Source organism: Carassius auratus, chromosome 5 (genome assembly GCF_003368295.1).
Source record: "Carassius auratus strain Wakin chromosome 5, ASM336829v1, whole genome shotgun sequence".
Taxonomy (NCBI): Eukaryota; Metazoa; Chordata; class Actinopteri; order Cypriniformes; family Cyprinidae; genus Carassius; species Carassius auratus.
Genome location: NC_039247.1, coordinates 13688496 through 13902763, shown reverse-complemented (window position 1 = coordinate 13902763; position 214268 = coordinate 13688496). Strand labels below are relative to the sequence as shown.

Below are 214268 nucleotides of genomic sequence, written 5' to 3'. Positions count from 1 at the left end.
ATACTGTATTACTATTTACAGTATGAGTACTGTATTTTTCAATTACAGTACAAGTACTGTATTTTAATATGCAGTAATAATACTGAATATTGTATTATTATTTACAGTACAAGTACTGTATTTTAATTTACAGTACTAGAATTGATTTCATATTACTCAGACTTTTTTTGTAGATTTGGGTCTAGCTTCATTTGCTTTATTGTTACAAAATTAATAAAATTTTAATCTACATGTCACTGGTAAGGTTGCAATAAAGTTGGATGAAACTGATCTAATCGCAGCAGTCAAAGTTTTATTTAATATAGAACTGAAAATACTCAGAAAACAAAGCAACAAAACCCAACACAGAGTATAAAAAGACGAACCAATTAATGAAATTAACAACAGGTGTAACTGATGTTTAATGAATGAAAAACCACTAGCTGTAAACTATACATTTTTTAATCCCCCAAAAATGCATAAGTTCTTATGAACATTTGTCATTAAAATGTGCTGTTTTATTGTTTAACTATTTCATTATTTAACATTTACTTTAAAAAGTACATTCTACAAATGTGTTTGAATTCATCCTGTGTATTTGTAACATGGCTAAAAATTTCTGAAAAACATTCTGAAAAGCAGAACAAATCAAACAGTAAAAACATGTTTTAGTCGTGTTTTCTTTCAATAATTTGGCCAATCGAATTCAACAAGCTCTCTGATGAAAGATGTCACAAGAGGATTCAGGCTGGCGATTTTTCTCTGCACCCTTTTTCCAGATGCCCGGCTGATCTGTGATTTTGATTTTGTGATTTAGGCATTTGGTGTCATCAGGGTTTATTCTCAGAATGAACCTGCAAGCACAAGAAAAGACACATTTATCAAACCACTGATTTCCCAACAGTCATAACATGGTGCTGTATGCAGTTTTATGTTAATAAAAGCAATATGTACTATATAAATAAATAAATAATTATACATTGTAGACAGATTATGAACAGATTAGACAGATTATCATGAACCTTTGTGAGGTTGCAATTAAAATGAGGGACACTTTTTAGTGATTATAAAGAGACAGCTCTTTGCGTGCTTTCTGCCATGCCAAATCAAACATAGTAGTCTATTTTTGCTTTTCTGTTTAAATTAACAGTGGTTTGGGAATTTAGATAATTTATTGGGAATGTTGATGCTGGGATGTGATGTCTCTAGGCTCTGGTTCTCAAAATTTTTAGAGTAGTACCCCCTGAGGCTTTTAACATCCATCTGCGTAACCCCTCTCTGCAGTTACACCTTTTTCACTAAGGGTCAATATTTGCTCCTAATATTTGCTTTTTTTACATTTACAAATACTTTTATAAAATAAATAATGCTTTAAATAAAAAATATAAAAAATTCAATAGAGAAATATGCAATGATGGTAAAAACAAAGTGATGCTTTAAATATTAAATTAAAACCCCCAGTACGTCGCAACAAGTCATTATCTTTATTTGTGAGGCATTCATTCATTCAGTAAGGAAGCAAATGGCTGTAATTATCAATGAATCATTGAATTATTGGCTCTCTTAATTTATTCAAAGCCGCAGATTCATTCACAAACACTACTGTGTGGTGCTGTTCTGCAGTAGCTTTCGTTGGAGCCATTTTTTGTATCGAAAAATACTGACTATTACTGTGTTTAAAATGAACATCACTTAATATTAATACCTTTTGTTTGTTGAACTGTTGTATAAATCAATGTCACATTAGCAATCAAGTGGATTTTCGTGTTAAACACAGGAACTCACACAGGGAATGTTTTTGTATTGAAGAGATTTTGAATCTTAAATCGTCAGTAGGGTTGCCACCTTCAATACAGAAAAATAAGGGTAAATCACAACTTAAAACATGTTTTCATAAAAATATTAATTGCTAATGAACTTTAGTAATTGTATAAGGTGGCGTGAACACAGATTTTGGATAAAATATTTGTCACTGTTTGCAGACAGTAACACCATCCAAACAGTGAAACCACATAATAAATAACTGATCTACAAACATTTCTAAATTCATGTAAAACACACAATTATTGTTATTTTCTTTTTATTTTTGGTAAGTTAATCTATTTTATATAGTCTATTCTTAATTGTACTGTAGCCTATTGAAGAATGCAATTGTTTAAATTAGTTAAGTTGTTTATTTGCTTCACATAGGCACTGTATTTTAATTATTAAATATATCTCTCTTATCTCTTATTAAAATAATGCTTATGTGTCTGACTGTACACCTTAACCATAATAAACAAATCGGTAAAACTTTAAAATGTGTTTAAAAAATAATCTGGAGCAGCTTCCACCATTCTTTCAAATCGACTCTCTGCCAAGAGACCCGCCCTCCACTGACTCTGATTGGCTGTGAACCTGAAACAAACCAATCAATCCAATGATGGCAGTGAGTATTACCCAATCAGGGGCAGAATCGGACGAGTCTTCACAGAATGCCGGTGGGATGATCTGCATGAGATGCTGCATTGAAGACAACTCGGAAAATACGGGACAAACCACGTCCAGTATTGATTCAAAATGGGACGCGCTATTTTATTCTCAAATGCAGGGACGATTCCGTATTTCAAGGGACGGATGGCAACCCTATAAGTCAGTCAAGTCAAAATTTATATATGAAAAGCTCTTTTCCAAAACATGATGAATGCCATAAAAATTTTTTTTTTAATTTTGCAATGTTTTGTAATTTTGCTGTGTACTGACCCTATTTGCTGCTCCATCAACGTTTCTTGCCAAATCGCTATATTTCCATGTTCAAAATGTACTGCAAGATGCAGGTTCTTTCCAAACCGCGATAAGCGCTGAACCTATTTTTAGCCTAAATGCGATATATCCTCAGGACTAATCAGAATTATCTTTCTCTCTTCACGCTCTCACCCTTGAATCACTCGCACATATCGCGCCAGACGCTCAGTTCGCCTCATTCGCGCGTCCGTACCGTGCTAAACGCCTCGCGCCGCAGGACCTCCAGATGCACGTAAACGGCGTCTTTGCATTGACTTAAAGGGATAGTTCACCCAAAAATGTAAATTATGTAATTAATAACTCACCCTCATTTTGTTCCAAACCCTTGAGACCTCAGTTTATCTTTGGAACATAGTTTAAGATATTTTAGATTAAGGCAGAGAGCTCTCAGTCTATCCATTGAAGCAGAAACGTAAGAAAAACATCATCAAAGTAGTCCGTGTGACATCAGAGGGTCAGTTAGAATTTTTTTAAGCATCAAAAATACTTTTTGGTCCAAAAATAGCAAAAACTACGACTTTATTCAGCATTGTCTTCTCTTCGGTGTCTGTTGTGAGAGAGTTCAAAACAAAGCAGTTTAGTGGAAAAAAAAAAGACCATTAGACAGCTGCAGCTCATTCAAAACCTGCAAGGATTCTGAGTAGAGCCAGAAAATCTGAGCATATCACACCAGTCCTCAGGTCCTTAAACTGGCTTCCAGTTACATTTAGGATTGATTTTTGAGTACTTTTACTCGTATATAAGTAACTAAATAACCTAGGACCAAAATATATTGCACATATGTTCACTGAATATAAGCCTAACAGACCACTCAGATCATTAGGATCAAGTCAGTTAGAAATACCAAGGGTTCACACAAAACAAGGGGAGTCTGCCTTTAGTTACTATGCCGCCCGCAGTTGGAATCAGCTTCCAGAAGAGATCAGATGTGCTAAAACACTAGTCACATTTAAATATAGACTCAAAACTCATCTGTTTAGCTGTGCATTTATTGATTGAGCACTGTACAATGTCCGAACTGATTGCACTATATTTTCACAGTTTTTTTATTCTATTTTATGTAAAATCAATAAATTAATTTTAAAACATCTTCAGTTCTCTCTTCACAGCAGTTCAGTCAGTGTACTGTTTGAGTGCATGCATTACTCCGGGATTTTGGTTTGTTTGAACTCAGAGGGAGTGTCAGCCACATTAAAAAAGTTAACAGCTTTAGTCATTTGTGGATTATGCATACTGGAACCATTTAAAAGATTCAGTTCGATCTGGTGAACTGGTTCAGAAAGATCTGGTTACATCGAATGATTCATTTGCGAACCGGATATCACAAACTGCTTTGTTTTAATTTCTCTCTCACAACAGACACGGAAGAGAAGACAATGCTGAATAAAGTCATAGTTTTTGCTATTTTTGGACCAAAATGCATATTCGATGCTTCAGAATATTCTAACTGACCCTCTGATGTCTGATGGACTACTATGATGATGTTTTTCTTACCTTTCTGGACATGGACAGTATACACACAGCTTCAATGGAGGGACAGAGCTCTCGGACTAAATCTAAGATATCTCTGTGTTCTGAAGATAAAAGGAGGTCTCACGGGTTTGGAACGACATGAGGGTAAGTTATTAATTACATAATTTAGATTTTTGGGTGAACTATCCCTTTAACACGAAAATCACTTGCGCCAGACGCTCTTTTCGCATTTGGTGTGAACGCCACTCACTCACATACACAATGTTATGTCATGATGTGTATTTAAAGTTGAAAATGGATATTTTACTTGTTTAAAATGTGCTAGAGAAAGACATATGACTACTACACTCAAGTCTTTTGCAGTGTCTCACACGCGTCAAATTAAAATTATTGTTTTAAATTTTAATTTTAATGTTTTTTGAGCAGAAAGTCAACATATCGTCCCCTTGGAATTATAAGGTTCTATCTGCGTTCTGAGCAGTTCTGAGATATTGAGCTTTAAATTTTTGGAATCCATGTAGAAAGCACCTTTTATTTTCTAAATAAAAAGTTCCAAAATGTACATAACTTAAAAAAAAAAAACTACATCATATAATGTAAAGAAGTGGCCACAGAATAAAAATATGTAAATAACTAAATTTTGACAAAAATGTCAGATAGAACCTTATAATTCCAAGGGTACGATATTACAAAGATTTCTGAAGAATCAAGTGACACTGAAGAATGGAGTAATGAAAAAAGGAATACATAACATTTTAAAATATATTTCAATACAAAACAGTTATTTTAAATTGCAATCATATTTAAAAATATGACTGTGTTTCTGATCAAATAAATGCAGCCTAAAAGCTTTAGGATAAGAGCTTGTGATGTACAGCCTGGTTGGATTGGCTGCTGCCTAAAATAATTAAACATAATTTACCACTTTATTTACAAAATATTAATCTTCAACACATGTTCACAAGAGCACCGCGATGCATGCATGTTATGTTGACACAAGAGCAGACGTTCAGTCAGCTCTCGGGTATCTGTCTGCTGGTAGATGTTGACCAACTTTAATCTCATCCATAGTATCAATTAAAATTGCTTTTTAATAGACTTACCAAGTGCAATCAGTCTTGGGGTACTGGGCAGAGAGAGGCTTCTCTCTGCATCTGCTGGAGTTGCAGTGACCTAAAAGTAGAGCAATTAACATAAGGTTGGGAGAAATTAATTACATATATAGAGAACATACTTGCATCTTGTTTTAAAATACTTCTCAATGTGCTTTATAAGCATATGTCACTCTGTGATATCTTTGTCTGCCTATCTTGCAAAATAGAAGTTTGATCATAAATGATGATGAAAATTAAAGTGTACCTCAAATGCATGACATATGAATACAAAAACAGTAATAGTCTTTTAGAAATGTCTTAAGAAACTATAATCCTGCGATCTCTTACATCCTCCAGTAAATGTGGGTCATCTGGTCTGTGTGTCTTTGCATCAATGTACTGTGCTTTGACTGACTCAAGGGCTCAAAAGTGCTTTGAGGGTCTCATTTACTGGAACATCCTGCAAAAAGCAGTCCTTTCCTTTGGAATTTTTACCTGTATACACCTGTTCAGGTGCCACATAATTAAAATTCCTCTTGAAATATGTCTTCTGTCAAAAATGTTTCTTTAAAATGGTAAATGTACTGCATTTATATAGCGCTTTCAACAGACCACATGGCCATCCAAAGCGCTTTACAAGTTGCCTCACATTCACCCATCCACTCACTCATTCATACACCGACGGCGGTGTCTGCCATTCAAGGCGCCATCCAGCTCGTCGGATGCTCGTCTTTATCATTGCAATTATCATCAACCTCAGAATGCACAACAATGTCATCATGGATGTCATTGTCATCATGGATGTCACTGTCATGTCTACAGTTTGATGCATCAGCATCTATTATTACAGGGTTCTCCAAAGATTCTCTGTGTTTTCTGCTTATGTGAGATGTGAAAGATGATTTTACATGAAAATGTTTTTCACAGTTGGGAAAGGGGCAGGTAACGTTTTCCCCATCTCTTATATGCCAATTTAAATGGTCGCAGAAGCTAGGAAAATTTGGGGATGTACAGTATGCTCGCATCCCACAACCTGACAAATCACAGCATCCGTTTGAGCAGGTCTGCAGTTAACCTTATTTGGTTGTGTGTGCTTACGAAGCATGTGTGACTTTAGTGCAGACAGAATCTGAAAACTACAAGGACAAGTCGGCAAACCACCATTGAACCTAAAATTAGACAGGTTCCTATGCATTATGATATACGGTGGTAAAATCTGTAATGCGTTCGCACAGATAACTTGCAGTGTTCGCACACAAAACTGCGCAACCATCTTGACTGCTGCTTTTTTAAACAGTATGTTAAAGATAGAAATGACAGTTTTCAGATTATGTTAACGTTTTAATATAAGAGTCAACGTTGGTATAATAATCACCAGCTTTTCCTCATTGAATTATTGTTAGCTTACCATTTTCTTCAGATGACGGTAACCGCCAGAAAAGAACTCCAAGCAACTCCAAACCTCCGACGTTCCGCGGTTCTAACAGCAAAAAAACTAAATGAAAACGAAATATTCACTTCAAAATACTGTTATACAACCTCCGTCTTTAGTGTGGCCTCACGTTTTCTTTTTGTACTTCAAGATAGTTTGCTGTTAACGTAAAGTTTCCACAGAGTCCTCCTGCTTAGCTAATTTACATTAAAGAGGCAGAGGAGCATTTAAAAAAAGCTTATTTTGTTTCTGTGTCACTAAATATCAGTCAATGTAAACTTTATTCACCCCGTTGAAGTTGTCATAATGATAACGGCAGTAACAATGGTAACATTACCTCAGGCCTTGACAAACAGGCAGAAAAAAAGTCTTCACTACAGGAATATTGTCCTCACAACTCACTCAATTTGCAACACTGGTTCGTGTTAGGTTGCTGTTAATAAGTGACTGCATTTGAAAATATCTCGGTTTTAAATAAAATAATTACAGAAACAATACTAACCTTTTTGTTGAGTATTTCCTCAGTTGTCCCAACCAACCGAAAAAAAAAACCGTTGAAAAGAAGTCTCGGTTGTCATTGGTCAGTTTTTCGCGGGCATTGTCGCTACTGTAAATCGATTTACAGTAGAGAATAATTACAGTACTAAACTTATATTTTCCCATAATCCTTTGCTATTTACAGTATTATACTGTTGGCACATTTAACAGTATTATACTGTACATATTACAGTAAAATACTGTTCAAATTACAAAAATCTGTTACAGTGTATGTCTTTGTTTTTCTTCCGTGGAAAATTTTGTTTTGGCCCCTGTTTACTTTCATTTATGGACTACAAAGTTCAAAGTTTCTTCAAAATATCTTAGTTTGTGTTTTGCACTTTGATAATGACAGTTCTTTTAGATTTTTGACAAAAGGCTTCTTTGCTGGCCGGTAGATAGCAGATCTTTATTTTGACTTTATTTATTATGATTTATTATGTCTAATTCATTGATAGAATTAGGGACTTAAATTTTAGCATATTTCATTTACACCATCTAATTTATGATCTGAGAACATGAAATTTTTTTTTTTTTAATAATAATGAAAGTAAATGGAATGGAAATTTTCGAACATTTAATACATTACTGTCATTGTATTCATCTTATAAGGCAGTTTCCTGCAAAAGCCTGCCTGGAACTTCAGATAACTATGGGTTTGTGTATGTAACAGTCATATTTGTTTTAAGTATGGAATTAAAATTGACTGATAGCAGTTATCATTATCAGTGAAGCAGTAAAGTACACCCTCCTTGGTTTTTAAACACCAAGTTGTCTTGAACAGATAAAGATCATTAATACTGTAATCCTTTATTCAACAATCTCACAATATCAACCTTGATAAAATCTAGAACTATATAGCATTCACTGGAATAAGGAAAATGAACCATGTCATTTCCAAGTAAATGTGCACATCAACCTTGACCACCAGTCAGCCACACACACGCACACACACACACACACACACATGGTTTTTCATCAGAAAGTGAAAGACAAAATCATCAGGGAAATTGTCACTTGTGAAACTGTGAAACAGAATGCAAAAATGACTTTTATAATGTGATTGGAGACAGTTGTGTGGCCGCAGTGTGTGAAAACATCCAGCCTATAATGGTAAAAATCCACTCACTCATTGTTTTATAATTACAAAAAACATTAACAGTCTCTTCACGCAAGCAGTTCCAGACTGTGACGACATGTAGTCGGTGAAAGTCCTGCCCATTTGTGACGCTGTCTGCCCTCTGCCATTTATGTGTTCTTGCTTTAGCTGCTGGAGATAGAATATCAGCGTCAGAGAGCCATTAAAAGTGTTGTGTTCAGATAAACACCGAGGACATGGTGGTTATGTTTCATTTTCAAATGAAATGTCCCCCCAAAAAATATGTAGTAATGTAGTAATGATATTGCTACGGTATCTCCCAAGAGTCAAACAATCAAACTCTTGAGAGTTGTGTTCAATAAATTAAAGACTATCTATCACTACTATCAATATTTAACCCGAAATTGCAAAAATTGTGAATTCTACAAGCAAAACTTTCTTTGGAAGTATCTTCACTTCCAGCCAAACCCAAAAAGAGGAGAATTCAGAAGCTGTCTCTGTAAGGAAGCTTCTGATGAAAATGTATTTTCACCATTACAGCGACACATATCACAAGCTGACCAAAAAAAAGATCACCACAATGCTGGTGGGCTGCTGCTGCTGATCTTTGGATCATTGCCTTTCCAGTAGGCCACTCAGCTATATGGAGCTGGTAGCATTTCCATGAGATCATAATAAATGGATTATTAATAACTGTCCTAATCAATTAAAACAGATACTATAGAAGTCACTCGTATAGTTGTGAATGGGGCAACAATGCAACACTAGATATGGTTGCTCTATTGAAGGAAGCCCCACTTTTTAGTAAAATAACTTTTTAGTACTTTTGCACTGTTTTTTTTTTACTTGGACCCACTTTATGTTAAGTGGCCTTAACTACTATGTACTTAAATTTAAATTATTAATTTGGTACAATGCACTTATTCTGTACATACATGTTTTTTACATTGTACCTATTTTTGAAAAATATCTGCACGTAATTACATCTGTAATTAAGTTCTGTAATTACATGTATAATTATATGGTTGACCCATCCCTCACACCTTAACACACCCTTAAACTTACCCATACCACCAAATCTGTCCCTAACCTTACCTGTGCTACCTCAATAGCAGCAAAACAAATTAACAATACAATATGAACACAGTATTTATTTTTTGATGTAAGTACATAGTAGTTAAGGCCACTTGACCGGCAGCTCTTTCAGAAAGATATAATTACTGTTCCTTCTGTAATATCTTACTGGAGTAATTCTTGAAGATATTCCTTGGAGGAAAGTGTGGTCCTTATAAATATTTAATTACTAATAAGGTTAAAGAGATATCTTTTAAGGTGCTACTCTGTAAATCTTCATCTTAAAACAAATGTTTCTTGAGATGGATCCCATCTGCTCCTTTTGCAGATTGGACGACTTTTTGGGACTGTGTCCATGTTCCTTTTTGAAGAAATTCTGAATATTTGTACATGTTTCTATCTTAGACAATTTTACTTTGGTGTTTAAGGATGTCTTGTTTTTTATAACTCTCACAAGAATTTAGAAGATAAGTATTTTTCCCCTCTTTCCTCTTCTTTCTTCTTTTATTTTAATTTATAAATTAATTGTTTTGTTTTTAAATTAATTAACAATTTTTCCAGGTTCTTTGTATATTGTTTCATTATATACATTATTGTTGCTATAATCTATTTTGAGTTTAAGGTTGGACAATATCAACCAAAATTCATATCTCTTAATTTTTGGGATGAAGGGCGATATACGATATATATCTCTGTATTTTCTACGAAGTTGAAGAAATGTTTCCTTGCAAGTCTAAGCTTAAAATGAGATGTCACAATCACCTTTATTTAAACAGCTTGTAAAAAAAAAATAATAATACAAAAACATGGTTTTGTGCACGGAAAACTAGTCTATCAACAGCTTCAGGCTTCAGGGATGCCCTTTGGCAGGTTACAGTGTTGCAACTGCAACTGAAAACTCTTTCGGAAGGGGAACTGGTTGCTGGTATCAACAGATACTTCCTTGCCAAGTGGCTCAGTGCTGGAAAGAGAGTTTCATGTTCCTTTCACCATTTGAGAGGATCGGTGTCACTCTCTACATTAACTGCAAGTAGCTTGAAAGTTCAGTTTCAGTTGCCTCCTTCCTTGTCAGTGCTGTGCTGACTGTGGTTGTTGTGCTCTGCTTGAAGAAGCTTGCCAGTGACGATGACTTCTTTGCTGTTGGTGGCATTATTGCTACATGGTCAGTAGGCGCAGGCACACTGGGTACTCCTGGGTCAAGCTGACACCTGCACTGATCAGCCATCAGAGATCCTGCCTCCATAACAGCTTGCTTTTTCGCTGCATTGATCTTTTCACATGGTATGTATTTGTCCCTGAACCATGGATCCACAAGTGAGGCCATGTCCAACAGATCACTAGTTGCTGGATCCGTGTACTTGGAATTAAGGTAATCAACCATGCAGGTCTCCAGTGTTTTGCACAGCTCACTGTCACCCTCTTCATGTGACAGGAGACTCGTGTTGAAAAGGTGTAGTACAGGTCTGACATATGAAATGGTGACATGCTCTTCACCCGACAGAGCATCAGTAAAGTCCTATAGGGGTTTCAGAGCCTTTTGGACTGACTCCAGGATCTCAATGTCCTACCAGGTAGGAACAAGATGCCTGGATTTTTTGTCAGCAGACAGGACTTTCGTGATCGCAGGACCCTCTCAATCATTTGTTGGCGTGATCCCCAGCGTGTGGTTGACTCCGTGATGAGCTGGTGAGCTGGCAGACCCAGCTGAATCTGGACCCCAGCTCGCTTCTCTTCCTCCAGCTATGGGAGAAGCTGCTGAAAACTTTCTTACACAGAGAAATGGCCCGGGTGATGCGCTTGTCATTCATGACGTTAGTTAGTTAGTTCTCTTTTATTGTCTCCCTTAGGAGAAATATGAAATGCCCTGTCAGAATGAGAATCAAGCTTATTATGAATAATAAATGTTCAAAATGAAATCTCATATAATATATCAAAACATACTAATAGTATTATTTGATATAATATTCTAATATTATCAAAAACAAAATAGATATGCAACAAAAAAGACAAATAATAGAAATACATTAATAAAATAAAAATGACCAAACATTGGAGGTAAGTATAAAATGTACAGCGATCTATAACTATATTGTTATGGCCAAAAATATGTAAACCCAAATGATACATCAGTATATTATACATCAGTTTTTAATTAGTAAACATTATTGATAATTTATAAAACACTTACAGAAGTTGTATATGCTTACCTTTTTTAATTATTTATTTAAATAGGGGGATCATAGGGGGATGTGTGGTGAAAGCTACTCGTTTGAAAGTTGCTTTAAGATTAAATACATTGTCTTATGCTCCTTAGGTATTCAACTGTAAGCAGCAACTGCAAACAATTATTTTTCTGAGCATAATATGCTTTACAATTTCAGAGCTATTTTTTTCCAAATTAAATACAAATTTAGCACTCCAATAGCCAAATGAAGTCAAAGACCAAAGCACTGCATCCTCAGTCACTTCTTCAGTTCGGCCGCTTTGATAACGTTGCTGTCAACATCGGTCTTTATATCAACCAGCGCCTTCTCATCGAGCTTCCAGGTCATAAGTGCATCCTGTAGGGCTTCAGCTGTTTGCTCCCGGTGTGGTTTTTGTGCCAATTTTTGCCAATAGGGTTGTAAAAAAAATAATAATAATAATAATTGCTCAAAAACATTTATATGCTGTGCTCCTCATCTCACTAAAATAAATAACGTATTATTTTGTGCTCCTCATCTCACAAAATAAGACAAAAGTATGCCAAACATTTAACGTTGCTGTGAAATTATTATATAAAATGACTTGTCTAACAGGGTGGAATGGAGTGTAACAGGGTGGAACACCAGTGTTAACAGGTTCTAACAGTGGACAACTTTCTGTCATTGTCCTGCATGATTGCCCATCTATAATGTGTGGAACTGCACCTATATCATATTATTTCAAAACTATACAAAAAAATATATGTATATAATAATAATAATTCAGATTTCCTTTGGGTGAGGGACACAACAAATACAGATGTGGTTCCTTATCACAATCAATCATGGTGGCAAAATAGTTATCTGTTCAGATGGCTAGAGAAATAATTACAAATTAGAGAAGACAGACATAAGTTATTTTTTTATTTATATTTGATTAGAAATAAAGATGTTATAAATCATTTGGATGAACTAGATTAACAAACAACCACAGAAACCATCACAAGAAGGAACAGTAAATGGACAGTGATGGCATTTTTTTATGTTCTTTACCATGATGATAATTATGATGGAAAAAAATGGATGCTACTTTAATTGTATTAAATATTGTAATATTTCCACCCTCAGCCTAGTGGGTGGTCTTTTTTTTTGTTTTGTTTTTTTTATCTCCAAGAACGAGTTCTGTACCAGTGACCTGGGATCTTAAGGGGATCTTAATGGGATTCTTTCACAGTATCATATATATATATATATATATATATATATATATATATATATATATATATATATATATATATATATATATATATATATGAGCTAAATTGGCCATAGCTCATTGAGTGATCAACATTTAGCTAGCTAACCTTCTACAGATTAAAATAACTTTTATAACTATGTCAGATTTGTTTAAAAAAAAAATTGATAGGACAAACATTCTCCATAATATTAATTAGGAGTGAGACTTGAAGCTTACCTCAATTTGTACAGATGAATTCCTGTGGGAAAATTAATTTATGTCACTTCTATAAAATGGTCTCAATGAAATTGCAGTTGGTTTTGGGAGGCTAGAAAGTATGTACTAAAATGACTTCAGGGACACTGTAATTGTAAAGAAAATTGTAAAGAAAATAACAATATTTTCACATGATTTATATATACGATTAGAAGCAGTTTAGCCTAGTCTATAACATGATTAAAACTAATTTTGAGGTTTTTTTTTTAATCATTTTATGGTATATAATACTTGTAGAAGTTGATAACTTTGCACTGAGGAGTACATAATAAAATTGAATGCATATATCAATGAAAAGGTGTGTATAATACAAAATAGTATTTATTTCTATTATCCTGTTTAAGTGATAAACAAGACCTAAATATAAAATTTAAACCATATCTTATAAATATGTGACTCACTTGAAAGAAAATATGATTAAATAAATCATTAGGACATAAATGTCACTGTATAACTGGAATGTCCCATATGCATTATACAGAGGCAAGATGAAAGGAAAATGCCATCTAAACTGTTTCTTAAGACAGTCAATTCCCTTCAGAGATATATTCATACTTTGTGCATTGTGAACAATGAGTTTGCTCTGCCTGCTAATGTTTTTTTTCTCCTCTTTGTGTCTCTTGTCTCTGTTATGCCACTAACAGACTTTTGTCTTCAAGCGTATATTGGAAGAGTAATTTTGACAATTGTTTTTGAAGGTTTTGCCTGTGAAGTTTCAGTGCATTTGCGTGTATGGAACAAAGGACGCTTATGAAAAATTCAGAAGCACGTGGGCGTGATGTGTAAAAACAACTTCACCCACCACATAGGTCTACCTGTTCTGTACTTTGTGCACTCCAGTTAGGTTCTAGGGAGCACGTACACTGTGTGCCTGGAGGCAGTGCGTCATGCTGGATTAGAAAAAGCTCTTTCCAAAGTGTTGAAAAAATTAAAGTAACACTAGAATGTCTTGATGCAACTTTAAAAATATAATTTGCTTTCGTTAGAATTACTCAATTAAACCATTATTTAAAAGGGGATTTGTGTACTTTTGGCTATAAAGTGTATTCTGTGTTAGCACCATACACAGTAAAAGAAATGGACACAGCGACCCCATTGGAACTCTATGGAAACTGCCATCGTTAATCTTGCAGAGACGGTGAGCTTGAGCGGGGAGTTCTTTGTCGTGAGTGAGCAGGAGTAAGTATTCTGATTAATTATTTTGTATAGTATTTTAAAATGTAACGCCAGTACGCCATATTAAGTTAATTGCCTGCGAGATTCTCCTCCTGTCTGCACAGTAATGCGACAGAGAGTCGAGTGGTTATGACGCAATAGTTAGCCTATTTTTACAAAAACTGTTTCTACGGGGCCATAATGTAACATAGAAGGTAATGGAGCCCTTTATACATTGTCGTGTATCTATAGAAATAAATAATGGACAAACGGAGTCTTTAAAGCCTCAGATGTGAAGTTATTCGCTGTCAAAGTGACGCCAAAATGAATGGGAGGTCAATGTGACGCTAATGCTTCTGGTCTATTTACTTGCCGCCTGGGTTAGCACTGTGCAGAATTTATTCAAAATGTGAATACTACGGTGGCCGAGAGAGCTCAACACGCTGCAACTTAAGAAAACACAACATATGCAAATTTAAAAAACACCAGCAAATCTTCATCAGTTTGACAAGCTTGACATCAGTTTGTAGCAATAAGCAAATCATCACAACACATGCATATAACGAAACACGCTGCAAATCCTCACAACAAATGCACATTAAGAAACAATTAATGAAGCATTGCACATTTATTTTCATTAACCTTGAAATTATATTTAGCTGAGGATATTAAAGTTAGTCATCTTAAGTAATGTTTTACATTTAATCATAATTATTCGTCTTATTTAGGCTAATAACATCCAAAAGATAAAGCAACCATGCAATCAGGGTGTTAAAAAAGAAAAGAAAAAGAAAACTCACCTTTCAGTTCACCAACAACTCAACTGACCAGTAACCACTGCATGATAAGCTGGGTCCGACACTTTTTGGGGTCTCCTTGAAACATTTCCATTGTGGTCAGTGCTATTTGCAGTGCGTTTGTTAATTGCATGTGTTGTGAGGATTTTTTTTTTTTTTTTTTTGCTGGTGTTTTCTCAATTTGCATGTGTTTTCTTAAATTGCAGTTCATTGATCTCTCTCGGCCACCGTAGTACACACTTATTATGATTGTGAATAAACTTAATGATGTAGTTCTGGATGTGTAGTCTGTGTACTCTACATAAAGAATATGCAGATGGACCTGATGTAATGTAAATTATACGAATTACCATTAATAATCACGATTACAATACCCAGGTAAATAATCAAAAATCGTATACAAATGTCACCAGCCCAGTTAAGTGTGTATTTAGTTGATGATTTAAAGGTAGTTCAACTAAATGTTTATTCTTCATCGATATTCAGCAAAGGGCTACAGCACCCTTTGTTGGTGACTAAACAAACCATGCTGAAAGCTCCTCCCTGACATTTTTAGTCATTTTTATTAGTCAATACATTTTTGGAGGCTGAGTTAGATAGGTGGTGTATAGGTAATGTTGCAGTCTGTTGAGTATAACAGCAGGGGGCAGCACAGGACAGGTAATGTGACCCTAATCTCAGCCTCAGACGTCACGCCCACGGACCTGTCGACGCGAGACTAATAATGTGACCCTTTCCACATGAATCAAGCAATATGTCGTTTTCATAGTGGTCATAACAAGTCATTTAGTTGCATAAAAAATAATTTTGCTATGGCTGATTAAGCTTCAAAACCACAAAAATAGTGACACTATTGCTGTAATAATAAACATAAACGTTTCCTATTATTTTTGTTTCTTTCTAGGCTGTTTTTTTGTTGTTGTTGTTTCTCTGGTAGTTTTTGTTGTTGTTTTAAAATGAGTGTCATTGGATTTTCTGTTATGTAATTCTGGTTATTTGTTGAGCCACTAGAGACTATGAAGAGAATATGTTAAATCATGTAATGGACAGATCAGGAAGGAAGTGTGAAGGCAGGATGTAGAGAAGGAGGGAAGGGGAGGACGAAGGGATGTCAGTTATATACATAAGCAATATTCCCGCTGCGCTCTTCGCAAGCACAGACGCAAAAATGAGCTGGGAAAGCCATTTGATAGAAATCTAGTAAATGCAAAATAACTGAAATGCTCGGGCAAACCGCCATAGAGTTGTGGTGAATTGAATGCGGTTTTCAGGTTTCATAGAAAGAGCATGATGTGCGCAAATTGAGTCACTGTAGAAATCGAATAGCCTTCTTTGTTGCAGGCGAAATGGCTCAACACGAAAGCTAATGCAAACGCAGTGACGTGTGAAATAAAATATCATTATGTTTTAAAGAAGAGTGGCTTGATTAAGTGGTGAAAATAGCGTATGATAGCACAGTAACAAAACTCCGAAGCACTTACAGCCACACAGCTGTATGTGCAAACTCGACTAGGCCTGCATGGGGATGTTCTAATCTAAATGTCCAACCAATAGAGAAAAGTTTTGCTCAGAAAAAAAAGGAACAACATTTTTGGTATAGGAGTTATAGGTTTTGCATGTGTTTTTCTTGTGTATTACTTTTGCAGTTGCTATGGCATTACAATGCAGCTCTGAGAACTTTTTTTATTTGTATTAATTTTTGCTTGAAAACACTTTTTACTTACCTAACAATAAAAACTTAAAGAGATCAATTCATCCATTCTGAATAATTGGGGTCTTAATGTGTATATATTCAGGACTTATTTCAAACTTTAGTTTATTGGGATGTTATTTTAAAGTTGCATTGTAATGGAAGTTGTGACAGATCTTTTCTTCCGTATAGTGATGTACATCCAGGTGAAACAGATTATTACTCAAATCAAATCAATATGCATCAGTATGTCTGAGATCATATACAATAGATCTGTCCTGCTTTAACAGTCACTAAATACAAGCAGACTTTACATGTATAGATGCTCACCTCTGCCAAAACATGTAACACAAACACAGCATCACATTTAATCACTTCAGTCGCATTGCTTCTTCACTCAGCATGTAGAGACACACGGGAATAATATAAAATATTATAAAATAATAATTCTCTTAACATGCCACAAAATACTTTTAATATGTCTATTTTTCGTAGTAACCAAGAGAACTATCTTTGCTGAAGAAATAGACATCTGTGAACACCAAGCAGTCTCTTGAGACAAAGACATCGTTATCTTAATTATACTTCTCTGACTGATCAGTTCGAGCTAAAGAGGAAGTAAGTTCAAGTAATTGTCTGCATTGACCATTATACTGTGTAATTTTTTTGCAACAACTGGGGGAATCATAACAAACCGAACAACAGGAAGCTTTGGATCTGCTGAATGTGTCGTTCTCTAGCATTTAATTGCTGCGTTCACTGCTATTCTTCTGCATGATGATGACTAGTGAAGAGTGTTTCTACTGATTTACCTAAAAGTGTAACTCGCCCAGAATTCTGTCATCATTTATTTCATTACACCAAAAACATTTACCAACATGTTGTTCAAAACAATTTTTACATTTTTAACAATCCAAGTATAAGTTAATGCATGGGTAATTCTGCAAAATGTGTTAAATATTTTATCAACACTTAAGCTATTGTATAAAGCTGTTATCTGTAACTGCCAGCACTGTTACATAACACTCAGTGGAAGAGAATAAGCAAAGGCCGGAACACAACTGAACACAATGAGATTTCAAAATTTTAATGAATTTTATTAGCAAAATCAATTATCACTTACTCATGTACAATGTATAAGCATATTGATGTAAAGCCCTAGATTCATTTTGATTTTAGATCAGGAAATGAATATTGAGCGGAGAATATGAATTGGATCCACAGAAACACAGGACAAGACAATACTGTGCAAGGCCAAAATCACCTTATAGGCATTTGGATCCCATGGAATGCAGCAGAATGCGTTTCTCTGGAATGTATGAAATAGAATAATGGAATGTATGTCCGTCTGCACTCTAATAGAATTTACGGCAGACTAATGAAATTCTAATGGAATGTACAGGATACCAGCTCATGTTGTAGGGACTAGAGCAGTTTTAGGTTTGAAATGATACAGTGAATTTGTAAACTTTGGTTTAAGCACTGTGTGTTCTGTTCCTTGTTATTGTCCAGCTGGGGTTTGCTGAAGGGTTAAGTGACATCGGGTCCACTCTACTGAAGGACTGAGAAGGACAGGTCTAGTTGTTCAAGATCTGCCGAGGTCGACCGTAACCAGTCGTGCCCGCCTGCGATGCCCCTTTGTTAGTCCCCATCTGTAGGCCGATTACGTTCTGACCTTCTTTCAGCTGCTCCTCAGTGAACTCCCTCTTGTTCTCCTGGGATTTCCTGATGTAAAGATGAGAACAAATATTTACATTTAAAGTATAAAAAAACTAAGTGTTGAATGTTGGACACTCCATGCACTCAACTGCCGCAGCATTAATTACATAGCAACAGGAAAGTGGCTATTAGACTCCAATTATTGATGACAAAATAACCTTATATAATTCATACACTACATGACTGAGTACATAGTGCATAAGTGCATAGTGCATAATTGCGTTATCATTTAAGACACAGCTACTGTCTCTCTCTACTGTCTCTTGTGCAATATTAGTAATAGCTTATTTCTATGAGACACACACTTATCTGATTCCATGCTGGACACATTTAAGATGTCTGTCCAATAAGTGGTTGTAATCATGTTGCTATGACAATAAGCCACAACTTCAAAATGTTATGCAAACTGGCTTGTTTTTGTTATTTGGTCGCTATGGCAGCAAGTTCAATTTGCGAACAGGAAGAGGAAACCACAGCAACACCAAAGATTAAACACGGTTTCAGGCTTAGGTGGAAGTAAGCCTCTGGGTGAGCGTTCTGTACCTTAAAAAGGTCTTAGAAGGACTTTGACAACACTCACTTGTGGAACCAGCTGGGGTCACCGCGGTAACAGCCATCACTCTTAGTAACAGCCAGACTCCCCAGAGACAGCAGCGTCATTTGCACAGCGGCAAGGTCCTTACCTACCCATGCACAAACATATAGATCACAAAGAGACCAAGACATGGTGCTTCTTTGGCAGTAAGATATTAAAATAAAAAGATTGCATGATGTGAAAACGGCACTCACCCTCCCACAGGTCAACTGTCTGAAAGATGTCAGTCTTGGTGACCCCATAGCGTTCGGCAGCGGCAAGGAACTGAGAGATCTGCTCCATCTGTTTAAAAGCCATCGGCGAACTTTGGATCTTTTTCACAGGCTTTGAATCCTTAAAGAGACTGTTAATCAGCTCACACAAAATCTACAAAGAGAGAACAGAAAAAGAGATGATTAAAATGATGAAAGGATTGTGTTGTGTTACTAAGACTTTAATGGAAGAGGTGGCTTACACATCCATCCTTAAGCCATTGCTGAAAACCTAGTTTTCCAGGTTGAGGTTTTCCGACAGAATCCCCACACTGAAGGGTGATCCAGTGCACCAGGCGCTCCTCCAGCTCTGGATCGTACTTCTTGTCAATTTTACTCTGCACCTCACGACTCAGACCATAGGATGGACCTTTATTTGCCATTTTGACTGTTAAAACACGCAAACACAAAGTCATTTTCACTTTATTAGTTTTTCACTTTGTGATTTAGTTTTAGCTCATTTTTATAGTTTTATTCAGTTGTAGTTTTAGAATTGTGTTAGCTGATATCATTTAAATATTGGCATTTAGTGTTATTGCCAGAATTATGTAGATGTGCCAATTTCATGGTTGATGCAGGAGGGTTGTAGAAAATTGACAACATAATATTCTGTATCATTAATTAGAATTAAAATATATATACTACATTTTTATTTAATATTCATTTATTTCTCAATATTTTTAAAAAAGCATTTGAGTTTAGTTTCACTTTATCCAATTCTGTTATTTATCACTGGAGCAAACCTGAACCAGAATAAGCAGATGTGCTGTGTTTTTTAAGCTGTTTTGATATTGCATAATGTTTTCAGGCAGGTTTGGTTTTACTGTTAAAAAGCATGAATCTGTGTAGTCAGAGGATTTAGCTTAGTAATGAGTATCTAACTGTGACTGCCATGCAAATCCCACTCTCGACAGTAATGCAAATTTTCAATGCAAATATTGATGCACTCTGGTAATAACCTGCATTCAGTGTAGTGTTTGGTCTTTAACAGAGCAACCTCAATCTTTGACAACACAACATCTCAGATCATAAGCAGAAACTGCTGACCATCGAGTGTCAGAATTGCTTAAACCTGCTTTTGTGTCAAAATGCTCTTATCACATTTCAAACTGCTGTTAGGCCATATTGGATTTATCAGGCCTTCATTTGAATTCATTACTGTTTCAGGCACCACGTCAAAAACTAAAATGCAAGCACAACAATATGGGCAAACTTATACAGATCGAATCAGAGAGACAAGATAAAACTCAAAAGATTAATTTGTCAAAGTCCAACCCCAAAGTCATCTTAAGAAAACTGTGGCCTGTTTGCTAATCAGTCACGAGTCAGAATTTGTGACTCTTTTGCAACATCCCCACACATAAAGCATACACTCTTTCTCCAATTTTCTTGCTGTTTCCTGTTGTTTCCAGTTTAGCACACTCAGATTCCACAGCTAGAACCTGTTATAATATCAGACTTTCACAAAGCTTTCATGATCATGAACACATAATTGTCCCTGTAAATCCCTGAACTCACGCATCACTGCTATGGGTGATCTATGCAAAAAGACAAGTTACAACCTGCCCTTCCCATGTCTGTAGAGGAGGTGACGGGTGTGTGTGTTTGTGTGTGTGTGTCTGTCTGTGTTTGCATTTCACAGTCCAATTAGTTCACATCTGGTGATGATTTCTTTTGTTTGTAAGCAGTATCAAATACACACACAAACATATTAGCACACCCGTAGTCTCATACTGAGATACAAACCTTTCTCATATATGTCCTCGTATCTCAAATTACGTAACAATCTTATCTGCCATTTGGCTTCAGGCTCAAAATCATGGCTATAGTAAGACTCTCTCTTCAGCTCTATAAGAATGAGATATGGTGTATAAGCAAACACTTTTGATATGGTAAATGGAGAGAAACAATTATAAATGACTTTGTAATATTCAAATTTGTTATGGTTTGTCAAACCCGAAAATCAAATAGTCAACTGAGCTTTAACCACTAACACTCAGTACTCAAACACAGGAAACCAGGGGCATTTAGAGGAGCTGGTTTCAGTTCAGAACTAAAAGCAGTTTTACAGAGATCTGATACTCTCACTTGAATTTAGAGCGAGAGAGAGAGAGAAAGAGAGAGAGAATGAGTATAAAGAACAACCCTCATTTGAAGGGGAAAAACATGTGCGTCATTCAGACAGATTTTTTTTATTTGGTTTTGGAGTATGCAGTTTCAAAATGTGTGTGTGTGTGTGTGTGTGTGTGTGTGTGTGTGTGTGTGTAAGACAGAAATAAATGACATGGAGAAGAACAAAATTGCAACAGCATCAGCTACTGCCAATAAAAACTTTTTTATGGACACAGGGCATGTGAGAACAGGCAGAGGCATTCAACGGTATTCTGAAGAAAGATCTAAATTAGGAGATTTCTTCCTCGTTCACTGCTAAAACCACATCTCTAATGCTCAATCTCTCTCGGCCTATTGTTCTTTCTAACTTGCTCAATGTCCTCTCTTGGTCTCGGCATGTATTACATATGTATGTACAAAATCATGTTAACTTAGCAATATGTAGAGTTAAATGTACAGGACTTACCAGTTTAAGTGTAGAAACCCTGCTCAGTAGTCTTGATATGAAAAGATGTGTTCTGTGATGCACACAGCTGTGAGTGTCTATGTGAAAGAGAGTCTCTTCCCCTTTATGATAAAGTTTAGGGTCCAAACTCAGGGAGTGCCACCTTTATGGAAATGACTTCAGCGAGAGTGAGACCAACCATGAGAGAGAGGGAGTGAAGGACAGAGCGAGAAAGGCAAAAGAGGAGGTAACCACATCCATAAAAGGTCATGACTTTTTTCGAAATCTCTTTCTCTCCACCATTTCTGCCCCTCCCTTCCTCTCTCATTTTGCTGTATTGCAATGTGCGTCCTTATTTGGGTGAGGGAAAAGAAGCGGTCTGGACAGAGATTGGAATTTCTCCACATGCCTTCTCCTTCACTCCGCCCAGAGCAGTGGGAAGAGGGCGAGAGGAATGATAAAGGCATGAATGAGAGAATATCTTGGCAAGTTTCTATGGGGCTGCTGATTAAACCTGATTTCATCAAGGTTTGATGAAACAGGAAGTCACAGAGTAGACACATAACAACTCAATGAAAAATGAAACGGGACAGTGAAACTGGAATGGTAAATGTGACAGAAGTGAGAGAAAGAGAGAATGTCAGACAGACATGCCACTCCTGACATGCCATGACATCACTGGTGAGCTGTACTGATGTCCTCATCTGACTTCTGCTTCCATTAGTAACACAGAACTGAGTCACTTCCCTTTGCTTTTATATATCGTTTTTGTTAGATTACCCGTTAACTTGTGAACCTGTTAACTTCGGTCTACTAGTTTCTATACAAAAATATTGTCTAAGTTTATTTTACTGTGTTCTGAGTAAATATTTATATGTATTTATAGCTATGTTGATAGGGTTTTTTATGTATAATGTGGTTAACCCTGGGTCATTGTTTCAGGTTAGCAGAGTCTTGAGTTGTCTTGCTTCACATTTCACACTGCTCATAGTTTACCCAAGATTAATCATTAATCCTGGTATTCATAATCTAATGTTTCACACGGTACATTCCTAAACTCCGGCTTACCATTCTTATATGCACATTTGCTGTGTCAGTGTATTTTTTTTTTTTTTTGGTGAACTCAGCACTCATCCAGTTTACAGTACATAAAGACTCTAGCATTGTGTATCCACATATTATATGTTACAGACGTCACTGTCAAGTTTTCTCCGAATGTACTTTTCTGATTAAAAGTGTAAACATTATTAAACTCCACTCCAATAAACACATTTTCTTTCAGAGATTAATATTTTTCCAAACAAAACTACTGTTTGCATGTGTTTCTGTGACTGTGCAAAGCATGTGAATTTGAGGCATGTGATTGGTTGTCTGTGGCTAAGTGTTAGCTGTAAATCTGGCTATGCAATGTGGGCTTTACATCTAAAAAAAGATGCTAACCCTGATCCGTAGCGGCGTTTCATTACTCTGGGTAAAAAGTGGGGTTAACCTGGGGTTAAGTGAAGTGTGAAAAGTCCTGATGAGTCCTAACTCCCAAAAAATTCGATGAAACATTGCTATGGTCAGTCACTACAATTTTGAGAGTGAGTTCAGTTACGTACACACACAAAAAAATTCAGGGCATTCACGCCTGTATTTAAATGCAGATGTTCTGAACCTGTACAGGGTACATGGATCATGAAAATATATCATTGGATTAACCAAATGGTTTCTGTATAAATATAGACATATTAACTGCAGTCACGCCATCTGCACTTCAAGTGTCTGATGTTGGAAATCATGTAACTTTTACTATGTTCATTGTTCACTGTGTTACCTTGAGAACCAGCTTGTTGAAGTGAGGTCTAAACTGAGTTTGTTGAATGCATGAATGAAGCATTTGTGTAGCGCTTTATTGTGTATAGCTGTACACCCAAAGCACTTTACAATTATGAGGGGGTGACTCCTCAACCACCACCATTCTGCAGCATCCACCTGGATGATGTGGCGGCACTCATAGTACAGCGGCACCAGTGTGCTCACCACACACCAGCTACAGGTGGAGAAGAGAGAGAGTCATAGAGCCAATTTAGTGGATGGGGATTATTAGGAGGCATGATTGACAAAGGTTAGTGAAGGGAATTTGCCCCTACTCTTTTACGAGAAGTGCCATGGGATTTTTTTTAATGACCACAGAGAATAAGGACTTCAGTTTAACATCTCAACCGAAGGAAGGTGCTTTTTGACAGTATAGTGTCCCCATCACAATACTGGGGTGTTAGGACGCCCACAGACCACAGGGTGAGCGCCCCTTGCTGGCCTCACTAAAACCTCATTCAGCAGCAACCTAGTTTTTCCCAGGAGGTCTCCCAGGTACTGACCAGCCTCAACCCTGCTAGCTTCAGTGGGCAACCAGTCTTTGGCTACAGGCAGGGTGATATTGCTGTGGCTTGTTGAGATTGCTCAGTGGCAGAGGTCTTACAGGGCTGATAGACTGGTCTGATGAAAGATGAGATAACATTGGCGCTGGGTGGAGTTCCCTTCTTTATCTCACTGACACATTCACACACAAATGAAGGTCTTTATACTACTTTTCAGTTTGGGGTCAGTACTTTTCCCCCTTTTATTCAGCATAGATAAAGTGATTAATTTCTTTACATTAGCCTGCAGCTGTTTGAAAACTGCTGATAAAACTCCTTGAGAGCGGTGGCGGCTCATCGGGGGAGGCAGGGGAGGCACAGCTTCCAAAAAATTTGAGAGGAAGATGGGAGGAGGATGATTTAATGTTAATAAAATTCACAATTCATTTCAGTTCATGTCTCAGAATCTGTATTTTTTGTTTATAATTTCACAGCCGTCATACCACGTTACTCAAATTGGATAGTGCTGCTTTTCTATCACCAATGTGCTGAATCTGCTGATGTAATTACAACCGCTAGGTGATAGAGATGAGGAGGAGGATGGGGGAAGAGAAGAGCTCTCGTGCAACACCATTGCAGGCCCAGAATGATAACAAAAAGGGCCCTGGGCCTATAGCAAACCCAAGGGCCACCAACCATAGTAGCCTATCTTGGTGTCACAACATTTTCTACCACTGGAATATATATATATATATATATCCAACACAGAGAGATACAATGAGTATGCACACTAAATATTCCAGGCTACAACACATTAAAGGAATAAATACATTATATGGAGTCAAAGCAAACAGGTTTCCAGAAGCAGCAATAACTGTTAAACATATAAAGCTGCCTTAAGGAGTTTACGTTAAATAGTTTTATTATTAGAAGGACTTCTTTCTGACCCTAGAAGAGGAGAATCATCAGGTCTGGACTGTTGTTAAAATTCAGCCCATCTGGCCCACACAGTCCCCCATAAATGTCTTGCTGGCCTTAGGGCAATTTGATTAAATAAATTATTTATTAATAAATAATGGACGAAGACAGATTATATTTGAATACTTAAAATGTATTTAACATTAATAATATTGTTATTATATTAATATTGACCCAATATTTAATAGGCAATAAGTAGGCTAAAAATGCCATATTTCTACAGTGTCAGTAGCTGCAAGCTTAGGTGTGGTGCTGTGGATTAAATTGTTTATTGTAGCTTCACCACAGAGACTTTTCTGTTTACATGCATAAAGTAGGTGTTGCGTCGAATTCAAATGGGCAAGCGCTGATGATTATCACTTCAACAGAGGGGTGAAAGTGTCGAGCTGAGCTGCAGGAGACCGGGAGGGCGGGAGACACCGGTCCGGTGTTATACAGCTGCTTTCTAATCTGGTTTAATCAGTGCTGTTCCATCACTTGGCTTTTAGTGTTTGTTTCCCATGCTCTACAGTAGAGCCGAGGCGATTAAAGATACCGGCTACTCTAGTGTAAACGAGTACAAAGAGATGTTAATCGCTCACATCTTTTGGACTGAAATAGCGCAGACACTAATATGTGGGACCGGGTCGTGGTGGGATTTCGGCAATCGGCACACCGGACACCGGTTTTACGAGATTTTCGGTTTCTGAGATTTTTGCTTTCAATTGGCGGAGCATATATTAATATTCATGAGTATCCCGGACTTCACGCTCACTTAAAGGGACACTAAGCAGGAATTACTCCCATCTAGTGGTGAAATTGTATTTTGCATTCAAACTAATTTTGCTCGCCAGCGCCTCGCTTTTTCAAATGCGCGTTGCATCTACGGTAGGCGATATGTTCCAAAAAGCTTTGACGGGATGTCTTCTAATAGCACTTCGTCGAGTTTTCCTTCAGGTGAACAGGTGTGTTATTTCAAACAAACTGCAACATGACAACTAACAAACGAATGTTACAGTATGAATTACTGACTGTGGAAAACATGAAATATTGTAATTAGTAGTTATGTCTAATTTATTCGTTATATTTTCTCAATTATATGCATTGTTAGATATAAAAAAAATATTATAATATAGACTGTAACACTGACTTACCTGTCGAGAAGAAAACTGGCCACTTCAGCGTCTCTTTTGAAATCTTTATCAAGCATTAGCTCTTTCCACCTAGAAAAAGCTTCCTCGACATTAACTCTTGTTTTCTGTAATCTAAGGTCACGTTTCCTTTTACGTTCTATTTTTGACTGTTTTGGCGACGATGTTTTCTTCTCCTGTGGCGCGGCATATGTATGGTCCATAATAAGAATGCAATCCAGACTTTTAAACTTGCCGGTGCAGTTTCAAGCGCCTCTCACTGCTCTGCACCTGCGTTTCTGGCTCTGACCGAAAACGCGCTGTGGAAACGCGTTGGCTTAGTACTTTTTGTCCCTCTCTGCTATTATAGTTTTGCAAGATGGCGGAACTACATGGAAGCCTCCGTCGACCTACCCGTCCCATGTATATAAAGATAATAAATTCTTCATTTACAAGGATTAGTTTAAACATTGGCATAGGTATTTGTACACCATTGAGGGCATATTTATGAATAAAAATATTGATTTTAGATAATAAAATACCTAAAAAGTTACTTATTGTCCCTTTAAGCCTAGACTACATTTGATTCATTTCATAAAATTGTTTAGTGTTTTTATTCATTGCAGCGTACATTTTTGTACACAGAAATGTTTGTGCAGCCGTCACTGACTGAATGACTCTTTGTGTAATGTTGAGATAAAGTAAAGCAATCCTCAGCTAGCTGTAGGCCTACATTGTTTTCAGTAGATTTGCTTCTCCATTGTTATTTACAAATGATGGTTATCACAAGGTTTTATAAGGTTCCACATGCACAGTGAAACCAAATGTCCAGAACACCTGGAAGATTATTACACTGATTTACAATATGTGCACCAACTACCATTCAGTTATTTATTGCTATGCTCTTCTGTTACTTTTTAAGGTTTAAAACTCATCCTCTGGCGATTAATGAAATAACATCCACCACCATATCACTGACCTTATAAACATTTTGCAACCTGATGTTGTTCTGTCATTTCATCTTTGACAATGTGTTGCACTGTACCTGGATGAAACACAATGATGATCACTTTTACAAATGTATACAAATGAATTTATGTGGCTTTAATTGGAGGCACTTTTTTATTAAAATTAAAGTGGAATAAAGATTGGAGCATGGTCTTTATAGCTTTTGCTAACTAGATGTTAGTATAACATTGGTGTGGATGTTTGATTTTATGTGAGACAGTGACATTTTGTTGTTAAAAATATGAATTCAATGGTGATTTACACTCAAAATCCAGGCATAGAGGATGTGATTAATAAAGTAAAGTTTTCCTGGATTTTGAGTGTGATCCACTGTTGAACTCTTGCTACAAACCTATATATGAGAAAACAAATAATTTATAGCATAATAATATGCTATAAATTATTTGTTTTCTCATTTACAGTGTACCAAAATGTAGGCTACTTTTTACACCTGTCCAAACTGTTTTGTTTAATCTAAAATGTTATGTATTTAGGCCTATTCAAGGAACAATTTCATGCTTGTGTGTGGTTTAGATTCCTGTTCATTTGGTAAAGAAGCCAAACAGTTTAAGAACAATCACACTAGGGTAGATGAAAATTATCAGTACACAGATACAAGTTTATTTCAGTTGATGCACTCAAATGATAATAACTAATAACTGTTCGGGAAACTCATGAAAAATTCATTCGAGAATCTCAGAAACCGAAAATCTCCTAACACCAGAAAAACTCGGGTGCTCCTGATGGCCAATTCGCTAGGTCTACTTTTCCTCTCCTCCACAGGACAGCCAATCACGTTGGGCCCCCTCAATCCCCGGGCCCTGGGACTTCAGCCCCGCCTAGCCCTTATGTCATTCCGCCCCTGCTCCGTTGATAAAATTTTTTTTGCCAGTCAGCATCGTGTTCACTTTTCAGCGCTGAGGAGTGTTGAGGAAAGAAACCTCGCAAGGGAGGCTATCCTCCCTTCTGTATCAAATCAAAGAGACATAAATGACGTGATATATTAGTCTGAACATCTCATGCTGCGCTGATAATGTACCAAGTATGATTTGTAGCAATATTGAATATTTGATCATCAACAGATTTACCAAGCTGTCATTCAAACAGTATATATATATAAATTAAAAATAAAGGGAGATAGAACATGCTTAAGCTGGATATAGGCTACAGCAGTTAGCTCTATTATATTTTTTTTACAAAGTCTTTGATTTTGTTTTGGGGGTGTACAGGCTTTCATACTGGTTTGTTTGTAAAACAAATAATATTTCACATATTTTACATTATTACAGCACCTCTCTCCCCAGTCTGGCATGAACGGTTCGAATATAGTGACGGGTCGTTCTTGAACGATTCATTCATTTTGAACGAATCTTTAAACTACTTCAGTCTGTGTGCATTGAATTTATTTAATACATGAGTTTCACAATTTTAGTTGAATTACTGAAATAAATGAACTTTTCCTCGACATTATAATTTATTGAGATGCACCTGTATGTATTTCTAAGAGTGAAGAGAGGTCTGTATGTCTTAAACAGAGGCCATAACAATGATTTTCTCTATATTATTGTACAGATAATGATAACATCACTGCTGGTGTGTTTGTGTGTGTGTCTGTGCGTGTGTTTGTGTGGGTGTTTGAATGTGTATGCAGTTCTGAGGTGCGTTTTTGTCCCAAAACCTGCGCTCCAGCACTAAGACTGAACAGGACAAATTAATAGAAAATTTAATATATTTTAGGTGTGTCCAAAAATGAGCAGACTCTTCTGCATCCTCGCTGTTGTCCTCCCACGCGACTTCAGAACATCGCTGTCTCACTAGTGTCACCCGCTGGTACAAACGCTGTCCTTCAGATCTTTGTTTGAGTACACCGTGAGGCTAAAGGAGAAGATGCCCGCACAAGGAACCCAGAAGATACCTGAATGAGTCACACACAGATTGATCGTGTGCATTTTTATGCATTTGTGTGTATGTGAGAGAGAGGATATGCATATGTGGTATAATTGGTGGTGCTTTTGTTGATGTCAGGCACAGAGGGCAGTCCCACCCTGATGGCCTTCAATCTGTGTGTATGGGTGTGCCGCGTGTTCACATCCTATAGATGCTCAGATGTAAAATCCCAAAGCACTCTCAGGTGTCTCCCTGAACTGAACTCCCCAGTCTCTGTGTGTTATAATCAGATGATAACAGATAAAAAGGGACAAGAGTATCAGTAGGTCAGCTGGCTCTGGTTGCAGATGGGTTTTTGTTTGTGTAAAGGCTGGTATTAAACTGGCTGATATTATCAGTCAATGGTGTATGAATAGACGTATGAATAGAAAAGAGTGATGTCATCCTCCAGCTCAGCTCACTTCAGACTCTCATTCAATAGTGTGTGCAATAATCAATAATATCAATAATATTGACGATATTGTCATGTGTCCCTAGCTGTCCCTAGCTTTTTTTTTTTTTGTCCATTATTAATTTCATTGTTAAATGAAATATCTAGGATATTTTGAGTGTGTGGGTTTTGATCTTTACTTTTGCTAGATGGGTTTCTCACTCTGAACCATGATACTAAAATTATAAACACATAAAATATAATTGTATCTGATTACAATACAGTATATACAATAATATAACATAACATATAATAGACATTTTAAATTTAGTTTATAATAATTTGTTATGGAGATGAAATACTACAAGAGAAAGAGAAGTTAAATGGACACACAATTCTGTTTTTCATTTTATTAATATTTGTTCAAAATCTGTACCTTTTGCAACATTCTATTCTCTTACAATCAGTATGTGTTTTTTTATATGGTTCAGTGTCAAATATTTTAAAACAAAGTTTGCCACAAACGCTGCTACATTTACCAAATCAAAATTTGCTTCATATCTAATAAGAGGTTTGTGTGATATTTTGGTTTAGAATGAATGATCTTTGTATGAAAACCACTGCATCTATCTCCTCACTAATATCATTGTATCAACATAATATCATCTCTGTTTGTGTGTGTGTGTGTGTGTGTGCTTCACTCTGTAGCATACAACAGAAAACCACTAAATGTGTTATAGTGATTCTGATCATCACAGATCCAGCAGCCGGCCTGGAGACTGATGGTAATATAGTCCCCTGCGCTGAGCTGCGCAAGCAGGACGCCAGTGGCCTGATCCTCCTGGTCTTGTGCGTAAATCTCCCTAAGTGCAGCTAGAGCCACACCATTCCTCCTGATACTGGCACAAACAGCCAGCGATGCGCCTGGTGAGCCTGCGTCGCTGAAAACAGTAAATGCCAGGTTATACACGCCTGACTTTGGAACCGTGAACACACCGGTGGATGAGTTATAGGCCTCTCCAATGTTGATAAAGATGCTTTGGTAGACCAGATTAGTCGCAGTCCTCAACGGACCAATGCAACGTCTCCTGTCAGTTAGACCCACAGAAAACGCCACTCGATTGTCTAAGGAGTAACATGTGTGGAACAAACATGTAAAAAATATGACACAAAATAAATAAGGCCAGATTAGATAACAGATATAGAGTTAACAGATAAGATGCAGTCATTCCTAGCCAACATAATGTTTTTTCTTTATATTTTTAAGGATTTCTGTTTTATTTTGCCTGTTTAGTTTGTAAGTGCTTGTAAGTTAGAGTTACAGTACTTAAAATATCCCCTTTCTAAATTTAAAAAGGGATATTAAATATAGATCTATAAAGTCCACTGAGCTTATACACATATCTGTGTGTGTGTGTGTGTGTGTTTACCTCTGATGTTTCTCAGTGTGTTTTGTGCTCTGGCCAGCAAATCCTCCAATGTATTCATACTAGAGTTTAAATATTGCTCTAACTCCCATGTTTTCTTCTGCATCACACAACAACCACATGAGTTCTGGTCAGTCAGGCATGCTAGTGAGAAATCAACAAATATGTTAATTACATATGATGTCTAGCTTTTCATTTTGGTGTATTTCATAATGCTGTAACTTTCCATATTATTCCGATTTTGAGGGAGACTTGCAGAGACTTACGGTTGATGGGATCTGGAGCAAGGGTTTGTCCTGGTCCATCCCAGCTGAAGGCCTTTTGCTGGCCCAGCACCAGCGGCAACACACAGAACAGCACGACACCTTTTCCAGAGAGTTATCACATTCTATCAGAGCTTTGATGATAACATTATAAAGTCTGTACGGCACAGAATCAGATTGGTTTACGCTCCATGGCTCAGAACAACAAGACAAATGTACAAAACTTTGTGACCTTAAAACTAGGCCCACACGGAATCTGCCTACAGTTTCCCCCCTTGTTTAATGTAAGCTAATTTAATCATTCTTTCATCAATTATTTCCATAATAGCAGCTCTACTAAACATATTTTTCTCGGTTTCAATTGATTCTGTAAGATTCCACAAATTCCTATAAAATCTGAAAAAAGTCTTCAGATTCCATAAGGGCCTGCTAATATCTAACATAATATAAACAAAATATTTTAGTTTTTTTTTATATATATATATACATTTTAAAGTAGTATATGCTAAATATTTTAGATCTTACAAAAAAAAAACAATTTATTACATTTTATTATCGTTTAAAGTCTGTAGAAATAATTTTTGGAAAAATATCTTGAAGTTTTCATTAATTAATTTTTTTATAATCTGCTCTTTCTGAAGCATCTGTGAGTTTCAAATAGACTTGTTTTAGAATAGTTTGTAATAAATTTATTGTAAAAAAAATAAAACTTATATAAACACATAGAAGTAAATAACATTTTATATATATTACTAATGATATATATCATTAAAAATATTACCAAAATAAATATTCAAAACTTTATTAATTACAAAGCAAGTAACTTCTTTTAACAAGTGCAATGATCTGCCAAGTTTGTCTGTTAGATTTTTACTGCCATAATAAATATTTCTTTACTGAAGTAGTGATTATTTTCTCACCTTTCATGTTTCACAGCTGTTTCTGCCTTTGAGTCTCAGTGAAAACCGGAGTCTGTTACGTTCAGCTTTATATCCTGGCAGCACTCCTCCTCCTGTATTCAAGGAGGGAGTCTCCGGTTTGTGTTTATGACTTCCCTCAGATGCACTGAAATACAAAACCCCACAGAGCTCTACACTGTACAGCCATACAATGACACGCAACAAAGCCATGAAATGTGATGAAACTGACCGCAAGAATTTAAAGCAATCAGACATGTGGTTTCCCAGGAAAAGATCTCTGTTTCTTATTGACTGAAGTCCCAGAACAGTGATTGAAAGAGACACACCACACCTCTATCTACAATGCTATACAACACATTCAGAGATTATGCAAACAATCACAATAAAGTGTGCTGTAATTTCAGTCATGTATTCTCACATGACACTTCTTTATTTGACATTATTTGAGTCGACTCAGCTCAGTGTTTACAATTTGATAGAGATCTCAGTGCGACAAAGCCATGAAGCTCAAATAGCACACAATAAAGCTCATTATTTAGCCAGCAAAATAATAACCCCAGCAGAGAGAAAGCAGCACTTAAAGGGATAGTTGAAACAAAAAAAGAAAATCCTTTCATTTACTCACCTTCATGTCATTTCAAACCAGTAGAACTAACTTCTGTGCATCACAGAATCAAAAAGATATTTTGAAGAATGTTGGGTACCAAAAAAAAAACTAAAAAAAAACAAACACTTGGACAGTTTCTCAAAATTCTTTTATGTTCCACAGAAGAAAGAAAATCATACAGGTTTGAAATTACATGAGCGTGAGTAAATGATGACAGTTCAAATTTGTGGGTTACTGTTTGGTTTTATTTAGTCTTAAATATAAGTAATATATTACAGTTATGAAAGGCAAATGGGTCAACGACACACAAATCAGCTTGTTACCACATGAAGAATCAGTAACACGATGATGACAAACCAGTTTATGACCCCCACATCTGTCAACTCTAAGCTGTCACTTATTTTTAAAGGATTATTGTTTTGAATGTCTCGCTAATTTATGTATTTGGCAGCTGCTTTTGTCTAAAATGGCTTGCATTCAAGGTATGTATCTTATCAGCATGTGTTTCCCCTGGGATTCAAGTCAGTGTTTTTCAGTTAGCTAGCAGGTATGGACAGACAGGCAGGTTGCTACACGGTGGTTTGAACCAGTGTAAAAACAACAAACACAAGCATCACCAAAGGGCGTTTTACGATTTATAGACCATTAACTGTGAAGTGCTCGCAAGTGTAAAAAAGAATAAACACACATTTAGCCATCTTGTTTTTGCAGGCAAGCCACAGCGCAGCTGCTAAAAAAACCAGGAAGACTTCAGACGGACACTTATTATGTCAGGCATAATGCATTGTTTTCCTTTTATCCCTTCTTCTCATTCATCCTCTTTTACTTTGCTTTCGTAGGAGCCTTGGCCTTTGTATGCCGAAACATATCCACTGGTATCAGGGATGTCTTCCCTCCCTGCACGGCCTTTTCCCTTTCCTGACACATCAAAGCGCTCCTTATGAGAACCAGTGTACTTGTTGGTGTCTGTTAACCTGTCTACGGTGGAGACTTTTGCCACTTTCTGTGAGAGAAAGAGATTATCCATGGTTAATGTACTTGTTTATTGCTTAATCTATGAAGACAGACTCTTTTCGTTGTCTAGTACTCACAGTGACACCAACGTTAGCGGGTTCTTTGCCGGCAATAAGTCCGTAGAGAAGCTGTACTGCCTCTTCCTGGCTCTTCCCTTTAAAACGTTTTGTAGCCAACTCCGCCATGGCTTGAGTGAACTGCTCAAATGTGATGGCACGTGCCGATTTAACCCTGAGCACATTAGAAGACATAAAAAAAGAGCACAATCTTAGGCCGAGTAATGTGTTTCTATTGTGCTGCACAGCATTGAAATAAAAACTGTTCAAAGTCAGAATAATCATACTTGACTTTGCTGAAGATGATGTCCACATCTGTGCTGGTGACACTTTTGCCATCGATGACCTTACAGTCTTTGCACAGCTTAACAAAGTTTTTCCCGTTCATCTCTTTTCCCGTCGCTTTGGTGTCTCCATGCACTGCAAATTTACGAAATGCTGTCTCAACATCTGCCAGTGATACCTCACCTGAACATTCAGCCATCCTGTCAGACCTTGCATTAGAGAAAGAAAGAACATTAATGAAAGACAGAAAAGGGAAGACAGTTATTTTAAGGTTTGGTTATTCAGTTTTATAACGTTTCATTGCAATATTAGAAAACTGATCTTTCCAATCCTGGCTTCTTATTGATCCAGATATTTTAGTATTTGTATACTATTATAGTGTTTATTAATATTTTTAATAAACATTTATTTTTAGATTTTTAGTTGTCTTTTTTATTTTAGTTTAGTTAATTTTTTATTTTATTTTATTTAGCTTTTGTCATTTTTTTTATATTTCTGTTTAGTTTTTTTTATTTAAGTTTTTGTTTTAGTACTTGAACTTCTTTTACATCAGTTAGTTGCCAAGCCAACATATCTTTTTTATCTTATATTACATCTAATATGTTTTATTTTATTTTATTATTATTATTATTATTATTATTATTATTTTTTTTAATAGTTCCAGCTGTAAATCTTTGAAATGGTGACATCTATGTGCACCTGTTCTTGTGCAGCCATAACAAATACTGATTTTTGTTACACGGAAAATGCCATATAATGAACTTGTGTATAACGTTTTAATGAAAGTATGTGTACTTTGTGTATTGTTTTATATATGTATATATATATATATATATATATATATATATATATATATATATATATATATATATATATGTATATATATTCTCTTTTATTCAACAATGCTGTACTACTTTGTTAATATTGTCATGTGCATATGTCTGCTATTCTTGTGCTGGTAAACACCCAGAGTTACTGTCCCACACTTTCATCTTCCGTGCACACAAAATGTACATTACTCACACTAAAAGCCTTAATTTAATGGAGTCCACTTTACTAAATTAGCCTTAGCTGCACTCTCTTTCTCTTTCTCTCTCTCTCTCTCTCTCTCTCTCTCTCTAATGTTGGGTCTTTTATCCATAATCCATATAAAATATAAACAGATTAAATGAAAATTGTTCAAAAAATTGCCAAACTCTTGAATTATTAGAAATGAAAAGGCTCTGGTAACCAAGTAATATGGCTTACATTCCTTCATTCCATATTCACTTATTTACATATTCAAATAATGAATCTACATGTTCAGTCTATCATATCTTAACCCTGGTCCTGCGGTCCCCCTCGCTCTGCTCATTTTACATGTCTCCTAACAGAGCTCTCTCCTAACAAGCTGATGATGTGAATCAGATGTGCTAAATACGGGAGACATACATGTGCAGACCACTATATGATCTGATAACGGTACTATAAAAGCATGCTAACCATATCTCATGCTGAAAGCCCTGTTTGGCCTTGTAGGTTAAACAGATACTTCTGTGTTATTAAGAGTGATATCCGGCCTACCTGACAGTAAGGTGGACAGTCCTGGATACTGATGCTAAGCTGCTACTGAAAGGATGCTGAATGTGGGTGTGTGTTTCTCTGTCTTCCTCTCTGCCACTGGTAAGTGTATGTCTGTACAGTGACGCCAGACAGAGGGGAGGAGAGAGAGCACAGCCCAGCACAAATGATGACATCACTCGCTATTCTCTCTCTTTTTGCTACATACCCTCTTGTCTTGTGCTTTTTGACTTTCTCTTCCTATTTGGTCCTTTTATTTGTTCTCTTTTCTGCTTTGCTGACTGGATACAGTGGTCCCTCACTTTCAAACCTCTCTCCCTCCTCCTCCTCCTCCTCTTCTCCTCCTTCAGTCTTTGTTTTTGTCTCTCTCTGCTGCCACACCCTTTTCCCATCCGTCTATATGGAGCAGCGTTCAGTGTTATAGTGAAGCACACACATGCGCACACGTTGTTGTTCTGTGATGCTCTAAATGTTATTTGCTCTAATGGCTTCTGGGCATCTCTGGCTAATGTCTCTGAGCAACTCCTCACTTACACACAACATTACCACATATAGATAAAGACACATTCACAGCAGATCACCATTGCTGAAAATGAATGTTTACACTCTTAAATATAAAGGTTAATAAATAAATAATCCATGTATCCTAAGGTTATTGCCATTAATGGATGAGGATCTAAGAAAGACCTTTAACATTCATAGAACCTTTCCATTACACAAAATGTTTAAAGTTATACACTTTATAGTGTATAAAGTATTATTCAGATTATTCAAATATTCATTGTGCAATAAAACATGGTTATTTTAAGAACTTGTTCACAAAAAGGTTCCTTGTGGAACTCAAGTGGTTCTTTCATTGCATTGGTTCAAACCCTTTTGGAACCTTGTTTTTAAGTGTTTACATGGACAAGAATAATTGGAATTTAATCATATTCCAGCTGGAAATGTGATGTACAGTAATGGCATTAACAATGATTGCACTAACTAGATTAGGCCAATATAATATCTACCATAACTTCACTTGAACATATAAATCTGTATATGTCCTAACTAAGTCCTGCTGGTACAAAAGTCAATTAAATTCCTAGTATTTCCTCAGTCAGACTCCTAACCTTAGTGTACATGAATTATTAATTAATATATTTAATTAATAAATATATTTATTCAGCAGTGCAATTAAATTAATAAATTAAAACCAGTGCTGGAAAAAGACTGAATAATAAGCAAGCATAGCTTTGCCTAGCTTTTCTTTATGTGAACTACAAGAGCTCCCTCTACAGTATGCTAGAAACATTGAGAGCTTCATTCAAGTGGCTACAAAGACAACATGAAGATAGATGAATCCTGAAGGTCACAATCATTAAACAAATTCATTCATAAGTTATTACTTATATAGATATAGATTACAAGCTGCAAAAAGCTTTATAAATGTCTGCCCACAAACAAATTAGCCTCACAGAGAATGACAAATGGAAAAAGTACTAAATCTAAAAATGCGTGCATTATTATTATTATTATTATTTTTTTTTTTTTTTTTTTTTTTTGAGAACAGTGGTGGAAAGTTTGGGAGTTTGATTAAGACAAGACTAAAGAAATGTTACTTTTCATGCAGTATTGAAGCTAAATGTATCAATTTACTAACAAATTATGTATACACATGCAATTTTAACTTTATTAGGTCACATTCCTTAAACTGTGACCAGACCCCTGTTGCCTCCAGAACAGCCTGATTTCTTTGTGACATGGATTCAACAATTTACTGGAAACATTTTTCCAATTTTATGGTCAATGTGAACACAAAAACATTAGGCATGTAGCTGCTTCATATTCAAGAAGATGAATGGAATATTACATACAAGTATGCAGATGGTCAGCAACAAGGCTATGGCATATTACAATATTCTGCTGGTATGAAGTGTGTATTAATGTTGTGTATTAATGTGCACAAAGAATGAGTGTCTTTTCTCTGAATTGCAGGTCTGGTAGCTCATCCAGATGGTGGCTCAGCATCCTTTACTGTTCCCTCCCCGGGCCTGCAAGGACACCATTGTGAATACACAGGGAAGCAAGCAGGAATATTATTATTATATCCAGCTTATAACGTACTGTATCATTTTTAACTTTAATGTCCAAGGTTTACAGTGTCATCCGCTACCAGTTGTTTTATCTGTAAAAAAAAAGGACTTTATGCTACTTGATGTAGCAAACTGGTACTTGTTATATTATTTTAATTTATTGCCATAATCATAAATACACTCTTTTGTAGTGGATGGTTTCACCTCTTACCACTCTTTGTTATACTGCTGTTTATTTACCTTTAGCAGCTAACGAATCATACATTCACAGGAAATAGATTCCATGTTGAAAATAAGGTGGATACTACAACTAAGATGGATTCTAATGTAAAAGCGTTTTACATTAAACTAAACTAAAATAATGTAAAAAAAAAATAAAAAAATAAAAAAAATTAAAAAAAATAACTGAAATGACACAAAAACAGTGGGCACATGTACCCACATGTACTTTGCAGGGGCGGACTGGCCATCTGGACGTTCTGGAGAAATCCATCAAACGGCATCGGTCTGCTGATTCATCATCATCAAAAAAGTGTCAGATAAAGTGACAGCTGATTTCAAATATTTGAAATATAAGTCCCGTAAAGTTTGCTTTCAGTTTAATACTATCTCCAACCAGGAGAGGTCGCTAGTTTCCAGCTGCTCCCCCTGTAGTCATTTCAGTGTAGGTCTTGCACTCTAATGTAAACATTCACTAACATTCGCAAATAATAAATGAAAAACTGACCATGAAAACAATATTTTCCAGTCAAGATGGTAAACAGATTATCTTTTTACCAAGTTCAAGGGGATACTTATATGTTTGGAGTGTTTGGAAATCTGTTATTTAAATCCCCATCACATCTCTGCGAACAAACTGCAAAGACACCAGAGTTTCACTTGCCTCAAATTTCAAAGGTAAAATGCTCTGTCAACAAAAGCTTTTTGCCAAATGCGTGACAGAACTGTTTGCAATGAACTATGTTTTTAGGGTTTCCTTTAAAAGTCTTCAGTTAAATCGTTTAAATTTAAGGCCATGTAAACAAAACAAAAAAAAAAAAAAAAAAAAAAAAATGATACAAAATCTTAATTATAAGAGGTCTTAAATTTAGGGACAGAAAGACAATTATTGCAATATAGATTAGTAGCCTATGTAGATTAAACTTCAAAAGGTTATGATTTTATTTATTTTTAATAAGGCTTTTTTAAATGTCCATCCTTGCTATAGAGCATGTAGCCTATGAGCACTACAGTATGTTAAAATCCCAGGACACCCCTAGTGCAAATGCTCAAATGCTATTTAGAACTCCGCATTGTCTGACATGAATATTCCATTCATTCATAAAGAGACAACAGCGTTACATTTAAGAGATAGGCCTACTGAGTTAGAAAAGAGAGTAAATTAATTCACTGGAAACTGTAATGGTGCCCATTGGTCTCTATTAATTGATCTCATTCAGTTAGTGGCTTTTGTTAAAACCGTGAAATCCTAATTTAATTTGTCCCAAAAAACACACTACATGATGCCATTATTTAATGGTTTTAATGGTTAAAATCATTCGAATTTCTGTTACAGTTACTATTGTTTCTGTCAGCAGGGTCACCACGGATTTTGTGATATTATTTGCCATAAAAGCAACAGAATTGCTATAATGTTGTGAGATAGTAGTGACTGTTTTTAGTTTTGGTGGGTCTATTTGGGAGAAACTCCAGGGCTGTTTTACTCTCCCAGTCCATCCCTTGTACTATGTAGAAGACAGATCCATAAGGTCCAAGGAAAATTATGGTCAGGTAATGGCGGAAATGAACATAACGATCTAAAGCATGCTGTACTGAGTTTCCCCTCATGACACCGATCAGTTTGACCTTGACATTCTTCAGATCCAGCATTTAATTGTGTTTATGATTTACCTGCATAATTCTATGCTGAGTGTTTACAGTACACACTGAGCTCTGGTGTTACTGTAGTTTACTCGTGACAGAATGAAAGAACTAACTAGACAAATTTATTTGAACCAGTTTCCATATTTACAGACCAAACAGCTTCGAATTTCACTGTAGTACATATATGCAGAAAGAGAGAAAGTGCTTTGGCTATTTATGAATTTAGTCGAATTGTTGGAACCTTGGAGAAATTGTATTTTTTGGGTGAACTGTCTCTGCTTTAACATTTGCTTAAATGCTGAAATTGTGTTCTGAATGATTTTTCTGGAATAGAAAAGCCCGTTACACATGCCTCATAATCCCTCACTTATGGAAACCACTGTGTTTGTAGACATGCTCATCTCAGTTCAGCACCACAAGGTCCCTTCCTCCACCCTTCTTTCTAATCTATAAATAAGGGTGTGTTCCTGCTTCAGTTGCTCTTTTAAGTCACCTTACTTTCTCACACATTTGTTTTAGAATGGCAGAATTGGACTACCTCGACGACACCTGCCTTCTCTGTGCAGACACCCAGCGAGACCCTGTCACCGTCCCGTGTGGAGACACCTTCTGCCTGGAGTGCATTAAGATCTACTGGGACCATTCTGACCACCTCGGTGTTTACAGCTGTCCGCAGTGCCAGGCGACCTTCACTCCTCGACCCATACTGAGGCGTAATGTACCCCATGTAGGCAACCCGGAGCCTCGGCCCCCCCGGCACGAGCTCACCCCATTTCCGTACTTCAAGCGTGATGCTCTGTGTGATTTCTGTACCGGTCGGCGGAACAAAGCAGTGAAGTCGTGCCTGATGTGCCTGGCTTATTACTGCGAGACACACATCAAACCTCATTATGAATCAGCCACATTTAAACGGCACAAACTGGTGGATGAGACGGGACACCTGGATCGGAAGATCTGCCCACAGCATGAAAAAGGCTTAGAGCTTTTCTGCCGCTCAGACCAGATGTGCATCTGTGTTCTGTGTACAGTGAGAGAACATCGCAGTCACAACATAGTCAGCGCAGATGATGAACGCACAGAGAAACAGGTGAAACATAAGATTATAATTGTTGTGAATAAACCGGGGGAAACTGTCACAGGGGTTAAGTAAAGTATCTACCAAAACTGGCTCATACTGGCACAAAATAATGTTTACATTATGTGTTTCAGAAGGATTTTAATGAATTGTTTCCTGGAAATAAGAGTAGAAATGTTCAAGAGATTTGAAACGGTATCTGCTTGGATTTGTACCTTTTATTCAAGAGTCAAGTGAAACTAGCCGCTATTCTATATAAAATCAATTAGAATACATTTATAATACCATTCAGAAGTTAAGTTTTTTTATTGAAAGAAGTTTCTTCTTCTCACCAAATTCACATTTATTAAATCAAAAAGACAGTAAAAGAATTAATATTGCAATTATTATTTTCTGAGTAAGTACATAAAGTATTAAATTCTTTTTTGCATGTACGTATTATATGTTCATGTGTGTACTATATGTGTGTGATTATAGAAGGTCTTGGTGGGAACTCAGACAGAGGTTCAGCACATTATCCAGGATCGGATGAAAGAACTTCAAGAACTCAGACACAATGTAGATGTTCTCAAGGTCAGGAGAGTCCTAATGAAGCTTTGGGGCAAAACAACAAATAGATGATGATAATAAAAATAATAATAAACAATAGAATTGTTATCAGTTTGAAACATGTTAGTATGTGGAATCTTAATTTATATGTATATCTGGGAGATGTGTTATTATATAAACTACTTACCATCATCTCTATGCTTTATCCTACTCATACAAATACAAGTAACCAAACAGCTAAGATACTATTAAATGTTCATTGACAACATTTGAAATTTGTCAATGATAGAAGCAGTATAGAGTCTTAGTTAGGTAATGTGTTGTTTAAAAACACTTAGTGCAACTTAAATATGTCCAGTTCTGGCATTCTGTTAAAGGCACCTGACATTGATGAAGTGCTCTGTGCTGCCCCCTGGCAGTGTGGATGTATGCTGTTGCTGATTGTTGCACCTTCTCTGCAGGGAAATGCACAGCGGGCTCAGACTGACAGTGATAAAATCTTCAGCGAAATGCTACAGGCGGTAGAGCGCTGGCATGCTGAGATAAGCCAACTCATACAGGCCAACCTACAGGCCTCCATGAATCAGGTACATACACTTTTTGATTTGCAGGGTTAGATTCCTTGCTGTAGCTCTAATGGAGCATTGCATAGTAACACCAACACCTCATTCTCAGAGAGAGGTGATTCCCCTTGCTGGGGAACTGTGGTGAGAATAATTTTTTTTATATGTTTAGTATTGTTTGTTAGTCTATGAAACTGTGTAATTCTACAGCTTGTACATACTGTAAATAAAACCGAGCCATGTTTTGATGAAGCTTTATGCAATTGTTGAGATAGATAAACAGACCCATAGAGCTGTTCCCTGCTCTCAGACTGTGATAACTTTGGTCTACTGACAGGCACAGGGTTATGTAGAGAGACTTGACCAAGAGATCATGGAGCTTCAGAAGAGAGACGCTGAGCTACGCCAAATACTGGACACAGAGGACAACATTCACTTCCTACAGGTAAAGAAATAGCCACTCACATTTCATTTGTTTTCTTTTTTTCATTCTGGATTTCTGTAATTCAGAAAGTGGACTTACCTGATTAATTATTTAATATGGATGTCCAGAATTATTCAAGGAAGCTACTTATCAGCACCGATTTTGTTAAGTGCCTTCATTACTTGTGCAGAATTTCCCCACACTATCTGTTGCACCGGAGCCCATGGTGCCCAAAGTGCTGATAAACCCAGAGTTTTCCTTTAGTGAGATCGCCAAGACCGTCTCTGACATGAAGGAACACCTGGATGACATCTGCAAAAAAGAGCTGGGAAACATCTCCAAACGAGGTAATCATCCAAGACTATAACATTCAACCACTGCAAGACATGAGATTTTACCTCTGTTTTGACTTATTATAATGTCTTATTATTTTAGTGTCTAAAATACTCAAAATAATCTGGCGATGATCTGCATCGGACAGACAGCAATACAATTTAATCAGTACTGCACCACTATAGTTCCATAATAAATTATGGATGGAAATGCAGATGCAGAGAGATTCATATCCACTATTGTTTAGAAGATTTTGGTCGGTAAGATTTTAAAAATGTTTTTGATAGACGTACTTATGACGTTTTTTCGCAAAAAGAAAATAGAACTGTGATATTGAGAAAATCCATTACCATTTTAAAATCTTGATTCATATATATATTTTAAAATGTAATTTACTCCTGTGATGACAAAACTGAATTTTCATCATTAATCCAGTCTTCAGTGTCACATGATGCTTCAGAAATCACACTAATATGCTGATATGCTGCTCAAGAAACATGTCTTAGAGTTATCAGTGTTGAAAACAACTATGCTTCTATGCTATGTTCAATTTCACACAAATGAAAACCAGTATGTGAGGGATAAACTTAGTCTTAACAGTGGCATGCACTGTATAAAAGTCCTAGATCATGTAGTTTTCACAACTCACAACTTGCACCATTTTATGGAGTTTTTGTCTATTTTAATGTTTTTTTTTTTTTTTAAGAAGTTGAATAATTGGTATGCTTTTAAAAAATTAATGATCAACTTAATTCATCCTTGCTAAATAAAACGACATTTCTTTCTAAATTTATCAACAACAAAAAAAATAAATAAATAAAAACATTTTGCTGACCCCAATCTTTCAATCAGTAGTGCATATAAAGCTTCATATAAAGATAATATTCTATCTACCATTCATTTTTACATTTGCATGATATTCAAAACTCTTTCATCTTAGTGCGTGATGCCTCAATCTATATCCTGATTCCAAGATCTGGAGGACGTTTGAATGGTGAGGGGACTTCCTGAGGTTTTATTTAAATGTCACTTTGTGTAGAATATAGTATGTTACAGAACAACTCTGGTCATTTATGTACCACTTGTACTTTACTTTCAGCTAACATAAAAACGGATTTGCCAGAGCCTAAAACAAGACTGGATTTCCTCAGATGTGAGTGAACAGATGATTCCACATCATTAATTAATACTTCACTTTCCAGATGATAACATATCCCCTTTTAATTCCTTCTAAATGCCGAATGAGTCTCTTTTCTCAACAATTTCATTTCACAGATTCTTGCAAGCTTACATTTGATCTCAACACTGCCTATAAAGAGCTGGTCCTTTCAGACGGGAATCGCCGGGTGATCCGGAAAAGAACAACCCAGTTCTACCCAGATCACCCGGAGAGGTTTGATGGCTTTTGCCAGATCCTGTGTGAGGAGCCACTCAGTGGAATACGGCACTACTGGGAAGTAGAGTGGAATGGTGAATTTTCCATTGGAGTTGCCTACAAGAGCATTAGCCGCAAAGGCAAGAACTCAAACAGCCTTCTGGGATACAATGATAAATCCTGGAGCCTCCTATGCTCAGACTCGGGATACTCCGCCTGGCACAATAAGATGGATAAAGATCTGCCGGGAGCAGCTCGTGCCTCACGGATTGGTGTGTATCTGGATTACGCTAGAGGATCTGTGTCCTTTTACTCTGTGTCTGAGACAATGGAGCTCATCCACAGATTTCAGGCCAAGTTCTCAGAACCACTGTATGCTGGGTTTGGCGTTGGATCTTCAGTAACTCTGTGTATGCTAGAGAAGAACAACCGAACATACCGCCAATAGGTTCTGAGCTAAACTTTGTCCCCAAGTTCTTTAAGATTAATTTGCATAAAGGAAATGTCCACTGTTAGGACTCTTTGCATTGTAACTATTAATATTCTCAGGAGAATTAGGCTCATTTTACCACCAAATTCTTATTGCTGTAATTCAAAATACATACTGTCATTCTTACAGGAAAAGATACTGATACTGCCTTTTCAGTAAATTTGTTAGAAATTAAAATAATGGACACACCGTGCTTACAATTCCCACAGCCTTGATTTAATTTCTTTTCAGACATGAAATATAGCGCTGGTAATTATAATAATCATTTAAATAGAATGGAAATGGGTGTTAAATGGGACTTGGACTTTTTCTAATTTTTGTAAGATTCTAAAAATTAAAATTGCAGTAAAGTTTGTTTAAAAATAACAAACCTGGCATTAAGTGTCACTTCAAAACCTGCAGCCAATCAATATTAATACACATTCTGCAATCTTTGAGTTTAGATGAGACAGACGATGCAGCTATATAATGAGAAAAATTGTGTATTTGAGTGATTATGAGCATTTGCAAATAAAACAAACCTTCTTGTCATTATTGTTTATTGTGCATTGGAAGGGTTTCTAGGAGATTTTCAGTCATTTCACCCATCACCAAGTAAACAGAAATATATACAGATGAAAGGTACAATCTCTCGCTCTCTTTCTTTATACTTGGATTAGAAACATTCTAATGCAAATTCATCTTTTAACCCTCTGGAGTCTAAGGGTATTTTTGGGGCCTTGAGAAGTTTTGTCATGCCCTGACATTTGTGCTTTTTTCAGTTTCTTATAAATATCTAAATGGGTAAAGTCTAATATCACTGTAATCAGCACAAACTGGGCTATAATAATATGTGAAACCCATGCATGTACATGATTGTATTTTTGAGAAAAAAAATGTTATGCATGGTTAGTGAAAAACTAAAAATGTTAAATCACTTGAATAAGGGAATAAAACACATACATAAAATTGGTTGCCGGAAAAGTTGAGAACTGGAGCTTGTAGCCTAGAATTTTTCTTTCTGAATGATGTGAAAATCATCTTGTTTACTCACTCACAGAAAACAATATATTGATTTAAATTTTCTAAAACACTTTTTGTTGGTAAAAGTCATATGCGAGTAGGCGTCAACTATCATGAATATCATTGTGATTTACACCTGAGAAGACAAAGGCCTGCATAATGAGCCGCATAATGAGCCTCTCATTCAACTGTGCCACTGTGAAGGGAGGACTTACAAGAAAGAGAACAAAATAAAAGTATATAATTTTATGTTTGTAGTTTATTAAGAATATATTTAATTATCCCACAACATAATTTAATATCCACTTGGGGGAGCAGTTAAAAAGTTTATTAGGAACAATCAAAGCTGACTTTCAAATTTTTTGGCATCCTTTCTCTAGTCACACAATCCTTCAGAAATCCTTTTAACAATCTTATTTTCTACCAAATAAACCCCATTTATTATCATCATTATTATTATTATTATTATTATTATTAATGTTGAAAAGAGCTGATAATATTTTTCAGGTTTTTTTAGGGGGAATAAATCGAAAGAACTGCATTGTTTTTACATTTGTTAGAGTTATCTCTATTTGTTACATTTATATTATTTACATCAAGCTTTTGAATGGTATAGTATTGTATATTGTTATTGAAACTTCATAATGTTTCACTTGATTATACATTTAGTCAGGAATTATAGTTTGGAAAAAGTATTTGGAAAAAGTCTAACTAGTAAAATGTTTACACGTTATGTGAAAACTAGTACAAATAAATAAAGAGAGACTTACTCTGTTTATGATCTCTGCTGAAAAAGTGCTTCATTCTTTTTTCTGAGGAAATCCATTTCTCAAATCCTCAACCACATCACATCTTTTTGGGGTGAATTATGTCTTAGTCCTCTCATCGCGAAGCAAACAGTAAAATAAAATAAAAACTTGAAGAATAGTCTGGCTGCTTTTTCTTCTGTGTGGGTGTATTCAAGCCGCGCGCTTCAGTTTGAATCTGAATAGCGCGTTCAGCGCGGGGGCGTGGTCACATTAAATATAATGAGCGGAGATATGAAAAATAGACATCGCGTTGTTTTCATATGGATTACTTTATCTCAGAATATTTGTTTTCGGCAGCACTTGTTTAGTTTAAAAGTAGACATTCCAGGCTTTCTATAGATATCTGTCTCATGTCTCTTCGTTGAGTATTCACGGAGTTACAGTTCATTTTAATGAAATGTTTGTACATGACGATCAGCGGAGACAAAGACTGTAGACAGCGCACCTTGTTTGTTATCTTTATTTTATAAGTGCACAAAGGTTTTTTGTTATTATGTCTGTATCCAAAAAAAACTAGACCCTTTACAGATTCGATTGATGTATTGCTCTTATCTGTACGATTAAAACTGAGAGTGTAATTTAAGTTCTTTTCGGGGTTATCAGGTGAAAATGACTCAAAACGCATATATGCGTTAATCGACTCGAAAGGGTTGACATGGCTACACTTGTTTCATTAATCCCTAAATGTCGCTCCTTCCTCTTTCTTGATTGTGTTATTGAGCTGTTACTGTGGCATCGTTTCCTAAAGCACAATGTCAAACCAATGACATATTCTCAATGGATGAATAACCATTAACCTTATCATTTAAAACTGCTCACCAGTATACAGTCAGCTCACAGAGGACAAGTACAAGTAGCCCTGATTTCCAAATGAGTCTCTATATTACCAACAGAACGAACCAATCATCATCACCACCGAAAAAACATCACGTTCACCCCTACAAACAGAAACATTGAATGTCCCCCACATGATGATCAAATTCCACTTTTATAACAATTGAAAACAACACAAGACAGACAGAACCAGTTACATTTAGATCCGCTTTCTTTATTATTAATGTACATAAAGTTTTTGGTTTTAATTAATTTAAAATATAATTTAATAAGATAAAAAAGTGTTTTGTTGCCGTATTTAATTTAATTTGGAATGTTTGTTAGATGCTTCACAATTTAAACGATATGATGTAACTGTAAGCGGTTTGATGAGTCTTTAATATGAACATCCCTAGATCAAGAATTTAGCGCTAATTATATTTCTTTGCATTCAGTTCAAAGTTTTGAGTTGTAATGTAGATTTTTTTTAAGTAATTTTTTTAAGTCAGCACTATAAAAACTTTTCATCTCTCTCTGACTGACTGTATATCCACCGATCGATCATATTCACCCCAAAACCCATTTTAGGAGAAAATATATATAGTAGTTGGTGTAGCAGTAATAGTAAGTCAACAAGTTTATTAAAAAACATTCAAATTTCTCTTCAAGGTTTCTTCAGTTATATCTGGCTAACAATTTCATTTTAAAGCATTAAGAAAGCCACTATTAATCACATTTTAGATCAACACGTGTTGTGGACATAATGAATCTACCCACTAGTGGGAGTATTACTACCGTGCTGCTCCCATGTGCTGCAGACATAAAATCTTAAAATAACAAGTGTACGGTAACTTCTATGGCATTTGGTTCTTTATGGGATAATTCACCCAAAATTAAAATCATTTACTCACCAAACCTAAATGACTTTGTTTCTTCTGTTAAAGACATTTTCCCTAAAGGTGTGATATAGTATATGTTGCCTAAACAACACTGGACTCCTCTGATTTTTAATGTGTGCACATGAAACACTTTTCAATCATTTTTAAAGACATTTCTTTATTCCCCAGAAGAAAACGTCATACAGGCTTGAATCACCACAAGGGTGGGACAGCATATTCTTCTTTAGGTGAACTATCCCTTTATTCTAACATACACCAGATGGGCCAATGAGAGGTTTTACTAAATGAAAAGCTGCCTCCATTGTTACAGCTTTAAAAGGCTTTGCTTGATATCAGGCTTAAATAACTTCATCATAGATCTTCCATTACTAACATAATCTAGCTATGCACTTCCATCAGCCTGAACCAAAACCAGCATACTGTACCTTAAAACAAAAGACACACACACAGACACACCAAATACACTCAAGACTCCACATTCTTTCAGCTGGAGTTCAAGGGGTTTAACGGCAGAGTAGTGTCCATGTTTTACAGCTACAGCACTCGCTGTCCATTTATGATGACATCATCAAACTCCTCCTGTGACGGACAGAGAAATAATAAGTACAAAAGCAGACAGTTAAGCATTCAGGTGTCAGTGTGTTTGGGTTTGGCTCTGACCTCCTCACTCTCTCTGTACTCTTCCTCTTCCTCATCGTCCTGTGTGTATGTGGCCCCATGGGCACTAAGAAGGGCCTGCACCTCTTTGTTGGGTCGGTAAAGGGCACAGTAGAATGGGGTGTGGCCTGCATATGAGTGCTGATTCACCAATGCGCCAGCGCTCAATAATAACGTCACTACCTCTGACCTCTGACCTTCCACTGCCCAGTGCAATGGAGACCGACCTGACCCCAAATCCTACAAAATCAATGATAAAAAAAAAATTTAAATGAAAAAGTTTTAATGGTGCTCATTTTAGTTTCAGTTTTAGGTAACTACAATAACCCTGATTTAAATCAAATGGTACTTTCTCACCCATTGATTTACATCTGCTCCAGCCTCCAGCAGCATATTGATGATGTCACAGTTGCCCTTATGTACAGCCAGGTGCAGTGCACTCACACCTTAAAGACACAGACGGACAGAGAATGGGACAGGACGCAGAACATAGATTTATAAAAACAATGATATTCATCAGTGAAATACATTTGCTTGACTTGGTACCTGCGTAGTTGGTGATGTTCAGGTGCACTGGTGGGGTCCGTGAGCAGCTGGTCAGCTCTCTCACACACTCTTTGCGAAGCTCTCTGACAGCCAGGTGTAAAGGTGTGTTTCCACCCCTCTCTTGGATCTGCGCACTGGCTCCACTCCACAACAGTGCCCGAACACACTCACTCCGGTCTACGATGACTGCTAAATGTAGAGCGGTCTAAGCAAATAAGGAGGGAGGGTGAAAAAAATTAGAGATGCACTGATGGTGTGTCAGTGTTGCCATATACACTTATTATAAATGTGACTCTGGGCTTTTTTATTATAATGACACATAAATATGATCAGCTGTGGTTTGCATTATTTCCAGAGTAAAACTGTGCAATTGGACATGCTAGGTTTTGGGTTCTGTCTCCCTATAGGTGTATATGAATGAGAAAAAAAATAAAATCTGACAAAGAAAAAATGTTGGATGGGACTTGAATTTGTCCTTTGAGAATTGATTTGATCTTTGTGATTTGTTAATTGCTGTGAAGTCATGTGAGTGACAGGTTGCTGGAGAGGTTAAAGTTAAAATCAATGTTTTTCATTAAAGAAACAGTATATGGCTGTGCATAATTTTGCGAGTTTGGAGCCCCCTATAGTTAAATTGTCATAATTACAGTGGGTAGCTGTACATTTGCTGTACATATGCATTTGTTGCTGCAATACAGTAATTTTGGAATTCGGAATTTCATACCCACCAAACTTCCAAACTCCCAGAACAGACTTTTGGAGGGAGCGTTGAAAAGAAACAGAATTATTTCACCCAGTACCGGCGCTCCCTATATGCAGTATACGCAGCTGGCATAGGGCACCAACTCCCAGAAAAAAATGGCCATGTTCAGAGCTACAATTGTAATTTGTAAACAATTAATTTATTTATTTTTTGAATTTTTTTATGAAAGTTCTATTTTGACCCCTATTGTATCTTTTTCTATAGATACTATCTTTTTTTTGTGATATTTGAGAAAGGGGGGTGCAACAATACAATCCTGCTTAGGGCACCCATTTGGCCAGCAGCAGCCCTGATTTCAACTTATTAAAAGTCAGTGGACCAGCATAACTGATATTGCTATTTTTAAATGAATATTTCAAAGTAAAAATGTGCATACAGTTATTTTAAATATTATTAGTGCACATGGGTTTCAATTACAGGCACCAATAATTTATTTATAATAAACAATGCAATATTCCATAAAAAAATAAGAGTTGATACGTTTGATAAGGTGACTTCAAAAGCACCATGAAATGTATTGCCTTATTTAATATGTAATGTTGTATGGAACAGTAAATCAATGAAAGTAAAGCTATCCACAGGTGCTGGCTTGTCAGAGCATGTTGTTTGTTTTTCTACAAATATCTGGCAACACTGTGGTGTGCATTTACCTGGCCCAGATCATTCTGAATGTCCAGGTAAGGAGTCCAGGTGCTGTCAACCACAATTTCTTCAAGCAGGCACTGAACGACACCCCACTGCTCATGAATCAGTGCCAAATGAAGTACACTGAGAGACAAAAGGACATGTTTACAGTCTAAATCCAATAGCTTTCCAAACTTTTCAAACGTACAGGTAATACAAAACTACATAGACTTACGTGTCCCCGTCCTCTGACAGAAAGTTGAGCGTGTTGAAGAGCTCTTCCCTTCGCTGTCGACCCTCCTCAGTGTTTGAATTCGCCAGTCTGTCTGTACCTGCAGGCTCGCTCAGGATCATGGTGCCGATCCCGTCGGAGATGCACCCCACCACAGCATCCTCATTAATGGAGTCCCCGATGGCAGAGTCGAGCCTCTCTCCGCCGCCAATCGACACACAGTCCGTGTTACTCCTGTTGTCGGACTCGTCCGACGGATGGATGTCAGGTATGTCAGACACAGACCGTCCAGGTGTCCACATCTGGTCGGCCTCGGTGTAAGTTCCGTAGGGACCCTCAAAACCGAGTCCGACCCCGCTTAAGGAGTCTAGCCCGCTGTCACACCAGTCCTCCGGGACAGAATCCAGGGCGCCCCTTTTCTCCACAGCGTAGCTCGGTCCAGGCCGTGCATTCTGTCTCCGGGAGTCACCGTGAATATCGTGCGTCCCCTCCATTTATATATGGATGTGCCGTATAAATGATGTCCGCTGTAACAAGAAAAATTGCCTTTCCTAACAAATAACTATCTGCTGCGCCGTTTTCGCTTCTATCCAGGTGGATTACGTCTAACGCTTGTTGGTGTTTTTATGGGAAAAAGATGCCCTCTTTCTGGACAAATTCCCCCAAAACAGCGGCAAGCGCTGTCGCACAAGCCTCAGATTCCCTCCATGTCCGGAGCATTATAAAACTACAAATTGCTCCCCTTGTGAGCGGCTTGCTGTTGCCCTGTTTGTCCAGAAAAGGCCGTGTGGCTGCGTAGGTGTTTTCCTGGGGAATTCCCAAACCCACTCTAGTAACTTGACACCGCGCGGGACTGCGCATGCGTAGGGCTCGGAGCGCGCCTGCGTTGCACTCTTAATTGTTTGTCAGTTACATTAATTTCTATGGGAATTCCATCGCGCTGTGTTTGTTATGGGAATTTCAAGAGTCTGTTCATTTGAGCTAGCATTAAAAAACAAGGCACATAAATGGCCTAGCCACTTCAATAGTCTTAATAGTTTTTAATTGCTTGTTTTGTTTAAGGCTACATTTTAATATGCAGTTTGGGTGAGTTAGAATAATAATATAATACCAGATAACAATAGGGGAATTTTATTTTTGCAAGTGTTAGTTTTGTCTACTACAATTTTCATTAGTTAAAAACGTACACATTATATATATTCTATAAACTAGAAATTAAGTATGAAGAGTGTGATTACAAACCACTGCCCTTTGTAACACTGTTAGAAAAGATAATAACATCTTTTTACCACCCCACCTTCATTTAATTTTAAGCATTTTAATACAAAATGGTAAACAGCATAGGTAGCACCATAATTCAAAACAAGCAAATAAATTAAAAAATAATCATAATTACATGAAATTATATGTAAAATAGTCGGTAGGCCTATGTGGAGGTTTAACTCTGTACAGAAGTACATTGGAAACTCTCTTGGTCTGCAGAGGTATGAATAGTTTTTTTTACATGTTGCATGAATGAAAAGCTGTAAATAATTTATACTAAACTGAACAAGAAAATCTGCTCCTGCATATGATCAATCAGACTATCAAAAATATGACCAGATGTGATCAAGATCTCCAAAGCAGGTTTAATTATTAACTCAATACTTGGGAGGGGCTCCTTTCCGATGAATTATTATTATTATTGAAGCCCAGGTTGCTTTGATAGCGGCCTTCATCTTCTCTGCATTGTTTGTCAGATTTTACTTGTCTTCCCCTTCACAATACCCCATAGATTCTCTGTGAGGTTCAGGTCAGGTGAGTTGGCTGGCTAATCAAGCACAGTAATATCATGCTAATCAAAGCATTTGAAAGGGGTTTGGGCAGTTTGGGCAGTTGCTAAGTCCTGCTGGAAAATGAAATCAGCATCTCCATAAAGCTTGTAAGCAGATGGAAGCATAAAGTGCTCCAGAATCTCCTGGTACTGTAGATGCCTGTGTTTCTTTGGACTTGATAAAACACAATGGACCAGCAGACATCATGGTTCCCCAAATCATCACTAACTTCGGAAACTTTACACTAGACTTTGGATTCTGTGCTTTCCAGTCTTCCTCCAGACTCCAGATCTTGATTTCCAAATGAAATGCTAAATTTACTTTCATCTGAAAAGAGGACTTTGGACCACTGAGCAACAGTCCAGTTATTTTTCCCCTTACCCCAGTTGAAATGCTTCTGACATTTTTTTCTGGTTCAGGAGTGGCTTGGTTCTAGGAATGTGACAGCTGTAGCTCTTTTTTCCTGAAGACGTCTGAGTGTGGTGACTCTCGATGCATTGGTCCAAGCTTCAGTCCACTCCTTGTGAATATCTCCCAAGTTCTTGAATCGGCTTTTCCTGACAATCTTCCCAAGGCTGTGCTCATCCCTGTTTCTTGGGCACCTTTTCCTACCACACTTTTTCCTTCCAGTCAACTTTCTATGAATACATTTTGTATACTCAGCTAGTCCTCTCAGCAATTATTGTCCTCCTTGATTATTGTCTTCTGGACCACTGCAAAATCAATAGTCTTTTCCCATAATTGTGCTTGCATGTTCTGAACTAGCCCAAGAGGTACCCAGTATTTATACTCAAAATTAATCAAACTAATCAAGCTTTATTAATAAAAAAAATTTAAGTTTGTGTGAAATCTAGAATATAAGAAAGCTTTAAACTTAATTACAAAAAATAAAGGCATTTTCCATGATTTTAATTTTTTTTTTAGATGCACCTGTATTTTAGTGACCCTTGCCAGGTTATGTTTCTGCTTACAATCAAGGTGCCCATAGCAGGATGTTAAATGATAAGTCAGCACACTCTCAACCAGTTTGTAAGCAATCTCCAGTATGTTCTGACTCACTCAAAAACTGATTCTCTATTAGAAACAGGCATTGCATGCATTGTATGTGCCAAAATATTTAACATGATCAACAATCTCAACTGGGTGAGAGATTTTTATTTTATTCACTACTGTAGTTCATATATGGTGTCACGACTCACGCTGTGTTACAATACTCATCAGGCCTCCTCTATGTATATTTACCATTATCAGTTCTCTCTATTGGACCCTCCTTTTTCATCAAAGTCATGGGGCAGGAAATGTTTAGTAAGGAGGATAGTGGGTGTTATTTTAGTCATATCCGACACCAGGTGGCAGTGGCTATCTCTGGTAAACAAAATAATTAATCCTTACCAGTGTCAGGATGATGTCATTGTTCATGTCTTTTTGCAGTTTATTTTGTATTAAGGAACAAACTGCAATAAAATAAATCTATGTCAAGTAAATTAGTACATTTTTGATTTGCATATGCATATTTTTTTATTATTATTTTGCAAGCAGGGATTATGTTTACTATGTAAAATTGTTACTCTTAGAAAGTGTGTAGGTTGACCAGAAACTCCACTATAAATGGTCTGAGGCAAGGACACTAGTAAATAGTGTTTAATTAATTAAAAAATCAATGAATAAAGGTTTAAAGGAAGGATCAGGGTTAGCAATATCATTAGCTCAGTAAAAGAACAATGAAAACTCCCTAACATGATATAAAAACAGACGTGTGTATGTGCATGGGGATGTGTGTTGGGCTGAATGTGATGTTACTGAAATTTGAGGGGATTACTGATATAGTTTATAGGGGACATACAGTATGATGCTTTTTTAAAGATCATTATTTTGTGTATTTGGTGTAACAGAATATGTAGTCATGCTTTAATGTTCAAAAAGCATTATTTTTCAAATACTGTACATTAGTGTAGGTCCTCTATGCCCCGGCTCTCACAAACATTTTGTTTTCTACAAAGTCCCTCCTTCCGACAAGCACAGTCTGCTCTGATTGGCCAATTGATCCAGTGCATTGTGATTGGTCGAACACCACAAGCACTCGTCGGAAATGTAATGCCCTTTTCCATAATCGCAAGCTTTCTCTGTCAAAATAAATGTAAAGACAGTTAATAATGTCCTTAGTTTTATCATCAGTTGAAGACCGAAAGGGGAACAGAGTGGCATGGCAGACACAGTGATGAAGCTCGTACGTGTTTACAGTACACAAGATGTCTCTCTCTCTCTCTCTCTCTCTCTCTCTCTCTCTCGTGCACACACATAGCATGCAAAACTCCCCATTTGAACAGTCAATAGCAAATACTTAATCTAATAACAAAACATACAGTAGTTGATTCAGAAGTGCCAGATTGCTGTACCAAAGTCAGAATAACCTCCTCTCCTAGGTTCACGAAACGGTTGTCTATAAAATGTGTTGCTGTTCTGTTGTATGTAATCTTATACTTTCGGAAGACCAAATAAAGTGCTTTTGCGTTTGACTAGATACACACAGAGTTTCCCTGACATGGCTAATTCAACACTAACAGCGGTTCTTCGAATCACCCCTTCTTTCTTTGCGTGAACATTTGGTTGGCATTAAGCAAATATTTCCACATCGTGACGTAGACGTGGGGGCGTTTTTGAACAAGGCATTTTAGGGGGGGGGGGGGTGTGGCAGAGTCTTAACTTTAATAAAGAATATCTTTTTAGTTTTGAGACTTTAGTCTTTGCAACATCAGGGATCTCATCTGCACATCTCATCTATCAGCTTGTAACACTCCAAAGAGAAGGGAAAACTTGAAATCGCATCATATGAGCCCTTTAAGTTCGCCTCTCCCTCTCTCTTTCTCTCTCTCTCTCTCAGTCTCTGTGTATCTGCATTGCAGTTTTTTCAGTGGAAAATAATTCTTATACCTCTGATAAGAAAACCACTCCCATACCCATCAATTTCCTTCAAAAAGAGAAGGAGTATAATATACAAAAAAGAGAGAGAGACAGAGAGGCATGATAGGCATGTTTTTTCTTTGACTTGTCCTTCTACCCATATAACATCCCTGCACCTCTCTGTTCTCCACCACTCTGTCAATCGCTCATTGCCTGGACTGTTTCCTCTCTTTGTACCGTGAGCTGTGCTTTGCTCTGTTTACTGTGGCGTCCTTTGTGCTGAGGTCTGTACTGTGATGGATGTTCACAGCCTCTTTCAAGAGCAATTAGGAAATAAGATTAGCCCTTCATTTAATGTATGCAGCCTCACAGGGGCTGTGTACAACACGCTCCTTAAGAGAAGATGTTTTTTTTAAAGTAAAAGTATGTAATTATTATGGAAGAAAATATATAAATTATATATTGCTACATATTCTTCTTCTCTTCTAAATACATGGTAATATGGAGTTGGACCCCCTTAGCAGCTTTAACAGCCATTCTACTGGGAAAGCTTTCCACAAGATTTTGGAGTGTTTCTATGGGAATTTTTGCCAATTCATCCAGGAGGGCATTTGTGAGGTCAGTCAAGTTGAAATAGAAAAGCACCCTCCCCAAACTGATCCCACAAACTTTGAAGCATAGCATTATACATAAACCTATAACTCATTATCCAATAAACTTTCTATAATAGGTTACTTTTAGTTTTTACTTTTGGTATTTCAAAATTTACATTTTTTTAGTTTTTCCATATTGGATGGGTTTTGTTCAGTTTTAAGTGTTTCAGCATTATCCTGTAGTGTTCAAATTTGCCATGCAGGATGAACATGCCGATTATTTAAAAGGAAGCAAGGAGCTCAAGGAGAATCCCTCTCTAGGGGTGGGGTTGAGCTTTGACGGGGGGGGGCTGATGGTGAGTGCTGAGCTGCAGACCAGATCTGCTGCCGCTGCACTTTTCTCTGGTCATTCCTCAAGATGCACACACACACACACACACGCACACACACACACACAGACTATAAGAGGCTCCTAATCTCAGTAACACACTCAGTAATGTATTAACTCTAAATCGGAGTGCTGCATTGCGCTATACACAATCAACATTCCCACACAAAAGAACAATATACTTGTAAAAATATATCCATGTAACTAGGGAACTGTATCTAGACTGCACAAAAGGACCACTTGCCTGGATTGCAATTTTATGGTGTTTATAAAGAATATTTTACACTGCTTGGTTTGTTTATGGCATAAAAAGCCTCTGGACTTGAAACAGTGTGCTAGCTTGTGAATGTTTAGCAGAGGAAAACTAGCTCAGCCCACACAGTCAGAGTCCATCTCAGCACTGCAGAGGACTCTGAACCAGACCCGAGGAGTCCACTATGTTTGACATCCTCTGTTCAGGATCACAGCAGTTATTGTTTTGTCATCAAGATGTGTGTATAATCAAATACTCAGCACATACATGTTCCTCCCAGTAATATTAGTTTGTATAAAAGCAGCATTAGCCAGGCTCTACATAGTCTGTGTATATTTAGTCTGTACAGGGGAGTTAAACGTAGGTTGTTTTTTAATATCTGATCGTGATGATGAAGCTCATACTTATTTGAGTGAGATAAGGTCAGCTGCATTATGTAATTATGTTCCAGCTGCTGTTATACCTGACTGCTCCCATCATATAATTCAAAGAGACGCTGCCATCTTTCTTAGCTTTTTTATACAGCTGGCTAATTCACATGTTATTTGGCGGGGACTTTGCATTGACTTCTATCGTTTTGATACCAAGATGAGCATATTTTCTATGCCTAATGGTGTGCGATATTGGCAGAAAAATATCGTCATTGTTTTCTGTGATTTTGTCTACAACGATAACACAATATTTTTGCTGAGAGCTTTTGTATCTTGCATGTCCTTGCATGATTTGGGCCTGTTGTGGACACCTGACTATGAAGCGATTATGATAGCATTGCCAGAAATTCACTTTTTTTGTAGTTTCAAAATACATAAAATATGTTTTGCCAATCAACTATTTAAGGCTTTCTGTCTCAACAAGTATCCAAAAATACTAAAAACAACAAATTACTAAGATTAAATGTATTTAAATACAAAATACATTTGACTTTTTCAAAAAGGTTTTTGAATACAAAGTAGTATTTCAAATACATTTATTTGAAATACTGCCCATCCCTGCAGGAAATCAGCTGTTTAATAAGGAAGTTGATACTTTATTTATTTTGAAAATTCTAAAATACTAAGATTAAATGTCTAAATGCAAAATACATTTCATTTTTTTTTTCAGAAGGTTTTTAAATACAAAATGGTATTTTGTATTTCAAATACATGTATTTGAAATACTGCCCATACCTGTTAACATTAAATATGTTGACTTGTACATCATTCAAACAAAAATTCTAATTCCATTTCCATTCCATTCTATTCCATACATGTCAACCTCTAACAAATTAAAATAGATTAATTTTTATTTATTGTATACCCTGTATTTGCATTTATTAAGAAATTCTGTCTTTTTTTTATTTGCTCACAGTGGAACTTTAATGAGACTTTAATTTATCTTTATGTACATTAAAACTGTGCATGTACTGTACTGTAAAAGCTGAAATTCTTATAAATGATATGAAACTCATCTATGTATGCTTTAAACATCATCTCTGCAAACCATCCCCTATGGGTAAAAATCCTTATTTTTATGCTAACCTTCATGTACCCTTCAGTCCTTTATAGAAGCTAAATAAAGAGTAATCGAAAATAAACAAATTACTCTCTGTGACCCACTGATTATAACAAGGGTTCCCACACCTCTAGAATTCACTGGTCCACTCTTCAAAAACTCACCAATCACATCAATGCACACAGAACTCGTGTTAGTAACTCTCCCCATGTTACCTTGCAGTGACCTTGGTCGATCTCTGTTTCTGTTTGTTTGCAGTCCCACCTGCCAAAAGGACATCTTGATGGCCTGTCCACGTGTAGGTTATTCTGCACCATTGATAAATCAATCTAGCACTGAACAGCTAAGCCACTCTATCCACCTTATTTTTAACCTGAGAGCAGACTCTGCCATTTGTAACCTGAATGTGCAAGGCGTTCGTTGTCAGCAGCTTCCAGTTATTTTAGCTCTATAAAACATTCTTTCATATTCAAAAGAAATAGCTTACTTTTGTAGTGAAAAAATAAAGTGGGTAGGCCACTGTCTCACAAATGTAGTGAAAGAGCTTGAATAATAAGTTGTGTGAGTTTTAAGCATGGTTGAGAATAGGAAGAATTTAGGGAAAATGTGTGGATTAAAAGAAAAAAAAAGTAAGATTAAATCGAATCACTGATATAAAACTGAAACGCATAAGAATGCCAAGTGCAGCTTTCTGTCCTGTGTTGATAAGGTTTGGGTGGGTTTTATCAAAAGGTTCATGTCATGTACTCTAACATGTAGATGATATAGATCGTTTTGATTTCATGGGGTTTTTATACGGTATATGTGGTCTTTTATGTGTGTGTTATTGATGGGTTCATGTGGTAGCCTCAAGATCCCTTTCTGAATGTCAGAACATCTTTACTGTCTCTATCTATCATCTCTCTCTAACTTGATTTCTCTCCCGCTCTCTCTTTATCATTCACATGAGTCATGTAACGTCTGGTTCTGCTGCTCAGGTACAGCTGGGATGAGAACTTTCCCTCTCCCAGTAAATATTTGATGCTGTTTGCTGTTAAAGTCTAAACACACTTTCATTCATCACACTGTGGTTCTTGTTCCAGAGAATGAATATTTGTTACATTTGCACAGTTCAGTTTAGGTTGTCACTTGGGTGTAGACAGGTATTGTGTTAATACTTCACATTCAGATTCAGGAAAGCCATCTGATTCATGAGATGGTTCATTTATGAGAGGTCAAGGATACTTAAAGCGCTGAACATGTGAAGCTGAAGTGACAGTGTGTTAAGCGCTTGTGTGTATTTGCATGACTGTACGCTTTTGTCTGGGAGATGGAGCGCAGCAGATTAGCTGTGAGCACTTAGGTCTGCTTTCCTCTGATGTGATTCTTTGTGATTCCCTTTTCTTCTCCTTTCTTCCTTCATCTTTCTTTCTCACATCACTTAGAAATGAATTATTTTTGATCTTTAACATTTGTTCTTTCAAAGGCATTTTGTATCTAAACATGTGAAAGATGGCGTATGTGTGTGTGTGTGTGTGTGTGGGAACTCTTCTGTGCAAGTAAAGTGAAGTGAAAAAGTGAAAAGTGTGAAGTGACATTCAGCCAAGTATGGTGACCCATACTCAGAATTTGTGCTCTGCATTTAACCCATCCGAAGTGCACACAAACAGAGCAGTGAACACACACAAACAACGTGTACACACACCCGGAGCAGTGGGCAGCCATTTATGCTGCGGCGCCCGGGGAGCAGTTTTGGGGTTCGATGCCTTGCTCAAGGACACCTAAGTCATGGTATTGAAGGTGGAGAGAGAACTGTACATGCACTCCCCCCACCCACAATTCCTGCCGGCCCGGGACTCGAACTCACAACCTTTCGATTGGTATAAATCCTGTTTGATTTCAATATATGGATTTTTCATTTTACTGGTTCTCGTTGCATTGATGTTTTCATTAATGGATTTTAAGTCAATTCCATTACCCTTTAAAGCTGAACATTATAATTTTCATTACATTCACACACAAGTGAAACTCTTTCAGTGATTTAACAATGTTTAGGCATTGTATATCATTAACAAACCGTGTTATATTATTGATGTTGTTGTTGTCATCTAATATTCATTTGTACCCCATTCATTTCACTGATGATGTTCAATTAAACAAAAACCAGTGATGATTCTGTCTTTGGTCACATGACTTTATTTGCTGCTCTCCTCCACCAATAGCTAGCCGGTACCATGGGCACAGGTGCCACTGTTTTCCTGTAATTCTGTTCATTTCATTCTTTGTATTTTAATCTCCTTTAATGCCCTCACCATCTCTCTCTTTCTGTCTCTCTTCCCTTTGTCCCTCCCTCTGTTTGTCCTCCAAAACCATGAACTGTCTCTCATAATGTCATCCTCAGTTAGATAACATGATTTGGGGATTAGGATTAGGATTAGAATTATAATAATATAACAATGAAATATTACCGGGAAGATCGATTTTAAAATATTCCTGTTTTCCCACTGATGATTCCCCAAACACTCTCTTATAATTATATTATTATTAAAACTAATTGTCACTTTCACTGCGTATGCAGTGGTTTATATATATATATATATATATATATATATATATATATATATAGGTGTGTGTGTGTGTGTGTGTATGTGTGTATATATATATATATATATATATATATACAGTGGGGCTCGAAAGTTTGGGCACCCCTTGCAGAATCTGTGAAAATATGAGTAATTTTAAAAAAATAAGAGAGATCATACTAAATGCATGTTATATTTTATTTAGTACTGTCCTGAGTGAGATATTGTGCATAAAAGATATTAACATTTAGTCCACAAGACAAAAAAAATGCTGAAATTATTAAAATAACCCTACTCAAAAGTTTGGGAACCCTTGGTTCTTAGTACTGTGTTCTGTTACCTGATGATCCTCGACTGTCTTTCAGTTTTGTGATGGTTGTGCATGAGTCCCTTGTTTGTTCTGAACAGTTAAACTGAGCAGCGTTCTTCAGAAAAATCTTTAACGTCCTGCAGATTCTTCAGTTTTCCAGTATCTTTGCATATTTGAACCCTTTCCAGCAGTGACTTTATGATTTTGAGATGCACCTTATCACACTGAGGACATTTGAGGGACTCAAACACAACTATTTAAAAAGATTCAAACATTCACTGATGCTCCAGAAGGAAACAAGAAGCATTAAGAAAACTTTTGAACACAATGAAGATGGCCAAATTTGTCTTATTTTGTTGAAATTTTGTTGGGTTCAATGCCTTGCTCAAGGGCTCCTAAGTCATGGTATTGAAGGTGGAGAGAGCACTGTACATGCACTGCCCCCACCCACAATTCCATCCGGCCAGAGACTCGAACTCATAACCTTTCGATTGCCAGTCCAACTCTCTAACCATTAGGCCACGACTTCCCAATACTGAGTGGTTATTTGAGTTACTGTTGCCTTACTATCATCTCTAACCAGTCTGCCCATTCTGCTCTGATATTTGACATCAACAAGGCATTTTCATCCACACAATTGCTGTTCATTGGACAATTTCTCTCTTTTAGACCATTCCCTGTAAACCCTAGAGATGGTTGTGTGTGAAAATCCCAGTAGATCATCAGTTTTTGTAATACTCAGACCAGTCCTTCTGACACCAACAACCATTCCACGTTTAAAGTCACTTAAATCCCCTTTCTTCCCCATTCTGATACCCAGACTGAACTTCAGCAAGTCGTCTTCACCACATCTAAATGCCTAAAAGCATTGAGTTGCTGCCATGTGATTGGCTGATTTGGCAATTTGTAGTACCAAGCAATTTAACAGATGAACCCAATAAAGTGGCCAGTGAGTGAGTGTGTGTGTAGCTATATATATATATATATATATATATATATATATATTGTCAGGGTTTGCAAGGGAGGAACTCAAGTGCAGACAGGATTCAACACAAAAGGGTTTATTAAATACAAAAAGGGAAAACAAAAACCCACGAGGGGGAAAACAAGGGCTAGGGTAAGGACTAAATAACCAAACAAGACAGGGCTGACCAGATAAAGACACTAAACACTAACTATAAACAAACACTCACGGTATACAGGATACAATCACAGTCACAAGTGTGGAACACATCTGAGAAACACGTAAGTAACACAATGAACCGACGCAAGACAGAGCACACTAGGAAAGCTAAATAGGGGGAACAATCAAGACACGACAGGTGTTACAGATAGGACAATCACGACACGACTAGGATAACAAGGGGGGCGGGGCAAGGGAACGAGACAACACAAGCACATGGCCCAAAGACAAGGCCATGCGCTTGTACACAAAACACGGGTCTGTCATGATCCTGCCTCAAGACTAGGAAAAATCAAGGACACGAGGGCAGAATCATGACATATATATATATGTGTGTGTGTGTGTGTGTGTAGTGGGTCAGTGACATATGTACCATAAAAAAGTGTTTTTTCAAAAAATTCAAATAACAGGCATAAAAATGGTTGACTTTTGTTCTACTAACTCTCATCTTTATAGAAGCATATGTTGTTTCAAAATTTTCAATTGGAATCAGAATTTATGTGACAATTTGTTGTATTAGTGCTTACAATCGTCATATGGTGTGACATGAAAATAATTGTATATAAACTGAAAATGGATTATATCTTTCTTAAGTTACTCACTTTATCAAAAGTCATTTATCATAACTAAACTGTGATCCATTATAGTTTTGTGAAAATTAATTAAATTTGTGTATTATTTTTTAAAACATTGCTCAATGTGAGACCTATGCCGTCGGTCTTTCAACATTTTTTCTATTTATTGTGACAAACCTTGCTAGAAAATTATAAAAATATTTGTGACTCTTGCTGATACTATTTTCTATGTATTCCATGAACATTTTCAGGTTTTATCATTAATAAAGGTATGTTATTTTCACAATTTGGAATGTCACACCAAATGATATAGTGTCACACCATATGATAATGTCGCCATGTGTCAATGCAAACCATGTATTATCCTACTTATTGGTGAGTACTGATCACTCATATGGCAGGAAATATTTAACCACTCTTAAATGCTGCAAGGCAATATTCAAATTTTATTGATTTATTTGATATTTAACAATAAAACAAACATTGTTTTAATATTATATGAACCATATGAACATATGTTTGTGTATCAAATTTCATTTAAATTCAAAACAAGTAAAACAACCAATTTTTTAATATCATATGAACCGTGAACATACAACGTAGCTGAGTGGATCCACAAATAAATCAGTTCATCTAGACTCCATTGTACATAAGCCAGTCAAATTTGGAGAGAGTAGTGAAAGTGAAAGTGAAGTGACATTCAGCCAAGTATGGTGACCCATACTCAGAATTTGTGCTCTGCATTTAACCCATCCGAAATGCACACACACAGAGCAGTGAACACACACACACACACACTGTGAGCACACACCCGGAGCAGTGGGCAGCCATTTATGCTGCGGCGCCCGGGGAGCAGTTGGGGGTTCGATGCCTTGCACCTAAGGGCTCCTAAGTCGTGGTATTGAAGGTGGAGAGAGAGCTGTTCATGCACTATCCCCACCCACAATTCCGTCCGGCCCGAGACTAGAACCCACAACCCTTCGATTGGGAGTCCAACCCTCTAACCATTAGGCCACGTAGCAAACCTCTCCCTGTATCTCTTCGTCCTGTCTGCACTTGTCATCATTATCTGCCTCAAGTTGACAAAAAAAAAGGAAATGAATGGTTTGAGATGAAGACAACATTGTTTAGACTTAAACAGCATTCTAAGGTTTCTGTGAAGGGATCTGCGGTGTCTGTCTGATGAACTAGAAATCTGTATCACCGAATTAAACTAAACTAAACTTTTATGTGATGATTGACCCAAATAAATGTTTAAAAAGACAAAACATACATTGGACTTTGTTATTTATTGTTATATATGCAGGGAATTACAATTCATATCATATGGTGTGACAATCAAATCATATGGCGTGACAGGCAGACATGTCACACCATATGATGTTTTCTGCACTTAGCACAACCTTGAGTCTTGTAGCTACACATTAGCATACTAACAACATGCTAGCTATAACAAAGCAGCATAGATTTACATATAATTATGACAAAATAATAACATTTCTTTTGCATTTTTATAAAAAAATGTGTCACACCAAAAGACATCTGGAAGTGGGACTTTTGTCAGAGTGCCAACAAGATCTGATTTATTGTAAAAATAAAAATGATGACTCACCTCAGGTTGAACAGTAGAAATACACTGCTAGTTCTGTACAACATTGCTGAAGAAGGTCCTCTCCTTCCCAAGGGTGTCAAAACAGTTGTCCGTTCAAATATCCCAAAATAGTGTCACACCATATGAATTTGATTTGTGTGACAAAATCTTTTTGATTAGAACTGACTCAAAACATTATGCTTGGACTTTGAAAAGAGTAGGCTCACAAATAGACATCTGTATTATTTGTCTGTATTTTTTTGAGAATTTTTGCATTTTTTTTTTTTTGTTTTATTCAAGTTCTCACTTTGAGAAACAAGTGCCGGACAGTCACAGCATATGAGTTTTGTTATGTTTGGTTGAAAATTCTGAAAAAATTAGTTATGAACCGTTTTAATGTTGAATATGTTCACGTAAAGCATAATGTTCTGCACAATATTGAGAAGGTTTTTGGCAAATATATTTTGCATTCATACATGTTTGACACTGAAGACAGCAAAACTGCCATGTCACGTCACCCACCCGTGTACATAAACTCTCTTTAAGTATATAAAGCATTTTATGTTAGAAAACATCAGAAAATCATATGCATCTCAAGTTCTCCTGCTTACTGTTGTTTTATTGCTTTGCAGTTACAGGGGAAAAAAACAGATATTTCTTCACTGTCTGTCTCTCTCTCTCTCTCTCTCTCTCTCTCTCTCTCTCTCTCTCTCTCTCTCTCTCAGTAGGAGTTAATTTTTAATGCTGAGTCATTTGGTGTGTACATGAGGGAATGATTGCAGTATCACTGTTGTAGTGTAAATAAATGATGTTTCTGGTATTATTGAAACTCTTAGTGTTCCTCAGCACAACTGTGTGCTCACAGCAGCATGCATTTCTTAGTAAGAACATGAGTCACCAAAGAATCTGATGTCAATGTTGGCACAGGGCCAGTTCTAGATTTTAGAGGCCCTTTTTATTATTTTTATTTATACAACATTTACTTTTAAACTTTGTATATTTTCACTTATACAGTACTGGTCAATAGTTTGAACACATTACTGTTTTTAATGTTTTTGAAAGAAGTATCTTATGCTCATCAAGCATACGAAATCTTAATTTTCATCATTCGTTATTCTGTCTTCAGTGTCACACGATCCTTTAGAAATCATTCTAATTTGCTGATTTATTATCAATTTTAGAAATAGTTGTGCTGCTTAATATTTATTTTATAACATGTAATACCTTTTACAGGATTTTTTGATGATTAAAAAGTTGTTAAAAAATTATATAATTAATAATAAAAGTAAAGATAACAATATGAGCTTTACTATCCCTTTTTATCAATTTAACACATCCTTGCTGAGTATTACTGTTTTTTTTCTTCTGTGTTTTTGATCAAATACATGCAGGCTTGATAAGCACAAGATACTTCTTTCAAAAACATTAAAAATAGTGATGTGTCAAAATTTCGGACTGGTACTGTATGTACCTTTGAATTAAATTTATTTATTAGGATTAAACCCTTGATAACATCTCATTTTGGAGGGGGTCCCATATTTTTTAACTAAGGTCATCTCTTTTTTGTTTGTTGAAGATGTTATTATTGTTACTATTATTTTGCTGCAGTAATTTGTTCAGTGATTTACCCACATAAATGATAATCAAGTGGAAGTTTAAGAGACGATCACTTAGCAGAAAATAAGTTAATTTCTAGTTCATGAAAAAGAAATGAAGTGTTAGAGCAGTAATCTAATCATCATCAGGATTTAGAAGATTCATACATCTGACATCCTTTTTTTTTAAACATTAAAAATGTTGTAATGTGTTTTCTTTTTGACTTTGAATACAAGCTTTAACTTTTGTAACTATTTTGTAACACAATGTCATTCACTGTAGGTGCAAATTCAAATGGCGCTCGCGCTCTTTTAAACTCGTAATAAGCTGGTGAATGATCAGTCCAGAAATGATGCTGATCAACGGAATAAGTTTATACATTGCAATCACTCCAACATAGATGACAACAACGCACACACCTGCACTAGGAGCTGTACTTCTTTGCCTGCCTACATCACCTGAAGGATGTGTTCATCACAGCAAACATTCAGAAGAAGGGACCCAATCTGAAAAGGCAACATTAATTGGTTTAAGTAACAAGTCAACTACCTCCAATGAACAATGAGGCTATTTTTGGCTGCCTGTCTTGATTGGTGGACTTACCTAGAGTGCATGTTACGGTTAGGAGGCCTCTCCTCAAAGCCAGATTGTTTTTATACTAAGAAAACTATTTCTGTAAAAGGTTTTCTTCACTGACTATATACACTGCAGGGTTTGCAAGTGGGATCCATTTGGATGTATTTTACAGCTAAAAAACAGCATTTTTAAAGAGGAGTTTTGTTAGAATAATTGTGCGTATTTGTGTCTGCTTTTGCCTAAACACGTTGTGGGGACCAAAGGAAGAACAGCTTAGATAAACACAATAAATAATGTCTAAACAATAGTAATAAATGTACCGAAATTTTCATGTTTGTTAGATTTAGGGGGAGTTGAAAAACAGAAAAAAATGTTTGACTCAATATAAAAATAACAGAAATCAATGTAAAGTCCCCATTATATATATATAAACAGGTGCAATAATGTGACCAAAGCCCTTTTGTGAAAGTCTTTAATGATCAGGTGTGCTAGATAATATGAGAAAAGGGGGGGGGGAAATATAGGCACTGTCATGTTTCTTGTAAGTATGTGTATAGTTAATCTGAAGAGCTATTCACCTTATTCTTCCCATAAGGCCGAGCGGGTGCCATTTGTAATTTTTATGGGTCTGGCTTCATGGTCTCATCTGCATCCAGCTATTTTTAGCTGTACAAAACAGCTCATTTTGCTGCTTGAAATTGCAAATTGGCGTGCCTTACCGTATTATTTTAATTATCCTTATCATGAACAAACTGGTTTGTAGTATGACCAGTTTTGCAGTTTACTGCACATTGTTATTCTTCTCATTATTTCTCTATTGTGGCTAATGAGCTCAATGTCTCAGCCATAGGCTTACTTCTGCATTGAAGAATATGCTTGAATATTTGTCTTTCTTTAAAATTCAGAGAATTTTATTTGAATTCTGATGGCTTGTGATACACGTAAACTATAAATATGATAGAAGACCTATTTCCAAACATTTATTTAACAATATTAATGATATAATTTAAAACTGAAGTAACTTTGAAGAGAACACTTATCTGAATAAAAGATAGTTGCAATACAGGATCATTTATATTCCATATGAAGAGACATGCCAGCAGCACAGACAATAGGAGCTATACTTAGCTTGTGTAACAGCTCTGACTCATTCCACATTAGTTAGCAACCATTGCATTGTCTTATCTACACTTATTTTCATTTCATTTCTAATGTCTTAATATAGCAGTTTCTCACTTTACTGGTAATGTCTTAGGCAAGATCAGGAATTTATTTGGCTATTCATGCATCACACTCACTAACCATTTTTTAATGCAAATTTTGAATTAAATGTAAAAGCTTGATATGTGCATAAACTCCTAAAATGTGTGGTTGTATACTTAGGTGGATTTTCTCAAAATAATCACATTAAAATAAAACATTTGAATGACATTTAGACTATTTGGGCATGTGATTCTGCTCGTACTCGCAACTGAAAAGCTTCTTGAAGTAATCTGTATAGTTGATAAAAACACATAATGTTGCACATTCTCTTTAGCTACATCTTCAGAAATTCACCTGAAAATGTCAAACATTTGGATTGAAACTCAGGAAGTCAGGATATTAAGTGAATGCTTTTCCAACTGGGTCAAGGTAAAACACACACATACACTTTCTCTCTGTCATTCAGAGGACATCTATGAGGTGATCCAGTGCTGTGTATTGGTTTGATGGAGTCTTTGATTTATGTCTTCACTGCCTTCATCCCTGTAATTGCATTCTGGACAAAAACCCTCCAGCACAGCATGTTCACTTAGATGGAAATACACATCTGCACACGCATGCACAGAAAGAAGTGATGAGGCAATCTTCACACCATTATATTTCATTTATTTCTTTAATAGTTTATTCATTTATTTTTATGACATATATTTATGTATAATTTATATATATCTTTATATATTATTGCTGCATTGGAGCCTTACTCAGTATAGACTCTATCTGCCATTCCCATAGAGCTATAGATCTCCTCCCGCATGCTTCAGAATACACCTCAAAAATACTGGGTGCAAAAAAGAAACAGTCTGATTCTATACACAGCTCTTAACACTATCTAGCCATTCTAATGATGCTTCATAACATGCCATAGCCTGAAAATGCCCATGGTATAAAATCACATTTTTTCCTGTCCATTACAGAACAAATGCAGATAAATAATATTTTTTCTTTTTCTTTTTGGCAATCAATGTGTACTTCTTTTTAAATAATGGCAAAAGCTACACTTCGGTGTGTGAAATACATGGATGCTGCAATATCGATATTCTATGATATATACAGTAATGGGGGGACAGAGAAATTCCAGGATTTGTACTGGGGACGGTGGTGTTTTCAATGTTGATTTTTGCACAAGGATACAGTCTCTTATGGCCCAACAGCAAACGTGGGGGTGGTTTATCATAAGATGAATGTTCATTTTCTCTTCTTGTCTTGTATACTTAATAGCTACATCTATAAAACTATGCAGAAAGAGACAGAGAAAACTAAAGAGAGTTAGTGGGGGAGAGGCGTAGAGGAGTCTGTGCTGAGGTACAGTTTTATACTCTTTTGTTTGTCCTCCTTTTTTTCTCTTTCTGGTTGTTCAAAATATGAAGGATGTCTCAGCATTGACCCTGGAGAACATTTTTCATATTTTACAATGTTTCTGAGTCACATACTGAGCTGCTATCTAGCTTTATCCCTCCATCTTTCAATCTCTTTTGACATCAAGCAACTCAAATCAGTTTTTTTTCCTTAAATGTCTCTTTTTCGGTTGGAAGACTATTGTTGTTAAGCGAGGCTCAGGAATATGAATATGTGTGTGAGTGTGTGTGGTGTATATGTGTTTGTCTATTAAAGGGATAGTTCACCCACAAATGAAAATTTGATGTTTATCTGCTTACCCCCAGGGCATCCAAGATGTATGTCACTTTGTTTCTTCAGAACTTCTTCAGAACACAAACAAAGATTTTTGTTTGCAATCTGTCAGTCATATGATGGAAGTGAATGGGATTCACGGCTTTGAAAGTCAAAAAAACAAACGCAAACAAAACCAAATTAAACCCTGTGGCACAAAATGATCGGCCTGTGTAAGAAATTTAACATTATTTATATCGTTTTTTACCTCAATTCACCCAATATCCGAACTGGCCTGAGCGCATTCTTAACAGCCGGTGCGTGATGTGTCTTCTTCTTCTTGCTTTACGGAGTATCACAGACTTATAAGTTCATTACTGCCAGCCATCTCTCAAATGAACCATGACACTCCTAATTGAGATTATAGATAAGAGTGTCAATGATCCATTTGAGAGATGGCTGGCTGTAATGAATTTAGAAGAATTCATTCTGAAGAAACAAAGTCATCTACATCTTGGATGCCCTGGGGTTAAGCAGATAAACATAAAATTTACATTTTTGGGTGAACTATCCCTATAAGTATGAGTCCCATTCTGTTCCCCAGCGCTCACCATTAAAGTCTGAAAAAGCAGTTTTATTCTCAATGAGGTTTAGAAGGCCAAATCTGATTTACTCCAGTCCTCCCTCATCTGTTTGCTTTTTTTGTTTTCACCCTACCCCTCTCTCACTTGTCCAAACTATGCAGAAAATACGCAGTGTCAAGTCTGCAGCACAGGGCGTGGCCGTCGCCTCATCAGCCACTCCCAACCTCGTCTAAGCCCCTCCCCTATTCGCTGTCAGACATAGGCTGATTCGCTAGACTGGGTGCGGCCCAGGTTGGGAACTGAGGAAATGTGGGACACATCCTTTTTCCGGATCTCACAAATGGACTTTCTGCGAGCCTGGACGCCACGGATGGCCGTCTTAATCTTCCGCCAGCCCAGATGGTTGACCTCAGCCAAATTTAGTACCACACAGAGCCCGCTAACTGCGAACATGAACACCAGGAAAACTGTCTTCTCCGTGGGACGTGACACGTAGCATTCAACCTCCTTCACGCAAGGGTAGCGGTCACACTCAAACATGGCGGGAACATTGAATCCATACAGAAAGTACTGACCGGCAAGAAAGCCGATTTCCAGAACATTCCGGAACACCACTTGTATGACATAGAAACGGGAGATGCCCTCCTGCTGACGCATCTTGGCACTTTTGGAGTATGTGGCCCCTGGCGGAATGTTTGGAATGTCTTTCAAATCCAGACAGTCGCGCTCATCTTTGCTTTCTGGGTGCACCAGGATGCCGTTGATGTTGCGGAGCTTGCGGCTCGGCCCGTGTCCGTGGTTGATGTACGGGCCGTGCAGGAGGGTGTAACTGAGATCTTTGTGCTTGGCAGACTGGTGCACTGAGTAAGTGATAAAACAGAGGCTGGGTGTACACACCAAGATGATCTGGAAAACCCAGTAACGGATATGGGATATGGGGAAGGCTTTATCATAGCAGGCCTGGTTGCAACCCGGTTGCAGTGTGTTACATATAAACATAATCTGTTCATCCTCATACACCTTTTCTCCCACTATACCCACGATCAGGATCCGGAATATCACCACCACTGTCAGCAGGATCCTTTGGGGTAGGGAAAAGAAGAGACAGAAAGAATCATGGGAAGGTAGAGATAAAGATGGGATTCAAGAGGGGAACAAAAAAAAAAAGATAAGATTTTATTTTTCATTCAGCAGAACAGCTATATTGCATTTCTAACTACCTCTATTTTACAAATGCAGACACTTGTGCAAAACACAACAAAATAGTGATTAATTACTGTAAGAAGTGGAAGTAAAGCAGGAATTTAACATTTCTGTATGATCTGCTACTTATTTTAAGCTTAAATTTGTCATTTGTTTTAAAAAAAAAATTGTTTCATTTTGACCAGCCTGAATTTGGTTCAACCAATGATGTGAATTTGTAGGCGGGGCTATTGATTTTATGACAGTCAACCTTATTTACATGTAATCTTAATGTTATATTGTAAAATAAAACTATAATAATCTAGAACTACCTTTTTTAGTATTTAAGTAGTCTAGGTCCAGAATTTGTGTTGATGATGACTGTCTGTATATGTGTATCCTGTCCCTATCTCTGCTCTCTTATCAGTTCTTTGTGAAATTGCAAACCCAAATCTGTACACAATGGGCAATTAAATTAAGAAAGATACACACAAGGAAATCCAGAAACTAGCACAGACTCAGACACATCTGATCATAGTGACAGATAGTGTCACAATATGCGTGTCTTGATGAGAACACCTTGAAGCTTTACACATGGGACGCACATGAGTGTGCCATTTAGAGCGAAACATCTCCACCCTTCTGCCTCACACACACTGTCTCTCTCAACAGATGCAGCCTGAGCATACACACATCTTCCTCAGTCTGTCTATCTCTGTTTCTCACACACGTCGACACACACACAGATCCACACACACTGTTGTGCTAAGACCGTCCTTCACTCACAGTAACCTTGCCGTAGAACCAGCAATGATGTTATTTTATTGCAGGCTGGTCTTGATGCATGATCACATTCTCTCTCTCTCTCTCTCTCTCTCTCTCTCTCTCTCTCTCTCACACACACACACACACACACACACACACACACACGCGCACACATAGTGTGAGCTATATAGTACATATACAGTATATAGTATTTTTCATTTCATTTCACTTTATTGTATGAAACTTGTAATCATAAAGTAATTAATTCAGTTACTTTTGACCTTGTTAGGCTACTAAATTTCTGTTCATCCTTAAAGAATGATTCATATTGCCCTCAGTCCAAGTCCCTCTGCTTATTTTTAGCATATTGGGTGGAGTAGCTTAGCTTAAGATCTGGGTTGGTAACGAAAAGGTTGTATGAAGAAATGCTTAAAATATAACTAGTGCCCTTGACCACAGCTCTTGACCTTAGGTTTCTCTACAGAGACTGTCCTTCTGACTTAACATATTGGCATTCAAATATGGAAAGACAGGAAATTTGCATAAATTTGTAGAAACAATGAGCAACAGCCTTGGCGGTGTGGCAGTAAATAATGAAACAATTATTCTATTTTATTTTTATTTTGTTGTGATTCAGCTGGCATTTTAAAATGTAGGATATACACACACACTATAATATTCAACAGTTTAGGGTCAGTAAGATTTAAAAAAAAATTTGAAGGTCCTTTTTTTAAGTTCACCTATGTTCATTTGTTTGATTTAAAACCCAGTATACATTAATATTTTGAAATAACCCCATGTGGAGAGCCACAAGAACAGTTCCCCCTCCCAGACTTCATGAAAGCTGAAGTGATGAAGGCATTTCTGATGAATTTTCAGAGTGACTTTAGCAACTGTTTATACAATATCAGGGAAGTGATGGGCAGTCAATGCAGAAATAGAGCTGTTTTGATATTTGTGCATATTGTATTCTAAAAGTTAATTTAATGAAACGTGAGTAATTAATGATGTTATTTTCAATGCTTCAAGTGACACATAGTTTATTGCCTCAAAAAGAAAGAAAGAAAGTATTTAAGTGCACAGCCTTTTATCCCTTTTCTCTTCTCATTCTTTTTCTTCCAAACGAGGTTTCCAATGTTGTGATTCATTCGGCACTGGGTTCATGACATAGAATTCTTCATTAAAGAAAGAAATTGTATTAATTGCTATAGAGAAAATGAATGCCAAAAGAATAATGGGATATAATTTGCACTCTGAATCAGAAGCTAATGTTAGCTCATTGCTCTCTAGGATGATCAGCACTTGTTTTGATGGACATATGGTGAATATTTGCACTGCGCTAAGTAGGACAGTTATGACTCTTGCTCAAACTCTACTGTACTTTATTGTAGTATAACAGCAAGAGATGTTTCTTGGTTATTACAGTGTAACCTTTATATAACACTTAATAATAATTACCATAGGATATGAAAAAAAAAACAACTAACATTAGCTCTTTGCGCTGTATCAATGGCCAAAGGCCCTGGTTGGTCTTTAAATTAGAAGCACATCCCCCACTCCCTGCTGCCGTTACTATAGCAACCACATAGTGAACCACTCAGCACTCTGCACTCTACCAGAGAGAGAGAGAGAGCAATAAGGAAGGAGAAATGATTGATGGAATATTGGGAAAGAGAAGAAAGAGTAGAGCCTGGAATGAGAGAGAAAAAGAGCAAGTGGGCGTACCAAGGGCACAGGAAGGAATAAACCTACATATCAAGAGTGTGGAAATTGGGGATGATGAAAAGCACATAGGGACTGAGAAAGAGAGACATCTCAAGGTGAACTAAAAAGAGAGAGAGAAAGAGCTTGAAGATGACAAGAAAAGGGAGGAGGCAAAAGGAGACAGACAGATGGGCAGAGGCAGACTAGAGGAGCAATGAGACAAATAGACAGATATGGAGCGACAGATGGAGAGAGACGACTGGGAGCAAGTACCGAGAAACCGCAGATTCAGGAAATAAAACATACTGAAGGAGTCCTTTTAAAACACCTGCTGTGTGTGCAGCAACACACACACTGTGTTTAGCGTCTCAGTTTGCAGCAGTGTAATTTACAGTGAATGGAGCATGTGTGATGTTGGGGCTTTGTGTGTGTGTGTGTGTGTGTGTGTGAGAGAGAGAGAGAGAGAGAGAGAGAGAGAAGAGAGAGAGAGAGAGAGAGAGAGAGAGAGAGAGAGAGAGAGCAAACAGGTGGAAATGTGTACAGTAATCTGACTCTCTCCATGTTTGGATATAAGAATGTCAAGCTCTCTGTGCTTTTGTTGTCTCTAAAGTCAGTTATATTTTTAAAAACATTATATTTTTATGTAGATGTGTTTCCAAATTTCACCTTCCGATCACAAAAAGTGATTTTCTTACTTTTTTTTATTTAATAAACCATTCTTAAATCAAGCCCAATCATTTAAAAACATATCAAAATTAAGTGTTTAAGCTTAAAATAAGAAAACAATATCTGCCAATGGAGGAAAATGTGTTTATTTGTCTTCTGTTTTGGTTTAGGTTTAAGTAAATGTGTATTTATTTTAGAAAGTTTTGATATTTGTACTGGAAAACTACTAAAAAATACTTAATTCTGGTTTTCTATTTCCCAGTTATAAGTATACACACCCACACACTACAAACACACAATTTTGGGGGGCAGAGTAATGCTCCAACAGTGTTGTATTTATTTTTATATATCAGAAAGAATAAGGAAAGTTTACTTGAACTAACGGCATCTTTTCGCAGGCTATATCAATTATTCATGAACTTTGAGAGCTTTTCGGAGATTTTCAACTCACATTCTCTGTATCTCTCCATCTTCCGTCGTTCCCCACATCAAAACACACTTGTTCTTCAAATAAAGAAAGGTATCTGGTAAGAAAGCAATTCCTTGCCATCTATTTATATCTGACCGTCTCATCTCATTATGTACAGCTGACCTGACCTGTGTCATGTGTCCTGGTGCCCCTCTGCCTTTCCACAGAAGCACCTAATATGTCAGTGAAGAACCTATGCTTTGATGTGGGTGTTTACTGCTATCAAAACCAGGACATCACAGACCACTTTTGTTTTTATAAAAAAGCTAATTATAATGATTCTAACCCCCAAAACACTATCTGTTTTTAGTTGCTGTTTTGTTGTTATTGTTGTTGTTGTTATATTTATTTATTTATTTTTTGCCATTTTTAGGATTAAAAAACATTATGATATGATTCTCCAAATGAGGGCGTCCTCAAAGAGAGGTTTTAACATATTTAAATAACTGCTGTAGACACACTTGTCTCCTAAGGATAGCTAAATAAACCCCAAAACACACACACACACGCACACACTTATTCAAACATGGAAAACGAGGACACTGGGACAGATATGTGTTTGCAAATGACTATGACTCTAGAGATTTACCTCACATGCTCTCTACCTCTTCCACTAACTCACTCGCTCTCTTTCTACTTCTCTGTGTCAATAAAGACTTCCTACTTCAAACAAGAAAGGACTAGTAATGCCCTACATCCTGTGTGAATTTATAAAAGAAGAAAAGAAAAAAGTAGATGTAAGGTTGAGATGTAATAGGGCCTTTCGCACCGCAGGAATCTTTTCATAGTATCGAACTGTGTAACTACCCACTTTGGGGCGTTTTTTTCACCGCGCGGTTTTGGTAGGCTACCTGACTGTCTTTTTCGAGAACCAAATTAGCTCCTATACTCCGGAGCAGGGTCATTGAGACATTTTTGATAGGCCAGATGCGTTCGAAAACGTCCTCACAAGCCATAATTTAAAAAGCCCTTTAAATACTGTAAACATTGTGACAACTTATTTCACAAGTATGATGAACAGCGATAATGCAAATGTAAAAGAGCAAATGTAGCAGTGTCAGTTGTCATTGGAGTTTCTCAATCCTCCTTTCCGTTCTTTCAATCGCTTTACGCATATGTCGACATTTAATGTCCATTATTGTGAAACCCACGAGACACAACAAAAAAACACAGCTCCGATTGTAACACTTAAACAAGAATTTTCTGTAAATCTGCTTTGAAAAATATTTATTGGAAAACGTGCTATATGGATATTTGCATTGAATTGAATATGTGGCTTGTTTATTGCACTTTCCCTCTCTAGCAGTGCAATAAAGATTGAGTGAAATATGAGCACATTACTCTCTCTGCTCCCGTCTCACAGGTGTCGCTATTAATCATTTGCATTTGCACAGTAGGTGTGTGTGTGTGTGTTTGTGTGTGTGTGTGTTGCAAGAGATTATGAAAGAGAGTTAGAATGATGATTCTTTCTATATTCAATATGTGAAAGAATATCAGTAGTTATAGGGACTTGTTGTATTTATGAGTGTCTGCACAACAACCCATATGTTGTGCAGATCAAATATTAAATGGAGAAGGGTATAGATTACAGTGATGTGACCATTCAAAACAATGGCAGAAAAAATATTGACTGGTTGAAACTATAACAGATCAGCTTTCAACTGCCAGCGAGCACATACAGCCACAGTGTGTTTGCATGTACTTTTGTTAGGATCATTTTTGTAAAGACAGATCAAACTGCTCTGAACCATTTAGACTCTCTCCCAGCGAGGAAGAGAACAGATACTGTGAGTGTGTGTGTGTGTGTGTGTGTGTGTTTCAATACTCTGGACTGAAAGTGGCTGGGCTGCAGTGTGTGTTTGTCTCTACGTGTGTTCTGAGGGAGGGAGGGATTGCAACAGCTGATGAATGATAGTAGAGGCTTTATTCATCTGTTCATTCATTTATTCATTCTCTTCCTATCATTCCATCCTCAAGTGCTTGATCAGACCTCAAAGGAACAGAGAGAAGAGCACGATGATTACCTCACATACATTAACAGACACATTTTCAACAATGCAACACTGCCCTGCAAATTCCAAAACAAAAAAATAAGTAGAAAAATCAGTTATTTTGTGTTTCTTTGCATCAGTCTATATGTGTATGTGGGTCTGATTGTCATTGTGTGGATCAAATGTCTCTAAGTGTATAGTAAGAACTGAAATCATCTTCCTCTTCAAAAAGAGCCAATAGTCTCCACCATGAAAACAACTTAATAAACCCACTAAATAATGTATTTGTTACATTTTTAACATGCAAAAAGGTGTCTTTAAGTGACATTACATTAGCTACTTCTAGGAACAACAGAATCAATGGAAAGTTCCTACTATGGTAGAATAACAAATGGATGTGTGCATTTCCCTCATATAGTGTTACATTATGTATGAAATAGTTAGCAAACCCCAGACAACCCCACATTAAGGATTCATGAAACGATGGCAAGTCTGCTTCCTATTATGTGTCAGATCGATGTATGTTAACTGATTGACTGCTTGTTTAAGCAGTGCTGGACCGATGGAAGTTTATTACATCAGTTAAGGAGGAATCCGTATTCATTTACAGGCTGAAGATTCATTAGATGAAAAAACACTTCTCTTGCGAAGCATGTTTGATCAAAAAGCAGTAGGGAAGCACTAAATTTGAATCAAGCTATAAAAATTCCCTCCTAAAATTATTAATTAACTGACAAATAAAAGTTAATACATAAAATAACTGAATAGTTGCTGACAATGAGATTTTGACAATAAATTGTCATTGCAGTGTGGAAAGTGTCTGTTTATATATACTTGTGTTTTTATTGATTATGTGAACACATTTTTTTTTCTTTTTTTTTTCAGAACCATCACTTAGAATGCTGTTTTCAGTATGTCTGTAAAGAAATGAAATGCACAAACTTAAGCATCCTGCAAACACACACACACACACCCTGTGCCACAACGCACACACACAACCTCTCACAGACATGGGAGAAGGACGTACCCTTGATGTGGGGCTACCTGCAGTTAAGGTTAATGAGCACAGCAGAGAGTAGTGCTTACTCAAGTTTGACACACACACATACACAAATGTGCAGCTCCCAATCAGAACATGCGTTCATGACACACATGGTTAGTGGGGGTAGGTGTGTATTTATGTATTAATGTGAGTGTAATCAGTTACCTGATGTTGTCAATATGCTTTATATCAACTATTCATTTTCAGCAGCCATATTTATAATCTCTCTATTAATAGTAAATCTCTGGGTCCCAGTCTTTAAAGCCCATAATGCAGCCTATTGATTGCTCACAATTTCTTTTGCATTAAAAAGAGAGACAACGTGTAATTTATCCAGTTCTAAAATGACCAAGAACATATTTTTAAAAATGATTTGTAAAGTATCTTATGCTCTCCAAGACTGGATTTAATTGATCAAAAATACAGTAAAACAGCAATATTATGAATATGTTTTAAATGTTAATATATTTTAAAATGTAGCTAATTGCAATTGCATCCAAGCTGAATAAAAGATTTATAGATTTAAATATATTCGATTGCACACTCCCCACTCATACACAGGAACAGTCCTTGTGTGAGGTGTGTGTGTATTGCACTGTAGCTCTTACCTGCCGATCATAGTAGAGTGCTGCTGCACCGCAGCCTCCAGCAATCTCTCCAATATAGTCCACTCGCCCATGATGCCGCGCTTATGGCTCTCACTCCTCCTCTGACCTTCAGCCTGAGCTGTCACAACCTCTGCCCTCGGCAACTCTTCCAGTGTCCCTCTGTTGATCTTTGATGGGGTTCTTGGGGCTTCTCTTGAAAGCCGCAGCTGTGTGCGTCTGAGCGTGTGTGTGTGTGTGTGTGTGTGTGTGTCACGGTAGCGCTCTAGTGCGGAGATGAGCTAGTGTAGCATCTGCAGCAGAAAATCTGATGATGCTGAGGCACAGAGACTGCATCTCTCAGTCTCACACACACACACTGTCTACCTTCACTGTTTTATCTCTCTCAGGGTGTAGGACGCTCTGCTTGCTCCTGCATTGTACCCTGTGCTACAGATGCACACTCTCTACACCGATCTAAGCTTTTTCAACCCTTTCCTCCACGTGCGCACTGAACTCAAGCTCACACACACTCACTCACTTGACCGTCACTGCAGGCTCTCTTTCCCATTAGTTGAGCAGAACGCTAAAGGAACACGCATGCAAGAACACACGGATAATGATGCGGCTCTCTGAATCTCATAGCAATGCCTGAGCGCACCCTCACACACACATACACACAGTATTGGCTCTAGTTTGTGGCAGTGGCAGCACCAGCAGCAGACGAGGATGGTCAAGGTTATGTCCAGTTGAGTGATGAGCTTGTGATCTTGTATGTGGCAAAGGCTTCAGTCTTCTTCAAACCTCAGCCTCTCTTCTCTCTCTGACTCTCTCTCTCTTGCTCTCTCACCACACCTTCTCCGTTCTTTTTGCCTTTATGCTGCACTGCTGCTGCTGCTGATGATACCTTTCCCTCTGCTCTTCCTCCTCTCTCTCTCTCTCTCTGTCTTTCCCTCTTTCACATACCGTAAGCATTCCACCCACCCTCCCTCCCTCTATCCCAGACCTGCTCTCATCTCCCCTCCCCTCTTCTTTCACTCTTTCTCCTCTGCACTGCTGACTGTTTTACTTGAGCCGCAGAAGCAAAACAGGTGTTAACCTTGTGCATGTATTTGGTCATCTATATCTGATTCTCAGTGTGTGCCACACACCTCTTTGGAATAAATGCAGAATTTTTTTTTTATGGCATTTCTGCAGAAATGATTTCAGTTGAAAATATTATTTGTTATGTAGTATGTTGTCTTAAGTACATTAAAGTATACAAAACAATTTGGTGAACAACAAGATAAACAATGCAACAATATTAACAAAAGGTCCTCTAACGTAATTCACTACAGTCAAAAGAAGAGATGAAAAAATGGTGGCAATTACATTTTTGTAGGAAATAAAAAAGCTGATGTGATACAGGAGACATGAACATAGCACCTTTTCAGTTACCTGGAAGAGCGGTTCATATATACAGTGTTGGCATAGATGACACTTCATTTTAAGAAATATCTGACAAATTTGTTGAGATTGACCACCAGTCAGAATAGAGCATTTCAATAAACCAGTCACGTCGCCAGGCTACTTATGACAGGTCGGCAAATGCATAAGATGCATAAGAATAACACAAACTGTGTCTAGATGCCCTGTCCTCGCTGATCCAAGAGCTGTTTTAGCATCTTGTACCCGCAGCTTTACATGGTTGTAGAAAATTAGCTCAGTGTATATAAATAAATACAATTGATTATATTTAATTATAATTATTTACCTCATCTGCCAGTAGTATAGTAACTGTGAATGACTTCAACGAAGATTGGTCAAACCAGGTAATTGATCAAAACACTGACTGGTTAAAAACACTGACCCTATGATGTATTTTACCATATATTATTAGTTAAAATTGCAGGGTATCACCTTTTACAGTGTAAAAGTCACAGATATTATGTTATATTATTTGGGGGGGGGCAGCCTTTTCTAAATACAGATATTATCAATTCCAAGGTTGGCACTTATATTTCATTCATTTAGTTTTCTTATATCTCCCATATCTCTTTCTTTTCTTTTTTTTTCCCCTCTCACTGTCCATCACTGTGGCCATATGATTCTGAGTGCTGCATTTGTTTGATTAATATTTCGGGTTGATTCCCTCCCCCTTCCCTCCTCTTGCACATTCCCTCATTTCACCTCCACCATGTGACTCAGAGACTAGGGGTGTGAAGAAGGAAATAGGAAAGAAAATTATTCAAACAACATTTAAAGTATGGATGTCCGATCATTTTGAAAGAACAACTACTTGAACTGTAATTTACATTCATGTGTATTTGTATGGGTCTCTGTAGCTGCTGTATGATGACTGATACAGCTCAACTGTGTGCAGGCATGAGTGTGTGTGTGTGTGTGTGTGTGTGTGTCTGTGTGTCTGGTGTGTCGGTGTCATGGTAATATTGTGTATAATTACATTAGTCTTGTACTGCACAGAGAGAGGAAAAGAGTTCACTGTCCACATAAGCAAGTAACCATTAACCTTTCTCGCACTCTCACTTCCTGAGTGACTACGAAATGAAATAGTTAATCACAGAGCAGCGATGTCATTGTGAAGGGGTGGGGGGTGCATTATGGGTAAGGACACAGAGACACGCTGACTTTGGATATGTCAGGTGTTTTTACTCTCATAATGCACACATGCATGAACACTCAAGATGTTAACGGTGTGGAGGTGGAGGAGAGAGGGATTTCTTCATGGTCCAACTGTCAGGACTACAGTTTGGAAAATTATGGGCTGTCAAGTATTGGGCGGCTGTTTGCTTGAAGACAAGATGCACAGTTGTGTCTTCTGTGACCTACAACTCACATATGATCAAAAAACATAAAATTACATGGGGGTATTCAATGTGGATTCATAACTATCTATCTATCTATCTATCTATCTATCTATCTATCTATCTATCTATCTATCTATTATATAGTTATCTAAAAAACAATCCTGTTTCCCAGTTTACACAAAAAATACAGCACCAGTTTCCATTATTGATAATTATAAGAAATGTTTCTCGAGCACTTAATCAGCATAGAATATTAAAAACAGAACAGTAAATTGAAATTGTAATAATATTTCATAGTATTACTTTTTTACCATCCCCAAACTTTTGAACAGTTGTGTATGTGTTTCTGGTGAGTAGTTTCACTGCGTTCTGTCCATTTTTAGATCTCATTAAATACATACAGTTGAGCATAGAAGTAGAGGCCACTTATCTGCTGGGAATTTTCAAGGATGCTCTAAATTTTATGCTGGGAATGTTCCAAAAGTTGCAGCAAACACTCACAGGGCTCTCTGGAAACAGTACCTTTATATCATTAGCACTCAACAATGGCATGTCATTTATCTAAAATGAGTCTAATGTGCTTGTTTGAGTCCAAGTAATGTTATGTTCCGTATTTCACAATATATTGTGTTTGTTTTAATGACAGCTGCATCTTAGCAGAAGGTTTTAAAACATCTCGAGATTAAAGTCATTATAATGCGAGATTAAACTTGTAAATGTAAAAAAATAATAATAATAATAAAAAATGTTGTAATAAAATGTTGAGTGTCGTGTTTCAAGAAAAAAACTCGTTAATTTTTTAGAAAAAATGTTGAAAAAAGATTTTGAGAATAAACTATTTAAATTACAGAAAGAAATACGCTGCTTATAAGTATAAATAACTTATAATTCAAAAAATGCTGCTGTTGTCACAGTGTAAATAGAATATATCACTGTTTTCATTTAGTGTAAATAGCATCTACTTTCACTTAGTGTAGATATCATCCGATGTGATATATAATGAAAAAAGAAAGAAGACAGGGTTTGGCAAAAGGCAAATTTGAACTCTGGTCACTCGCATCACATGCTTCGTCCACGAGCATCGCTCCTTATGACCTGCGCCTCTGCAGACACTGACAATCTTCTGTACTGTTCCATAAGTTAATGGATTTGAAATTAAAAAATATATATTTTACATTTTACAACACAGTCATTTCTTAAGTTACTGAGATTGACAGACACATGTTCGGACTGCAGTTGTTTTCCTATAGCCATTGTACTAATTATATTACATATAGGGATTTTTTAAGGGTCACAGAAACACAATCTAAAAGGAGGATCAATTGGGTTGTACACTGAGTAAGCATGTGCAAGTCTATATGTTTACTTTTTTGGTAACTGCTAATGCGATTTACCTATAGCCTGCCACAGAGGTTACAGTGATGTGAAGTTAAATATAGGGCAACTTTACTCTGCTGGGGTAACAAATCAGGCCATTTGCAGAAACGGGGTTGGAAGGAAGTGGACCCATGTGCAGAACACTAAAAGGGGAAGAACATCATGATGAGATTTTTATGATTTTATAGTAATAATAATATCACTTGTATTTAATCATGTCCTGAATCATTTTAGCCTAAGGCAATCTCTTGAGAATGTCATGATGATTACGTCAGGCTAGAATACTAAATTCCATTAACAAAGTTGATTTCACATAAAGAAATGTAATGATTCTAATTAATTGTTTCTGTTACTTGTGTATGTAACCATACAATATTAGCATTATTGAACTCTAATTGATATTCATTACATCCCATCAGATTAACTTTAAAAAGAGACATGACAATGACTAATTGCTATTCACTAGTGTTATTTTAGTATCAGTGAGATACAATTATAGATTCAATTTTATTTAAAGTTTTAGTAATATTTTTTATATTTTTGTCTTTTATATCAGTTGACGTTTAATTTATTTAAAAGAATGTTTTTTTCTGGTTTTAGTTTTAGTAAATAACTCTGCTGTAAATACATATTTTCATGGAAATTCAGGGTATAAAGGCTCGTGAGCCGTGCTCTTCCTCAAGGTCAATCTAATAGAAGGTGTTAGTTTATCATGCTGTGGAACATAGAAATTTGGACACACACAGGTGAAAAGCTTTGTTCTTTATACTATGTTTAGATTAGCAATCATAAAACCCTAATTTGCCCCAAAACTGTAGTAATTACATAGGTATAGTAATTTGAGAATAGCTTACTCTGTCTGCAAACTAGGACACAGTCCACAATTGAGCCTCTGCAACCCCAGGTTTTATCTCTGAGACTAAGAACAAAGCTTTGTGTTTTTAAAATATGAGTACTGGTGGGCCATATAGAAACCAACATGAATGCTGCTGGGGGTGGGGGGGGGGGGTTATCTTTGTCATTTAGCAGATGCTTTTAATCCAAAGCTACTTACAGTGCACTAATTGCAGGGACAGTCCCTTCCATGGAATAACAGAGCAAAGTGTTTGGCTCAAGGGCACAAGGAGCCAGTTCTCATCTCTTGCCATCAGCTCTCTAGCCTCTGTCTTAGTGGCCCTGGTCCATGTCATTATGGTATCACCTCCCTAAATACTGTCTAATTGTGCCATCATTTTACGGAGAATGGATTTGAATCCATCCATACATACAGTGGACTGTCAGCTCAGCAACCATGCCATTCAGTTTCTGTATTCAAGTTAGTGCATACTCCAATTTAAATTTTGTGTTGAATAGAAATTATGATGTTAATAGCTGCCTCATTATCATGCTGCCCAACAACAAGCTTTTCCAGAGACAGTGTCAGTTTAGAATGTGACTGGGTAGGGATATGCCTCAGAAGCATAAATAGTATGTAAATGCTCTTAAAAGCCACCTCAGAGGATTTGGAAAAAACCTGTTCCAGAACTGTGGAGATGGAAAAAAGTGTTATGTGAGGAGATGAGGACATATGGGCTGTAACTGGTTTTCACACTGAGTCTCACCTTGCTGTGATACCTGGCTGACCTTTCAGAGCACACAGGCGACGAGTGTGGGTGGAGGATTAGACTGGATTGCTGTTTGCCTTATTTGTGAACTAAAGCCGTAGATATTATATCATTTTAATGGTGTATAAGAGAAATGTTGGGCAGAAACTCAAAACATCATATTCATATCACAAAATAATAAACTTCTCTACAGTTATGTATGTGTACTTTTTGTTTGGTCAAGTACATTTATAATTATATATATTTATATACATTTTAATTAAAAATTACACGACACTAAGTTCACATGAATGATGTTTCAAACAAGATGTGTGCTAATGTAATATAAGATGTGCTAATATTCATAAAACTCATAAACATCTGTTTAGGAAATTAGGAAGACTATGTGAACCTGGACCACAAAACCAGTCTTAAGCAGTCTTGAGTATATTTGTAGCATTAGCCAAAAATATATCGGTCAAAATGATTAATTTTTCTTCTATTCCAAAAATCATTAGGATATTAAGTATCATGTTCATGTTCCATGAAGATATTTTGTAAATTTCCTACCGTAAGTACAGGTGCTGGTCATATAATTAGTTTATTTATTTCACTAATTCCATTCCAAAAGTGGAACTTGTGTATTATATTCATTCATTACACATAGACTGATATATTTCAAATGTTCCTGGAGAGGATTGTGAAACAAAACCCATTCAAAAATGTGGGGGAGATTCACAAAGAGTGGACTGCAGCTGGAGTCAGTGCTTCAAGAACCACTACACAAAGACATATGCAAGACATGGGTTTCAGCTGTCGCATTCCTTGAGTCAAACCACTCTTGAACAACAGAAAGTTTGTGAAAAAATATCAGTAAAATATCAGTTTGTGTGTAATGAATGAATATAATATACAAGTTTCACTTTTTTTATGGAATTTGTGAAATAAATCAACTTTTTGATGATATTCTAATTATATGACCAGCACCTGTATATCAAAACTGATTAGTAATATGCATTGCTAAGAACTCACTTGGACAATTTTAAAGCCGATTTTCTCAATATTTAGATTTTTTGCACCCTCAGATTCCAGATTTTCAAACAGTTGTATCTCGGCCATATTGCCCTATCCTAACAAACCATACACCAATGGAAAGCTTATTTATTCAGTTTTCAGATGATGTATAAGTCTCAATTTTGAAACATTTACCCTTAAGACTGGTTTTGTGGTCCATCTTAAAATCAGGGCCATGCAGAGACCTTTGGAGGGGCAGGTGTTCAAAGTATAGAAGGGAGCATATGGTGTGCCTTATATGGAGCACGGCTTATAGGGCAGTGCTCCCTGCACATATGTGCATCAAAACGGATGCTTCTGTATTGATATAGCAGCAAATGCCTTAATGCAGTTAAAAAAATAAAATAATCAGAGAACATAAAAAAACATTTTAAGTTTAAAAGTTAAAGATTGTTTGTTTTTTTTTTCACCTCTTATTTAGTCTGGAATTAGACACTGAATTATATTATTGATATTATTATTGAGTTTACGGGGTATGGTGGTTTTGTTGTTGTAAATACTACTGTTGCAGAAAAAAAGTGTCTTATTTAAAATAGATTAAATAACAGAACTGCCTATTCTGATCCTGCCTATCTTAATCCTGTTCTGATTTTTTTTTTTTTTCATGATAATGAGAATAAAAACAGGGTTGATAATTATTATTCAGAGGATGAGAAATTCAGTATAAGCCTGTTTTACTATTCTTGTGCTAATTATTTTTAAGGTATACATTTTTTTTAAAGAAATATGATAACACTTTACAAAAAGGTTCCATTAGTTTATGTTAGTTAATGTATTAACTAACATGAACAAACAATGAACAACACATTTATTAAAGTATGTATTGATCTTTGTTAATGTCAGTTAATGAAAATATAGTCATTCATTGTTAATTCATGACATTTTAATTCATACACTGTAAAAAATTATTTAGCAGTTTAGTTGTTTCAATTAATTTTTTTATGTTGACACAACTTGCAGTTACTGAATTTGTTCATTCAACTAAAAATTTTAAGTTTTCAGTGTCTCAACTAGTTTGAAAGTTGACTGAACTAGGTTATATGTCCTTATAACTTAAAAAAATTTGTTGACTCAATTCAATAGCAATATCACATTCACAACATCACTTATCGCGAGATCTCGTCATTCTCGTGAATGCTGTTGAAGACAGAAGAAGGTCGTCAGCCATTCTAGTCAGTTTCTCCTCAAAGTTTGGACATTTGACTAAAATACAACTTTGGTAAGTAAACTATTCGTATTTATTGGCTTAATGTGTAAAATTACATTTGTTGTCTCAGAAGAGTAAGTATGGTTATAGAGTGGTATATTCTGTATGTAAATTACTGTATGTAAATGTTCGTTTCGCGGCACTCTGAAGCCTCAAAATACAGGCAGTTCCACAGTATTTTCCTTATAAATATTAAAACATATATTCTCCCATGCGGGACAGTGGAGCTGAAATTATGTGGAGAACGATAAAAATACAATTTGAATGTATTATTTGAGCCCAGGGCTGCGTTAGAGACCGTTCAAACAGAGCGCGAGAGCTCAACAGATCACTGTATTAAGAACGGCGGGTATTTAAAAAAAAGGAGCTGCTCTAAACCTGACAGGGTAAGACATCCGTCAGAATATACATCGATGAAAAATTAGGGGAAAAAGAGATTCCTACTCGAACTGTGTCTTTTCTGCATGTTATAAAGGAAACGAATGAGCAGCACAGATGAGCACCTCCCTCAGAGTTCTTCTGGAGCGCGTAACTTAACTTAACGTTACATTTGATATCGCTGACATAAGCTTAGTTCTGATGATTTTTTTTACAGTCTACGGTTCAGATGAAGTTCTGAAGGTAGCGTTACAAACTCTTCTTTCAGTTTTCTGAAGTAACGTTAGTCATTCAAGTGCCTCGCTAGAACCTAGAACCCAGTGTAATGCTGCGTGAATATCTGTTTTTATACAGTCGGTGAATATACGGTCATAAGTAAATTGCATACGTTCAAATCTATATATTTTAGAATAAAAGCATATATCTTGTATAAATAGAGATACAATAACGATCGACACAAATGTGTTAAATTTCCTTTTATTGTGTTATAATTCTGTGTTGTGTCATTTAAAAGCATCGTCTGGATGGTATAGTTTGTCTTTGGCATTTAATACAAACTTGTCAATACATTTGACTCTCTGTAAAGATTTATTTATATGTATGTTTATTATTTTACAGTGTTTTAACATGTTTTTGTATTTTTCATGTTTATGATATTTTGGGATGACTGAAGATACAGAGCAGAATTCAATAATCCTGTGAATGGACCACAGGCGAGTCCTTTTGCAGTTATCCATCAAAATGCTATGCAGACATAATGGAAATGGCATTTACACAGTAGAGCTTGGACGAAGTTGTAAGTAAATTTATTTATTTATAAATGCACATTAATCGGAGTCTATATTATTTACGTTTGTAAGGCCCTGTTTAATGCATCCATTTGTTTTTATTAAAGCACACAGGCTCTGCGCAGGAATTCATCAAGGACATGACTGCTGGGATCACGCTTGTGGATGACCAATCTGAGCACCATCAGTCTGCAGTGATGTGGTCCAGGTAATAGAAGAAGAAGAAACTGGGACTGGGACTAACAGAAATAAACTAATTCAGGTTCAAAACAACTTGAGGTTTAGTAAATGACAACTTCCTCTCTTTTTCTTTTTTGGGTGAACCCTTTACAAAAATGTAGATATTTGCATTGGAAAACAGCTTCAAAATTTAGAAAACATAATTTGACATTATTTTCCCTTCAGTTTTATTCCGTGAATTTTCTATAATTGGTATTTAAAGTGTTGAATTTATCTTCATAAAACCACCAGAAACCCTGTTTATGGACATTAGCAACTTTGCTTAAAGGATTATTTCACCAAAAAATTTAAATTAGGCCATGTTTTACTCATTCAAAGGCATCCTATGTGTATATGATTTTCTTCTTTCAGACAAATCTGATCTGAGTTGAATTAAACATTGTCCTGGCTCTTCAAAGTTATTTAATGGCAGCAGACAGGTGTGTTTTTTTCTCAGCAGTCCAAAAATAGTCAAATAAAATGCACCCATCCATCAATAAAACGTGTCTCACATGGCTCTGGGGGGTGAATAAAGGCTTCCTGTAGCAAATCGATGCGCTTTTTGTAAGAAAAATATCCATATTTAAAAAGTTGTAAACACTTTTTTTCTCTTCCACTGACTATCATACGTGCAAGCCTAATTTTGTGATTCTACTTCGTGATTGGCATATTGTTGTCTCTCCTCCGCTCTTCCGTGTTCGTCACTAATCATCGGTGCATGCATGACCCCTATGTCCTATTTTCATCCACCCGGGAATGGCTCTCACGAAAGTGAGAGAAAAGTGTTTAAATATGTTTTGAATAACATTTTAAATATGTATATATTTTTTTCAAAAACACATGGATTCGCTACAGGAGGACATTATTCACCTCTCAGAGCCATGTGAGGTACTTTTTATTATGAATTGATGCACATTATTTGACTACTTTTGGACTGTTGAAAAAAACACCCACCTATTGCCATAAATATTTTTTCATATAATCCGACTGGATTTGTCTGAAAGAAGAAAGAAATACACACTAACGATGCCATGAGGGTGAGTAAAACATACATGGGTTAACCAAGCCCTTAAGAGTCATGCTTTACTCTGAACATGCAGTGCAACAGACTATTATTTAAAAGGAATACCTATTTACACCAATATATTTTCTGATCATTGTATAAATGGTGTGACAGATTAGACACTTAGAATTGGATTAAGAAAAAAAAACCTGAATATGTTGTATTGGTTTGTCACATTTTATGTCATTCAGAAATCATGTAGAATACCAGTGACGAAAATAGTTTCCCCCCATTTTTAGTATAGTTGGTTCTGGGGGTGTATTTTACACTTATCTTCCCATGCGATTTTAAACTCTTTGTGTTCAGCAGAACAAAGAAATTTGTACAGGCTTTTAACAGTTTAATACAGGAAGTTATTTTGAATGTTTCTAAACGAAACCGTTGAGGAGCAGCATTTACAGTTGACTTTCATTTTTGGTTAAATGTTTCAAAATATCTTCCACTTGAAGGTGAATTACACTTTGCATTAATTGGTAGCTGTGCTTTTAACACACAACTTTAATAGTGTATGTACATATGTGTGTTCATTAGTTATAAATGTATTAAGTAATGTAATATTTTTTCTTTTCCCAGACATCCAGTGACATTAAGGATGTTGAGAAAGAAATTGAAGAGGGCATTCTGATTGTAACTGAAGAACAGCAATGTGACGTGCTTCCCAAGGAATAACCAATATTGGTCTCATTTGGACATCCTGTCATCACTGACATCTCCCATGTCCCCAAGGCATTTAGACTCCTAATGGGTCTGTATGCAGTGAACATCACTACCTCCAGCGCATTAAATACACCACTGAGGCTCTGCAAAAACTTGTGAAGATCAGCTGCTCCCACCATGTGTTCGCTACAGCGGCAGGAACTGTAGGTGTGGGGGAGTGAATATCTAGCGCTCTCTCCACCCTCAACACCACAAATAAGGTGTCCTTGGGCAAGGCACAACTTCTCCCCGGGTACTGCAGCATAAATGGATGCCCACTGCTCTGGGTGTGTGTTTACGGTGTGTGTTCACTGCTGTGTGTGTGCACTTTGGATGGGTTAAATGAAGAGCACAAATGTATGTCATGTCACTTTCACTTTTCAGTGTTCATGATGTGTCCATCGGCTCCACAGCACTCTTTCTTAAAAAGTAGTGTTTTTTTTGTTTTTTGTTTTTTAATAAGGAAAGGTTCTTTTGTGCCTTTCACTACATTTTGTCATGTCATGACTTGGAATATGCATGTTCTCATGTAAACAAATGTTTTTTCACCTCTCATTTTCTTAAACAGTATGTACACATTTTCAGTATGTAGCATTATGATGGGGGACGAGTTTGGAAACTTTCAAGATCCTTCTGATGTTAACACCTCTGTCTGGTCATGTTGTGCTGTGAAATTTAGAATCTGACTTTAGATCTTTGTGCTTCCATGTGCATTCATTCCATTTATATCTTATTATACAGAAGTACGGTACACTAATTTTTTGTAACTAATTGTGATATTATATTACATATATCTTGGTTTCTCATTTTGACCATGACTTGCATTATGGTGGGGGGAGTGCATGTGAACTTGTGCAGGGTTAATATGCAGAGTTCAACCTTCTGATTTTCATATTGAGTTATGAAATTAAAACAATCCCTGTGGTTTTGATCTGATGAATTGAAATGCAACTATTTGTTTCTCAATCCCATGCCAGTGTTATTTATTATACATCACACTTTCAAGTGTCAGTTCAGATCTTTAGACGTGTGTTTTTATATTTTGCTTTTTTTTGTTTTGTTTATCAATTAGCAGTTGATGTGTTGACAGCAAATTGCTTGTTCAATTTAAATGTGAATGAAAGTGTTGTCTCTATCATTAAATAAATTACATAAAAAAAGTGTTTCGTCATCTTTATTTAAACATTTAAGGCAGTGGGGTAAAATTTGTTTATGATTATTGATCGAAGTTAAAAAAAAAAAAATCCCTGTTGACACAACATGATTTAGTTGACTGGACTAGAAAATATTAGTCAAGTCAACTTAAAGAAATTTGTTACCTGGACTAACTCCACTCTAATTTGAAGTTGTTTCAACAAGTTTTTTTTTGTCAAGATAACAAAAAATTTTTAGGCAGCGGGGTAACAAAATATTTTTAGTTGACTCAACAAATTCTTTTTTACAGTGTAGTGCATTAACTAATGTTTACAAGCACAACTTTTGATTTTAATAATGCATTAGTAAATGATGAAATTAACATCAAGATTAATAAATGCTGTAGAAGTATTGTTCATTCTTAGTTTATGTTAATTTTTTCGTCAGATAACTTACATAATATGGCGATATGGCCGGCATATGATGAGGATGAGGAGATAGCCCCTGTCTATGTAAAGCGCTTTGAGTGCCTAGAAAAGCGCTATATAAATGTAATGAATTAAATTACATAAAATATACAAGACACCTCTACACCTTTTAAACCTTTCCCAAGCAGCAAGAAAGAAAGAGAAAATACAACTTTGTTTATATTGCTGCATGTAGAACTATATTAGCTGCATTTTTATTATTTCATAAATATTTTTATGAAGATGAGTATCACTGAACTTTCATGCAGTGCATGTATCATTCATACTAGAAGCCGGCGCATGCTCTCTTCCAGAAAGTCCAAAACAGACTCATAGAAGTAATAACTTACGACGTGCATGAATTCCACATCATATGGACAAAAGCATCCGCCATTGCTGTAGCTGAACTGAATAAAAGCCACAAACATTTTACTGATGAAACATTTAGACAATAAACACACAATTGCGAAAATATATGGATTATGTGTGTTTTTCTAGTTATCTTGACTTCAGGTAATAAATAAATAAACTATAGGCTATGAATAATGCAGTACTGATTGATATCATTTAGTATAGAAACTATAAATTGTGTTTCCTGCCTTATTCTGTGACTGGAGAAAATGATATTGATCTGTTAGTGCTCTAAATTACTAATGGTGTCTGAACTTAAGATCAGGAACTGTCATTATGTGGATAATTTTATTTAGGGCTAAATTATTATTCATTAAGTTTACACATAGTCAGATTGGCCATGCTCCTACAAAAATAAAAAAAAATGCCTTGACAAAAGGGCACTTTGGGCATCAAGGGAAAAAAGGGGCAGGTGCTCAAGCACCCCCACCCCCTCTACACGTGCCTGCTAGTAATATTGCTGGCTCTTCAACAGCATAGCAGTTTGTATAAACGAATCAGACAATCTGCTTGATTTCATCAGGAGGACAGTGCTCTCTGTTGTTTGTAAAAGGCACTGCAGCTGGTACCGAGCAGCACTGAATGAGCCTTACTGTACATTCCCATGAGAAGCATACAAGGAAGTGGAACGAAAAATACTGCAATAAAACTGCTGAATCATAGCAGTATTACCATCTGTATTTCTATTTTACATTAAGCATCATAGAGGGCATCTCATGTTGTAATTAATATCACAATAATAGGAGGTGCAGATCTGCATGTATGGTAGGCTAATAGTGTTTAGGTTTGATTCTAGAATGTAAACTAGGTTTTGGAAAATATAAGTGTACAGTATCGCTGTGAAACTGCAAAACATTATAGGTTCTTTCAGATCCCCCCCAAAAAAATAAACAGAGGTATAAGCCCACCACATGGCCATTAAGTGTGGCGTTACACACACACACACACACACACACACACACACACATATATATATATATATATATATATATATATATATATATATATATATATATACATATATATACCCTATATACCATGCTAAATAAAAATAAAGAAAGACCAATTTGCTTCTACCCAGCAGCCATCGATAATATTTAAATGTTTCTGATGCATTACCCAATTTAGACATGAATTACAGAGTGTGTCACATTAAATACTTCAAAGCAATTTATGCCTGTGAGACTCCATGATCCTTAACTAAAAGCTTTAAGGACCCTTGGGACAATCACTCAAAACGCTACAAGGGTCTTCAAATAGGGGTCTGCAGTGGTACTGGAGGGGGTCCATCAATTAATGTTCGATCACAAGTAATTTTTCATAACAAAAATTAAAATATGGGCTTAAAAAACATCACAAAGTCAATTTTAACCCATTTAATCTTAATTTTTTAAAGGGTAACCAATGACACATCATTTGAATATTTTAATGTCTGGGAAAAATATGATATTTTTGAGTTTAAGCTTCTAGTATTGAAGTCTCATGCTCAATGTGTAGCTCTGCTTGACACATCTTGTATCGGTGGTCCCTCATTGTCTCTATTGACTAAAAGGGTTCTTGTCCTGAAAAACTTTGAAGACACCTTCACTTCATTATATATTACAGTCCTGAGTGCTTCTCCACATATGCAAATACTACAAGGCGTATAAAAATAAACCAAATGTGTTTTGGTACATTGAAAATGGCACATCCTTCCTGAAATGTCACTGAAGCCTTATAAATAGCAAGCGTGAGACAGAGGAAGGCAGACTTTGGTTAAGATAGAGTTCCCACATGACTGGAGGGTGGTTTTGAATGTCAGCCTGAAATAAGTAAGACATTGTATGACTGCTCTAGGGTCATCTTTGGCCAACGCTCAGATGCATGAAAACCACATGATGTCTGAACCATACATTAGGCCACAAAACAATTCTGTATCTATATAAAATTAGAGTACATAAACTTAAAATACTTTAAACCAAAAGGTTTCGCGTGAACGCTATTTTTTTGTAAATAAGTAAATTGACAAACTAACGGAAAATGTTTAAAATCTGTATTAATATTATACATTATTATTCATATAAAAATATTACACAACCAGCAGTGAGTGAACCCATTAGTCTGTCTCCTCTAAACTTGATAACCTCTTTGGAACAAAGAGAAAAACAAAGGGATTGCAGTAAAACCCCTTCCGAAACACGGTACTTTAAAATACTTACAATAAATTGTGTTACATTTGACTCTAAGCCAAAGAAATTCAATGAAAAGCTAATTCATAACGCAAGTGGTACTGTAAAAAACGGCAATTTTATTTAGTTTTATTGAAGTGCATTCTGGGAGAAAATGATTGACATCGCGGCCATTTTGGCTCTGGCCGCTCCGCTCCCATTGTGTGTGAGATAGTAAATACAGCCGCTGCCAGACAAGCCGAGCACATATTTCACCGCGCGAATTAAAACACGTTCACCTGAGGTAAGTGCCCCGATGCGTCACTGTCGTCTCTCTGAAATACTTTTCAACAGCTTTGTGAAACTTTCATGTAGAATAATGTTTATTTTAAGCGTTAAAACGTTAAAATCTCATCGTCTGAAAACGAGGACGCCGATGGCGAGACGCGAGAGAAACAGGCTCTCCTTTTCGTGTCGGAGGACACACTGAAATCCGTCCCACTTTCGTATGTCTCTGTTTACTTCGGTTAAACGTAGCAAATTCGCGTCAAATTTTACTTCTACGCGATTATTTAGTTACCCAATGATGCCTTCTATCGTACTGTGTTATTGGTTTTGCGTTGCGTGCATTCGCTTTTGAATTTTATTTAAAAGTTTACGTCCTCCCCTGTGCCTCAATGCACGGACTCTCTCCAGTTGCCGTTCAAATTGCAGCCATAATCTTGCGGTTTAGGGCGGGGCTTAGACAGGCTGATCTTCCCCCACAACTAGGAGAACGACATGTGATTGGTTAGATTATTCCGCTCTTCTATATTTATTGGTTACTACTTTATTGTTGTTTTACAGGCGTCTGTGATTGGTTGAAAGGCTGTCTCAGTCCATGTTGAGTGGTTACTTTTATTTATTGGGTTTAATGTGACGTGCTGGAGGAAGTGGCCTGAAATAGCATATGGGGCAGGGAGTCAAATACCAAAACAAGTGTAAAACTAGAGACTCTATTTTTAGTAGAGATTTCCTCACTTTTATATCTCAGTCAGTCTGTGCACAAGACTCAATCCTGTATATTATACAGCTAAGTGAAAGTACGATTAAGCATGTTGTTTTACAGTCCTGCCAGATATGTCTTAATCTGCCCATGATTTACTGCCTTAACTGTGTTCTAATACTCAGTGTTTTCCTTTTTCCCAGGTGATATTGACTAACAATGGCCCGTACTAAGCAGACTGCTCGTAAGTCCACTGGAGGAAAAGCTCCTCGCAAGCAGCTGGCTACCAAAGCTGCCCGCAAGAGTGCTCCCTCGACTGGAGGAGTCAAGAAACCGCATCGCTACAGGTGATATTCCAATCTCGTGCTTGTACCCAGCAAAGAAAGAGTTGTGAGGACCCGTGCATTAAAGCATCTCTCTTGTCTGCAGGCCCGGTACTGTGGCTTTGCGTGAGATTCGTCGGTATCAGAAGTCCACTGAGCTGCTGATCCGTAAGCTGCCATTCCAGCGTCTGGTTCGAGAGATTGCCCAGGACTTCAAAACTGACCTGCGTTTCCAGAGCGCTGCCATTGGTGCACTGCAGGTCCATATTGGGTTCATTATTGCTAACTAAAACTAAAACAATAAAATACATTTTCATTAGTGGAAATAAAATAGACACTAACTGAATGTAAAAAATTATGTAATACTCATATAACTTAAACTTGAACTAAAAGATATAACTGTGTAGAAACTATATAGACATATTAAAACAAAAACGTAAAAAAATGACAAACGCACTTAAATTAAAACTTTAAAATTAAAAAAGAAAATATAAAAATAAAATCTAGTTTAAAATATTATATATCTGGTCTTGAGCTTGTATTCCTTAGATGTTGACATTTTTGCACATGTTCTTATTTGAAGAATTGGAATTTCCTATTTTGCTTTCTTTTTGTTTATGTTTAATTGACTGACTGATTTTTGTGTATATTCTTGCAGGAGGCCAGTGAAGCATACCTGGTCGGTCTGTTTGAAGACACTAACCTGTGTGCCATCCATGCCAAGCGTGTCACCATCATGCCCAAAGATATCCAGCTGGCACGCCGCATCCGTGGAGAGCGTGCTTAAACTGACCCCCTCTTTCTATCGCCCTCTTTATTTCTCTCTGTCTCTCCACTTGTTCTCCTCTTGCTTTTCTTGGTAGAGTTTAGAGTATCAGTGATGGGGAGTAACTGTGTCTCAGTCTGCTAGTGCTGTCTAAATGACGCGTAGGGTACCTATATGTGCATGTAACAGGTGCTGCTGATCACACACACACATATGCGCACACACACACACACGCATACATACATACACGTACTCTCACACATTCACATTTGGAGCGTAAACGAGGTCCACCGATGCCTGCTTTAGGGCCACACATTCAATATGCATATAAAGAGGAGAAGTCTCACCCTGCTCTCACACTTACTCCACTGTCCAGAAAGAAAAACAGGGTGGTGTCTGGGGTCAGTCTGCTTAAGGGGAGCGGAAACTTCCACAGCAGGGTGCTACTAAAACTGCCTCAGTCCACCTTATTGAAATCTGTCCCCCAACTCACATATTTTTTTGATCTTACCATATTTGCCCTCCCCTTCTTGTCCCCCTTGATCCTTCCAGTCCTTACATTTTCTGCTTGAATCTTTACTTGGCCCTTCATAGTGGAGGTGAGTGTGGGGTCGGACTTCTTCTCTGTGTGAGTTTCTGTGGGAGATGTGATCAGCAAAGCAGAATCGTATTCAACTGCAAACCAGCATCTATTGGTTAAAAAGTTGTTATTTGTAATATTGATGATTACTATTATTGTTGATATGGTGTCTTTTTTTTTTTTTTTTTTTTTTACAATGCGTACATGAATTGTTCTTTAGAAAAAAAGGATTAATCCGAAGAAAAACAGTTTGAATTCGTTTTCTTTTTCATATTGTAGTGAAAGCCGATCCTGCTCCTCCTGTTATAACTTCAGGCAGCCACAGGGGGGCGCTCTAAACCAGCCTCTCATTCAACCTTACTGTTAAACTAACATCCTGCTCTCCCTTCCTTTCTTTCTCCTTCTTTTTCTGTCTCTCGTTTTTCACTCTTTCAATTCCAGTTTTGCCAGATTATCGGCTTTAGAGTCACAGAGTGTAGCAAAAAATATTCTTTACCTTTAGTACCTTGTTTGGTAGAACTTTACTCCTTCTCTTTATTTGTGATACACAGTGTAACCTCATGTTTGTGCTTCTTTTATTTTCTTGTTTGGAAATTTAAATAAGCTGATCTTTGTATTTTCCAAATTTCTCATATTCTGGTGGTAATAAATAGATGTTACACAAATAACCTTTTCATTGTGATTTGTAAACACGCCCAAATACATCATGGCCTAGTGTTATGATCCAGTGTTTAGAGTGTATTTTAAAGGGAACACTGGGTATTAAGACTAAAATAACGTAAATTATGTCACTTACTGAAATATTAATCAAATTTTATGCATATTTTGGACTATGGGGGCGCACTTATTTCAATTAAGTCAAATGGATGCCCTCTGTGAAGTACTAGCACCGTTTGTTATTCATTTTAAAATGTATAAAACGATGTGGATTTTTTAAATAACGTAAATCTTTCATGGATTTTCTACTATATATTTCGGTAAAAGACATCATTTACGTTAATTAAGCCAAGCAAGTCTTAATTCCCGGGGTTCCCTTTAAATGTGTTGCTTCATAAAACTGAGGCGAATTCTGAATCATGCTAATTTTAAAGAAACATTCCAGCATTTAAGGAAAATGTTCTTAAAATACATGCTAAACAGATGTTCTCTTGGTGAAGCTGTGTTATCATAGCATCACAGGTGTTTTAGTTGTTTCCTAGAATAAAGTATAAAGTAGTAGCCTAGAATAAAAAGACGGTGGTCAGAAAAAAAGGTTAAAGTCTGTCTGTGTTTTAACCACGTCTCATCATAGCATAGCAAAGGAATGGTGAGATGATGCACAATTGTGAAGGCATTCCAGAGGGTCCATGAGTATATTAAAAATAGCATCAATCAAAATTTAGAAAGCAAATTAATTTGTTTGAACTTTCACATCAACTAAAATAGAAAAAAGCCAGTAATAATGATTCTTAAATAAGAAGGTTCATTTTCCTTTGCTTAGTCACTAATCACAGAAATACTTGCCATTTAACCTGTAACTACATTAACACACACCTCTCATTCAAAACTCAGATTGCCCCTCCATCATCTGAAGTGTATTCACAGTTGCATATTTCTTAGTCTGTGTGTGTGTGAGAGAGAGAGAGTCTGTAAAATGGTAAATTAATGTATCTGTCTGGTTAGGTATCATATGTATCTCTGCTGGTTTGCGGGTTATGTGTGTGTGTTGTGTGTGATTTGTTAGATTTGAAGGCTCAGCAGCTTCTCTTTTTGTCTTCTTGCATGAACTACAGACAATCTGTCACAGAGAGAGAGAGAGATTAATATCTGGAGAAACGGGGGAGGGTGAGAGGAAAAGAGAGTGAGAGACTGAGGAAGACAACAGACAGACAGAAAATAAGATAGGGAAAGGGGCCAAACAATAAATTTATAATTTTTACTTATTGCTATTTTTTAAAACATGTTACACATACAGATAAATGTTCATATAAAGTAAAACAATGTCACATTATTAGCTTTTCGGAAGCAAAAAAACCTATTCATAAACTTGTGACCTATACATACATAAACATTTGCACACACATACACGCGCACAACACCCTTCCTCCTGGTAACAGTACATGTGGTTTTATTCAGGTCAGAGTGGGATTATGAAGCACTCGGGAGGGGTGGAGGGGTGGAGGGAGAGAGAACAAGTGAGAGAGGGCATGAAAGATGGCACAGAGGAGAGAGAGAGAGTATGTTTAGAGCTACTTCATATAAAGGGATACTTATGAGAGATGAACATAAAGAAAAAGAAGGAGTGAGCAGACTGAAAAAAAAAGAATAAGAAGTAATGAGAGGACAGATGGAGAAGTCAGATTAAATTGATCACACTTACTAAATACCAGAAGAAAGAGCCATAAATGTCCATAAAATAAAATTGGAAACATTGTTTAAATTGACCCTGGTCAATTGCAGTGAACACTGAATATTTATATATATATATATATATATATATATATATATATATATATATATATATATATATACTGTGCAGTTAGATTAGAGCATGTTTTCACTTTTACTTTTAAGCGATTTAAGTATTTTTGTGAAGAAGTTCACACAGGTGTAGTTTATCACATTAACAAGGCTATATGTTACACTAAATTTTGGCAATAAGAATTTTTTTTGTTAAAATATCATGAAATGTATTTGTGCTCAATTTTTTTATAATTTGGTTGTATAAACTAGTCTTATAAGACATTATTATTATAACTTTTTTTTAGATGTTAGTGTCGAAAACAATTGGGCTGTAATGACTGTAAGGCTGATGATACACAGGGCAACTTTTTGAGCAATATTGCCGTCAAAGGGCAATCAGGTAAGACCCAGGGCTGACCAAGTATCCATATAGAAATTTGTTACCCTTTCTTAATGGGAAAGTGCCCAAGAAACATTGCTCAAAAAAAGTTTCCCGGCAAAATTGCTCAGAAAGTTGCCCCATGTATCATCAGGCTAACTCTAATACTGATTATGGCACCTATAAACTGCGATAGATGAGGAAGTAATGATGGAGATAATGAACAGTCTCAGCAGACCAAGAGGGAACTGGAATCAACAGGAGGAGATGCACCGAGAGGTGTGGAGGAGGGAGAGAGAGAGGGAGCTTCTGTAATCCTGCTTAATTGCTTTAGGGTAGTGTTCTGTCGACAGTAAGGAGATTGAGGTGCTCTCTGGGTCATTGGCTAAAATAACCCCACACACCCGCTTATGGGTGTGGCCAACGACACCACACCATCACAGCAACAGGATTACTAGACACACACCATCGCAACAACCTTCTGGACCCCCAGATGCCTCCTCTGAGCGGGCCACCTGTGATCCAACCCCATGTGTCACAGTGACTTGAGGAGAAGATAGTGGAAGATTGTGAATGTTACACATATTTCTAGACCCTATTCACTGAACTTTTCATCTACTTTTAATTTAGTTGGTTAGAAATCCAGTTCATCACAGTTTGAATTGCCAGTTTTGCAGAAAATGCCCTATTAGAGGTATGAATACATATTGAGTTTTTATTTTTAGCACTTATATTTACTATTAACTTAGATCTAGTCCATATTTTTACTTCAAATTTTGTAATCTCTAAATGTATAACCATGCACTCTTCTTCAGTGTGAGGGAAAGAGATGGCCCACTACATATAATTCATTTGTTCTATGTGCTAATAAAATCTCCAGCAATGCTTTTATTAATGACAGTATACTTCATCTTGCATTATCAATGAGAAACAGAGTTAGACAACTCTTGTTAAACACATCTTGTTAAACAAAGTCACGTTTAATTGTTAAAATAAGAGAAATTGTAGATCCCATCTGAATGTATTCAGTCAAAGCAACAACCATTGTAAACACCAAAATTTTTTCAACACAAGGTCTCCCAAATAGAAAACATATATCAACAGCATGCATGTATTGCCATTAAATGAAGTCTAATTAGTAACTATTAACTCAAACTAACAGAAAACAATATATAAGTTAACATAATTTAACAATACATAAATAACAGCAAGCTAAAAGCACAACACAAGAACTTCTAATGCCTTTCAGTACAGACAAACCAAACCAAACTTATGAAAAAAGTAGAAATAACTTTGTCCCATAAAGAGCTAATTGTATCTGTAGAGATACTGAGAAGTTTCCCTCCAATTACATGCTTGTCCTTGTGTGATATGTGTGTGTGTTTTGGTGATAATTACTTTACTGTGTTATGAAATATGTTTTAGTCTGTCTCTGGTCTCTCTCTCTGTGTGTGTGTGTGTGTGTGTGTGTGTGTGTGTGTATGTGTGTGTGTGTGTGTGTGTGTGTGTGTGTGAGGTAAACTGTTAATAATGACTGATCAGTAGACTTGAGGAGTCCCTTCACTCTCAGCCAATCTCAGAGCAGGTCTGGATTACAGAGGAACAGTCTTCACCAGTTCCAAAATGGGCACCCCTTTTCACCTCTGTGATCCTGTATCCTGCTGATTCAGTTTTGTTCATCATCTAAATGTCTCCGGCATTTCAAGCAATAGTTTAATTTCATTTATTCTTCATCCGTCTTCTCCTAATTCTCCTTCCCTCTTGTTCTTTTTCTTCACTTGCTCACTTTCTCTTCTACAGCACCTGGAATTTATGGTCGAGGCAGTCCACGGTACTGAAGCTGAGCTTCCAGGCCTGCTGGTCCTTGTAGTCTAGGCAGTCTACGGAGCTGAAACCCAGCGAGGAGGTGCTGTACCCTTGGGAGGAGAGGGAGGGTGACTGGCTGAGCGAGCCGCCCATGGAGGGCACGGTGAGGGGAGAGAGGGCGCCCCCGCTTGCGGACAGCTGACTGGTCATGGGAGAGAGGTACGGGCTGCAATCCAATCCACTGAAATAAGGAGAGGAGCTGTAGCCCTGGCCATAGGTGGAGGGCTGACCATAGCTCATAGCATATGGAGCAGGGCGCTGCACACAAGGTGTGCCGGAGCCACACAGCGGGTCAGAAAGGGGGGATAGAGAGGTGGGACTCCACACAGAAACTGGTGCTGTGCCTGTGTTGACACTAGGGGGCACGGCTGGGGCAGAGGCAGCTGCCACTGAGGAGCTGGCACCAGGGTCAGAGGTCAGTTCAGAGGGAGGAGAGGACTTCTTTTTAGGGGGACGGGGCTTGGGCTGACCGCTGGACTGCTGTTGCTGTTGGCGGCATTTAGCACGACGGTTCTTGAACCAAACCTGGGAGAAATAAGATTGAGGTTAGAGGGGGAAATAAAAGTGTGGCACATTTCACTAAAAGTCAAAATGGACTTGTTTCTTTTATATACTGTAAAAATCTCATGCTTGATATTCAGGCCTGCAATATTAATGTGCCTCACAAACACTGTCAGAGTTGTGTTTATTTTCAATACTTGAGAATCAACCAATAGATTCAACTTCAAATGCACACATGGTGTATATTTAGCTGAAGATGTATTAATTGCAACAAAGCAAATGAGTGTTAGATACTGGGATTAATGTATTTTATTTGACTTGAAATGAATGATCTGTTTCTGCTACTTAAGACACAAGGTCAGGTGTGTTTAGGCAGTCTGAAAGGTGCCAGAGAGTTTGAGTCAGACAGGCTCACCTGAACTCTGGACTCTGGAAGGTTGATTTTCAGAGCCACCTCTTCTCGCATGAATATGTCTGGGTAGCGTGTTTTGGTGAACAAGGCTTCCAAAATGTCCAGTTGGGTCCGTGTGAAGGTAGTGCGCTCCCGACGCTGCTTCCTTGGAGTGCCTAATTATAAAAACATTGACCTTACATGGTAAGAATAACTTTACATTTTCAGGTGAAAAGAGGAATGTACATTTACAGTAAAAGAGAAAACCTTTTGTATTAAATCTACATGGTATCAGTTTAATTGTTCAATGTGAGCTTATAACAGTTATTAATATGGTTGATACTGGTGAGAGACAGAGGGAGGGACTTGGACTATCCATTGTCATCATACAGCAATGATAGATAGATAGATAGATAGATAGATAGATAGATAGATAGATAGATAGATAGATAGATAGATAGATATTCTTCATTCAATACAAGATAATTGATTTATTTGCAACAACAGGGAACCAAATGCACACATTTTAAAGCTAAAATTAAACCGTTCATAATTTGCTATAAAGTAACTTTGCATAATAAACAAGCAAACATTTAAATACAAAAATTTAGGTTATACAACATTTTATATAATTGTATTTATATATAAATAAAATAGTTTTACAAAGAACCCTCAAGATGAATTTCAAATATTTCAAATATATATTTGACATGGATTTTTATATAGTCTAATTATTTTTTGTTCGAATACGGGTAGCCTTTGTTTGTTACGTGAGCAAGTCCTGTGGCTATCAACTGGTTATATTATATTTAAATTACGCTTAAATTGAAAGAAAAAAGGGTAACTAATCTAAAATGAAATAGGAAAGACGAAACTACATTTCAGTTTTACTTTTCCTTTAGTTCATTGACCACCCAAATTAATCAAATTTCTGACACAAGCATATTATAAATGATTAATACGAATAAACTGACCTGGGTAGCCGACGGCGGAGTGCAGCAGGTCCATTCCTGAGGCGGACAGTGTTAACCCGTTCACAGCATAATGGGGCTGCTTTATGTAGGACATCATTCTTGGGACGGCCGCGTCTCTCACACACTCTTTCTATTGCTCTCTCTATCTCCCTCCCTCTCTCTCACTCTCTTTTTTCTCTGTGACGCTTTTTTTCACGGGTCGGGGGTCGCGCTCTGCTCCTGATGGCTGCGTGTCTGTGCTCGCGCCTGGCGCGTGCGGTGCTCCTTCAGTCTCGCGGCTCTTCAGACACCTGTAGATTCTTTCCCGCTTCTCAGTGTCTTGAACAAGCTTACCCTCTTGCCCAAGTTTACCAATGTCATCAATTACGCCCTGAATATCAAAGATAAGTGTGCTCTTTTAATGTGAGGTAATAATAAAACCAAAGCCTGTTCTACACACAAGTTTAAGACTCTATTTCAGAGTTTTTGCATTGGTTAAGGCTCGTGTCCCTTGGGCAGGACCGGACAGGAGCGGGACACTATGAGCAATAAGACACCAAGCAGCTAATCAAAGGCCATATCTCTCTCTCTCTCTCTCTCTCTCTCTCTCTCTCTGTCCTTTGTAGCCGTTCTTAACACGTGGTATGACAATAGACATTCATTTATTTTGCTTAAAATATAAAGTAAAAGTGCAAAATCAGTAGATTAGGATGGGTTTTTAGATTAGGTCTGGTTTTCTGGTTATGACACAATCATTCGATTTTTGTTTGTTTAAACTATAAAACTATTTTTGTATTTTATTTTGAAACCAGTAGTCTATAGTAGCAAATGATCACTGTGAAGATATCTCTAAATATGGAAAATATTGCCTTTAAAAAATGAACAAGGCTACGGGCAAAAATGTCTCAAAATACCGCAGATATTTAAAATATTTAAAATGATTAGCTAGATATTTTTAAAATAGGCCTATATTTCTGATATATTTAATTATATTATAAATATATTTTAAATGTTGTCTAGGGTGTTTTTTAGGGGTTGTGTGTGTGTGTGTGTGTGTGTGTGTGTGTGTGTGGTTTTAGGAACCGAACCATCAATTGATTCATTTGAAGCATAAATGCCTGTGACACGCTGTAAATTAGACGTTTTAGAAAAATGTTTAAATATTCCCCTCAATTTCAGGGTGCAGAAATCGCTCCCTAAAAATAATTATAAAATATACATTTTATTTCTATTTAATAGTATAGCCTATTCTAGGTTTACAAATTGTTAAGAAGCTATTAACCATTAATTCCTCTTGAATAAGATGAGTGTTTTTTCTTCGTTGATCGGAGCTGCGCAATTCTTTCCATCTTTAAAGAAATCACACTATAATAGTTTACATGTCAGATATTATACGAAAGTGTCATTTGAATCTCACCAATAAGATACCTACTCTCTGAAATTTAATTATTTAATCGAAGGTTTTTGTTGTTTTCGGTTATTTATATTAATATGTAAAAAAAACACTAATGCATAACAACGTCTAATAGAGATCTTTTTTTCATCATTTATTTGTATATCTGTTAATTTATTGCAGCTATGTGATTAACTTTCCTTTATCACAATTTCTTGACTGAATACAAAAGCAGCATAACACCATGCACTAAAATATTTGACTCAACATTTGGCATAATAATGATTCGTAAAACATCTCAAATTTAGTGTTACTCTTCTATTTTTTTTGAACACACACATGCATACGCGCAGTTTTGAATTATCATAATATGCTTTATGTGAATAGTCCCTTGATCTAAAGAGAGGAAATAGATATTTCTCATCAGGAAGAAGAATAGCTGGAAGTTAAGAAATGTGTGGATAAATGATGAGTAAAACAAAACAAAGACAGAATATTCTCTTGACCAGTGATGGAGGTATTTCAAAGAAGAAAGGAAATAGCCTCCATATTTGCTGTATGGAACTATCTAAAGTTATATATTTGGGTATTATGTGTTTGAGAGAGAGAGGGAGAGAGACTAGAGAAAGGCATTAAATGGCACTCAAGATGAACTGAGTGTGATAGGTTGGCTTAAAACAGACACAGTGCAGATAAGGTTATTTGGCTGTGACTTAGGTAGATGTCATTCCTCCTACAGCCAAAGAACAAAGGGCAAAAAACTATCTTCATATTCCCTCAATTATTATGATAAGCTTTTCTCTAAATAACAGAAATACTATGTGTTAATAGTAAATAACCTTGTATTGGCAAAAAGCAGCAGAAGATTTTTTTGAATTCTATCAGCTTGCTTTACCACATAACAAGTAAATCATTTATTTTTCTTTATTTAAAGGTAATTTGAAAAAGAAATATGAGTTGGAGGAAATGCAAACCCCATTCTTATTCAGAATCAGGATTATAAAATATTATAGGATATTATAAAAAATATCCTTAGAAAAATTATAAACAATCATATATAAAAAAAACGTTTTTAAAAGCATTTATATGGGTCGGCCTTCAACTTAAAAACAAATAATGTTGACAAAAACTTCCAGTTGTCCACCCCTTTAATCAGCCTCTAACCAACGGTTCTAAATAAAAATTATTTAAATAAATGATAATAAAACTATAATAACATTTTTAATATATATTGGGATATTTTGTGAAATATGCGAGTAAAGCATTGACATGGCTACAATTATTTTGTTTGTCAAATTTTAGGACCTACAAATGTATATATATAGATACACACACACACACACACACACACACAATTTCAAAGTTTTATGAATAGGGTTTATAAGTAGTATTTTTTTTAATTCCATTATAGAATTAATCATTCAAAATGGAATTAATGAGAGGTGGATAGACAATATCCTTCCCAAACAACAACTGTCTTTTATGTATTTGTCATTTTAGTTGTATGACAAACTAATAACCACTATAGTTTTCTTGTAATTGTTCAATCATTTGCTCAGATTATAAAACTAGAACATGCCAGTATTTCAGTGGCTGTTATTGTTGTTTTGTATAAAAGCAGTTTAAAAACAGACAATTTATTGTTGTTGTTCTGTGTCAGTATGAGATGTTTGTATGTTTATGTGTTCAGGATCTGGGCTTGTGTGTTTGCAGAAGGGGAAGTTTTGTGGAGGGTGGTGTAGTGGGGGTGGGGGGGACCAGTTCGTCCATCTGGCAACAACCAGCTACGCAGGCACAAGAGCAATTATGGAAGTGGACTAAACTCTAATCCGCAGGCACACACACACACACACACCAGGACACATTACCACGGAAATACACAGCCGTCACAGTGACACTGCAATAAACATTTAATCTAAGTGAAGAGTTGGATAGATGAAATAAGCAAAATGTTCCTACGAAATACAAGTAAAGGAAGGAAAAATGTGAAGATGGACTGGGGTGAAGGAGGGTGAGTGAGGTGACAGATAGATAGAGAGAAAGAAAGAAGGAGAGAGAGAGGGAAGGAGGGAGGGAGAGAGAGAGGGGTAGTGGGCCGCATCATTGCAGGCACACTGCATCAGTTAATCCAGATTAGGCAGTCTAAAAAGGAGCGGCTTAATCTGCAGGCCAGCCAGTAATACACAGACCGCTGTCAGCACCAATCACTCACACAGTTCTAATCCCCAAAGAAACGCACACCCCGGACACACGCACACATACACACAAACTCTCTGAACAATGTGAGTATAGCGTCTGTATATATGAAATATTTCTAGCAATCAAACAAAAGATACATCCAAAACTGTGAATATGTGCTAAATATGTGTACAAAACTTCCAGCTACTGTAATCTCTCACAAAGCGATGGATTGTAATCGCTTTATAATACAGGTATTTAAAACAACTGGTGAGAATTTCTAAGGCAGTGCATAGATGTGTTTCGACTGGAAGATGTTGTGATGAGGCAGTTACTTTCTGATAAGGACAATAAATCCCATTGTAGACAGACTTTGGGGTCACAGATTAAATGGGGTTTTAATGTCAGTGGGGCTGTTTGCTGAGGGCCCCAATAACTGACTGACAGTTTGACTGGCCCTCTAGTGGAGATTCTGTCTATTTATCTTGATTCATTTCAATTCAGTTTTTATCCATTTCAAGTTTTGGTGATACAACAAACAAAATTTTACATTTGTAGTGCATACACACAATAAAGGCAATACAATTCAGTAAGTTATTGAGTTGTAAATTAATGTGTGCAAGTTTTTTTCTAAATGTGCAAAAATTAATTAAATTGATTTTGTGTGTGTGTGTGTGATTTTGACTTTTGCAGTTTACTTTTACCAGTTCTGTGTCCAATAATTCAGTATGCTTTCCATTCATTTGCGTAACAAAACTTAAATAGTATCTATTAATACTAATTAATTGTTGTCTAATCTAATTAATCTAATCTGCCTCCCTTTGGAATCTCATATATCATACGATTAAGTATGCAAAATCTTACGTTTAGATTGCCTTTGTGATCATACTACTCATTTTAATATAATTTAAGGCTTTCTGCATTTGACCTAACAAAATAAGTGACCACAAATTATGATGTTGGTATGCCTAAATTCAGCATTTAAAATGATATACAATATTGTCGACCAGAGTTTTCATTTTCATTTCATATCTTGTTTTGAATGTGATATAGTATATAGTTTTCATATGTATTAATTCAGTCACATTTCTTCAACAGTAAACATGATTACAAGCAGGGTTAAATAAACAAAGTTGGAATGAGCTTGCTCCCCCTGTAGGAGGACACGCTTCTACTTGCTCTGAAACAGAAATGAATTATTAGCACAATAGCATCTGAATCAGCCTCCCATTGTTTTCAGTTGAATTAATTACACAGAAGGACAATAAGCAAAAAACAATCTGATGTGGAATATTCGCCCTTTCTCACGCGGGCGACAGCTGATGACGCCACCTTCATGTCGAGAGCTCTGATTTGTTAAGCGGTGCAAAGACGCAGATGATTGGTCAAATCTACTCACAAACCCGCCCATATACGGATGTTGTTTTTTTCACTGGCGTGCTATGGTGACAGTCCAGCTAAGGTCCGACTGAATTTATATTTATTTTTAGTTGTTACTGTGCGTAATATGTTACCGGATATAAAAGGCACGTGTTCATTTGTGGAAGACAGTTTTAGTCGTTTTCCTTCGCAGAGTAACATATACGGACTGTGCCAGGCTGGCGAACAGGAGTTACTGGCAGCGACTCTGAAGGGGAAAGTGGTGTGCTTCAGATATCAGGACCTGCAGAGAAAGATCAGACCTGTGGCCAGAGAGATTCAGTTCACATATATACCAGGTGACAGGCAGCTCATCTGCTTCGAAACTCTTTTGTTTAGCTGTCTAACGCAAAAAATGTTTCTCTTTTCTGTTAATGTAGTTGATGCAGAAATCGTCTCCATTGACGCCTTCAACAAATCAGCTCCTAAAAGAGGACTGGTCGTAGGAATAACCTTCATAAAGGTGCGCTTCGTCATTAACTCACACAAGTAACTAGTTATTACAGATGAAAAAATCGTCCGCATTCATTCATTTTTCCCCACCCTTGAGAGCTGTGAACCACTTCTATTTCTGCCCATAAATGTTTAGATGCAGGGGGAAATGTGTGCGTGTACAGTTCATGCATTTCTTTGTTGTTTATATCTTTCTGTCTCTTTTTCTTTCAGGACTCAGGAGATAAAGCAACTCCTTTCCTTAACATTTACTGTGATTATGAACCGGGGTCCGAATTTAACCTAGAGTCTATTGCACGTGAGTCATATAAGCAGTTTTTTATTAGTGAGTTGATGCCCTGGCATGTCTTGAGCCTAAGAGGTCTGCACAAATGATGTGGTTTAAATGATACCTATATTAGTATGATGACAGTCTTCATAGGTATGAAGGAACAAATGAGGTCGAAATGTTATACTGAATGATCTGAGGCTTTCATCCTGTTGACAGAAAGCTGTCTGAACCTGGAGCTCCAGTTCACACCGTTCCAGCTTTATCACACCGAGTATGTCATTGTGTTTCTATAAAATAAGCGATAAAGTTTATATGTTGACTTTTTTTTTTTTTTATATTTTGATAAATGAAACACAGTGTGTCTTGTTATTTATTAATTTTTTCAGGGTGCATTGTGGAGATGGATCCAGTGAGACTGTGTTTCTCCTCAGTGGGCATGATCAGCGCATACATCTTTACAAAGAGGTCAGCCTGGTTTAGAAATGTTGTCAGAGTAATGGCTTTTAATTGTTAAGGGTTTTCTCTTGCTTCTCTCATACTCTTGAATTTCCCTCTCAATGTCTGGTAATAGAATGCGTCTCTGCACCAGTTTGAGGAGCAGCCAGTAGAAAGACTCTTTCCTGAACTGCAGGAGCTGCCAAGCAAGTGAGTGTTTATTTTTCTGCAGTTCAAGTTTTGATGATGATGGTAATAAGCATGTATCTTGTTTCATTGCAGTGTGTTATGGTTAAACGTCTTAAGCATTGAACAAAATCGGCGACTCACTGCGTTTGGATGTCAGAACGGTTCTGTGGGACTTTCTCTTGTCAACCAAAAGGGACCTGGTGAGTAACACACACTTACACACTTTACCTTTCTTCTTAAAATGTAATGTGGTGATGATTTAAAGTTCTGACTTTCTTTGTACATTTGGCTTATTAGAGATTCTCCAAAACTGGCGTGTGAAGCATGACAGTCCCATCTCCACTGTGTTGCTGTTCCCTTTGAAAGAGCAGCACGAGAGCACCGACACGAACAGTGAGTGATCCAGCTCAAGTGATCACAGAAATCAACCACACTTAAAACAAAGAGAGTGTTTAGGGCTTTAGGCCATTGTCTAAAATGTCTAGAGTACAGACAGTCACATCCAGATCACTCTGAATTCATATTTAGATTAAACATTTTTAATGAGTTGTGCTTGATTATTTATTTTTCTGCAACATTATTAATGACAGACAATCTCCAGTCTGTTGTTATTGATCGCTCTTTCTTTATTTTTCCTCACAGGCAGTCAAAGGGAAACATTTAATCTGTTGGTAACCAGTTCAATAGAAATGGCTGTTGTGTACAGGCAAGAGCCTTTTTAGTATGTTGCTTCATGTTCTCCACCAAGTGTCTGGTTGAGTGTAAAATAAATGTGTGTGTGTGTGTGTGTTCAGGGATGTGGAGAAGTATGGACTGAGCAGACAGCTGTGCTTGGCAGAAAGTGACCAGTGCGATGCAGTTCTCTGTGCTCTTGTTGTTGATCTGGATTTTGATGGACAACATGAGCTGTTGCTGGGAACATATGGACAGGTACAGTGCTGGATTTAAAGTACAGAAACACTTGCTGTGGAACTAAAGTATGCCACAATGAAAGAGTTTGAAACTGTAATTCAAGCAGCTTAGCATGTGTTTGATTCCTGATCTACAGGACCTACTGTGCTACAAATTCCACAAACCAGTGGGAGCTTTTGAAGATAAGTTACAGCTGCTGTGGAGACGGAGTTTTAAAAGTCCCTTGCTGTCACTGATTTATCTCGACCTGGATGGTGATGGACTGAGAGAGCTAGCTGTTCTTACCTTAAAAGGCCTGCATGTCCTACAGGTAACAATCACAGAGCTGATTCATTATTATTATTATTATTTTGATGTGTTCAGTTAATTAATCCTCTGTGTTTTGGTTACGTATTTTTCCCCCTCCACAGCACAGTCTGAGAACAACAGCAGATCTTGTTCTTCAGAGATTATCCACTTTAGTATCAAGACTGCCTGTTTCTTCAGAAGACCAACCAATCGAAAACCAAGATGGCGAAGAGGAGTCCATTTCAGTCAGCAATGAACTGAGAACTGCAGCCACCTAACACTGACTTTTATGTGATAGATATTCATTTTTAATTTAAAGGTGGCAAAGGAGAAGCATAGGAACAGTAAAATATCAAATTTTCTTTGTGTAAGAATGCACGCTAGAATCTGCAAGCATAGCTTATCCAGTGTTTTGCTGGTTGGATGGTGTCTCCTGTAGAGAGATGTCACTCTTCAATAACGAGTTATAATGATAGACTTGAATTTTGCACCAGTGCTATGACTGAAGTTGATGCTGTTGATGATGATTCTTTGCTGATGCCATGTTTGTTGCCAGACTTATTCAATTCGTCTTAATGATCATAAGCAATTTTTGTTCAGTGTGACCTAATTTCTGTGTCTATTGGCTTTGGGAAACAGGTTTTTCAGTTAAATAAATTACTAACAAAAATGATATTATTTTGCCAGAACTTTGAAGGACCTTATGTACAGATTTGAACAATTTTCCATTGACACGTTGATTAACTTTCTATTAAAACTTGTCTTTGTTTATTTACAAAATCATAACCTGCTACTGACTTTTGCTAGTCAGTAGCAGGTGATATTAAAGGTAGGGGATATTCACATTTTATTTGTTAAGAATTTCAAATAACACGTCATCAATAATGTTGGTCCATTTTGAATCTACTGAGAGATAAATACTTGATATGGATTCATTTTAGAATTCAGGAAAGTTCAAAGCTCTTCAGGCAAGTGGTGTTGCGGTTTTTCTATATCTCCAGTAGAGGGCGTCCTCAGTTAACATCCTATGACATGTAAAAGATCCCGAGGTCAGGCTTGACGTGACTCAGTGTGCAGTCTGAGACTGTTATGTTTGGCTCTCTCTGTGTTTGCAGCTAGATAATACTGTACCCCCATCCAGGTCAGGCCTCTAGATTTAGACGTGGACAAAAATGTTGTTTTAATGGTCTGAGGGTGAGTGGATTTTAATAGTTTAGTTTTTTTTTTTTTTTGTATCTTCAGCCACAGATTTGTGATGCATTGGGAATCCAGCTGTTTGGATGTCAAACTGTTAAATCCTGCAGATAAACATTCTTAGCCTCTCAAAAGAGTAGCTGAAAGATGTCCGATTTATCAATTTCAGCACAACAGAAAATTCCCATTACTATATTAATTTTGTAATATACAGAGGTCCAAAAGGTCAAAAGGCTAACCAGTGATGCCCATTTATCTTCCAAGAATACCCAAAAGCACATTATTTTGTCTGTTGTTTTTATGTATCATATATGGTTTGTTTTTGGAGTATATCATTCCTAGGTTTTTTGACATGTAATATGTTATTTATATTTCTATATTTGGTTTTATTTAGCTTTTTATTTTTCAAATTTAAATGGTTTTTGTTTTAGGAGGCTTGGAGGCTCTAAATAAACCCTTTGGGTTTTCTGCCTCTTCCTGCAGCGTATAGATTGTACTTTTATACAGAGAAAACGCAATTACAATTACGAGACTACCATTCAAAAGTTGGCAAGATTTTATGCTTTTGAAAGATGTTTTTTTAATACTCACCAAGGCTGCATTTACTTGATCAAAAATCATGTAAAACAACAATAGTTAAAAATTACAATTTTACAAAATTTATGTTTTAATATATTTTAAAATGTAACTTGCATTTGAATTCAGCAAGCTGAAGTTTCAGTAGCCTTTACGTTCTTCAGTATAACATGACACTTCAGAAATCACTCTGATATGCTGATTTGGTGCTCAGGAAACATTTCTTAATGTTGTGCTTTCTGATATTTTTGTGAAATTATACTAAAGTACTAAAAATGTTAACTGAATTCATGCAAGTGGTGTAACCAAAATGTGAGCTCACCATTTATTTTATTTTTTTATAGCCTAGACTACCCTGTCCAATGTATGGTCTCATCACAAAGGTGTTAATTGTGTGTTCATTTGCACAACAGCAATCCCACTGTTACAAGACAATATTCACAAGACAAACTCTTCACAATGACGTCTTCACTAATTTAATACATTGTCACACAAATTTACTGTTATACAAGACCGGTCAACTGAAAAAAAAAAATTATTAATAGCAATATAAAAAAAAAAAAAAACAAATTAAAAATTAAACGATACAAAACATTGAGTCCAGTCTTATTCTGGAAATAAAGGTAATCTTAACAGTCCCATTTCTCTCCCTCCGGGTCATGAGATAAGACATGCTATGGTGCTGAGCTCTAAAGGTGACTGGGAGCTTAGTGGATGTTATAATGGGTTCAGTTGGCGTGCTGTGCAGTTGAAAAACACAGTTTAAGAGTGTACGGGTAAGGCCCACCTGAGGAAAAAATAAAATTTAAGAAACAATGGTTAGCGCAAACAGCTCAAACTTAGAACAGTATAAAAATATGCAGCAGCTAGCCACAGTTTGACTCACTAGGGTTCGGCATCTGGTGGTGGTTCATCATAGCAAGAGCCTCCATAGCATCATTTACAGACTCCCACTCCAACAGACCAGATGAACTTCTCTCACCTGCAGTTCCACCAACACAAGAGCACACACACACATGCGCGTGTATTTATGTAGAACCAAACACTGTACACACAGTAAACGTACTGTTTTATATATAAACACATTCAACTGTGTAACTCACTCTTGCCGGTGAACAGTTTGACGCTGGCTGGATTCTTGATTTCCAACTCATCACAAATCTGTAGATAAAAAAAAAAAAATTATTAAACCCTACTATTAAACCCTTAATTCCACATTAAAAAAAAAAAAAATCACAAGACACTTACGTCAAAATTTGATACAAAAAAAAAAAAGTGTTATCTTTTCTTCCCTATCGTGACATGCTCAAATTAAATGGCTATTGGATGGAACAGATAAACAAAAAATTCAGAAAATTGTTGAAAGGCGGAAATGTTACAAACTCAAAAAAAAAAAAAAAAAAAAAAAACACACAACACGTTCCATAAAAAAAATAAGAATTGTATATACATACATCTATAGATGACAATTAGCTGAGTTTCCATCCAAATTTAACTTTGAAAAAAATTTGAATAACGACGCATAAAGCGTTTCCATCCAAGAGGTCATAGAGAACAATAACTACTTCCTGATGAAGTGGCACTAAATATCACTAAGAAGCCACTGAATACAATCATTTTCATAAAGAATACATTATTTAGAAAGCAGACGAAACACAATAAATGTGGTCACTGCTATCAGAGGTGGATGCCTGCTGTTTGGGAACGTAGTCAAGCAATTTTACAGGAATACTTTGACAACAGGCTTTGCCCAGCCATTAAAGAATGACCACAAAAACATTTCAGACGCTGTGAAACGAGATTGGTCTGCTGGTTAGAGAGGTTATGCCATCTCATAGAGCAGTCACATGACTTTTGATGTGCATGGAGACATTTGTTCACAAAATGCGTTTCCATCTCCCATTATTTGCATTAAGCCTTTTTTCAAAAACAACCTCAAGCAAGCATGCACTTATTATATTTTTTTGTGAATTAAGGATTTATTTTTTTCCATTTAGCATTTCCATCACTTGTTTTCTGATGCGATACCTCAAAATGTGCCTAAAAACAGCTTGATGAAAACAAGCTAGTGAGAGACACCTCCTCTGACCTGACTGAAAGCTTCCACAGTGCAGTCTGGTGGACCGTTGAAGAAGTGCAGTACATTGCTGGGCTGCTGAATGCGGTTCTTGGCGGCCTGCTCAGGGGTGGTGAAACGGTTGTTTCTGTTGCCGTGGAAATCCTTAAAACTACAACTGCCATCTTCTAGTTGGTATGACTGACCTGGCATTATGGCCTGTTGTTTGGATACACTGCAGACCAAAGGACAAACAAATTAAAATCAAAATACAAAACTGCAGTATCCTACGGAAGTTTTAAGCGGCCATGCATTATAATTTTTTTCCTTTTTGTTTTCTCGTTATCTCGACATAAAGTTTGTTTTCTCGTTATAACGACTTAATTTTCTCGTTATCTCGACAAAGTTAGTTTTCTCGTTATAACGACTTATTTTTCTCGTTATCTCGACATAACGAAAGTTTGTTTTCTCGTTATAACGACATGACAGTTTTACTGTTGCTATAGTAACAAACTTAACTTTAACAGGCATCTGATGGACAACCATGCAGACGCTCTTACTGTAGCCTATATTTCAGCAAATTTTGCTTCGCCTAGGTAATAACGTCTACACAATATATAAATAAAGGCTGATGAATCACTGTTGATTTTTCCAGAGACAGTACAACTAACGTTTTGTTTTTGTAATTAACATGTTTAAATGGCAACACCGTGCCATTAGAGCTGCTTGGATTAAACTCACTTAACATTTTCCCTTTATTTGAAATAAAATTATATATAATTTGTAGTAGTCATTATATGATGTGGTAGATATCATGTGTGTTACAAGCTTCTGTTTGAAAAGAGCGTTCATGTGTACGTGTAGTGTATATGTGTGTAGAAAAAACGATTACAACATTATAGAACAAAACTGAATTAAATTAGCTTATGGATTTTACATATTATTATTTTGATTTTACATATTTTACATTTTATTATCACATTTCTCATCAATATGGTTAACAATAAAGATTAGTAATAAGGAAAAGAAGCACATCAGCCTACATCGTTAAATCCCGTCCGACAGTGATGTCAACCTTGGTTTTGATAAAGCAGTTATTTTATGAGACAGAACGCGTTGGTGAAACTCATGCATCTAGCAGGAACTTAATACACAAAATATTCATATTTATTCAAGCATTTAACATTTATGAATTAATTAAATGTCAGTAATGAACAAGAATGCACAAATTGTAGCGATCACGAGGAAGGTCCGCGTACAGTAAAGTGGACAACACTGCATCAGTTATATTCAGGTCTATAGTGCCACCTGCTGGCGCAGTTTTGTAACTTCTTAGAGAAAACTAAGTCGTTATAACGAGAAAACGAACTTCGTTATAACGAGAAAACGAACTTCGTTATGTCGAGAAAACGAGAAAATTAAGTCCTTATAACGAGAAAACAAACTTCGTTATGTCGAGAAAACGAGAAAATTAAGTCGTTATAACGAGAAAACGAACTTCGTTATGTCGAGATAACGAGAAAATTAAGTCGTTATAACGAGAAAACAAAAAGAAAAAAATATATAATGCATGGCCGCTTAGAACTTCCGTAGTATCCAGATAAATTATGCAGATCTAGATCAACTTGTTATGAACTGATAAACAACTGTGGTCTGGGCCATTTACTAATTATTAAAAATGTAAATATTTTTATGTAATGTTATTTTCAAATAAATAACTAAAAAATAAAATATACCGATATATAATGGAAACACATGCTCAAAAACACTTCCATGGTACACACCAGACATTGAGTTTCTGTCCAAACAGCATGTTGTTGTTGAGGTGTGAAATGGTTCGGTCAACAGCGTAGCAGTCTCCCATCTCCACCATCGCAGCGCCTGGTTTACTCTTCATAAATTTCACCTGAGCACACACAGAAACACTCAAAATAGGAAACAAGCAACTACATACACTACTGCTAAACTGTCTGGGGTCAGTAGGTGTTGTTTATTTTTTTAAGAAATTAATACTTAATTCAGAGAGAACACATTAAATTGGTCAAAAGTCATATTAAATGTCTTTGCTTTCAAATAAGAGCTGTTCTTTTGAACGTCCTATCCAAAGAATCCTGAACAAAACTGCTTCCAGGTTTCCACAAAGTTTTAATCCCATCAGCCACTCACCCTTTCCACATTGCCATAGAGACAGAATATGTTGAAAACTCTGTCTGCATTGATCTTGGTGGGCTCGAGACCGTACACCATGATCACAGGAGAGTCAGCATGAGCGCTGTATTCCGGCGCAGGAGGTCCATGTCCATACTGCGCCCCACCGAACCGGGGTCCACCACGGCCACGTCCCATTGGGGGTCCCATGCGCCTGCCCTCGTAGTGAGGAGGGGGTGGGGGAGGTGGTCCATAGGTTTCATCATAGTGACCATAGCCCCCCTGAGGACCACCTAGAAAATGTATTTTTAATTAAATATACACTATACGCCTTCAGTGCCTCTAGTTGAACCACTTGATAATGTGTATCAGACTGACCATATTCAGGTGGATGATCCCCCAGCAGTGCTGGCTGCCTCTGCCGCTTGTTTGGGTTCGCGTTGGGGTCTGAGAAAGAGAGACAGGACAACGATACAACATCTCAACTGCTATGAACATAAAGAGGGCAAACACAAAAGAAAAGGGAAGGCAGTGCAGTTCTGGGAGTGACATGCAGTGAGCATTAGGTGTTAATACTACTAACTGACTGCAGTACTAAGCCATAATGGAGATTTCTTTTCTTAGACCACATGACCAAACACACACCTTGTGAACTGTCCCAATTGCCATCTGCATCGGTATCTGCACAGACAGGTATACACAAATCAGATTAAATTAAGCAATAAAATTATATACAAAAACTTGACTTAACTATACTTCCCAAATCATGCATTTGCTCATTACTGATGGTTCAGAGGAGCGTTCAAAATAATTACGTACTAATAAATTAAGAGGTTTGTTCCAAAGAAGAGCGGTCTGAACTAATAAACACTTTCAGTTCTGAGTATGAGATGACACCCAAAACCACATCGATGTCATTTTACAAAGTTTCACAGAAAAAGACAGCAGAGGTAACTACAACAACACTTACACATACAACATATTTTAGAAACCGGAACTTAAGTGAACACAGAATGAATTAACTTTCACTTAAATTTTATAAAATATTAAAAACTTTAAGAAGCGGTTCTTATGTTTAAGTTAAAATGAAACACTGCTGCAACCCATTTTACTTTCTTAATCTGACCTTTTCCAATGTTCTCGTTATATAGTTCACATAGAAAATTTGGAATAATGTGCACCAATACATCTTGCAAAATCAAAGCCCAGAAAAATGAATAAGAAAAGTTGACTCAAGCTAGACAGATGAGCAAGGCTGCCGATTAAAAAGGTGGTAGGTCTTTTAAGAGTTAAATTTTAAAAGTCATCATACAATGGAAAGAACAACAGATCTTTTCTTGAGTAAATCAGATTATCTAAAAGGAAGAAAAAAAACAACAGCAGGAATTGATTCAGTCTTATCAGTTATTGATTGCATGAGGGTAGATCTATATGAGAATTTGCAGTCAATCACAAGGAATGGGAGGGATTTAAGTAGACTGAATGATTTCTTCAAAGAGAAGTGTCATTTTAACAAAAGACAGGATTATGACATTTTAATTCAAACATGATCAAAATATCAATCATTATATGCACAGATCAATTGTTCTCAAGATTAATAACATGCATTTAGAAGATAGAAAGAGTGAATTTTCATTCCATGTCAACATTTTTTTTTTTAAATACTTGATAATTTAAATGAGTATTCACTCATTTTCACTCCCACAGGAAATATTACCTGCTAAAGATGAAAGAAAACATTCAAAATATCAGTCACTTATGCCACATCATCCAGACTGAAAGAGTCTGAAAGGAAATAAGACTGCTACATACATCCGCTCATAAAGAGAAAAAAAAGACAGGATTCTTTATTTAATGTTATTCAAGGGTCTTCACTTCATGCCAAAAGGGTGTAATATTTTACCAACAAAGTTCCAGCTGACCCAGCCAGGACAAACAGTTTGAATGAGCGGTGTGCTCTACGCCCATTTAAAAACCAAAAAAACAAATGCAGCAGGCACCAAGGTCAAAGTGTAATGTTCTTTACCAGTCGCCCTACTTCTGATGATTTTGTTTTCATTCAGTTCCTTAGGATATTTCTCCCAGTCCGGTGCATGCGTTTTTGGTGTGTTCCAGGCACATCGGTGCTTACCGTAGTAGTAAAGGTGGATAGCAGACAGCAGGCGGTGTCGAGTTTAGAAGAGACGCCACACCAGCGGTCAGACTAATCCACACCTGCGTCACACAGGGGGCGTAACACAGGGATCAGAACACGGTCAGCCGTGCCCAATGAATAAAACAGATTCAACACAGAGAAGAAGAGGAGGAGAAGGAGGGATGGAGAAATGAGAGATAGAAAGCACTTCAGTCCACATAGAGACAGGGCTTGGGGAGGGAGAACGGAGGATCGGACTGTGTGATCAGTGGGCAGCTGCGGTCCTTCCCATGTGTTACGGTGGTGTATTGTTGCTAATGTCACCCAAAGTGTCTCGTCTGGTGCATTTCACTATCTTTAGCAAGTTGGTTTAGCAAGATGTGTTTGCGACAATCTCACGTTGATTTCAGAGCTGTAATCATGTGGTTTCGGATGTGTCATGGTGCGAGGTCGATGTCATCTCTGTTAGTTATGTATCGACAAATGTCTGCTCTTTGCTCGGCGAGAAGTGACGATCTCAACTTGTCATGCTGCGCGCAACAAGACCACTGCCTCTGTGTTGGAGCAATCTTGGCTTGTGTCGTGATGATAATGTCGACTCGCTGATCTCTGCATAAATCTCAAACAATTTGTTTGCTGGTGTATTGTCATAGCAATGTCAGTTTGGCATGTTGTCATGGCGGTCTCTGACCATGGCACCTGTGTTGTTGCAATCCTGATCTGGTGTGTTTTCACTGTAATGTCAGCTTCATGTTCGCATGTTGTTCTCAGGAAAGAGGAGAGAAGCGAGAGCAAAAGTAGCCCAAACACCCAAGAAACATGATGACATTAGGCAGGGAACGAGAAGAAAATATCTGTGTAATTCTTCTCTGATGTTCTGTGTATCTGTACCACTTTGCTTCATGTGTTTGCTGCTCGATCAGTCGATGTTGATGTGTGAAGGTCTTCGGTGATTGGCTGTAATGTATTATCCAAAGAGATTAGACCCATTCCCCTAAAATGTGTCATTAACTCAGACAGATGTCCGCCACCTTTGTAGAGAATGGAGATGTTAGCTGAGTGGAAGGATATCTTGAGTGTATTTTTTTTAATCCGTGTGAATTTGCCATCTTTGAAGCATTTAAAGTTGTTGTGAGTTCCGTTTCACTGTTCCATGTGGCCTGTTGAATTGCTGCGAGTGTGTCTTGCAGGGAAACTTAAGTACATGGAAATGTTTTGTTGGATGTAAAATGTGCTCTGCAGCTAGTTCTAGTACAGAAGCTTAAATGTATCACAACTCACGAGTAAAAAAAAAAAAAGCTCAGCAGTTTTACCCTGAGAGACCTGATACATAGACATTTTGCATAAGGAAAAAGTGAAGAACACTGAATATGAACCGCTGCATCTAAATAAGAGTCCTGGAGTTTAAAAAAAATAAAAAAATAAAAAAGAGTCACATTGTTTGATGATTTACAAACATGTTCAAAGGTGAATCGTTTCTACAACCCAAAAGCATTTACATAAACTCTGGCAAAAGAAAAAAAGAAAAAACATTCTGAATGCAAAATCTAAAACAGAACAGTGGATTCAATCTGGTTAAAATTGGTTCCCTAGTGACCCGTTAAATTTAGCTTGGACCACTATGATTCTTTACATTCAGAAATCTACCCATCTCTTACATAAAGCCTGGCTCTATGACCTTGTTCAATACTTGCCCTATTGCTGGGGTGTCAAATCCTACTCCTTGAGGCAATGTGTCCTGTAGAGGTCTAACTTCAGTTTGTCCCAACACACCCACCAAGAATTTCTAGTGATCCTAAATATTAGCTTGATTCACAGATTTAACTGGGAAGTGCAGTTCAGCTCCAATATTCTGCACCCTGCCCTAGTGCAAAGCATAAAATCAAATCTCCATCATGTAATATGCTAGATGCAGTGTCATGCTTAAGGAGTACAGGTGAAAGTGTCTGCTTCTCAGGATTTGTGTGTATACGAGAAACATTTGTGCTTTAACACAAAACGGGTGACATGCGCAGCAGACAAGTTTATGTCTATGAGCTCTATGTCTATGACATTCATGCCCTCTCAAGTGCATGTTTTTGGTTTAAATGAACGGATGTGTTTTTTTAAAGGCGCATGTTCTTTTTGTGAATGTGCAAGACTGCGTGTCCATGAAAGAACGTCTCTATGCAACTACAACTGTGTAAATATTTGTACTGTAATCCAAAAAGAAGGAACACAAGAATGAAGCAGCTTCACTGAAGTGAAATTCTTGGGAAATGGTCTTCTATATAGATTCCCAAGAAATCACTTTAGGATGCTTGTCCACACACCCATCCCCATAAACTATAAGAAGCACAGACAAGAGTGCATGAGCTGTACTGTACCTTGGCCACTCAGACTGGGGTTGGTGTAGTCCCAAGTATCCTGATCATTTTTGAAGACATTGAGACGCGGTGGCTATACAATAGAAAGTGAGCTTTCATTAGTAATCAAAGTAATATTTAGTCATAACCATTTAAAAACAAATATGTGCAGCCATTAGTCGCAGTGTGACTTGCATCCACTCTTATTATGATCATTCACAACTCCAATGCACCAATGTCATCAATATTTGTAGAATATGACTTGTAATTTATATGTATTTTGAAGAAGGAATAAGGATTTTCATGTTTAACTCAATTTCCTACCTAATTACATTTTAGAGCTTGAAATAACTACATTATGCTGTATTGACTCCATGCCTGCAGAGGGCACTGTAGAGCACAAGAGGTATTATACACAATGTTTTGGGGTACTAACCTTGGCATACTCAATTTTAAGGGTGCAGCAGCCTGAGTAAATGTCAGCTCCATTGAGAGAAGCTTTGGCTCTCTGTGCACTCTGGACCGAGTCAAATGTGACCAAAAGTCAAGGAGAACAATATGTTGACTGTAAATAAGAGCATGCAGAGTAAACTACACTTTGACAGGGTTTGGTCTTGTGATAAGACCCATAACACTGTGCAGAAATCATTAAACCACATTAGAGAAGATTTTGTTCAAGGATATTCGACCATGGCTTGAACTCCATTTTTCCTGAAGATCACAATCCTTTGCACAGGTCCACAGTTATTACATATGGTGTAGAGAACATCCTATAGAGAAAAAACGACGATGTATAAACAACAGACACAAGGATGAGGACAAGCTCAAATGCAATCGTAGATAGCTATGCAATGGAGTCTAATCAGCCACATCATGAATGGGTGTTATCGAAACAACTTACCGTGGTAATGGGGTAGATGGGGTTCATGATGGTAAGGAGCAGTACGTTGTTGACGCTCCTTGTATCATCAGAGTTGCTGGGCCGTGAGATTTTCTGACTGGTAGAGTAATTGATGTAAGATGGTCGGCCAGCGATGTAGATTTGATTATTGTTAGCATACGTCACTGCGTTTCCTGAGCCATTCATGTCCTCAAACTCCACCAGAGCCTGACGCTTCTTTGGCATCAACACAACGTAACTGAAAGACAGACGCATATATACAAAGACTTTTAACAACAATTCTCTAGAAACTGTGCACAATGCAAACCAATGAATAGCTAACTGTTAACTTCTTACACAAATTGCCAAACTCACTTTTATTTAATATTTTTAAAAGAGAAAATATCTCTGTCAATTTGGGGGCCTTTGAATATTGTGTTGGACAATAGGGAGCCTTTGAGTCAAATAGGTAGAGAGCCAATGGTTTAATGTAACTTTTGTCATTATTGTTCTAAATTCATCCCAAATACACACTTTTAACTTATTCATTTCCCTCACTGTCACCAATGAATGGACTCGGATAAGCACTACAAGAAGTGAGGATGCCATATGGCAAAGGAACAATTCCTTTCCCCCATGAACATTACCTGATGGTGCCAAACTCCTGGAGCGCCTCCATCAGGTCAGTCTCGGTGATGCCGTCAATAAGCCCCCTTACATGTACCACAAGCGAGGGCAAGGTCTTGTGCGGGTCGTCATAGCCCTCCTGAACATTCAAAAAAATGAAGAGTGAAAGGTTAAATCAAACAATACATGTAAAACCAAAATCCTTGTGAACGTTTAAAGCAAATATATAAGATTTGTATTTGTTTCACTATATTAGCCAAAATTATGCAAAATTCAGTATACTGTAGTAAATAAAGGCTCAGGCTAGCAAAATGGATATAACTAGCATCGGATTCAGAGTTTTCGGTTCAAACTTGAAATTTTTGAAAAATTATTCATTTTCAAGTTTTCTCGTGAACACCACATTTTCGATTCAGTTAATTGTCTGTAACATACTGTATGAACGCTTTACATCATAGGCTGATCTGACTGACCAGAACAATGAATGAGCACTGAGTAAAGCACTCAAGCCACTGGTACCAGCAGTGTTTCTCATGCATAGAATTTACATTGGCGGGCTTCCCAGCAGAGTGGCCAGGTCCATGTATTATATGCAACTTTTATGAAGGCAATTTAATGCCAAATAGATTTGCAAACGCAAAAGTTGTGGAAGTGTAAATAAAACCGTAAGTGTAAATTAAATTTGCATGTGCAAGAGAAGCTTTGTGAAGGTGTAAAATGCATTTCAAGCATAAGAAAAAATTATTGGCAGCATTTCACTGTTACTCATAAGTGTAATTCATATATTGTGAAACTGCAGCTTCAAGCTACAGCAAAATAAATATGATCTGCATTCAATGACTTGTGAACAGTGATTTGCCAGTGAAAACAACAGTTTAAAGAACTGCAAAACGGATTGACTGTGTGAAATAAAATTAAAAAAACTGTTGCAAACGTCTAAATGACTTGTGCATGTGGTGCAAAAAGTTCCCGAAATAAACCGATATGTACAGCTCCGTCTTTCTTTTCTCTGGGCTAACAGATTCTCTCACTCACTGAGTTTTGCAAGCGTGAGGGAGAGGGCGGGTCCACCTCCTTCTTGTAGCCAATAACATTAGGCTCACACTTACTATCCATTTATCTGATTGGTTCAATAATCACATCATATGACAAAACATTAACCTTCATTTAGTTCCAGATCTTTCTTGCTGCCAGAATGGTACTTTTAATGTACACATAGGCTACATTAAAACAAATTAATTAAAACCTAATACTTTGTAAGTTGAGTACCATTAGGCTAGACTCTCATGTGTTTTGTGAGTAGGGCTGTGCAAAAAAATCAAATGCGATTTTCATGCTCATGTAGTCAGTAAAGGCGATCCTGTAATTAGTGATATATCTCCAGCTTGTGCGTTCAAAACTAGCCCAATCGAGTTTCGTTACCGGGCGATAAATTCCATTTTTTTTTTTTTTGGCTGGGTTTCCTTGGTAAAATTCACATTTTAGGGGCTAAATATCACATTATTGGGATTGGGGTCGCAGCCGCAGACTTGGAAACACTGGCTGACATTTACTACACAGAGCCGTAGTTCACTGACAATCTACATGACAATCTAGGCGATTTGTGTAGCTTGTCGGTGGACTATGGCTCTGTGTAGTAAGTGTCGCTCCACCTAAACCAGTGTTGCCAAGTCCGTGGTTGTTTTTTATGTCCGCGGGTCAAAAAAACCCCAATCCCAATAACGTGATATTTAGCCCCTAAATTTCTAATTTCACCAAGGCAACCCTGCCACAATACTTAACCCTGGGACTACATTTTTCACGGGGAACCCTCTGGAAATGCGATTTGGCTAGTTTTGGACTGGTTTGGACTAGTTTGGAGTTTTGAGAAGCAATTGGGCAGGCTTTGTTGTGAAACCCTGGCAATCCTGATCTGAACGCAAGTGCTGGAGATATTATACTAATTACAAGAGCGACTTTACTGATGAGATGCGCATGAATAGTCGCATTTGATTTTTTGCACAGGCCTATTTGTGAGTTGGTGTTAAGATTACTGAATTGGTTTGGCTTTACATTGAAATTTAATATAATCTGCGACTCTGCATACACCATTGAGCTGATGTTAAACATTAAATGTGACAATGCTCAGCACTACAGTATCAGAGTGCTATACTTTGTGAAACCTTTTTACTAAACCAATAAAACTCCATAAATATGAATTTGTCCGTTCTTCAGATTATGTCTCGCTTTACAATTTTTAACACTCAATTGTATAATTTTGATAAATCTAATTACCGTATTTTCCGGACTATAAATCACACTTTTTTTTTTATTGTTTGGCTGGTCCTGCGACTTATAGTCAGGTGCGACTTATCAAAATTAATTTGACATGAACCAGGAGAAATGAACTAAGAGAAAACATTACCGTCTACAGCCGCCAGAGGGCGCTCTATGCTGCTCGGTGCTCCTGTTGCCTACACTTGATATAATGGAACGCCCCCTTGTGGCTGTAGACTGTAATGTTTTCTCTTGGTTCTTGGTTCTAAATAAATGCGACTTATAGTCCGAAAAATAGGGTACTTTCATGTGAAACTGTGATCAATCTATTATAGAAAGCAAGTATGAGCAACCAAATTATTTCTTTGTGTCAAGATTTGACTAAGGCAAACACTTACACTTCAACTTACACTTTACAACTTTCTTGAGTCTGCGTTTTCACAATACTTGAATTACACTTAAGAGTAACAGTAAAATGCTGCAAATAATTTTTTTCTTACGTTTGAAACGAGATTTACACCTTAATTTAATTTAAACTTACAGTTTTATGTACACTTCCACAACTCTTACCCTGCATTTGCAAATCTGTTTGGCATTAAATTACCTTCATAGATTTTGGGCTTCTTTTTTGTAAAGTTGAGTGACGCTGTAATGCAAGTAATGATAGAAGTAGACGTAGAGGAGTGGGATGACTTATTTTTAGCCTAAATTTTACAATGTTTTAGTAATGTATTATCATGGGCTGTAATAAAAAAACAAGTAGTCCTATACTACTACGAGTAAATATGATTTGAATACCCTACATTTTAGTAGGCTATAAATATGTGGCTATATTACAGCTCCCCTTTGAAGCTCTTGTGTTTTTCTCCTATCTCTCCAGTACTATTCTGCTGAGACGAGTTTTGTTCGCACTTCTGTTGCAGTTCGCTGATTTTTGTAAAATGGCTTCCGTTTTTGCTTTTCAGAAATAAAGAAATGTTTCAGTTTAATATGTTGCAGGCACATTTTTTTGGGTTATAAATAATTGACAAAAATACTAATGATAATAAATCATCAAAAATATTGGGCTTGTTTTGGAAGCCGTGGTTGCTTTATTTTCTCGCGAGAGTTGGTCAAGGTGTATTTCGGGGTGGTTTACAATTTAAAGCAACACGTTATATGTATGCATTTATTTTTATGGGTACTATTGGTATTTTGGTTGCACAATAAATTGCATGGAATTAAATTCATAGTAAACTATATATCTTTCTGGCTGAGATGCTTACCCAGAGGAACAAAAAAAGTCAAAAGAACAATAGATTTTACTACGATCACTATCTGACAAAGCAAACAGAACTGTAATTATCGTGCATAATTTACAATGCATAATATTACGATGTAATTAAATGTAATAGTATCCCATATAATTCAAAAGAAATTCAATAAATAAAAACATTGTTAAAAACACATTATTTGTTATTTGTCACATGTAACGTTAGTAACGTTAGACCATTTTTATGCCGTGTGTAACTGTAAATATGAGGATTTCCCACCCGGCTACGACCGCGAGTATATTTCAAACCTGTGTGAAATAAGTTGCTGAGATGTATTAGATGCTGCGAAATACATATCTCATCTTGTGGCTAGTACTTATCATATCTTCCGCAATCGAATATTTTTTTCTCCAAACTGAACAGACGAACTAGCGTTGGCTACAAGCTAGCCTTGTAGCATCACGTGTTGAATGAAAGAAAAATGCATTTTACGAGAAAAAATTAAATCTAGCGCCAAACGCGTGGAAATACAACAAGCTGAATAAAATGAAAGTACCGTGGCCATTCCGTCGCCGTCTGTTTTCTGTCTTTTTGTTGCTCTGCCTCCGTCGCCGTAATAATGGCCTGCCGCAGCAGCCATGTTGTCTCAAATGAAACGTTCTAATGGAACACACTACTGGTGCTGCAGCTACGGCAACCCACATGAGGAGGCGGGAACGCGAGAGGAAAAGGAATCTTGGGAATCGTTGCGCTTCAACGCTTATTGAGAAACCCGCTAGACACTATTTAAATGCTTTGCAGTCGTGTTCGAACCCGTCTGATGCACTAAATGCCTTAGGGATAGCTGCTTTGCTAGTGCATTATACTATAATAGCGTAAACCTGATTATGCAATGACTATTTTTGTTTCTCGTTTTGGACTGAGCCAACATGCAGGCAATGTGTTAACAAGAAGAGGTACGCAAAAATCCGTGTTGGGATTTAAATGTCTCCTTCACACATTTCTCCTCATGTTGTCTAAAACTGATTTTGGTATAGCTGACGTTATAAGCGAAATGACATATAACTATACAAAATATTTGGTTTCAGTCCACATATAAAATGTATTGCTATTTTATGCACCTTCAATCTCTATAGAATTTATTTTTTCCCGTAATAGCGTTACACTTCTACATAAATGGTCTTTGGTTGGCAATATGATATTATGTCAAACTAGTGGTGGCTGTTATGAAAAAAAATTTCACCCAATGGTCACAATAATGATAGAACTATAAAATTATTTTGCTGAAAATATTTAACAAAATGTTTAGATTAAATTTTACAACTCTGTATGCCAAGTGTCACCACTGCAGAAACTTAACACCAAGCAAAGTAAAAATACCAAACAACGGAAGACATGTAAACATTAACTATATATAATTACAAATCCATACAAACTGCTGGTATAATATACTGGAAGTATATTCAATTCAGCTGGTTGAACATTTCAAAAATGTTTCCATTTAGACTAGAAATACCCGATATTAATAAAATTAATCAAATGAATAAAAAATCAAAACTCAGATTAAACATTTTGCACTGAAACAGTTGGGTTTGTAAAGCTTTATTAAAAAGACCATTGCCATTTTCAAAGCAAAAAAAAAAAAAAAAAAAAAAAACACTCTACAAACAAATAAATCACAGCATACTCTTCAGCTCATATAATACACTGACTAAATCACAACAGCTCATTCACCACCTTACCCACAAATCACTGACCACAGGAAACTGGCTCAAGACAGAAATTAAAACAATGGAGCTCTTAAAATGTTTTTTTTTTTTTTACAAGTCTGAATTGGAAGGGGATAGGTAAAAAGGAGAAAAAAATAAAATTAGCTGCTTGAGATGGATGTTTTTACAAAGAGCCTTAATTAAAATGTGGGGAGATAGAAGACAAAATAGCCATGTAGCTACAGAAGAACCAGTACTGAAATCATGGGGAGATAAAATGTATTTTAGCCCTGAGGCAAAGGTGGGGAATGGGGGTGAAGCATCAGTATTCAGATCAGTCAGCATCCGGTGTTGGACTTCTCCTTGGGCTGGCAGACCTGGAATGACTGAAACAAAGTGTCAGCGTCTGCTCATTTTCTACAAGAATGACACAACTGAAATGTGCTATTGTGTAAATATTAATTTACCCGTCTTTTTTGTGACTGACCGAACGAGACCGAGAGCGAGATCTGGACACACTACGTTCCCTCTGTCTAGAACCAGATCGTGAACGGGAGCGAGAGCGACTACAAATACAAAAACAAACAATTCAGAAGGCAAGTACAACACCAGTACATCTCATTTCACACATGTAAAACTGAAATAAATTAGCATGAGTAAACTGAGTACCTGACTCTACGGACAGGTGTTCTGGATCTGGACCTTCGGACAGGGCTTTTCGACCTGCGTACAGGTGAACGTGAGCGCCGCACAGGGGTTCTGGATCTAGAGCGGCCCGGAGAACCTGACCTTCAACACAAAGGTGAAGTTTAAGAAGAAAAAAAAAAATACAGCCCAGAAATCAAAGACAAAATTTAGAAAGCCAAAGGGTCCTACAGAAAGACTGCTTCTACAAAAGTGCTCTGGCACATCAAAGCAGCAAGTAGAAATATTGGAATTAAGAGTTGGTAGAAACAGGACTGTGGATAAATAACACAGCATACCTGCTTTTGCGTTTTGAGTATGAAGGTGAACGGTACCTTCTGAGAAAGAGATAAAAAATAAAAGAAAATAAATGAAATCAGTTTGGCAGATCTAGACTGTAAATCTTTCCAAACAGCGGGAACAGTGCGAGGACTTGCCTTTCATTGCTACGGCTACGAGAACGGTAGCGCCGGCCACGAGATCTGGACCGAGAGCGGGATGTTGACCTAAAAAGAAACAAAACAAAAGATTATAAAGTAATACAACAGGGTCAGTTAGAAACACAAAAAAAGTTGATTAAAACTACCTGCTGCGTCGACTACGCCTCTTGCTGAAACGATAACAGTCGTAGGCATAATGACCAGACTCCCCACACTGATAACAGCGGTCATTGGGGTCAAACTGTCTGCGGCTGGGACGGCCATAACGGGACTTTCTGGACATACCATTAGACATCTCAACTCTCACGCGGGCTCCACAAAGCACCCTAGGATTTTATAGATCAGAAGGTTATTCGTTTCTCTATGCCAAACAAAGGTGCACTCATACGAGTCCCCTCTTGTATTTTTCAGGGCCACACACTTTACATAGATTCAGGTTAACTTCAGATAAACTACAAATAACAAATTAACTCAAACAAATTACAATTATTCTGCTTGCAGGATAATACCACATAAGTTGGGGCCTTTGTGAGCGGAAAAAGAACAGTGATAAACCGCCGACACTCACCCCTGCGGGTCTTAGCTCCCTGAAGAGGTCAGGGGGTTAAATGTGCTGCAGTAGCATCATGGCAAATGTAGGCAGGTAGAACTCAAGTAGACTCACTTTCCATCCATCCCCTTTACGGCATCCTCTGCATCTCTGGCATCCTCATACTCTACGAAGGCGAAACCTGGAGGGTTCCGGGCAACCCACACACTCCGCAACGGTCCGTAGTAACTGAAGGCTCGTTCCAGCTCACCTTTGGCTGCACCATTGCCAAGGTCACCGACATAGACCTTACAGTCCGTGGCACGAGAGGAACTTCGAGAGGAGTAAGACATCTTGCACCTGTAGTATGGACAAAGGTAAAGAAAGTATATAAAAATTTTTTTTTTTTATTATTGTGCATTTATGATGCACAATAACCGATTCCACAAATACTCAAATTACAAATCAGATTTTAAACAGGGATTTAAGGACCACTGGGGGTCTCAGGAGGTCAGTGGAGATACCAGAAAATACATTTCTAATTACAAAATATCTTACAACCTGTCTAAGGGACAATCCACCAAAAGATGTATTTTTTTTTTGTATGCGTGTGTGTGTAATACAATGAAAGTCAATGGTGACCAAAATTTAATAGCAAGATTCTTCAAACTTGTATAGTTCTGCAAAATAACATGAGGCTGAGTAAATGACAGCTTTTATTTTTGGCTGAACATTAGGCATTATATAATGCAATTAAGTTGCACTCTATATAGGATTACTCAGTGTCCCTGGCTCGGTTAAGGTTAATCATAACGTTACCGGTCGTAAAATAGAGTTTCTCATCCTATAAATATAATAATGTCGTGTTGATAAATCAGCGCGAATGGAAGTACAAAAACGTGTGGGATAAAAACATCGCTACCCTTATCACGTGGATATTTCCAAATCGGTCAAAACTGAAGATATGAGATATGTTAGAACATTACTATAAAGAGTTAACACATGATTTATCTCGAGCATTATGTTTTAGTTTCGCTTTCCTCTGTAACACCAGTCTCCTCAACTGTCGAGCAACGGCCATGATGGACTGTTCAATCGTGTTTATCAACACAGCCCAAGTTAACAAGACTCAAACAATCAAATCCACACCGGACACCGCGACTAGGGCTGAGAAGCACGAAACGCCTGAGAATGTAGCAAGCGGTTTGCCTGTAAACAAGATTAACGCCATTAATAAGTGCGCCAGAAACGCAGGCCGCTCTTTGTTTGGCACGTTTTTGAATCAAACGACACACCTACCGAAACACACCGATCCATCAACTGACACAACCAGTAAACTCCCGAGCTCTCGTACAAGGTTTATAAACACATGCGACGAGAAACGACTTTCGATAATACACAATAAACAACACCGTCTGCTGCACGCGGACTTACGGAGTAACTCGACGTCCTCGGTTCCGTGTGAGGGCGCGTGGACGTCTTCTTCTTCCGGTTGATTAAAGGCGCTTCAAACAAACCTTGGCCTGCAGGATAAACAGCTAATAAATACAAGCAGACAGATATCTGATAATCGCTACTACCTCTAACCGATTAAAAACGTACGCATACAAATCAGAATAGCGCTCTCACTTCTTCTCTTATCTCATACTCCTCACGCTCTTGGCCCGGAAGCATCACCCGTCACCAGCTGAGCGTGCGCGGCCTCGTCGACTTCTCTTTCAAGAAGGGGCGGTGTCTTTAATGCTTGAACATGATAGGCTCTCACTGATGTAACTCAAACTAAAGGCGCGTTTTCTACTGTCTAATGTTTTTTTTTTTTGTGGCGGGTATTTTCATTCATTCCAGTAGTTCGTATATTTTGAATCAGCTGAGCTCAGCTAACTTACCAGATTCATTCATTGATTTAAGACAATTTCTGCAGGATGCAACATTAAGCCGTTGAATCTCTCACTTAACCGATTTATTAAAAACAGGAATCGTGTAAAAGCGTCTCACTCACAAATAACAAAAAGGTCATCTATATATATATATATATAACATTTTTTTTTTTTTTGTGAGCCGCTTGAGTTTTGATCACTGATCTATAATATAGAACATAGTCATATGTAGGCCTATATAGTCATATATATAGATCAGTGGTTTTGATATAATTCCCACATTATTATGTGTAGTTAGTATTAATTTTACAATATTCATAATTCTTGCATCCTCCAATGGAAAAGTAACTAAAGCATTTACAACACCTCGAAAATTGTTCAAAGTGTACATTGTTGCTGTTTACTGTTTATAAAAAGTAGAAAGTCTATAACAAAAGGGATATACGTTACTGAATGGAATTATAAATGAAAGAGAACGATTCAACAAATGGCTCTTGAGAATGTTGTGCTGGGATATTTACTATATTACAGCAAAATAATGGTAACTGTAATTAATTTTTTTTTTTCTAAAAGCAACATGTTCCAATCAGAATACCAAGAGCACAATATGAACATATATCTCAATTTATTAATGGTTTTACTTAAATTTAACTTCTGAAATTATACATTTGTGTAAATCGATGAGGTGACAGACTACAACATAGACTCATTATCTGGGTGAATATGTGAATGTGAATTATCATGATAATGATAATTATCACATACTTAATTTATTTGATCAGCTTTACCAGGTAGGTCCCATACTGACATGATCCTTAAGTGAAACTACCAATAGAAGATCACTTTCACTTGTCAAAGAGTTTTTGGTCATTTCTATGAAGTGACATAAGTGCATTTTCTCTCAGAGAGAGAGAGGGATAGCATCTCTTCACAGAAACATCAGTTACTGGTCATGAGACAGCATATAAAATGACATCAGATTTCTGTCAAAAAAAGTGCTACATCTTGCAGTTTGTTTAAAGTCCTCCATGACGCTGAGGGTCTGGTGGTGTCAAAAGTTCATAATACCTCTAATGTGCTTTGAAGCCAAACAACAGCTTTATAGCAGTGCAGTCATTTCAGGTACATTTGTTTATACAGAATGTGATATCTACTTTATGTACATATTACCATGGAATATACAATACACTGTGCATTTTCTCTCATTTAATTTGAATGCCATTAGTGTTAGTGTTTGTTTATCTGTGTTTGAGTATGATTGTTTTGTCTTTCTCTGTCTGTCCTCAGAAGCCGGTGATGTGACAGTAGGCCTCTAGGCTGGAGAATGTGATGTAGAGAAACCACAAACTGAGGAACAACAGTGAAGTCAGAACCTTTATCCTTTTGGGCCCGCCCAGCTCTCCGCCCACCGATGGCCGCCGTCGTAGCATGAGCACACCGATGTTGATGAAGGCGAAGATGGTGAAGAGTGTGACAGAGAATGCAAGTGAGCCAGGCTCTACGTGAAACACCTGACCTTTGACCTCCCAGTAAATGGCTGAAATGGACCAGGCCAGACCAATCCCCAGGAAAACATTAACAGAGTTGCTACCAGTTACATTTCCAACCGAAGCATCTGCATACTGATCCTGTGTAGCAGCGACCTTACTTGCAAATGTATCTGAAAAGAGGAAGCGGAGAGGAAAGTTGGTCGCTTTTGTCATATAATCAGACACTCAAGCTATGATACAGATTTACCTGGTATGGAGGTTCCTAAGGCAACAAACACTACAGCAGTGACTGTGTCACGGAGGCCCACCGTGCAGCCGAAATGAGATGCCAAATCTCCAATGACGGCGGTTAGCAGCCCAATGGCCAGAATGGACACAACAAAGCAAACCCAACCATTCCAGTATTCTGTGGGTGGAATGAATGCAAACAGAATCTTCCAGAACACTGTAACTGCGTGCATGAAATAATCACAGCACGATGGTTGCTGTGGCTCCCCTCCTTCCTCATCACCTTCTCCTGAAAGGAATGAGAGAAGGAAAGAAATCATCACCTGAAACAATACGCACACAAACACAGCATAAATCATTTTACATATATAGAAACATGCATAAACACTGAAATGATTTGATTCTACCTGCACTCACTGTTACCGCCTCAATGAACTGTTCTCTCCAGGAGTGTGTGCCAATTACGTCAGCAAGATTGGTATCCTTCAATAGGCGGTCTACTGTATTCTAAACACATATGTACACCACAGTGGAGCTCAGTGATTGAGAAATATGTCCATTAAACACCACTCAATCAAACTGATCAATCACTCTGTAGAAGTTGGCACACAAAAAAAAATCCTGTTTGTAATATTGACAGTATTCTTGAATAATTTGCACAGTGCATTAACATTTTGTTTAATTGAAAAATCATAGGTTAATGTAGGTTGTGTGTGAAGCTTTAGTTTTAAAGCTTTCAAATTATAAACAAATGAAAACAGAAAGTTGAGATTTGTGATAAGGAAATGAGATTTAAGTTCAATCTGCATGCATTTGGGTTTGATTCAGTCAGAGATTATTTAAAGGCTGAGGTTTAGGGCAATCCTAACACACACTTCACACTGAGGCAAGTGGTCTACTACCGCATCTAAGACTCCATTAGGGGCCATTCCCTGTCGAACCTATGAAAGGGAAGGAATCACAGCTTATACAGTTTCTGCCTGCATGAGACAGACTAAATTGGGAACTCAGATAATGTGTATGTTACAAATAGACATGTGCCGGTATTCAGTAAAGCGATATATCACCTTAATAAATATTATGGGCACTCCTAAATACCATGAATAATTATATATTACAAATGATTAATCATTTGGAATGCATTTTAAGAAAACTTCCCACCACTATCCTTTTTTTTTTTTTTATATATTTTAATCTGGACTACAACATGCCTAAGATATTGTTTGAAAGTGTTTTAATTCTTTATTGTTTGTTCACACTTTACATTAGGGCTTCATTAGTTAACATTAGTTAATTCATTAGTTAACATAAACTGCAATGAAAAATTCTTCTGAACATTCATTTATCTTAGGTATACCGATATAATTAATTAGTTGTTAAAATCAAACGTTGCAAATGTGTTATTAAATGAGCTGACATGAACTAAAACTTGAATTTTTTTTGAATTTTTTAACAAAGATTAATAACGTCTATAGCAAATAGCTATTGCTCATTGTGAATGTCAATGCGTTAAAGGGGGGGTGAAATGCTATTTCATGCATACTGAGTTTTTTACACTGTTAAGGAGTTGGATTCCCATGCTAAACATGGACAAAGTTTCAAAAATTAAGTTGTACGTTTGAAGGAGTATTTTTGGAACAAACTTCTGGTTTGTCACAAGTTTCGCGCAGTTTTTGCGAGTATGGGTCTGTGACGTTAGATGGAGCGGAATTTCCTTATATGGGTCCTAAGGGCACGTCTGCCGGAAGAGCGTGCGCTCCCGTATAGCAGAGCAACGAGAGCACAACAGACATTCACTGATCAGAGCGAGAGCGTCGCGAAATGTCACAGAAGTGTGTTTTTGGTTGCCAGGGCAAGACAACCTTGCACAGATTACCAAAAAAAAAACAGCATTAAGGGACCAGTGGATGGATCAAACTGCACTTTCCACATGTACAGCTTAAAAAAAAAAAAAAAAAAAAAAAGACGACATAAAGTGGAACTTAGTCATTTTCCAAAACCGCTAAGCAAATATATACAGTTTTAGTACATACCACATAGAGACGTCGTTTGCTGATGCTGCTCTTGTTAAATTTAAGCCTCTGGATCTGTGTCACAGCTTCCAAACGCTCTCAACTCAAAAGCCTACTGGCGCTCGTGATTCTTTAGCTCCGCCCACACGTCACGCCTCCAGCCGGTCGTGTTTTTCCGGGAAAAATCGGTACAGACTATCTTTCTCTTATGAATATAATAAAACTACAGACTTTTTGGAGTTATAAAGGATGCAGTACTACTCTGTAGGTACTCAAGATTAACAGGATATTGAGTGAAAACGAGCATTTCACCCCCCATTTAACTAATGTTAACTAATGAGGTCTTATTGTAAAGTGGTACCTATTGGTCTTTATAGTTCTTTTGCACTTTAATCTGTATAAAACTTTTAACTTTATATATTTTTCTGTATTGCTTTATTGTATTTAAATGTTGTTATTTTTGTTCTAAGAAAAAAGTTATTAAACCTGTTATACTGTATTATGACCACTTATTTGAAACTACATTTCAATACTGTGATAATACCATATATTGTGATAAAAACACGCGCAATTAACCGCAACATGAAAATTGATTACCGGCATATCCCTAGTTGCAAAAGCCCTAAGAGGCCATGGAGTATTATTATTTATCTTTCTTTCTTCCTTTTTTTTCATTTGATCCTGACATAACAAAAGTTGTTTTCCCATTATCAAAACTTTTTGACTTATGGATATTTCAACAAAACGTTTGCTTCACTTAAAGAAGAAATAAAGTCAATACAAAAACTGAATAAATATAGTCTAATCAACCAGTGCAATTTTTTTCTTTTCAGAGACAGTATGCTAAACATTTTTATTTGTGTTATTAATTATTTTTAACATAATTAAGAGCTGTCTAACAACATAGCATTCAACATCACGGTGTGCCTTCAGATATAAAGTACGTAGAAGATAACTATTCTAGCTCCTTTTATTCAACCCACTTTATTTTCCTTAAACATTTGAAATAAAAATTATATTTCATCATTTGTTTATATTCATCAGTCCTGTAGGATAGGCTGACCATCTGACCATCACATGTAGGACAGCTTCTGATTTGATGACATCATTACTGCTTTATTTACTTAGAAACAGAAGTAACTTGATGTTTGTGTATTTTGTTATTTAATTTAGTTAGTCTACAGTTATTGCTGCTTGTGGATAATGGGTCAGACATCACAAGAGAACAACTTTTATTGTGTTGAGATTACAAGACAATTAAGCTGTGATATGAGAAAACAACAAAGAAAAATAATAATAATCCATATCGTCCTAAGGCCATAGTTTGTTCCTGAGTGTATACATGTGACCTGTGTGTGTACCTTGAAAGCCATGCTCTCCTCTATAATAACCTCTAACTTGCTGTGTTCTCCCAGTATGGGCTTTCCTTTCTCTGCTATATGTCTGGCCTCCTCCACTTCCGGACCAGGGGTGGCTGGGGAAAACAAGAGGTAGAGAAAAGGGTAATTATTTATAGACAAAATTGCATAAATACTGCAAAAGAAATGTACAGACTTAGTAGAATCATCTTACCCTGATTCAAAAGCAGATCTATATGCAGCATACAAGTAAAAAATGTATCAATGAAAGAAGCAGTCAACTGAATAATAAATAAACTGTATCTACAGTATAGAAACCACACTAATATGCTGGTTTGGTGCTTAAGAATAATTATTACTTAGTAATGTTGAAATGGTTTCAACATAGTTACATACTAACTATACATGTTAAAACGAAGTAATACTGTCTGTGTGCACTCTATAACAAGGCATGATGTGTGATTGTTTTACAACACTGAAACTTCCACCACCACTCTGATATGAATAATATATAAAACAAATAATAAAACTAAATTTGCAGAAAGCATATACTTTGTGGTCAAAATGAGAATAAAATGTAAAATAATAAGCCTGATTGAGGATAGTAAAGATCCATTTCCAAAATAAACATACATTTATAAATTAATACATTTATAAACATAATTTGCAAGTACTTTATACGTAGTTTGTGAAAATGATACATAGTCATAAATGTGTTTTTTTTTAAATATCACTTTATTTATTATATTAACTCATATTTAATGTTTTATTTTTAATTTGTTTTTGTAAATAAGTTACACTACACACACACACACAAGTTTGTTTTTGTGAAAATTGGGGACATCCCATAGGCGTAATGGTTTTTATTCTGTACAAACTGTATATTCTATGGCCCTTTACCAACCCTACACCTAACCCTCACAGGAAACTTTGTGCATTTTTACTTTCTCAAAAAAACCTCATTCTATATGATTTATAAGCGTATATATATATATATATATTGGATCTGTTTACTATTTACAATAGTTACTACATGTTATTTACTTTACATAGTGTGATTTTTGGTGAATTGTAGGCCTATTAATATGCATTGCGTCATTGCGTAACATAGACGATGACTGTTACGTTTGTTTTCGTCTGCGCTCACAAACTGTATTTTAATGCAGCCAAATTTTCAATAGAACTGTTTTATCTTCACATTTATCTGTTTATCTGTTTACAGACAACGGGACGAATATGAAATGCGAACGAATTGAAACGTGGCCCATTATAAAATCCTGATACATAATCACAACGTCGTCTAACAAAATAAAATACACATAAGATAAAGGCAATGTTTGTGCTGTGATTTCGGCTATATTTGCATGTCCAATAGAGTAAGAAGCGTCATATTATCTCTTTTAAATTAAAGTGCTGCTCCTCTATGCCGCTCGCAGAGAGAGGTGTGCGCGCGCTGCACTCCCATCTACCGGTGAGTCTCAGAAACTAAGGTTTGACCAAGAAATTGCTACATTTGCCGCTGGCGCTTTTTTGATTGAAAAAAAGAAAAGAAAAAAAGAGTCGCTAAAGGGCTATGAAAAGCTGGCAACACTGCAAACAGTCATGTGTTTTTTCCTCATTTGTAAATCGATTTGGATGAAAGCGTCTGAGAAATTAGGGTAGGCTACTACATGTAAATGATTGAATGTTTTCAGACGTACGGAGTTTCCAACGTCATAGATCACTTTTGGCAAAATAAATCAAGCTATGATACAGTGCTTTGAGGTGAAATGTGTTGTTGTTGTTGTTGTTTTTATATACAAGCTTCGCAGCTTCACTAAAACTGAAACTTTAACTGAAAGCACAAAGTGTCCGACCTGACAGCCGTCTCTTTACTCCTCCCCCGCCTGCAACTGGAAGATCTCGCCAGCCGGTGGCAGGCTAGTGTAGTTAATCATTTACCGGATCATCAAGAACTTCAGGGAGAGAGAGGTTCGACTGCTGTGAAGAAGTCTTCAGGACGTCCCAGGACTACCATGAGTCCTGTGTTGAGCCAACAGTGGAGCATCCAGAGACCATCCATGTGTGGGGTTGCTTTTCAGCCAAGAGAGGGGGCTCTCTCCTGATTCTGCCCAAAAACGTCCTGTAAGAGCGACTTCTTCCAACGATTCATGAGCAATTTGGTAATAATCTGTGCATTTTCCACCATGATGGAGCTCCATGTCACAAAGCAAGAGCGATAAAGAAGCAGCTCAAAGATCATTACATTGAAACTCCCGGATCTCAATCCCATAAAGAACCTGTGTTCAGTCCTCAAAAGATGAGTAGACAAGCAGAAGCCCAAAAATCATGATCAACTCCAAGAACTAATAAAGCAAGAATGGATCGCCATCAGTCAGGATTTGGCCCCGAAGCTATGCCAGAGCGACTTGCTGAGGTTATGAAGAAGAACTATGGTCAAGACTGTAAATATTGACTCTTTATATATTTTTTCCAATAAAATCTTTTAAAACTTATATGCTTATTATTGTTTTTCAGTATATCATAGAAGCAAGTAAAAGTAATCTACAAATACTGAAGCAGCAAACTTTGCAAAACGCAAGATATGTCACTGCCAAAACTTTTGGCCACGACTGTAAGTGAGCTGGTTCTATTTACTGAGTGAAGCATATCTAGTTTGTCTCCCTGTTGCACTGTTGTTATTGATCTGAAACTGAGCACCGTTCATAGAAATGTTTGTGTGTGTGTGTGTGTGTGTGAGAGAGAGAGAGAGAGAGATGGGAGCAGGAGGCTACAGGAATCTCAGTAGCCTTAACAAATGAAAATATACTCAAGCATTTATAGAAATCTTCAACACGGAGAAAAATGTAAATACTCTAACATCTATATTGATTAAAAAGAATAGTAACACACACACACACACACACACACACACACACACACACACAGACAGACCTGAGATGCCTCTCTTGAGCCATTTGGGTTCTTCAAGGACAATGTAGAAATGTTCTTGCTTCTCATATTCCTGCATGTTTATGATGTGCACCTGTAGTGCCTTCCTGCAGACACACACAAACAAAGAGCAAAGGACAAATAATCATTTCCTTTTGGTTTTACCTCTAAAATATTAAAGGAGACCTCAGCATTTAAATCACATCAGAGTTAGGCCTACATAAATACTTTAACACAGTGCATAAATAATTAACCCACACACAGATGAACTGAGACGAGTGTTCAGTTGTGTACATGCTTTCTTTTCCACAAACTACTGCTGCTTTGAGCATTTAAGATTCATTTAATTTGTTTTAACAATAAAGGTATATTTATTCAGTTTCCATAATGCATGTGTGTGTGGCCTTTGACTGTGAATGTGCGTGGTGTGTGGCCTTTTTTGTCATGTGCTCTCTGAAGCTTCACTGTACACTTGACAGCACTGATTTCACCTCATCAGATTTCACAATCACATACTGAATTAATAAACAGAACCTAAATGAACTGAAGAACTAGAACAGAATTTGTATGAGAATATAGAGACAGGTGAAATTACCTATCAATGTAAAATTACTTAATGTAACCTTTCAGCCCAGAATAAGTCCTGGGTTGAAATTAATTTTAACTAAAAAACAAAAACAATCTTTGCTACTCAGAAGCCATTATTAGCTTATTGAAACTGACAGTAACTTTGAAGCCTGAGTAGAATCCATCAGAGCACACATCAAACCAACAGTCCAAAGTTCAAAACACAGCAGTCCACACTGAAGACTAGAGAACATCCTATAAACATTGTGGTACACAAACATGTTGGGGTCTGAAAGTATTAGCCAGGGATTACAGTAAAACAGCATTAAAGGTGACTAAAATAGGTCTATGCAACTTGTGATACCTTATTACTGGGGTAGAAGAAACCTCTAGTGGTGCAAATGAAAAGTGACTGAGTGATGGCTATGTAATGAGGTTTAATATGAGGTTATTATAAAATTACAGCTCAGTATAGGATTTCAGAGAATTGCATTTTTTTATTTATTAAATTTTAAAAGTCTCATAATGCTTACTGTGCATGTTGAAATGTCATTAAGTCAGATTGTAAAACATATATGATATAGAAACTGACATACAGTAGGCCTAACGTTCAAAATTGAGTAATATTTTTTTTTTAAAGAAATGTATTATTTTATTCAACAAGGATGCATTAAATGTATAAAAAGTGTCAGTAAAGACTTTTTAAATTGTTACCAATATTTTTGTTTCAAATAAATGCTGTTCTTTGAAAAAACGTCCATCATGGTTTCCACCAAAATATTAAGCATCACAACTGCTTTAAACATTGATAACAATGAAACAAAAGAAATGCACACTAAAACAGCAATGTAGTAATAGATGAAATGTATCTATGGCATCACAGTAGTTAATTACAAATATACAAAACTGTAATTCCCTTTAAAATGGTCACTCCCAAGGCCACGACAGTGACAGACGAATTGGGATCTCGCTTATAGACACCAACCTACTCCGAGTGTAAACTAAGGCCCCATTCACATGGAGACGCGTTTTGGAAGAGTGGAAGGGATATTTTTCTGAAACCGGGTCCCAGAGTGGATAAATTTGAAAACGCCACCCTTGTGTTTTCGTGTGGACAGTGAATACATATATCTTCTGAAGCGATGACGTCATCAGCCAACGTATCGCCCCTAGTCAGGCCCCAATACGTCATGTAACAGCAACCAAAAAATTTACAAACACTGAACGATTGTTCAGATCGGGGGTCCGTTCTTCATACATCGCTTAACACATCCGAGATGAAATGTCACATCCCAGGTGATATCATCTCGCTAGTCAGGATCTGGCTAATTCGGTTCTTCGAACGCACCTGGTGTTTATGATTAGTAGGGCTCAAGATCCCTGGATGGGACACAGAGGTTCTTGGTGACAGTTGGTAAGCATGACCTGTTCATCAGGTTCCTCAGGGGGGCTGCTTATGACTTTTTTTTTTTTTAAACTCACTAAACTCACTAACTAACTCACGTTTTAAATGCCGTTTATTGCCTTTTACGAACTATAAGAGTTTTGAAGCACAAGTAATGTTGGACTATAAGAAACCAGTGCTTTGTTGAAAATGTTTATAATGCACCTAAGTATCACAAAAACTTCATTAAAGAGTTTTATGCAACATTGTACTATTGTCTGATTCAATATCAATTGTGGATGATTTTAATGTATGTTTGCTGCCCAGGAAAACCCATGGTAGCTGAGTTCTTAGAAATGTTGGGACTCTTAATTTGATTCAATCTGTTATGAGTAGCACTCATGAACTTGGCCATTCCCTTGATCTTGTTCAGCCTTTGGGAATTTCAATTTGTTATCTTAATATCTTGTCACATAGTTTTTCTGATCATTGTCCGGTATATTTAATGTGAACCTCCCAAGTGTATGTCCTTCTGCTCCTATATCTACGGTATATATCCGTATATTCACATTTACAACTTCAGAATTTCTAAATGCTTTTAATGTCTCTCCACAAATTCCATGTATTGAGTCTGCATCTCCCTCGGTTGATCCAGATGAGTTGATAACAACCTTTAATCCTGTCTGTATGAACATCATGGACTCCACTGCAACATAAAATGAAGGGAAGAAAAGCCAACACTCAACCTTGGCTAAATGAACAGACTCGTGCACTAAGACGGGAATGTAAAAGAGCAGAAAGGAGGTGGAGGAAAGATAGGTTGCAAGTTTCCAAGCAAATTCTAAGAAAAATTCTGACAAATTTCCTAAAGGCCTTAAAATATTACCAAGCAAGCTTCTTGTCTGATATAATTGCTTGTAACCCACCACATAAACTTTTTGCTGTTATCAATAGACTGTTCTGTTCGAATACAAAACCTAGGTTTGCCTTATCATCTGCAACATGCGATTCATATTGAAAGTTTTTTGTTATAAAAATGGAATAAGAGCAAGCTGTTTATCTATGGCTACTGACCCAGTGCTAATAGAAATAACTGGAGCAGATACTTTTAGTCAGTTTGAACTGGTGTCACACTCTGATGTTAGAGATGCTATGCTTCACTTAAAGTGTTCTTCCTGTCCTACAGATGCAATTGCACTTGTGCATTCTTAAGTGAGGTGTTGATTTTGTCAGCCCAAGTATCTTATCCATTATTAATAGTAGTTTACAGAATGGTATCGTACCAATTTGCTTTAAGCAAGCTATTGTTGAGCCTTATCTTTAAAAAACAAGACTGGATCCATATGATTTAAAAAATGATCGGCCAATTTCAAAATTGTTACGGGCAGAGGCACTGAGGCCCCTGTTCAGTGTGGGCTTGCTAAAAATGCTCCAGAGTGTCCATACTGTAAGCTCTATGGAGCTCCTCATCCCCTCGGCAGCCAGACATGGTGCAATGTCCAGCACCAGGCCTTCACTCGATGAATCCTTGGGAACTGGTAGAAGGATGCATTCCATATGTGAGATCTTATTGGATCTCTTATGTGTAAAGTCCACGGTATTGCCTTAGAGCATGTGTTTCCCCTGCAGACTTCTGCCATTTCCAAGAGGGTTACAATCACCTCTATTCTTAGATATGCACCTTAACGGACGTTCATGTAAATGCTTCCAAAAGCTCCTTCAGGAACGATGGGGCTTCCACAACATTACTGTTCCAAGTGGAACTGGTACGTTTTCCCAGTGTTATCCAATCTCGCTGAGTGGGTAGTGTTATGACAACAGTGACTGGTCTTCTTGTTGTGAGCCCTGCCCTACACCAAAAAGGGGGCAGGTGTCTCGCACAGGACACTGGAAGGGGCAGCACCCATGGCGCTTTGGTAGGGATCCCAATTCGTCAGTCACTGACATGACGTCAAGAGTGACTGACTGAAAGGGAATGTCTGGGTTATGTGTGTAACCCTCGTTCCCTGAAGGAGGGAGCGGAGACATCATGTCATGTCACCACGGCTGCTGTACCACCACTGAGTGGCTGGCTCACTGGCTTGGCTCCTCAGAAAAAACCTGGTATGTGTTGCACCTGGTACCTTTTTATGCTCACACTGTGATCAGTGGCAGCTGGATGCAATAATGGCATGCCATTGTGCATTGGCTCATTTAGCTTACACTCGAAGTAGATTGGTCTCTCTAAGTGAGATTCGTCAGTGACCAATGTGACGTCTCCTTTCCCTCCTTCAGGGAACCAGGGTTATAATCGTAACGGAGACATTTCAAATTTTAATAATTTCACAATATTACTGTTTTACTGTCTAAAGTTTACTGTAAAATACATGCAGTCTTGGTGAGCATAAGTTATGTACACAAAACTTTTTGAACATTAATGCTAACTTACAGTACCTTATACATCATAAATGTATAATGTATACATGTGTTAGTGAAGTGATGCAATGGTCCACAATAGCCCATAATTACAGGTGCTACAGTCACACTGCTCATTGAGATATTTACCAAAATACTTCACAATCAATAAAACACACATGCACTCATGCATTAAAGAGTATATACAATACATTTTGTACACATATAATTTATAATAATTTTTACATGAATTAAAATTTTATGTGAATTTGCCAGGAATTTGTGTATATCCAAGAAGTAAACAGAGCATGCTCACATTTGGTGTGTAAAGGTAAAATTTGGAAATGAAGACTTTAGTATGAACTTTTACCTAGTCTGCTCATTTGTAAATTCTAGCTCTCCTTGTGTGTGTTCATAGTCAACACCTTGACGCGCAGAACCATCCTCTGTGTGATATGGAATCATCACAGTCCCACGCACACCTGATGTCCGGTTCACAGGCACCTCTACTACACCTGAACATTCACCCACGCAGAGCTCCCGCTGACTAAACGCGAAAACTCCTGCATGGTCATCATCCAAAATAGTTATGGTGGTTACGAAGGGTTCAACCAGTCGGGCACCATCAGTGTTTTTCCCGTCCTCACACTCTCTCAGGTTTGAGAGACGCACAAAGAAGTGTTCATCTTCCTCAAACACATCATCATCAATAATGCCCACCTATAAAAAATATTTGTATAGGTCATAAAACAATCATATTTAACTTAAAAACATACAGTACCATTCAAAGTTTTGTAAATGTTTTTGAATAAGGTCTCTTATTTACTTCAAGGCAGCATGTATTTTTTCGAAAACAGTAATATTCTAAAATATTATTATAACTTTAAATAACTGTTTCCTATTTTCATATATTTTAAAATGTAATTTATTCCTGTGAACACAAATCCAAATTTTTAGCAGCCATTAATCCATTAATCATGATGCACAATATACATTTCATATTATTAAGTTGTGCTCCTTAATATTTCATGTTCAGAAGAACAGCCTTTAATTTAAATATACTTATTTAATATTATAAAAGTCTTGACTTTCACTACTGACCAATTTAATGAATCCTTGTATTAATTACAAAATTAATATGGTTTTTACATGCTACATTTTAATTATTAATTTACCAAGCTGTTTCTTTTAGCTAGATTTTTTTTCATCATCAGTCATCATGTTAATTGGTTAAATTGTTATTTTAGCATCATTTTCTGTTTATTGGTGTTTTGAATTGTATAAATTTGTGTGTTTGTGCAAACTGACTGAGTTGTGAGTTGACCGAATATGACCAAACAAAATAACACAATGATTTACTCTGCAGACTGTATTGATTTAATTAATTGAAAATAAGCATTTCAAAAGAACATTCCGTTCATGGATCAGACATCACCACTTTGTGTTTCTTTCACCTTTATTTCTTTGCGTGTCTCTCCAGGCTGAAATACGATCGTTCCCTCACAATACTCATAATCTTCCCCAGAACTGGCTGACCCATTCTCTGTCCTGTAATCGACGTGGAAGGTTCTGGTGCCGGTTCCCCCCTGTAAGCAGACCCATAAACTGATGCTCCCACAGTTCTCACTGCACTGATACTGTGCCTGCTCAAAAATGATGTGAGAACAGGTGGCCAGGTCATTCTCAGCTGAATCTCCAGCTGCTCGTTTTGCCTGTTCAGCTGCTGCATGTTTCTTTAGTACGTTGCCTGCACCGATCATCATGCGTGTTGCCTGCACCCGGTAAAAGGCCCGGCTCTTATGCTGTTTCTGCATGGTGGTGTAGTTTGCCATCTCAATCAGCTGATCCAGGTCTTTATCTGGATGCTTCTCTCTCAGTTCTTTAAGCATGCGGATCACCTATAACCACAGACAGACATGATAATCTCAAAAAATCTTTTTCAGCATCTTCACATGTGAGAAATTACATCCGGTCTGTATTTATTGGTTTGTATCAACCTGTTTATTTTGCAATAATTACAATCTGACTGTACATTATCCCACTTACTATGTAACTATTCCTACTATAACTATTCTAAAAATGACTATATAGAAAGTCTCTTATGCTTATCAAGGATGCATTTATTTGATCAAAAATGCAATAAAAAATCAGTAATAATGTTAAATATTGTTCCAATTTTAAATAATTGGTTTCTATTTCATTAGATTTTAAAATGTAACGTATTCCTGTGAAGACAAAGCAGTTTTTTTAGCAACATTCACATGATCCCATGATTCCAAAAAATAATTTAGTGCTCCAGAAACATTTCTTATTATTTTTAATGTTGAAAACAGCTGTGCTCCTTAATATTTTTGTGGAAATTGTTATATACTTTTTCAGGATTCTTTGATGAATAGAAAGTTCAAAAGAGCAGCATTTATTAGAAATATATATTATGAATAGTTTTACTGTTACGTTTGATCAATTTAATGCATCCTTGCTGAACTTAATTACTAATTAATTCCTCATTTGTAAGTTGCTTTGGATAAAAGCTTCTGCTAAATGACTAAATCAAATTTAAAAAATAATTATTATTTCAAATAAAAAACATCTTACTGACCAATTTTTTTTTTGAATAAAAATATATAACGGTCACAATGTATATATATTTATATATGTATATATATTGTATATATATTGTATATATATGTATATATATTGGTCGCCAGGGAAACAATCAAATATATAAATTTGCAAATCATGGGGAAGGTGGTAGTTTATGAAAAAATTAAAATTAAAATTGTATTAAAATACAGATTAAAAGTGGAGTAGATATTTGACATTTCATGGGGTTGAAGGGTTAAATCCTGGCGGTGAGACACATTGAAATAGTGTTTTTTGTTTTGTTTTTATTTGAACTTAATTTCAGGAGTGCTCTCAAATGCTCCCAGCTTGGTGTTTTCAGCAGAGTGCCTGGTGTTTTCAGCTAGCTAAAAATGCTTTGGTGGACACAGGGCCTTAATTATCTGTAAATTAAATGTTCTGTTTTGCCAGTTAAAGAAAAAGTATGAATCCTTTAAAAAAAAATCATTATACAAAGATATTTGACCAGAATCCCTGAAGCACCTGGAATCCACTGGAATACAAACACATTCACCACAATTTCACTCATAGAAGAAACTTATTAAGGGTTTTTTTTCTCTCTGATTTGCTCTCTCACCTCTTCTCTATCCTGTTCGGGTTCTTTGATTTTCTCCATATTGACACTAGTGGTGTGGTTTTGATATTTTTCTCCCATGATGACATCAATGCCCCTGGGTGCTAGGTCACCCTCCATCTCCACAATGATACCATGATGTTTATTGGCACGGTAACGCTTGTGCAAGTACTTGTAAAAGAGCAGGCGCCGGTCAGCAATCCAGGCCATCATCACACACACAGGAAAGTAGAAAAGAGTGACCAGAGCCTCCCAGACCTCACACACAAAATAAAAGACGTTAATTAAATTAGGCTAGACATTTACCAACACACACAAATATACTGTAAATATCTACATCCACATTTTATATACATGTTCTGCTTACAGACACACACCTGTACAATGCCAGGGCTTATGACTGCAATGATGAGGTAGAGCCAGATATAAGCGAAGATGCTCCAGAATGCAGTAATAAAGAAGACTCTGAGATGTTTAATCTTCCTCACCTCTCCATCAGGTATCACCCACACACACACTCCGATTATCACAAACATGTTAAATGCAGCACTGCCGACTATGGTGCCGGGACCCAGTTCTCCTGACTCAAAGCCATGTCCACACACCTGTCACACACAGACAGACCAGGAAACGTCTCAGGTTACGTATGCAACCATGGTTCCCTGAGTAGGGAACAAGAAACTGCATCCTCTAGGGGTTGCTATGGGGAACGTCTTTTCATAACCTGTGTCTGAAGCATACGTTAAAAAAAACACCAACGACTTGTTGGCCAGCGACAGCCCATGACGTCACCACCAGTGCGACTATAGTATAAATAGGCACCGGAAGAACATGTCATCCACTTCTTCGTCTTAAGCTTGTGTCCAAAGCATGGCAGAAAAACCCTAGAAGACGCAGTGTTTCGTTCCCTTTCAAGGGAACTTCAAACTGCATCCTAAAGAGCTAAAGGCTTGGAATCAGCAAAGATTTATTTAACTCAACTCTTGACCTGTCACACAGGGGCTACCACTTATTCTGCGTAAGCTTACTGAAGGAACTGTCTCAACAGACCCCTAGTAGCACCAACCTGTTAAAGTAGGTATCCAGTGGATACAGAGGTGGAGCGGTGCCCAAGGTGGAACCAGGCAAGAAGCTGCCGTGCAAAGCTCTCACCATACAGAAAGAACGCAAAGTACTAGCGTACAAACTTACCACACTTTGGATTTTAGAAAGTGTTCAAAGAATGCACATGTACACTAACAACCACATGGATTTTAGAGATACCATTCTAAGGGGCTCTCATGGCACTTTGAAGAGCAGCCCATAGATGGAAATGGTGCATCCTAAGAACAGTATATTGAGATGTCATCAACTTGATCTATGGTAAAATGCTGGAATGGCCAGCAGTAAAATACCTAGCTCAGGGAGCCCCAAACCTGGCTCTCAGTTTAGAGGGGGGTCTGGACCTACAGCATATTCATTGCTGAATGGCTAGTAGGAAGTTACCCAGCTGAGAGAGAAGTTCTCAACCCAGTTCTCAAACAAGAGGGGGCTTAACCTAAAGCATGATCATTTGATCAGAAGGGTAAGCATACTGTAATTTAGCCAAAACTCAGCACATCAGGGAGGAATAGGAAGGGCCAGTTCACCTGATGATGCCGGTTCTATGTGCTCTGGGAAAAACAGAGAACTCAACTCATGCGCGAGGATAACTCTGAATTTAGAATGAGTAGCGTGTTCATAGGCAACCCTTTGATAAAGGGGAGCACTGCTAAATACTACCAGGATAACAGCCCATGGAGCAAGGAATTCAACTCCTCTGAAGGGGAGAGAACTTGAGCGCTCTAAAAGGAAGCACCATGCTGCATTATAATCCTCAATGGTGAGGAAAGTGATGCTTCAACGAGTGTCAATAGAGACACTCAGAGAGTGGAGCCCAAGGTTTACCGGGGTCTAAGCCAACTCAGAGAAAGGGAATGAGGCTAACCTTTATCATACAGGCTTTCAGAAAGTGCACTGAGTCTTAGCGTGCACACTTACCAGTATTGGGATTTTTGAAAGTGCTCAAAGTGCTCAGCATGCATACTTACCCCCATGTGGATTTCAGAAAGTGTACAAAGATTAGCATGTGCACTTACCATAGCATAGATTTAAGAACTTTATTAGCATCTGTCCAGAGAAGCATGGAAGTACTGAGCCAAACGGGAGTGGCAAGATCAAAGATAACCCTCTGAGGCACGGGGAGCACTGCCTGTGACATCATTACACAAGAAGGTTCTCTAAAATGCCACCTATACGTCCCGCACGATGCCACAGCAAGAGGGGATATCCTGGTGACCAGGAAGCCCCTCAGGGTGACCTAGAAATGGCGGACCAGACAGGGCAGCCTGAAAGCATAAGCCCAGCCCGAACATCCAGGAAGTTTTTGCCGTGCCAGGGGCCTAATGATTAAGAAGGCTTCTGCAGAAGCCTGTGACCCGACTTTTTCAAACAGGGCCATGTAGTTTTGGATTTTGTTTCCCTTTTTTAAAAACTGCATGTTGTGTTCACTTGTGTTATCGTCTACTAATATTTAAATTTGTTTGATGATCTGAAACATTAAAGTGTGACAGACATGCAAACAACATAGCAGAGGCAGCCTGCTTAGTATCACATAGAGCGAAATGCGGCGCCACTAAGCTACCTCATCAGGAGAAAGGCCCTCCCCTTTATCCAGGTCTTTCAGCAGGTCAGCCTAATATGCCTGGAACACTGCCATCATGTGAAACGAAGCGACAGCCTGACCTTCTGCTGCGTACGCCCTGCTATTCAAGTGAGATGTATCCTGAAGGGGCTTGGATGGCAAGGAAGTAGACTTTAGAGATGATGTCTCAACCATAGAGAGATAGCTAGCAACATCTCTTCTACGGGGGACACTTTCTCATAGCTGTTTTTGTGCATCGACTTCGATGTTGGCATAACTCATAAGCTGGAATTGATGAATGCATGATGAAAACGGCCTCTTCCATTCCTTCTTGTTCTCTGTATATAGATCAGAAAGAAAAGGAAGGCTCACCTGATCTGGAGGGTTATGTTCAGAAAGATAACGGTCATCGAGAGGACCTCGCGACGTCACTTTATTGGCACCGTTCCACGGTAAGTCAAGCCTCACCATGGAGCGTTCCATAACTGCCAACAGCTCATCATTCGCAGGACAGGAAGATTCAGCCAACTCAGCCTCAGCTTCTTCGCCCCCCTCAGACATCTCCTGCTGTTCCTGGGTGCAACCCAGCAGAGCACTGGCCCCTGGGTCAGACGATGTTAAAAAAATAACATCATCCTCCAGTGGCTCACTCCAGTGGTCTACAGCTGATGAGCACGAGAGGGAAAGTCCCTATTTAAACTCATCGGCCTGATCCACCTGCGATCACTGACGTCATGGGCTGTCGCCGGTTAACAAGTTGTTGGTGTTTTTTAAGTGTATGCTTCAGACACGGGTCACGACGAGGCATTCCCCATAGCAACCCCTAGAAGACGCAGTTCGAAGTTCCCTTGAAAGGGAACAATACTACTATGTATCCAAAGCAAGAAAAAATATGCAATATATTTTAAAGTATGACACATACACTTCAGGTGTAAAAAAAAAATGGTCCATGTCTGATGAAGAACCATGGCTCGAAATGTTACCTTTGGTGAGAATATTTTATAAAAAAAAAAATAATAATAATACTTTTGGAGTAATGGTGTGCAAACCTTTTCTTTCTTTTTTTAATTTTATGTGGTTGATTTTTTTGCCAGCTAGATTTGTGTACTTTTTGTTAAGTTATAGTAATTATTTTAGGGATTTTTTATACTATTTTTTTTTTGTACTGGTATTTAAACCATTGGCAATTGATGGACAATGTACAGTAGTATAATTTGTACTACCCTGCAAGTTGCTTTTTTTTTCTTCTGTTTTTTTTTTTTGTTGAAAAGATTGAATACTTGTTAAAAAAAGAAATTTCTTGGGAATCATTTTTTAATTCTCCAGTAGCATTTCTGGAAAAGTAAAATGAGTCCTGTCTGACAGCTGAAATATTGAAATGACCGACCCCTGTATCAAACCACATTGAGTAAAGTGATGTTTTTACATGGATGAAAAGAAGCAGAAGTCATCACTGTGATGAGGTGTGTGTGTGTGTGTCAGTCATTTAACCATTAACCTAAAGACAACAACAACTAAGCCTTTACATCTTTTGTGCAAAACTGTGATGCAAGTTGCTGGTTTGTTTTAAAAAAATGTGTGCATACCTCTATTATTGACAGCAGGATCTCAGGGGCTGATGAACCCAGAGCCATCAGAGTGAGGTTGGAGATAGTTTCATTCCAGATTCTTACTTTCATTACTGTCTTTTCCCCATTTGCACCTGTCACAGTAATCTCCTTCTCCTATAGGACACATCAAGTATTTAAAAATATATATATTTTGGTCATAGAGCCACCAATATGTTATTATGTTAGAAGTTGCCTTTATCATGATAAAAGTGTGTAATCACAATATAACAGTCTTTTTAGCATTAGAAAATTAATTGAAAAAAATATTTTAAGAAAAATGCAGGAAATCTTATTTGTTTTTAAAGAAAGCAAGGATGCATTAAATTGATAAAAAATGACAGTAAAGACATTTATAATGTTTATTATATTTCAAAAATATTTCTATTTAAAAAACTTTTCTATTCATTAACAACTGTAAATTTCATACAATTTACACAAAAATATTAAGCAGCACAACTGTTTTCAACATGGAAAAAATAATTAATGTTCCTTAAACATCAACTCAGCATATTAAAAATGATTTTTGAATGATCATGTGTTTACTGTATTTTTTCATGTTGAATGTTTTGTGTGCATCTGTATATATAGTAAATTTGTTGTGTTTATTTTGTGCTGCTGTGCACCTGTGAGGTGATGACCTCGATGGCAGCCATGAAGCGATCAGCAATGATGGACACACCCAGGAACATGTAGAGAAGAAATGCAAAGTAGATCACTGCTCTTACTGCCTGCATTGCCAGTGAGGGGTCATGCGGCAACCACACAGGTAGTAAAATCCCTGGTTGACATTTGACTTTCTCAGAACAGGATCTTTTGGTGCCGTCTGCACTACTGTTGCTGTTCTTTTGAGTACCTTCACCTGCACATACCTGTGGAGAGTGAAGGAGAAGGAGGAGGAGGTGGAAGAGTAGAAGAGGAGCCATGACCAGATATGGAGACCAGAATGGCTCTCCTCTTGTGGTTGGAAGATTGACAAAGAGAAAAGGAGAGTGGTGTTATTTTTATACAAAGCATGCTCAATCAGTTAATTGTTGCAATATAGTGCAACAATTAACACATTTAACAATTATTTATTGAGAAACTATGGTTGAGTTTTTTTTAATAAGGCTCAATAGTCTATATGTGGATACCACGTGAATAACAATGTGTTTGAGCATGTGAAGCCATATCAGTCCCAATCTAAAGGACAGGTCTTATCAGTGGTTCATTATTCATGCCAGGCCCACACTGGACCCACGCAGTCCAACCTAAAGGATCCATGAGACAAATACTACAGCTGGACTGGCAGCAGTGGCACCATTAAAATGAAAGTAAGACATACTGTAAACACACATCAGGCTTTCAGCTTTAAATAAGTAAATTATATAAAAACTATTAACTACAGGAAATACCAATGGTTGCAAAGCAGTAAAAGAAAAGTATTTTATATAAAAATTACCATAACTTAAATACAAACAGAGGGAGAAAGAGTTAAACAGACAGTAATATTCAAAAATGAAGATAAACACACTGGGGAGCAGGGGCAGTATGTTTTAAACTGATTAAAAGGGACAAAGACATTTATAATGTTACAAAACAATTATATTCAAATGTTTAAAGAGTTTTAAACAAATGCTGTACTTCTGATTAATTAAAAGAACCTGAAATAATGCACAAAAATTAAGCAGCACAACTGTTTTCAACATTGATAAATAATACTAAGAATTGTTTCTTGAGCAGCAAATCAGCATATTAAATAATTTCTAAAGGATCATGTGACACTGAAGACTGGAGTAATGATGCTGAAAATTCAGGTTTGATCACAGAAATGAATTGCTTTAAAAATATTCTAAGAGAAAATGTATATTTCAATTTTAATCTTAATTGTCCTAAAATGTATATATTAAATATGATGAATTTCAATAGAGTGCTGACATGCAGCAAAAGCTCTGACATAACACATCCGTTTATACATTTTTCATCTTTATTTCTCCAATTCTTTTTTCCTCTAATCGTTTCTTCATGTCACCCGTCACCTGTGTGGTGTGTGGTAGAGATTGAGAGTGACATGCTGGACTGAACCATGTGGTCATATTTCACTTTCTAGGCTGCACTATGGTTACCTGGACCTCAGCTTTACTGTGCTACTCTACACCACTGTTCAAAAATAGCCTACGTATATGAAAGTGTCTTGTATGTTTTTGTAGATGTTGGGTGACGGTGCATGTGATTAATTGTGTCTAAGTGAGCATGTATACATTTAATCCCTTACAGTTATGCATGTGTATGTTTGTGTGCAGGTAAGTGTGTGTGTGTGCTGAAACAGAAATGTCTCTGATTACCACGATGACACTGTTTCAGTCTGTCAGTGCCGCTGATAAGTGATTGGCTGGATTGGCTTACACACAGAGCTCTGACGGCTTAATAGGTGTTAGCACCTTTTAGTGGTTAAGATTACCACCACAAGAGAGAGAAAGTGACAGAGGGAGAAAGAGCGGGAGATAGAGGGAAAAAAGGAGAGGATCTGTTCTAGGAAACGTGAGAGTGACAAAGGAAAATTAAGAGGACGGTCAGGTAAAGTGAAAGGTGATGAAATATCCACAGTTTTACTAAATGCCTAATTTTCGGCTGATTTGCTACAATAAACATTTAACAACATTTAATAATTAATTTATAATGGTTATTATGTTAGCACCACTCTTAAAAAAACAATCAAGTTTAACTTCATTTATTCATTCAGAGTTTAGTCAACATCCATCTAATCTTCAATATAGATTCCACGAATTCATTTTCAATTCTTAGCCACACTGACAACTACTGAGCTGCTGCTGCCCTGTGGATCGAGAGTGTGCTTTAACACCTTCTCTCTCTCTCTCTAGGAGGCCCTATCGTATTTTTGCCATCCAATACTGATTACACACACATTTATACACACTTGACTACATAACAGTGAAAGAAAAATGTAAAACAAATGACCTAGAGTTGTGTAAAGCAGCCACATACACAGACACTCATAGAAAGCATGATATACTGTATATTGTACCTCACCATAGTATTAACACAACAAAGCTGTCCTTTATAAACACTACAAACTATACATATCCAAAAAAAAAAAACAAAAAAAAAAACCCGATTTTTATGCAGTTACTTTTTATTTCTCTAGTATTTATGATATTTTGGATCAGTTCAGAAAGGTTCAAAGATACTGTAAAAGTCTGCCAGCATTCTAATGCTTTAACAAATTAATTTAGGTAATAATGAATCCTTAAATCGGTCACAGAATTCTCTCATAACATCAATAAATCACAATAAGTCAACTTTATTTGACTGTCCATGTGTATCCCTAAAACAAAAAAATAATTTAAGTCAGTCTTTTAAAATTCAGTACTAGAACACAGTGTTCCAGCTGTCTCCGAAGAACACCTGCCGATGAGGTAAACACACACACACACGCGCACACACACTGTGATCAGAGATCTGCTTTCAGTATCGATACACCATAATCTTAGTACATTGCCCTCTCTTTTCTCTCTACTCACCACCAACACACACACACACACCTCTAATTATCACCAACTTCATATATAGCGGTCATTAAACACACTAAACTAGAACTGTAACAACTTACCAAATTACAACAAAGAAGAATGTGCCACATAAATGTAAATTATGTTCACAGTAGCATTAAAAAACCTGGTGCCAGTATGCTGATTTGGTGATCAAGCATTTTTTATTACTATCCACATTGAAAACAGTTGTGCTGCTTAATATTTTTCGTGGAAAACCTGATACAAGTTCAAAAGAACAGCATTTGTTAGAAATAAAAATTTTTTGTGACAATATGCATGTATCTACTGTCACTTTTAAGCAATTTTTTATCAATTCAATGGATCCTGATGATGATGCATGTTAAATATGACTTCAGCTTGTAAGTTATTTTATTTTATTATTTTTGGTTGTAGCAAAATAAAGATTTTTTTAACCAAATGTTTTTAAACAAGCATCTGCTCTGACATGGTATTTTAATCAGAACCACACACAGTCATGTGTACACACAATCACCGGGGCACAAGCACACAGTTGGTGCAAGTGACTGACACACTAACATGGGCATTGAGAAACTCAACTCTTGCTTTCATGGTCTCCATCCATGCATTAAATAATTAACCTGTTGCAGATCGATCTAAGATGAGGTGGATAACTGGTGACATATTTGATCAAGTGTTCGGATTGGAAACTGTGTGCATTCATTTGACCTGGAACCACATGATTGATCTGCTGCAGTTTTGCATGTTGCATATTACATGTTCCTCTATAAGTGGCACGCACCAAACCGAGACCAGCAGATCACTTCACAGAGCTAACATAAGACAACGATGAAGCAGATCAACAGGCGTGCACATGTGAGGCCAGCATTCATGCTCACACATACAGTAGACAAATCAACCAGACTGCGTTAGTCTGAGAGAGACACACATACAGTACATACACACTGATCAGACTGCGGAAGGAAGGCTGAGAGCTCAGGTCTTGTGGTGTGTGTTACGGTGGCCCCTCATCCTGGCCAGCGTTACTCTAGAAGGATCTGCAGTCTCAACTTCACCCGCCACTCATCACGACACTGCCGTTATGCAATATTTAGCACAGCACTCACACACCAGATACATGAGATAAATGCAGACTAAAATGCATTATCTCTGACAAGTACACTTGAACATAAACTTCTGGACTAGTTTGAAAAGACTGGAATAATAAATAATATAAAACATTTGTGATTGAGATTCATGAGCACCTATACAGGAGCTGTTGACCATTTGGTTAAGATGACATTTGCTATTGACATTTTGATTTCCTCTCAAATTCTTCAATGAAACACAGAATATGTAAATGCGGTTGAGGCAGCTCAAGTCAAAACAATATCAAATGACTTACTAGTGCCTCATGGGGTGGTGTTTTGAGGTGGGTGGACTCGGGTAACCTCAAGAGGTAAGATTCAGGTAGAGCTCTGAGTGAGAGCTAAAGTGATAGCAAGACTTCAGCAGCAGCAGCTACAGAGTTTCAGCTCAGGACCCACAGAGTTGCATTATCATCCCACTCTGAAAGAGAAGAACTGGATGTCAAGAGTGTGCCTATGTAGGAAGCTGTGGTACAAGCACACCAAAGAAAATGTAGTGAACAACAACCTGCTTCTTGAGCATCAAATCAGCATATTATGCCGGGCACACACTGCACAAAGTCATTGAGTCACTGCTTTTATCACACTGCATGACTTTCTGGGGTACCATCTATAATATTATATATATTATATGAAAATGTACCTTCACCATCACAGGCATAAATTACATTTCAAAATATATTAAATTAGAAATTTTAAAATTTAAATTGAAACGATACTATATAATATTACTGTTTTATTAAATACATGCAGCCTTGCTGAGCATAAGCGACTTCTTTCAAACGAATTACTAAGAACATTTATTCAACATTTCATTTAAGCATGACTAGCATAATTATTTACAAATTAATTCTTGATCTTCTCAGGTCTTATATTACAAAATATAAAGTATTAATAGTATGCTGAAATACTGGCCAGTATGATAAATTGTTAATGTTACAGATAACAACAAATAAATAGCCATTATTCTAAATATATATAGTTTAAATGCTACAAGGAAATTTAATGTACAGAATAAAAGATAGATAAATAGTCTCTTTAAAATATTTTCTGCAAGTGCTCATAATGATAATGGGGGGAGCACTTGGATGTTGGTTAGATTCAAGTAGCATTAAATATTATCTGTTTCCAGAAATTAACTTTTTCCACAGCTCTGCTATCATTAAATGTGGTGTAAAAGCAAATTGCTATTTAATGGTTAAATATTTGCCATAATTTATCACAATCACTTTAAGTTAGTGCTGGATAATGTCCAGTATCAGGTGATCACCTGTGGCCTAATGGTTAGAGAGTTGGACTTGTAACCCGAAGGTCACAGGTTTGAGTCTCGGTGCTGGCAGGAGTTGTAGGTGAAGGGAGTTAATGAACAGTGCTCTCTTCCACCCTCACTACCCATGGCTGAAGTGCCCTTGAGCAAGGCACTATTTGTAAGGTATTTGATTTTATTATGTGAGCTGAACCACCATTGATGTCCTCTTATTTATACAGATTTATACTAGCTCAACACTTCTGCCCATATTTCCCCCTGTGCCAGTGTAATCTTAAGAGCTCCATTTCACTCTTACCTCACGCCCTGAGTATCACATTCTGCAGGCAATGTAAACACTGCATTACCTGTCCAAAGAGCAGAAAAAAACACCTGTCTGGCTGCGAGCTCAGGGCTACTTCACAAACCACATCCTACTTACTGTACCAGCCTAGACACAGAGAAATAATGGAGTGTGTGTGCAAGTGAGTGAGGAAGAGGGATAGAGAGAGAAAAGACTGGATTAGTAGTGCGTGGAAGTAGCAAAACATTTGCAGACAGAGTAAATCAACAAAACTTTTGTGCTAAAACATTGAAAGAAGGTGAGTGAGAATAAAAAAACTAAAGCAAAGTTCAAGCCAAGGTGGTTAAACTCATACTACTAGAAGAAAAAAGATCATATCAGGAAAAGGAGGAAGGATTTTTGTGTTTTTGTTCTCGAAAGTTTATTAAATTTAGAATTTAAAGGATTTATTTATTTAAAGGGTTTATGTATTATTCTTATAAATCTGATGACAGCCTGTGAAAAAATGTGTTTGTTATAATTTGTAATTGACTGCTTCCTATTTTACTTAATTTAAAATGTAATTTATTTCTGTGGCAAAGCTTCATTTTCAGCATCACTACTTCCAGTCTTCAGTGTCACATGATCCTTCAGAAATCATTCTAATATACTGATTTGGTGCTCACGAAAAATTTGACATTATTAAGTGTTGAAAACAGATGTGCTGGCATGGATCATTAGTGTATGCACATCTTTGACTCAGCATGTTTATGGTGTATGACAATGTGCTGCTGTAAAGATGGTCTGCCTTACTGGACTCAAACTGAGTCTCATGTGTCTGTCTCTTACAGAACTGCACGGATACTTTACAGTTTAGAGGTGCCCCTCCATCCCAGGGAGGTTAACCACTAACGTGTGTGTGTGTACATGTGCCCATGTGGGAGACGCTGCTATTGGATATGTGTCTGTTGTGCTTGCATTTCCAAGTGACTGCTCTGTAGGAATTTTTGAGAAACGAGAATTGTTGAAACAAGACACTGGAAAATAGTGTACAGTTAGAAATGCAAATTCTGGGACTGGTGGATGTGAACGTAACTGGAGAGGATCAATGAGTTACTTTCTCTTGCATGGATCTTCTGTCACGTGAACTCACACTCATTTATCCACACTTTTCACTGTAAGAGACAGTCTTCAGGGCAGAAACACTTCTGCTCAAACCTCAAGCATTTTCATCATTGTCATCATCATCATCCTTATCACGACTCAATCTCCCTGCAGACACGTTTACCCACATTACTCGCTGACTGCACCAAGGATTGTAACTAAATATTCTGTTTCTTATTTCCATTTTGAAAGACAACACCTTTTCCGCGCTAGACGGGTTATCAGCTCCACTTTGACCACACACAGACTTCCACCAGACAATTGTGACTTTAATGTAATCCAAGACTTTTAAGCATTACTCTGCTACAGAAATTTTTAACACGCCACATTATCAGATGAACTATAAACTAGCCGAAAGGACATTTAGTGTCAATTCAGTGGATAATAGCAGAAATTATATATGAATAATAATAAAATTATAACTTAAAAAAAATTATAATGAGACATTCAAGAGTATTGAGGGGGTTGTGCTGTAAATTTGGCTAATTAAAATATATAAATCCTGAATTTATTAATCCGGCATTTCAGCAAATCGACTATCTTCAAACTAGTCATATGTTAATAATAAATATATTAATAATGTGCTTTAAGGGTACATTATCTGATTCACAGTCAAAACAATAGCCTATAAATGTGACTGAATCAACCACAGTACATTAGGTTATGGCAAGGAATGTTATTCTTCAGAGTCAGATCAGCTGAAGTTAACTGATAGTTGCATTAACCATCCTTACAATCATTGTTAGATCACATAAAGAAGCAGCTTGCTGAACTAAAAAAAGATACTCGATCTATCTAGGTTTTCAATCGATTAATTTATAATAGATTAGGCAGAGCTGTCAGAGCTGACTAGGGGGTATCTCAGGCCATCATGGCGTTTTAAGGGTACCTCAATGGGGTGGGGGGGGGTCCCACTCTAACCTATCAGGTAACTTAAATGGTAACATCGTAATACACAGGCATAAAGTTGGCTTGACGTTGGACGCTCGATATTCGCAAATCTAGGGACCGTCTCTAAAGTTACATGAGAAACCACTATACACTTCTCTAACGTCAATAGCACGCAAGGAGAATGACTAACAGTCATGAAAACAACTGTTAACTGTTCAACCAGGTGTCAACTATAATGCACACCTTTTATATTTTTTCGTAATTATTCAAATAAACTGACTAAATTTAAATTAGTAATGTAACTAGTGGCGACATCTGATTTCACCAACGATTTTTAGAATCAACGCCAGGAGAAATAACTGCCCTTTTGCACTTTTTCATGTGTAGGGTGAAAAAAAAGTCAAATTTTTATCTTTCAGAGACTCCTGCAGACCTAAGACCTGAGGTTGAGCGGCTCATTAATAACTTGTGTAAAGCAGCCACAAACTGCACTTATGACTGGCTACTCTAACTCTATGAGTTAACGGTTCCGTTTCAGATAAACACTTGAAAACATAATGAGTTATTTTCGTTCTGGGATTAATGACAGCATACACAAAAAAGTTGTCAAGAGCGTATTCGTTCCTGACAAATATAACTTTAGTATCAATTAATAGATTGATGTGCATGCCACACAACACTCCAAAGCCCCAGTAAGTGTCTTTATCTAATTTATTCAACAGAACTTACCTTAACATATATGGCAGAGCTCAGAATAGACAGACATGACCAGGGGATAGTAGAAGATGTTGCTCCAGTGCTCATGAGAGTCGCGCCATTCGTCTACGTGATGTGTCTGTTTCTGTCCTGAACTATGCGCGCATCCCAAACAAGCGCGCATCGTCCGGGAGCACAGCTGCGCGCGACAAACTGCGCATCAGCTCAACGTGACGCTCTGATTGGTGCGTCAAACATGTTCGCCCTCAAATTACCTGAACACTGGCCTCTACATAAGCAGGAACAAAGCCAGAGAGTACAATCACCTATATACACACAAATATAATGATTTATAAAATTGATTAACTATTATTAATTATAATAAATGAAAAATAAAAATAATTAAAAAAGCTTTTAAAAACAACGATACTTTAAAGGGATCGCTATTTTTTCTTACAGTAATTGTTCCATTCGAAAATAGATGAATATAGCCTATATTTATAGATATAAATTATTAATATTATCCAGTAATTATATGTTTTGTTATATACACATTATATCAAATAGCTATAAAAGTTATACTGTTTCTGAACTGCCCTTACAATAATTTACCATAATAAGAATAGTTACTGCTGTCACAAAAAATACATAAATAACATAAATACAACCAGTACTGTCGTCAAAAATAAAAATGGCAACTAGTTTTGAATTAGGAATTACAGTTCATATTCGTTATGATTTTACAGTTGTAAAATAACTGTAGCAACTATGGTATTTTCAAAGAAATGTTTTGTACCATAGTTATATTTACAGGTCACATCGTGTTTGCAATCAGTGAGCTATATCGCCATCTGCTGGCCTTACATACTAAATTATACTGACGCCAACACACAAGTCTAGTGGGTGCTATTGTGAATACATAAAAAAACAGTGTCACAAAATGAATTAGTAATGTTTTAATGTATTATTAAGCTGATAGATACATCGTATGAATGTGCAGTTAATTATAAAAAAATATAATAACATTTGAAACAATAGCACTTTGTTCTAAAAAAAAACCCAGAGTGCTTCAACTCCTACAATGTTATTTATTTATTTATTTGGGCTGTGATGGCTTATTTCACAATGGCTTTGCTGGTCTTGATGATAATCGAGCTGTCTGTGACTTTGGTATTAAAGAATTCAACCATGAACTTGTTCTTCAGTCTGTGGAGGAAGTGAATGTACCTCACGCCCGGCCCATACTTGGAGAATACATGGGAGACCTATACACATAAACACATGTCACATAATTACCAAATGCTTATTGAATATAAATATCTGAATAGATATGTGTATACACGCATGTATTACCTTTTTCCAGGTGTGTGAGTAGCTCCCCAGGTTCTCCTCAGGGTTATATTTGTGCTGCTTAATGATCGTCTTACCATCAGCACCCAAGAGCTTCACATCAAGCTGATAGATAGATTTATGAAGCTGGCTTTCCTCATACCTACACACGAAGAGAAACACCGAGACATTTTAAGTGAAAGTGCATATTAAACCTGTGATTTTGCCTGAAATTAGACATGTCCCAATGCAAACTGTTTCTAAAAAAAAAAAAACAGTTAACGTATCACAGATTAAATTCTTCAGCTATGTCAGAAAAAAATTCCTTTTGCTTTTTCCCATTTTTCTTTAGCTGCGAACCATTTGAAAATCTGAACTAATAAATATGCCAAAAGAGAAAGAGATAACAGCTAACTCCCTTTGTTAAAACAGCCTTTAACTGACAAGTTTACTTTTGCTTACACCGCGAATACCGTAACTATTTTTATAACAGGTCATAACTCACCAGTCCTCAATGACTATCTCAGGCTGAAACTCATCCAGCAGTTGGTCCCACAGACCCTCTGCCTTCAGGTCCACACGTTGCTCTAGAGAGAACCACCTGCAATAAAAGTTGAGATCAGTTTTTGTGACAAAGATCATTTTTCTTGCAAAAATGAGACTCACCTGTACTTAGGTAGCTGACAGACCACAACCCCAGGGGGGATTCCACTAGTGTCATATGGCAAATCTTCTGAACTAGTTTTCCAGCCAGAGAAATTACCTACAATTAGCATCCAGGTACAAGATTCAATCATCTTTTTATTAGCAATCAAAGACATTAAGAATAGAAGATGTTTTGGGTGTAAAGTTCAATCCATTCACAATTTATGTGGTTTTATTTAAAGATGTAACAATAACCTGTGTGTCCATTGCAGTTGATTTAAAATTCAGTAGTGATGAGATCAGTGGCTAGATTTTTAGCCAGCAAACAAATGGTTTTGGTTGCTGACTCACCATTGGGCTCAAACTGAGGTGGTTGGTTTGGAGGAGGTGGCATTCCCGAACGATGGGGTTCGGGTGGTGGGATGGTGTGCTTTACACCTAGTTGAACGAGAGAAAAAAAAGATGAGTTTGAAAGATTTATCTAAATTAAAAGGTTCAGTTTCTATTGCAGTAACATTTAATTGTGAATAGGCCTACTGTCTTTCACATTTATATGTAAAATACCCATGTAGCCAAATAATAAAAACATCCATAAAATTTAAAGACAACTTTTGCAGTAGTATCTTTAATAAATAGGCTACATGTACAAGTGAGAGGCTTGTATGCACAAGTTCGCTGCTACGTTTTGGCATTGTTTCAGCACTGCATAGATTATGTTATTATATTCAATATCAAATAACTAAATAGTAGAAATAATATTTTGAAATGCACATGCATAAACTAAATAATTTTCCCCCTCTACACCCACAAAATTATTCCAGTCTAGATTTAATTATAATTGGCAGAAATGTACCACAGAGATAGAGAGAGAGAGAGAGAGAGAGAGAGAGAGAGAGAGAGAGCGAGAGAAAAGATGAAGTCATGGCATCTCCTTTACACATCTTACACAAGCAATGTTAGTCAAATTCATATATATTAAGGTTTGCCTAATATATAATCACAGATATACAGGATTCGCGTGATCTGACGATCATAGTGACTTTCATGCATGATTCACTGCGACATATTTTTCCTCAATAGTTAAACTCAAGGGTGTTAACAACTAACCCAAGTGACAACCATAACCTCGATCTTCAACATACTAATGCTACTTTATACAGTTACAATAAAGTTCAAACAGAGATTTAATTAAATGATACCGTGCAAAGTAACGCTTGCGAGCCATCACGATGCGACGTTATTACCGTAAGGCGAGGGGTTCTTCAGTAAATTCCGTTTAAACGGCTTCTTCTCGAACACCGATTTCCAGTCCACGCTGCCAGACATGGGGACACCGTGAGCCCCCAGCTCCCACTGCGAGTCACACTTCAGTTTCCAGTCAGCCGACATTTCAGACTATTTTCCTCGCAGTCCACCACAGCAGACACACGATTGAGGATTTTATTATGGTCTGCCACGCCCGGAAAACAGGTTCCGAAGAGCCTGCTGCACTTACGCAAGGTAACAGTTACTTTACTGCACTTTACTCAAAAGTGAGTCACTGCAGACACGAATGTCAGACAGAGCACCTGAATCTGAACATTGTCAAGACACTTAGATTTGATAGTTATGACCAAAACACAGCATACAGGGATATTGTCATGATGCGAGTTGGCATTACGAAAAGATGTGTTTTCTAAAACTTAATTAGTTATCGATTTTTTTATTCACAAAAAAACTATACAGACATAACAGTTAGGTTGTGGCGAAATAGAGCATAATTCATAAGCAGCACTAACTTTTATATACCACACCCAAAAAGACAATATCACCTCACGGTTTATCATGTCAGCAAAGATTAGTCCAAGGCTGCTGCCTGAACAGGCAGAGTTCATTGCATCAACCAAATCCAGTAACTGTTTCAAATAAATGTTACTTAATAGTATCTTGAAACTGCACATGCATAAATTCAGGATAAGTTCAATAAATAGTCCTAATATATAATAATTAATAATTAAGCTATAGCTCTATTTCTAAGTAAAATAATGAACATTTGCTAAGAAACACTTATTACTCGACAAATATATTTTAGTATAGAGTTTGATTATATTACTTAATGTTTATATTTGCATTAGTAAAGTTTACTAAAATTAGTAAAATTTATATTATTTATAAAATATGTTAATATTTAAAATGTGTCAAATATCTGTAGCCAAATAATATTAATATCCATGATTTACTATATTCTGAATTAATTGATTGCGAAAGTAGTTTCTTTCTGCTCAATGTCCCTACCAAAATGAAAATAAAATTGGCCTTGTTCATGTAGAATGAATTTCTGCATGAATGTTTCTTAAAATATTCAGTTTGATGCAACAATGTAGATAAGAACATTTTACAAAACATTTACACAGAAGTCTCTTCTGCTTGTGTTGTATGAATGAGGCCAAGTGAATGTACACATATTATGTATTTTCTTCCTTACCTATCCTCACTCACAACCTGTGATGTTGTATAGGCAGATGAGCAAAAGAGCACAGACCAACCAAGCTAACATAAAAAAAGCGTCTGGATGACCCTCTCAAACACATCCTCTTCAGTTGTTGTTTCATTCAAACGGATTACCGATATAACGGCGTTTCTGAAATCCTGAACCTTGCCAAATAGCCCTGGGGACTTTTTAAGCAATCCAAAGACACACCAAACCAGCTCCCTTCACCAGGATCCACCCAAACATCCTATAAATCATAAACATTCTCACAAACTCCTTCATTGTTAAGTGTTTTTTCAGATTCCTGTGTTGCTTTCTGATGTTGCAACTCAGTAATACTCAGAGTCAAGGTTAGTTTTTCAGGCTATATTTTACTATATTTGAACTGAGTTGGTGCATTTTCCAGAGGTAAAGCTAACATGAGCTTGTAGAAAAAAGGATGAAAAAATGAACAACAGAAACATTCTGTGAAAAATGAAAATACCTAAACAGTTATTAAAAAAAACTATTTACTGACAAAAGATATGAAAAATATGAAAGCATTGTAGTCAGTGCTTTCTAAAGAGTTGAGTTTAAATGTACAACTACAGCAACAAAACTCCCTTGTCATTTAATTCACTTATCAGTGGTTATTTATTGATTAATAATTGATTAACAATGCACTCTTTCATCTCATTGCTTGTATTATTATCACATTCCTCACATCACTCTGCTCTCTTGCTTTCAGATCGCAGTGGCAGCAGGTGGCCATCAGGGAGAGTTGTTGGTTGTTCTGTCTCTACTGATGGGCAGTTCTAGAATTCAGTATCTGCAGGATCTGAAACACTAACAATAACAATGCTTCATGTTATATGGTCTACATCTGCCTCCTGAGCTCAGAACAACATCCTGCATGCTGCTGAAGCCAAACAAACCTCAGCATAACCACAGAAATGTGGCGAACCAGCAACTACAATTCACTCTTTTCATTGTGATCGCAGAGAACGAGACCTTATAACACAGCAATATCATCTGAAATCTATCTATAATTTCTTATTTAAAAAATACACATTAACAAAGCAGTAAAATATTTACAAAAAATATAAATATAAATATAAAAAAAATATATATATGTGTATGTATGTATATATATATATATATATATATATATATATATATATATATATATATATATATATATATATATATATATATTGTATTTCATGCACTGTATAATTATTTAGAGAGAGAATGCTCCATAGTTATATAAATGATATGTTAAGTTGGCCATGGCACACTGTGTGCTGGTGGACTCACTGAGCTGCACATTTTTACACTCAGTCGTATCACATTTCATACAACACATGCCAAATGTACATGATACACTCCTTATGTACTTATGTAAGTGGCTAGACTGCAGTCACACACTTAGCGAGTGAAACAGTATGAACTGGGGTGACAGAATAATTATTTGTGACTCCCATTAGCAGACTCACACTACTATTGATATAAAACGGGGAATTCTCTCTCACTGTTTCTGTATGTCTGTAAGTATATTCAGTAAATACAATAATGTATATTCTAAATACTATAATGTATAACTGCTACCACTGGATACCATCCAATGCACATCCATGACATTTTGTGTCTCCAGATCATGTATAATCTGTTGCACCTTCACATATATTGTGTGAATCTACGTCTACACAATGCAGAATGTGTATATATTGTATATAATTGTGTATTGGTAACTGGAAGTATGTCTAATATTACACTGTGTGTACTGAGTATATGTATTTGTATATTGCACATTGTCATCTGTATAACTCTGTAGGTCTATATGTAAATTGTTTCTGCACTGTTTGGAGCACACTCCCAAGAATTTCACTCACCAAGACACATGTGCTGTGAATTTGACAAGAAAAGTGATTTGATTTGTTTTGATACAGTCTTGCCATGTATAAGTCTGATTAGCTTTTCTGAATGTTTGCTGTTTGAATCTACACTTGAAATATAATGCAGTTGAGTTATTGAAAAACAGTTTCATAGGGTTCAGTCAATTTACTTCAAGTTTACTTCTGTATCCATATGCATCATGCCATTCAATCATTAACATAAAAATTCTGATTCAAGTTCTTTCCTGAGTCAAAGCAATACAACCAAGAGAGACAGAGAGAGAAAGAGGTGGAGGGTGGGATGGAGGAGTGTTGAAAAGAGAAAGATGATAGGGTATGAAAAATAAAAGAGAGTAACATACAAAAACATACATAAACTGAAATGTGTCTTAATGTGTCTTCCCTTCTGATGACAAATACTTGATACAGTCACAAAACAAACCTGACTGTTTCATCTTTTGTTAGATACTTCTGCAGTTTTTGGTAGCTTAACAAGTAAGTATTGGTTGATAAGCTAATATTTCATATGTTCTGTCCAGTCTTAGACTCAACTGAACAAATGATAACATCATTTGATGAACACATCCCATCCACAGACCTGCAATGGTGTATTTTCCATGCATTTAGGCATCAATTGCATTGCAGTAAATTCAATTAGTTAATGGATCCAGACAATATTAGTGCGTAGTGTTGTGCATCATTCAGGAATACCAAATATAGTCAGTGTCAGACTATTATATGAATTGAAAATGAAATTTCACACCATTCCAGGTGACCTGCAAGACCTCCTTCCTCCCACCACCTAACATTTTTTACAAGCATGCAAGAACATATTTATATTTATGTGTATTCAAAAGGGACATAAAATATGCAGCATGTGATTCATCCTAGCAGACAAAACAAAACCTGCAGAACTATACCAGCTATAACACTGTACCTTAAAAACCAGCTTTGACTGAAGGTCATATGGAGTGTTTAGACTCATGTTACATGCTCCCCTTCCAAAGGCCAGGTTTAGCCACCACTGCTTGTTATCTTGCTACGCTTACCAAGACCACTGAACATAATGATGAGATGGCTTCCCCATACCTACAGACACACACTACATATAATTCTCCATTGAGAATCCGTGCAAGATATTCCACTCCCTGACTGTATTTCTAAACAGCTCATAATTTGAAGGAAGATTTGAGAAAAAATGTATGATCGGATGTATTGCACACTATCATTTAATACCATGTTTAACAACAGTACCTAGTATGCAAAAAAATCAAATGAGAAAGAATACTTTTTAAAACATTGTCTTCAGTGTTGTGTAACTGTCCTGTAGTATCTGGAGTTGAGGGTCTGTTCTTTCACTGTATACGCAAACACACTACTGTTACGCAACCTTCCCCCCTTACACATGCATATCATTTTGACACCACCTCAGAGACCTAGAAAGATTAGACATGACTATACACACCCGACGGAAGGAATAAAGTTCAATGATTGGAAGACATTTATCCCATTCACTACTGTTCTGTTTTAAAATAAATGCTGTTCTTTTAAACGATCGATTCATCAAACAATCCTGAAAAAATGCATCATGGTTTGCTCAAAAATATTAAGCAGCAAAACACAAAAAACAAGGGCACCGAATCAGCATCTTAGAATGATTTCTGAAGGATTATATGACATTGAAGACTGGAGTAATGGCCGCTGAAATTCATCCTTGCCATCACTTGATTAACTTGCAGGGTAAAATATATTCAAACACAAAACAGTTCTTTTAAATTGGAATAATATTTCACTGTATGTTTTATCAAATAAATGCATTAGACACTCGTTTTGAAATCTTACAGAACCCAAAAATTTGAATAGTAGTGTATTTCTAAAAATACTTCTGAAAGATAGATAGATGAATATGTTAGCATACTATTGATAAAGGGACAAATAGGAGACAGCTGTGTGAGTAAGGGGGCATAGGGTGACCCCACAGGGCAAAGCCACAGTGAATGACCCCACCCCCTTATATATCCAGTACTGGCCATAGATACTACACCCTCCCCAACCAACCAGTCTTCAAATATTATTATCTCTTAAATCTGTGTGTGAAACACACGCCTGGGGTCACAATAAATTCTGAAGTCAGAGTAATGAATTGAGCATAATGAGAAAAAGAAAAACTTTACATTTGTCTCTATGATAAGCTGTGCTGATATGTGTGTGCATGCATGACAGCTGCTGGTAAGCATCTGAGCCATGGCAGGCCTGTTATTCACACTCGGTGCAATGTTGGAGACAGTTGGACTAGCGTCCTGTATAACCTAAAGCCATGAGGCACAGAGATAAAATAAACCAATACTGTGAAGTGTAATTCTTAACAATGCATTACTTAACAAAATGTACCAAATGTGTTATACAAGTTGCAGCTCAATGGATTGCTAGACAGATACACTGGGGGAGGGGGTTACCCATAATATCCAGTGGGGACACTTAACAGGGCCTCCCTCAGTGAGAACATATATGTGTGCGCGTGACCGAAACTGGAGATCGAAATGCCTCATTTTGGATTGCATAATTACATAAAAGAAAGCAAAACAGCGTCTGAAAAATACAAACCTGAAGACTTAAAAATATTTTGTGATAGTGATGGTTTCTAAACAGTAAAAACACTCTGGCAACATAATTAGATATGTAGTAATTCTGGTAAAATCACCTGTAATTATCTGACTTGGATCATACAAACATTTTATAATGTGTTTTTCCCCCAATTCCAGTCATTAGGGGTTGGACTTCATGGTTATGTTTAGGTATGAGTTGTACGTTTTTGTACAATTTTGTATGATTTTGGTTTTTCAAATTATTTTGACTTTTGATGAGTTCGGGGTGTTGGTGCCCAATTGAGAGTCTATCAAATTGACTTTCACACCCACTGCCTTCCTTAATTCATGGTTAGTTCATTCTAGTGGCAGCTGATAACATTTTACCCCATTGCAAATATGACATCTAACATGAACAAGTAAATGAATTAAATGTCACTGCAGAAACATCACCTGCAAAACCGCTAAATGAATTTGCACCAAGAATCATGTGATGGACTGAGCCTAACAGCTGATTTTTTCAGACATTGGCCTGACGTGAGCACTTCTGATATCCATGGCATGTTTGGAAAAAGTGCTGCTCAGCCTTTTTGGATTGGTGGACCCTCCATCACCCCTCCTCCAACCTATACCCTACTTGAAAGCTATGTATGGGGCGGTAGTGTAAATGGATATGGGAGGAGAGGGGAGGGGGACACAACCTACAGCTGCCACCTCATCTAAGATGCCTGTGATCTAAATTGAAGCCTTTCTTACACTAAACAGGGCATAAGAGACTGGTGCCAGCCAATCAGACTTCAGCGAGCTCTAAAAATGGACCAGCCAATGGCTGCAGGGGTTGGAGGTATATAAACCCAAATCAGACCCACCTTGCTTGGGTGACCCCTATTTCGGCTTTGGTGAACAGGATCTGATCCCAAGGACTGTTACCACTTTTATTGTCTTGTGTGCAGGTAAATACAACTTTCTTGAATAACATTTTTTTCACTGTGAGGGGAGAAAGCTTAAAAAATTAAATAAGATAAAAATATTTTAGAGAAAAAATTATAGTGGAATACTCCCTAAAAAAGAAAAAAACATCTAAAGTAAAATGTAAGTGGTTTGTGGAGCTGAGAACACTTTCCAGTTTGTTATACTGTTATGATAGACACCAGCATGACAGCAGATGCATTTTTTTATGACAGAAGTACAGGATTGTTTGTGAAAGGCATCTGAGTTTACTATTAAAAAAATAATTTTAAAATATTTTGGGTGAGGTACAGGTTTGGTTGGCCTGTGCTGAAATGTGGGAGCAGATGTCAAATGTGTGATGTGCAGCTGCTCCGAGAGCATAAATGTATACAGCCATAAAACCCTGGGACATGTGTCTCCTACTGACTCATACGGGACAGGTTCCCTCTGCTGGCTCTTTTTAAAACAAGAATCAGTGACAAGCATGCAAGAAGCTTCTGATGGCTGTATTTGACAGAACAGACATGAAATCAAATGACTCGTAGTTCAGACCACCACAAGTTAAGTTAGGATTTTAATGTGGTAAATGATAAAATAACTAAGTCTAAGGAAACTCTCAAAGGTCAGACTGTGTAGTAACACTTTAATAACGTATTGACATAAGTGACTATATAGACAGAATACATTGCAACATGTTCAGAGTATTTTGGAAAAAGTTTGAGATTATATCAGAGTAAATGGGAGGGAGTGGAGACGCTAGAAAAAATAGATCAGTCTACATTTAGACCTGAGAGCATCTCTCTCATTCCTGGACATATATATCATATAATAAGTGCAGACCTCAAGGGGAGGTTGCTAGGATACCAGACAGACAGACTGTTTGAATGTGTGCAGCTGTGTTTCTATCGTTCATCACATTCCACTGGAAGCTGATACAGTTTCACTGATTTTCAGTCAGCATGCTGTAAAACATTTGAAACCACTTTCATTGCAATTTTTTAATACGAAAATGATGCTATAGTGTCTGCAGCTGTTGGTTAGACAACCATGTTGCAAGCTTTTACATGCTTGGTCGAGGAAACCCTTTTCAGTCCTAACTAACTAGACAGAATAAGCCAAATTTATGTTCCAGTTGTTAGACAAATTCAGACAGGTGAGACATTATGCAGAAGTAATATAGGATTATTCAAGGAATCAAATACAAATATTCATTCTCACTTTCTCTTTGTCCAATCCTTAGTGTTATAAACGCAATCATGCCTTTCGGAAACACCCACAACAACTTCAAGCTGAACTACTCAGTTGATGAGGAGTTTCCAGACCTTACCAAGCACAACAACCACATGGCCAAGGTGCTGACTAAGGAAATGTATGGCAAGCTTAGGGACAAGCAGACCTCCACTGGATTCACCCTGGATGATGTTATCCAGACCGGTGTAGACAACCCAGGTGAGTTAAGACATCGTTGTTTCACATCCTTACAGCATATTTAACCCGATCAAACCTGGACCACTACACAGCAAGTGTCCCTCCTTAATATACTGATGAGATGACATTTTTCTCCAGGTCACCCCTTCATCATGACTGTCGGCTGTGTTGCTGGTGATGAGGAGTCCTATGAAGTCTTCAAGGATCTCTTCGACCCTGTCATTTCCGACCGCCACAGTGGATACAAGGCAACTGACAAGCACAAGACTGACCTCAACTTTGAGAACCTGAAGGTATAAAACAGAAATAACAAGAGCACTGTCTCCTTGACATCAAGTATTTATTTACTTGAATGATCTGAAATGTGAGATAGCAAGTAAATATGAAGATCAATCCATATGGGAATGCTTCATATGCATATTGTTTAGCAATATTTGGAAATGTTCTGAAATGAATTAAATCTCTATCTTTAGGGTGGAGATGACCTGGACCCCAACTATGTTCTGAGTAGCCGTGTGCGTACCGGCCGTAGCATCAAGGGGTACGCCCTGCCCCCCCACAACAGCCGCGGCGAGCGCAGAGCTGTGGAGAAGCTGTCTGTTGAAGGTGTGTCGTCATTACAGGACTTGTGTGCACACTTCAGTGTTATTTAATAGTATTTATATTTAAGTATTTATTGCTATTTTCAATACAGTTTTCATTTAAAGGTTTAGTCATTTTGCTGTGCTTTTATTTTTCGTTAGTTTTGTAGTTGTTTTTTATACTTTTTTTTGTTTAACCTTATTTTATTTTTAAATAGCTGCTAAGGAAACATTTTTCATTTTAAGCTTAAGTCTAATAGTCATCTAATATTTCTATTTTATTTCAGCTTTATTTCAGTTAACAAAAATTACTTTTAAAAGTTTAAGCTGTAATAATAGCACACATTACATACCCGTCAATGGTACTTCAACCCAGTTGAAGTGAACCCTAGGGTTATTGCTCCTTACAAACCCCAACAACAGTCCAGATGTTAGTAAGGGCATATAGCACAATAATTGTAGAATAACGTAATCTGTAAAATGAAAGTATGTATAAGAAACAGTATAAGTTTTAAAGCACTCTTTCTTTCTTCAGCTCTGAACAGCTTGGACGGAGAGTTCAAGGGCAAATACTACCCCCTGAAGTCCATGACTGACGCTGAGCAGGAGCAGCTGATTGCTGACCACTTCCTCTTTGACAAACCCGTCTCCCCCCTGCTGCTGGCTGCTGGTATGGCCCGTGACTGGCCCGATGCCAGAGGCATTTGGTGAGTCAAATCATAATATTTCTGTCTTATTTCAAAGGTTGCACCCTTCATAGGTCACATTTGTCAGCCTTTTTTTCAATTTTATGAAACATTTTCACCAAATGAGACATCCAATGAGACACATAGCAAATGACTGAACAAAGGTCATACATAATTAATCAATACCACACAAGCAAGAGTGCTGTCATTCTAATTATCCGCATGGACGCACACCTACAGCATGATGGTGTAATATCATTATATTAACAATAAGTCGTTTTAGACAGAATATTGCCAATTACTTTGTTTTTGCTAAGTAAAAGAAATGATATGTTTCTGTGTTTCCAAGCATCACACAGTAGTGTTTAGGTCCTGAATGAATCAGTGTTCAATCAATGGTTTGAGTGAATGATTCAGTGACTCACTCATGAAGACAGTCACTTGCTGTCACCTACTGGTTTAACCTGGAAAGTGCATACAAAGACAGACAGATTGTGATTCAACCTACAGAGTATAGAACATAAGCATTATATAAATTAGGTTTTAAATTGTAAATAAATTGCGGTGCAGTCGGTGAGGCCTATGTTTCAATTACAGGCACAATGAGAACAAGACTTTCCTGGTCTGGGTGAACGAGGAGGATCATCTTCGTGTCATTTCCATGCAGCCAGGTGGCAACATGAAGGAAGTGTTCAAGCGCTTCTGTGTTGGTCTTCAGAGGGTATGTTGAACCTGTACATATAAATGCACATAAGTAAACAGCTTTTGCTGCCCACAGCATGTGTAAGCATGTGTATGTTCTGCTTCAACAGATCGAGGAGATTTTCAAGAAGCACAACCATGGATTCATGTGGAACGAGCATCTTGGTTTCATTCTGACCTGCCCCTCCAACCTGGGCACAGGCCTGCGTGGTGGTGTCCACGTCAAGCTGCCCAAGCTGAGCACACACGCCAAGTTTGAGGAGATCCTGACCAGACTGCGCCTGCAGAAGCGTGGCACAGGTATTCAAGCCCTGCCTGAACATCCTGTACAAACGTTTATATTTGTATGTTGTATAATTTACATCTGCTCCAGTTGTTGACCTCCATCCTCATTTGTCTTCTCAGGTGGTGTAGACACCGCATCTGTTGGAGGAGTGTTTGACATTTCCAACGCTGACCGTATCGGCTCTTCAGAGGTCGATCAAGTGCAGTGTGTGGTTGATGGCGTCAAGCTGATGGTCGAAATGGAGAAGAAGCTGGAGAAGGGCGAGTCCATTGACAGCATGATCCCTGCCCAGAAGTAAAGCAGGAACCCTTCCATTTTTTTCTAGTCTTTGTCTTTTTTTTTCCTTTTTTTTTACAGTCCATCCTGCAATCTGACATCAGTGCAGAGGAAACTGCTGCTCAAAAAGACAGTCTCGCCTTTGTGTCTGTCTTGCTTTCCTTTTTATCCTTCATGTCATTACGCTATCACTTTATTCCACTTTGTTTCCTGTTTAGTTGTTAACATCTTGGGATCAGATTCCCGGCGCAGGTGTGTGTGCCTGTCGTCGAGGCTTCACCTTAATTTCAGCCTTGGTTGTAAAAAGTAAATCAATCAAGTTGTATTTAAATAAAAATACCCCATAAAACATATAAACATGTCTTCTGTTTTTTCTAATTTGTGAGTCTATTATATATACACACACACACACACACACTCACAAACAAATACAAACTACTGAATTTGTAATGAGTTCATATGGTCAAAGTTTAAATGACTTTTCCAACCAGGCAACAAGTAAATTACCCATAAAAAAAAGGAAAGGGTTTTGCACACCATGAGATTACCATTCATCAAAATACAAATGATGCAATAATCAAGCACAAGCAAAGACGCCAACATCAGTGAAGTTTATTTCTCTCAAGTTTCCATTTTAATATTGCAAACACCTCTGGGGGAAAATAAGTTACTTTCTGCAAACAGCAGTCTCTCTCTTGCTCTCTCCTATACTATACTGGTCAAAGGTTTGGGAGCAGAATGATTTTTAAGGTTTTTACAGGAGTTTCTGCTCATCAGGGCTGCATTTATTTATTGTGAAATATTATTATGATGTAAAATAATGTTTTTCTAATTTAATATACATAAAAAATTATATATGTATGTGATGCAAAGCTGAATTTGCAGCATTATTACTCCAGTCTTCAGATCTTGTCACATGAACCTTCAGAAATCATCAATATGCTGATTTATTAACTGTTGAAACTGTTGTGCTGCTTAAGATTTTTTTGGAACCCGTGATACTTTTTTTCAGGATTCTTTTAGAATAAAACATTTAAAAGAAAAGCATTTATTTAAAATAAAAATCTTTTCTAACAATATACACTATAGTTCAAAAGTTAGGGGTCAGTAAATTTTTATTCTTTCTTTTTTTGAAAGAAATTAAAACTTTCACTGAGCAAGGATGTGTTACATTGTTAAGAAGTGAGCAAAGATACATATTGTTAGAAAATATTACAATTTTGAATAAATGCTGTTCTTTGTAACTTTTTATTCATCAAAGAATCTTAAAAAAATATATTGCAGTTTCCAAAAAAAAATCTTTGGCAGCACAACTTTTGCCAACATTGATAATTTTAATAATAAATAAGCATATTAGAATGATTTCTTAAGCATCGTGTGACACTTTAAACTGGAGTAATTGCTGATGGAATCTCAACTTTGCATCACAAAAATAAATTATATTTTAAAGGATATTAAAATAGAAAGCATTATTTTATATTGTAATAATATTTTGCAAGATTCATTTTTTCCCCTGGATTTTTTATCAAATAAATGCAGCCTTTATGAGCATAAGAGACTTCTTTAAAAAAAAAAAATCAAACAAACCAAAAAAAAACATTGCAAGTATTACTGATCCCAAACTTTTGAACGGCAGCCTATATATACATATATATATATATATATATATATATATATATATATATATATATATAGTTTGTCCACTTGATTTCTCTGTTGTCATATTGCATATAAGCTAAATGCATCATGAAAAACCCAATGTCATAGCAGACAGTTTACATCACAGACAGCACAACACTGAACTGGAGGGATTTACCATTCAGATGTGACGCGCCTGACTCACAATTCTCACTAATCTCTTTTTTAATGCCTGGGACATTAAAAATCTCATTTATACCAACACACTTTCACTCCAGGTCAAGTATGGCTGCCAGAGTAAAAGTCTGCCCTAATCCTCTCACACAAACATTTCCTACCAGCAGAGAGAGGGAGGCAGAGCAACAGAGTAGCGCAGTACACAGACGCACACATTCACACATACATGCACACGCATACACACTCTCTCTCGCTTTGAATTCTTTTGCTTTTGCCCATTCTGTTATTTCACATTTGTCTTCTCTCTTTCTCCATCCTTTCTCTGAATCATGCAGGATTGCAGGTTAGTGTTTCACTTCAGCACACATAGAAACGTCTGGAGAGCTAGCAGAGGGTCTCTGCTCTAGCTATGATTTAACCTGGAGTTCTAAGATACTGTATATACTATACTCACAATATTATCATCAGTATCATAATCTTTATATACAGCCATAGTCTGACTGATATAAACCATGTTTTTTTTTTTTCTCCCAAGATAATTATTCTAGAAAATAAATTAATTACCTGTGCAAATATACACAAATCGAAGTGTTCACATTTAAGACATTGGCGCCTACCGGTGGCCAAACAGGGGTACAAACCCACAGAGCCATAGGATGCAGCTGATTCAAGTCAACATGAGTGCACAGAGATCTTAATGGACATCGAACAGATACAGGTCTCAACAGTCCAAACCAGATAGAGCCGGTCATATGCGGAGACCAGGTCAGACTGGTCCAGGACGTCCAGTCCTTACCCTGTTCAGTCTGAAACAGGAAGCTTCTCCACAACAGGAGTCCAGTCACAGAGCAGACATATCAATGACACAAGGATTTCCAGTGATTCTGCAATCGGATGAGGAGAAACTGTGTGTCTTTGTAAATGTGTGGCACAAAGGCAGAGAATAAAGTGAACGAGACAACAAAAAAAGTGGATGGATGAAGAGATGGCAGACTTAATCTGGAGGCTCACTGTGTGGCTAAAGGTCGAAGATGACATGCCATAGTGTTTGCTGTGGAGTAAGTCATCACAACTAAACTTTCAAGCACCTCCAAGCATCATAAATACTTGCTGCAGACAATCAAAATCAAGAACCCTGCTTGTTTTCTGTACCATAATCCAACAACCTCTCATGAACAGAGGCAGACGCAATCACAAACATGGAGAAAGTGGAATATAATTATTTAGTATCTACAACATATTTCACACATGATAGCACAATGCCTCCCCAGTCAAAACTTAACAGACCAACCATATTAAACCAGCCTGTTTATCCATACTGTACTAGCAAGAAGTGTCCTATTCCCCTTCCTGACTAAAAAACAACAACTCATTATTCAAATCCATGTACCTGCTCTGTCTACAGGCTGGCAGCACCAACAGGGCCTAAGCATGGCTTTACATTAAAACAACTTCGAAATCTGACAGAAACATCTATTGCTATTGCACAATTATCACCACTCATAGGTATGTTTTAATCCACTCAGTGTGAATTACTGTTCATTTTATGCTTGCTAAATTGACAACTATTGCAAAGTTAGGCCTTGTTATACAACAAATGACCAGAACTGGTTTGGTCAAAAAAGCAAGCCAAAAGTATTTTTTGAAAAAATAAATGAAACGCTCCAAACAAAACTATTTCCTACTCATGAGAAATAATCTTAAGCAGCGTGAAATCCCTGTCAAGTCAATAACATCATGCTTCCACATCTGTTAAAAGAGACAAACTTGCATATGGCCAACAACCATCATGAGCTACAGCAAAAATATGACATAATGTCCAATCTTAAACTGCATCTCTGTTTATGTTACATAGCATTGTTAAGGCTTTACAGTGGAAACAGAGTCATAAATTATGCCATATTATAACAATATTGCAAGTGCAACTGACTTAACTGAATAAAAAAAAAGATAAAGAAAAAATCTTTCCAAAGCCCCGTTGGTGCTTTTTCCCCTAAAATATACTGCTCAAAAAAATAAAGGGAACACTTAAACACACAATGTAAGCCACAAGTGTTCCCTTTATTTTTTTGAGCAGTATATATAACAGTAAGAACACTGAACTTCTTCCTGCATGAAAACATCCTGCATTTAAGATATCTGGTGGTTTTCAAGTAAAATCTGATTAGTTAAGGGATTAAATTATAATTTTTAATACCATAATAGTAATATATATATCTACATACAGGTGCTGGTCATATAATTAGAATATCATCAAAGTTGACATTTCACGTTTATTTCTTTTAATTTTGATGATTATAGCTGACAACTAAGGAAAATACCAAATTCAGTATCTCAGAAAATTAGAATATTGTGAAAAGGTTCAATATTGAAGACACCTGGTGACACACTCTAATCAGCTAATTAACTCAAAACACCTGCAAAGACCTTTAATTTGTCTCTCAAACTAGTACTATAGGCTACCCAAAAGACGACCATTGACACCTTGCACAAGGAGGGCAAGACACAAAAGGTCATTGCAAAAGAGGCTGGCTGTTCACGTATTAATGTTCAAGCATATTAATAGAGAGGCGAAGGGAAGGAAAAGATGTAGTAGAAAAAAAGTGTACAAGCAATAGGGATAACCACACCCTGGAGAGGCTTGTGAAACAAAACCCATTAAAAATGTGGGGGAGATTCACAAAGAGTGGACTGCAGCTGGAGTCAGTGCTTCAAGAACCACTTCACACAGACGTATGCAAGACATGGGTTTCAGCTGTCGCATTCCTTGTGTCAAGCCACTCTTGAACAACAGACAGTGTCAGAAGCATCTCGACTGGACTGCTGCTGAGTGGTCCAAAGTTATGTTCTCTGATGAAAGTAAATGTTGCATTTCCTTTGTATATCAGGGTCCCAGAGTCTGGAGGAAGAGAGGAGAGGCACACAATCCACGTTTCTTGAGGTCCAGTTTAAAGTTTCCACAGTCAGTGATGGTTTGGGTGCCATGTCATCTGCTGGTGTTGGTCCACTGTGTTCTCTGAGGTCCAAGGTCAATGCAGCCGTATACCAGGAAGTTTTAGAGCACTTCATGCTTCCTGCTGCTTACCAACTTTATGTAGATGCAGATTTCATTTTCCAACAGGACTTGGCACCTGCACACAGTGCCAAAGCTTCCAGTACCTGGTTTAAGGACCATGGTATCCCTGTTCTTAATTGGCCAGCAAACTCGCCTGACCTTAACCCCATAGAAAATCTATGGGGTATTGTGAAGAGGAAGATGCGATATGCCAGACCCAAGAATGCAGAAGAGCTGAAGGCAACTATCAGAGCAACCTGGGCTCTCATAACACCTGAGCAGTGCCACAGACTGATCGACTCCATGCCACGCCGCATTGCTGCAATAATTCAGGCAAAAGGATCCCCAACTAAGTATTGAGTGCTGTACATGCTCATACTGTTCATGTTCATACTTTTCAGTTGGCCAAGATTTCTAAAAATAATCTTTGTATTGGTCTTAAGTAATATTCTATTTTTCTGAGATACTGAATTTGGGATTTTCCTTAGTTCGTGACATCACATAATTCGTGACATTATTCCATAGTCATTCATTAGCACATGTTAGTGTTTTTCATAATATATATATATATATATATATATATATATATATATATATATATTGTGAAAAACACTAACGTGCTAATGAATGACTATGGAATAATGTCATGAATTTTTTTTTTACTGAATACATAAATTGCAATTTGTTTTACAATCAAATTACATCCAATAGGATCCACTGTCCAATAGGTCTTTTTCAAAATTATTCAGATATCTTCAATGCAGGAAACGTGTCTTTAATAACACTGAAAACTAAAACCACCTCACTCTGTAAAATCACCTTTGTGGTACCCTCTACTCTACTCTTACTGGGTAAAGGGAGAGGTGACGTTATTTGCAAAGCATCACTGAATAGAATTTTAAATAAAGGATTAATATCTATGACCAACCAATCACAGAGCCTGTTTGTGAAGGGTCAGGGAAAGTCATTTGGCATTAAAAGGCTATTCTAAATTAAAATTGGTAGGACGCAAGTAAACTGGCACTATACATCACAAAAACAGATTTTCTAGGGAACAAAACTTTAGCTTGGACTATTTCAAGAACAAAGTGTAGATGGTTGGCTTACAGCCTGATCAAATTTGCGGTCGCCAGCAATGTAGATTTGTGTGGGCTCTGTGAGCTGTGATGAAGTTAGGATAAGTTTGCCAACTTCACATTTGTGCAAATAGTTCATTGGCAGCTACAATCCTACATTGTCAATGATTCAATGCTTTTGACTCAGCATTAAGAAATGTAAGACACATTAAATCACGAAAACATAAAAATGATGACCCGTTTAAAATGTCAAGACTTGTTGAAAACATACAAAAGTGGATAAAAAAAGAATGACATCAGTTATTTAAGTAAGAATTTCATGACTAGAATGAGAATAAAAATACTAAACTGGATTCAATCCAGATCCAGTGAATGAGGCTGTTCAGAATCAGAATGTGTGTGTGTGTGTGTGTTTCCACTCAGGCTTATGTTGTGCATGTTTTTGTACTTCAGATTTCTTTATTGTCAGGTTTGAGTGTGCCGTGCTTTTAAGGTGACTGTTTGTTTGCGTGAATGTGTGTTTAGTTTCGTTTTTTGTCGAGTGTTGACTGGAGGAGGGATCAGTCTATAACATATAAGTGGGTGGGTCAACGTCAGTTCGCTATAACGATGGATATAGTGAGGGGACGTCTCAGATTCAAGTCTCCTCCCCTGTCCCCTCAGAGCTCCACCTCTTTAGAGATCCGAGATGCGATGTGCCTGAAGGCGAGGGGGGCCCCCCACAGGCGTGTGTAGCGTACTCCGTTTGCCTCTGTGGGACCCACACTCAGTTGGCACACCTCAGCTTGAAAAGCGACCTTTGACCCTGCCGCCCCATGACTGCAGCACAGCAGAAATGGGCCAGCGTGCCGGACCTGGCAGCCGCATCCCCTCGCCGCCTCACGCAAGGCCAGTACCACTTCTGCAGGGGCCCGGGGGGATGGGAGAGATAGCCCCTTACATCCCACCCCCCTCCCCCGCTCCAGGGCTCGGACGCTTTCTGATCCCCAGATAAATGGCCACTGGGAAAGAGAGAGAAAGAGAGCATGAAGAGGAACACTAGAGGAAGAGATTTACGCTAAAAAAAAAAATCCTGAAAAACTGTTATTTGAGATTCACATATTCAGAAAGCAATCAATGCTTTTATCACCATTGTAGAAAGTTTTATTGTAGCTTATTTGATTTTTTATTTAATTTTATAATGTTATAATTCATATTATTATATAATAATATTTATTGTTGCTTCGTATTACTATTCTTTTTATGTTAACTGGCAGATCATCTTTTATGTCACTTTGTGTGTGTATTGATGCTTTGGGCAATATTTTATGTAAAACAATTACGCTAATTAAAATTTTGAAATTGAAAGAATGCATGAATGTGAATGTGAATGCATGTTTAAGATCTTATTGTGAACAGTTAATCCATGTATGTTTCATTTTTAAAAAGAAATTGGCCTATAAAGTTTAATCAAAATGTCAAAACATGATCATCCAGATGCACACATTTGCTTGGCCCAAACCAGTGTTAATAGCATAACAAAGTTTCTTTAGTGGGCCATTCTTGATCATGACGTAGTATAATATGAAGACTCACCCTGTGACCGAAGATCTGCTGACTCCCTCAGATTCATTTGTGACCCTTCAAAAAAAATAAAAATAAAAAACTTCACATGGTCTGTATTACCTCAGCAGTGTTTGATCCATGCAACACAACTCCACCACAGACCAAAAAAATAAAATAAAATAAAAATAAATATCTCGATCTCTCAGTCCTGCCCAACTATTATAATCTGCTTGCAGGTCAATATAGCTAGCTGACTGATGTTGACCTGAGCGATGTGTTATGGGTCATAGAATAAAAACTTGCATATGTTCCTAAATGCATGCAAACAGATAAGAGACGTAACCGCCATGCACCATCATCCAGCCTTTCCTCTCTCTCATATCCTGTTTACCAGACACATGTTCTGCAAAGGAGACTGCATGCAGACAGGCATGCGATGTGCAGAGACAGACGGACGTGCAGCGGCAACAGACAGGCAATGAGGCAGACTGAGAAACTTACTAACTGTTTTGGATCCCTGTGGAAGAGTACAACCCGACACTGATTTATTAGAGCCCTGGCGTTTAGAGGGGTCAAGATTGACCCTAGGAGAGAGAGAGAGAAACAAAATGAGGAGAGTCTGAGAAAGAGAGAGAAGAGATGCAGAAGGTCACAGAAAGACTGAGTGATAGAGAGAGCAAATGCAACTGAGATAAAGAAAGGTAACTTAGAAATAAGGGCAAAGTGGGAGAGACTATGGAAGGTACACATTTGTATGCTTAGGAAGCTTGAAAAAGAGAGGAAATAAGTCAAGGAATGATGAATGTGTATAGTGTGATTGTAAAACCAACTTTTAAACTGAAAGAATTCCCCAGTGGGACCCCAGTGTTTTTGGACAGGCAGCACTCAGGCACTTTTTTTAAAGGAATCAAATTTCTTTGTTGCAGTAATGCGTGACATAAATCATCTATGCATTTATTTGTTGGAAGAATGTGTCTGTCAAAAGCATTTTTACAAACCTCCGTCTAAGGCCCCATTCACACTGACAGCAACTTGGAGTGACAGAAAAATTAATCCAAAGTCATTCATTTGCAATAACAGTTGTCGATTTCAACTACATTATAGTAGCAATGAAGTGCGTCCACACTGCTGACATATTTAACTTTTGCAACGTATCCACATTGAAATTGACATTGATGCATCAGAAAAAACGTTTAAATTCTCTGTTTATATCAATAGTTTTGGCTTTCCAAAAGTATTCCATAACTGATCTGATTGATTGATTGATTTTTTTGCTGTTTCAGGTCAAATAAAGTTGGTTGTTAAAATGTCTGTGCATCATTAACGTTAATGTTACTGTGAGTGATTTCACTCTGTTCTAATTAGGCTATTCATAGGCTATTTCAAGCCAATGAAGTACAGCTATGTGCTGAATGTTGAATGTGAAAATCTGTGACCGCTTGTAGGATCTACATTTCAAAAGCATATTACAAATCAGGAATGAAAGAAAAAAAAATCTGACCCCAACTGTTGAATAGTTGAAAATCTGAACATAATCTGACCAAATTGTGCTTCTTAAGGGCAGTTCAGAACAGTATTTTCCAGACAAATTCACTTTCAAAAGTAAACAAACAGCTGATTAACTAATGTATGTTCACATTTACTGTTGCTTGGCAAATTTGATCAATATGAGACCAGATATGGCAAAATATGATGAGTGATATGAAAATAACAACTAATCTAATATCCAGAGCTATTCTGATAGCAAACAAACCAACCTTTCCAAACAGCCTTTCCTACTAAAGTCTCCCTTCACCCATCCTCAACACATTCTACAGAGGAACCAAAGAGACCAGCTGCATCACTGTCTGGTACAGGGACTGTAGTGTAGCAGACCACAAGACCCTCCAGCGGACAGTGAACACATCTGCAAAGATCATCTCACAGTCTCTTCCACCTCATACCATCAGGAAGACAGTAGCGGAGCATCAGAGCCAGCTCTGCCAGACTGCTCAACAGTTCTTTCCCCAGGCTGTGAGAGCCCTGAACTCAAATCACCCCGCCCTCCTCTGAAACCTCACACAAACCCTCTACCTCCCGAAACATGGACCATCTCACCTCCTCCATCTCCCAACCTTTCCAGATCACAGAAAAACTGCCTGAAACATTTTTTTTTTTTTTTATAATTTTTGTGCAGTTCTCCTCTATGTACATTAGACACATTTTACACACACTGCTGTGTGTACATAATCCCACAAAATACTCAGTAATTTGTGTCACATGCTCATGCACTACAAATTATCTTACATTGTTCTCCAGCCAGCTGCTTGACTTACAATGTTTCTCTTTGCACATGTACAGTACTATGTGAAGAATTCGTATAGTCTTTATATTTGTATTTTTCTGTCTATGTATAGGTAAATGTAAAGTATATTCATATATTAATGTATAGTATATTCATATTCAAAATCTGTCAGTAGGTTAGTTGTGTATAGGTATATTATTACATTTACATTACATTTATTCATTTAGCAGACGCTTTTATCCAAAGCGACTTACAAATGAGGACAAATTTTATTATGTGATGCATTCGTATTGTCTGTATATTTTTAGCTTATGTATAGGTAAACATTTATGTATAGTATATTTATAGTCAAAATCTGTCAGAAGGCTAGTTGTGTATAGGTTTATACTGTTTTACTTAATTGTTGTATGTCTGTATTTATGTAGCACCATGGTCCCGTGAGGCACAACATTTCGTTCCACTGTATGTTCACACATGTAGCGGAATGACAGAAAAGCACAACCTGAACTTGCCTTTATAATATTAAGATGTAGTAGTGTTTACAAAACTAGAATGAGCACCTCATCTGTTTTGCTCTGTTGCAAAATTATGAACGTCCACCAACAGGTCACTACTGAACCAAAAGGCTTGCTATTGATCAGTGCTGCAAATTTGTGCCAAAGTTCACCAAACATTAACTTGATACCAAATGTGCATAAGAAAAATGATTTGCTGCCGGACGACCATCAGACAAATGTTTTCATTGAGCTGGTTATGACGACTTCAAACAATGGTAAATGTGACTGCACTTTATGGAAGGACTTCTGTTCCTACTGTTGTTAAATTGAGCATTGTGATGTCTCTATCAACTGTACAGCCGCCATATTGAGCATTACAGATTCTTCCATTAATTCTTCATCTTGTTCATATAATATGATCATTATACACTGTTGCATCCAGCAGCACAAATGCCTGACATTGATCACTGACTTGCTGATTCCATGGAAAAACAAATAAAAAAAAAAAACCTTTGGTTGGAGCTTTAGAATAACTTCACTCCGAATCAAGACAGACATTTTTGATGTTTACATGGTTTTCAGATTTTTTTACTGCATAGCAATGCATCAACTGTGGATGTTTTTCTTTCTATGATATAAGTCTCTTCTCTTACCTGCGTGTGAGTTTGGAGGTGAGTTTGCTGAACAGGTTAGAAGTGGCCCGGCTGCGGGCATTGGGTGGCAGGGCTCCAGCATCATGGCTGAGGGTGGGCGACGTGGGCGGAGGTCCATAGGTGGGTGGGACACGGTCACGGAGCTGACCCCCATGAAAGGTGCTCCGGATGGTGGAACCACGTGTCAGCCGACAGCGCTCACCTGAGGAAGAAGAGGAGGATGCTCCTGCTCCGACAATACTGAGAGTGGAAGGAGAGGTGGGAGGGAGGCGGTGAGACAGGGAGCTGAGAAGAGACAGAAACAGGCTCAGTGAATGAGAGGCAATGGGGCGCGCAGCACAGTGGCAGATCGCATCTGTGTTTGTGAATGTATGTGTATGTCACCTGTTGTCTTTGCCATTCTGCAGCAGTGTGTGACGGTCAGTGTTGGAACGATCTGTACATACGTATGTGTTTCTTCGGGTCATAGTACTTCCTGGAATATTGTTCTACAATGAAAGGTGGGACACAACATTTCATTAACCCCCAAAATGTCAAATACATATTAAAATAAAATAGTCCCAACAACTCGGCAACTACACAAAGTAGCTGAAGACTAATTTCAGGCACTGCTTAATATCATTGCACCTGCAGCACTTATATAGTATGGCAGTAAAGTTCACTGATTATTACACCGGAATGAGAGTACAGTTCCTAGCCATATCAGCCTAGAACTTTTCATTTTTCTGTCCGTCTTCATACACATTGTAACTACAGAAGAGTCCATTTTTAAATAAGAAAAACCCTTTGGTCATTTTTGAGCGAGAGGCTAACAGTCTAATCAGATTCAATGATCTATGCTAAGCTAAGCTAAACGTGCTACTGCCAGACCCGGAGATCAGCTGAATGGATTCAAAAACAGTAAAACACAACTGTAAGCTACACAAGCATAAGGAAAACAAACAATCTTCAGAAAACCTTAGTGAAAAAATAGTATACTTAAGTACAATTTATTTGTATGTACTTTAGTATAACTAAATATATTTGTGGCTCACTATAAATTGGTATATTTAAAGTCTGCTAAATTGCTACAAATATACCTGTGACTGCTTTTGTGCTGCAGGAAAACATGTATGTAAAGCTGCTTTGCAACCATTCAAAACTTTGAAAAGCACTACTTGAAGTGTGGTTAAATTATTGAAAAGTACTGCATCATTATGAATTATTATTATAATTATTTGCCACTCAAAACATTTCTTTTTATTAATACTATTTTTCACTAGTGAATGCTCTGAGGATTTTTTTGTTTCCTTTCTTTTCCTTATGTTTATTATTTTATATTTTATATACATTTTATCAAATCTTTTTGTATATTTTATCACTTTATTCATTTACTCATGCATGTTGTTAAATAACGTTCAATATACATTGTCTATGACCAAAAATGTAAGAAGATTCGATTTCAGTGCACTTTCAAAGTGTTTTGCTTGATAAAGCATGAAAATATACAGTTACAATATTGTTTTCATTTAAGTCATTTTAGTCGAGGTGGTTTTGCATAAAACACAGTGTGGTTTTCAGCAAACAAAATCTGGTAGCAGCAGCATTTTCTAAATTTTCGGCAAGTGCTTCGCAGACTGTATACCTCGTGCTTTAAATCACCCACATGGCAGCAAACCAATGAGAACACACTACAATCATGAGGAGTCATGGCAATAGAAGCTGCTGTGAATACACTCGCCCAGAAGATTTTATAACTTTTTTTTAATTATTATATTTAATATTTGGAGTTGTCTGTGATACTTTTTCTGGATTTTTTAATGAATAGAAAATTCAATGAACAATGAAGAAAGAGGCAAAAGAACAATGCTTGTTTGTAAGATTTTATAAGTAATATTTTGCAGTATTATCTGTCATTACTATCACTTTTGATCAATATAATGCATCCTTATTGAATAAAAGTATACATTTGTATATATATACATATATATGTGTGTTAACGTGCTGCATTAACGTGAGACTCTTATCAGGCGATAAAAATATCGCTGTTAATCTATTCTCAAAGTTGGGTTGGGAGCTGGGTCTATACTAGGCGAGCGATGATGACTTTCACCTTGATATTTTAGCGCGGATGTATACCCAGCCAGATCTGTAGGGGGCGAGAACAAGTCTTTAAATCTGTGTGTATGCCTTGATGAAATTACAACATCAAACGTGACGTGCTAACATGGATGCAGCTAAGATGCCGCTGGGTTTGCTTAAGGGAATTTTTTTTTTTTTAAACAAGCTTCCCAATTGAAACCTCGACAAGATGCACCCTGTTTCACACATACTCCGTCTGCAGGGCGTATGCAGTCCATGTGCGTTTCGTATGTGGTGCTGAAGCAGCACGGACTCATTCTCATTGTGCTTTCACACAGGACGCGTTTGCAGTCCGCTACTCGGTGCGTGAACGATCGCTGCACTGCTGCAGACGCTACACTCCTGGAACGCACTGATGGACCGCAACCGCGTGAACGCTGGAATCCGTTAACATGGGTGCGTAAAAAAATACAAAACGCATATGCACTGCAGACGGATTATGTGTGAAACAGGCGTAAGGTTGTTTGCACCTTGTGCAATGTGGAATCCGTTTACAGCTTTCTCAAGCAGTTTGTGATGCATTTTGGAAACAGGAGATGAGCCCCTGGTCTAATGCACCACCTGTCTTGAGAAACCCCTTCTCAAAGACTTAACATTACTTTTAGTAATTATTTTATTTGGGTAGCACACATATTCTGAATGCCTTGGGCAGAATTCAAATGAGCCATTTTAATCTAGATTAATTCCAAGATTACAGTGGGATTAATCTAGATTAAAAAAAAATATCTATGCCCACCAATAATATATATATACATACATACATATATACATATATATGAAAAAATGATCAAAGTGGTGGTCTCACAGTGGTGGCGGTCATCTCCTTGCGTCGATCAGGTATCTCAGCCTTATTAGGGTTGTTGGCGGTGCTGACCATTGGACTAGAAGGTGGTAGGGTCCGACTGCCCATTACGCTACAGCTGGCCTTCCTCGGTGGCATGCGGCTCTCACGCAGGTCACGGTCTCCGCCGCTGGTCGGGCTACGCTTAGGCTGCATCACAGGCATGCTGGGACCACCTGTAGAAGAAATGAATAATTATAATCATCAACTACTGGAAGTATGCTTCTGTTTCGAGTTTAAACTGAAGTGTCTCATACAGAAGTCACTGTGCCGTCGCTGGCGGTGGTAGGTAGAGGCGCTGCGCTGAGTCTTGCTGTGTGAGGATGAGGAAGATGATGAAGAAGATGAGTGTTTGTTGGTTCCATTGGTAATTGGGCTTGGACGTACACGCGGCAAAGTCATACTGCCACTAACTCTTGACTCAGCACCATCCTATGACCAGAAGCCAATAGAGAAAAACAGTAAAAAATAAACTCTGAGAATCCAGGTCGTTGTTGTGCTATGCTGGCAAACAATTGGTATTTTTAAGTAGAAAAGTGGTATATAGTAACACAGTGTGTGTGTACAATGTATTACCTCAGTCTTCAGGCCCAACAATAGATATGTAGCCGTGACTTCATTATATTTCTGATTGAGTAAAGAGTCTTTAATCTCTTCTGTGGTAAAACCCATCCCGACCATAATCTCTGGAAAGAAATCAGAGAATAGAGAGGAACATTTACAAACACATCAAGTCTCTTTATTCTAAGGATAATTTGACCACAACAGTAAAATAATAATAGTAGCAAAATACAAAGTAAAACACTTGAATCAGTTTCCTACTGGTCTACATGCTCACCAATGCGGTTGGGGTCACTGTAGTCCTCCGATGGTTCAATGTGAGGCTTTAGCTCATCGCTCTCATACCCTGCATTCATCCACTTATCCTTCATCACTTGCTGTGGAGGAAATACCAGCATTACACAGAAACCTCCCAACTCAGCCTTTCAACTGTGCTGACTTCATAACTCGAATAACTGACGAATAATTAGCCATTTCTAGCAAATGCATGCTGAATGCATTCTACAACACATAAACTTTACAGAGATATGACTCAGGACAGAGGCATCATATAATGTATCTGGTACAGGATTAAGTATGGCAGAGTGTATGGATGTATTGGCAAATATGCACCTCTAGAGTGCAACGTTTGCTGGGATTGAGCACAAGAAACCTGCGCAGAATCCCCTCACAGTCTGTGGACATGTAGAAGGGCACACGGTACTTCCCCCTCAACACTCGCTCACGCAGCTCCTGGAAAACACACACGCATAAGCACAATTTGTGACAAACAAATGTCAGTGTGTCTTTAGATAGAAAGTTACTAAATGATTAAGAAACAAGGTTTTAAAGAACTTTTAAGGTCCAAAGTAAAAAAACAGTCCACTATTCTAAATGGATTTCTCTCAATGCACAATACTGTTCAAAATTTCGGAGCAAGATTCTTTTATTATTATTAATATTACTTAACATATTCAAAAGGAGAGCATCAAATTGCAAGACTTTTACATTGTTACAAAAATAAAATGCTGTTCATTTTAACTTTTAACTTTTCATCTTTAGCACCAAATCAACATATTACAACAATTTCTGCAGGGACATGTAACACTGAAGTCTGATGTAATGGTTGCTGAAAAATCAGCTTTGTCAACTGCTTTATAGATGAACTGAACTCATTCCATGATTGATGAACTTCACACAGCTATTAAACTGAGCCGAATAAACAATGAACTGACTAACTGAAAAACTGGATGTTTACTATTGTCCTTATTTAGAGCTGCTTTACAGAACTGAATTTTGTTTGCATCATCGAAATATTATTTTCCTGTTTAACACTGTAAAGCTGCTTAGACACACGCTGTATTGTATAAAGTGCTATACAAATAAAAGCGACAGACTTGTATTTTGTTGTAAATACCAATGTAAGTAAGGTGTCAAGAGACTGGAATGGACCATAGTGGGTGTAAGAACAAAGTAACTGTACCTTGAGGTTCTGTCCATCAAAAGGAAGTGACCCGCTGACCAGTGTGTACAGGATGACCCCCAGGCTCCAGATATCCACCTCTGGCCCATCATACTTTTTTCCTTGAAACAACTCCGGAGCTGCGTAAGGTGGGGAACCGCAGAAGGTGTCCAACTTATTCCCCAATGTAAACTCGTTACTAAAGCCAAAGTCTGCTATCTTTATGTTAGCATCGGCATCCAAAAGCAAATTCTCTGCCTGTAAAGAAAAAACAATGAAAGAGAGAGAAATAATTAAGTTATACAGAAACTGTCTGAAGGAGAGAAAGAACAAGGAGAAAAATACAGGACAGAAAGTGATATAAACACATACTATATATACTAATACTTTATACTTTTGTATAGTGATTGTGTATATATATATATATATACACACACACACATACATATATATATATATATATATATATATATATATATATAGCAGTTTGTGTATTTAAAACCAGATTAATTTAGCTGAGTATCAAAACAGCAAAAGATAGGTTAATGGAATCTGATACAGTTCCCTAATTCAATTTTGCTTCTCAAGTAAATGTATATTGTGTTATAAGGATATTTGCATATATTTAGTGGAAAACAAGACAAAAATATAGATTAAAAATGTATAATAATTGTATATATATATATTTTTTTTATTTATTTTTTTTATTTTTTTGTCAACAGATTTCAGCTCATACCTTCAGATCTCTGTGAACTATATTCTTCTGATGACAGTAATGAACAGCTGACACAATCTGAAACAAAACGAAAAAGCAACACAACCCAGTTAAAACACATGAAAGCTCAAACTGTAAACCAGAGGCTTAACTTGATGCAATACTTTGATCTTTAATCCTGCCCTATATGCTGCAGTGATAATATAAATGTCTCACCTGTCTAAATTTGGCTCTAGCCTCTATTTCTTTCATTCTCCCATGAGACACCAGGTAGTCAAACACCTCACCTGGAAAACATAAGCACACATGAATAATATCCCAAATATCACAGATTCACCTACAGTATAAATAATATGTTGAGCATCAAGTCTTTTTTAATCTTGTTGGCCACACTAGAATTAAGTTAGATTTGTTTTCTATAGAACAAAGTTATATTCCATTCTCCAGTATGTAGGTCAGAGCTCACCTCCACTTGCATATTCCATCACAAGATAAAGCGTCTTCTCTGTTTCAATAACCTCAAAGAGTCGGACTGTAATATATAAGAGTAGATGACAATAAATAATTTTGGTAAGCTTACATTTAAACAGCAAAAGCTAATTATTTTACATTGTAATTATTATAAAAGCAGTAGGAATGAATTTAGTACATTTTAGTGCATCTTACCAATGTTGGGGTGACGGAGAGTCTTCATGATCCGTACCTCTCTGAACAGCTGCAAAAGAAGAGAGAACAAAATCATTATCCAGAATAATACACACCATTTACATTATTCCCAGAATAACTTGATATTCTTCATCAACATCAATAATCATGAGCATGAAGCCTTCATGTCGGACAGCAATATCCAGACACAATAAATATACTTCTGTATTTTGTTCTCTCTCCTTCGGTGCGAAGTACTCAGTATATAATCCCTGTGGCTGTGGAAACCAGATGAGTCTTGAACCTGCATCTGTCCCATAAAACATCTCACAGACGTTGGTTCAGAAGTAATGGCTTTGATACATCCCAGGTTTCGTTAATTCACATTATCCGATGATACATATACATTTACAAATGAAAGCACACACACACACACACACACACACACACACACAGTTGAAAATGTAAAGATTAAATCAAGCCAGAATGTCTTTTAGTCAATACAGATGTCTAATGAAACTTCTGGGAGGAGCTAACCCTGTCAATCAAATCACAAGAATACATGAACAGCTGTTTTCCTCATCCATGTGGGTTACTGAGGCTTGTCGATTCATAAGTCAATCACATTAAACTTCTCTTTTTAATCACACTGTCTCAATCTCTCATAATAACTAAGCACGATATTGCGTTTATTGAAAATCTGCTATTGGCAGTTTAAAGTCAGCATGAAATACATTTTTTAAAGTATGCTATTGACAGTGGCAGAGCAAGGATGTTTTCATAGGGGTGGCACAGAAATCTTCATTATTTCAATATAAAAATGTGTTTGTCTATAATGTACTGGACTGTTTTAGTGCCTAAAACACAACTGAGTACAATTAATTTCTACTAAACTGTAATTGAGATATTGTGAATTAAATCAAGTAATAGTGAGTGAATAACACAATTTTTGTATTATACCTCACCTCCAGGTATTTTAATAAAGGGACGCTCTTAAGCTTTATTGCTCATTCAACTTTTCAAAACTCCCAAATGCTTGCTCACCAATATTGCATACTCATGGATGAGACATGCAGAAGGCGGAAAGTCAACAGTAGACATTAATGCCAGAATATAACATTTCTTTTTTTTATGCATTTAAATTTTCATTTTGGCATGTGTGCTACTAGATTTGTAAAATTTGTACTGTAATGCACAAATAGATGTGAGCACAGTGCACTTACACTAGAGCAGTTCTTCAAATTACAAATCAAAAATACATATCAGTTTGTGCCTTATTTGATCTCGAATTACAGAATATATTTTAGTATATGCATTTGAGCGATGCTCTTGTGTGCTGCGTATACATGCACAGTTTGCAGCTTTAATTGCCTTTTTGGAGATTTCATGACTGATGACAGAACTAGGTATGTATGCTCATATTTCTTGTGCAGGTTATTATGATTAAGTGATACAGAGCATCCACCACACACCTGCGTACTGTTGAAGAGTGTGTGCTGTGGGCACAGTAAAACAGCTGATGGGACAGGAAAGTGTGTTTTACTGACATACAGGCTAGTCTAACAACATCTCATCAGACCGAAGTTCACAGTTGTTCTACTGAAGCTGATTAGGCAGTTGTAGCTTTTCCGTGCTTGTTTGACTCACGCCTGACGCTAAGGTGAAGCTGAAGTGCGCTTCTGAAAATTATCTCGTTTGATGTAGTCATGAAGAGATACGGCATCCCGCATCTTAATAAATGCATTTCTTGTCAACAAAAAAGGGGACAAAAACTGCAGTTTTGAGTGGGGAGGCCAAAGGGCTCCGCCAGGGGCATAGGAATGAGTTTAACATTGGCGGGGACACATATCGGAAACAGATCAGGGCCGGGTTTCCCGATAAAGATTGATCTTAGAGCTTAAGAACTTTTTCTACGAGTAATGTTACGATCATTCGTAATTTCACGTGCGTTACCCAAAAATGCACGTAAAGCCATCACACATAGCTGTGCTCTAAATGCTACTTAGGAGTCGCTATCCGTTTGTCAAGTGCTGAAATGTCACCTTATAGAATGGCTCTTAATTGTAGTACACGATCGTTTATTAACATTAACCTAATGCTGCTTTCCAGACAGACAACTTGGATATAGGCTAATAATTATAATACAATGCAATATTATATTGTAATATAATGTATAACATTATACTTTACATAATAATATATAATACAATTTATTTACAGTATAAAGAGAGAGAGAGAGAGAGCAACATTATTTCCGGGTCCAATACACAGCTGGTTTTCGTGCACTTCAACAAAGTCATTGACATATTTTTTCCCCGTCTTTGAAGCATTTCCTATATTAGGTTACGTTTAATTATTTAATTTATAAATTAATAAAAAAAAATATGATTTCACTTGAATCAAGTTAAAGGTGCAATCTGCCGATTGTCCTGCAGGTGACTGCATAACGCTGCACTTAGGGCTTTTCGATTACTCCAGAGCACTCATAGATCTACGATGATTTTCAAGTGCTACTTAAGTTACGATGCTTTTGGGAAACAGGCCGTGCTATTAAGATAATTTTTACAAGTTCTTAGGCTTACAAAGCTTTTGTGAAACCTGAGCCATTGAGGTGACAAGATGCTGTGTTGCACTTTCAAAATAAAAGCATGCGAGTTAAAGATTTCAAAATCAAATATTTTTCTCCTCTGCGCTAAAATTTTTTTTTGGGAAAAATACGACTGTCTCCAGTGTTGGAGGGGACCCCCTAACACCCCCGGTTCCTATGCCCTTGGGCTCCGCCCCTGGCTATTGATTGTTCTCATTCCTGTTTGTATATTGTTGCAATAAAAAAGCAAAAAGCAATAATTATATCATACCTTGTATAATATAATCAAAATATTGTATCATGTTCTAAAGGTGAATTATGTTGGACTTCTTTAACACCACTCCGTTCTTACATCTGCAAACTCACATTCAGATCTGCCTCCATCCAATCAAAAACAGACATAGTCAGACAAGTCCGTGCCCTATTTTTTTATTTTTATTTTTGGCACTCTTTATACATTTTGACTTTAAGTAGAATAAAAATGTTTTAAAACTGTATTGTTTGCATAAAAGCTCAGAAATGTTTGAATAAACTGCTAAAACATGCAAATCAGGAGGCCAGAGGAAGATCAGAAAAGATATACTGCTGACACAGCCACAGAAATGAATGCAATGAGCCCGGTCACCTGTAAACATACTCCATTATTTGATATCACTTATATAGTAAAGGATAGAAACTATCATCTAGCAAACATAACTCAGCTTTTCTCTATGTGCAACACAAAAGGGTAAAACAGAGGAATAAGACAAACACTTACTCTGAAAACTGACAAATGCTCCACTAAACAGTGATTCCAGCATTACTACAACAGCTCATACCAGTCATATGAGTGGTCAAAAAGCCATACGTGGTCAATAAGGATGGATTATGGTTTGTGTACAGTTAACTGTGTGTATTACAGGGCCGGGATTGAATCACAGTGGGGCATTCTGGGCCTGTGGAGGACTGCAGCTGTCGACCTCTCCTCTCCAACACATACACTAAGCACACAAACAAATTATGCATTTTGAAAACAAGACTTCCTATGGCTAGATCTAAACAGTGCTTCAAATTTTGCACACAAAAGAGTAAGTGCTGAGTTGTCACTGCTGAGATTTGATGTAAGATCCCTCCAGATGAGTGAAAACCACTAATCTCACAAGTGTGTTCAAAGTCAGACGCATTCAATAATCAATAGAAATCTTGATGTATGCTCAAACTCAGAGCTATATTTGAGCGGTGGGCTTCAGTAAGAGGATTGAAGGCAGGTGATAATCTATTATGAGACAGATGAGTCACTGGTGTACAGGAGAGAGTGCAAACTCTCAAACCAGCAACACTAAAGTAAACACTAACACCACACACATATTGCTGCAATACTTATAAGAGCCTCACACTGTTATACATTTATATACATGTGTGTGTGCGTATATATATTAGGCTTGCCGCGATAGACAGTGCTGATGGTGATACCGGTGTTAAGCCGCCACGCTGGGCATGTCACTTGGCCACCGCGGCACTGACCACCACCATCATTTTGATCTTTTGTAGTGATAAAAATCATTTAGTTCAGTTAAAGAAAGGACACTACAATTAAAAACTGAATGCGGCCACTTTTACAAGCTATTTAAAAGCAAAGGAAAAAGAGAAATGAGGGAACGCCTTTTATGTGCTATGATGCAATGACATCACTGCATGGCAATATGACAGTTGACTTATGCTGCGTTCCAGGCAGGTTTTGGAGCTCATAAGTCACGATTTCAAAACAAGATTAATGACTTTGTACCATTCCAGGCAAGTCACGCCAAACTTCCTGAGCGCAAGGAATTGTAGCTAGATTATTAATTTTATTGCAATGTTACATTGTCCTAAAAAGGCATTGCATCCATAGGCAATATTATGTATAGGGGTTGCCCTCGTTGTTTCGCGTGCTATGTGATGTCAGAATTCAGAACTCGGAGTACATCGATCTAGTACGAGTTAAAGGGTGGCAGGTCACGTGTTTGACTGCCGTTCCAGTGCACTTGCACAGGTTTAAGGTTGGAATAACACAGGTTACGGGTTGCCTGGAACGCGGCATTAATGAAGAAAAAATGTCTTGAAAACTGGTCTTACCTTTTGTAGGCTGGTTGGGTTCAACTGAGTCTTGTCAATGATCTTTATTGCGACCTACAAATAAAAAGCACAAATAGTGATTTAAGATCCAAATAAAATGTATATTATTGCAGATAGATATCCTCCCAAAATTTAATTGTTTGTCATTAAATCTGATATATAATGTAATTTGACATTCATTAGTTTAGGCTTTCAAAAAACAAACTTGATGGACGGGGAGACCCAGTTTAAACCATTCTTGGTTACAAAATGAGAATATATACATTACTGTTCAAAACTTATTTGATCAAAAATAGAGTAAAACAGTAACACTGCAAAATATGATTTAGAAAAATCATTGCTGTGATGTTAAAGCTGAACCTCAGGATCAGTCTTCTCTGATCCTTCAGTAATTATTCAGATATGCTAATTTGGTGTTCAAAAAGCATTTCTTATTATCAGTGATGTTGAAAACGATGTTTTCATTGCTGTAACCAGTTGTGCTGCTAAATATTTTTTTTTATGAAAAAATTTGATATATTTTCAGAATTCTTATGTGAATAGAAAGTTTAAAACAACATTTATTTGAACATAAATTTTATGTTTTTCTATTATAAAGGTGTTTGATGTCACGTTTGATTAATTTGATGGATCCTTGCTGAATAAAATAATTACTTGCCTTGAAAAAGAAATCTTACCAACCACCACACTTTGAACAGTAGTGTATTTGACTCAACTATATATATCATAGTAGGCGCTCCTCACAGAAATTTGTGTCAGTATTTTAAAAGCACTCCTTGCTTTAGAGCTTTGTTTATTTACAGGAGTGACAACCACATTCAACAAATTAAAAAATTCAGGTGATAAACAAATGTATTCATTAAATCAGTAGTGTGTACAGAGCCAAACTGTTAATGCAATGATGTAATTAAAAGTGCATATAAGTCTCTTTTGTTCTTGTGTGGCGCTAGTCAGAGCCAGAACCATGTGTCTTGACTCATTGGCAAATTCACATGCCAGTCTGTCTCGCTCCACCGAGCTGCTCCCACCAGCCATGTGGTCTAAAGGCAACTCATACGGTACAGTTCAAACAGAGCACATGCTGTTAGTAGCAGCTTAAAAAGCTTAAACAAAACACTCTGTTAATGGGTATTTTATTAGAACCTTTATCTGATCACTAATATTACTCAGGTCAAAAATAGCACAAAACTTTTAGCATCAGTGTTACCTGTTTACAGCCAAAATGTTGTAGTGGTTATGTCAGCCATCATGAGTCTAGGAGTGACGACTGTATTCCGTATACAAACACAGCCATAATTTATGGGGTTACCATCTGTATTTAAATGCAGTTGTCACTCCCAAAGGTGTATACGTGGCTCCAAACTGTTCACTATTAATGCTGCAAAAGTTGATTCTTTAAACATCACGATTTATTACTATCCAAGATTATGAAAGCTCACTGCTGCCCCCTAAAAGGAACCCCTAAAATCACACTATATCAGCTTTGGTTTATAAAAAGTAAATGTGGGGGTGGAGTTTTTCACACTTAAGTTGTACCACTTTAAAAATATACCACCCAAAGAATTACAGCTCACCAGTGTTCAGATGAGAAGGAGACAGAATACAGTAGCGCCTGTACCAACATCTTATCACACACCACAGGTTTTACCTATGTAAACTCTCTCTCTCTCGTAGTCTTTCACTCTCTCTCTCGTAGTCTTTCTCTCTCACCTCTTTGCCCGTGAGGATGTGGCGGGCTAGTTTGACTTTAGCAAAGTTGCCCTTGCCGATGGTTTTGAGGAGCCGGTAATTTCCGATGTGTGGCAGCTCGTCTGAGGAAGAGGCCATGGAGTTTCGACATCTTGCACCCAGTGAACGACTCGACACATTTGTTCCCTTCTCTGAACGACTCGCCACCAAAGACGCATGCTGGATGGAGAAATAGACACAGAGAAAATTTTATAAAGGTTAATTAAATTCAATTTGGAAACAAATTAATAAATTCAATTACCAAATTTGCCATATTCAATAACTCAAACGTTATTTTATGTTTTTTGGGTAAATAAAAACTTTGGTTTCAGTGTTCAGGTAAAAGATTTATTTCAGTGCATCACAATGTTTTCACAGTTACAAACTAAGTGGGTTTGTAAAAGATTCTCAATATACACACAATCAATCAAACCTCTGGTGCCACAGTAGAATTAAATCAGAATTGATAAAAAAATAAAAAAGATTTTGCCTTTCGGGTGTTTTAGAGTGTTTAAAGGTATTCAGAAATACATAAATGTAAGAGGAAATTATGATAATTCAGCTTGCTTGTCGTTAACATGGAAACTAAATTTAACAAATGCATTATCATTCAGATTGTTAATGTGATGATGGTGTATGAGAGTGTGCGGGAAAACTGAGGTTAGCATTGGTGTGTGAGTAATTCTGCCCTATAATACAGGATTAACTTACTTTGCCTAGGGGGTTTTAGTCTGCCACAGCCGAAACTAAACTTTCTATTTAGATTAGCACATTTAAACCTGACTGAGCCCTGAACACTCAGGCTAACATCTGATAAAAGTTTCCTTAAAGGCTCAAACTGTCCCCATAAGAGGGGATAGGAAGGAGCTCACACAGAAATCAAAACATGCCCAGGTCCCCATCTGCACCTCTGACCACAGGATTACAGCTCTGCGATTGAATAAATTACTCGTGATGCCCTGCCCTACCCTTACTGGACTCTGCCTCACACACACTGTATATAAAATATGCCAAATTGTACATACTGTGCACAAGCTCTCATTCTTATTTTTATAGAATTATAACAAAAGAAAGAAACTATCACAGACTGTTGTGAAAATCCTCAGTCTCTTTAGAGAAATCCAGCCATTAGTGGCATAGATGTATCATCTGTGATATCTCTGAATCATGTGTTTATTTTGGAAGTTGTTCTAAAGATAACACTGATAACAATATGAAATCAGCATATTACAATGATCTCTGAAAGATCATGACACTGAAGGTTCTGGTTTATGTGAATCTGAAAATTCTGGTGTGTGTGTGTGTGTGTGTATGTCTATGGATGTATAATGTATGTGTTAGAGATGCAACAATACAGTTAGGCTATGGTTCAATACATACCTAGGTTTTTAAACCACAGTTCGGTTCTGATGAATTGGCACATCAGAGTGTTTTTTTGTTTGTTTGTTTTTTAGATTCGCAATTAATAATGAATATTTTTAAAACAAAAACTAGAGAAAATCATTAATTATCATATGTCCATTTTGTGGCCATTTTTGAGCGCTATTGAACACTTGATGTCTCTTTTTCATTCATACTGGAAGCCAGAGGTCGCCCTCGCGCAGAAACTCCACATATGTAACAGAAGTAACAGAACTGATTAGGCTCCAGGAAAACCCTAAGATGGACAAAGTAGTGGAGTAGTGGATAAAAAGGTTTCGAATTATGAAACAAGAAGACAATAAACCCTCGAGTACGACAAGATCCAGTTTATCTGTGTGAATTTTAATAATAATAAAGTATATTAGTAATCCATTAATAATCGTCATGTATTAGTCTTTCAAATGCTCGTTATATAATGCTCGATCTCACGCGCACACACACAGAGAAAATTCGAAGAGAAATAAAACTCGGTAAGTTACTTAAATGCAAAACGAATAACCGCAATTCAAATGCGCATTTTGAACCACGGATGTCGTACCAAATGGTTAGAAATTATATTGAGAATTAACACACACACACACACACACACACACACACACACACACACACACACACACACACATATATATATATATATATATATATATATATATATATATATATATATATATATATATATAAAGAGAAAGGAATTAATAATTTTATAGCTGAACATACTCCAACCAGTTACTTTTTTCCTTTTACAGTGAGTAAAAATATATTGAGTGTTACCATTAGGCCACATTAGTTTTATTTCTCCAACGCGTTTATAATCATTGGATAAAAAAATTGTTGTTTTTGATAAGTTTTTACTGATGCAACACTAAATACATCAGCAAACACAAGTCTGAGTAAGTTCATGAACCACACTGTAATTTGTTGGCGCAGAACTGGTAGGCCAGCCTAGTGCGTCAGTTTCAGGAGCACTTAACGCTGAAACCTCAATCCACCCTCCCTAGTCGATTCTGGTGCCCCGAATAGCTATATTCATTTACTGATGCAGAGACAATGTTTTCTTGCTTTTCTCCCGAAAAAATACTGCCAATGAAGCAAACCCGCTCTCTGGGAGAGGAGCGCGCGCTGAGAGAGCATGGCGCTCGTGCGCAGATGATGCGCTGATGTGTACACTATGCGGATGGCCTGAGCTCTACTGCCTGTGCGTTTCGCAGCGCCTCTTTTGCTGCTTTGCACATTCAAGGATGCGGCCCATTTTGCCAAAGAACCTGCTACGCGTACATGGGCCCCTGTATCCTGCCTCTCCATCCTCACATTAACGATTAGGCAATGAATGCCTGATATTCGTCCCGGCTGCAAAAATGACAGTGCACCTGACGTTAAACAATGGGCGTTGTGGGATATGAATGGAAACGGGACACTGTGATGATATTTTAAAACAATAATTCATTTAAAATTAAGATACTTACATGATCTGTGCTCCGGTCGTTCGCAGACGGTAAAGCAGACCGAGAGGACATTTTCCCTGAGATTGCACACGATTAAAGAGGAATAACGCGAACAGTATTTACAGATTTAATCTCCCCCGGTAAACACAGCCCACATCGGCCGTGCTGCTGCAGCTGGGGCCGTGCTTCTCTCACACCGCCTGCTCGGTAGAGCCTGCGTCTGTCATGACAGCAGCAACAGCAGTCCGCGAATCTCACAGATGTCCTCGAGACAGCTGCATTATTTTCTGCGATGCAAACCCTAACGATCGAACGAGTCAGTTGACGATGAAAACGCAAGCGCGGCGGTATATATGTGCTAAAACAGTGTAATGCTTGGCCGGAGCCCAACGATGTTGTAGCGACTCGCTACCCCCCGCCTCATCTCCGCGAGCAAAACAAATACGGCTCCGACAACCCCGTCCTCTTCTCTCATAATAATACCGAGGATCTCTCCGCTCCCCTGTACCGTTCACTCTCGGGCACGGTCGCTCTCTTCTCGCAGCTGTTTGTCATGGGAAAACAGAAGCTTTGACCGGTGCCGAGGCCGAGACCCGTTCACATCCTAAAGCAGGCGTTATATTCCAGCAGCGGTGATGTGAGATGCGCCACTGATGCCTCCGCTATAGCTCGTCTCAGCACTGACACGCGCGCGCGGGCGCACTAATGGACAACTTAAAGAGCTCCACAAAAGCGGGCTGATAGACAACTTGCATGTGTCAAAATTCTCCGTAGCTTTCTAGGTCTTTAATCTTTTCATAGTAAATGTACTTACTCGAGAGTGTTTTAATGGTTAAATGCCATAATCTACTGCAGTTGTTTTAACATATCATTACCACAAAACTGTATATTTAAAATTTTTACACAGGTCAGTCGCAAAGATTAAGATTACAAACAAACTACTGTCTTCAGATGACTGTTTACTGTGTCTAAAAATAATTAAATCATGTTTTTGAATCATGAGTCTATGCTCACTGACATGTGGATACTTTAAAAAGTATATATATATTATTATTTTTATTTTTTTTAAGAATGTCTTTCAGAAGTAACTGTTTGGTTAACCCACATTTCTTAAAAAAATATCTTATTTTGTGCTAAACTAGAGGGTGATTATGACAGAGTTTTCATTTTGAGTGAACTATCCCTTTAAGGATAGATAAATCTGAACTGGATTACATTACAGTACTACAATGTTTAATATTTCACTGAGAAATCAAATAATAACAGGTCCAGGGAACTACTGTATAGACGACAGTAAAGAAATTGCAGAAAATGTGTCAAAATTTTGTGGCCAGTATTACAATCCAGTAGTTAAAGGGAGTGATTATGTCACATTCATAACAAAGTGGACTTAACTTGCAATAAACTATGGAATTAAACATAGAAAACTTTGTCCAGCCCAATTATATTTTCCTAGAGCCGTCACTGTACCTCATACACGTGACTTTTCCCCACCATACCTATAATAATGGCTGGAGGCGTGCCGTGTGGGCGGAGCTAAAGAATCACTGGCGCGAGTAGGCTTTGCATTGAGAGCGTTTGGAAGTTTGGAAGCTGTGACATTACCGTGAGGAAAAAAGCATCATCCAAAACAAACCATGGCTAACAGTCAGATTCAGCCGTTTATTTATGATCCAGAACCAGATCCGAGGCTGAAATTTAACAAGAGCAGCAGCAACAACTACAGCAGGACGTCTCTATGTAGTATGTATTGAAACTGCATATATTTGCTTAGCCATTTTGGAAAATGACTAAGTTCCACTTTATGTCGTCTTTTTTTTTTTTTTTTTTTTTTTTTAAGCTGTACATGTGGAAAGTGCAGTTTGATGACAACATCGCATGTTGTTTACTTGATGTGCTTACACGCTGATAGCTAAGTTAACAACAGAGATATTTGAAGCAGTTTTACTCACCACATGTGGTTCCAACACACGATCGTGACCCTTTTTCTTTGGGACTGCATTGTCCTTAAGAAATAAACGATATGCAAATCCGGCATCAAACTGGGCCTTGTTTGTAAAACAAGCATATTCGAAATGCAGGGAACAAACACAAACACTTGCACAACTCCGTTGATGCTCGGTAAAAATAAACTCCATCCACTGGTCCCTTAATGCTGTTTTTTTGGTAATCTGTGCAGGGTTGTCTTGTCCTGGCAACCAAAAACACTCCTTTTGTGACATTTCGCTCTTGCTCTGATCAGTGAATGTCTCTGCTCTGCTATACAGGAGTACGCGCTCTTCCCGGAGAAGTGCCTTAGGACCCATGTAAGGAAATTCCGCTCCATCTAACATCACACAGAGCCATACTCGAAAAAAACTTTCCGAAACTTGTGACAAAAATACTCCTTCAAACGTACAACTTAATTTTTGAAACTTTGTCCATGTTTAGCATGGGAATCCAACTCTTTAACAGTGTAAAAAACTCAGTATGCATGAAATAGCATTTCACCCCCCCTTTAAGCATCCTACAACAAAGAACAAAAAGCAAAGCTTCCTTTGGAAAAACTGCCTTTTTAAAGATTTTTTTAAGGGAATAATTCACCCAGGAACATTTGCTGAAGATTTACTCACCCTCAGTTCATCCAAGATGTAGATGAGTTTGTTTCTTCATAGGGACAGATTTGGGGAAATTTAGTATTTAATCACTTGCTCATGGATCCCCTGCAGTGAATGGGTGCCATCAGAATATACAACTGAAAATAATGTCACAATAATAGCCTGAGGGTAAGTGTAATTTCAGCAGATTTTTATTTTTAGATGAACTACTCTTTTATCTTTAGATGAATCTCTATAAATTATGTTTTAACATTATAACATTAATAACATTTTAGCTCCAGTTTTGTTCACGTGCTGCTGTTTCCTAAGTACAAGACACTGTACACACAGCTACCAAACGCCTTGCTGCCCCAGACTTCTGAATGAAAGTTACTAGATATTAAAGGTTAGTTCACCCAATAATCAAAATTATGTTATTAATAACTCACCCTCATGTCGTTCCAAACCCGTGAGACCTCCGTTTATCTTCGGGACACAGTTTAAGATATTTTAGATTTAGTCCAAGAGCTCTCAGTCCCTCCATTGAAGCTGTGTGTACGGTACCCAGACAGCAACATAGTGTTGGCCCAGATCCGGCCCACATCTGGCCAACATGAAATCCATGCGGGCCAGATGTGGGCCAGATCTGGCACGAAACTGCTTGCTGTCTGGGTATAATGTCCATGTCCAGAAAGGTAAGAAAAACATCATCAAAGTAGTCCATGTGACATCAGAGGGTCCGTTGGAATATCTTGAAGCATCGAAAATACATTTTGGTCCAAAAATAGCAAAAACTAAGACTTTATTCATCATTGTCTTCTCTTCCGTGTCTGTGTGAGAGAATTCAAAGCACTGCAGATTAGTGATATCCGGTTCACAAACGAATCATTCGATGTAACCCGTATCTTTTTGAACCAGTTCACCAAATTGAACTGAATCGTTTTAAACGGTTCGCGTCTCCAATAAGCATTAATCCACAAATGACTTAAGCTGTTAACTTTTTTAATGTGGCTGACACTCCCTCAGAGTCAGAATAAACCAATATCCCGGAGTAATTCATGTACTCAAACAGTACACTGACTGAACTGCTGTGAAGAGAGAACTGAAGATGAGTGTACCGAGCCGAGCCAGATAACGAACCACAAATGTTTGTGTTCCATGACATGAACATGGTCGTAAATAAATAAAATAAATAAATATAAAAATTGATTGGTTTCTAAAAATAACAATTTTCACTAATGAGGCATCAACATTTTGACAACCGGAAAAGTTTTGAAGGGCCAAAACAGTGATATTTAAATAGCGCTGTTTATCAAATAATAAATAAATTCATTAATCAATTCATTATTAAGCCTTAAAAAACTGAGTCGATTACTCAACAGTTTGGAGAATGTTCAGGCAACCTCCTGTGGACCACAAGATGGAATCGATGTCTTAATGTGCTGCCTCCTGCAATGAACATTTATGCTTTTTACTTTTAAGATCAACAGCTGTGGTCTTTTTAAACTGTGTTGGTGTAAGTGCAGAGACATTTTCTTATTAGCTCAGTCCAGTTAGAGATAACAGCTCATGTGATATCATGAAAGTGTTTGACACGTTCAACGGAGTCAAATATCCTGATCTGAACCACTAATGTGAAAGTCTTCTTTCTTGTTTTAGTGTACATTTTTAAACGTAATGGGGAAGAAAGAAAATTTCTAAAATGACACTGATAAGAAGTTTACACCATCAAAAGGCCACTAGATGGCGTTCTAACGTAATATAAAAATAATCCTACCTTTTATTTTTCTTTCTTTCTTTCTATTCTTTTTTTTTTTTTTTTTTTTTTTGGTCTAAAGAGGCTCACCGCAACACACTTCTGTTAAGTCCGATAAACCAGAGACTGTCACTTTATGTTTTTTTAAGTACTCACTGTGCTAAAGACTAAATCTCATCGGCAAATTGCTGAGATTTAAACAGAGAGGTAACGTACCCCACTAGATGGTCCCAGAGATCTATTTTCCGAGTATCAGTAAAACCTGAACGGATACCAGTCGCCGATCATTGCTTCCTGGATGCTGAACTTCACGAGTATAATTTCAGTTATGTTAAATTAGATCCCAAATCTTTGGAATTATTACAACAAGTATAGCCTACATCAGTCTTCAGGAAGTGGAGACGGAAATTTACCTTTACGAGCCACTTAAGTATGAAGTTAAAATAAAAAATGATTTAAAAAATAAAATAAAATAAAGATTAATTCAACTCAGGAGATTAAACATCACAATTTACAAAAATTTTGGGTTTCAGCTATAACTAATCATATTAATTGAAATACATAATTTTATATTATAGGATTTATAATAGAAATGTATATATTTAAATGTTGTACAAGAGCATGGTATTGTCTGTGTTTGATGTTTGGCCTATTGCAAAGCATTCCAGATGCACAAATAACAACCATCACCTAAATGTAGGGTTTCAGGTATGACTGCTTATATCAGTTGAAAACATTTGCACAGTAGCACATATTGTAATCCACTTGTCTTGTTGGGTTGCTTTCATGAGTCATGGCAGGACTAGCCTGCAGGAAGGCCTCTTCAACATCTAAGGGTTAAGTGCCTTGCCCTGGGGCGCAATGACAGTGAACAAAAGAAGGGCAGTGACATTAGAACCAGTCGTTCTCACCTGCAAATGCAACATTTTTATGGGCACACAATGTCAACATCCTCGGATGGCCCATCTGGGACACAAACTAGTGACCTGTGTGCTTAAAAGGTTAAAAGAGCATGTTGGAATAAGAGAATGACGTGTGAAATTGTATCCGCTCTGCTTTTGTGTGATCAACTGTATCTTTACACATGGGCTTGTGTGTGTGTAGTGGCAGTTTAGTTTTTGTGCGTTTTTAAGTAGTGATGATGTATGTGTGTGGTTTTGTTTGTGTGTGTGTGTGCCTGATGTCTTGAGTTTAGTACTGTTTCAGACCCACGCTACTGTTTCCTGCGGGACGTCCTCCTGACTGGATGGCTGATGAAGCAAGAGCCTGTTTGGCGTAAATATCCATGAAGTCCTGTGTGATGGGGGCAGAGATCAACCGCCTGATGCAATATTTCAGAATGCATGCTATTGTTTCTTTTTCTCGTTTATTCTCTCTCCTTCTGCCCTGTCCTCCCTGTTCCTCTCTTTCCTCACTTCTTTTCTTCTCCTTCTACCCTAGAGACCCTATAAATTAACATATGACTCTAAGTCACAGACATGTTTTTGGCTGTCCTCAGCTCTCAGGTGGACTGTCAAAGGTCACGAAATTGGTGTATGCGTTTAAGTTAGTGTCTGTTTACATGCATTTTCTCAGCCTCTTGAATTCATTCAAGGCAGCTAAACAAAAGGTCTTTGTCAGGATAAGAGCTCTTCCGAGTTTATTCTTGTATATTTTAATAACAGGACCTAGAATGTTCTAATGACAGTACAAAAGAACCACCCAAAATACAAACCTCCCGCTGACCTTACTCTTGATCAGCTAGATGAACTCAAGTTAAAATGAACCATATTAACCAACCAGAATGCTCATTAGGGCTTAACGAGCTTATTGTCCTCAGTATCTTTGTACCGTTAGTTTCCTGTAAACATTTGTGTCACTGAAGTCAGTGATTTTAGTCTGTTAGTTCGGTCTTTAAACCTTAATAACCTAATTTCATTCAATTCTATTTCTATTTCTTGAAATAGAATTAACCAGCGGTTCTCTGACAGAGCCCTGGGGCCACAGGGCCTCTGCAAACTTCCAAGGGGCCCTCAGATTGACTTTAAATTATTTAAATAAGACAAGTCAAGCATTTCAGTCAACCAAAACAATTACAAATCAAATTTTTATTCACATTTTTTTAAACCCTTAAATATATGAGGAAGCCTCATTTTAAAAGTGTGATTTCTAGACCTGAAAAAGTCAAAGAAGTTAGAAACTCTGTGGGCATTTGTATAAAAATATATTATTTATTTTATTTATTTATTTTTTATTATCATTTTTTATTTTAACGTTTTATTGGGTAGAAAGTGTAGTAAAAATATTTAGAACAAAAATATTGTAATCATATCCCTTTATACAGTAAATAACAAAGAGCTGGAAAAGAATATTATGTAGAGTTGCGGGTCTTGTAGTCCAAAACAAGTTGAGAATCAGTGCTTTACACTAAGATTCACTTCCAACAGCAGCTTTATATTTCACATAATATTATCACTATTTAATCTCTTCTAGTATACATTCTGTAATTTCAAATAATTTATTAGTTAGTTGTTAAAATTCTGAATCAAAATCAATAATTTGAGATTTCAAAAGTAAGGCCATTCGCTGGACAGTGAGCTTAAATTTTTTTAAGGGTCTGATCACACCTTATTAATGCGATAATGACTGCCTGACTGCATTATTCCTGACATATTGTTTGATGAATCCGTAAATAATTGTATTATGGTCTGCTAGCATTCAAGTACTTTTAACTTCAAATTGAACTTTTATTCAAGTAGTCTCTCTTCTGGCAAGAGTTCACTGAGTTTGGCTGTTTTCTGTGTTTGAGTTGTGCTGATGTCTCTGTCTGTTTTCCTGTGGATTGACAGCCTGAGACAAACACTGCACATTCATCTGCCTACAGGTGTAAAAGGTGCAAAGGTCAGAGCACAGAAGGGAAAAGGAAGATAAGAGAGGTGTATGTTGTCTTGAGTCTGTGTGTGTGTGAAATAGGGAGTTTAAGAACACAGTGCTGTCCTCACACAATTGACCTCTGTAATTTCCTGTTGACTTCAAACTAATGTGAAGCTGACTTTAGGGCAATCCATTTAAGTTGATCTATTGCTCAGTTATATAATATTAAGAGTATTCACTCTTTAAAGGAAGAGAAAGATTATGCATTTGGCTTTGTCTATTCTAAGAAATCTTTACAGTGGGAATTTCTGTCCACTGTTAAACCCACCAAACACACACATGCTCACCCTTGCCTTCTCTGCAGCTACAGTACAACACCTATTAATAGGATTGTCTAGTCTTGTTTTGTTCTTGGAGCTCTTGAGTTGTTTTGCTGTAAGTCATACACTCTGACATCCTATACTAGTAGAGTATGAGCATTGTTGTACAGTTGGTGTGTTTATTAAAATAGTATGTGTCATATTTCAGATGTGTGTGTTTTACGTCCTGTGTATATATAAGTCTGTTGCCCGCCAGGTTGGCTTTGGGGATGTGTTGTCATAAATAAAGCACTTTGTGCGCACACAGAGACATAAACCATTTGTGTGGTGTTTTCCTATGGTTATTCAGATGTCACCAGTGTTTATTCAAAGGAAGAGACACATCAGCCACCTCGCCGTCTGTTTATGGTGTCTCTGACATCACCATCAGTATTTATGGAGCTTTTTTCTGTTGTACGCCCAGGGCAGATGTGCTATCATAAAAGGATGTTTCATTCTTGAGCATTAAATGAGACGTAAAGGAGACTGTATCAGATTCAAATGGTAAAAAACTAAATAAATACAACAATAAAACTTCTAACCAATTTAAAATTCTTCAAACGTTTCACTTGGATCTTTCTTTGATCTTTAAACCATTATAATAGATATTTATTGTGGTTATAATATTTTATTAATTATGTGGTAAGAAGAAAACTGAAAATGGTGTATTAGCGTGTTTATTTTGAAACAACCTTCACTCAGAAATTGCTAGTAAATTTCGTAAAGAATTACTAATTAAATTTTGTTTATTAAACATTACATTCTTTACTTGGTTCAAAAAAGTGTTGTTTAGAAAGAGTACAAAGAGTTCTGATAATAAAAAAGAAGAATATAAAACTACATATGACTTGAACTTAGTAATTCTACTCCCTGTATAATATCTGCAGTCTAATGTATTTGCAAAAAGCATACATTATTTTTAAACACTTTGTACAGCAGTAACACAGTACATAATACACAACGTGTATGTGTATGTGCAAGTGAATTTTTTCTGATAAATAAGGATGTCCTGTTTGCTTGAATACACACCTCCATTGTTCAACATAAGTGGTGGCACAGAGGTGAATGACTGACTTTTTATCCTCAGGAAAGTGGAGTGCATAAGTGTGTGTGTGTGTGCGCACATGTCATGTTATTCAACAAGCTTGTTTGAGTGTTCCTGTGTGTCTGCATCTCATATGTGTGTGCCTATACGGCTCTGATACAAATCTTTTTCCAAAACAAACAAACAGCTAAAAAAAAAAATGTGTGTCTACCTTTGGGTAGACGGGAATGAGAGTTGATGACCAAGCCTGAAGGTGAGCAGCACTCCCAACACAAACACATGTTAGGTACTGACAGTTCCTCCAAAGCCATCCGCAATGTAAGGAAAGCTGCTTCTGGGAAATCCATTGTAATATTCCTAAATTATGCTGCCACTGATTCTAATGTCTGATGAAGTAATTAATGTGTTGTCAGCTGAAGCCAGTGGCAGGGGTCCATTAGAGAGAGTGTGGTTTAACACTTTAGGGATGAAAGCTTTTTACTTTTTATGGTTTAAAACAGAATTACATAAAACTTTAGCAGTGATGCTGGATAAACAAGACCAACCACTACAATTACATATTTACCTTGATTATAGAAAAATATGAATTATGTAGTTTACTACTGTTGCATCCAAAATAATGTAGTTTAATGAAATCAATGATCAACTTTTATAGTTGAAAGTTTCCGCCCCCTTAGGCTGATTGAACCACACAAAAACTGTTGCTTCTGGCCATTTACTAGCACAGGAGAAAGCAAAAATATGAATAGAGGACATCTAGCTCCATATACTCTCTACACACACAGTAAGTATAGGAAAGAATCACCCACTTTCAAATCATCACATTTTGTTGCTTTGCATCCTGAAATGAAGATGGACACGGTTTGGGTTTTATCCAGATGCATTTACTTAGTGGAACTTATAAAATCTAAGTGAGAGAAATGACAATGTCAGAAAGAAAAAAAAATGGAGTTGTAAAGAGGAACATTTGGATGGTGAACTGTACTTGATTTCTGCCAGACATGTCGTTTGGTGTTGAAGCCAAATAATTCAATTTTAGTCTAATCTGCCTCAGAATATCTTCGAAGTGCGTTTGGCCTTTCTTGGGGAGTAGCTTTTTTCTTGCAACTCTCCCATACAAGCCAAGAGTCTGGCCAGGATTACTTAATCACCCAAAATGTCCGTGATTTGGTTTTCTTTCTTTATTGCAAAAACAAGGAAGCAAGACATGGATATATACTCCAACAAAAAGCGATCCTATAAATAAGAACAAAACAAATATTCTGGATTTGCATATCAAATTACAGCATTATCGATACAAAAGTGCAAAAATAAACTTACAGTCTAAGAGAGCAAGTCTTTTTAGAGTCCAATTCAACAATAAAAAGGGGAAAAACAAAAGAGATTAAAGCCATTTTTGCTTATGAATGAGTTTTGCATTCAGTATAAGAAAATTTACAACATATTCAGCATAGCTTTGGATTTTCATAACAAAAGATAAAATCTATGAGGACGAAGGTATGGGACACATTTGTAAGATTAGAAACATAGGTGATTAAGTCAACCCAGCATTTGTTGATTCCACCACAAGCAAAAAAAAAAAAAAAAAAAAAAACTCAAAACAAGCAAAGCTCAACAACATTAGAATATTTAGAAATAGACAAAATAATGGGGTATGTTTTATGAAGGATTTTATGAGTCTCCTTAACCTTGATAGAAATGGAAAAAAAGCCAGGCCTTTCTCCAATTTATGTTTGTTATCAAAGGAACCCTAATAGAATTTCCTACTTGGCGTAATCTTTCTCTTTGTCTGAAATATTTGCAAGGAATGACAGTTACTCAGTTAGTTCAGTTACTTCCCTCTGGTCGGCGGTTTGTGGCTTCGAGATGGAAGACTAGATGGTACAGAAATACTTTTGTTCCACTGGCAATTGAATTTTTTAATAATATGAGTAAGATAGATGTTTTAGTATTTGATAGTTAACTGGATAGAGGATGTGTATGTATCATGGTGCAGCCTGTTTTTATGTCTGTTTCATGTTTTTATTTTTTATTATGGATGACCGAATTCTTCTTTTATCTGCAAAACAAATTTACCTGCGGGTATGAAATAAAGATACCTTGATATTTTGCGGATATGTCAGTTATTGCACTTCCGATCTAAAATATTGATACCACCCAAACATAAACCAGATAAACACTGTTGCCTTTATGTTGGACCCTGTTAAGGGACCAACATAAAGCCATTCTGAAAGGTAACAAACACTACAGTGGCCAGGGCAAAAAGTCAAAGTTTTATTATACAGTAAATTAATATAATTATATATATTTTTTTTAAATAGGAAAACAGCAGAACGTGTATTTAAACAGGTCCTAAATAAAGGACTGGTGAGCTAACTAACTTAAACTACCACTAACTCAAGAGTCAAGAAAACTTCCTATCTCCCAAGGAAGAAATCAAACACAGCAAAAGTCTTCTGGGTCAACTAATTTACCCATGCTTTCTGTGTACTCCGTGGTAACTAAACAGGAAACCACTCACCAGCCTTAAAAAAGAAGGAGAAACAAGACTAAACGCAAGCCCCAATGCAGCTTTTAAATAGGTAGAGGCTTCAGGTGTTTGTAATAGTCTCCACCCACATCCAGTTAGCAGCTACACTAAGGAAAGGAAAGAGAGAAAGAGCAGGGGCTCGTAACACCCCCACCCTTAAAACATTAAATATAATTTAAACAAATTATTTTTAATGAATTGAATACTCACCAACTATAATGGAGAACTCCAACACAGACCAAATGTCCAAATAAACAACTTAAATTTTATTTGACTAAAATGTTAGTCAACTCCACTTCATTAAAATCTTCGAAGTCATACTCACTTGCGGTTGCTTGGACAGAGCTCAGATAATTGTGCAGGCAGGAAATGTGTCTGCCGCTAAAAATAAGACACGCTTTCAACAAGTTGTTCAGGCCTGACCTAGCAACTCCAAACACTCAGGAGGACTTCATCTCATTGTAAAATCTTAACAGGGACTTTGAGTGTCACCTGCAAACACCAACCCATCCATCGAGAATGGTGTATAGTCCTCAACTGAGCCCTTTTTACTTTCAAACTCAAAAAGACTGTCTAGGTAAGCAGCTACTCACTAGACAGAACGATGCTTCCCAAAACTACTGTTCACTCAAGAACACTGCCATAGTCTCAGGAAAGCAATTCTTAAATTCCTCAAGAATTACCTTCTCTCCAAGAGGAGCAAAATCTGTAGGATTTCATGGTATCTTAAAATTGCAGTTTTAACAGCCTCAATCTAAAATCTGGTCAGAAGGTAAACAAACTTGAGCCATATCTGTTAAAACGCATTGAAGCAGTAATGTCCATACACTCTTTTAGCCTGACAGAGTTACAACTACACCCTCAAAATGAGTAAAGTATTTTCCAATATCATTCTCTATGAAAGGAAGAACCAAACAGATTTTTACAAACAGCGAAGTCAGCACTAGCTTCAGTTGTCACAGCTGTTTGACTGTATTACTGCTCAAAGTCTTTAATCTTCACCAAGACTGCATTTATTTAATCAGAAATACAATAAAAACCATAATAATGGGACATCTTATATATATATATACATACACACACTCACTCACCTAAAGGATACTTCTTCTTCTTTATTGTTTATTGGCGGTTGGCAAACCAGCTTTTGGTGCATTTCCGCCACCTACTGGGATGGAGTGTGAATACCTAGGGTGATGGAATGAAAAACTAAAAAAAAAAAAAAAAAAAACTTATTTGTGTAACCTTATATTCTGTTTATCAACCGTGTATCTCTCAAATATTTAAATAAAATAGTGTACACTTTTGGTTGTATCTGTGCAATCTGAAATAAATCTTTTATTGCTAGCTGAACTTTCAGTTCCTTTAGATCTTCCACAAGTTGAGCTCGTTCCTCATTAAATGCTTGACATTGAACAAGCACATGCTCCACTGTTTCTGCCACCCCACAATGGATGCACCCATCTGTCTCACTTTTTCCTAACATGTGTAAATACTAAAGGATTATTAGGAACGCCTGTTCAATTTCTCATTTATGCAATTATCTAATCAACCAATCACATGGCAGTTGCTTCAATGCATTTAGGGGTGTGGTCCTGGTCAAGACAATCTCCTGAACTCCAAACTGAATGTGAGAATGGGAAAGAAAGCTGATTTAAGCAATTTTGAGCGTGGCATGGTTGTTGGTGCCAGACAGGCCGGTCTGAGTATTTCACAATCTGCTCAGTTACTGGGATTTTCATGCATAACCATTTCTAAGGTTTACAAAGAACGGTGTGAAAAGGGAAAAACATCCAGTATGTGGCAGTCCTGTGGTCAAAAATGCCTTGTTGATTCTAGAGGTCAGAGGAGAATGGTTCAAGCTGATAGAAGAGCAACTTTGACTGAAATAACCACTCGTTACAACCGAGGTATGCAGCAAAGCATTTGTGAATCCACAACATGCACAACCTTGAGGCAGATGGGCTACAACAGCAGAAGACCCACCGGGTACCACTTATCTCCACTACAAATAGGAAAAAAAGGCTACAGTTTGCATGAGCTCACCAAAATTGGACAGTTGAAGACTGGAAAAATGTTGCCTGGTCTGATGAGTCTCGATCTCTGTTGAGACATTCAGATGGTAGAGTCAGAATTTGGCGTAAACAGAATGAGAACATGGATCCATCATGCCTTGTTACCACTGTGCAGGCTGCTGGTGGTGGTGTAATGGTGTGGGGGATGCCCCTTAGTGCCAATTGGGCATCGTTTAAATGGCCTACCTGAGCATTGTTTCTGGCCATGTCCATCCCTTTATGACCACCATGTACCCATCCTCTGATGGCTACTTCCAGTAGGATAATGCACCATGTCACAAAGCTCGAATCATTTTAAAATGGTTTCTTGAACATGACAATGAGTTCACTGTACTTAAATGATCCCCACAGTCACCAGATCTCAATCCAATAGAGCATCTTTGGGATGTGGTGGAACGGGAGCTTCGTGCCCTGGATGTGCATCCCACAAATCTCCATCACCTCAAGATGCTATCCCATCAATATGAGCCAACATTTCTAAAGGATGCTTTCAGCACCTTGTTGAATCAATGCCACGTAGAATTAAGGCAGTTCTGAAGGCGAAAAGGAGTCAAACACCGTATTAGTATGGTGTTCCTAATAATCCTTAAGGTGAG

The 214268-nt window shown here is 37.1% G+C and overlaps 14 protein-coding genes and 1 pseudogene across 22 annotated transcripts; 4 read left to right on the top strand and 11 right to left on the bottom strand.

The window, feature by feature from the left end:
- Positions 1–17886: 17886 nt before the first annotated feature.
- LOC113076680 (transgelin) lies at positions 17887–22112 on the bottom strand. The gene is made up of 5 exons (XM_026249368.1): positions 21954–22112; positions 19579–19763; positions 19319–19490; positions 19110–19212; positions 17887–18535 (listed from the first exon to the last, which is right to left on the bottom strand). Exons 2-5 carry the CDS (start codon positions 19756–19758, stop codon positions 18388–18390), a joined length of 603 nt encoding a protein of 200 aa, XP_026105153.1. The 5' UTR covers positions 19759–19763; positions 21954–22112; the 3' UTR covers positions 17887–18387.
- Positions 22113–30081: 7969 nt separating this feature from the next.
- On the bottom strand, positions 30082–32612 carry LOC113076668 (complement C1q-like protein 4). The gene is made up of 4 exons (XM_026249358.1): positions 32294–32612; positions 31377–31475; positions 31114–31254; positions 30082–30808 (listed from the first exon to the last, which is right to left on the bottom strand). The coding sequence occupies exons 1-4, from the start codon at positions 32298–32300 to the stop codon at positions 30381–30383; spliced, it is 675 nt and encodes a 224-aa protein (XP_026105143.1). The 5' UTR covers positions 32301–32612; the 3' UTR covers positions 30082–30380.
- Positions 32613–32688: 76 nt separating this feature from the next.
- LOC113076656 (tubulin polymerization-promoting protein family member 3-like) lies at positions 32689–36176 on the bottom strand. The gene is made up of 4 exons (XM_026249351.1): positions 35819–36176; positions 34258–34464; positions 33992–34145; positions 32689–33903 (listed from the first exon to the last, which is right to left on the bottom strand). Exons 1-4 carry the CDS (start codon positions 35989–35991, stop codon positions 33709–33711), a joined length of 729 nt encoding a protein of 242 aa, XP_026105136.1. The 5' UTR covers positions 35992–36176; the 3' UTR covers positions 32689–33708.
- Positions 36177–38316: 2140 nt separating this feature from the next.
- ftr84 (finTRIM family, member 84) lies at positions 38317–45244 on the top strand. Its single transcript, XM_026249330.1, has 9 exons — positions 38317–38787; positions 40273–40840; positions 41306–41401; positions 41839–41964; positions 42278–42385; positions 42555–42711; positions 43638–43691; positions 43797–43850; positions 43973–45244. The coding sequence occupies exons 2-9, from the start codon at positions 40274–40276 to the stop codon at positions 44518–44520; spliced, it is 1710 nt and encodes a 569-aa protein (XP_026105115.1). The 5' UTR covers positions 38317–38787; position 40273; the 3' UTR covers positions 44521–45244.
- Positions 45245–47796: 2552 nt separating this feature from the next.
- On the bottom strand, positions 47797–51752 carry nfkbib (nuclear factor of kappa light polypeptide gene enhancer in B-cells inhibitor, beta). The gene is made up of 6 exons (XM_026249341.1): positions 50911–51752; positions 50702–50819; positions 49289–49493; positions 49100–49188; positions 48746–48982; positions 47797–48664 (listed from the first exon to the last, which is right to left on the bottom strand). The coding sequence occupies exons 1-6, from the start codon at positions 51399–51401 to the stop codon at positions 48620–48622; spliced, it is 1185 nt and encodes a 394-aa protein (XP_026105126.1). The 5' UTR covers positions 51402–51752; the 3' UTR covers positions 47797–48619.
- Positions 51753–69663: 17911 nt separating this feature from the next.
- On the bottom strand, positions 69664–79550 carry LOC113076627 (gap junction delta-2 protein-like). The gene is made up of 2 exons (XM_026249322.1): positions 78622–79550; positions 69664–71275 (listed from the first exon to the last, which is right to left on the bottom strand). Exons 1-2 carry the CDS (start codon positions 78690–78692, stop codon positions 70447–70449), a joined length of 900 nt encoding a protein of 299 aa, XP_026105107.1. The 5' UTR covers positions 78693–79550; the 3' UTR covers positions 69664–70446.
- Positions 79551–94104: 14554 nt separating this feature from the next.
- h3f3c (H3 histone, family 3C) lies at positions 94105–97267 on the top strand. Its single transcript, XM_026249310.1, has 4 exons — positions 94105–94252; positions 95137–95280; positions 95363–95516; positions 95915–97267. The coding sequence occupies exons 2-4, from the start codon at positions 95153–95155 to the stop codon at positions 96041–96043; spliced, it is 411 nt and encodes a 136-aa protein (XP_026105095.1). The 5' UTR covers positions 94105–94252; positions 95137–95152; the 3' UTR covers positions 96044–97267.
- Positions 97268–100368: 3101 nt separating this feature from the next.
- On the bottom strand, positions 100369–103719 carry LOC113076609 (homeobox protein otx5-like). The gene is made up of 3 exons (XM_026249303.1): positions 103156–103719; positions 102206–102357; positions 100369–101814 (listed from the first exon to the last, which is right to left on the bottom strand). The coding sequence occupies exons 1-3, from the start codon at positions 103250–103252 to the stop codon at positions 101218–101220; spliced, it is 846 nt and encodes a 281-aa protein (XP_026105088.1). The 5' UTR covers positions 103253–103719; the 3' UTR covers positions 100369–101217.
- Positions 103720–108150: 4431 nt separating this feature from the next.
- kptn (kaptin (actin binding protein)) lies at positions 108151–111347 on the top strand. The gene is made up of 12 exons (XM_026249256.1): positions 108151–108423; positions 108505–108587; positions 108791–108875; positions 109065–109119; positions 109235–109313; positions 109420–109493; positions 109566–109672; positions 109770–109865; positions 110115–110178; positions 110267–110402; positions 110521–110694; positions 110795–111347. The coding sequence occupies exons 1-12, from the start codon at positions 108213–108215 to the stop codon at positions 110948–110950; spliced, it is 1320 nt and encodes a 439-aa protein (XP_026105041.1). The 5' UTR covers positions 108151–108212; the 3' UTR covers positions 110951–111347.
- Positions 111348–112753: 1406 nt separating this feature from the next.
- LOC113076540 (heterogeneous nuclear ribonucleoprotein L-like) lies at positions 112754–126852 on the bottom strand. Of its 2 annotated transcripts, none has more exons than XM_026249243.1 (14): positions 126698–126852; positions 122653–122771; positions 122027–122264; positions 121810–121895; positions 121562–121658; positions 121147–121219; positions 117292–117327; positions 117025–117093; positions 116665–116939; positions 116283–116404; positions 114532–114733; positions 113546–113603; positions 113329–113436; positions 112754–113229 (listed from the first exon to the last, which is right to left on the bottom strand). In XM_026249243.1, the coding sequence occupies exons 1-14, from the start codon at positions 126779–126781 to the stop codon at positions 113171–113173; spliced, it is 1626 nt and encodes a 541-aa protein (XP_026105028.1). In that variant the 5' UTR covers positions 126782–126852; the 3' UTR covers positions 112754–113170. The 2 variants fall into 2 exon arrangements, with proteins under 2 accessions (XP_026105028.1, XP_026105034.1); XM_026249249.1 differs by having other exon boundaries at positions 113329–113424; positions 126698–126781.
- A 922-nt stretch (positions 126853–127774) lies between these two features.
- srsf7a (serine and arginine rich splicing factor 7a) lies at positions 127775–131233 on the bottom strand. Of its 6 annotated transcripts, none has more exons than XM_026249264.1 (9): positions 131133–131232; positions 130938–131026; positions 129639–129863; positions 129121–129300; positions 128972–129040; positions 128834–128872; positions 128520–128639; positions 128318–128416; positions 127775–128236 (listed from the first exon to the last, which is right to left on the bottom strand). In XM_026249264.1, exons 3-9 carry the CDS (start codon positions 129854–129856, stop codon positions 128185–128187), a joined length of 777 nt encoding a protein of 258 aa, XP_026105049.1. In that variant the 5' UTR covers positions 129857–129863; positions 130938–131026; positions 131133–131232; the 3' UTR covers positions 127775–128184. The 6 variants fall into 6 exon arrangements, with proteins under 6 accessions (XP_026105049.1, XP_026105065.1, XP_026105058.1 ...); XM_026249280.1 differs by having other exon boundaries at positions 131112–131209; XM_026249273.1 differs by having other exon boundaries at positions 131106–131203.
- Positions 131234–131988: 755 nt separating this feature from the next.
- On the bottom strand, positions 131989–160344 carry LOC113076522 (sodium/calcium exchanger 2-like). Of its 3 annotated transcripts, none has more exons than XM_026249218.1 (15): positions 160180–160344; positions 156124–156287; positions 151836–152166; positions 151189–151326; positions 147318–147545; positions 146944–147198; positions 145199–145642; positions 144115–144464; positions 139403–139506; positions 136683–136700; positions 136472–136584; positions 133974–134039; positions 133506–133605; positions 133118–133387; positions 131989–133040 (listed from the first exon to the last, which is right to left on the bottom strand). In XM_026249218.1, exons 3-15 carry the CDS (start codon positions 152133–152135, stop codon positions 132664–132666), a joined length of 2763 nt encoding a protein of 920 aa, XP_026105003.1. In that variant the 5' UTR covers positions 152136–152166; positions 156124–156287; positions 160180–160344; the 3' UTR covers positions 131989–132663. The 3 variants fall into 3 exon arrangements, with proteins under 3 accessions (XP_026105003.1, XP_026105017.1, XP_026105011.1); XM_026249232.1 differs by having other exon boundaries at positions 134001–134039; XM_026249226.1 differs by lacking the exon at positions 136683–136700.
- A 743-nt stretch (positions 160345–161087) lies between these two features.
- Positions 161088–163781, bottom strand: LOC113076513 (F-box only protein 50). The gene is made up of 6 exons (XM_026249208.1): positions 163365–163781; positions 162472–162558; positions 162142–162238; positions 161981–162076; positions 161500–161638; positions 161088–161411 (listed from the first exon to the last, which is right to left on the bottom strand). The coding sequence occupies exons 1-6, from the start codon at positions 163507–163509 to the stop codon at positions 161262–161264; spliced, it is 714 nt and encodes a 237-aa protein (XP_026104993.1). The 5' UTR covers positions 163510–163781; the 3' UTR covers positions 161088–161261.
- A 6068-nt stretch (positions 163782–169849) lies between these two features.
- ckma (creatine kinase, muscle a) lies at positions 169850–174312 on the top strand. Its single transcript, XM_026249198.1, has 8 exons — positions 169850–170002; positions 171241–171449; positions 171567–171721; positions 171902–172034; positions 172545–172716; positions 173293–173416; positions 173508–173697; positions 173803–174312. The coding sequence occupies exons 2-8, from the start codon at positions 171257–171259 to the stop codon at positions 173979–173981; spliced, it is 1146 nt and encodes a 381-aa protein (XP_026104983.1). The 5' UTR covers positions 169850–170002; positions 171241–171256; the 3' UTR covers positions 173982–174312.
- Positions 174313–179449: 5137 nt separating this feature from the next.
- Positions 179450–201172, bottom strand: LOC113076501 (MAP/microtubule affinity-regulating kinase 4-like; annotated as a pseudogene).
- Between the last annotated feature and the right edge of the window lie 13096 nt (positions 201173–214268).

Bases quoted from the DNA above. Each gene is read 5' to 3' on its own strand.
- LOC113076680 (XM_026249368.1), bottom strand. From the start codon at position 19,758: ATGGCAAATAAAGGTCCATCCTATGGTCTGAGTCGTGAGGTGCAGAGT. The intron at 19,491-19,578 runs GTAAGCCACCTC...CTCTCTTTGTAG, and splicing joins AATGGCTTAAGGATGGATGT to ATTTTGTGTGAGCTGATTAA. The intron at 19,213-19,318 runs GTGAGTGCCGTT...GTGCATGGGTAG, and splicing joins GACAGTTGACCTGTGGGAGG to GTAAGGACCTTGCCGCTGTG.
- LOC113076668 (XM_026249358.1), bottom strand. The intron at 31,255-31,376 runs GTAAGTCTCTGC...ATTTCTCACTAG, and splicing joins TGCTCCAGATCCCATCAACC to CATGCCTGACTGACCAGAAC. The intron at 30,809-31,113 runs GTAAACACACAC...GTTACTCCTTAG, and splicing joins CACACTGAGAAACATCAGAG to ACAATCGAGTGGCGTTTTCT.
- LOC113076656 (XM_026249351.1), bottom strand. From the start codon at position 35,991: ATGTCATCATTTGTGCTGGGCTGTGCTCTCTCTCCTCCCCTCTGTCTG. The intron at 34,146-34,257 runs GTATGATTATTC...TAATGTGCTCAG, and splicing joins ATCATCTTCAGCAAAGTCAA to GGTTAAATCGGCACGTGCCA. The intron at 33,904-33,991 runs GTGAGTACTAGA...TTTCTCTCACAG, and splicing joins CCGCTAACGTTGGTGTCACT to AAAGTGGCAAAAGTCTCCAC.
- ftr84 (XM_026249330.1), top strand. From the start codon at position 40,274: ATGGCAGAATTGGACTACCTCGACGACACCTGCCTTCTCTGTGCAGAC. The intron at 41,402-41,838 runs GTCAGGAGAGTC...CCTTCTCTGCAG, and splicing joins ACAATGTAGATGTTCTCAAG to GGAAATGCACAGCGGGCTCA. The intron at 42,712-43,637 runs GTAATCATCCAA...CTTTCATCTTAG, and splicing joins GGGAAACATCTCCAAACGAG to TGCGTGATGCCTCAATCTAT.
- nfkbib (XM_026249341.1), bottom strand. From the start codon at position 51,401: ATGGAGGGGACGCACGATATTCACGGTGACTCCCGGAGACAGAATGCA. The intron at 49,494-50,701 runs GTAAATGCACAC...TTATTTGCTTAG, and splicing joins TTCAGAATGATCTGGGCCAG to ACCGCTCTACATTTAGCAGT. The intron at 48,665-48,745 runs GTCAGAGCCAAA...TGTCCGTCACAG, and splicing joins AGTACAGAGAGAGTGAGGAG to GAGGAGTTTGATGATGTCAT.
- LOC113076627 (XM_026249322.1), bottom strand. From the start codon at position 78,692: ATGGGCGAGTGGACTATATTGGAGAGATTGCTGGAGGCTGCGGTGCAG. The intron at 71,276-78,621 runs GTAAGAGCTACA...CCTACCCCAAAG, and splicing joins CACTCTACTATGATCGGCAG to GATCCTGCTGACAGTGGTGG.
- h3f3c (XM_026249310.1), top strand. From the start codon at position 95,153: ATGGCCCGTACTAAGCAGACTGCTCGTAAGTCCACTGGAGGAAAAGCT. The intron at 95,281-95,362 runs GTGATATTCCAA...TCTTGTCTGCAG, and splicing joins AAGAAACCGCATCGCTACAG to GCCCGGTACTGTGGCTTTGC. The intron at 95,517-95,914 runs GTCCATATTGGG...ATATTCTTGCAG, and splicing joins CTGCCATTGGTGCACTGCAG to GAGGCCAGTGAAGCATACCT.
- LOC113076609 (XM_026249303.1), bottom strand. From the start codon at position 103,252: ATGATGTCCTACATAAAGCAGCCCCATTATGCTGTGAACGGGTTAACA. The intron at 102,358-103,155 runs GTCAGTTTATTC...TTTTATAATTAG, and splicing joins CTCCGCCGTCGGCTACCCAG to GCACTCCAAGGAAGCAGCGT. The intron at 101,815-102,205 runs GTGAGCCTGTCT...TATTTCTCCCAG, and splicing joins TTCCAGAGTCCAGAGTTCAG to GTTTGGTTCAAGAACCGTCG.
- kptn (XM_026249256.1), top strand. From the start codon at position 108,213: ATGTTACCGGATATAAAAGGCACGTGTTCATTTGTGGAAGACAGTTTT. The intron at 108,876-109,064 runs GTGAGTCATATA...TCCTGTTGACAG, and splicing joins TAACCTAGAGTCTATTGCAC to AAAGCTGTCTGAACCTGGAG. The intron at 109,314-109,419 runs GTCAGCCTGGTT...GTCTGGTAATAG, and splicing joins GCATACATCTTTACAAAGAG to AATGCGTCTCTGCACCAGTT.
- LOC113076540 (XM_026249243.1), bottom strand. From the start codon at position 126,781: ATGGCTGCTGCGGCAGGCCATTATTACGGCGACGGAGGCAGAGCAACA. The intron at 122,265-122,652 runs GTAATGTTCATG...TCTGTCTTTCAG, and splicing joins CAGGAGTTTGGCACCATCAG to TTACGTTGTGTTGATGCCAA. The intron at 113,230-113,328 runs GTGAGTCAAACT...TTTTTTCCTCAG, and splicing joins CCACCAGATGCCGAACCCTA to GTGGGCCTTACCCGTACACT.
- srsf7a (XM_026249264.1), bottom strand. From the start codon at position 129,856: ATGTCTTACTCCTCTCGAAGTTCCTCTCGTGCCACGGACTGTAAGGTC. The intron at 128,417-128,519 runs GTACTCAGTTTA...TTGTATTTGTAG, and splicing joins ACACCTGTCCGTAGAGTCAG to TCGCTCTCGCTCCCGTTCAC. The intron at 128,237-128,317 runs GTAAATTAATAT...ACTTTGTTTCAG, and splicing joins GTCAGTCACAAAAAAGACGG to TCATTCCAGGTCTGCCAGCC.
- LOC113076522 (XM_026249218.1), bottom strand. From the start codon at position 152,135: ATGGCTCCTCTTCTACTCTTCCACCTCCTCCTCCTTCTCCTTCACTCT. The intron at 151,327-151,835 runs GTGCACAGCAGC...TGTGTCCTATAG, and splicing joins TCGAGGTCATCACCTCACAG to GAGAAGGAGATTACTGTGAC. The intron at 134,040-136,471 runs GTACACACACAG...TCCCTTTCATAG, and splicing joins AGGAGAGCATGGCTTTCAAG to GTTCGACAGGGAATGGCCCC.
- LOC113076513 (XM_026249208.1), bottom strand. From the start codon at position 163,509: ATGTCGGCTGACTGGAAACTGAAGTGTGACTCGCAGTGGGAGCTGGGG. The intron at 162,559-163,364 runs GTAATAACGTCG...TCGTTCAACTAG, and splicing joins GAAGAACCCCTCGCCTTACG to GTGTAAAGCACACCATCCCA. The intron at 162,077-162,141 runs GTGAGTCTCATT...CTTTTATTGCAG, and splicing joins TGTCAGCTACCTAAGTACAG to GTGGTTCTCTCTAGAGCAAC.
- ckma (XM_026249198.1), top strand. From the start codon at position 171,257: ATGCCTTTCGGAAACACCCACAACAACTTCAAGCTGAACTACTCAGTT. The intron at 171,722-171,901 runs GTATAAAACAGA...CTCTATCTTTAG, and splicing joins TCAACTTTGAGAACCTGAAG to GGTGGAGATGACCTGGACCC. The intron at 173,698-173,802 runs GTATTCAAGCCC...TTGTCTTCTCAG, and splicing joins CCTGCAGAAGCGTGGCACAG to GTGGTGTAGACACCGCATCT.